At 28.7% G+C, this 225,478-nt stretch overlaps 9 protein-coding genes across 12 annotated transcripts; 2 read left to right on the forward strand and 7 right to left on the reverse strand.

The window, feature by feature from the left end:
- Positions 1-3,480: 3,480 nt before the first annotated feature.
- On the reverse strand, positions 3,481-4,954 carry LOC129909594 (guanine nucleotide-binding protein-like 3 homolog). The gene is made up of 2 exons (XM_055986668.1): positions 4,934-4,954; positions 3,481-4,493 (listed from the first exon to the last, which is right to left on the reverse strand). The coding sequence occupies exons 1-2, from the start codon at positions 4,952-4,954 to the stop codon at positions 3,495-3,497; spliced, it is 1,020 nt and encodes a 339-aa protein (XP_055842643.1). The 3' UTR covers positions 3,481-3,494.
- A 1,530-nt stretch (positions 4,955-6,484) lies between these two features.
- LOC129912143 (uncharacterized) lies at positions 6,485-11,513 on the reverse strand. Its single transcript, XM_055990268.1, has 4 exons — positions 11,196-11,513; positions 11,004-11,135; positions 10,823-10,939; positions 6,485-7,122 (listed from the first exon to the last, which is right to left on the reverse strand). Exons 1-4 carry the CDS (start codon positions 11,361-11,363, stop codon positions 6,919-6,921), a joined length of 621 nt encoding a protein of 206 aa, XP_055846243.1. The 5' UTR covers positions 11,364-11,513; the 3' UTR covers positions 6,485-6,918.
- A 4,293-nt stretch (positions 11,514-15,806) lies between these two features.
- Positions 15,807-19,854, reverse strand: LOC129910889 (monocarboxylate transporter 9). Its single transcript, XM_055988478.1, has 5 exons — positions 19,720-19,854; positions 18,765-19,655; positions 18,550-18,694; positions 16,137-16,257; positions 15,807-16,038 (listed from the first exon to the last, which is right to left on the reverse strand). The coding sequence occupies exons 1-5, from the start codon at positions 19,795-19,797 to the stop codon at positions 15,819-15,821; spliced, it is 1,455 nt and encodes a 484-aa protein (XP_055844453.1). The 5' UTR covers positions 19,798-19,854; the 3' UTR covers positions 15,807-15,818.
- A 7,633-nt stretch (positions 19,855-27,487) lies between these two features.
- Positions 27,488-79,984, reverse strand: LOC129908645 (uncharacterized). The gene is made up of 4 exons (XM_055985297.1): positions 78,974-79,984; positions 34,332-35,679; positions 34,077-34,268; positions 27,488-27,668 (listed from the first exon to the last, which is right to left on the reverse strand). The coding sequence occupies exons 1-4, from the start codon at positions 79,049-79,051 to the stop codon at positions 27,511-27,513; spliced, it is 1,776 nt and encodes a 591-aa protein (XP_055841272.1). The 5' UTR covers positions 79,052-79,984; the 3' UTR covers positions 27,488-27,510.
- An 18,643-nt stretch (positions 79,985-98,627) lies between these two features.
- LOC129910720 (monocarboxylate transporter 7-like) lies at positions 98,628-115,786 on the forward strand. 2 transcript variants are annotated; one of them, XM_055988209.1, is made up of 6 exons: positions 98,628-98,811; positions 109,062-109,352; positions 112,921-113,047; positions 113,148-113,291; positions 113,353-114,456; positions 114,657-115,786. In XM_055988209.1, the coding sequence occupies exons 2-6, from the start codon at positions 109,143-109,145 to the stop codon at positions 114,827-114,829; spliced, it is 1,758 nt and encodes a 585-aa protein (XP_055844184.1). In that variant the 5' UTR covers positions 98,628-98,811; positions 109,062-109,142; the 3' UTR covers positions 114,830-115,786. The 2 variants fall into 2 exon arrangements, with proteins under 2 accessions (XP_055844184.1, XP_055844185.1); XM_055988210.1 differs by lacking the exon at positions 98,628-98,811 and adding an exon at positions 108,874-108,959.
- Positions 115,787-122,425: 6,639 nt separating this feature from the next.
- Positions 122,426-127,524, reverse strand: LOC129909595 (monocarboxylate transporter 6-like). Its single transcript, XM_055986669.1, has 5 exons — positions 127,321-127,524; positions 127,110-127,236; positions 123,642-123,785; positions 122,635-123,579; positions 122,426-122,577 (listed from the first exon to the last, which is right to left on the reverse strand). Exons 1-5 carry the CDS (start codon positions 127,522-127,524, stop codon positions 122,426-122,428), a joined length of 1,572 nt encoding a protein of 523 aa, XP_055842644.1.
- A 10,955-nt stretch (positions 127,525-138,479) lies between these two features.
- On the forward strand, positions 138,480-210,136 carry LOC129912229 (uncharacterized). Its single transcript, XM_055990379.1, has 6 exons — positions 138,480-138,707; positions 196,635-196,870; positions 208,153-208,279; positions 208,346-208,489; positions 208,555-209,799; positions 209,861-210,136. Exons 2-6 carry the CDS (start codon positions 196,706-196,708, stop codon positions 210,004-210,006), a joined length of 1,827 nt encoding a protein of 608 aa, XP_055846354.1. The 5' UTR covers positions 138,480-138,707; positions 196,635-196,705; the 3' UTR covers positions 210,007-210,136.
- Positions 147,519-153,780, reverse strand: LOC129912231 (monocarboxylate transporter 9-like). Of its 2 annotated transcripts, XM_055990381.1 has the most exons (6): positions 153,556-153,777; positions 149,290-149,532; positions 149,100-149,226; positions 148,885-149,028; positions 147,823-148,818; positions 147,519-147,762 (listed from the first exon to the last, which is right to left on the reverse strand). In XM_055990381.1, exons 2-6 carry the CDS (start codon positions 149,482-149,484, stop codon positions 147,599-147,601), a joined length of 1,626 nt encoding a protein of 541 aa, XP_055846356.1. In that variant the 5' UTR covers positions 149,485-149,532; positions 153,556-153,777; the 3' UTR covers positions 147,519-147,598. The 2 variants fall into 2 exon arrangements, with proteins under 2 accessions (XP_055846356.1, XP_055846355.1); XM_055990380.1 differs by having other exon boundaries at positions 147,823-149,028; positions 153,556-153,780.
- On the reverse strand, positions 166,522-172,096 carry LOC129912233 (uncharacterized). 2 transcript variants are annotated; one of them, XM_055990385.1, is made up of 6 exons: positions 171,949-172,096; positions 171,166-171,879; positions 170,968-171,088; positions 168,065-168,208; positions 166,950-168,005; positions 166,522-166,880 (listed from the first exon to the last, which is right to left on the reverse strand). In XM_055990385.1, exons 2-6 carry the CDS (start codon positions 171,355-171,357, stop codon positions 166,750-166,752), a joined length of 1,644 nt encoding a protein of 547 aa, XP_055846360.1. In that variant the 5' UTR covers positions 171,358-171,879; positions 171,949-172,096; the 3' UTR covers positions 166,522-166,749. The 2 variants fall into 2 exon arrangements, with proteins under 2 accessions (XP_055846360.1, XP_055846358.1); XM_055990383.1 differs by having other exon boundaries at positions 171,934-172,096.
- Positions 210,137-225,478: the final 15,342 nt, after the last annotated feature.

The following is a 225,478-nucleotide window of genomic DNA, read 5'->3' on the forward strand; positions in this document are numbered from 1 at the left end:
TAAAGTGATTATTTAAATTATGTATTAAATTGTGAACATAATGTATTTTTAAATTTAATTTTAATATTAAAAGAAAAAATTGTAAACAAAAAACTTATTGCTAAGCAAAATGATGACTTTTTTTTTAAAACAAACAAAATATAACACAACACTTTATAATAACAAAACAGTAAACTTACATTTACATAAAATTGTCCTGTATTTTTTGGTGTATTAAAGAAAAGGCTTACAATATTACATAGGTATTGACTTTATTTTTATTAAATTTTTGTAAATTGATTAACAACAAGAACAAGAATTTCGGATGTGAAAGAGAATTCTTGTTCCTGATTTAGTTGGCATTTCGTTTTTTATGTGTTAATATGGGAGTCTGATCGTGCCCAAGACATCTCTTTCGTTGTATTTTCAGTTTTTTTTAGCAGAATGAAAGTAAGCGTGAATCGCCCTCCTACGACAAATCCGCATTTAAATGTACTTGTATGTACATTACGATGTCTACCTTTTGAACTTCTGTTTTTTTTTCGCTTATGATGTCTTGATAAATGTCTATGATCTTTTGAGAGTACGAATAAGTCAGTTGTCCGTTTAATCTAGAATAGCTGTCAGAGTCCATTCAAGGTTTCCTGTCAAGGCTGCGTACACTGCATCGCTTATTATCAAATAAAAATAAAATCGGTGATTGTATGCAGCCCTGTCTGACTCCACTTTGAAGTTCAAATTCATCTGAAAAACTTTCCATGCAAGGCTTGGGATTTCGATCCATCGTAGGTATTCTACAAATCCCTGAAATGAATGTTTTTGAATCTTTAAAAAATATCAATGAATGTGGTCGTTTTCGAAAACGTTTTTGATTTCAAAAATACATAGCATTCAATTGCATATGTTTTTAAATGAAAATTGCAATCATGTAGATGTAGAAGGATTATTTCAGATAGATAAAGCATTGTACAAAAGCCACATGCTCGATATCATCATTTGCGGGCGCAACTGTGTAGTGAGAAAAACTATACGATTTAAACTTCATCTATGAATTAGGTACTAAAATTGATTAAAGCTGAGGATTCTCATCTGTGGGTGAAGACAAATATCGATAAACTTTAAGCTGTTTATGTAACATTTGGTCATGCCCTAATTTTACCTTGATTCAATAAACCATCGAGTTTTTATTCGTTTTTTTTTTGTTGTTTTCAATGAAAAAATGAAAATTGGACATGAAAAGGAAGTTAAGACAACATTAACAACAAAAACAAAATAAAATTCAACATAAAAGAAGAAGATATGAAATTAAACCTACACATCTCCAATGAAACATCCAACATATTCACCATATTTGAACAAAAACACTGAAAATGAAAAAAAGGAAGCCTACCTCATTGCGGCCTTTACCGAAAATATAAGACGTGTTTTTTTACCAATCAATTAATATTAAAAAAAAATTAGATAACAATTCAAATCAAAAACTAATCAAAAATAAAGAATTAAAAATTTAATAATTCCACAAAACATAATTTATTCCCATTTAGAAATTAGTCATTAACTAAACTAGGTTTTTTTTTATAACAAAAAAATTAAAATTCAAAAAATTAATATCATTATTATCACTTAAATATACATTTTATACCTGCTTCATTCAAATATTAAACAAAAATGCAAAATGCAAACAAAATATTTACATAGGCATACATACCTAATGTTAACATTATAAAAATAAAAATTAAATTAATTGCTTTTTCAAAGTGAAAACAAGAAGTAAAAAAACTGAATGCACTAATCAAGTAAGGAATTGAATTAATTCCAAGAATTAAAAAACAGCATAATATACACAGGCTCATGGATTATATTTTAACCAAGTCAAAGAAAAAAAAAAAATGCTGAATAGTTTGTATTGTATATATTAATTTAATACAATAAAACAAAAATAAACATGTAAACTACCATCTTTTGTAAAAAAATCATATACCTAAATAAAAATCAAATTAAACTAAGAAGCTTTTCAATTTTTTGTTTTTCTATTCAATAAAAAAATTTCGGATTAAAAAATATAATAGGGCTGATTATTTCGAAATAAGACAAAATTCTCAGTTTGGCTTTATTTCGTATATTAGGAGTTTTTTCTAGATTTTTTTTTTTTTAAGTAAAAATCCATGCTAGATTGTGCTGTGCAATACTTAAACAATACTCAGGGGAGGAAACTTACCACGTTTTTAAGGGCTGGTGGTAATTAAAAATTTGATTACAACCCCAAAATTTAGATTTGGGGCAAAAACATATTGCAAAAGTTCTACCTTTGTCAATTTTGAACCAATTTAAGTGGGTGGGTCGTTTAGCCTCATCAGGTCCTGGTTATACCACTAAAATATTTTTTGTGTTTTGTTTTTTAAACTTCACTCAAAAGCTGGACTCTTACGGGTTTAAATATTAAAAACAAAAATTTTTTATGCTTTTCTGAAGAAATCATGAATCCATATATTAAACCAAAGCTTCAAAAAAATGTATCAATCAATCAATTATAAAAACGCTTTTGTAAAAAAATTTTGGTTATGTTGTTAAGTAGTAATTCAAAAATCAAGAAAACGGTTCTTGGTAACTAGGTCCTGTTAAAAACGCTTCAAAAAAATTTTGTTTTTATTTCAAAAGTAGGATATTATGTGTGACAGTACGTGAATTTTTTTTAAATCAAAATCGTTAGAGCTGTTTTTGAAAAAAAAATCTACTTTTTTTAATTTTAGTCTTATGGCAAGTACACCGTTAATGTTGATCCTTAAAAAAAATCGTATAACCCAAAACCCTTAAATACCAAGCTTAAAGTATATCGATACAGTGGTTTATGGGCTGTAGCTTCCTATTTTTGTTCCGACCGATTTTAACGAATATCTTTGTAAATAAACATTTAATTAACCAACATTACTCACAAACACTTCTTTATCAATAATACTCCCCCGCTTTGCCACCTTTGCGACGAAAACCATACGCTTACCATAAGTCATCTTACATATATCTTGCAAACAAGTCAATTTAATAAGCGAATCCATTGCTCATACAAACTTATCTGACCTTTTAAACAAAGTGACAATGTAATTTTTTTTGTGTGCGAAGTAATATTTTATTTTTAATAGCGCAACAAATTTTTTGTGTTGGAAACTTTTTAAAAATAAAAAAAACGGCTCAATTTTTTGTTCTTAAATTTATACAAAAAATAAAAAAGGCGTGCATTGTTTGGATGTCAAAACCATTTAAATGGATGTTTTTGTAATTTAAAAAAAAATTTTAAGGTTTAATTAAATTTTTTATTTAATTAAATTAAAAATACTCTTTTATGAATCTTTTATAAAGCCTTAATATTATGATCAAAAACGTGCGATCCAGTTGTGCATTTAATTCTATTTTTATATGAACAATTTTGGAAATAAAAACTCATTAGAGGATTTGTTTGGAAAAACAAAACAAAATTTATTTACTAAGTACTAATAGATTACAAGAAGAAAGTATGACCCTTAATAGCGTTTTATTGCTGAATAAGTATTTTCTTTAAAATTTGGCTCTGCCTTATTATTGTAGGAATAAGTAACCATTCGTTTAAAAATCTTCTTTGTTTCTGAATCCTTTTTAGAGGATTCATCAAGGCGACGTTTTTTCAAATTATTCTTATCAACTATGCACTCACGAGTGTTTTCTGAAGCCGATCCACAATAAAAACAAATCATACCATCTTCAAGTTGCCTTGAGCACTTTGGAGTATCATCATTAACTTTGATGGGTTTCAAAAATGATTCAATACTTGTCCTCCTCAGTTGATATTTCTTCTTGTTATTTGGAGAAATTTCCCTTTTAACTGATTTGCCAGTTTCAGAACTTTTAACATCATCATCTTCGTCATCGTTTTCATCATCATCGCTGGAATGTTTGGTTGATCTCTCTTTGCTGTATGCATAACTTTTCGGTTTACTATCAGATGAGTATGAACAAGTTTTTGATTTTTCATTGGTTTCCAAATCTTCGCAAACTTTACAATTTTGATTATCAATTTTAACTCGTTCACATTTCTTTGATCCTGAAGATTTTTTGGATTTTTTTTCTTCTTTTGGTTCGTTATCAGTTTCACTTGAGTATTCAAATGGAGCTACATCATCAATTCCTTCAGCTTTTTCATCCTCATCATCATCTTCATGATCATCATCTAGTTCTTCCTCTCCTTTAGCAAAATATTTGTTCACAAAATTTTCATAAGCTTTGTCATAATCGTAATCGGATCCAGCTTGTTGACTATCACTTAACAGTTCATCATCATGATAGACTCTCCGTTCGGCTTGTTTGAGTGGAGTTTCTTGAAGAGGAGAATAGATAACTTGGGCATCAGAAGTTAGTGCATCGAGGCTTCGCAGAAGATCCCCAGGTCGTAGAGACAATTTTGGTGGAAGAGATTCCTTCTCGTTGACTTGATAAGTTAGTCCCAAACTGCAGAGACTACCCAAAAATAATAGGAAAATCGAATTCTACAAAAAAAAAAATATAATTTGTTTTTAAATCTTCTAAGTATTAATGATAAACATACCATTTTGTTTGGATTTCTTAAAACATGATTTATTTAACGGAGGCAAGAAAACACTGAAGAAAAGCATGATTTGTCTGCGATTTTTATAAACTGGGAACTTAAAAATCCATTTCAATTAAATTTCTTTTGGACTATGTCTTTTGCTTTGTGGTTTTCCACTTTCTAGATCATCTTGTCGTCACACAGTGTTGCAGATTGATCGATTATGGAAAAATATGAATTGATTTAAAGAGGAAGTGTTTTTGCTGACCAAAACCAATGAAGTGGTAAGTATTTATTTAATATTTTTGTTTGGTAGAAATAACTGAATGAAAAGATATTCAATTGATTTTTTTTTTTAATATTATTATCTTTGTTTAAATGAACTATGATGTTGATTACAATAATTTGAATCATATCCATTTCTTATTGCTAATTTTTGAAATACACATTAGTTTCAAGATGATCACACAAATTAGAAATGCAGATATATTCAGCCCTATCGTGAGTTTCACGTGAACACGATTCCGACCGGAAAAATTTCCGGGCGAAAAGTTTTTCACGCTTGGACATCTCTCGGTACTTTCAACTTTTTTTCAAGTAATATTCGAGGTCGTCGACAGCTTTCCTCTCACTTAAATTTTGGTTCCGAACAAGAAACTTGTTTAGCAGAAAATGTAAATTCCCTTCGGGTGAAATTAACGATGCCTTTAAAAATTCCGGACGAAAAAAAATATTCCGGGTGGAAAACCTTTCATAGGGAGATTGTTTCTCAACATTTCCAACCGGATGGCGGCTATCCAACTGCATGTCCCGGTTAAGAACCAATGATCTGCCTGAAGGAAACTACACAGCAAAAACTACTTGAGATAAGGACATGAAATTTAATAAAACAAATAAATGATTTTTTTTTCAGTAATTTGTATTTTTATATTTATAGGCGCTTTTGAAATACAAAATCAAAATCAATTAACATAATAAATTTAAGATACTGATGTATATTTATGTATAATATATTAAAATTTTTAAAAAGGTAATCTTAATTAGTTTCTTGTCTTTTTAAATAAACTCTCTTAATCTTTATTTGCCAAGTTAATCATGATTAGAAACTATACCTATGTCCCAGAAAAAAATTAAATACTAGCTGCAAAATTGTAGGTACATACAAACATTATGTACATTTGTATGAAAAAAAAAACTAGAAAACAATATTAGGAATGCAGGATATATAATTGAAAGTTAAGGAATGTATTCAAATGCTACAAAATGGCGAACAAAATTTAAACAGTAATCACTTAACTAATGTAGTCAAATGCTTAGTACAGGGACCATGGACATAAACCTAGCCAGAAGAAGTTTTTTTTTTATCAAACTTTTTGTTAATTGGAAATAACTTTTTTAATAACTCCATGTGTGGTATACGAAAGTAAGGAGACAACTTGTTGTTGTAGTGGGTAATATAGAGTAATTTCGTTCAAGAGGACGATGATGTATCAAATGTCTTCTCATGAACCAACAAATATTTTTGGAAGGGAAGTCTAATTCTAGGTACGTCATATATAGCCCATATAAGGTGTCTTTTGGCAAAAAGAAGTGCTTTCCTCAATACATACTCAAAAGATTGTAGATAACAAATAGTTTTTTTTTTTCTAAAATGAAGAAAGGGAAGGACGGAATATGTGTGAATTAGTCAAAATATATTTTACCTCTTCGAAAAACACTAAAAATTTAGTGAGATTTATATCAGATTCTGATCGAGTACTACACAAATTTTATTATTTTTAAAATTCCTTCCGTATTAAAAAAAAAACATGAACGAAGACTGAAACTTGAAAAAAAAAATGTTCATGATCTGTAGAATAGTAATATACCTACTTTACGTAAGTTTCTCTTTTTTTTTGGCAGAAGAACCTTTTTGATAAAATAATTTGCCAAACGCTCTACTCCGCACATTTTGATGGGGACAACAGCGACAGAAAGCATTCTGGAGTTTATTCTTACGGAATACAAATGGTATTGCTTAACAGTACTAGGACAAATCGCTACGCTAAGAAGCAGACTGAATTAGAAACGTAACTAAAGACGAACATTTCCGCCATGACTATCATAGTCATTAGCTGTATGCCTTTTGTACATAGAAAAGTACACTTGCCAGAGATAGACTTTAAACAAATCAAAATCCCTAAACTGGCAAATAAAGATCTGAAATTTTGTTTTTTAGACAAAAAGCACCACTTAAGCATTCAATCAACAAAAAAGAAGAACGAATAAAATTACAATAAACACTCAAAAACAAAAAAAAAAAAACAAAAAAACGGCAAAAACAATACTTGCTTAAAATCTAAATAAACTTCTTCTACTATTATTCTTCCAATCAAATATTACTACTACGTTTGCCTGGAACCAATTCTTGCTGCAAAATTCTCATGCCTAGGACTATCATTTGCAATTCCATTGTTTTTCGATTTTTGATTAGCATTCTTTTGATGGCGCAATTCCTTTCGTTTCTCTCGAATTAGTTTTTTGGTAGTTTCAGTGTCAAGTTCTTCCCAACCACCAGGATCTTCTTCTTCCCAGTCTTCTAAATCAGCCTGTTAAAAAAGTTTTTAAATTAGTCTTAGTGTGAGAGCCCACAACAGAATTTGGGAATGGAGGTCTAACCAAAAATGGGTTAAATGTATGTATGTGTAGGTATTAGCGTCCTGATAAAGAATTAAAAAGTCTGGCAGTTTTATTTCACGGCATATGGGTCAAAATCAAGGAGGTGGGAAATTTCGAGGGCCGAATTCTTAAAAAATCAACTTTGACTTATGATTTATTTCATGCGCAAATGTTCGCTTTAGTTATACATAATTTGTCGGTCCATGAACGGACAGAGCACAAAAATGTATATTTTTCAATTTACCGCAAACCCCCAAAATTATTACTCGAAAAACGTTCCTCGAAGTGGTGGTGATTTTTTTTAAAACGACTTTAGAGGTCTTAAAATAGTATCAATGTGAATGATGTATCATTAAATTAAGATAATAGGTCTTAAATAAATCAAATATATGTAACTATATTTCTTGGTTCAGAGCTATTTCTAAAAAATAAAATGCTTTTTATGCATGTCCGAAATACTTGGGCCAAAAGAAACTTTTTCTTTTGTTTTTTTTTTTTGGTAAGGCCTTTGATAAAAGTGTATACTACAGCCATACTTAGATAGGATACTGATTTAAAATACCCAAAAAAATGCAGAATTATGTGTGTAAGACCACATTATTTATTCAGATTCTAAAAGCCTTCACGGAAATGACGTTTTGACCTTAATTTGTTTTTATTTTTTATGTCACAAAGTAAAACGAAACATTTCCGAGATTATAATTGTTAATGTAGTGGCCTCGATCACCAACAAAATAAAATTATTATTTAAATATACCCCAAAACAAGCGTTCCCGGAATGACGGTTAATTGATGTGCGCTACTTTTATATGAAACTAAAACTAACTTTTAACATACATCAAATATATTTATCCATAAAAATAGGTGTGGAATGATAAATCTCTATAATATCAACTTTAAAAACTGCTTGCAGCACTATATGTACGTTAGATGATTAAAATATTGACACTTTAAGAAATTTTGGTACGTCATGCGTCATTTTTCTTGGGACAACTTTTATTAATGTACACAAAATAACACAATATAATCAATTAATATTACAACTACTAACATAATTTAACTTTTTTGTAAGAGATGTACATAGAAATTTATAAAGAGTATTGTGAATAAATGGTGTTAAGAGAAGAAATACTTAAAAATAATTGACTTTAATGTGTTTTTAAGCCATTTGAATTTAACTTTTTGAGTTATGGACAATGGACATGTCCGGGAACGCTTTTTTGGGTATACTATACTAGATTTAATAAAAAAGAAATGGAAACTTTTCTAACGAAAATATGTTTATAGGTGCGTGGTTATTATTTGAATTTGAGAAAAAAATCTCTAATTAGCGTAATGGGTACAATGGTTGGCACCCCTAAGCATTTTTTTTTTTTTTCACTTTGAATTGCGAATTGCTTTTGTATTTAAAAAGCTAGGAATATGTTTTATTTGAATGTTATTAGAAAAAATTTAATAAACAAATTATTAAAATAGGAAAAGTAAGCGAAAAGCTACAATCATTGGCACCCAGGTACAATTGTTAGCACCCGAGGATACATAAAATTGAAAGAAAAACAAGTGTTTTTCATCAAAGTTTAGTTAAAAACAGTTAAACATAACAAAAACAATAATAAAAAACAATAATAATAAATAAAATGCCCGGTCGCACGTACTTGCTGTTATGTTAAAATTTGCTTAGAATATTAAAGCCTTTTAAAAATTTATGATCGAATTTTTTTAAGATATTTAAAAATAACAAAATTAAAAATTAGTGTACACTTTGGTTTAAAGCTACAAAACATTTAATATCCCTTTAAAAAGTTTTGACTTTCCAACGAAGTGTGCCATTTAATTTGTTGTAATTAATATTTTCTAAAAGTTTGTTTAGTAAAAAACCTCTTTATATAAACGTCTTTATTGAAATTGTGTTGTGTCATTTATGAAAGAGAAAATCAGCCATTAAGAAATCGATTATATGGCGAGTACCGTTAATAATGGTCCAAAAAATATTTTTCTTATTTTAAAAGTGCGGCCTTATTTGCAGCATTTTAAGTAAAATCATTAGAACTGCTTTTGAGAAAAATTCAATAGGTACCTCGAAAACCTGAATAAAAAATCAGCTATCCGTTAAAAAACGGGTCTTGCAATCACATACAAATCGTCTGTTCCAAGTTTTTAGTAAATCTAATAATCCGTTTGAGTTTTTTTTTCCCAATTTTTTAAACCGAAACTTATAACGGATTACAGGGTATAATTATTATGACCACTCTTATATGGGATCAAATATGGACATCCCAAACAACTTGAACACATTATTTTTATAAAAAAAAACCAAACAAATAGAAATATTTAATTTACTATATTGTTAATAATCAAGCTGTACCTTACGCCAATACGGCCAAATACCTTGGAATGACTTTGGATGCAAAGCTAAAGTAGAAAGAGCACATCAAAAAGAAAAGAGGAGACTAAACTTGAAATATAGAAAAATTTATTGGTTACTTGGTAACAACTCTGATTTATCAACCCAAAACAAAATAATGCTGTATAATCAAGTACTAAAGCCTGTTTGGACCTATGGTATCCAATTATGGGGCTGTACAAAGAAAACAAATACCGAAATCATCCAAAAATTCCAAAACAAAGTCCTTCGTGGAATAGTTAATGCACCTTGGTACATAAGAAATAGCGATCTACATCGTAACTTACAAATAGACACGGTTACAGAAGTAGTTAAAAAATACGCTGTATCGCATAATCAGAGACTGCAAAGTCATACCAATTCTAAAATGGTGTCCGTCTTGAATACAAGAAACCATGTTCGGAGATTAAGAAGAACCAAGCCTCATGAGCTTATGGTCTAAAAAAACATGGGAAAGTATTAAAAGTTTAAACTTCCCCCAAAGTGATTTTACAAAGTTAAGAAAGAAAAATCTGATGTCGATCTCTCAAGATTGGTCCTGATAAATAGGTGGTTTTAGTGGTTAAGAGTCCCACACTACTTGGTGTCGAATACTGCCAAGTGTCTTTTGAAGATTCCCTCCCGTCAAAAAATAAAAAAAAAAACTATATTGTTAACCTAAAAAAAGTCTTCATTCAAGAACTCAAAAAATAATCAAAACCGGACAGTTGTTATCAAATTCAGTCTCCTCAGCAGGAACACTGTATTTTTGGCATTTTTTTCACAAACATAGAACGGATTTAATTTTTCACAGATTAAAAGGAACTGAGAATGAAATAAATTTGAATAAAACTGCAGAATTGAGGAGAATTGATACAGATTTTTTAGATGATTTTTGTGCTTGGACACAGTAGTTTTTGTGATATGCTTTATTGCATTAAGGGTGTCAATAATTAGTACAAAAATCGGGGGTGCCCACCATTGTACCCCTTACGCTAAATGTTGTTTTGTTAAAAAAAAAAAAATTCCTGGACATCAAATTTTCCACCTCCATGATTTTGATCCCTAAACTCGATACAAAAATCCCCAGAAACCTTAGAATGCCGTGAAATAAACCTGCCAGACTCCCCAGAAACCTTAGAACCAAAATAGAAACCTTAAACCTATTTCGGTTATACCCCCACTTCCAAAATCTGCTGTGAACTCTCGGTCTATCTAGAAAAGGAATTTTTAATGTCATAACTTACATTTACAGTAATTGGAACATCTGATTTCGCTTCTAATCTAGAGAAATCACGTTTATCTTGTTCCTTGTCTTGACCTAGATAAACTTTTAATTGTGGCTTGATTTTAGGTGCCATTTCCTGAAAAAAGTAAACAACTTTTATGAACCCAAATAGAAATTAAAATAAGAAAAAGATTACTAACACTAAAGAAATCTGGTTCAGGTTCTTCATCTTTTGGAGTTGGTGGTTTAGCTATTTTCTGTCTATACTGTTCAATATGCTCTTCGACTGTCCGTGGAGCATCATCCCAAGAATTCCAATCGCGTTCTTGTCCCTATTTTAAATAGATTTTTAACAATTCTATAAGCATTTTTTTTAATTAATTCTTATTTACTTGATTAGATTTCTTTAAATGATAGTTATTATCAGCAGCAACAACATTTACACATTGTAGGGATTCCGATTCGGATAGTGAGGTTTTTCGGCGCCGGGAAAAACAACACAATGCTCGACGAAATAAACCAATAAAGCTTAAAAGAAGTACTTTTATTTGATTAAGCATTATGGTGGAAATAGTTGATTATAAATAAATTTAGGAATTAATTTATTAGGAATAATATATCCAAATTAATTAATTTGGATTTTGGAAAAAAAAAATAATAAGATGATGACAACGATGGGTTGGCTAATTTTTTGTTTTCAGTTTTCCTTATGGTATCAGGGATGTAGGGAGGGTGGTTAACGACAAGACACCATTGAACAGATGTTTTTGACAGATGCTGCTGTCAGTGGGGTGGGATGTGTTAAGAGAAATTTCATGAGTAAAATGACAGGGTTCGGATTGAAAGAATACTACTTGTTCCTTAATACTATTTCGTTAACGTTTTGTCGCTGTGTCCCTATCTTTTTCTACTAATTAAATAGAGACAGAAATAGTCAAAACGTTCACAGCTCTGTTCCTTTGGGAGGTGGCAAAGTACTACTAGTAGTTTACTAGCGATTTTCAATGGAACGCACTTTCAACGAATTCAATACAAATCGTATCTACTCGGGAAGAAGAGTAGGTATAGAGAAAGGAATACTTGGTGTGTTTTTTATTACAACTGGTCTTAACTGGACAAAAAAAACGCAGTCGGGGCTAAGCAATTTACATGTTAAATACAACAACACTTTAGCCCCGTGGGCTTAGGCCGTGTGCGAATTGCGTTAAAATGTTGGTTAAAATTTCTACCACGATTAAAATTTGACGTTTGGTTAAAAAAGGGATCAAATTTATTTGTTTGCTGTGCGAATTGGGTTAAAATGTATTAAATGGGACTTTTTTCTTGGTACTACTTTGAATAAAATTCCCTCAAGATAAAACAAAATTACCCTCAAAAATGTTTTTTCTTATATTCAATTAACTATTTTTTTTAACAAAACCCAGTTGAAAATATATCAAGTTAAATATTCTAGTATGAAAATGTAAGAAATTCTCAATTTCACATACTTTTTTTTATTTTATCGATAAATTTCCATTTCATTATGATCAAAAAGAAATTTATTAATTCAGTCTTCTAACACTAATTCGTAGTTCACCAGCTGCCAACAAAATAGAAATATAAAAAATAAAAAACAAACAAACAATTTGTAGATTTTCAATTTTTCAAGATGAATATTAATTTGAGGAAGTACTTTGTATTAATACTTTTAACATTTCTTAAAATATCAACGCATTATAACAAAAATAATTTCAAATCTATCTTGATCTTTCTATCTTGAGAAACGTCAAATTTTAACCACTAGTGTCAAATTTTACCCTGCTCCGCAGCTGGGTAAATTTTAACCCATTTTATTCACCATGCTAGTGTCAAATTTTAACCAAACGTCATATTTTAACCAACATTTTAACCCAATTCGCACACGGCCTTAGTTGTTTAGCCCCTAGATTTCACTGGGCTTAACTTTTTGAACATCTGTGCTACCAAACTAATTTTTTCAGAAATTGTTTAGAATTTGTTTACAAACGTGAAAACTCACGTTTGGAATGATAAAATGTATTTAACTAGGTTTACTAGCATACATTATTGTATTTTTTTGTGTAAAACATACATGAAAATAAAGGAAAAACTCGAAAGCGAAAAATATGACAACTCTAAATTTTTGTTGTGTCTTGTGTTTTCGGAACATTCAATATACAGTGCTGCCAAGATTTCAGGTTAAGCCCCGATGGGTTTTTTTTGTCCAGTTAAGCCCGGTGGTAACAAAAAACACACCTACTCTTAGAGAGCCGACTCGTACCCCCTTGCCTAAAACACCCGCAAATTTAATTTCAGATAATTGGTATACATCTCTCTTATTTGTTTTTATTGTTTTCCTATCTGTGAATACGTGTGAAAGGTTTAATGCGTTTAATACTTTTCTTTTAACACTAGATGCCCTCACATACAGGTTTGTGCTTTGAATTTAATCATGATTGTGGTTTTGTATGAACTTGATTGATCTGAGCATAAATAGCTCACTCCGGACAACAACCTTTCAATAAATAGGGTAGAGTTGTCTATTTTCGGCCGTCTCCAGATTCCGGCCACCTTTCGGAAAATCGTTATAAGTAGGGATATGTCCAATGAGACATATCCCATGAGAAATATTAGCGTCAGTTTAAAAAAAAAAGATTTCGGTATGGAGTTTTTAACAGCAAATCACAGAAAAAAAAACGCAATCGGGACTAAGCAATTTACATTTTAAATACAACAACACCTTAGCCCCTTGGGCTTTAAAGTTTACAAACTTGAAAACTGACATTTGGAATGACAAAATGTATTGAATATTAAATTTTTTTGTTAGGTTTATAGTTTTTAGTGAATTTATTATTTTTAAACTACTTTTTGCTGAAAAAAAAAGAGTGTGTGTACACATGTACACTCGACTGAAGTTATACTTTTCATTCAGTATACATATATAAATGAATTTCATTTGATATTTTTAATTTCTATTATTAAATTAATTAATCCACACTTCGTTTTTTACATTTTTATCAAGTGAACAATAAATTAATTCTTTCATCCTCCTTGCGTCCATGTAGTTTTCAATTTAATCTGTGAACTTTACTCATGTTGTGCGGTTCAGAACGTACTATATATGGTTAACGAAAGTAAATGATTGCGCATAAAATGTGCGATATGGTAATTTTATGAGAATTGTGTGTGCTTCAGCACTAGTAGTAGCAATATGCAACTTGCAGGGTTGCTACAAAGCTCAAAAGTGAGCTCTCAGCTCAGCTCAAATTTTGAGCTAGCTCACTTTTGAGATATGTACCATAGCTCAGCTCATTTGAGCTGAGCTGAAAGTGAGCTGAGCTGATGGTTGAGCTGAGCTGTTGGGTGAGCTAAGGTAAAGTGAGCTGAGCTGAGCTGTGATGGGTGAGAGGATACATTGATTTTTATTTGGAAAGTATAATGAAATATGAAGATATTTTAAACTTTTATAAAACACCATAGCTTAAGATGTTTGGTTCTAGTTATTAATGGAATTATTTTAACACATAGATATTTTTATAAATAAGACAGATAATTTTTCGTGATCTTTTCTCTTTGTGTTTTTGATAGTAAATATATTTCTATTTTTTTAGTAAAATATTTCTTTTTTTATCATAAAAAAAAAATTCCGGTACAATCCGGTTTTTCGACTTTTTTCAAAATTCCGAGAAAATCGGTTTTGAAAGTTGGGGTAAATTTTTTTTTCGAAAAATCCCCGAATCTTTAAACGCTCCTGGAAGCTAAACCGCTTTAGAGCAATTTTTGGGAGTGATGCCAAATGATAGCTTGTGTCATGGGCCTAGGCTTTGCACATTATCAGATTTTTAAAAAATCGCCTTCCATGTTAAACCGCCACATCATGCCTATTTTTTCAGAATCGTGCCTACTTTTTTTTTTACTTTTAAGTTCTCCCGGTTTGAGAGCGCGTGGACCTACAGGGATGGGAATTGTACCCAAATGTAGGTTAAAGTCCCCGCTACCTTTTGGCATCAAAAAATTTTATTTTCATTTTCTTCAAAATTCCGCGATATAGGCGTTGGAACGCTTTGATCTAGAGACAGGGGAGTGGTGCCATATGAAAGCTTATATTCTCAGCTAGCCGATAGTGGTATAATCCGGTTTTTCGATTTTTTTAAAAATTCCGAGAAAATCGCGTTTGAAAGTTGGGGTAAAATTTTTTTTCGAAAAATCCCCGAATCTTTGAATGCTCCTGGAAGCTAAACCGCTTGAGAGCAATTTTTGGGAGTGATGCCCAATGATAGCTTGTGTCATGGGCCTACGCTTTGCACATTCTCAGATTTTTAAAAAATCATCTTCCATGTTAAACCGCCACATCATACCTATTTTTTCAGAATCGGGCTTAACTTTTTTTTTACCTTTAAGTTCACCCGGTTTGAGAACGCGTGCACCTTCAGGGATGGGAGTTGTACCCAAATGTAGGTTTGAGTCCTCGCTACCTTTTGGCATCAAAAATTTTTTTTCATTTTTTTTCAAAATTCCGAGATATAGGCGTTGGAAGTTGGGGCGCTCACTTTCAGCTCAGCTCAAATGAGCTAAGCTATGGTACCTAGCTCAAATTTGAGCTGAGCTGTGAGCTGAGCTGAAATGTGAGCTTTTTGCAACCCTGGCAACTTGCCACATGGAAATTACCACATGCAACTTGCCACACGCAACTTGCCACATACAACTTGCCACATGCAACTTGCCACATACGACTTGCCACATGCAACTTGCCACATGAAACATGTAACTTGCAACGTGTTGTGTGTTTTATGTTTGCCGTACTGCGGCGTACTGCATTTTTAAATACTAAAGTACTGCCTACTCTAAAGGTGAAACGACAGCCCTGCTACCCAGGGTGATCGCGTCATAATCCCTTTGACATTCTTGTCAAAAAGTAAATTTTCATACCCACCCTCCCATAAGAAGTATAACTTCAAAAATACAAATAAAGAACAAAACGACAAACAATCAAATGAGTTATAATTAAGTTAATTTATTTAATTAAGGTCATGATCTGCACTTTTATTTTGCTTACGACATTTAACATAAATCATTTCCATTATCCATGGAAATACACAAAGAGCCATAAAAAAGTTCAAACAATGAAATGTTAGAGCATAATCCTGAGTTCTATCACGTACATAACCCACAATTGGACCTATTAAAAACATTATATTTCCCTGAAGAAACATAAATAATCCATAACCCGATGCAAAACTGTAAATAAATTAGAAAAAGAACATGTAAAACAAAAATAAATAAAAAACTAAGAAAAATAATAAACATTTTAAAATTACTAAATTAAATTTCCTTACCGCTTCATAGGAAGATGTTCTGCAACTACCAACGACATTGTTACATGGAACCATGTGCGCAAGAAACCCAATATTGCAGTTATTATGGCCATACGAGTAAAATCAAATACTTCCAAAAAAGCTGTTTAGGTTAAAACAGAAATAAAATCTTGATTTAAAAAGTAATAAAACAAAACAAAATTTGTAGGGTAGAGTTGCCTATTTGCGGCCGTCTCCAGTTACCGGCCACCTTTTGGAAAATCGCTATAACTAGTGATTTCCAAGGGTTTTATTTCAAATTTGCTGTTCTAACATATAAGAGAACAGCATAGGAGCAAAAATTTTAAATAAACTCTACGAAATCCCTAGTTATAACGATTTTCCTAAAGGTGGTCGGAAACTGGAGACGGCCGAAAATAGGCAACACTACCCTAATTGATTTGTGTTTTTGTTCTATAATAATCCTAGCATCGAGTATGGTAAGGGAGCAGAGGTGTAAATCTAAACGAATATTACGTTCCATTTAAAAATATTCCTCTCCATTTTTTTCTGAACAATGAAACGAGAGTACCCAGAACATAAGCACTCCCCCAATTGAAAGCTCACTGTGGCGTATGCGTAACATTTTTTTCCATACAATAAACATACCTACATTTTTGAAGTTTACTTCTTCCCCGGCGTTTGTATCGGAATGAAGTAACCCAGCTATAATATATTATTATATTGGCAAGCTGTTAATTTTCAAAATGCATGTTCTTGTTCACACTAGTACGAATTTCTGTGTGTGTGCTAGGTCGCTTATGTTCAATTAATTTGGAAAATTTGTTGATAAATATTTTCTTAAAATTGGAATACCAACTTTTTATACATTTTTTGAGAGCAATACCTTGGCAAAAATTTGAATGGATTGACATTGGTTTTCTTTTTTTTCAAAAACTTGAAAGTTATAACAGTTTTCAAAACAGTATAAAAGTTTCCAAAATTAAAATTAGAACAAAAAATATTAAATTTTAAATTCGACAACACAGGGTTTTCCAGAGCAAAAAAAAACAAATAAAAATAAACACATTTCCTCGAAATGTTATTTGTTTTTCTTTTTAAACAAAACCCTTTATCAAGGGCGTACACACAATTGGGGCAAGCGGGGCGGTGCCCCCGTCACGCCCCAGGCCCCCGAATGAAGACAATGCAAAGAAGGCAACTTTTTATACGTGAACAAGAATCAATGAATCATGAATCGCAGTTGCCAACAACATATTTATTTCATCTAAAAAAAAAAATATTATCTCAGGGGCCCCAAACAAGTAAATGGCTTTTTTGAACGAAAATTTACATACCTATTATCTTAGAGCTCCAAAAAATATTACTTGAATAATCTTAGCGACCAACGAATGATACATCAGGTACCCCCAAAAAAAGAGTGTTGCGAATATACGTACCTACTTTTTTATTTGTTCTTAATTTCTTTACCAAATGGGACCCAAATATCAAAGGGGCCCCAAAATTGAGTCTTGTACCTGGGCCCCGGCAACTCAACGTACGCCACTGCCCTTTATCCAGTCAAATAAGGGTTTAACCTCGGAGTGAATGCTAATAGAAAATTTTTTTGCTCAATACCTTTTGGCATTCTATAACATACCTCAAAAGTCTAGAAAAATCTCATGTCCGCAAGTCACGGTTTTGAAGGTCAAAGCGTGAAGTAAGTTTGCAACTGTTATAATAATATGGGTTGACAGATGAAAAGCAGGTATAACTTTTTTCAGAGACGTCAGATTGCCTTTTACATTTTTTGGAATCAGCATTAAAAAATACTTTGAAAACATGTATCACATGTGTTTACAATACCATCGTCTATTTTTGCTAGTTTTGAAAATCTCCATTTCGTGCTTTGACCTTCAAAATCGCGACTTGCGGACATGAGATTTTTCTAGACTTTTTTTCACCTTATTTGACTGTATTATTTGTTTTTTGCTCTAAAATAAACTGTTTTGTTGAATTTTTTAATAAATATTTCGTTTTTAATTCGACTTTGGAAACTTTTATACTGTTTTGAAATCTATAATAACTTGGCCACAGCTTTCTGGACTCTTTTGATTCTATTCGATGGAAAAATAGAGACTTCTCAAATTAATTTGATATAGATTTAATATCATTGAATTTGAAAACTACAGAAAAACTTTGTTTTCAATTATGTAGATACATATTTTAATTAATTAAAAAAAAAAATCTAGAAAGCAATCTCAAAAAGAAGAATATTTGGAAAACAGAAAACAATCATGCAACAAAATCCAATTCACCAGAAAAAATACTTCGAAAACAAGTAGCACATCACTTATGTTAAGAGTGATAGATTTATTAGTAGCTAAGTACAAAAGTACATATATAAACCAGAAGATCACATAATACAATTTATAAATCATTGAAAAAATCTTACCAAATCTTGCGATAAAAGTAAAAAATGCTCCAGCCACATAAATAAAACGCGATGAAACTGGGACAAAAATAGCGCTAACTGCTATAACAACACGTGATATCATATCAGCAGCAGCTCCAATTGCGATAATGTTAGCAGTTTCCGTCTTAAAAAAAAAAATAAAAAAAATAAATAAAATCACAAAGTCAACATGAATTATGATTTTCATAACATACCTTAGTATATTTCAATTCAAAAAGATACAACGGTTGCAAAGTGAAAAAAGCCATATCTGAGTATAAGCAAAATGACATTCCCAAAACAATATTTAAATAAATTGGATCTTTTAGAAGAGATAAGTCAAGAAAGTCAACAATAGCTTGCCAAAGTGTTGGTTTATTCGGAAATGGTTGAAATTCCACAGATGCTCCACTCAAAGCAATCGGTCCATTCCAATTACCTAAGCTGACAATACTTCCCATTCGAGTTGCAAGACTTTCATTTGGTTGAACATTTAAGGTATCTTGTGGTTCCTGGCGACGTTCTTCTGCGCTCATTAAAGGCTCTGTACGATCTTCCTCAATCTCTTCATCGTTAACCTCAACTTTTTTCATATGCCACTCTACTGGCTGCAATAGAATCATTCCTAATATTGCATGGCTATTTATGGCCGCAAGAACCAACAAACACCCTCTAAATCCATACCAATCAATGAGTTTTTGAACAATAACCGGATACAACATGGTTCCAATTCCGATGAGTGTTTGAGTTAAGCTCATCACAAAAACACGTTTTTTAACAAAATAACTATTGAAGATTGTGTAGCATGATGGTATTATTAATCCAGCAGCAATACCCTGAAATAAGCTATAAGCCACTGTAAGTTGAACAGTACTTTTGACATAAATTTGCATCACAGATCCCATGAAATAGAGTACACCGCCAACAATTCCAACAGTCCGAATGGAGAATCTTTTGAAGAGATTATTTGCAAAAAGTCCGGCAAAACTTAACGAACAAAAGAAGGCACTTGTTATGAAAGCTATGGCACTTGTTTCAGCTCCAATACTTTTCAGGAAGTCACCGAAGATCAAACCGAAAGATGGGAAATTTCCAAGGATGCATGTCTGAAGGACCAAAAAGAGAAAAAAATTAGTCTTTTTTTAGGACGGAATTTTGTAAAAACTTAACGAATGGCATAGACATTCCAATGCAAACAAGATAGCCCCAACCACCATCTGGAGCTTCGAGTTTTATGTTTTTTTTCATTTTCGAAATCGTTAAACCGATTTTTTATCAACCGAACAAGTTAACATAAAAAATTGCACTAAATTTAAGATTTTTACTGATGCCTACAAAAGGAACTAGATCAAGCTTTGATAACAAAAGATGCTGGGAAAGAGATAAAATCTTGTTGTTTTTGATTCTATGGGATTAAGAAGAAGGAGGCTCGTATCTTTCTTAATCAAATGTTGATAAGAAAGGTGGATATTGTAAATCTTTAAGGAGTCATCAAAATGATGTGACGATCTAAATACAAACGGCAGCAGTTGAAAAAAAGATAAGATCTTATCGTCGTACAAATATCTGCTTCTGTTCTTAACGAAAGCTTAATTAAAAATATATTAAGAAAGGTAATAAAGATTGGGAAAGCAATAATGAGAGGATGCAAAATGTAAATCATGAATTCTTTGATAATGAAAATAAAATCAAATTTTCCACGATATTTTTATTACTTGTATACCAGTATTTAGTTGTTCGTTCACTCGTCTAAACAGTAATAGTGAAACATTTTCCGTAAAGCTTTACATTTATCGAATACAGATATTTTTTATTAAAATATATTTTTTGTTTACTTGTTAGTGAGTTTGCTAAGTAAATATTTTTCTCGGGGTGAATGAATTTTTAACTGGATTATTATGGTGTTGTTGTGAAAATAAGTTTTTCTGCGATCGCCAACAAAGGAATGAATTCGAAAAAATATTTACGTAGAAATTTTTCTTACTTTGCGAAACAAACCAATTCAAAACAATTAAAAAACTATATTTTTAACAAAAAACGATTTCTATCTTATGAACGCCATTGTCAGAATTTGAGCCATTAGAAATGGGACTACAATCATTTGAAGCACCAATTCCAAAAAAAAAAAAAAAAATCATCAAAATCGGTTCACCAAGTCGAAAGTTCTGAGATAACAAACATAAACGAAAATAAAACAAAAATACAGTCAAATTGAGAACCACTCCTTTTTTGAAGTCTTTTAAAAAAGGAATTAAAAGGAATTCAAAACTCATACAAATAAACCTAAAAAGTCTTTTTTTCGCTGTGTCACGGTGAGTGTCGATTATAGGCCCTGACTCCCGTCACAATCAGCAAGGCAGAGCCCAAAGCGGAGTTCATCCAACAAAGGACCAAGTCAAAAGGGTTCCTGTGAAAGTAGCTTCACTTTTCGCCTTATTGCATGTGCCTTAAAATTGGTGCTGTAAATGTGATCATAGTGTAACTCAAAAGTTTTCAAATCTTAATATATACTGCGAGAAAATAAAAGGAAACAAAAATTCTATTTTCTTATGAATAGTAAAATTCTTATAATAATAAATGGCTCATTTTTAAGGTGAATTTAAGACTTAAAATTATTTTTTGACTATATCACTTAACTTATTTTTTCATGGATGGACTGTCAAACCAAAGGTTCTGTGTTCAAAACTAGAACTATTTTGTGTAATATTTCTTTAAGTTTTTCTAAAAAACAGTTTTTCACACAGCTGTCGTGGTGTGTCGTGAGTGCTCAAACCCTCGAAGTAAATTAAAAATAATATCCTACTAAGTTTTCAGTAGACAACTATGTTTTTACTAACCCAACTTAGAAAATATATATATATCTATGTAGGTAATTTTAACTTAAAAGTTTGTTTAAATTCAAAAATGTAAAGGAAAATTTTCGAACTTGGCAACTAAGGATCATTATCATTTTCAATTTTTGTTATAAAATGTTGTCATCCGATATTATTATTTCGAAAAATTAATGCAACCACGTCAATACTACTTCTAAAATCCATATAAGATTAAAAAAAAAAAAAGAAGATTGTCTACATCTTTTTGAGCATTAAATACATTTTATTAGACAAAAACCAAGCTTTAAACGATAGTAGATTCAGCGAAATAATTTGGCACTCTTTTAATTCTTGATTTTTGATAAAGTCATGATAAAATCATTAACTAGACCATAATACTGAATGTGGTATTGGTTTCATAGGATATATACATAATTTAATCTCTAAAAGCTTTGTCTCCATTTTTGTTTGTTGAAATTGAAAAATACTGAGCTTTTTGATAGAATTCATTATTGTGATAATGCAAAATGTTGAAAAGTGTTCAAGAATCAATAGCCAAACAATATGTAAAATTATTCAAAAAATTATTCGATTTCCACAATATCGACGATTAAAAAAAAATCATGTGCGCGAATAAAGCCATATTTAAATTTTTACAATGCACAAAAAGTATAAAAATAAATTTATTCAAAACAATAATTTTTCATGGAAAAAGCAAAACAAAATTTTTTTTTCTTCTAACACCATTGAATCCATTTTTTTTTATGACAACTTATAATAAATTTTATATCATCTGAAAGCTTATTGTTTCAGCTCAAAGTATTTATATCGACCTTGTCAGTACAACATCTACAAAAAGTGGCAGAATTTTTTAAACCCAATCAGTTTTCATAAAAAAAAAGTAAAAAAAAAAATAAATCTTTTACTTTTTTAAGACCATTAAATCCATTTTTTAAATGACAACCTATAATAAATTTTATATCATCTAAAAGCTTATTATTTCACCTTTTATATGGCGCTACAACCATTCTACGATGCCTAGAAGAAAAGTCAGAATTTTTTAAAGACAACCATGTCGAAATTTCAAACTGAGATTACGGTACTTCCTACACTGGTGGCTGGTCATCCGCAACAGATCTGCACAGGTGTTTGAGGTATTTTTCAAGTTTTTCAATTTAAGATTGTGTAACTTGTAGAGTACGTACCGTTATGTATGATTTATCAAATGAAAATGTAAAACAATCAGCATGCGTATTAAAGTTAAATGTATAAATGCGTATTAATTTTTAATGTCATCTTACGTGTTTAGAAAAAGAACATCTTTTCACCGTTATCTCACCCCAGTATAAATTTCCTTCATCTATCTCCTAAACAAAAAAGTTTTAATCAATTTATTTTTCGTCGCCTGTAGCTTTTTCGTTTCATCGTGTTTCAAATCACTACGATACCAAAGAAGTTTTCACTGGGAGCGGGTCATAATTCTGCTTGTCAAAATTCTGTACGACAAAATTCTGTGGGGTCAAAATACTGTAATACCATAATTCTGTACGTCAAAATACTGTATCAACAAAATACTGACATGCAAAATTCTGTTTTGTAAAATTCTGTACGGCAAAATACTGTATATCAAAATTCTGTAAATATGCTGTAAAAAAATATCGTTTTGATAATGTAAAAAAGTGCGCGCGCACTTTTTTACATTATCAAAACGATATTTTTTTGCAGCATATTTACAGAATTTTGATTTACAGAATTTTGATGTACAGAATTTTGAAATACAGTATTTTGACCAACCAGAATTTTGCTATACAGAATTTTGACTTTCAGAATTTTGTTCCTGCAGCATTTTGCACATACAGAATTTTGACATACAGTATTTTGGCATACAGTATTTTGAATACAGAATTTTGCAACATACAGAATTTCGACCCCAACCCGTTTTCACTTCAAAAAAAAAAAAAAAAAAAAAAACAATCTTTGAAAAGCATTACGTTTTACGTCCATAAGGTCTTTCTTAAGCTAAAATTATTTATTTTAAAACTACTTATATACGTTTGATACTCGATGTTGGCCGCTCAGCAAACCTAACGGTGGGTGTTTGCATTTTTTTGTTGCCTTCGGATGTGTCTGGGAACTAAAAAGTTGTAATTGATTATTCAAGGGAGATATTACTTTTTGAACTTGTACCTATAGAAATTGCATCAAAACGGTTATTCATATTATGCCACCTTTTAAAATTAATTATGGTGATAGAATCAAACGATAGAATATAACCAACTGACTTAAGTTCAATACATTGAAACATTTTATTAATTATTTTGTTTCCAATAAAACTTAAATGATCACTGTGGCGTATGCGCAACTTTTTTTTTTTTTACTGAAAATGGTTGCAAAAATTAATCAGATGAGTTGAACTTTCTTGACGAGTCTCTAATCTTTGGAATGTTCATGTGAGGTTTTACATATGGGATACAGCGCGCAGGGTCACTTAAGGGGGGAAATCCCTCTGGACGATACCTTTTTCAATAATATTTTTTGGAAAACTGAAAGCTTTTATTGCAATTTGGGAAAGTATGTGATATTACTGACATTATGAAGTATTGATACAATTTTTTTTTAAGTTAACGTCTCGAGTTTGCACAGTGCAATGCCCAGGTCCAGAAAATTATTTTTAATCAAAAAAGACATTTTTTTCCAATAAAATATATTTATACGCATTCCATGTAAAATAAAAATTAGATACCAAAAACACGAAAAAACACAATGTTTTTTTATAAACAAACTCTTAAAAAAATATTTATTGTAAAAATTTTATTGAACTTTTAGGTTCATGCAATGGCCAATAAATTAAAGAGTAATTTGCAATTTATTTCAAGTCGATAGCTTCAATAGTTTTTGAGTTACGTTGCACGGCGCGAAAAAAAACGCATTTCGAGGAAAAAGCGTTTAACGTTTTCGTTTTTGAACTGTGGATGGTACTATCTAGGGGCTTTTGAGGCTTCATTTAAGGCTTAGACCACTGAAAATAGTTTCTTCGGTTGATAAATGAATTTATTAGACAAACAAAAATTAATGCAAAAATAAAAATTTCCAGAGGGATTTCCCCCCTTAAGAAAATTGAAACTTTCCATAGATTTTGATTTTTAATTTCCGAAATCATTGCAAGTATCCGATTTACATTGCTTAATTTATGATTTTGGTAAATTTTTTCGGATTAAATGAAATTGTGCCCTTATGATGAGTAGAAAATGCATTCTAGCATTACATTAGACTTTGTGTTTAGTCTCAATTTATACACACTATGACGGCTTCTTGTTTCAATTATTTAACAAAAATCTGTTTAGTTTCCAAAATGTTCCTTTCAAAAATTAAAAAGTCATTTCTTTTTTCTATTTTTATGGTTACATTCATAAAATATTTTTATTGGCTTTTTTATTCACATTTTTTGTTCACTTTTCTGTTTTGTTTATCATCATTATCATCATATTTGTTTTTTTATTTTTATCCAGGTAGGTAAGTACGAAACATTGTTACTTGTAAAAATATATATATTTAAATACTTTTATGCCTACACATAAAATTACTTCAAATAATTTTTTGTTTTTTTCGTTTGTTTATAAAATATAATTTGTTTTTTTACTACCTAAATAAATATTTACATCATAGTAGCTTTTTTTTTTATGTTAGTAAATAGTTTTATGTTTATGTAAAAAAAAATTACACTTATACAATTATCATCTTTGCTGTTTTCATATTTAAGGTACACACATCGAAAATAAAAACAAAATAAAAATGTATTAAAATTTTAGTTTTCATTACAAATAGTTTCTACTTTATTTTTTGTTTTAAAAAATATATATAATATTTATATCAACTTAAAACTATTTTAATTTTTTAATATATAGGAAGATAAAGTTAATACTCTTTATTTTTTTATTTATTTATTTTAGTTTTCTAAGACTTAAACTAGTCGCATTAGTTTTTTTGTTTTTTTTTTTTAAATTTATGGTTTTTGTCAAATAAGTAAAATTTTTTCGCTTATTTTAAAATTCCTAACTATTGTTTTTTTTTTTTTTAGTAAATTGTTTCTATTTTATTTTGTTTTAATATTTTTGTTTTGTTCTCTAAATGTAAAAATATTGGTCATTGGCCTTTTCTCTTAATATCTACGAATATAAACTTAATTTCTCTTTTCTTTCTCTTAACCTCTTGTTTGAATTATCACAAAAATAGTGAGTTTAATTTAATTTTCAAATTAAAAACAAAAATGTTGTTGTTTAGTGTTAAATTAGCCCAGGGAAATTAGTAATTTAAATCGCATTTTTCGCGGGACAAAATTTTTTTCATGGAATGTGTTCGGGTGGTTGTCCTTATCATAAAAGTCAATTTGTTGGGAAAATTGGAGGTTGGGAACAGCCGCCATCTTGGAAAAGAGATTGGTATCGTTTTTATTGAATAGCTCCATTGTTATTCATTTTAACAGAAAATGACAAAGGTAGGACTTATTAACAATAAAATTATCTAAACAATGATATACAAAACAATTCCGTGCGTTGATTAAATAAAATTTTATAGTTGGTCAAAGTGCGGCTTTGTATCGCAAGGTTGGGACAAAATGACATTTTTTCATATATCTGACGAACTTTTGATTTGTTTGGATAATTCTTCAAGAATGAATTATAGTACTTATAATTACCTATAAAATGAGCCCACAATCGTTATTGTAACCATCGTATTGTAGAAGTAATCTAACTCCGAAACTCTCCATGTACTAGTCAAAAGTGAGAAAAAAGCTAGTTTTTTGCTAGTAGGCCGAGAAAATTTTGGGAGTAGAGGTATAACCAAAATATAAGTTCGCAGTTTTGCTGCTATACTCGTGTTAATGTCGATTTCAAAGGTCTGAAAACTCTAATTTTGGGCTTTATACGGTTTTTGGGGGGTTAAATAACGTAAGTTTTCCAGTTAACGTGAATGGGCTAAATTTATACTATTTGAAATTATAAATATACAAGCTGATGCTCTATCATTTTTCCTAAATCTAGACACCCCAATCTTGATTATGTGACCAATAGAACTCAAGATATAAGCCGTTTATACGATTATGTTTTAGAGGCTTTTTTGTTTTGATTTTTGTTTGTTTATTTGAATTGAAAAGCCTGATATGGTTAGTTAAAAAAGCTTATATCGTGAGTTCTATTAACCCCATAGCCGAGATTGAGGTGTCCAGATTTAGAAAAAATAATAGAGCATCAGCTTGTATATTTATAATTTCAAATAGTATAAATTTAGCCCATTCACGTTAACTGGAAAACTTACGTTATTTAACCCCCCAAAAACCGTATAAAGCCCAAAATTAGAGTTTTCAGACCTTTGAAATCGACATTAACACGAGTATAGCAGCAAAACTGCGAACTTATATTTTGGTTATACCTCTACTCCCAAAATTTTCTCGGCCTACTAGCAAAAAACTAGCTTTTTTCTCACTTTTGACTAGTACATGGAGAGTTTCGGAGTTAGATTACTTCTACAATACGATGGTTACAATAACGATTGTGGGCTCATTTTATAGGTAATTATAAGTACTATAATTCATTCTTGAAGAATTATCCAAACAAATCAAAAGTTCGTCAGATATATGAAAAAATGTCATTTTGTCCCAACCTTGCGATACAAAGCCGCACTTTGACCAACTATAAAATTTTATTTAATCAACGCACGGAATTGTTTTGTATATCATTGTTTAGATAATTTTATTGTTAATAAGTCCTACCTTTGTCATTTTCTGTTAAAATGAATAACAATGGAGCTATTCAATAAAAACGATACCAATCTCTTTTCCAAGATGGCGGCTGTTCCCAACCTCCAATTTTCCCAACAAATTGACTTTTATGATAAGGACAACCACCCGAACACATTAGATGAAAAAAATTTTGTCCCGCGAAAAATGCGATTTCATGCCCATATTTTGACTAATTTCCCTGAGCTAAATTTCTTAAAAATGATTGATTGAAAAAGAAAGAACTAAATAAAAGATGTTTTGTTTTTTTTTTTTGTCTTATATGAATCATTAAGTAAATAGTTGTTGTTGTTAATTTGATAAATACATGATTTTTGTTTTTTTATAATTATTTTTTGTTAAATATTTGTGTTACTGTTTAATATCGTTTTGTTGTTCTTTGTTCTTCTTGCGACTTCGTAAATATGTTAAAAGGTATTCAGTTCCCCAAGCTATACTGCAAATGTATATGCAAACACTTTGGGCATGAATGCAAATAGGATAACTTTGTGTTAGATCACGAATAGCACCTGTAAAAAAAAAGAGAATATTTTAATTAATGATTAAGTTCTAAAAACTTAAATAAAATATAGTAAAAAAACATTAACAGTATTTTTTGTTGAATTTAGAATAAGATGACATCTAATTTGGAATCCAATTACACATTGTTACCTTTGAAACTGACTCCATTAAGAACTATAAATTAGAGGTTAATAGAGATAGATAAAAATTATGAACCTATTCATTTATTGCTTTAAAAATAAAATAACAGTCAAAGAACCTGCACAGTGCACACTGCACTTTTGCTCCTAAAAATTATCGTTTGCTCAAACAAAATATCACTTTTACAAGACATTTTGTATAAGTACGGAATTTCAAGAGAGTTCAGCAGGGTTGTCTTGAGCACGTTGCTATTTGTTGTGGAGACTATTAGAGGTGGAAGACTGTTTGGAAGTTTGAAAATTTCCAAATTTAAGAAATACTGGGCGTGTCATGCTTATTTTATGTGGAATGGCAAAAATAGATTTTATTTTTTTTTTTTTAGAAAACCAAAAGGTGAATTTTTTTTTATTTCATTGCAAAATTACGGCATTTAACTTCAAATAATTAGCAAAAAAAAAATTTGATTTTATGAAAAATTAAAAGTTGTCATTACTAAATTATGCGGTTAATTTATCAAAAATAGAAATGTTTGCACAACCACAGGATGACTTTCTCATGGAATTCCCAATGTGTATTTGATTCTTTGAAAACAAAATTTGTTTGCATTATCGTACCTACTTTGAATATTTGTTTAATCAACACTTCTATTTTAAACTAAATGCAGGAATGGGTCACATGGATCATTTCATTTTTTTTTTTAATTTCAAAATCGAGCGAGGTGGCGCACAGTTCACAGTAACCAAAAATATTTGGTTACATTTTTAACATCAAATAGATACGAAATGACTAAAAAGTTATTTAGAAGGAAAATTTTTCATTTTCTTGGTACAGTAAAACCCACTTAAGTGCTTACCTCAAGATTAGCCGTAAAAAAAAAAATTATTAAAAATCAAAAAATGGACGCACAGGCCTGTGCTACATTTTTACTTGCGATATAGGTACTATAGGGCAAGTTTAGGATTCGTAAAAAAAATCGAACTCGAGATAACAATTTTACATGACATTACGATGATGGAGAATGCCAAAAAAGTGGGTCCGGCAATTCTGTCTGTCTGTCTGTCTGTGTGTCTGTCTCTATCTGGAGCTGCAGCCTAAACGAGTGAAGTGATTTTCTTCAAACTTGGTGGTTAGCAGTTTTTGGTGATTCCCTAGAGGGGAAATTGAAATTTTTTTTTATGACCAAAACTAACGGTACCTGCCATATAACGGAAATAGAAAAGTTAATTTTTTTCAAAAACGGCTCTAACGATTTTGATTAAAATTTTTGTGTGTTGTACTACACATAATAGCCAACTTTTTAAATAAAAAAAATATTTTTTGTACCGTTATTAATGGTACCTGTCATAGAACGGTTTTCTTCGTTTCTGAATATCTCGTACAACATTAACCCGATTTAAATGAAAATTTTTATACAAACGTGTGTTAGTAAAGATAATATTAAGAATTTAGAAAATTTTCAAAAAACGCATTTTTGGTTTTTTTAAAAATATTTCAAAATTTTTTTTTGAAAAATCAATTTTTTGAAAACGAATCAATGAAAAATTTTGAAATTTAGTTTTTATGTGTAAATTAATTATTTCTTCAAAATGGCATACCAACTTTTTTTTTGAAAAATGTTAAAAAATTTTTATATATAAAAAATTATTTTTTTAAAAAACGGCTCCTACAATTTTCGAAAATTTTTTTCTAAAAATACCTTTTTACACAAGAAATAAAATGGCATATTTTTTATTTTTTTTAAGATAATTTAAAACGGAGTTTAATTAATTATAAAAACAGATTTAATTTTTTTATACTACCTACTTATGAAATTTCTTTAAAATATCAAATTTTAAATTTCTTGAATGAAAAGCTTTAACATTATAGTTACTTTAAGCATAAGAGCAAGTACGTGCGACCCCAGTCGTGCAATTTATTTCTTAAAGCTAGTTGTTTTTACTTTATTTTGAATTTTGACTCAAGTTGTTTCATTAAGTAGTTTTTGAGAAATTAAGTTTTTTGAAATTTAGAAAACAAATTTTTTTTCGTTGATTAATTGATTCCGTATTAAATTTAGCAATATCGTGGACCTTTTTTATCATTATTTAATGACCTGGTAGTTTTAAGTCAAATACTAAAGAATTTAATCTAATAAATAACAAAGTTCCTACAAAAATTAAAAAAAAAAAAAAAACTGAAACATACAGTGGTGGAAAAATAATTAGAAACACGCTCTTTCTTTTCAAAATGTTTGTATGTTCTTAATATGAATAAAAAATATTAGAAATATTTTTTAACTGAGGTATTTGAAGAGCTTGATGTTTTACTAAGGATTTCTCTTTATTGCACCTTCTTTTTCTAAAATATAAGGGGTTGGTGTGTCAAGAATATTGTTAAGGACGTTTTATTATTTTTTTGGAACATGGGGCATTTTTCGAGGACTGCAACCACATTAACCAACTAATAGAAATTAGTTGGTGATAGTGCTTTTTATTAATTGTACGTTTAATTAATTGACCAAGTTTGGCAATTGTAAATGCTAAAAATCAAAAACAGGATATTTCTTAGTAATTTTTCCTCAGTGTTTCTAATTATATTTCCACACAAAATTGGACTATATTTTAGATTTTTTGCAATATTTTTCTTTTGTTGGATAAATTCTAAAATTTTTTTCTTAAAATGTTACAAGGATTATATCATCACTTGTGTTTGCTAAAAATTTGTTAAATATTTTGTATTTATAGTAAGAAAAAAATAACATTTTCTAAACAAAGGAGGATGTTTCTAATTATTTTGCCACCACTGTACATACCTACCTACTTTTTTTAATTGCATTAAAATTTTGTATTTTCATTTTTTTTTAAATATATATCAAGAATTTATGCATTATATCTCAAGAATATTGTGTCAAAATTTTAGGACGATTGGAGCCCAATTGACCAAGCTATTAGTATTTTAAAACTAATATAATACATTCGCTTACGAATATTTTATTCCAAAGTTCAAAACATTAAATCGTACTCCCCACAACTAACGTTTTCAAAGCCTCATTACTTCAATACTACTGCAGTGATTCTTTTGAAACTTGAAATACTATTTCTGTAAATATTTTTAAAAGCATCTCTATAGAAATTTTTTCATTAATATACTACATTCAATTCAATAATATAAAAATCTATTAGTAAGGGTCGTTTTTGAGGAGTTTTTTTTAAAGGGCCCTTATTTCCGGGGAGCAAACTCGGGCAAACTCCTGAAAAGCAATATTGTTCTAAATATCTAGCAGTTTAATAATATATATCTTAGACCATGTTGCGGCGGCGTGTTGCGCAATTTTAAAAACACTAATGTTTACAAAAAACAACGAAAAAAGTGCAAATTTTTTAAGTGTGTACTTCAACCTTTTCGTGTGAAAAAATAGAGTTGCATATACAATTAAATTTTTTTTAGAATACAATTAATACCTTGATTGTCAATATCCATATCAAAATTTTTCAATAAAATCCCTTTTAAGTAAAAAAAAACAAAATACTTAGAAAATTCGCTTTGTTTTATAACAATCGCATAAAGAATCGTGTTTACCCAAATAGTACAGGTTGCAACTGATGGTGTCGCGAACTGGGTTGACCAATTTAAAGATAGATTTTACTAAAAAAGTACCCTGGTTATTTACCTGTTATGGGACATAAGCTTAATCAATCCTTGGGGGGAAAAATTGAGAAATTTGATTTATGACCACGTTTTAGGTCAAAATACCGCACTGTGGGGCGTTTAAAAGAAATATTTGTTTCTATAAAAAACTTTCAAATCAAAAATCTAGATTACGATCAGATCAGATTAAGGCATTACAACCCAATTTGTGGAATAGTGAAGTATAGTAAAATATTTTGTATACTTCTTTATCTTTTCATTGCTATATCCTATAAGTATTCGTTTTAGTACAGATGACGCACTAACCTTTGTTGTAAACAAATAACCAACTTTTTTCAGACTTGATTGCAATACTGCCATCAATATAACTGTCTTATTGTATTAATTATTGCAAAATTGTAAACCTTTTGACCTAAAAATGTAATTTGTTTATTACTTTTTCAACTTTTTTTTGTTTCTTTCTTTAATTGATAACAACATCAACAAAAACACAACAAATCTACTACTGTTATATATTATACCGGAACTTGTTTCAATCAGTAAATTGACATTGGTTGTTTTTTTTTTTTCAATAGCAAGTCAAGGATTTAAAAATATAAATCTTAAACCACATTCATATCTTACAATGTTGTCATTGAAAATAATATTATTTTCACGTGATTTGTCTGTCTTATCGCAATCAATTGAAATAAAATATGAGTTTTACTGTTTAAAAAAAAAAAATAAAATGAAACAAACAAAAAATTGTTTTTAATTTATTTTTATGCATAGCTAATTGGTAGAATATTTTTTTTTTGTAAACTCATTTTGATATTTCATGATCTCGTGTTTTGAACAGCCATGTTGATAAGCTGTTGTTTAGGCTGATTTTGATTGACAATTTCATATCAACAAGATTTGATTAGTTTCTTATTTGTTTCAATAAGGAATTTCACATTTGAAATATTAATGAGCTCAATTATTAAACAACTTTTAACTGAAAATTAATTATGATTTTGAGAGAAATAGTTCATAAAATGAAGCAATTCATAAAAAGTACATAACTCTTTTTATTTTTTCTCATAAAGATTATAAAAGAAACGATTTCCCGCCTAAAAAAAACTGACTGAGTTATATAAATTGTTATATTCGTCTCAAATCTCGTGTTTAAAGTTTCTGACATCTTTCGTAAGCATTTTAGAGCGAAGTCAAAAATTGCCTGAGTTGGTTCTTTAAAAAACCAAAATTGTTGATACAAAAAAAAAAAAAAATATATGCGATCATTTAAGCTTGTAAACATTTTAACCACTTTCAAATTTTAGAATTAGAATTTTTTTATAATTATTTTCCAATTATAATTGGTCGACAACCAAAGTCCTGCTTGTACGAAATACAAAGATTCATTTTTTATCAGCCATCTTGGATTTTAGTTTTTGTCAAATATTGGTTTCTATTGGTCTTAGATTTCTTATGTTTTATTATTTTCTTTATTTTATAATGACAAAATATTTCGTTACTACAATAATTGTAGCGTTTGAGATAGTCACGTTTTTGAGATAATCCCGTTAGAAAATCGAAAATGCCGCTTTTTGCTAGTTTTTGAGGTTATTTTGTAGCGTTTGGTTATTTGTTATAGATAAATTTGTAACGGTTTCTAAAAGAACTAAATCTTGTCTTTCTAAATCAGTTTAAATCTCTTTAATATCTCTTTTCTTCTTCGAGAAATCTTAAGTTGAAATCAACGTGTTTGGTATATCTCATGTTTATTTGCTTTTAATAGCAAATCTCGAAAAGTTCTTTGCCAATCGCTTTCAAATTTTGACAAATATTTAAACGGATTTAGAAAGACAAGATTTAATTCGTTTAGAAACCGTTACAAATTTATTTATAACAAATAACCAAACGCTAAGAAATAACCTCGAAAACTAGCAAAAAGCGGCATTTTCGATTTTCTAACGGGATTATCTGAAAAACGTGATGTGATAAAATGAGCTCAACACCCAAAAAACCTATAGGAAAGTATATCTCAGTGTCTGTAACAAAAACATTGTTGGCCAGTGTTATTAATGCACTGGACTAATATTTAAAATTAAAACATAGGGTTGCTACTTTTGAAATAATTTTTTAATATTTAAGCGAAACAATTGCTAAATCACTTTGTTCTGCTTGATTGATAATGGAATATATTTTTTGTCATCCCCAAAAATTATTAATAAACATGTAAAAAATAATAAAATAATGTGAAAAATGTAGAATATGGTAACCCTGTTTAAAATAAAACCTGCATTTACATATTTAATCAACATTTTTTTTTTTTAAACTACATATTTTGATACAATTTGCATTACATACCTTAACTTTTTTTACTCAACCAGGGTCGATACGTACGAATTCCTTATTATTATTAAGAAATATCTTTTTATGCTCTTAATATTATAAAAATTATAATTTTAAGTTTAGAGTTTCTTTTGTGTTCTTCTTTTAAATTTTAACAGGGTTACCACGTTTAAATATTTTATTATTTTTACATATTCTTACTTTTTGTTTGGAAAACATAATAGTTGGAGATTTGGGTCAAGTTTAATGCAATTAACATAATAGCAAATGTTTTCTCTAAATAGGGTTGCCAACTAGTTCCTAATTATAATAATAAAAGATCTTCAACTTACCAATAAGTGGTCCAAAGCAAATAACAAATACTGCTTTACCCACCAAATGCCAGCCAAAGGCTGATGGTAGTTTTTCCAGCGAACAATATTCTGATACTGTGAGTGTAAAATTACTCAAAGCTGAACCTCTGAAGAAACCGCATATTGACAGCCAAACCATTAATGCATGCCATTCAGTTTGCTCTGCCATTACTAGAAAAAAAATAAATAAAAGTTATTAATTAATTCTTATGAGTTTCTAAAACAAAAACTCACTTGATCTCGTAATAGCCACAAAAATAATCGAGATTAAAAAAATCGTTCGCTTTTTGATATTCGTCCTGTCAAATATCGGAGGCAATACAACTCTCGCTGCAATATCTGTGATAGCAGTAATTGACAAACAAAAAGCGACATCCGACTTATGATATCCCAAATTGGCAAAGAAAAATGGCGTCACCATTTTGAAATTCATCTCGGCTACGTAAAATATTGACAGACCAAACAGAATATTCAAAAACATCCTATCTTTGAGTAAATCCACATCCATCAGATCGGCAAACCTTTTCCAAAATCCTGGCTTCCCCTGTTTGCTACTCTGTTCAAGTTGCTTCTTTTCACTCTCCGTCGGCTTCATTTTGATGAACGAATCCTGGTTGGTGTCATGATTGGCTAGACTCCCCGATAGTGTATGCACACGCTTTAGCTCACGATCTTGTCGCTCAAAATCAGCATCGCCGGTGTTCATGTGAACCTGAAGAATGCTTCCTGTGAAATCCAACAGAGACAAGTTAGATGTGACCGATTGTTTGCGGTGCCTTAGCACTGCATTCATGTCACTATTAGAGTAATTCCTTTCGGCCGACTGTACTCCTGCCAGAGACATGATCCTTGGAAATGATGTTCTTTTGGGAATACCCGTCCGGTTACCATTCATCGAGCTCATAGCCAATTCGGAGAAATTCTTCCTCATGCTATTGGCCTCGGGATGTTTTGTAAACAGCAGGGTATTCATCTCTGGCAAGGCATCTTCGTCTTCAGCTTCCTTGATCGGATCGAACTCCATTTCCGGTACTGGCAGCATTTCTACATCCATTGGTTCGTCAATCATATGCCATTTTGCTGGTTGCAATAGAATTGAACCAACCAAAGCATTTAAAGCTACTGCGGCAAGACATAGAACTGCCCCTTGGAAGGCATAAGCTTCGAGTAGTATTCTAACTAATTGTGGCATTATTAGCATACCCATAGCTGTGCCAGCCATAGATAAGCCAACTGCCTGCCCTCGTTTGTTCTTAAAGTAATGATTGAGGGCAACAAAAGCCGCCGATGTGGACAGGCCAACACCGATGCCATTGATGACACTATACGTGGCTAAAATGTGTGGCATACTACTGGCAGGGGAGGTTAGGGCTAAACCAAGGCCACATAATAATGATCCAGCGATGGCAACTTTGCGGTAGGAGAATTCTTTTAACAATGGACCAACAAATAGTCCAGAGAAATTCATGCATACATCTAAGGTACTTATAATCACAGCTGCTCCGGTGGTCCCCACATTGAGATCACTTAATAAATCACCAAATAGAAGGCCAAATGATGGTTCTATTGAACGTGTACAAAGCTGAAATTAGATGAAAAAAAATTAAAATTGTTAGAATCACTCAAGTCATTAAAGCTTTACATTATAACATTTCTACGTTATTTTACGTTAGGTGGCGCTAAGGTCACTAAATGGAGAAAAAATAAAACCAGGGATAACTTTACTTCTAGTATTTTTAATCACAATCTAGTTAAATATACTAGAAATTAGTTGAATTTACCAGAGATAAAGTAAAATATACCAGAAGTATAAATATCTTGCGTTATTTTCTCTCTCTGTAGCCTCGACGATTATCGCCAAAAATATTTTATATGAATGACCTTCGATTTTTTTTCAAAATGTAATTGCGAATAGGTAGATAAAATGTAATAACTTATATCTCTTTTTTGAATCAAAATGTACCTATGTTTTCTAAATGTTATCATTCATAACACTTTTCAAGCAGTTCAGAAAGTAGGAAGACATTAAATTTACTGATAAATTTACTGATTTTCAAAAAAAAAAAAAAATCAAGTCAATCAAATTTAATGCTTTTGTAATTAAGAAATACAAAAGGGGTAAATCTTTTGCTTGAATCATAACACCTAATTTGATAAGAAAATGCTCAATTGTTTTGGATTTAAGAGGCTTATGTGTAACCTCATATTATGATAAATTATGGAGATAAATTGTAGCACGTTTAGTGATTTCTGTTATTCTACTGTTATGTACCGTCATGTATAATCTTTATACTATAAAATTATTATTATTTTTAATCTTTGTTTTTAAAACTGATAAAGTTAACTTTATTTTGATAATAGAATATTGGTTTTGGAAAGCTTTAGAAGGTTTTAAAAGTAAAATAAACTCTTAATTGGCGCCCAATGAGAGATTTTAAAGCAAATCAATTTTAGAAATGTTTTTGATTAAATATAGTGGTCATCTTCCTAGCTAATCCTATAAGTATGTTAACCGCTTAAAACATATAAAGCCGCGAATTATTGAAAAATAACTTTACTTTTCTTGAAAATTGGTAAATTGAATTTTTATCTTTTTGGAACAAAATGAACAGTGAACCTGAACACCCATAAAAAAAAATTAAATAACTTCTCCAAATAATGTCTCCAAAGATTTTGAATTAATTTATTTATGTGTACCGTGGCAATTATCGTTGCATTATTTTAATTTAAAAATTCAAAGATTTAAGTATGTTATATATTTTTGTATACTAGCATTAAAATACAATTCATCTTTTATCATTTTTTAAATGAACAGTTTTAAAATACAAAAAAGGGAGTAGGTACATGCGACCCAGTCGTGCATTTTATTTGCATTTGATTACTGTTTTAAAAATACCTTTATTAAAACAGTATTTAAAAAATCATAAATTTTAAGGCTTGCAAAGGATTTTTACAAATTGAAAAATTCTGGCGCGTTGAAATATGCAATTTTTTTTCAGCATTTTTAAATTAAATTTTAAACAACTTTGAATTAAAGTGGTTCTACTTTGATTTTAAAGTTTTCATCTTAAACTTAAACAAAATTCCAAAAAATAGTAAAATCAAAGTGTTTTTCGCAGTGTAGTATGAAAATATATTTCATGTAGCCAATGCCTATAAAAAAAAGATTTTCACTCTACCTTAATGCACAAGCATCATGCACAGATCACTTTTATGTAGCAAAATAATGGAATAAAAAGACTTTTTACGGACGAAATAGGTTAGAACAGAGCAGGACTGAATTGAAAAGCTTATAGTCCGGTAAAATTAGGCTAAAATAAGGGGGTGAGGTTGCATTAATTCCCAGCAAGCTGAAATTTGGTAGGATTGTTGGAAACACCATCATAAATTAAATCTAAAAAGTCCTCATCGATCATAGACCTGAAAAAAAATTTACTTGGGGTCAAAGGTCACAAAACTGGTTTTCCACGATTTTCTGCAAAACGGTAAGTCTTATCAAAAAATTGTCATGCAAGAATTGGTAGACCAGATTATTATATATAAAAAGTGTTATGACACTTTTTTTTCCTAAGACCCACCGTTTCTCTGGTATAACGATTCAAAAAGTTGAAGTTGAGTTGTAATCGTCATAATCAGGCCTATAACTGGAAACTAACTTCCAACTGAAAAGTTCCTGAAATTTCATTATTTTTTTAGCTTGAATTTCCAATTGGGGCCCTTCTCCAGAAACCATTTCCCTGGTATTTTTTGTTTAGAATAATGGGTCCCAATAAAATACAAAGTGTTCGATAGAGAATGGGCAACTCTAAAACGGCTGATAGCTACACTTATGACCGTTCCAAAAACAGATAGAAAAAAGTTCTATCGTAACCAGTTCATAAAATAATGGCTTTTTTTGTTCAGTGTACTCTAAATTAAAAAAAAAAAATTCATACCTATTGCACATTTTTCTTAAAAAAATTTTGAAATCTGTTTTTTGATGCAAAATGTGAAAAGAGTATTTTATGAAAAATTTTAAACACCTATAGTATAAAATAAATCTATAGAAACCTAGGTGGCCAACTTTCTTAAAAATATTCTCGTCTATGGGGAATATTTTTAAGAAAGTTGGCCACCTAGGTTTCTATAGATTTATTTTATACTACAGGTGTTAAAAAATTTTCATAAAATACTTTTTTTACATTTTGCATCAAAAAACAGATTTCAAAATTTTTTTGGTCAATATTCTTCGGCAATATTCTTTTTAGGTGCACGAATTTAATCAAATTCCCCTAAAATAATATAGTTTACAGTGAGTTTTCACTGTAAAATATATAAATGTTGGTAATCATCAACTAAAAATTTTGCGTATAAGAAGGATACAACAGCATCTTACTGATGAGCCCAACTGTTGTGCCTGGGCGAAACGCATTATTTTGGACTAAAGGTCAAAAACAAAACATCTAAAAGTGGTTGTGACAAAACTTTTATTTACGAACTAGCTCTTCATCTATTTATCGTATGTGTAGGCTGAAGGCATTTTAGTTCATAATTTTTAGTCAAGGCGTCTGAAATTTAAGAAAATCAACTTATCTATAATAACACTGTGCTACAAAATAAAAAAAAAAAATACACCCGAGAAATAACATAGTGTAGGCTGTTTGTATGGTCGAATAATGCATAAAAATATTTTTGTTATATTTTTGGAGGGTTCCATTTTTTTTTTATTTACAAAAAAACATTTTTACAGACCTTACGATGTAATCTATCAATATTTCAGTCATTTTTCTAATAACTCTCAATATGTTATATGTTTTTGGAAAGAGGATTTCCAGAACTTTTGAATGATGTATATAAGTCTATTGTTTAAACAAATTAAGTGTAGGTTTTTATCCCACAAATCTTGAAAAAGTGATTTTTTTCCCAATTTTTTCAACTTTACCCAATTTTTTTTGCAAAATAAAACAAACAAAAAAATATATTCTGAAAGAATATACATTAAGGCACAAATTGGCGTATTTTTTATTGAATTTGACCAAAACTGCGGAATCTATGCTATTTTTTCGTAAATAGAAAATGTGGCTTTTCATGATGTGAATTGCAAGGTGCACAATAGGGTGTTCGTTATTTTAAAATAATAAGAATTTCTATGCTCCTAGGATCTATTATGGTTGAAAATAAACTAAAAAAAATATTCCCCAAGTTTTAAGTCTCTAACTTAATTCTAACCCGTGCCGCCAAGCGGTTGAAGTTTCTTATGGGAATAACATGGGGTTTCTTGGACCTTGTTCGATCAATTTTAAATTCCAGCCAAACCATTCGTTCAAAAAATTTAAAACTTTACAGACTCAAATTTAATAAGTGTAGCTATCATGTGAAAATTTTTCAGATTTTTAATTGTTATAATTTTAGAGATTTAGCTTGGTAAAAAAAGTCATTTTTTCAGACTTTTTCAAAAATCGCTTTTTACCCGTTTAATGCAAAAAATTTAAAAAACATACATTTTTATTTACAAATAAGCATAGCATGTATATTTAAAATGCAAATTCAATTCATAGTTATATAAAAAATTAGTTGTGTATTCATTCTTCAAGTCACATCGATATTCAAAAAACGTGTTCCCTATTTAAGAAAAAGTACTGTAGTAAATAAATAAAAAACTAGTTAATTATATAACTTTGAATTAAATATAAATTTTAAATATACATACAACGCTTATTTGTGAATAAAAATGTGTTTTTTAATTTTTTGACATTAAACGGGTAAAAAGCGATTTTTGAAAAAGTCTGAAAAAATGACTTTTTTTACCAAGCTAAATCTCTAAAATTATAACAATTAAAAATCTGAAAAATTTTCACATGATAGCTACACTTATTAAATTTGAGTCTGTAAAGTTTTAAATTTTTTGAACGAATGGTTTGGCTGGAATTTAAAATTGATCGAACAAGGTCCAAGAAACCCCATGTTGTTCCCATAAGAAACTTCAACCGCTTGGCGGCACGGGTTAGAATTAAGTTAGAGACTTGAAACTTAGGGAATATTTTTTTTAGTTTATTTTTAACCATATAAGATCCTAGGAGCATAGAAATTCTTATTATTTTAAAATAACGAACACCCTATTGTGCACCTTGCAATTCACATCATGAAAAGCCACATTTTCTATTTACGAAAAAATAGCATAGATTCCGCAGTTTTGGTCAAATTCAATAAAAAATACGCCAATTTGTGCCTTAATGTATATTCTTTCAGAATATAACCTTATTTTATTTTTTTGTTTGTTTTATTTTGCAAAAAAAATTGAGTAAAGTTGAAAAAATTGGGAAAAAAATCACTTTTTCAAGATTTGTGGGATAAAAACCTACACTTAATTTGTTTAAACAATAGACTTATATACATCATTCAAAAGGTCCTCTTTCCAAAAACATATAACATATTGAGAGTTGTTATAAAAATGACTGAAATATTGATAGATTACATCGTAAGGTCTGTAAAAATGGTTTTTTGTAAATAAAAAAAAATGGAGGGTTCCAAAAATATAACAAAAATATTTGTATGCATTATTCGACCATACGAACAGCCTACACTATGTTATTTCTCGGGTGTATTTTCAGTGTCGCACCGTGTAATTAATGATAATACAACTTAACGACCTAAGTACCTTTTAAGTGGAATTTCAGGGTTAATTTCTGCACAACAATATTTTATCAGTTATAATTGAGCTATCATAAAATATTTATCAACAATTTTATATGATTTTGAATGAAAATGTTATTGATACTAAATGGCATTGAAATAAAATTTTTTGTTGTAAAGCAAAGAAAAGTGATTTTAATGATAACAAAATAGATGGTATCCAAATAAAATGAAGGGCTTATTAACGTTTTAATTTTATTTTTAGTTTTACCTTTAAGTGATTGTCTTGTTTAAGTTTAAATATGATTTTGGTATACATTTAGTTAAATGGATTTATTGGAGCAATAAAAGTTCTTAAATTAGTGATTTTTATTTGAACCATCCGGCTTGAACATGATAGAGATAACTATATGATATGATTACGTCTGCAGTTTTTAATGGCTTTAATATTAGTATAATATTCTGTAGGTATTTTATGTTTAGCTATAAAATTATATTGATTTAAATGATCACAAACGAAAACCGTGGCTATTTATGCCATTAGACATATTCATATTTTTCTAATTGTTAAATAGATTAACCCGTTTGACGCAATTTGATTATGAAAGAACGATAGTATCCAAAGTAAGTTTATTAAATTATATTTGAGCTTTTAAACCAAATTCGATGGCATGTAAGAAAGATTTCAATTTTTTTTTTTAAATAGCATTTAATTTAGTTTTTTTGGTTAAAAAAGGATAGATGCAAAAACAGTTTTTTTTTAGTTCAAACCTTAGTACGTATTTCGAAACTCCAAAAATAAAGTTTTTACAAAAATTGTTTCTATTCGGCCTTTAATTCAATTGTGACCAACACCGGCCCTGTAGCTGTGTAGCGCCATTGTCGGTCTGTTGACCGAATTTGTTGACTTAATTTCCATTGGTATTTATAATAAATAAAAATTTGGCTGTTATATGGCCTTAACATTAACATTCAAAAATACAAAACAAACAAAATACCAACAATAACAACAAACAAAAATACTGAGCTTGAGCATTGAACTCGGTTTGATTTGAATAACTCAATTTGTTTGTTGCGTGAATTTTGTGTTCAGGTATTCAATATTTTGTTTTTGTCTCTTAATTATTTGAAGTAAGAAATTAATGATAATAAAATAGATAAATGTATTAGAATAACTTTAAAAGAGGTAAAAGTTATATCATAAAATATTGTTGAGAAAACATGGAACATTTTAAACAAAACGGAAAATAGGTACACAAAGTTAATTGAAATTAACCCACCATTTTAGCAGTAAAAACGTAGGTATGTAAAAGTTTAAGTTTTTAGATTTATGGAAAATTCCATTTGAAAGATCATGTTTGACTCATATTTGAAACATCGGATAAGGTGGAGTAGCTAAAGCATATTATTAGGGAACCCGGCCGAACAGCTCCGATTTCGATGTTTTTTTTTTAAACTTCTTTAATTAAAAAATTATTATACTATTATTAAAAATTAAAATTAAAAATTATAAATACTTTTACTATTATTTAAACCTCTATAGGTTAAAAAGTGCCGATGCTGCCGTATTGTTTTTTTTTTTTTTAATTAACATTAAATTTTTTGTACAAAACCAATTTTTGTAATTAAATTTCTAAGTTAAATGATACCAAAAGAATCTCTAGGTCATTTGTGCCCATGATTATGAAAGTGGACTAAGTCACATAAGTGCATTGTTTAAAGAAAAACTTACATAATAATTTTCTTATAACGATTTAATAATATTTCTTTTATGAAATCATTAGAGGAGCAATAAAGAAGTTTATTAACTGCAATTTCGCTTTCCAATAAACTTTATCCCTTAAATAATAATTATTTTTAGGCTAGATTTGATGCCATTTTTAGGAGTGACTTAGTCCACTTTCATAATTAAGGGCACATTTATGAATTACATATGCAAAAATTAAAAATGACTTCAATTTCCTTGGATTTTTTTGATAAAAACTGAATTTTTGTATTGAAATTTTATTTTAGACTTTGAAAAATAAGACCTTCAAATTTTCAATATTTAACCTTCAGAAAAAAGGCTGTTGAATAAAGAAAATAATAACTTTATATTTAAATGTTGAACTTTGAAAAAAAAAAAATTTCAATTTTTTTTTCACAAACTTCTAAACTTCTTTTTAAAAAAATTCTTCGAAAATAAAATACTTTTTAATTTTTTTTTTCATAAACTGAAATACATAATGAAATTTCCTTTTATGAATTTAAATAACAATGAATATGGGCAAAAGAATTTGCAAAATAAATGTATACTTTATTATAGGAAAAAGTTTTTAAATTATTGTTTTCAATATTCTTTTTTTTTCAAAATTCTGAGTTTTTCAAAAACACTTCATTACAATTTACTTCTATTTTACAAATAGAAATAAGTTTCTAGCTTTTCAAAAATGTATTTTCAAATATTGTAGGTGTTGCCGTTGTGTTCAAAAAATATTTTTTTTTGTTCGAAGTCAATTTGTAAAAAAATTGCATCTATTGCTTAAACGATGTATGATTGACCTTTATCCACCCATATTTTTTTTTTCTTTTTATTTCCTAGGCAATATCTTGGCATCAATTAATTTATGAAATTAAGAACAAATTTTGAAAACAAATTTTTTTTTGTTCACAAAAATCTTCAATTAAATTTAAAAAATCAACACAGCAACAACGGCATTTTTTAACCTATACAAGTTAAAGTATTTTTAATTACTGAAAAAAAAAAAAAGATTATTGTCACTGTTTGGCCGGGTTCCCTTATATTGCAATTTTTTGAGCTTTAGTTACTCCCCCTATATTAGATCTTGAACCGATTGTGAGAGGTTTTGACTATACATTTTTTTAGTAAATAGCAACAATAAACATTTTGTTACATTCTTTACAATTTCCATAATACAAATATTGTTCGAAATAACTACAATATGGGCAAAAAACATAGGATACATTTTTGTAAGTTAGGAAAACTTAAACTGATCTTATAAATCTTATCAAAATGAAGCTTATTACCTATTCCTTCCGTTAAAATTATTACGGAAAAAATAAGAATCAAAATTAAGATTATGTATTACTGACAAACTATTAAAAGAAAAGTAAAAAATTCATTTAAGAATTTATTAAAAAACTTAAATTGAATTCCAACAATCCTTCAAAATAGGCCGATTCAACATAAACATTAATAGTTCAAATAATTGGTCAAATTATCATTAATTCAATCCATTTTTTTCATTTTTAAGAAATTTTTCTTTTAAGTCATTTAAAATAATAAATCATTTCAATGCAATTTAGCCTCTGATTTGTCTCGTATTTGTCTACTTATAATTTTTTGTTAGTTCTTGTTCTAATTTCCGATTTGTTTTTGCATGATTAATTTCGACCTCCTTGTCGTCAGTGCCGGCCGATGTCACTTCAAAGGCTGCTTTCTTCACTGTCATTTTGTATTATTTTTTGTTTTTCCTTCAACTTTTTCTATTTTTATACAGAAAATGACAACATGCACTCCAAAATCCAAAGTTTTCTGCACTCTGCTGTTGCATCCACAACCACCACCCACTTGTTTTTTCTCCCACGACAAGACTAGACGGACGACAACGCACGACCTTTCTGTCGGTTAAGCAATGCAATGCAATGCAATGCAGTTTATGAATTTAAATTCCAAACAAAATACACAAACAGAACTAAAAATAATTCAATTTACTATGTTGTTCGACTAGGGTGTTACAATGTTACATGGAGCAAATATTTCAAGGGTGTAGAAGGTTTTCAAATACCAGGGGTTGTATCACGATTCATTTGTCATTCATTTTTTTCTAAGTTTTTGTTCAAAAAAGCATTATATAAAATTAATTTATTAAAATGACAAATCTCTTTTGTTTTCAATTAGAAACTGTCAGATTTTCCAAATGTCATTTTGAGAGTAAGAACGGACTATGTAAAAATTTTACATTTTAAAATTTTCTTTCCAAAATGTTATGGTTTTAAATTGTAACTTTTTTATTTAGAAAACTAAAACGCTTATTTCTTTTATTTAACCTTGTAGATTTACCCAGTTGTACCCTATTAATGATGGTTTCCAACTTTGATCTGTTTTCGAAAGGAAAACACTTTTTTTTTAATCAAATCAAATCTTCCGAGATTTAAAAAGCAATGATAGAATCATCCTATCTCCAAAGTTTATTTAGCAATTCACCATTAAGTTGGAAGGAAATTGAAAGATTGCTCTTTTCAAAGAATTGAACTCGTTATACTCTGCGATGATTGATGGCTTAAAATAAAGTCTTAAATCATTCACAAAAAAAGAGTGCCAAATCACTCGTTCATGTGAGTAATAGAGTGTGTGGGTGAGTTGATATTAAAAGATTGTGATGGCGTCAGACTCATAATACTTTCACACAAGAAAATTGCTTTCAAGTAATTTCATCCCCATGTCCGAGGATATTACAAAGCGGAAGCCTTGATATGTCAAAAAAATAAAAAAAATAAAAACTTGTTGAAGTCATCTTCTTTCAGTTTTGTGAATAAAAACAATGAAAGGGTTCAATATGTACTTTGTTGTACTTGTTGGTAAATTGGTCGGATATTATAGGTCTGTGAACTTGTAATGACGTCAGTCGGATACATTTTCATCATCTTATCAGTATTTCCATCATCTAATTTCATACAATTATTTTTTATGAAGGAATATTGAGTGAGCAAGGCATTCTACCCTCTACCCATATATTTGTGAAAATTTTGTTATATTTTGTCTATTTTAGAAACACGAAATTCAGATTGATTAAAAAAAAAAAGACACGAACAAAATCAATGCATGAAAACCTGTTTGCATTTAAAATTTTATGATATTTGTTTACAAAACTAAATTTAAATTTCTTAATAAAAATTAAAAAAAAAAAAAAAACAATTTAGCACGCTTTTATGCTAAAATTTCTATTTTGTTGAATGAAAGTGTTTTGTTTTTGATAAGAAATCAAATTGTTTGTTTATTATTATTTTGTTTTTAAGTTAATTTATACAAAGTCCATAATCCAGTTAAAAAAAAAAAAAAAAAAAAAAAAAAATGCTTAACATAAACAAAAAAAAAAATATTTTTAGAGAATATAAAATTTTATTAAAAAAAAAAAAAAATAAATAAAATGAACGAAAATGATAAAAGAAGCTTTGAATTTTCAGTTCAGACTTTATTTATGTCAACATCAATAAGAGATTTAATTTAAATATTTATTTAATAAGAAATGTAAAAACAAAACACAGTGAGCCTGAATAAGTTTAAGGTTGACCTAAAATGACGACAAAAACTAAAGATGAGACTTTGTTCCTGAATGCCTCAGCAATAATAATCCGTTTTTACCAAAATTGGATTAGCTTCCTTCTTCGAGATACCCCCCGTAAACGTGTTTTTTTTTTCGAAAAAAATTCATATCAACGGAAGGCTCGAGTACGATAACTTAGGCGCCGAGAATTGAAAACGGTTTTTAGTAGAGGTATTCAATACAATCATTTTTTGTTTTGGGAGGGAGGGTCTATGTCCCCCTCCTCCCTTTAGGCGGGAGGGGCAATTTTCTAAAAAATCAAACAAAAAATTATTAAAAAACAATGGCAACACTTACAGTTATGAATGATACCTTTTTCAAAAGCTAGAATTGTACACTTAATTATATTTTTTAAACCAAGTTATTTTAAACAGTTGTTTTCGAAATAATCGATTTCAAAGTCAACAATTGTGAAAAAGAAGTTTAAAAAAATACATTGAATACTATTTTTGTCAAGACTTTGGGTTTCATTACGGGATAAATTGATAAAGTAAACTACCTCAATAAATTCCTTATCAAATACTGAAAACGATATGTTTCTATGCCTTCTAGTTTTTGACAAAATTGAAAAATAGGAAAACTACTTTCTTTATCAGGCTCAGTAATGAGCGTTCTGGTACCACACTGGTACTAAGAAATTTTACTTTTAAGATCCAATTTTAAATGGAAATAAAACAAATTCATGGAATCGAAGTTGATTAAGCACAGTACTTTTTAATTTTTGATTTTTGATAATGGCAAAGCAAAATAGCCAAGAAAATAAAAATAAGATATTGTATGAATTATTATAAATAAATCACGGTAATATTGTGGTCCATCTTAGTGACGCAGTTATTTTACATACAAAGTATGGTCGTTAAAAAAAACACTAATTTTTTGTGAATATTAAAAAAAAATTAAATTAAATTAAATTTTGTTGCATTTATTGATCAACACCTAAAACTAAAATTTGAAAAAAAATCAATGTCCCGTTTTCGAAAATTTGATTTTTCAAAATAAAAAGTTAAAATTTTTAACAATTCAAAAATTTGCTTGTTGATTTATGAGGCAAAAAAAATTCATAAACTTTAAATGTTTTTCTTTATAACAAAGTAGTAAAGTTTTCCATTGCGTGATAAAAGTAAACCATGTTCCAAAAAGTTAAGTTTAGCGTTTGATTAAAAAAAATTGTGCAGTATTTTGCAAAAATACAATATTGAAAAAACCGAGTTTTGAAATGCAGCAATTCGACCTATTCAAAATTTTGAAGTTTAATTACTTAATTTAATAACTTCTTTAAACTTTGTTCTTTTGGTAATCAAGATTTTAATAGTGCAAGAATTATGAATGTTAGTAGGTATATACGCTATAGTTTTACATAAATGTAGAAAAGAAGACACATTTTTCGGTAAGATGTAACGCTGGAAACTAAAAACTAACAAGTTTGAACAGTAACAAGTTTGATTACAATGTTAACATCGTATTTTTCGTTATTTTATTTTTTCAGTACAACAGAAATCTTGCTTTAAATGTTTCCAATTTTACTGTTCAAATTTTCGATAAAGTAAAAACCTCTACTCTTTCTTGCGTAAGAATGGTGAATCCAGTTTTATAGTTAAAGAAGAATATTACAAAATTACAAAATAGACTAAATTATCAGCGTTTAACGATGTCCTAATTATATCAAATTAAGAAAAAAATATACAGTATTTTCACAGAGTATTACATGATCATTACCTATACCATTACCCTAGGTTAGGAATAAATTAATTTTATCAATTAGTTTTCTACTTTGTGACAGATTTAATTGCAGGTTATCGGTAAACGATTCCGATAGCAAATATTGTATAGTAAGTTACTCAATATTAATTAAGAAGTTACATAAAAAAATATGCACATATTTAATAATAAAACAACTTCTGAATTATTGGAATCATTTCTGAATAAAATGTTCGAGTTTAAATACCAAGTCATTGATACACAAGTTATATATGAGATAAAAATAAAATAATTAATTACAATCAATAAAATTATTTCCTTATAATTTGTACGTCACTGTCATAACCATAATCTCTATATTACCTAACAGCTTTTAAGCTAAATCAAAAATGCAAATTAAAAAAAAAATTTATTTACTGCCTTACAATATTGACAATAACTAATAGGTGCAGTGGGGGTTTTTGCACTAACTCGTGTAGTGTATAGAATTCGTGTAGGAGGGATTTTCCATTGTTTTTTTTTTTCTATTTTTATTAATATAGGAAATAAGCATTCTGTGAATATTTTTTTTTTTTTGTCTCAACTTGAAACTATTTTAGTATATTGATGATGACGATATGAGCTATAGTAGAAGTGTTTTTGTTATTCTATAAATATATTTTCGTATTACTTTTTTGGCACAGCAAACAAGAAAACATGCCTTTTCCTCTGTTTACTGTGACAATATTATTTGTTCAGATTGAAAACAACAACCCGCAAAAACCAAACAAAATAATAGCAAAATGTGAATGAAAACAAAATTCGAGCACAAAGCTTTTTTGTATAGTTGTTTCGAATGACGCAAAAATTCAATTAAAGAAGATCATCAGATAAGTGAGCTACATGTATAAGTAATACACCTAAAATTGTTTTGAACGTTTTTTTAATAATATTTTATTAATATTTTTTTTTATATGTTTTAATTATTTAAACTCACATTTAAGCGAGTTGAAAAGTGATAACATTAGAAAAAGAGAGCTAGATCTAATTTTACATGATAAAAAGTGATATATATTGAGTAAGCAATTGATATGAGTAGGAGTACATCTGTTACTGTTTATGTTTCATTTATACTGGAGATACACGAGAAAGTCGTTTTTGGCTCAAGGAAATTTGGATCGAGTCCATTTGCACACTGGCCAATTGATTTTTTTGTGTTAACATGATCGAGCAAAGCTAGTTTCGACATTTTGCTCTATCACATTATACAGTCTAGAGTCAGAATAAGCATTTCCGACAACAAACTTTAGGATCTTATTATTTCTATTAATTGTTATAGAAGGTCATAAAACCAATCATCAAGTCCCTTTTCTATATTTTATTTACCATCTTAGTGTTGAATGCCATCTTACATTTAAGAGTATTTAGCTTTAAGTAAACAACCCGTGTTTAATTAACATTATAAACTTTTTATTTTTTTTTATAGAAACAAATATAACGCATACACCACGGTGACCCAGAAAAATTTCGATTTCTCATTTGAATGATTTGACTAGAAAAAATTTCCAGTTTAACATATCTAGAAAGTACAAAAAGATCTTGATAATGAATCAAAAATATTTTTGTATTTAATTTATTTTTTAAATCACCTATTGGGGATCGGGTCAAAATTCTGGCTTCAAAATTCTGTTTATCAAAATTCTGCCTTTTTTAGCTAAAATTCTGTTTTTCAAAATTCTGCTTTTTTTCTACTCTGATTTTCAAAATTCTGCTTTTTAAAATTCTGCCAGCATTATATTTGAACAAAAAAATTCTGCCAATTCTGTTTTTTTTTTTTTATAGCATAGTGCATATGCTAAAGAAAAATACACCTCATTAATGTAATTCAACATTCAACTCCTAATTTTTTTTATTTAAGTGTCGCTAATATTTTTTTCAATTCCATATACTGACTTTCTTTCAAATAAAATATGTAAACTAATTGGAACCGATGTTGTTTGATACAAAATATTCCTTTTCTTATTCAAATTTTTGAACATTCATCTTTATTTGATAAATTAATAAATTTTTAATTATTGTCGGAAATGTTTTATAATAAACCTTTTCTTAAAATTTTCAAATTTATTCATTCATAAAACAAAAATTACCTAATAGGCATTTAAAAAATGACAAATTTTCAAAAAGATGATTTTACAGAATTCTGAAATAAATTAATTTTTTGCAGAATTTTGAAAAGCAGAATTTTGAAAAACAGAATTTTGAAAAACAGAATTTTGAGAAGCAGAATTTTGTAAAGCAGAATTTTGAAAGCAGAATTTTGATAAAAAAATTTTGACCCCGGCAGAATTTTGACCCCAACCCCACCTATTGCTTGTTTTTTCCTTGTTTTGATGTTATTTTGAAATCACAAAGATTTTCATTTCAACTTATTTTTAGCGACAGTATTATTATTCTAAATATATAAAATAATTAAAACAATTTACAATGCTTCGTTAATTAATATCATAACAGAAATGAAATACAATTGAGATATCTCCAAATGACTTCAGAAAATGTATTGATTTTCTATTAACACTAAATGGTAGCAAATATTTCTGCTATGAAGTTGACAATTTTGTAGTTATTTTATTTGATTTGCAAAATCTAAACGTGCAAATTTCTTAAGACTACAACTTCTTTTGTTCAAAACAAATATTTCTCCAACAACGACAACTTGTAAGCTATTTAAAGATCCTCGTAATATTATCACAATATGTATTTGTGTATATATTGTCCATATTTGCCTATTGATCGTTAAGTTTTTTTGAAATATCATTTAACACAAAAGAAAAACAAACGTTTGTTGCTATGCAAGTACTTAAGATTAATATTGTAGGTATTGACAAAAAAGACAATGATCAACAAAATCCCTTGTAGGTATTTAAAATTTCAAATAATTTGTTTATGACTTCAACAAGGTACATAAAGGTGAAATATATTTTCACTTGACTGCTATTTATATATCAATAGGTTACTTGAGAATAATGATTTGTAAACAAGTGTTCTTTGTTTTATTTGGAACAGAACATTGTATTGTTCAATTTGAAACGCAAAAAAAAGAGTATAATGTCAAGTACTTTTTTTATTGGTTTGTCAATTTAATGGTTTTATATGATTTTTTTAAAAGTAAGCAATCAGGATACATTTTTGTAATTTTTGTAATTTATGCGATAGAAAAAAATTTAACGACCGAATAATATTGTCATAAAAAAAATACGCCACAGTGAACTTAGTACTTTTATTATTTAAAATTTCTAAGTTGTGTTGGTATATCGAATGAGAACAAATGTGGGGGTGGGACTTAACTTAATAAGAAAATCAGTTCACTTAACTCTTAAAGTCTTCACTTTTATCGAAAAAAAAAGTCTTAATTTTATGTCTCTACTACCTACATAATCTCAACTACTGATTTATTATTGAAATAATAAAAGTCACGTGTTGATAAGAAACTATTCCAAGTAGATGAGTTAAGCAAATAATACAATAAACAGTCAATAGTTGCTAAGTAAAAGATAACAGCTTCAAATATGAAAATGTATGTCAATTAAAAATGTTTACACTATTGATTTCAACTCAACTCGAATACCTATATCTTTCGAGATTAAGACTCATATTCTTTCGATTTGTTATCACAAGTTTTTTTTTTGTTTCTTTGATTGCTTTATTGTTGCTGAATATATGAAAAAAAAAGAAATGATAAGAAATCATCGTCCTTAATGTTATCGTATTTTCGTTTTTGTGTCGCAATAGATTTGATTAATCAACTCTTACTCTCTCTCTTACAAATTCAAGTTCATAAACAACATTATTTTGATTACTGCAGTACTTCAAATTTGTTATTATAATTTGTAAGCCTAGCAAAAAAGCTGACATGAAATCAGTACGAATATACGATACAAAACAAGTCAACCACAATCTCATCTTATTGTAATTTTTTTTTTTTTTTCAATTTACTGATAAAGCCATTGACTGATATTTTAATTCAACCAACAACGATTAATTGAGTTCAAATGAAAAGAATTATATGGACAAAAAAGTTGTAACATTGAACAGAATAACATTTCACATGGTGATTATGATTTTTTCGTGGTTTTTTATTCTATGGAATATAGAAACTGGTAAATTGTTAAAAAAATATTTATTATTTACCAGGAAATCATTTGAGCCAATTAATAAAATTGAGATGTTCATTAAAATAAACCCATAAGTCACTTAACAAAAATTTTGCGGGAGACAATGCAATCTGTTTCATTCACAAATAAATGGGATATAAGTGATTTTTTTTTGAGCTGAATAAAGTATTGAAATTTAACTACCATTTTATATTCACTTGGAAAAAATCTTAATATTTCTAATCGAAACAGTTTAAATTTATCATTTTGATGTTAGGAACTTTCAGTTTGACGCCTTTTATTGTATTTATCAATAGTCCAAAAGCCAAAATTGATAAGAGGGTCACAATTAAAGTTCAAATACAAAAATTTCTATCTGTAATCCCAACAGGTAATAGAGCTCTATTGCTTTATAAGGCAAGTTTTGTTTTCGGATCAAAACACAAGTTTTGAGGTTTTACAGAAAACCAAAAATACGATTATGGAGAAGTCCAAAAAAGTGGTTTTCGACATATATATATTTTCACTGCCCCTAGATGGGCCAGCGGATTTTTTACAGATGATTTTTATGGTTGGAGTCCACATTAAGAGCCTACTCCACCTTATCCAAACTTACTTTATTAACAAAACAAAATAAACAAACAAACAGGACGGAAAGAAATATGATAGAACTATTAGTCCAGACAAATTAGATATCAACCCAGAAATAATTCGCATAGGGCTGAAAATTAGTACAAAGCATTTAAGTGTCAATTAAAGTAAAATTTGAAAAGTCCCCAAAAGTCAAATGTGTGCATAAAAAGTTATTCAAGTTTTAATGTCGAAAATTTAGGTTTTTTATATTATAACATTGAAACGGAAGAAGCTATCAAAAAAAAAAGTATATTTACGACTTGTATGTTTTGTAATCCCTTAAAAAAATGTTCTGAAACTTTTTTTTCTACGAGATATCGTTTAGAAGATATCGTGCTTTTAAAACGTGTCAAATGTCGAAAATATCGGTTTTTTTCAATATTATACTCTTAAACTATGAGTCCTGTCAAAAAGTTGTCTTTGAAAAACTGGTAGATAATGTGCTCCTTTATATTACATTTTTTGTTTTTTGTTAAAGTAATCTTTCAAAAAGAAAAAAAAATTTTTTGATTTGGTCAAAATTCAAAAATTGCGAATTTGTGTACATAGCTTCTAAAATATAAGTTTTTGACGTATATTTCTTACTCGTATCATATTCTATAACGCTTTCCACAAAATAGCTGAAGATATGCTTTAGTAACACTTATCGTTTACTTTAATCGACACTTAAATGCTCTGTACCAATTTTCAGCCCTATGCGAATTATTTCAATTTTTTATGTTTATTTTGTCTGGACTCTATTCCCTTTTTTAAAAAAAGTAAAATCCCAAAAAATGTATGGAGGAAAAAACCAACCTCGATTAAAATGAGACCTACATATATGACTTGTAAGGGCATCAATAGTAAATAGCAAAAAATATAAAAAAAAATTATACAGAAAATCATCCCTGGAACTTGATTTGACAATTTTTAGTATTCGAAAATTCGCGACAGTTTTTGAAAATTACTGTTTTAATTTTTCTATACCTACATACTATCAATCTATCTACCAATTTTTGACGGATTTTTCTTAAAATTTTCAAAACCGAAATTTCGATTTATCAAAACTTTAATCAAACTATAAGTTCTCATCCCAAAATTTCAGTCAAATTGATAAGAACACCAATATTTTTCATCTTTTATCTGAAGTCCGTTAATTTTCTAAAGCAGTGTAGAAAACAGTATACTTACGAAAAGTTTTCAAAAGGACTTACCTGAAAAGAATAAGAAAAACAAATTGTTAGCAAATTATTTTATACGAAAAGAATAAATTTAATTTAATTTTTATTTATATTCAGTTACCATTAAGCATTATTGTTTATTATTTTAAGATATAATACAAAAATATGACAAAGATCGTTTTATTTATTTTGCGCGATTTTTTGCAAAAAACATTACCTAATTTTCTTTTAATTTTCATTTTTATTAGGGAATCTTTATAAAATATTGATGAGATTATTTTTGTTATCAATAAAATAATTGCTTATCTTTTCTTATTGCTTTGTTTAATTCGCAATAATTCTTTATCAATCAGCAACGCAAAAATATTTATCAATCATTTAAGACCCCGCACCCGCTTAAAAATGTCAATTTTCTTTTTTTTTCGCAAATTTATTTAGTATTTTTTACTAGATAGAAATCTCTTTTTATACAATCAAATGTTTAATAAACAATTAAATAATCTGAAGCAAACATTATTTGATCTTAATCAACTATTACCAAATAGATACTATTTGATTGAACACCAATATGATAAAAAGTCCCTAAAAATTTTTATAAAGTCATCAATTAACCGCTTTTGCTTCGAGAACATTAATTCATTATATAATATTTCCTACCACAACAATAAACAACAAACAAAAAAGTATACATAATGTATTTTATTATGACGTCAATAAAGAGGTCGAAAGGCCAAATTAAATATAAAAACTATAAACACCCGGTGGCGGTATATTGAATTGTCATCGATGACACTCCCAAAAGAACATAACCAACCGGTAAGTTCTATTTATCTGAAAATCGTTGAATTGTTAATTTGTCAACAACTTGACGTCCCATATACCCGCCGCCACAGCCGCCGGTGAATTCTCAACACTATTATTTTGACCGTCAAAATTGTACGGTCTTTTCATGTTTTACATTTTAAACACGTTCCATCTTATGGTTTAAAAATATATATATGGGGCCTAACACTTTGATGTAGACATTGCTTTGGTTCAACCACGTGCCCTGGTGTCAGTGTGGCATTAATGGAATTCAAACAGGGTTGGACTTAAAAACTGTTATATAACAAGGCCCATGACAACACGCACTGAAAACCTTAGCGATTTGTAGTCAATCAAGACCCCGAATGTATTTTTTATCTGCATATTTATTTATTTATTTATTTTTATCTATTTATTTATTTATTTATTTATTTATTTATTTATTTATTTATTTATTTATTTATTTATTTATTTATTTATTTATTTATTTATTTATTTATTTATTTATTTATTTATTTATTTATTTATTTATTTATTTATTTATTTATTTATTTATTTATTTATTTATTTATATATTTATTTATTTATTTATTTATTTATTTATTTATTTATTTATTTATTTATTTATTTATTTATTTATTTATTTATTTATTTATTTATTTATTTATTTATTTATTTATTTATTTATTTATTTATTTATTTATTTATTTATTTATTTATTTATTTATTTATTTATTTATTTATTTATTTATTTATTTATTTATTTATTTATTTATTTATTTATTTATTTATTTATTTATTTATTTATTTATTTATTTATTTATTTATTTATTTATTTATTTATTTATTTATTTATTATTTAAGTTACTCACTGAAGGTAGATGCCTTATAGTAAATCCGCCACTGAAAGTTATTAAAAGATCGAAAAAAAAACTTGATCACGTCTAAGGCCTGTGATCACGCGCACCGCCACTGCCAAACGGCGACGACCGACACGACCAACACAACGCTGCTGCCGGCGACCATGCATATTTGTTCACTTTTATGGACTTGCTACATTGTGAATTAATAAATTCAAGACCTTTTTGAAACAAATATAAATAATTACAGTGGTTCTTTGCCATTTTTATGCTTAAAATTAAGTGCCAGTGTGGAAGTCAATTTCCATTTCCATACATATGAAAAAAGCTTTAAGGGAAGTTGTAAGACAATTTGGGTACAAATTTTATTGTAAATCAATTGATGGAATCAAGTTTTGTTTTGTTTTTGGTTAAAAATTGAATTCAGTAGGACAAGTTAGTAGTCACGAGTCGATCTTAATTAATCATCACTTTTGCGAGTGTCTGTCAAACGTTAAACTTGTTTTCTATTGTAAATAAACCAGCCATACCCATAAGGAAGTCCCCACAGAGTATAAGCAGAGTATTTCTATCCTATTGTCACTGATGTCCGTCACCAGAGACAGTGCTTGAATTTGCATACCCATTGGGGAAGAGAAAATGGAAAAATTTACTGTAATACCCAGTAGGTAAGGTATTTATTATGTAATGGAGATAGAATAAACAAAGCTGCGACTCATCGTATAATACAATGTGGGTTTATCTGTCAGTTAAAAGTTAAATTTAAAATAAGTATTAATGGTGGCGGTGGGTGATTTTTTTTTTTTAACAGAAGTTTTTTTTTATCAAGTTTACTATTAAATATAAAACTATGATAATTTGGGTAATACGATGCAAAAAAATTGCTGAAAATATAACTTATTTTGATAAAATGCAAAATTGAAAAATAAAAAATTAAAAAAGTTTAAAAAAATTAAAAAAAACTTAATATTGAAAATTTCGTTATCTTAAACCTACAATGACCCCTGTTAAACATAAAATCAATTTGTCCAAATGTAAACAACTTCCCATAAAACTTTGGGTGGTTAAAATATTTAAGCCAAAAAATATAACTAACTGTTTTTTAAGAAAATCCAACACTTCGAAATCATTTTTCGAAAAGAAAAGGAGTGGTTCGAAAATATACAGAAAATGTAAATCCTTTTTTTACTCGTATAAGATTTCACTTGATTTCGAATTATAACGTGTTGTTTTCATTAAACAACTTCATTTTCTCTAAATTTTTAGTGATTTAAAAAATTTGTTTTATTCAAACAAAAATTATTTTAAACTTGTCTGTCCATTTTTAATTATCCAATAATCTTCCTAAATTGTTTTGAGTGTTTTTCCTACTGTGTTTACTTTGACATCATTTTTTAGTAGCATTTTGTTTTTGATTATGAAAGACGTCCTTACTCTCTTAATTTTGCCTAGCAATTTTTAGTATTAATATAAAAAAGGAGTATACATTTATGTATTTCAATATTTTAATTAAAAAAAAAGTAGGCATGACAATGTATTTGTTTGAAGAAAATAACACATAAAAATTATTAAAACTCGAAAACGTAGCAAAAAACACGCCTAGGTATCTGTACACATTTCCACTGCCTAAATGTGAAGAAGTATTTTTTTAAAAGTTGGAATAATGATTTTTAAGGAAATTTGATTTGTTTTTTAATATCTATGTCTCGTTTCTATATAACAATTCCAATTGAATTTGTCTTGAAAATGTTAAAATACGAAATGCTTATGTAGGCTTTATTTGTATATTTCTCAACATGAACCAATTTTTATATTCAAAATATAAAAAAAAAGAATAGCTTTTTCAAAAAATATTTTTTTAAATACATTTTTGGAAAATGAGACACTGAATTTAAAAATAATTACAAAATTGCTTGCCAACATAATTTTATTTTGTTATTTAAAAAAATTATTTTTATGTAAAAACTTATTGAAAAAAGGTCCAACGACCTTTTGCAAAATAAGAATATAATACAAAATTCAGCAAAAAAAAAAATACCTAGCTACTTGTACATATTTTTAGTTGGTACAATCTTAAACGAAATATACGAGATTAGCTAAGAAATAAGTCAATTTTCGCAAAAAAATGGTAAAGTCATATTTCCGTCACCCGAACGAAGCAGGCGCACGGACGAACGGATGGCATAATTAAAACCACTTTTTTGAATTTTTCCATCATCGTTATATTGGTTTTAGTTCTAATTTTTTTTTTGACAAATTTATCAAACTTTTTATATAATTTTTTTTTTACCTTTTTTAAACATTTTAACTCAAAAAATTTAAATTCATATTCAAGTAGATAAAAGGTGCAAGGAAAAGTGATGAAATTTGGTACAATGATATTAGTAAAACTAAAACTACCAACTTTTTTTATTCAAAATTGCGGCTCTTAAATGGCGGGCAGAATATGCGTTGAAATAGAATTTGCTTTTTCACAACAGAATGTAAGTTAAAAATTTAGAATAATTTATATCAAAAAGGTGATCTACATATATTGAATTTAGGTACATATTCAATGAAAAGCCCAAAAATTGCCAAATAAGTATCACATACTTTTAGAGTTTTTTTTTTTAGGATTTTTTTTAAAAAGCATTAATTTTTATGAAGCCAATATGAATCGAAACATAAAAACAAAATTTCACAAGAAATCCGTTTTCAAAACATTAATAAATTGTTAAAAAAAAAAAAAAAACGTATGAGGGTAAACTGACAGCAGCTGAGATGAAGATGCTTCGTATGTCAGTAGTAGTAACAAAGCTTGATCAAGAAAATCAGAGGAAGTCTTCATGTCAAAAACAACGTCTTGGATAAAATATAGCATGACCGTTTAAGCTGGTACTGTCATGTATAAAGAAGAAACCCTGAGAACCCAGTTCAAAAGGTGATCGCTTACAACGCAACGTTCCAACGCAATCGCGAAGAAGAGGCAGGCCTAAGAACTCATGGAGAAGACAATTGCATTCAGTTGGCCTTAGACATGGAACAATCCAAAATCGAGAAGCCTGCCAACGCACATGGGAGTATTTTCATCAAAAACCTGGCCATAATTGTTTTTCGTGGTTTTTGTTAGTATTTCTGTTTAAAATGAATATTCCTACAAGAAAATATAATACAAACCTAGTTTTTGTTATTTTTAATTTTTTATCAAAAACTAAAAAATTTGATTAATGGCTAATCCTCCGCCGACATACTTCCAACTATTAAATTTTGCAGTATTACAGACCGCAGCCACATATGTAAATAGTTCATTATTTTCTTCCAGTTTTTTTGAATTCAACAGGAATTTCGACTCAAACTTTGAAATTGTCTTTTCGTTCCTCTTTTACTTTTCCTTATAGCCAAATGGGTCCAAAATTTTTTCTAAAATGTATAAATTTTCAGCCAAAACATTTCAACATCCCATCAAACATGGTAGATAGTAGTATCAACCTATCAAAAGCCTGTATTCAAACATCACGTGACCAAACAATTTGTAAGCGAATCATCTTCAATTTTTGTGTATGTGCACTTATAGCTTTAAGGCACAAAAAACTGCATCAAACTCATCTTGTTTAACCAGTTCTTTCTTCATCGATCTCCCAGAAAAAAAAAAAACAAAACAAAAATTAAATAAAAAAAATTGAACATGAATTGCCGAAGCATCACATGACATTTGAGATATTTTGCAACAATCACCGTTATAACTTCAGCAATCTTCATTCTCTTGGAAATATACAATTTATTTATAGACAAATTCCCATGACAAAGTGATCTTCCTCGTGATTGTTATGGATATACTATTTATTTCCAACTACCGCACCGTTATAATCTGTGCGTGAGTTTACCTCTTTGATCATTAAACTTAAAAATTTTATTAAACTTTTGCCACAGTCACAGCTCATAACACAACAGCATCATGAGTATCCTCTTCACAGTCATATGATTGCGAGTCTTATAAAAAAATAATACCATACAAATTGAATTCAATTGAATTTTCTTGCGAACAGTAGGTCAAAAAAGTTAACGAACAAAAAAAAAAAAAAAATTAATTTTGTAACTTTGTCGTATTGTATCTTCTAAACTACTAGGAACAGAGAGTCAGGATTTTGACCAAATTTTTTAACATTTAAGGATGAATCAAATAGGCTTGAAAGTAAAAGGCTTAACAAAGAAAAAGGATGAGAACAAGCCAAATTTTGAAGTTGTCTTAGAATTCGAGAAAAAAATTTAAAATTCTTCTACAATGCAACTAAAAAGAATCTTAAAACGGGTTTTGAACATAAAATAAGACACATAAAAAACTGCACACAAACTTTCTTGCTCCACTGTAGTTACTACATGTTTTGATCCAATCGCATCGTCTCAAACGCAAATTAATTAATATCTTTTCCAATTGATCTCCCTCGTGCTCTTTAGAGTGAAGACCAATTTCTGCATACCGTTCCCCTATCTGATTCAATTGTGTTTCGGATAACATTTCAATAAACAAAACAACAACAAAAAAAATAATATAAAAATGAAGATAAGGAAAAATCGAAAGTGAAACACACATATGGTGGTGGTAAAAATGAAGACCGTACAGAGGTGGCAAAAGGAGATGTAGGCAATGCGGCCTCCAATATGGACTTTGTACCCCTAGACAACAAGCATGCTTATGGAGCATTTGACTTGCTTTGGCGGTCGATTGGTGATGTTTATACTTGCTGTGTGTGGGTCCAATAAAAGAAGAATAAACAAAAAAAAAAAAAAAAAAATGATCTCTGAGCTCTGCTCATGCTTTCATCACGTGCTCGAGAGACTCCTCGAATGAATGCGATCACTTGAGTCATCACGAGATGGCAAGGCAATTTATAACGTTGTCGTTGGTCGGTCGATTGGCGTTGTAATCGTTGTCGTATCGTATCGTTTGTGCATGCATTGCACCTCTATGTAGCTTATGGATGTGGATTTTTTTTTTAAGTGTTGAGAGCTGCTATAATAGCTTCTATTTTTATGTTGGCCTCTTTTCAATTAAACATTATTATATCTCGAAAGAAGGCTCATGGAGTGCTGGCTGGAAGTTCATAAATTGTGTGAACATTAAACTAATTACTCATACTAATTGGTGTAAAAATAAAATACTATAAAATACTGATAGCTTTTTTTTTTTAATAGGTGGATGGGGATATAGAAAATGGTAGTTGAATTTAGTTTATTATGATTGGATAATTTAATTAAAAAATAATGAAAAAGAAAAAAACTTTTAAGCTAACTTTCTATAACTTTTTCGTTAAATTGAAAGTATATGAGGAAGTTAGTTTTGGAGAAAATATTATAATCTATTTTATTTTACTGTGAAACATTGTACAATTGAAATCTTAGGCCCTTAGACTAACCCGGACCTTACGTCAACGACAGGTCCATCATTCTTCAAAAGCCCATTCCAACTCCTTGTATAATGTACATATATGCCGACGATACTGGCATAATGAGAAGAACACAGCGTAGCGCTTTGGTGAGCATCAAATTAGAAACGGCAAAAGTAGTTTTGACTGTCAAACCAAAAATATTATGATGTCGTCAAAAAAAGTCACTCAAAACCGATGTATTGAACAAAATATCCCCATTTGCAGTCAGAACTTCGAGGTTTTAAAGGCTTTCGTCTACCTAGGCGACGCTTTTAGGGCAGACTAAAACACCCGGATACGCGACTTGACGCACAGTGGTGATTTTGGTGCTTTTTGGCCTCAAAATTCATTTACCCGGCCATATCTTGACGAAGTGTCATGAAACACTGAAGCATATTAGCATATGGAAAATACAAAAAAGCTGCCCACTTTTTTACTTGCGATCAAGTACTATATATCAAGTTATGCATTCGTACAAAAAAAAAAAGTTGAAATAACATTTTTCCATGACATTACGATGGTAGACAATGCCAAAAAAGACAATGTCAAAAATCAAGTTTTCGAAAACGGGACATTGAATTTTTTTGAAATTTTGTTTTTAGATGTTGATTAGTGATTTCTACAAAATGGCATACCAATTTTATTTCAAAACTTTTTTTACAAAAAATTATTTATAAAAAATTAGTTTTTTAAAAAACGGCTCTAACGATTTTGAAATTTTTTTTTCTAAAAAGGCATGTTAATATATGTTTTGGAGGGAAATTTAATTTCAGATTTATTTTATTTTTTTTTTAAACGAATTTTATTTATTTTTTTCCAAATTTCTATATAAAAAGTCTTACAAATTTAAGCAACTTTAACTTTAAGAGCAAGTTCGTGCGACCCAGTCGTGCATTTTATTTAATTCAAAATGGCTGCTCCAAAATGGCGGCCAGAATAAGCCTTTAATTAGAATTTTCTTTTTTCAAAATACATAGAATATATAAGCTAGAAATATTTCTGAATTCATGTCAAAAAGGTGTTAAAATTCATAGATTCATATTCAAAAAAAAAAAAAATAAAAATAAAATTGAAAACAAAGTCCAAAAAGTGCACCTCTTTTCACGCTATTTCATGAATTTATTTTCTAAATTACATAGCAAAATTTTAACATCTCTTCCATTTATGTTTCATAAAAACTTAATATTTTGGGGTTATATGGTTGCCAACTATGTTTTTAAGTAAATATGAGAAAACATGATATAATGAGAAATTTCAATGTTCAATAAAACTGAGGATTAATTTTTTCGGTAAACCAGAATTATACTTTCCTAATATTCTTATAGATCAGAATTTAGCATTACAGTGCTGCTGTGATTCTAACAATAGCTTAGTTTAGTACCTTTTTTAACTACTTTTATTAAATACCAAAACATAATCATTTTCGGTTCGAGCTTCGAGGCCCCATTTTTTACCTAAAGTTTTGCTGCATGCATTGAAGGCTAGCGTGCTCTTACGATCTGTTCTTCTACTTTAAGGTTTCAGTTCAGTTTAGAATCAACCAATACGCCTTAATATTTTGCATCGTAAGATAGTGATAACAAGGTTTTTCATTTAGGTAAAAGACAGATTGTTTGAAGGGTTCTGTTAACAAAAAGTATATCGAATTTGTTTTGATTTGGTTGACACCTAGTCCATAACAACTGCTAGCATAGTTACTAACTTTACTTAAAGCATTTTCCATAAGTTCATTTATTACGGGTGCAAGCCTTTCTGGTACGAATATTACCAAATCGTCCACAACGCATATGCAACTGTTTTTTTTTACTCGAAAGCCATTCATTTTTAGAAGAATTAATTCATAACTAATAGTAGAGAAGATAGAACACCACCCTGAGGTGAATCTTAATTGACAAAGATTGAATGAATTCTACGATTTTGGAGCATGGAGACTATCCATTCTAGTATATAGTCTTCTACTTTAAGTGAAAACCACTAAAAAGATTTTTGAAATATTTTTTTCTTAAAAATATAATTTAAATTTTATCTTTGAAATTTTTGTTTAATAAGCTTTAGCATTCTTAAAATCTTTAACTATAAGAAAAATAATTTGTAACCCAGTCGTGCATTTAATTTTAATTTTCAGAAAAATACAGCTCAAAATAAAAACATTTTAAAATTCTAAGCCAATATCTTATTTTAGTTTTCTCAAGTTTTCTATATTTCCAGACTTTCGTTCTGTTCCGATTCAATAAATAAACATTTGCAAGTAAATTAAATTTCATTTACCATAAAAACCCAAAACAAATACAAACAAAAGAGAGAAAAAGGAAAACCAAAATACTAATTAGCTTGAGCGTTTTTTTGGCTGTAGGGGATAATATTGCAAACACCTAATAAGCTCTCTCTTTTTTCGTTTTTTTGTTTTTGTTTTTAGAACAGCAGCGTCGCAAATCTTTTTTCGTTGAGTCCAAAAAGTTGTTTGTTTGTTCTATTAAATCCAATCTCCACCCGCGTTGCTGTCTACAACGAACGACAACAACGTTTTTAGGTTGGATAACTTTTCAATATCAATAAACCTTTATTATGGATGGAAACAACCACCAGCTGGGGGTTCTATATTCTGTCAAATTAAATTAAGAAATTATTTAAAAAAGAACCTTTTCGGTTCAGTGGCGTAGAGGACAAGTATTGTGTATTGCTATAGAGAGAGAGAGAGAGAGAGAGAGTAATTTAAGTGTTTTTAAATAAATTGTTCTAGAAACTAGATAATTGGTTATCAACTCAGTTTCTCAAACTTTTTGGTTTGCAATAACTTATTATGTTTATATTTTAATACTTAAGAAAGTTTTTATGTCTTCCACCGAACCAATTTTCATGTATTCCATGCAAATAAAATTGGAGTGAATTTAATGAAATTTTTATTCGTAAAAATAAAATTGAGAAAATAAAAATAATTTTTTCTTTGTGACAACACAAAAAAAAAAAACAATCGATTAGAATAATTAAATTGCTTGTTTGAGTTTTTAGAAAGAAAAGATCGATAGGGCAACAATCAAACATAACAAAACAAATGCGTATAGAATATTAATTAAATTTTTTTTATACATTTCTTATTAATAATAAAGACATTTAAATGTAATTTATTGTTTGTTTTTATTTGTTTTATTTTTTAGTATGCATAATATTTGCATTTCATTGGTTTGGATAGTAATTAACATAGGTTGTGATTTCACAAACACAAACTATAGTCATTGTGAATTTTTGATTTAACAAATAGAAAACATTTTTGTTTTTTGCAATATAAATTTTAATAATCATAAGAAAAGAACTGGAATTTGAAATTTAAAAAAGTAGACTGCATATGTTATTTATTGTAATTAGATAAGAATTTTCAACAAAACCCAAAAAATGTTCTTGATGAAAAATATTTTTATGAAGTCTTTTATTTATTTATTCCGATGGTTAACGAAATGTATTTTCCAATTTAAGCACGATACCATTATTCGAAATAGATTTGCAAAAAAAAATTACTGTCGCATTGGATATAGAAACTGTAAGAACTTACTTACAAAACCAGTTCTATTTTTTCGTTAGCCCTCACTCAGTTCTAAAATTGTAAGGGAATTATTTTTTTTCACCTCAAAAATCACAAATAAATAATATTTTTTTTTCAGTGAAAAAATTGTTGGCCCAACTTTTTTTTCCTTTATTCCACTATTTTTCAAAAGATGCAACAAAAAACTTTTTTTCATATCAGAAATCAACAAAATTGTGATTTATTTTTTCCTGTGAAAAAATCTTTAGTTTAAAATCGTGGTTTGTTTGCCCAAGGTTCGTCCAGGATAGCCAAACTTTTATTTTCGCAATCCAATGCTTAGTTTAAAAAATTATAGAAGCTTTAGTTTTTATTCACCTAAAAAAAAAAAAAAAAATAGTACGCATACACCACAGTGACCTTTTTATAATTAAAAAAAAAAAGAAAATTCACTGGTTTGGGCATTGCGAGTCAAATGTTATTCGTTTGACTTGATTTCACTATAAAAAACCGAAATACAAATATTTTTTCAAGTGTAAAAATCATTGATTTTTTTGGTTCGCCATATTAGTACCTAGAAAAGATCAATGCTTAGTAAAATCTATCCAAAAATTTTTCAAAAGTAACAACAAATATAAAATGGTGTGTGAGGTGATTTCTTTTTCAATACACGAATAAAACCTTTTAGAGCTTTCTCAACTAACCTTAGTAATCCCACCCTTAGTGCAAAAATTATGACCAAAAAACTTTTTTAAATAACCAACCTGTTAAAAATCATAATTTGTTTTTTTTTTTTTTGTTCAATGTAAAAATTGCCCCTTTTACACTTTTTCTCAATTAACCATGGTTAGGTTATACCATCAAATTCCGTAACTGTTTTTGTTTGTGGTTTGATTTCTTTGTTCAAATATAATATCACAAAAAAATATTTCAAAAATTTAAGTAAAATCTGTTTGTATTACATTTTATTTCAATTAATTAATAAGGTAAGTGTGCGTTTGCGATTGAGAACACGTATAAAAATGACAATTTTTACACTGTAAAAAACAAATTTTGTTTTTAAGAGGTAATTTGAAAAAAATGTTTGGTGTCATAATTTTTTAATTAAGGGCGGGTTTACAAAAAAAAGTAATGTTATTTTTTTGGAATACCATGGTTAATTAACAAAATTGTAAAAAGGACAATTTTTACTCTGAAAAAATAAATAAATAAATTGTGATTTTAAAGGGGTTGATAATTTGATAAAAGTTTTTTTGTCATAATTTTTGAACTAAGGGTGAGTATTCATAAGATAATTAAACTTTAAGTAAGTACCGGCGCGATATTTTCACTCATTTGGCATTTGGCAAAAATCCTTTGGGTGTACATAAAGTTTATGAAGCTTATCTTGAAGTAGATTTATGTATCATTGCGAAGATGTACCTCACATGTGGTTGACATGAATAGGGAAGTTTTTATAAAAAATTTAACAAAAAGTGGTTCAAGTCTCTCGCTATTTCCTACTATTTAATTTAATTTTAGTGTTTATTTTAACTTACTATTTTTGTACTAACAATCCATTTTAAGGATAGTTTCAAGATTAATATTTATTTTCACATGTATTTATAATTGATTCGATTAAAACTTAAAGGCAAACAATCAGGAATTTGGTTGGTGGTGGCGTGAAACAAACGATAATAATAGGTACCAGCTTGTTCAGTTCAATTTTCTAAATTGAAATCAATTGATTTTTCGTTGCTCAAATTGAAAAACCCCCTCATACAATAATATACAATACAAGTGGTTAAAATAATATTATCGCAATCTGTCTGTATTTCTGATGAATGACGCGTGCATGCAGGACAAGTTATCGTTCATTCCTGGAAATTTATTGTGCAATCAAAGAAAAATGAGAGTATCTATTCATTGTATCTATAAATGCATAGCATTTTTTTTTTCTATGCATGGGAAAGTTTTGTAGTTGAGGATTGAAGGGAATAACAAAAAGAGTGAAAGAGAAAAAATAAAAAAAAAAAAAAACAAATACATTTTTTTGTGTTTCGCATCAAAAAATGCCGGAAAATGGCGATTTTCTGGAGAAGAAAAATACACTCGAATGCAATTTCACTTTTTTTTTGTGGTCGGCTAAAAGAGGCACTTTTTATTTACTTCTACTTCAATATAAAATTGTTTGCTTATTTATTTTATTTTTTTTTTTTCTTCAGAAATGGCATGTGGATGTAATTTGTGATAATGAGAAGCACAACAAGAATGGCAAAATACAAAAGATGGGGTCAACTCAGGGAGGATATACTTTTTATATCTCAGCTTTAGACTCGGTACCTACTCTCGGATGCAAAAGCAACATGACGACATGGTTGGATAAGATTTCCTTTTTAAGTGCACCAGCTTTGTCCATATTAGCGAAACACGTGCGTCATATTAAGAAAAGTTTCTTGATGCACAGAGAGTGTATATGTATATAGACGTTCAAGTTCAAGATAAAAGAGTGACGAAGGATGAATAAAAGGTGAGATTTTATTTCCATTTGAAATTTAAAAGTTGTTGTTATAGTCTTTAATTTCAGAGCTTCTTCAATTTAAATTCAACAAACGTTATAGAAGGACATAAAGAAGGTCATTAGTTGTGACTTTATCAGTACGACGTTGTCGATTTGTTTTTGTGCAACATTTTCAATACTGCTCAAATTTAGAATTTGACACCTTCTGTATGAGTAGGTTGGTAATTATCTACTCATATCAACATTTTTGTGCTCAGAATTAATTGTTTTAAATATATCGTGACTTGTCATTAAATGAAATTAAAACACAGTTCCACAAAATGAAATATAAACCGATGTTTTTGATAAACATGCAACGTTTGCTTAGAAAAATTTTCAATTATGGAAGCGCATTAAATGCGTATTAATTACATATACATTAGGGTGTGTCAAAAAAATCTAAAACCATTTTTTTGATTTAATACTCCGAAAAATAGATTGCTAGACACCTCTAGAATATACACACCAAATATGAACTATTTATATTCATGGAAGGTCCTCCGCTTCGCAATTTTCCATCAAGCTTCTGATAAAAAAAAAATCATTTTTTTATTTATTGACTTTTTATCAAATTTCTTTACATATTCTTGTAGGAAATTGAACCCTCTACAAAAACTTCCTTATACACTTTTTTATTTATCTAACTGTTTAATAGATATTTGAGGTCCAAAAATCGAGAAAATCTTTAAAAAATCGTTTTTTGTATTTAATTTTGTAACAAATTGAAAAATTATAATAATCAAACGCGCAAGACATATTCATGTAGGAAACAGATTGCTCCACAAAAAAGATCTTTGTTAACTTTTCATTAATCTAACCATTCTAAAGATATTCGAGGTCAAAGTTAAAATAAATTATAAAAACATTTTTTACTTTTAAAAATTTTCCAGATCACTGAAAATTGGTTATTTTCAAATTAGCAAGATGTATTCTTGTAGGAGCTTAAACGTATCCAAACCAATGCCTACTGATTTCAATAGTTTTTTTTTATGACCCGTATATGCATTGTGATTTGGATACGAATATCTTCTAAACGGTTAAAGCAATCAATTTGATGCCAAGGAATTTTGTGTCAAGTAGAAAGTATCGTGACAACCAGTAATGTTGATTGTGCCTTTTACAGCTTAATATGCCCACAAAAACTCTACAAAGTTTCGGTTCAATTATCATCAAGCCGTTTTTTTTTTTACCTTTTCGATCGAATTTCTGTAAAAAAATTAATGGATCACGATTTTGACTTTAAACAAAAAAAAAAAAATGTAGTAGGTATGCTCAAAATTATTGAAAAAAGCTTCCGAAAAAAAGTTTGTTCGAAGTCGTACCGATAAATCGAAAAACTATAATAATGAAAATTGATTTCGCAGGTCCAAAATAGGGGAAACCAGTCAACGGTGCAGACGTCTCAAATTTCGACAGTGATTGTACCAATGTCATATCAGATTTTTTTTTCAAAATACTACTCCAAAAATTTTGAAAATTTGTTTGAGTCCAGATTACCCTGAGAAGCTGTTTTTGTCTTTTGCTAAACAAATTTTATGTGTTTCATTTTTAAACTTTGGTTATTAATTAAATCTACCGAGTTTGTTTGAATAAATCTAAGCAAAATGCACAAAATGTGCGAAAAAAAGTTCATATTTGCAATTTTCAATAAAAAACATTTATTTTTTTTAATGCATATAATACTCAATATCACAAAAAAAAGTTTAATGCATAAAAGTACTGATATAGTCTAAGAGCCAACGACATAATGAATCAAGTCAAGGGAGTAAAGCACGAATCGTGAAGTCTGGCAGCGTTTTGGTGTGACCAACATGGGTTAAATTCGACTCAAAGTGTAAAAAAATGAAAAAAGTCAACCTGGTTGGGTAATTTTATAAATTTCCTAACCGAAAGTAATTTGCATAGTATTTTTTTTTTGATGAAATTTGTCACACAATATTCCCAAAAGTGTCAGCTCAAGTCAGGCCAAATTTCTTTGACAAACACCCCGGTAGACAACTTTCAATGTCAAAATTTCGAAATTTTCGAAAAAAACCCTGTTTCTGTTTCTTGTTTAAGAAAACCAGTCATGTGAAAAATGTTGTGATGCTTATCCAGAGAAAGGTCTTGATGTTTAGAATAAGAATACATTTGTCTGGCAGCCTTTTAGTGTGACCAACATGGGTTTAATTCGATCCTACCCGTGAAATAAATTGAACAAATTGCTTTCGGTTAGGAAGTAAATTTACAAAATTCTTCAAACGAGTTGATTTTTTTCTGTTTTTCACGCCTCACAACATTCTTTAGATGACTTGATTCATTATGTCGTTGGCTCTCTTGGCTAATAAGGCAATATAACAAAAATAAAACTTGTTTCAAAAAATGCGATACAATTTTTTCATTTTTTACCGACTTCCAAAAAGGAGGAGGTATTCAATTCGTCTGTATTTTTTTTTTTTTTTTTGTTTTATGTTTGTTACCGCATAACTTTGGACTGAGTGAACCAATTTTTTTTATTTATTTATTTATTTATTTATTCATTAATTTTTAATGGTAACAATAATAAAAAAAATAATTTACTATAAGAGGTTTGTGTATAGCTTTCATACTTGCAGGGCAGCTACTTGTGTAATCAATTTATATTGAAGGTTTTAAATGAACAACAACAACTTGTGTGTGTTACCTACCACCAAGTTCATGGGTTGGAGTAATATTTTACTACTTGAATTTTTCTATCGTTATTTGTGCAAACAGTAAATTTAAGATATTTTTTTTTTTTAAACAACTATCGCTTTTTGAATAATTGCTATGCGTTTGACTGACTTCGAGAAAAAAGTACTGCAGATCGTAAACAACACGAAATTATTTTTAGTTTTGAAAGTACCAGCTTTTAAAATTTTTTTTTCCATTAATAACACTGGTCTGCAAAATTTAACTTTTTTTTCTCCTTCAAATAATTTTTTGATATTATGAAAGATTAGACTTTCCTGAATTTAAATCTGGTTTCAGAAAAATTCTATCAGTTACCATTTTTGTAAAAATGATTTTTGAAAAATGTGGGTAGTTTCTAAAAAATCACCCTTTTAGATTCATTTGATCTTGTATAAAATTAAAACTATTTGTCGCATTGAGCTCAAATTTGGAGGACTTATTTCTCATAATATGAAATATAGATTGACACTAAATATGTCCTTCTACATACTAAATACTGATTTACAAAAAAAACAGAAATATCGAAATCCTTCACTTTTTAGTAAATCCTACATGAACAAAAACACCTTAATTAAGGAAATTGTAAAATATCAACGCCCATTATATCTAAAAAGTCAAATATGTAAAAAAACCATAATAAAATACATTAAAGAAAATTTTTACGTGTTTTGTAATTTTATTACTACTTTTCTATTTAGAAATATCTTATTTGTAATAAACCTATCAATAAACTGCCTTGTAAAACTTCAGATTTGTTTCTCCTAGAAACAAAAGTATACTTTTCTAATAGTTTTTGATGTGCTGAGTTAGAATCCGAAGTCAAAATTTTCACGTCAGAATTTTGAGATACTATTCGCATTAATGTCTCACAAAATCAAGAGCTGACCGAAATTTTTTTAAGTTCGGATTCAAAATCAGCACACTAAAGTCCATTAGAAAAGTATAATTTTGTTTTAGGGAGAAAGATATATTAATTTTTAGAGATCAGTTTCTTTATGGTAAACCCACTAAACTTACTTAAATTAAGATATCTCGGAGAAGAAAAGTGATATTGAGAAGATTGAAACTGAATTTGAAAGAAAAATATAAGTTGTTTTATAAACCGTTACAATTTTTATTGAAAAAGATAACATTAAGCCAAAATATTTCTTCAAAAACAGCAAAAAAATAGGTTTTTGACATTTTCTAACGGGAATATCTAATAAACGTGACATGCTAGGTCAATTCTGACTTCGGAGTCGGAATCAGCCTACGAAAATCCTTTGTAATGATCTGCTAAGGTTTCATCACAACTTGCAAAATACAAACATATTTTTTTTTTGGCATTTATAATTCTAAACAACACGTTATCATTTATCACATATTATAACACTGTAATTGTCACTATGAATGTTAAATGTGCTAAATGAAATAGTTTTAACGTTTATTTTTATGTTTCATTTAATATCAAGCAACTATAGTTTGCGACACACGCAATTTCATGTCAATGTCGAACATGAACCTTTTTTTTCTAGAACCTTTTTCTATGGAAAAATAAAATTAGAATTTATTGTTACATTGAATTTGTCAAGTCATTTCCACCCTCTCTGGACAACAAAAACCAATCTTAACATCAACAGAAGCCATTCAAAAAATAAAATATAATTTTGTTTTATCGAAAATATTCCTCTCCATTAATTCGCCCTAGACAAAACACTATCAAGGTCATTCACGCCACTTTTAGCCAGAAATCTGTTTGTTTTGTTATTTTTGTTTTCTATTATTATTCCAAAAAAAAAAAACTTTTTTCCAACCATCTGGATAAGTTCTCATAATGTTTTTATTTTTATATATAGATTGAGGGCAATAATTTATTGACAGCAGAATAGTGTTGCCAATAATTCAAAATGAAATTAATTTTATTTTTCATTCTACATTTTTGATGTTCCTGCGATGTTTTCTTTAAAAAAAATTCAGAGTTTTTTGTCTTCGAAACTAAAATGATTGAAATTTATAGCAAACACTCGACACATTTGCGAAGAAAAGTAGTAAAATGTTTAAATTTTTTTTGTAATATGGCAACATTACACTCATTTTTACTCTTAAAGTTAAAAATAAACAAAATACCATTAAATTTTCTATCCAGGAAATAAATTCGACTCGGGTCGACGACCGAAACAAGTGGTTGTAAAGAGACAGATGCAAAATACAATTATTATACAATTGCGAAGTTAAAAACCATTGTTTTCAATGGATTTAGCAAATATAATATTATATTTAAATCATTTTGTGTTAACTTAAAACATTTTTTTTTTTTGACAGATGATAAGAAAAAATTGTTTACTCTTAAAACTTACCACGAGCAAATAGTATGACGATAATATTGAAATAGTTAGATAAGCCACACGTGAAAAAAAACCGAGATAGTAATAAAATCAAAGTTAAAAAGCAAAATACAAACAAATTGTTTGATAAGTTTCATGTACATATTTATGTTTATGTACTTGCTTGGTGTATGCATGTTTATGTAATAAAAAAGATATTATCCTATTTATCAAAGTATATAACTAGAAAAAATGTATAATTTTGTTATCATTTTATTCAAATATGCCCTTCATTTGATAAGATTTGAGATTATGACATAAAAATAAAACCTCACAAAAGCTTTGTGACAGAACCACGTTTTAAGTCAGTGCTTCTTCTGATGTTCACCTCAGACTAAATGTCTCCTTTGTGGATTATATTTTTTGTTTTTTAATTTTTAATTCAATTTTCTTTTCATTATTTGCTAATGTTCTGTTCGTTGAGAACTTTCCCTTTGACAGCTTTTGACCGCTAACATGGCACTTTTTTTTTTGTTACACAAGTATTATGAGACAGAAAAAAAAATATATAAAAATAATAAATCAAATCAATAATAGCAAAAAAGGGAAGGTGAATCGTTTATTATTCGAGGTTTAAATATGACAGGTTATAGATACTTTTGTATTATAATGTCGTGATCATTTTGGGTGACTGAATGTTAATATTAATCGATCTTTATAATTGAACAATTTGGAGCAATTGTACATTTAGAGCTCAAAATTATAATGTAATTATTTATAAATATTTTGAGTTATCAAAAAAATTTTCTTAAAACTGTTTAATGATTTTTTCTTTAATTTGTCAAGAATATTAGTTTAAAAGTTGTTAATCGAATATTTGAAGGTCAAATAATTCTCTTTCGAACAAATTATGGCAACATTTCACCTTGGAAAATTTGTTTTAAAATAATCAAAAGTTGAAACTAATGGTTTTTTTTTTATAAATTATACTATTGAATGATGAGTGCTAAAATTGATTTGTTAAAAAATTAAATCCCAATTGTATCATAAATGTAAATTTATAGAAATAAATAAAACCAGATAATTTAAAGTGAAAAACTAACCCCGTCGTCCCACTGTACTTATGGTGCACACTTTGAAAACCCCTGAGCTACAGAAATAACCTCTAAGTTCATACCTTGCCCCCATCTATAGCATCATTGAAGTATCACGAAACGTTTTCAAAAATATCCTGTAGAGCAAGAAGAATTAATTTACATATTTTTGAAAAATTTATTTTGCAAAAAAAAAAAAGAAACATTTTTTAAATATCCAAAAAATGTCTTCAATCGGTTAAGTTATACTTAGGTATATGAGAAAAATAGAAAAAAAGAAACATAATTTTATTGTTTAGCAAAGTGAAAAAAAAAAATGTTTCTCTGTACGAGAATATCTAGGTAGAGCCATTTGGGGTAAGATTGCGCAGTGGGTAAGAGCGCGCACTGCTTATTTCTCGAGTTGTGTCCAAAAAAAATTAAAACGAAAAATGAGGAAATCAGCGCTTAGTAAGGCGTCAATAAGTAAAGATCTTGGCGAGTGTGTTCCCAGCTCCATTTTATTTTAAAAGAGGTTTGAAAAAACCCGGATAAAAACAAAAAAAAAATAAATTGCACGACTGGGGTCGCACGTACTTGCTCTTATGCTTAAAGTAACTATAATGTTAAAGCTTTTTATTCAAGAAATTTAAAATTCGATATTTTGAAGAAATTTCATAAGTAGTATAAAAAAATTAAATCTGTTTTTATAATTAATAAAACTCCGTTTTAAAATATCTTAAAAAAAAAAAAACAAATATGCCATTTTATTTCTCGTATAAAAAGGTATTTTTAGAAAAAAAATTTTGAAAATTGTAGAGCCGTTTTTTAAAAAAATAATTTTTTATATATAAAATTTTTTTAACATTTTTCAAAAAAAAAGTTGGTATGCCATTTTGAAGAAATAATTAATTTACACATAAAAACTAAATTTCAAAATTTTTCATTGATCCGTTTTCAAAAAATTGATTTTTCAAAAAAAAATTTTGAAATATTTTTTAAAAAACCAAAAATGCGTTTTTTGAAAATTTTCTAAAATTTTAATATTATCTTTACTTACACACTTTTGTATAAGAATTTTCATTTAAATCGGGTTAATTTTGTACGAGATATTCAGAAACGAAAAAAACCGTTCTATGACAAATACCGTTAATAACGGTACAAAAAATATTTTTTTTATTTAAAAAGTTGGCCCTTATGTGTAGTATTACACACAAAAATTTTAATCAAAATCGTTAGAGCCGTTTTTGAAAAAAATTAACTTTTCTATTTCCGTTATATGGCAGGTACCGTTAGTTTTGGTCATAAAAAAAAAATTTCAATTTACCCTCTAGGGAATCACCAAAAACTGCTAACTACCAAGTTTGAAGAAAATCACTTCACTCGTTTAGGCTGCAGCTCCAGATAGAGACAGACGGACAGACAGACAGACAGACAGACAGACAGAATTGCCGGACCCACTTTTTTGGCATTCTCCATCATCGTAATGTCATGTAAAATTGTAATCTCGAGTTTGATTTTTTTTACGAATCCTAAACTTGCCCTTTAGTACCTATATCGCAAGTAAAAAGTTGTGCTGGAAAAGTGTGTGGCGTCGGCGGCGTGGCAGCATTAGATACCGAGAGTAGCATATATTTTTAAATAGTGCATATATATATTTGATTTTAGTCAAAAATTTGTTAAACTTTGTTTTATTTTATTATAAATTTGATAAATAAAAAAAAAAAGTACCTTTTTGGTTAAAATCGCGCAGTCCTTTTGTGGGTAAGAGCGCGCACTTCTTCCCATATTAAACTTTTCGTTTTTTTAATCTGATTTACAGTACAGAGAATTTTTAAACTTGAATCTTCAGAAACGAAGGTTATTATTCATGAATTCCAAAAAAGAAAGGCTCTGATTTAGTTAGAAACAATTTTTTTTCTGTTTTCTTGTTCCCAAAATATAGGTTTATCAAATGTAAGAAACTTTATGCTGATATCTCTTACAGAATCTTCACAATTTTGCCTTAAAGTGGAAAGTGCGCGCACTTACCCCAACCGACTCTACATGCAAAATTTGATCAAAATTGTTGAGGGGCATTTTTAAAAACGTTTTTCAGAAAAAAACAAACTTTTCTATAATTTTTTCATGTGACCTTAATTTATGCCAAGCTTAGTTTGTATCAATATCAATTTTTTATCATAACAGTCAAACATTTTAAATCAAAGCAACATACTTGCAGATTTTTCGAATTCTCCGAAGATTCTATAACCATATAATAAAATATCCAACCTCAGCCTACCAAATACATTTATTGAGAACATTTAAAGTCAAGTATTTAGTCCTTGAAATATTTGTTAAAGGCCTTAAAATCACAAGTATTTTGGTTATGTAAATACAATTTTCAAGTAGGTACCCTTTGGGATATGTAGGTAATGTACCTATGTCATAATGATGTAAGAATTTTACTAAACGCTTCATGATAAACGACTCACTTCTTAAAAAAATCAAATCAAAATAATGGTAAGGGCTTCATACACATAGCGTAATCATATACCGGCAACAAGTATAAGTAAATCGTTGATATAATTTAGAATTTGTTTTTGTTTTCATTATTTGTCTTATCATGCCCACCAACGATATAACTTATTTTTTTGCCTCTATTTATACAATAATGACTTCATTGTGAGTCAGAAGAGTACCTACAACAACACACAAGGGATAACACATTAGCAGAAAGAAAAGCATGAATTTCATGGTTTCAATATCGAGATGCTATTTTATGGTGACGTTGCCTGGCGCAAGTAAATTAAACAGATGGGGTTGTTTTGACATTTTTTCTTTTATATTTTTTTTTATTAATTGAAATTAATTTGGTTTCATTAACAAGGCTTTGTTCTCTGGGAAAAGTTTATTGTTGTTATATATTTTTTTTTTTGTTTATTTATTTTTGTGAAAGCCTTAAAAGAAGACTTTAATTGCGGAAAAGAATTCAATCCAAAAAGCCTTTAAAAATATGTTTTTTTTTATTAAAAAAAAAAAAACAAAAATGTAACTGAACGTTGTTGATTGGGTCTTTTATTCAAAACATTCCACGACTGAAAAAAAATTTCCCAGTTTTGAGACAAAAAATTAAAAATAAAGAATTTGTTTTTAATTTTCAAACATTGTTTTTTTTTATTTTTTTCCTGTTCCAGAGCAGATACAATTTTTGACAACTTTAATTCAAAATTATTTTTAAACGTTCAAATTTAGCTCAGCACTTAAAACAATTGGCACGTGGCTTTAATAAATTTATGTTTGCTATCGAGTTAAATTTTAATATTTCTATTATTGACTTAAATAAAAATGTGCGATTACTTTATATCATTCAATTTGTATAGCAAAAATTGTTTAACTTATTTTCAGATAGAATGTTTGTTTTGTCTGCTGATCGTGGGGTGTTTTATAGAGTAAGGGTATGATGCAATTATTTAGTAATTAACTTTTCAATTTATTTTTAATTTGTATACACAAACACAAACTAAAGCAAAAACGCGACAATACAAAGCGATATACTATACATACATACTTTGTACATCAATTTCAAAACAAACACAAATGTTTTCTATTAAAAAAAAAATGGCGTAGTTGATTTGTGGACAAGATAAAAAAAGATCATTTGATTTATTTAAAAAAAACTCAAACAAATAACTCAAATAGTAAATATTCAAAAATGTTTCAATAGATTGAAATTAAGGGAATTTGATATTTTCACGGAATTTCATAAGTGGTGCAAAAAAAAATAAAATCTGTTTTAATAAATAATTAAATACCGTTTTAAATGATCTTTTACAAAAAACTAAGTATGCCATTTTATTTCTAGTATAAAAAGGAATTTTTAGAAATTTTATTTCGAAAATCGTTAGACCCGTTTTTTAAAAAAATAATTTTTTTTTAAATATAAAAATTTTCTAACATTTTTCAAAAAAAAAAGTTGATATGCCATTTTGAATAACTAATTAATTTACACAATAAAACGGGATTTCAAAATTTTTCACCAACCCGTTTCCAAAAAATTGATTTTTCAAAAAAAAATGTTTGAAATATTTTTTAAAAATCCAAAAATTTGTTTTTTGAAAAATTTAAATTTTTTTAAAATAATGATTGTTTTAACGTTTCTGTATTAAAAATTTGGTCGAAATCTGTTTTGTCGTTTATGAGAAATTCATAAATCAAAAATAACCGTTCTATGACAGGTACCGTTAATAACGGTACATAAAATATTTTTTTTATTTTCGAAGGAGGCTCTTATCTGTAATACTAAGCAGAAAAATTTTAATCAAAATCGTTAGAGCCGTTTTTGAAATAAATCATTTTTTCTGTTTCCGTTATATGACAGGTACCGTTAGTTTTGGTCCTAAAAAAAAAAATTCCAATTTCTCCTCTAGGGAATCACCCAAAACTGTTAACTACCAAGTTTGAAGAAAATCGCTTCATTAGTTTAGGCTGTAGCTCGAGGTTTTTACAGACAGACAGACAGACAGACAGAATTGCCGGACCCACTTTTTTGGCATTCTCCATCATCGTAATGTCATGTAAAATTGTTATCTCGAGTTCGATTTTTTTTACGAATCCTAAACTTGCCCTATAGTACCTATATCGCAAGTAAAAATGCAGATTATAAGTTGTATGAGGCTTTAATGAGCAATTTATCAATAAAAATTCTATATATTTTTTAAAAAGGTCTGAAAGATTGCAGAACTATATTTTATAAAAAAACTAACTTTGAGTAAAACTTGGATTTACGAAAAGACACCAAATTTACGAAAAAAAACACTTCCAAATCATGTTGTGATAATAACACTACCCTGCGATAAAATTGAAACCTCGTTGTGATTATTTTTTGAAAGTTGTAAAAACTATTGAGCCCGAGATCAGATTTTTAAATTTTTACTCTGATTTTGTGAAATTATGGAATTTTTTTTTTTACAAAAGCAGTTTTTTTCTTGTATTCTAACCGAACTTCGCAGTTGTTTTCATTCAAATATGTATTTGAACGGAAGAACCGTTACTATTAGTTGAGAAAATTTTTTTTCAACCATTTAATGGATTTTCAAAAATCCGTTTTTGGGAAATGATATTCTATATTTTGTTGGCCCTTAAAATTACAGACCAGCTTTGAGAGTCTCAGAAAATAGCTTTATGCTTAGTTTATTGGTATTTTAATTTTTAAAGTCTTAATAATATTATGATTTTTCGAACTAACTCGAAATGTTGGTATTTGAATTATATTTTTTTTAATGCAGAAAATTTTGTAGGTATCTGAAATAACATTTTTTTAATGCAAAATATTTTTGGTTGCAATTTGCAATTAAATTAAAATTAAACATATAATAATTTTTAACATTTCACATGCATTTTTTTTAAATTGATATTTATACAATCCAATTTTGTAAATAATACCTATGTATGAATAAAATAACATGAACATGAATATTTATTGAAAATTTTATGTTTAAAATGATTGGTTTTTGTAATTTTATTACTTATTTTTCTTATAGCAGGTAATATTTACGATAATCCACTTCTGATTCTTAAATTTGTAAGAATCTCAGCACAATAATTTTTTTCTTAAATAAATCAATTCCGTTCCAAGATTTCAGAACTATTGTCCAAAAAAAGAACCTATCTATCAAAAAAAAAATAAAAAAAAAACCCTCAATTGATTTTATGTGCACCATCATAAACATTTTTATAGATCTTGTATCCCCTCACTAAAGACTTCTTCTTAAACATCTGCTTTGGGAGTATACAACAAAAAAAATCATCTTCCTCCTGTTTTCCTTCTATAATTCTACCATTACAATTTTCCCAAACAATAGATTTTCTTTTATACAAATGGTTGATGTACCTACATTTTGTTATTGTTTTCATTAAAGTTTTATTTTTTTCTGGGGCTCAGAGCTCAGAGGCTATCCTTTATTCAAGATCATTAATTTTTCACTGTGCACGCGACCACTGCCTGATCTTAAAATAAAAGTAGGTACCTCGAAAGAACCAAAACAGAAAAAAAAGAACACGGACAAAAAAAGACTAAAAACTAAAAAAAAAAAATAAAAAAAAAGGTAAATAAAACAAAGATCAAAGTTTGTTTGCTACTTACATTAACAAGACTGACACCAAATGTGGCAACCCATCCCCATCCGCCATCGGGGGCGACTTTTCTCGTTGCTTTGTTCATTTTCTATTTCAATGATTTTTTTTTGCTTTATTTATTTTTATTTTTTTGGTTTTTTAAATTCAAAACGCACAAATCGGTGGGTGGATTGAAGTATATAGAAAACAACACGCACTTTACTTCCGTCACTCACAGTTCAAACAAACCAAACAAAAGAGAAGAATCAATTTAAACAAAATTGACACTTTGGCAACTCTAGGAGAATTATTTTGGCACAAGTGCACTTGTTTTTTTTTGTTTCAAAAAATTATTGGCAATAAAAATTGGTGTGGAGTTTGTTGAGTTGTTAACGGTTTTTTTTTTTTTTAATTAAAAAAAATTATAGGGTAACTAACCGAGAAGGATAAATAAAATCAGTATATTGCATGAATTGATAGTGTAAGTCATGCAAAAGGACAACGACCCGAATTGTGTGAGTTTCTTTTTTCTTTTGATGTAGAAAATCTCTACATGATTGCAACAGAGCAGGAAAAACAAAAAAAAAAACAAAAAAAAAACGCCAGACACAGAGAAAACTGTCACACTCGCTTTAAAGGTACAAATATTGGCCACGACCACGACTTGGCAAAAAGGCAAACACAGGCGACTTCTGACGAAATTGACAAGAGACAAAACTCTGCTGACTAACTTGATTCGCAAGAATACGGGAATAAGAACAAAGAAAAACAATATTCACGTGCGATTTTACTTCTCGTTGTTGTTATTATTTCCATTTAGGGTAAAATATAAAAGATAAAAATCTACTTCGAGCTTTTCTGGATTTTTTTTTGCAAAAAAATTTTTAATTTTTTGGAAATTATTTAAAAAATTAAATTAAAAAAAAAAAATTATAAAAAAAAATTAAATCACTTAATTTGATACGAAATTTATTTTCACAACTGTGCCATTCCGTGGCTCGCTCCAACCAGTTGCTCACTGCACAGCTCATCGATAACTGAAAATTGGAAATTGCTTGCGGTGTGGATGGTGAAGTGAAGTTCATTTCAACAGCTGAGCGCCCGCGACGAGCTAACAGGCAGCCAGCTAGCCTGTTTGTTGTTTTAGTTTGGCCAGAGTTTTTCTCTGACTTTTTTCTTTTTTTTTTTTTTTGTTCTTTTTGTACATCACACCCCCGTAGGGTAAACTAATAATTATCAGTAATTGACAGCAAAGAATGTGTTTGGTATTGAAAGAAAACAAATAAAATTTGATGAAATTTTTTTGTTTTTTTTTTTTTTCTTTTTATGAAATTAGTTTTGCGTGTTATAGAATGTGAAATAATAAGTTGGGACAAAATATTTGCAGATATAATTGAAAATCAATATGAATGGTAATTTTTATCTCTTTTGTGTTAGAGTTTAACGATTGAATTGAATTTTTAATTTATTTTGCGACACTTTAATATGGATTTCTTCTGAGATGTTTAGTTGCGAATTAAGTGGTAGTAACTGGTAAGTGGCAAGAGGTATTATGCAAGTAGGAAGTTTTAATTGGAAAGTGCCAAGTGATAAGTGATAAATGATAAGTGACACATTAAAAGTGATATGGTACAAGTGTGGATAACACTGGTTTACAAAATTAAACTTTTTTTTTTGTTGCCGAAACAAAAATATACTTTTCTGAAGGTTTTCGGTGTGCTGCATTCAAATCCGAAGTCAAAAAAAATTAATCAGCTCCCGTTTTTGAAATATTACCGTTAGCAAATGCAGCACTTCGGACCTTATTCTTTTATATAAGGAAAATTGTTTGAGCATATTTAGTAACTATTTACCACCTTATTAAATCTGTTTAAAACTTTCCGTATGGTATTTTTATAAATTTCATAACGTCATTATCGTCTTTATGATATATGAAGCCAAACCCACTTACTTCAGTTTAAGATATCTCGGGCAATACAAAAGATATTGAAAAGATTTAAACAGGTATCGAAAGATGGAAAACAGTTCTTATAGAAACCGTTACTATATATATGCTCAAACAATTTTCCTTATACAAAAGAATAATATCCGAAGAACTCAAAAAAACGTTTTTTTTTGCATTTTCTAACGGTAATATCTCAAAAACGGGAGCTGATTAGTTGTTTTTGACTTCGGATTCGAGTTCAGCACACCGAAAACCTTCAGAAAAGTATATTTTTGTTTCGGCAACAAAACCCTTGTAAACCATTGTAATTAATAGATTATAGATAGAGGCCAGGTTGCAAGTAGAAAATGATAAGTTGCAAGTGATAAGTTTAAAATCACACGTGACAATAATTGACAAACAAATGATAAATATGATTATTGTTATGTAATAAGTGATAAATTTTTAATGATACAATAATAACTTCTAACTCGCATGATAGTCATTTAAGACGATCCAAGGTGACCTTTTTTATCAATCTAGCATTCAAAGTATACAATAACCAAAGCAGGCTTTAAAAAGGTAAAGAAATTAAATATTTTATGTCCAAATTTGCCATATACTTGCGGAATTTTGGTATAAAAAAAAGAACATTTGAAGGTACCTTTATTATAAAAGAGCATATCGTCGGCTTAGAGTGTAAACCTGCTAACTCCTTTTTTACACTCGTGACAAAATTGTTAAAAAATAAAATATTTGTAAATGTTTGAATTAATTCAAGCCAGCATAAAGTTATTCCTTAGATTTCATACTATTGAATGTAAAAGAATTGATAAGATTTGAAAGCTTTTCGTATTTTTAATCATCTTTTGAAATCATTTTTATGTGGAGTTAGCAGGTGTGAGTTAGCAGGTTTATACTCTAAGCCGACGATATGAGGGGTGATTATACAAAAATTTGTATTAAGTGTCCCATTTTTCAAAGATTTCCGCATTTTTTTTTTTTTAATAAACATTTTATTCTCCACTTTCTGCAGCTTAAGTTCGTTTTTCTCAAAGTCAACATTTTTGAGAAAAACGAATTTGAAGTTGCAGAATGTGCATTGTGCAAGTTTATGGGATATGAAATATTTTTTAGTAGAATATCAGAAAATGCTGCTAATAACACAATCTGCAAAACAAGTGAGATTTTGCAAAAGATTTTTCTCTTCGTGTTATTTTTATTTTCAATTTTTTATTTATAAAAATTATGTAAATTTTTGACATTTTTCATTATGGTAAGATCCAATAGAATAAAACAATACCTATGGAACATTTTAGTTTAAAATGATTGGTTTTGGTCATTTTTATTAATCACATTTCTTTTAGCAGGTAAGATTTACGATAAATCCACTCTATATTCTTAAAATTAGAAGAATCTTAACATAAACATTTATTTGATAATTTTAATTTTGCGTGAATTAATATTTCTAAGACTAATCAATCCAACCAATTAACTCAATCAATTTTATCAATTGACTGAATTTTCACAAATTTATCGTAGTAACAAATTTTCAACACCAGCTTATAACGACGGAAATGTGTTTCAAAAATGTTAGTTTTATTCTTTTTATAACTTTTTGTGAGCAAAAATAATAGTCCTCATAGCTTTACTTTACATTTTGTGTACTAAAATTCTAGTTTCCTAAAATGTTTTAATGCTGCATAATGTTTTTGTCTGAAATTGGAACAAAATTTTGCCATTGGGTGAGATACTTAAAACCCAAAAAAAATTGCCATTTCGACTAAGTAAAACTGTTTTCCATTCGAGCAAGTTTAGAGAGGCTTTGATATTCAAAATGGACTTTAATGCTTTACATTTCTTAATTACATGTGAATAATATTCCAATATGAGCTTTTATTATTTTTTTTCACTCTCAAGGTCTTTTCACTTATCTTGTATAGGTCAACTTGTGTAGGGTATGGTACAATTAGATTTTATACCAACCTCAAACACAACTGATTGTTTTTTTTTGTCTTTCATTCCATAAACTTGATAAAACCAAAACTCAGACTCTCTTTGTGTTTGCTGTGTTAAATTGAGTGAGTGAAATGGTAGGAGTTGAATGGCGGCAGTGTTGCTGTTGCTGATAAAGAGCACTCGATTATAATTTATTGTGTATGTCGATTGTGATATGGTAAGTAGTACTATAGTTCGTTTGTTAAAAAAAAAAAAAAATTATGAAAAAGATTTGTTCATTCATAATTTCAAATAAAAAAAAATTTAAATAATCGAAGATACTTATGTATCTAAAAAAAAAAAAAATCCACTGAATTAATTATTCTTTTCAGTTTAAGTGTTAATAATAATAATTATTTTTTTTGATGACTTGGCTTTTTCTCCATTTATTTAAATGAATTAATTAGTAGAACACTTATTTACAAGATTTTGTAAAACCTTCTGTGTATGCATATGCACTCAGTAAATTCCAAACTAAATTAACCCTCTACTGCATGAATTAATATTAGCGGACGAAAAAATCAAAAAATGCTTTACATGGGTTCTTTGGGTTGTTTCAAAACGGTTTACATTTAAAAAATTTGTTTAAATTAATTTGTTTAAAAAATTTGTTTATAAGCCAAATTTGGCTTCGTATGCATTAAGGGGTAAGAAATTTTACTAATTTTATTTATTCAGATTATGTAAAGAATAAAATTAAAAAAATCAAAAGATAAATATTCATCATTTAAAAACAAAATAAAGTAAAATAAATACATTGCATTACAAAAGGTTAAGAATTAATTCAAATTTGACTCATTTTAAGCCATGGAACCGAGAAAAGCAATTTCTTTTTTCCGTTATATATATTTTTTCTGGTTCACATTCTTTCCACTGTCAAAGTAAGTCTTGCTCCAACATTTTCACCCATTCCCAGATCTTAAAAAAACTAAAAAGTAATAAAATGATTGAAAAATATTATAGGTAAGCCTCCCTCCCCCTAAATTTTGTGTGGTTACGCCCCTGGAAATATGGTTAACGTAAAAAAAATGTCTCTTAAAGTGAAGGGGCTCCATTTCTGAAGCTTCCAAGCAAAAAAAAATGTAAAGGAGCAAAATTTTCCAACAAAAAAATTTAACAAATTGTGTAGATTTAAAACCCCTTAATGCATACGAAGCCAAATATGGCTTCCGTACTTTTTGCCCTCCCAAGACCAGGCCAATAATTTTTTTTCAATAAAAATTGGTTCATAGCGTACATAATAAGACAATCGATCAAAAATAAATTTTTAATTCCACTTTTCTTTCCAAACAAACGCAGTAATTAACACTTAAAGTATGAATATATTCTACACTTTCGATTTCAATGCACACGACTGATCGACTCACCTGTGATCATAAAATACACCTTTATTTTGTGTCGGACACACGAAAAAACTATCCTTTTGGGTTCTCAGAAACACAAAGAAGAGGATTGGATTGAATCTTTATAACAGAGATACCCAAAAGAGATGAGAAACTTCTGACGTCATACGGGTTTGCCTACAAGCTGCTTTAGACATTTTTGGATAAGTATGCGTGAAAAAATATACATTTTTGGCTAAGTATGCGTGAAAAATTATACATTTTTGCTTAGGTGTGCGTAAAAACACCGTGGCTACACTATGTGTGTTTTTCACATTTATTCACGAATACAAAAGAGATTACAACAACACGAAATAAACAAATGGGTTTTGGGGGGTAAAACGTACGAAAGTTTCCCATCTCCTTTGGGTATCTCTGCTTTATAATTTTTTTGTGACAGAGAAGAGAAAAGTGCATACAAATAGACAAAACCATATTTGGCTTCGTATGCAGTAGAGGGTTAAAACCTATGAAAATAAATTAATGCAAATTTATTATTTAAATCGATTTATAAACATCAAATAAGTACACGAAAAATTCCAAATTTTTTTGGATTTTTTTTTTTCAAATCTAAGCTCATTAATTCTAAAGGGTCCATATTATGGAAAGTAACTAGAAACCATATAATTAAGAAGATATAATTTAAGAACAAGAGAAAATATGTAAGTCTTAAACTTCTTGGAAAATTTGTCTAGATAAGTAAAAATTATATGGGACACGTAAACTACTTACGTCGTGCAGCCATGAGACTGGTATCATTTCAAATCTGAAGGCTGCTTCATACAAAGTGTGAATCTTTTTTTGAAAATCGTATGTGTGGTTATTTCAAGTGCAACATTATTATGAGGAAAAAACAAAAATAAAATTTGGCGAAGCAGGAACGGAGTACCCCCCGCATTAATCAAAGGATTTAAACATAAGGTTAATAAGGTGAGAAAGTTGACACACGAAAAATTCAGCATTTAATATTTTTGAGGTTCCTGTTGAACAAACTTCTTAATATTTCGGTACCTAAAGAAAATAAGAATCAAAATTGTTATGTACTGATATTTTTAATATTAAAAACTGTTCACCAAACGATATAAAAACCCCCGAACAAAAAAATTCACAGCCATCAGGGAATCACCAAAAAAAATATGACTTATTGCCAATGAACCTTCTGAGTCCAAATTAATGAAAGAAAAGAATACCTTCTCAAATGTATGCTATAACATCTATTGGCTTTTTGTAGGTGATGAGATGATGAATAATTAAAAAAAAAATCCATTGAAAAAGTGACATAATATATAATATGTATATAAATGTTATAAATGTTTCTATTCCCCTGCAGATTCACGATAGGGCCAGGGCCCATTGCCTTGGGTTTACTTATATTTGAACTGTTATTAATAAATTTCAAAAAGGGATAAGCCAATTTTGTGAAATCACAAGAACAAAAAAAAAAAAGCCAAGGTGACGTCACTTTCCCCAAGTACACTGAGGGAAAACACAACTTAAATTCAAAGAAAACCACGTTGATTCAACTATTTTTCGGAATGATTTTGCGTTGAAGACGAAAATTTTAAAATCAAAGTAGAACATCGTTAGTTTAAAGTGGTTTACAATTACAAAACATACTTAAATCAAAGTTGTTACAACTTTGAAAAAAAGCATCAATTTAAATAAAAAAAAGAAAAAATTGGCAGCCACTGGGTATTGAACCTACAACTCTTGGGTCTCCAGGCGAATGCTTTACCAACGTGCTATCTCATTGAAAATTAAGGTGACAAAATGCAACAAAAGGAAAAGCGCGGCAAAAATTGAAATTTTTTTTACGTTGTTTCAAATTTAATTTAAAGATGTTTTTATGTTAGTTTTTTCAACGTTAAATCAGCGTTGATCATATTACATTTTACGTTGCGTTTTTTCCCTCAGTGTAGCAACAAAAACATTCAGCATGTTCGTTGTATGAGTACCTACTAGTATTATGGTGATGTAACTGCTAAACAAAAAAAAAATTTGATGATTTGTAATTATTTTCTGAGAAAAAATTCACATTTGTATGCTTTTAATGTAACAAAGGTAACAGCATAAATCGTTTGGGTGCTAATATTTTGATAACAAAATATTTTTTTGAAACCTTATCATTACTACCTGCCAAAGAATGTTTTTACTTGCTCTATAGGGCAAGTATTGGTTTCGTGTCGAAAAAAATTTGAGGTTTTAATCAAAACCAACATTACGATTATGGAGAATTCCAAAAAAGTGGGTCTCGCAATTCCGTCCGTGCGTCTGTACGTCTGTGCGTCTGTGCGGTTGTGCGTCCATCTGTACACATTTCCACAACCTAAACGGGTGGACGGATTTTCTTCAAATTTGGTATAGACGATTTTTATAGAATTCTGAAAGTTGATTTTTTTTTGTTTTTTTATATCTCGCTTAGAAAGTGTACCTCCCATAAAAATTTTTCAATTTGAACCAAATAACTGAAAAACGGCTTTTACGATTTTGATTAAACTTTGCAGACGTAATATTCAAAGCAATTGCAATAAAACTGCATTTTTATTTTTTTTTCAAAAAAAGTCAAATAAAAAAACGTTTTTTTTTTCATTTAACAAAATTTTGCCCTAAATGTCGGCTCTTCCCCAACATCAACAAAATTTCTTTAATTTTATATAGAGGCAGCTCTTAAAATCTACAAGTAAACTAACATAAAAGTGTTTTAAACTGCAAGAGCAAGTACGTGCGACCTCAGTCGTGCATTTTATTTTTTTTTAGTTTACTAGTTTTTCGTGAACGACTTAGCCAATTTCAACAATTTTTTCAACCAAAAGCATTGAAATAACCGTAATATTAAAACTTAACAAAATTTAAAAATAAACCTTTTTTGGATTAAATTAATACAATTTTTTTCTGAAGAATCAATTTCAAGAAAATAGAATGATGAATTTTTTTTGAAACTACGTTTTTTTAGTGCTGAAAGATATTTATTTTTTTTAATCTAGATTTTCTATTTTTTTTTTGTTTTCTTTAAACAAGAAATCAATTGGCGTACTTAAAAGTCAAAATAATTAAAAACAATGTTATTATAAAAATAAATTTTTTTACTTTTCTTATGAAATTCCTTACAAAATCAGATACAGTCAAACTTCTTTATAACGAACTTCTTTATAACGTAATTTTCTCTAAAGCGAATTTCATTTCGTTCGCCTTCCTTTGTTTGTCATTAAAATTTTTGTTTTTTGACCTGTACCTGTATATATATAATTTATTTTATTTGTATTTATATTTTTTATATTTATATTTTATATTTTTTATATTTTAATTTGTAATTATTTTTATTTTTATTTGTTATTCATATATACATATTGTTTCGCTTGAATTAAGTCAGATAAATAATAAATAATTCCCCTTAAAAAACATTCCATACGAATTAGTTTCTTTATAAGTTCCCTATAACTAAATTCTCTCTATAAGGAACTAATTTTTTTGACGCAAGAGCAAATTCGTTTCTTTATAACGAAATGTCAATTTTCAAATTTGAAAAAAAGCTCACTAAATTTTTATTCCGAGTTTTAAAAGGGAACTCCCCGTTTTGGCAAGAATATTCTTAAAGTTATTGTATGTATGTATGTATGTTTGGATGCATGAAAAAGGGTACATGTGTTTTAGAAATTGTACGCATATAGACAGGTGAATCGTTCGTTTGAGTTTACATTTTAAGTTAGCCAATCACAAGGCTATTTCGATATGAGAGAAATTGGCGAATATTGATAAAATTAAAAGTGGAGAAAAGAAAAATATGTGGCTGAAAAATTTGATGTGTCGTTTAGTACCTACACTATAAACAATGTTAAAGAATTAACTAAAAAAATTTAAAGTTATGATTCATGTGCATTAGGGTGTCCGTTATTTCCCAAAGTGATTTTTTCGAGGGAGACACCCCCTAGATCGAAATTTTAGGGCCTAAATAAGGGGAATTTAGCAAAAAAAATTTTTTTGGAGGTCATTAACCCGTGCCTCTAGGGTCATACTTTCTCCATACAAATTTGTATGGGAAATTTTTAACTCATACATAAATTTTTTTTTCTCTCGAGTTAAATCATCTTTTTTTTTTTAAATTTTTGATAATTCTGGTTGTAAAACAGTTACTTTAAAAGATCACATTCAAAATTTCCCGTTAAAAATTTTTTTTATATTTTATTTCGGTTAATGGCACGGGTTAATGCTAAATTAATTTTGCTAAATTCCCCTTATTTAGGCCCTAAACTTTCGATCTAGGGGGTGTCTCCCCCGAAAACATCACTTTGGGAAATAACGGACAATCTAATGTGCATGTTCAATTTCAAAATTGATATGTTTTAACTAAAAAATATAAATTAATAAATTTCCTTAAGATGAGTTCTTTTTTGTACCCTATTATTTTAAAAGAACACATGCAGTGTTAAATTTTCTATACAACGAATTTTTTCTAAAACTTCTTTATAACGAAGCAATTTTTTGTTCCCTTGAAGGTTCGTTATAAAGAAATTTGACTGTAATAATATTTATGTACATAATTCTTTTAAAGTAAATTTTACTGTTTCGTGGGCTATAGGTCTTGCTTGTATTTTCTAATGATTAAAGTTCGTACCAGTCGACGTTTCGGGTATGGATATACCCTTCTTCAGGACTCTAATTAATATAAATAAAAAATCTTAAATATATAAAACCAAACTAAAATATCTATACTTACAATATTAATTTTTGTTTTACTTAAGTTTTAACATACCTACGAGATACTTTTATCATAAGAGAAAGTTCATTTGGCCTAATCGTGCATTTTATTTAAATTACATATGTAGGTACCTATTTCAATTCCAGATGATTTAAAAAAAAATGATACTTTTCTCCCATATTTTTTAAGAGCATTGGCAATTCGGCCAAAATTTAACACTTCAACCCCTGAAAGTTGTAGTTGAGTAGTTTTCATTATAAAAGAACCATTCGAATTTCTCCAGATAACACAATAGGTACCTATCTTCAAAGATGAAAATTCAAAAAAATGCTCATTTCATTGTCAGCAACAACAACAACTGTTTTTATCAGCTGAAAACTGTCAATGGGTGGATTTTCTTGCACATAGCAATAAACAATTTTCTTTTTTAAGAGAAAAGGTATAAAATTGAATAATGTTTCTCTTAGAAAACAAATGAATTTTATGAACTATTAAATAACATTTGGAAAAATAGCAACACTTTTTTATTTATTTACTTAGAAAAATATTTTCATGTAAATAATCTTCTATGCATTGTATATTTGCTATCAAGAAATCCTTTATTATACCTATGAAAAATCAATAATAAATTTAAACAAACTGTCAACCTTAGAAAGGTAACTTGAACTTTTGTGCATTTTCTGAAATTACAATAATAATCCTCTGCATGGGTAATCCAAGGAAGGTCAACAAAAACAAACAAAGAAATTGAATCCTGTACAAATTGATTCAAGGCAATATGTGTGTTCTTCTGGTCACCTGTTACTTTTGACATCACCTGCAACCACAAAAACCAACAAATAAAATGATGATAAAGAACTAACCAGCTGATGTCGGAGTAGAAGTTATTACGTAACCGGTTTTATTTTTATAGCGCATGGTCTTTCGTCATCATTGTTGTTTATATCTATTTTATAAACAAAAACAACAACAAAAATTGTATTGAAGCAAATAAAAACCACTATTACCATGACGACATGGTTATTCTCTTTTCTGTCTCTTTTGTCAATGTTTATTTTATTATTGGCTTTGGTGTAGTAGAAATGAAAAAAAATCTAGGAGTTTTTGTTTTTATTGAAAGAAACTAAAGAATATAATAATTGTAGTAGAACAATAGCGTTGCCATGCAATGTAAAAATAAAGTTAAAACGTTGTTGAAATTGAAAAATTGAGATATATTTCAATTTTAGCAATGTCGTGATATATTGGAAACTTTGTGCATATGAATATTATTAAAAATTTAAGGCAGTAAAAGACGCAGATGAAAATTATGAATAAGTAAGTATATTTTTTGTATCTACGAAAAGGTTACAGCACTCGCAATTTTTTAATAAAATGTGTCAATACAATTTTCACATTCAGGGCCCTATTTCACCAACTTACAAATTTGTAATTACAAGTAATTTTCACAATATTTGTGAAAAAATCGAGAAATTCTGTTTCACCAGTTTCTTGTGATCACAAAATTGTACTTGTAATCTACAATTTTAAATTTGTGAAAAAATCCATTTTCTGTTTCACCGAAACTTGTATTTTACAAGTAACAAATTTGTGAGCTTTCAAGTTTCTTGTGGGTTTCTGTTTCACCAAAAAAATAAAAGTTACAAGTTTCTGTTTATTTGTGAAAATTTTCTACAAGAGTCAAGACGTATGTCATTTTTGTTACAAGTTTGTAAAAACCGTATTTAGCGTGATTAAAGTGTTTAAAATGGCTTTACGCCGAAGGCCATTATTATTATTTTAATAAAAGCTATATATTATTATTATTCAAGGTTGTAAAAATACATTTGAAATTTAAAAATATATCATTTATTTGCAATAAAAAAAATTTCATAGTGAAAAAAAAATTGCCTTAAAAAAAAATTTTTATATATTTTTCAGTTGCAATTACATTTTTTTAAAGCAAATTTTTTTGTTTGCAATAAATATTTTCTTAAGGCGTTTTTTTATTTGTAATAAATATTTTTTTTTTTGAATTTGTAATGGAAAACAAATGCTTTAGAAATTGGTACCTATAGCATTTGTGTTTCAAATCGAATGAAAACATCACAAAATATCTGTTTAAAAAATTTTCCTGATCGCTATAACCTGCCTCTAAAGTATGTAAAAATTCGTTCTCTTTTTATCAAAGAGGCTTGTTTTTTTTCTCATATTTGTAGTTCTTCATTCCTTAAATTATTTTATTAATTTTCCTCACTCTTTACAATTTTATTATTTTACCCTATTTGTTTTACTTATATAAATCCATGGATGTCATGATAAAATAATATATATAAAAATAATCTAGCAATACAAAAATCTTAATATATATTTACAATTTAGTTTGGCTTTTAAAAAATGTTGTTATTTGATTTAACAACTAAGATATGACAGTATTAGTTATTTGAGAATTTTTCGTTTAAAATAGGGTTGCTTAAGTCTTAAAAATGGCAATCCTATTTTTTCATATTCAATATCAACTTAGTTTTCATTTGAAAACAATTTTAACCTCTGTCTTTACGAGTTAAGTAACTCAACGGTCACCGCTTAGACTTTAAAGAGCTTTACAAGTTTGTGAGATAAACTTGTTGCTTACAAGAAAAAAATATATTTGGTGAAACGGTAATTCTACAAACTTGTGGTTTTCAAAAGTTAGTTGTAATTTTTTTTTGTCGATAATCACAAATTTGTGAAATACTTATTTGTACTTTGTGAAACAGAATTCCATTGTACAAATTTGTACTTGTGATCCACAAGTTACAAATTTGTGCTTGTAACTTGTAGTTGGTGAAATAGGGCCCAGGATTTTGGTTCGTTCTTGTTGATTCTCACTCAATCATGTGCCTACATTTAATACAGGTAAGGTAAACTTTTTCATGGAACAAAATACACAATACAAAGTTAGATAAAGTTTAAGTCCTGGGTTTTGTTAAATAGCTATTTATGTTTGTAATATTCCATTAATTTCAATGTGCAAGTCGAAATCTTTGACATGTGTGCTGTTGAGTGTTTCGTCCTATTTCGGACCAATGATTCGTGTAAAACGTCTAAGAACTTAAGTATAAACGTTTAATTTGTCATCAAAACCAAAAATAAAATGAATCTTGGCTTTTTGGGACCAATTACAGATTTTACTGTCTCTTCGAAAAAAAAACACCCTTTCACCTAATTTTTTTTTATGAAAACTCTTTATTCTTGCTTTCTATTACAAATTCAACGTTTTCACCAAATTTTATTAGGGTGATCCATCATTTTTGTTTTCACTCAAAAAAAACACCCTTTCAACCGTGAAATTTTTATAAACACTTTAGATTCTTGTTTCTTATCTTAAAAGTAACATAATTCCTGAATTTCAATAGGGTACCACTAGTACTACTCTAGTATTGCACACTTTTCCAAATATACCCATATTTTCTCTGCACCTAAAAAAAACACCCTTTCACATGAAAAAAATTTATAGATTTCTTTTATTCGTAATCCCCATGAGAAAGAGAACATATTTATTGAATTTCATGCGGGTACCTTTTATACCATTGATTTTAATGGACTTATCGCGAATTTTCCTTATTTTTCCAAAAAAAAAAAATACCCTTTAACCTAAAATATTTGTATAGACTTTATGTGTTCTTGGTTTCTGTTATAAATGAAACATTTTTACCAATTTTCATTGGTGTAACAATTTTTTCCCAGTTTTTGTCGTACTAATTCCGAATTTCATCATTTCTTGAAAAAAAAACACCCTTTCACTCAAGATAATTCTGTACTTTTTATAGATTCTAATTCTTATACCAACCAAGACTTTTTCACCAAGTTTTAAAAATTAAAAAAATTTAAGTTAGCTGTTATGATACCTTTCTCACACACAACTTAACCTATCAAAAAAACACCCTTACACCAAAAATAATTTTTCTAAAATCTTCATTCCGAATTTAATCAGTGTAGCAGGTTTTTCACATGGGTTTTGGTTATATTTTACCTGTTGAAGTCAAAAAACAATCACAGTTGTTTTTAATCGGCAATAACTTTTCTTAGAGCAATCGTATTGAATTTATTTTTATGTCACTAGATTCAGCATCAACAAATACCTTAAAAACATGTGTCATATGATGATATTCGACAAACAATTTTTTTTAGTATATTTTTGACCTTCACCTCCTCCCTCTTGTCCGCGAAAAACCACCCTTCCACCCAACTTTTTTTGTATAGACTTTTTTTGTCCTTGGTTCTTTCCCAAATCAAACTTTTTGCCAAGTTTCATGAGTGTAACAATTTTTTTTTTTGCAGAAAAAATAGCAATATAAACAAGAAAAATGCCTTTGCTTAAAATCATTGAAAAAAAGTCGTACCGATTAATCGAAAAAATAATGATGTCAATCGATTTCTCAAGTCCGAAATAGGGGGAACAGTCAACAGCGCACTTGTCTCAAAAATTTTTTTGAGAAAACTTGCACAGTGATAGTCAAAAATTTAAATCATGTAATAGATTCATTAATGTCTTTTGATTTTAAACAAAAATAAATAGAAATACTTTTTTCCTAAGAAACCTGTTTATGATTCAATCGATTTTTTTTTTTACAGATGCGGATAATACAGTAACAACATTACAAAAAATAAACAAAAAAAGTTGAAAACAATGTTTTTTTTTAAATTAAAAAAAACAATTATTTTTTTAACGATATATTTTTTGAGATCCTTTAATCATCTCCATGTACTTGAAACATAAAAAGAATTGTAAAAAAAAGTTTAGTTTGAAATTATTATTTCAAGTTTGCAATTTAATAAAAATTCGGGGACATGTCCACGATTCTAAAACCTTGCCAACCTTCCGCAGCGACAATTCTAAATAGACTTTCTGTAACGTTTATATTTTGGATAATTCCCTTAAAGTATGCTATTACATTTTTCTCAAGAAAAAAAATAATCTTTCATAAAAATGTACCAATTTCTAGGCCCTGAATAATAAACAGATCGTTTTCAAACTCAATGACAGTACATATTTTGTTTTGAACATTTTGATTTAAGGTATAAAGCTATAATGGACTTTAGACAAAAAATTCAATGATCATTCCACATTATAATATAATATAATAAAATATAATAAAAATAATTTAATTCGAAGAAGTACAAACAAATTAATAAACAAATTAATATAAGAGGTTACTCAAGTAGCACAAAAGTCTAAGATACACCAAAATATTTGGTGTATTTTTTGCACTTTCGTGATATGCATTTTGAACATAAAAAATACACCATTTTCTCGTATAAAATAAACTCCGGTGGTTAAAAAAATAAACCGATTTTGGTGTATAAATGGCACTAGTGGTATATTAAATGATCTGTTTTTGGTGAAAATTATCCCTTTGAAATTGAAAAATACACAATAAATCTATTGATAAAATACACCATTTAAATTATTCTGATTTAAAATTTGAACCAAAGTTTATTTTTTATCTCAAACAGTTTGATGAATTGTAATTCACACCATTTCTTTATTTCTTATGAAATAAATGAAAATGAATTTTTATTCACTTTCATAATATTGCCATAAGAAACCAATGGTTAAATATGATTTTGTTTGCCAAATTTTAAAACGAAACACATTCTATCTACTAATTTTAGATGCTACCCCCTCTAAAAATCGAGCGCCTCAAAAATGTCAGTGAATTAATGATTTTTTTTTCGATTTTAAGAATCCATTTTTCAAAAATTATAATTTTTATGTTGTTTTACATTTTTTTAAGAAAAGTTATTTTATAATGAATCGAAAAAACTAAGAATGCGGGACTATTAGGTCGATAAATAGCTATACTATTTTAATAAAATAATTAATCGCTGTCTTCTATTTTTAAATGGCGTCCATTGAAAAATATGGCGTCTCCCACATATGCATTTTGGTGAATTTTATGTCCACAGGGTGTGCTTCCTACACCAAACAGAGTGTACAAAATAAACCGTTTTGGTTGATTTCAGAATCAAATAATTTTATGCACCATTAATGGTATATTATAAAAACAACTGAATATCGGTGTATTTTTTGCACGGAATCTTAAAAAAATGTTGAAATTTTGTACAGAAAAGACAGTGGTTTAATTTTTATACCACTAATTTTGAGAAATACACCATATTTTTTCAATTTTCTCAATTTTACACCAAAATTAATGAATTTACACCAATTTATACACAAGTGTGCTACTTGAGTATTAAATGCACGTTAATGACAAGATCTGATTTGTACCAATTTTATGTTTGATTTCATCAATTTAGTTAATTCTAATATATTTTGAATGTTTCCTATATTTTTCAAATATCAAATTAAACTTTGTTATCGTTATCAATAATTAGAATTTATTAATGACAAATTAATTACTTTAATTTAGATTCATGTTCCTTAATCAGGTATTTATTTCGGTACAATTAAACGAAAAATATTAGTTTGTATACAAAGTTAAAACTTTGTCTAACGAAAAATGTCAAATCATTGTTCAACAAAATATTTCTAAATAACAATTTTTTGTTGTTGTTATAATTAACAACAAGAGTGTCGTACGATACGTTTTTATTTAATTTTTCATTTTTATCTTAAAAAAAAACAAAAAAACGATACAAATGAGTACTCAATTCTTCGAACACCACTTAACACTTCACAAGATAAAGACTTCAAATCAGACTTTGATAAGAAAATCATAGATTTAATATTTATATCTGTGTTTAATTTATGCAATTTCAGCACACCTTTATACAATTAAATATTTGCTTGAAAGTTTGTAATTAAGTTTACTAGGTGAAGTGTGGGAGAGCTTTTAAAATGTTTAAAATTTTCTTCACAAATACAAATTATAATTGTGTTTTAGGGTTCGGAAATGAGGATAAATTTGAATTTATTTAAGGTACCATGGAAAATTACTGATCATAAGTACACTATCTATTCCTTTCTGCAAGGAATTGAAGTTGAATTCCGAGGAATGCGGAAGTCTTGAACCATTCGCTTTTAGAGTATTTCACGATGTACACATATCTGAATGGTTTAGTGCGAATGATACACGCAGAAAATTTTTAACATTCCACAAAAGAGTGAAAGTTTGTTTTTTTCGCAATGTGTATTTTTCACAGGAAAGTGGAAGAATGTTTAAAATGTTTTTAAGTTATTTAATACTGACTCGAATCCATAACATTTATTAAAACTTTTTTTTTGTTGAGGGCTTGAATAATGTGTTAAAAAAGGCGGTATCATATCAGTTGACATATTTTTTTTTGTTTAACTTGGTGAAAAAGTTTCGTTTCATGTAAGAATATAGAAAGTCTACACAAATTATACTGAGAGACAGGGTGTTTTTTTTTTTGAAAAGATGAAACAAAGAATTATCAGGAAACTTAGTTAAAATGTTTCAATTAGCATAGAAACCAAGAATCTAAGGAGTCTATAAAGACATTTTAGGTGAAAGGGTGTTTTTTTTTTTAGAAAAAAGAAGACCGGCGATAAGTCCCAAAAATCAAACGTATGAATGGTACCCTTACGAAATTGATGCGGTATTGGTAACATTTAGCTTTGGTGCGATTATTCGATTTGAAAATTTTGACATAATACGACGCGTCGTTTAAAGTTAGCAGTTATTCCGATTTTATTTTTAAATGCCTGTGTGTCACAAAAAAACAAAATAGGGCATATGCCTTAAAAAAGTTTTTGGAGGTGCCTATTTTGAAATTTCGATTTTTCGTACAAATTACGTAGAAAAAATTGAGTTGTTTCTTCTGAATATTTTTAATTCATCAAAATTTAGCTTTGACTTTGAATAACTTTTGAGATATCTAATAATTTAAGCACAAATAATGATGTTTTGTAAAGCATAAAATTTTCTATAGGCAAATCAAAAAATTGAGAATATATATCTCAATTTTGCTCATATTTATATCTTCGAAAATTCTATTATTAAAAATCACCCCCTCTTAATAATAAAAAAAAAAGTGGAAAATGACTTTCGTCTCAAATCTCATGAAAACTAAATCAATATTGACCTAATGCAAAATGACCTAGTTAGGAGCTAATACGAATTTCAAAAACATGCACATACCTAAAGGTTTTCTACGAAATTGAGAAATTTTTTGAATCGAAATTAATGCTACCTTAACCAACCATAGGTATAACCAAAATGAAAAAAAACCTATTTTTTCTTAAAAACGACAATAACGATTTTTATGAAAACCAGTGTAATGTAGCTATATGCTACTATAACCCTACTTTTTATATAAAAATAGTATCATTTGAACTGTTATTTATTATTGCTACCTGTGAAAAGTGACTGATTTTTTGTTGCTTTCTTGTAAACGCTTCAAACGGTTTAAACGAACATTTTGATGCAGTAGCTGGATTTTTCAGAAATGCAATAAAAATATTTTTTTATAACTCAATTAATTTCTTAAAAACATTTTGAATCTTTATTTTTTTTATGTGTCGAGAAGTTATTTTTGAATAGAAGATTTGTATACACAAATTATTAAAAAAAAAAAACGGTTCCAAAAATGTTTGAAATATTTTTCTAACAATTTTTTATAACACTATAGGTACGAAAAAACAAAATTAACCCTTTCGGACAGAGCGTTACTCTCATGTAACATTTTTTTAAAAATTCGTAAAAAATATTAAATTAAACAATTTTTTAGGTTTTGATGGCTTAATTGAAAGATAATAATGCCTAGTTACTGGATTATTACAAAAAGTTAGTTTAATATCATACCTTTAATTTTTTTTTCTATAGAAAAAGGGACTGGAATTCACATTTTTTTTTTTTGCAAAAATTTTTTTTTTTTAAATATGGTCATAATTTTGAAGAAGTAGCGTACATTATAGTTTCATAAAAAGTTATTTTCTCAGTTCTCCGACTTTTTTTGGTGGTCATAGGCAGTGCATGTTACTTACATTGAACATGAGAATAACACATTAGTTTTGCTTTTTATTATTTTGGAAAATAACTTTTTGGTATTCATATTTCTTAGTTGTGATGTTTTTGACCCGATAATACCGAAAAAACAGTTTTTAGTATTGATTTTCATACCTTGGGTTCGAAAGGGTTAAGATTGTTGTCATATAATTTTTATAAAGAAATGCATCTTAATAGAAAAAATTCTATGACATACTTTTCTAAGACCTTTTTAATTTAAAAGTTGATGAAGTGAAAAAATGTTCGTATAAGAAGTTTGAACAATCTTACTTTAACTTGCAACTTAACAGTTCATGTGGCCCAGTGAAACATTTTTTTTATTTTCACTTTTCGTTTCTTAAATCTATTAGTTAATGATCGATTGCATGCAAAATTTCCAAAACACCAGTTAATTAGTTCTATTGTTAAATCAATCAATCATACTACAAAAATATGTGCTTTACAAAAACGTGTGTTTTACTAATTGAGTGTCGCTCAAAAATTAAACAACACCGCAAAATATCTATCTAATACAATTCGTTTAAATTCCGATCTCTGCTAAGCCTTTAGTTATTATAACTTATTATTACTATCAGTATCAGATAGTTGTACTGTGTCGGTTGGTTTTGGATTGGTAAAATGATAAGTCTCCACCAACAAAACATACACAACCTCGCATATGAAAAAAAAAAACATCGCAGATTTGATGATATTTTCGCAATCGAAAGAATTATTGCTCATAATAATTTTGTTGAAAGTTGGAATCAGTTGAGTTTTGTCCAGTTGGGCGGGAGGACTGACTATTTGAATTTTAATCGTTTGCGTTGAGTTGCACTTTGTTTGGATATATTGAAACTGTCTATGGATGACTTAGTTTGATCGTGGATCGTGTCCAGAATAAACAACAACTTAAAAAAAATTATTAATTGAAAAGTACGTCAACTTGTTATTGTTTTTGTTTTGGTTGTTTTTTCCTTACTCATTATGGAGGAAAAAATGATAGACATTATAACACAAGTCCAACATTCATTTCCGATAAACTAAGTTATCTATATCTTTTGGCATAAAAATTCAAGTGATAATCGTTCTAAATGGGTGAACAAACGGACACTTTTTTTCAATTCAAAAGGGGTGAAGTCATAGTACACAGTACACATTTAGTGAATTGTTTTCTAAAAAACGTTTTCGATCATTCTTTATTGTTTGTTTTGTGGTTTTAAATTTGGAGAGGAAAGAATGAGGAAAAGTGTAAATAATTCTAAAAGAAAAATCTTAAATTAGATGTTTTTATTTTTGATGTTTTCATCAAAAAAAATTAAAAATAAAATTTCAAATAGTTTATTGAGGAAAAGACAATAAATAAAAAAATGTGCTCAAGCACATTTTTGTAAAAAAATAAAGAAAAACAAATAAACAAAAATAATTTCATCAAAAAATCTCTCATCTGCGAAAATTGTATAAAAGGTGAAAATTTGGCAGCGATCAGTGCTGTATTATTTCTGTGGTTTTCCAATTTGATAGATATGTCAAGTTTTTTTTTTATACAAATTTGATAATTTTGCTAGTTTATCGGGGTGGAATTTTTATTCCTTTCAGATGATAATTTCTTCCTGATAAAACTAATACTAACTTGCGTACAATAATGATTAATTTGGTTTTATTATGTTTTTTTTTTTAAGTGTTTTACTGTCACAATAATTTTATGTGTCAAATTTTTCCAATGACAATCATTTTTTCCAAGTCAATTTCAAATAAGATATCTAGATTGTTACCAAACGAACTGTTTGGGTGGAGGAGGAAGCGAACTCAAACTCATTATAATTATTCATTATGAAAAAGGCAGCGATGTAATTAGCGGCAACGGGTATCATATGTTTGCAATTGATATATTAAAATTTTTGCGCGCTATCAACGGTTATTTATTTAATTTTTTTATAATCAATGGTTTTGTATAATTTAGATACAAATAGTCTTAACCACATTTGAAGGGGTATGGGGGTGGATGAAGGGATGAAAGTTCATTCGACCAACTAGATAAATAAAGACTAGAAAGAGATAGTGAAGTGTGTGCTTCAGTTTTTTTTTTTTATATTGGTATTTAGTTTTTTTTGTACCTTTGTACCGGGCATAAGTAATACTAAACTAATTGATAAAGTAAACAAAAAAGTTTATTGTTTGTTTAACTATGTACATATATGAGAGCTAGTCTGATCATTGTGAACAAATTTATGACACAATATTGTAACAATAGATAAACTATGAGTATTTGTAGATACATTTATTTTGCAAAATTAATTTAACATATATTTATTGTTAATTTGTTTGTTTGATATTTTGCTTCGCTTCTACTTATTATTCTAAAATGATAAAATGTTTGTAGATAAATGGGTATAAGTAAAAATTACTTTGATTTGAAAATTGTTAATTTTAACAATTATATTTTTAATTATGCTTTATTGTTATTTTGTATGTTTTTTTCCGACAACTTAATAATTCAAAGCTTGAAAGCATTGCAATGAAATGACTTAATAAAAGTGATGAATGTATTATTAAATAATTTATAGTAATTAAATGAATTAAAAGTTTTTAAATAGAAAATTACGATAACATACATAATTCAAATTATAAGGTATATATAAAAAAAAAATAACCTAACTAAAAATGTGAGAATATTTTAACTATATAGTGTAGGCTCTGTTTTGAATGATTTATAAACTGCAGTGACTCCATTTCATTTTGATAAATCTACCATGTTAATTTGAATTCGTACTGAATTAAATTTTAAAATATTATTTTTGTATGACTTTAATGGAGTTAAAAAAAACTTTCCTAAAACATAAAAATTTATTGTTTTTCTTTTTTGGATACTTATTGTATTGCCAAAAAATCCTTTTTATATTAAAAATTCTAAAATATAACCTAATTGCGTCAAGGTACTGAAAATTTTAGTTATGTCAGTTTAATTTAAAGAGACAAAAATTGAAAAATTTGTTGGCTTATTTCCGCTTGTCAGTTTTTCGGGTTTTATCTCAAAAAATTACATCAAGTCTCCCGGTTTTTTTATTATTCCATCGAAATGACACCAACTGACCGCTGGTGTTTTTGCAATTGCTGATTTTTACATTTTGGAGTATTTAACCAAGCTACTTCCACTGTGAATAGGGGTACCTGGCTTTGGGAAAGCATTTGCCGCCATTTGTCAAGGATTTCGTGTTGTTCCACATGAAAAGTTGAGCGTTGTTAATGACCAAATAATATCGTGTATTACTTTACAAGCCCCCAGAATTCCTGTAGCTGTGATACTTTCTTATTTCTCCAGAGTAAAGACCATGCAAAGTGGTACCATTTCCTGATAAAGATGTGCCTTTTGTAAAAAAAAAAACACACATACATTAATAAAACATATTATTTCATCTACTTTTCAATCATATCTTTTTGATGATTTTTTCTTATACAAAAATTGCGTGTTTAGTCACCACTAACTACCCTCGGCGGCACTACTTTGAGATCTTCGATGTAACCTTGACTAAAATTAAAACTATCAATTTGAACTTTGTTTTGTTTTTTTTTCTATGCATTAAATGACTTTGATTATAGTGATTATGAAAATTTAGATGTGGTTTATTATATTTTTAGAACTTTTTACTTGCTCTATAGGGCAAGTATTGGTTTCGTGTAGAATAAAAAATCGAGGTTTTAATCAAAACCAACATTACGATGATGGAGAAGATCAAAAAAGTGGTTTTCGTCATGCCGTCCGTCGGCCTGTGCGTCTGTGCGTCCATCTGTACATCGAGATAGGGCCCAAACGGATGGATGGATTTGCTTGAAACTCGGTACAGATGATTTTTACGTAATTCAATAGACCCGTTTTTTTTTATTTTTTTAATATCTCCATTTTAACGCATACCTCCCATATAACGTTTTCGAGGTATTGCAAATTTCTCGAAAAGGGCTCTAACGATTTCGATCAAATTTGGTGTGCGGAATACTCTTATTGATTCTAACAAAACTGTGTTTTTAGTTTTTCTCAAAAAATGCGGAGAATGGAAATATGGCGTTGCCGTTTTTCAAAAAATGACATATTTTTTAAGTTCATATATTTCATCAAAGCATTAGTTATTTTATTTAAAATTTACAGAGATCGTTAAGTATAAAATGTTAAAAAAAAATATTTTTAAAAACATTTTTGAAAAAAAAAAATTTAATTTAATTTTAAAACTTTAGATTTTTTTTTTGATTTTTTGATTTTTTTCTTCAAAATCTTAAATTTCCAATAGATATTTAAGATAAAGATACTGTCAACTACAAGAGCAAGTACGTGCGACCCAGTCGTGCATTTTATTTTTATTGTTATAATTAATTTATCTCGTTCTTTAGTAGAGTTGAAAATTGCGTGAGTTTTTTCAAATTGCTTTTTTTCAATTATACCATGAGCTTTAATCTTATGGTTAGCATTTCAGTTAATCAGTGAAATTTTTTTTTTTTTTAATTTTAGTTTGAATTTTAACGGTCACTGTGGTGTATGTGTAACTTTTTATTTTTATTTTTAATGGTAAATACAATATTTTCTATCAAATTAAAAATAATAAGAGCAATTGATCTTTGTAAAATGTTTACTTGATACAAAAGAATTATTCTTCCACAATTATTATATAAATCCTCTCTTAAGCCATGATTAAAATATTAAAATTTGTATTTATTTTTTTTTTGTAAAAAGGATTGGTTTGCTCTTTGTATCGGATGTCGATATCATTAAATAACCAAAGATTGAACAGTCTTTAATGTAACGATCATTGATTTTTTTTATACAAATTCTTAATTGAATATTATTTGAATCTCAGTGATTCTGTATGGACTCAATTAAATTCTTTTATTTACTACTTCAACTGAATTGGCATATTAATTGATGCAATTTATTGACACAACAGACTTGCAAGTCTGTAATTGAACATATTTTGGATGCATTTGTATTTTTTTTTTTTTTACTTTAACCAGATTTTAAAGGATCTTTTTTTCTTGTAGAATACAATCAAATTTAATTTGCTTTAGAGCCGATTTTTCGATCGTCAGTTAGACTATCAAAAGAATAAATGTCAACATAAAAAATCTTTTATTCCTAGGAATAAGCTTTAACTGAGATTTATCTGACTATTGAAAAATTGGCCCTTAAAAAAATTAGAGGAATAAAATTTAAAAAAAACGTACAAATTGTTGGAATTGAAAGGTCTGCTTTTATTTTTTTTTAAGTTCAGTGAACATGTCCAAAAATTCGGTGACGTCAAATAGGTACTAATTGAAATGCGACTTTATTTCCATGATAATCAATCTTCCAAAAAATTAAATTTTTCTGGTCGTGTCGTTTTCTAAGCCAAATTTCAACCGATTTTCAAAAAAAAAAAAAAATAAAATGCACGACTGGGTCGCACGAACTTGCTCTTAGAGTTAAAGTTGCTTTAATTTTTAAGACTTTTTATATATGAAATTTGGAAAAAAAAAATAAAATTCGTTTTTTAAAAAAATAAAACAAAATCTGAAATCAAATTGCCTTCCAAAACAAGTATGCAGTTTTGATTGTTATATTAAGATGCATTTTTAGAAAAAAAAATTTCAAAATCGTTAGAGCCGTTTTTAAAAAAACTAATTTTTTATAAATAATTTTTTGGAAAAAAAGTTTTAAAATAAAATTGGTATGCCATTTTGTAGAAATCACTAATCAGGATCAAATTTCAAAAAAATTCAATGTCCCGTTTTCGAAAATTTGATTTTTCAAAAAAAAAAAAAATTTCAAAATTTTTTTAAAAATCCAAAAATTATTTTTTTGAAAATTTTATTTTTGGTTTATATTTAAATTATATTATATAGTGCGATTTCGTTGAAATCGAATAAGCAGTTTCGGAGATAATCGGATTTGAAAAAAAAAAAACGGTTCTATGGCAGGTACCGTTAATAATGGTTTTCAAAAAAAAAAAATGCTTCATTAAAAGATAGACCTTAGTAACGAAGAAAAAAATAACAAAAATAATAAAAAATTATTAAAATTATTTTTATTTTAAGTGGAGTGATTGAATATAATTCAATATAAGTTCAAGTTGAAGTCACTTGAACTTATATTGAATGATACACCTTAGCTTAAAACTAACATTTGAATTTTTTAAATAAAATCGTTGTAGCCGTTTTTGAGATATTTCAATTTTACTAAGATCGGTATATGACAAATACCGTTATTTTTGGTCCAAAAAAATTAATTGCAAAAAATCCCTCTGTAGAGTCGCCAAATAACACTACATATACCAAGTTTGACATCAATCCGTCTATCCGTTTAGGCTGTAGCTTCGTTTACAGACAGACAGACTGACAGACTGACAGACTGACAGACTGACAGACTGACAGACTGACAGACTGACAGACTGACAGACTGACAGACTGACAGACTGACAGACTGACAGACTGACAGACTGACAGACTGACAGACTGACAGACTGACAGACTGACAGACTGACAGACTGACAGACTGACAGACTGACAGACTGACAGACTGACAGACTGACAGACTGACAGACTGACAGACTGACAGACTGACAGACTGACAGACTGACAGACTGACAGACTGACAGACTGACAGACTGACAGACTGACAGACTGACAGACTGACAGACTGACAGACTGACAGACTGACAGACTGACAGACTGACAGACTGACAGACTGACAGACTGACAGACTGACAGACTGACAGACTGACAGACTGACAGACTGACAGACTGACAGACTGACAGACTGACAGACTGACAGACTGACAGACTGTAGAGTCGCCAAATAACGCTACATATACCAAGTTTGACATCAATCCGTCTATCCGTTTAGGCTGTAGCTTCGTTTACAGACAGACAGACTGACAGACTGACAGACTGACAGACTGACAGACTGACAGACTGACAGACTGACAGACTGACAGACTGACAGACTGACAGACTGACAGACTGACAGACTGACAGACTGACAGACTGACAGACTGACAGACTGACAGACTGACAGACTGACAGACTGACAGACTGACAGACTGACAGACTGACAGACTGACAGACTGACAGACTGACAGACTGACAGACTGACAGACTGACAGACTGACAGACTGACAGACTGACAGACTGACAGACTGACAGACTGACAGACTGACAGACTGACAGACTGACAGACTGACAGACTGACAGACTGACAGACTGACAGACTGACAGACTGACAGACTGACAGACTGACAGACTGACAGACTGACAGACTGACAGACTGACAGACTGACAGACTGACAGACTGACAGACTGACAGACTGACAGACTGACAGACTGACAGACTGACAGACTGACAGACTGACAGACTGACAGACTGACAGACTGACAGACTGACAGACTGACAGACTGACAGACTGACAGACTGACAGACTGACAGACTGACAGACTGACAGACTGACAGACTGACAGACTGACAGACTGACAGACTGACAGACTGACAGACTGACAGACTGACAGACTGACAGACTGACAGACTGACAGACTGACAGACTGACAGACTGACAGACTGACAGACTGACAGACTGACAGACTGACAGACTGACAGACTGACAGACTGACAGACTGACAGACTGACAGACTGACAGACTGACAGACTGACAGACTGACAGACTGACAGACTGACAGACTGACAGACTGACAGACTGACAGACTGACAGACTGACAGACTGACAGACTGACAGACTGACAGACTGACAGACTGACAGACTGACAGACTGACAGACTGACAGACTGACAGACTGACAGACTGACAGACTGACAGACTGACAGACTGACAGACTGACAGACTGACAGACTGACAGACTGACAGACTGACAGACTGACAGACTGACAGACTGACAGACTGACAGACTGACAGACTGACAGACTGACAGACTGACAGACTGACAGACTGACAGACTGACAGACTGACAGACTGACAGACTGACAGACTGACAGACTGACAGACTGACAGACTGACAGACTGACAGACTGACAGACTGACAGACTGACAGACTGACAGACTGACAGACTGACAGACTGACAGACTGACAGACTGACAGACTGACAGACTGACAGACTGACAGACTGACAGACTGACAGACTGACAGACTGACAGACTGACAGACTGACAGACTGACAGACTGACAGACTGACAGACTGACAGACTGACAGACTGACAGACTGACAGACTGACAGACTGACAGACTGACAGACTGACAGACTGACAGACTGACAGACTGACAGACTGACAGACTGACAGACTGACAGACTGACAGACTGACAGACTGACAGACTGACAGACTGACAGACTGACAGACTGACAGACTGACAGACTGACAGACTGACAGACTGACAGACTGACAGACTGACAGACTGACAGACTGACAGACTGACAGACTGACAGACTGACAGACTGACAGACTGACAGACTGACAGACTGACAGACTGACAGACTGACAGACTGACAGACTGACAACCATCGTAATGTCATGGGAAAATGTTATCTCAACTTTTTTTTTTGTACGAATGCATAACTTGATATACAGGGTGATTCAGGTGTAATGTGCCAAAAAGCTAGAGCGTGTAGGTTAGGTCGAGATAAGAAAAAAATCGTATGGGAGGGGGGGTCTATTTTCTAAAAAATTGACTTAATTTGGAAAAAAAATTATTAAAAATCAACGGTTATACCTACAACAACGTGTTATACTTTTTTGTAAAGCTAAAATCCTTTTATTTTATTTAGTTTTTAAAAAAAGCTGGTTTTTGATACAGTTTTTGAAAAATTAATTTTCAAAGTCAAAATTTTGAAAAAAAAAGAAAAAAAAAAATTTTCAACTAATTTTTCTCAAAATTTTATGTAATTAAGTACTAATTTAGTTTCTTAAATTCGATGCTCTCATTTGTTTTGGAGCAAAAACAGAAAACCAGATGCAAAAATGTCTTGTCGTTTTTGTTTTTCATTAAGGAAAAATTGCGGTTTTGAACTTTGACAGCTTATACATTCTATGTAGGTGGTTTAAATCACATGAATCACATGTTTTATACATTTTTGAAAAGGTATAATTATTATCTTCTTTAGGAAACTATACAAAAAATAAAAAAGGTACAAAAAAACGTTTTTTTTTGCCCGTAACTCCAGATTTTGTGGGTATAAGGGAATTTTTAAATACCGTTTCGTAATCAGTGCGACTAGCTATACAAAACGTGATAGGTCTCTGCCCGCGTATATTTTGAAACCTGATTTTTGTAACACAATGTAATTTGCATAATTTTCTAAATGGTCTTACACCACACTGTCCTGTAAGAAATTTTTAATTTAAGTTCCCCAGTTTTAGATTTAAAGAACTTAGGCCCATTTGCTGAAACGAAACTTAAATATTTAAGTGAATCGTAAAGCCCTAAGTTCTACATTGCGATTTGCACGAATTTCAAACTAGGTCATAAATTCCTCTAAGTTAAACATAACTTAGGGGGAAGAAATAGTAGATCATAAGTTGTTTACGTTCTACTTAAGCATATTTATTTGAGAAAAAAGAGAGAATGTAGCTCAAAAAATGATGCGTTGGTACCAAAATGGACAAAAATTAAGTATAGCAATATGAGTTGACTTACTTTTATAAATCCTAACCATCTGCAAACGCAAAAAATTCTCTGAAAAATTTTTTGAGAGAATGTTCACCCTTTTGTTGTTTTTTTTCAACACTTATTTTGACACACACATACGTTCACAAAACACAAACACATTCACTAAAATTATTTCATTTATTAATTAAAACGCAAGTTTTACTGGGCTTTCACTATTTTTACCTTTTTCCATTAATTTAAAGGCGTTCTTAACAATTTGTATTGCTAAAATTTCTCAAAAACAAATAAAAACTAACTGACGTTTATATCGATGTGACAAATTAATTTGAAGTTCTCAGGGATTTCTCGCATGAAAGTCAATCAGTGCTAGTTTGAACATAAAATTTTTTTAGAAACTTAGAATAAACTAAGTAAAACATAAGAGCTATGTTCGGCCTAGCTAAGATCAAAATTTACGACTAGTTTCAGCAAATGGGCCTTACTGACTTAGTTTCATTACATAATTTTGTTTCATGAACCAATTAAAAGTACATTAAAGCGTTAAGACACAAACAATTTTCTTGATGTATAAATAATTGTATTTGAAACTGACTGTAACCCCACATTTTGTATACTTCATAATAACATCAAAGTTATTAATAGTTTTATTATTTAATGTTCGTTTCACCTACTATAGTTATCAAACCTATCATTATTGAATGACAGTGCCAATTTCTTAAAAAAACACAATTTTAATTTCCCGCATATTTTGTATATATAATATTAATTTTACTTTACTGTCATTATCTTACAACCATTATAAGTGCAATGAATTCGATCAATTAATTAAGTGCTTTCTTTATTCAAGACCTTGACTCTTGGAACTTTAAGATAACACGGTTTTTGTTAATATACTGCTCGTATATCATTTAAAACAATTTTAAAATAAACAAAAAATTTTTTTTTGAATTCAGAAATTTTTCAACAATTTTTTGCGGAAGTTGTGAAAAACTCTAGAAATATTTTATTCTATAATACCTAAATTTTTTAATAAATTAACACGATCTTGAAAATTAATAAAGAAAAATATGTCATCTTATGCGTCATTGTTGATGCAATACGCATTGCATTGAAAAAAAAAAAAATCAAATGAAAAACCAATATTAAAACAAACAAAAAATTACTGCGATAAAAATAATCGCAAATTATACAATCTTAACTTTTTTGTTGTTGTAGTAAGATTGTAAAGCAAAAAGCATATGCTAGCAAAATAAAGTGGACATGATCTGCTAGGCATACGCCATAAATTTATACGTCAAAGGCTCAACCCATTCAAACACTTTTTTTTAATCTAATCAAATAGTCTGAAAAAGCTTTGCTTAAGGGGTTTTTGCTCTGTTAAAGAAATATTGAAATGGAATTTTAGTTAGTTACTTATTTATTTATTATTTGCCAATTGTCAAAAAGAAGTGAGTTTTGTTATCATATTTTCTTGATAAGAAAAATTTGTATAAGATCAAATATTTTTTTTTTGGCACCTACTAAATTTTTCTTTAATCTTTTCATTTCAGTTGTTTATCTAAATCGATTGTGATTAACTACCACTACCACCAATACCACTAACGCCACCCAACTGATTTCATCATAATAATATGAATGAAAATGATAAAAAACATAATATCGACCACACAAAGATGCCGCTTAAGCTTGACATTCACAAGGCCAATTCGGTGCCAAAGCCCCCACGTCTGAAACCAGCCAAAAAGAAGAAACGTCGCGATAAAAGTGATTTGGGAGAGAATTTTGTTGCACCAGATGGCGGATGGGGTTGGCTGGTTGCCTTTGCATCTGGAATATGTATTGTAAGTCTGATTATAAAAGAAGAAAATCTTTTTACACTACGTTTCACTTGACAAGAACTTAGTACCTACCTAGAAAAATATTTTAAACAAATTTAATAAATTAAGGGGCACGGTAGTGCTCAGCCAAGTTCTCTAGCAACTTTGGCACTACACCCTTATTTACAGGAAACAACTCTGGCCATTTTCGACCCCCCTCTAACTTCCACACCAAAGATGCTAGAAATTTCAAACTCGCTACATTTATTGAGCTTGTCAAAACCACTCCTCACTAAATTTCAGCCTTTTACGATGAGTAGTTTCTGAGATATAGGGATTCAAAAATAGCAAAAACCGTAACTGACTGACTCACTCACTCACTCACTCACTCACTCACTCACTCACTCACTCACTCACTCACTCACTCACTCACTCACTCACTCACTCACTCACTCACTCACTCACTCACTCACTCACTCACTCACTCACTCACTCAATCACTCACTCACTCACTCACTCACTCACTCACTCACTCACTCACTCACTCACTCACTCACTCACTCACTCACTCACTCACTCACTCACTCACTCACTCACTCACTCACTCACTGACAGATCATCAAATTTATGGAGAACTTCCCGTTAACGTAGAAACTTGAAATTTTACACGGTTATAGGGCTTGTGGTGTATACAAAGGGAAAAATCGAAAATTTGAGAATTCCAGCCAGGGGGCGTGGCATCCGCCCATTTCCGCTGAATTTTCATTAAATATAATAGAGTACTTCTGATTATCGTAGAATCTTGAAATTTGGTAGAATGGTAGAGATGGTAGTTTATACAAGGGAAAAAATTTAAAATTTGAGAATTTCAGCCAGGCTGCGTGGCAACCGCCCATTTTCACTGAATTTTCATCAAATAGAGAGATTTTCAATTCTACAGCCATACCTTGCAAAAAATAGTGAAATCACAACAAAAACATTACTGTTAAAAAAGGAGCCAAGTTCTCCTATGTTGAAATTATGCTGGCACAAAAAGTACTGAGATGTAAAAGTGTACCAAGTTCTAAAGTTCGGGTTCAAATTCGTATCAATAAAATTTTGATTGTTTACTTGGCAATTTTTGAAATAACTTTAAAAATCGGTAATTAAAAGAAAAATTGTCATCAAACTTAATAAAACAAAACCCTTATTGCCCAGTTTTATGTTTACAGATACGTACATCAGTTTGAGTATTCGGTATACTCGATGTATACACCAATTTTTATGGGAACTCTGAAGTCTGATTTAAATGGTATAAATAGGTGAAATACTCATTCAGAAATGCTATGTGGGAGGAGTCATTAGTTTTGTTCTGAATAATTTGATTACAGCGAATGAGGTAGTTACTTGAGCTAAAATTGCAAGAATTAATTCTGGAAAATTTGAATTTGGTTTTTTTTGTTCCGGTTTTTGTAGGTACTGTGAAAACCCGGTAAAAGAGTTTGATTCAAAATGACGAAAAACCAATAAACGCATTTTTTTATAATTTGGTGAGCAATTTTTTTTGTCAGGAAAGACCGCTAAAATAATTTTTTTTATTGGCCGGATGGTCAAAATTAGCATTTTTTCTAAAATCGCTAATGATTTCTATAAGTTTTCTATAGAAAAAAAGGAAGGTCTTCTACTGAATTTTTACAGTTGCAACGAAATCCGACCCGATTAACTCGTAACCATTAAAATCAGAGATCAGAAATAAATCTCATAAATCTATTTGTCGCCATTTTCAATAAAGGTCATAAAATAACCTTTATTTTTAAAAAAGAGAAATTTCGGTCAAGGTCTGAGAGAAACCTCCTTTATTTTGTATTTTTTTATGTTTCGGTCAACCAGTGAGATTTATCGCTGAGAGAAAAAAAAATAAATCTCATCTGCAAATGTATCAATTCCTAGAGACATGGAAGTGGTGCCATATGAAAGCCATATGATAGTGGTATAATCGGGTTTTTGGATTTTTTTTTTCAAAATTCCGAGAAAATCGCGTTTGAAAGTTGGGGTAAAATTTTTTTTCGAAAAATCCACGAATCTTTGAACGCTCCTGGAAGCTAAGCCGCTTGAGAGCAATTTTTGGGAGTGATGCCAAATGAAAGCTTGTGTCATGGGACTACGCTTTGCACATTGTCAGATTTAAAAAAAATCATCTTCCATGTAAAACCGCCACATCATGCCTATTTTTCAGAATCGGGCTTAACTTTTATTTTATCTTTAAGTTCTTCCGGTTTGAGAACGCGTGCATCTACAGGGATGGGAGTTGTACCCAAATGTAGGTTAGAGTCAACGCTACCTTTTGGCATTAAATTTTTTTTTCAAAATTCCGAGATATAGACGTTTGAAGTTGGGCGGGCAAAAACGCTTCTGGAAGCTGAACGCTTTGACCTAGATATTAGAACATCGGTCTCCTGAAGTATTCGAAATTGCATTGGTTGTGCTTGTCATCCCAGCGACTCAAATCACAGTGGAAAACACATTTTCGTCTTAAGATTTTACTTTAAACGAAAAGAGATATAATCTTGGGTCTAACGAACTTTGAGAGTCTATTTAGTTCATACATTATTTAATACATAAACTAAGAAAAAACATCCATTTTATAATTATTTTTGTAAAATAAAGATATTCTTGACATATTCGACATTTTCCTTTGAAATGACCATTTTTGATTTATTTTCAGCGAAAACGGTTAAACTTTGACCTTTTCGATTATATTTTTTTTTTTTTTTGTAAAAATCTCAACCATTGAGAGATATTTAAAAAAATAAAAAATAAATCTCAACCGATAACCTTTATTTTTTATTTTTAAAAATAAATCTCAAACCTTAACCGAAACTATTAAAAGTAATGTGGTAACTCTCAGAGAGAAACCGATTGAAAATAAAGGTTGACTGTTATTTCTGGTCTCTGATTAAAATTGATATCTGTTCTTTTGACTTTGACTTATAGAATCTTAGAGAGATGAAAAAAATGCATACCTAAAAACCGAAAATTTTGCTGACTTATTTCATGATTTTTCTTAACCAAGGGAGGGATTGAATTTTCAGTTACTTAAAGTAAAAATTCTGTAGGTAGATCAAAAGATGTTTGTTAATAGCATTAACTGAGTTTCGATCTTTTTTTACATCAGACTAATAAATTTGTCTAGATTTTCCAACCTCTAATCATATTCATGCATATTTAAAACGATCGGTTGAAGACAATGTCTTTCGTATTAACACTTTAACACCCCTACGGGCACCCTCAAGTTGCTCAAAGCAGTTTATTTATTAGGTATTCTTTTTAAACATATTCCATGGGATTACGCACTTACTCTTTCTATCTGCTTCATATTTTAGAATTCTTAACTCCAGCAAAAAATCGAAAAAATCACATAAAATTTTTTTGTATGTTTGGAACGCAAAAGTTTACTTTCTGATTTCTGTTAAAAAAAAATACAGAAATAAAAAAAGAACTCTTCTTTATCAAGTGAAACGGAGTGTATCTAGCATCAAGCCTAATTAATTTTATTTTCAGTGATTTAACAAGTGTTTTTCTATTTCTAATTTATTTTATTTTTTTTTTTCAGTTAGTCACATTTCCAATTATGCAGCAATTTGGCATATTGTTTAGAGATAGATTTAAGGAATTAGGTATAAGTAGTTCACAGATGACAACTATAATTAATACACAACAAGCTGTATCTGCTTGTACAGGTAAATAAAGAAAAATTACGATTCTCTATATGATTAGAGAATGAAAAACTTTGTAGCCATAATTATATAACACTTAATAAATTTACTTTGCTTTCTATAGGTCTTTTCAATGGTCCCCTGTTTCGACGTTTTTCATACCGACAATGTGCCATAACTGGTGCACTTTTAATATTTGTTGGTCTATCAGCAACAGTTTTAGCAGATTCGTTCCTTTTTTACGTCTTGACTATTTCCGTAATATATGGTAAGCTCAATAAAGCCATATTTCAAGGCTTGAATTTTAACATTTTTAAACTTTTTTTCAGGAATCGGTAGAGGCCTTATGGTATCATCATCTTCCCTAGCTGTTAACACATATTTCAAAATAAAAAGACGAGCTGCCACCGCTTATCAATTCACCGTAGCTGGCATGGGACCAATCGGTCTGCCGTACCTCTCTACATTCCTTATGCAACAATATAGTGTTGCTGGAGCTGTCCTATTCTACAGCGGTATGTCACTTCATAATCTAGCCTGTGCATTTATCTATCAACCTGTCAAGTGGCATGTAAAGAAACCCAAAGCTAATCCTGAAGCTGGTGGAAAGCTTTCCGATATTGAGCTTGATCATCATCAAATACTTGATCATGCAGCTGATCCAGAGACACCAATGATGGCTAGAGCAAACGATGGATGGTATGGTTCAAAGAAGTCTCTGAATAGACGTAAAAGCTCGGTAACAAGTTACAAGATCAATGACGGTACTCCGGCAAATTCACCAGCGATTTTGTCGAAACCACCAAAACTTTCAACTTCATTAAGTAAGCCTTCAATGGAACCAGTTAAGGAATTACCTTTACCAGAAGAAAAACATTTCTTAGAAAAATCTGACGAAGAAGATTTAGAAAACGAAGAAGATCAGGTACAAAAGAAATTGACGATTTGCGAAAGAATTGCAATATTTTTCGATCTTGATCTTTTGAGGGACTTCACTTTCGTCAACTTAGCTGTCGGTTTGACTGTGATAAGTTTTACAGAAATTAACTTTGCCATCTTGACTCCGTTCATATTGAGTGACTTTGGATTTGATAATAGCAAAATTGCTGCCGCCATGTCTATGCTAGCTGCTTGTGATATGTCAGTACGATTTTTAATACCATTTATAACGGCAAAAATGAAATTCGACAATAAGTATTTCTTTTTGGGCGGTATTATTGGAATGTCCTTGGGAAGAGCTGTTGTGGCACATACCACGAATTTTACTGTAATGCTACTAGCTTTCGGTTGGATGGGCTTGAGCAAGGCTATGAGAGTGGTATTTTGGAATCTTATTATTCCCGGATATGTTCCGTTGAAGAGACTTCCGGCTGCTGCTGGATTGCAGTTACTTTTGTCAGGAGTTTTTACTTTAACTTGTGGACCAATTATTGGTAATTATCTGAACTTGTTTTCAACTGAATTAATTTTGTTAAAAGTATTTAATTCTACCCGACTAACAAATTTGATTCTATAAAGTATTAAAGAGGAAGCAGTTTCTTCTGTAAAGCTTTATAGGAGCAAATTTGTTTGTAGAGTACCTACTTTCATTGTATTCATCTTAATATTTTTCTAAATTAATTTCATTGTTAAGGTCTTGTTCGAGATGCCACAAATTACACATTTACACTTCACTGGATGAACGCGATGTGCTACATGGTGGTGATTGCATGGTTTTTAGAAGATTTTTATAAACAAAAGAAGAAACGGGGGAAGGCAGTAGAGCAAGAAGTTATTGAAGATCAACCAACCGAAGAAGCTAAATAGTTTTTTTGTATTTGTTTTTTCTTATTTCTTTATTATTTTGTTGTTATTCGTGTTTATGTTTATAATGCATTTGTGGAATTTCTTTTTTTATGAAATTTGTATAGATGATTTTTTAGATAATTTTGTATTGTAATTTAATTTTTTTTTTGTTATTTGTTATTATTTTCTTACATTAATAATACATAATTTAATTTTTTTTTTGTTTATTTTGAAAGACTGCTGAAATTTAAAAATTCAAAATGCTGAACAAATTGTACTGAGAAAAATATAAAAAATGACTTCGAAAATAATAATATTTTGGTGTGTTTTATTAGGCGTAGAATTAGATGGATGTTCGAAAAATATTTCATTGCATATTTATAGGAACATTTATAAGAAAATGATCATGATAATGAACAGTCGTTGAAATTTAAAATTGAATTCCACAGAAATGATCACAAAAGATTCTGGAAGATCTTTAATTTAGGTTTCTACAGAAAGGTATTTTCTATTATCGTCATTCCAGTCTAGAATTTGGAATAAATTACGTAACCCGCAAAAATTTCATTTCACAAAAAACAAAAAAAAAAATATTTCGAGAAATATCTTATTAAATAGTGACTATTGAATTTTTATTTATTTTTTTTTTTCAATGGTTTCTTAGTTTTTTTTTAACATCTCAAAAAAAAAAAAACAAAAACAAAATTGCACTATTTTTTGTTTTTATATAACGTTTATTTTTATTAATAATTTCAAAACTTTGAATTTTGAAATATAGAATAATAAAAAAGCATCCAAAACCAAAAAAATAATTTTTAAGAAACCTCTTAAAATTTAAACAGATTTTGTATATTTTGTAAGTATATTAGATTTTTCTATTTATTTGATCTTTAAAAAAAAATTTATCCAACTGTTATAGTCCTGAAGAAGAACAAAGACACAATAAAGACCTAAAGCCCGCTTAGGATTTAATATTAATATGTAGTTTATTTTTGTTATTTGTTTTATTTTGTGACAAAAAACACAAAATCCATTCGACAACACTATTAAAGTTATCGACTTTCTCGCAAACGACTTCACCGATTTCAACTATAATAAATCGATTTTAATTTTAAAAACTTTGAAAAATACATAGTTTCGGATTTATGAAATTTCAATTTATTTAAATTAATTTCTTAAAAAATATTTCCGATTTTAATTTTTTTTTTTTAATGAGTGGATAAAAATATTTTTTTAATTTTGATGATTGATATTTTTTTAGATAATGGGATATCAACTATTTTTTTTTTTTTTTTTTAAATACATATGTATGTATGTTGCAAAATTTATAAAATATTTTTGTTAATGGCTGTAACGATAAAAAAAATATATGTAAAAGAAACTAAATTACAAAATTCGTTTAAAGTTCAAAATCTTAAAAAAGTGTATTTTTATCGATCAAAGTAAAATTCCGAAATGTAGATATGATGATTTTTCAAACATATTCGTAAGAAAATCAATTTGAAACTTTAAGTCTCTTATTTGATCTAGGCTTAACTATAGTTTCCAAAAAAATAAAAAATTTTTGGACCCCAAATGCCGTTATACTATTTTTATAGATTTGAGCCCAGGAAACTCGAAAATCTTATAAAAAAAAATGTTTATTATGTAGGTTTTTGACATGTTCAAAGTTTTTTGTCGTTTTTTTTCCAGAATACTTAGTATTCAGGCTATATCTTGAGAAATAAATGATCAATCGAACAGAAAAACCGGCACCTGAAAGCTGAATAAATAAGCAACAAACACTGGAATAATTATTTTGGGTCACTCCAGATGTTTAAGTGCAATGTATCAAAACATTTTTAAAATAAAATGCACGACTGATGGGGTCGCACGTACTTGCTCTTATGATAAAAGTACCTTTTATGTAGAAGCTTTTTTGGAAAAATATTTTGAATTAGTTATAATTTGATTTTTTAAGGAATTTCATAAGAAATGCAAAAATATGTAAATTTTTACCCGTATTTTATATTAAAATCACTTACAGCATTATGTATGTCAAATTTAATCAAAATCGTTAGAGTCGTTTTCGAGAAAAAACTCATTAACGATGCACGGGAAGAGCCGACATCAGCGATTAAAAAAAAATTTAATATCATATTTTCACTATACGTATTTTTTGAGAAAATTGGAGGTATATGTTCTAAGCGAGATATTAAAAAACAAAAAAAAACCAACCTTTGAAATTACGAAAAAATCATCTGTACCAAATTTCAAGAAAATCCGTCCCCCCGTTTAAGCTGCAGCTTCATGTTCACCTTTTTTTGACGACGCACTGACGCACAGTGCGTTGATTCAGTGCAAAGTATGGAAAAAATTCAAAACAGCCTAATTTTTATGATCTTTGGAGTGCAAAAAAAACCAATTAAATATATTAAGCTTACCCTTCTTACGAGTATCCAATTAAAAACCGGTTTAATTGGAGCAATTTAACTCCGTGGTGCAGCTATTCGTAAATCATCACTAAATGGCCTACTTTTGACATGTTACCTTTAAGAGGTTACAGTTCATCTAGTTAGACATCTGGCTATAATTTTGCATTCTTCAAAACCGGTTTTAGAAGGTCAAATTTTTTTGACTTTTTTCCACTGGTCGCCGCACTGTGCGACGCACGGACCGACGGACATCATGACGAAAACCACTTTTTCGGACTTCTCCATCATCATAATGTTAGTTTTGATTAAAACCTCGAATTTTTTTTTGACACGAAACCAATACTTGCCCTATTGAGCAAGTAAAAAATCGATTTTTTAAAGGAAATTTTTGCCACAAAAAAAAAATTTCTTACTGAAATAAATAATCTAAATCTTTCGAATCCTCATAATTTTATATTTTTTATGTGTGCACTTTCTGGCAAAGATAACAAGATAATTTTCTTCAAAATCTGTCGATAAGTTATAAAGAAATGACAATTTTTGTAACGATCAATATTTTCGACTCTTTTGTTACTTTTTGTGGTTTTGTCCATAAATTGAAAAGGAAGCCGAATTTGAAAATTTTTATTGAGTAATTTTATGTAGATAATAAAATTTCCTATCGCTATATATCCTTTTAAAATTTTTTTAACATTAAAATAGCTATTGTAAAAAACTTAAGAAAAACTATTAAAAAAAGAGAAAATAATGACATTTTTCATGTTTTTACTAAATTGTCTATTTTTATCCTTTGAACATTTATAGATATTGAACATGTACCGAAGAAAAGAAAATACTTTATCTTTCAACATAATGGTCATAAAAATTGGCTAAGGCTAAAATTGGATAAAATATCTACTGTTTTTGGTCTTTTTGAGCCATTTTTCTTTCAGCTGTTCAGATTGATCGTTTATTACTCAAGATATATCCCGAATACTAAGTAGGTTGGGAAAAAAAAAACGACAAAAAACAAAGTATATCTCGAAAATTTATCCATCGTAAGTGATTTCGGAGTTCCTGAGGTCAAAGTACGTAAGAAAAAACTAGTGGGATTGAGGCTCCATTTTGGTTGGTAATAAATAAATACCATTCTTAAAAACAGGTTGTTTTTTTTTGTTTTGTTCTATGTACTGACAAAACGTAAGAAATGCTAGTTATAGAGTATGTTTTTCAAAAATGTGAAATCAATTTCCTTTACTTCAAGAGTTTCAAGTAAATTATGAATTTCTATCTTATAGCATTTCTTCAATCGACCCATTTTATATTTCCTTCTTTTAAAATGACTTTCGATTATGTAACAAAGAATAATTTTCTGTTTTACTTGACTAAACCTAAACAAAAAGAAAAATGGAAATAATGACACTCATAAAGATTACAATTATTTTTATTTAGTACCTTCCTATTTTGCATTAAAAAAAAAAATTAGTATTATAAAATCACCCCAATATTCCAACAATGAAAATTACCTTCATAAAATAATATATAATAGTCATCAGCTGTCTATGTTCACTAACTAAGTGTAATCAAAATATAATATCTGACAGGTGGGTGAGCCCTATATAACTTAAGTAAAAGCTTAAACAAGAGATATAAATATCCCCCAAAAGTAGCAATTTGTCCTTCTTTGTAAGTCCTTATTATTTACGTTAACAAACTGTTCAAAAAAAAACTTTTGCTTCATAATGTACAAAAATATGCTTTTCCAAGCAAAATCGATTCAACTTTTTCTCTACAGGATTTTAAGTAGGTTAAGGAACTTTGTGAGTCCTTCAAATGGAATTATGTTGACCTCTTCTTATATTACACAAATTCAATTTACACAATTTTATTTGACTCTTATCATCGTCAAAGTTTAGTGATCCCAAAAGATGACTTTTCCTATCAAAATTAAATTGAATCAAATTGACTTTGATGGTTGATGCGACACCAACACGACGAAAGAAATAAAACGAGGAACTGTCAACTTATCAGGGAAATTTTTGTTAAGGGAAAACCTATTTACCATCTGATACCAGGTAGGTACCTATCTTTATTTTTTTTAACTCAATAAGCACCAGTTCGGTTGAACACATTTGATTGATGTTTTCAAATCAAATTTTTTATCATGAAAAATTTGGTAGCAAATATTCCAACACTTACATCAAAATTATAAGATATATAAACGTGTAAATGGAGGTGGGTATATTTTATTTTACGTCGGAATTTTTTCGCTATTGATTTTAATTTAAATTGATAAAAAAAGGTAAATTAAAATATTTTTAGTATGAAGCTGATATTTAAGATAGTGACTCTTGTAGTTACGAGGTCTTAACTAGGACAAAATCATAAATTGAACCTAAGAAAACCTTGTGATTATCATTTTGCCAGTCAATACATTAAAATATACTTTTTATTGCGTTGTTTCATAAGGGTAAAAATACCTCTTTAATAAATCTTTTTCGACACGATACGACTTGTTTACTTCAAAAAGAGGTTTTGATATAGAATGAATAAGTTAAAATACTTTTTTCATTGTCAAGTTTATCTTGACTTAGTGAACTACTGCCGGCCTGCTACCAGTAGTTATCAATATCTAAAGCATGCATTTCACAGTGCCATGAAGTGTCTGGTGTTTTTTTGTTCAAGATTTCCGTGATAAAATAAACATAAGTAGGCACTCGTACGCAGACTTTTGAAAATGATAAGAATTAGAGACATTTTTATTGATAGTTAAAAACCATACAATTTGTTTCTTTTCTTGGTTCTATTTTAGATAATAAAAAACAAACCTGTACGTACCTATACATTTTATGAATTTTAATATCTAAAACATGAAATCTAATAGCATGTAACATTTTTTTTATAGTTTCCTACTAATTAAGCTATTATACAATTTTATACATAATGAAGATTGTTAAAGAGTAGAAAAGGTGATACAAAATCATAATACCTCCCAGAAAAAAACCTCAATAAAAAAGTTCTAAAATTTTTTAGGTGTTTTGATAGTTAGGGTGTAGGTATAACCTAGCTTTACCGGAGGAAAATTAAAATAACATCTTACCAGAGTGTGAATAATAAAATTACGTTTTCAACACTTACCATATCAACTTTAACCTATTTTAAAAAGCCTATCAGTAATACCAAGATCAAGTAATTTGGATTTAACGAGCAGCTCAGGAACTACATATACTTGTAAGATTATAAAAAACTCGTTTTCAGCTCAAAACAAGATCATTAAAAAAAATATGTGGATACACGGCCTACGAAAATATTTAGAAACGATATATGTATTTTAAGTAATAAAAATCAGGAAATTTATAATTTTTGTGTGGGTGTGAATGTAAATAAAATCAAATGCACGCAAAGTTCCTATTTATTAGCTTAGAATGTTCATACGAAAAATTCACAGGTCAAATTTCAAGCGTTATCAATGAAAAAAAAGTATTACTTCAGGGTTAACCCAATACTACGTCACTTTATTGTATCCTCATATAAATCTCGAATACGAAATAAAAAAATGTTCGCATCCAATTTTCTGGTTATGACTAGAAACTAAGGGGGGCATTGAATTTTGAAAACAAAATTAGTTCTTAATAACATAAAATTTTGAAAAAAAAAAAAAAATTCAATTCGATATTTTTTTTCACGTCATTGCATTGCAAGTTTTTGTACTCAGACAGCCCGACTCAATTCATAGCCCCACTCAAGATAGCCTGACTCATTGCAACTCGATTCAGGTAAGATATTTGAGGAGTGTAAGGAGTAATATACACGCCTACTTGAGTTGAGTTGGGCTATCTTGAGGCGGGCTATAAAGTGCCTGGTCGAATTATGCCGAAAAACCATGGGACCGTTCGTCGGTCGATTAAATCGGGATAGAGCATCATATTTATAAGTTGTATGAACAGTTGAGTTTAAACTTTCAAATTTTGAAGCCGTCAAATGAGTTCGATAAATTTGTTTCACAATATAAAATTTTCAGAGCTCATTAAAAATATTGCTATCATCATAGTAAATTTTCGCCTACAGAAACAACCATTTTGCAGAAAAAAAAATGGTTAGGTATCTTATCTAATTTTTTTTTTAAACAAGTTGAAGGATTTCAAAAGTTTAATTCGTAAAGTATAACTATAAACATTTCCATGTTCTTTATTAAATGAATCGACATAAGAACCTGTTGCTATGTTTGAAAAAAAAAAAAAAAAAAAATTATCCTGTTATCTGTAAAAAAAGAGGCAAGTGCTGGCCAGCCCAGTTAAAATGATATAAGATCTATAAAAAATACTGGTTAACCAACAAAATAGGTATAGGTTCTCTTTTTCAACAGAATATGGAAACAATTTTTCAAAAGTTCATTAATCTTTTTTTCTTTATTTTTTTGGTGCGTAGACAAATAAGTCTTCATTGTTTTCTGTAAGTTCAAAATAATAGAGAAAGTCAGGGTTGTAAAATATGATTTTTTTAATGCATTTGTTTTCCATTACAAATTAAAAAAAAATTTTTTTTCAAATAAAAAAAAATGCATCAAAATGAAAATATTCAATGCAACTAAAAATATTTTGATTGAAAACAAAAATGTTATTGCTACTTAAAAATATTTGCATTAAAAATAAAATTTTTATTGCAAATAAAAATATTTTGCATTAAAAAAAAAAAATAATTATTGCAAATAAAAAATTTTCTGCACTGAAAAAAAAAAAAAAAAAAATTCAAACCAAAATGTATGCATTGAATATTTTTTTTTTTAAATGTTTTTGGACCTTTGGACAATTTTGACTATTTGGCTTTACATAGAGAATTTAAGGTCAAGTAATTAAAAGTGTAAAAAATTCGACGAATATTAAAAAAAAAATATTTGATGCACACATTGGCATTGATTTTTTTTTCAACGCAAGAAATTTTTTGTTTGCAATTTAATTTATTTTTTTAATCCAAACTATTTTTATTTACAATAAACATTTTTTTAATGCAAATAAATATTTTTTTAAATTACAAATGCATGTTTTTGAATTGATATTTTTAAAACCCTGAAAAAGTAGCGATTAAGATATCAAAAAGCACCATAACTTTCTTATTTTATAAACCACTTCTTAGGAAAAAAAAAAACACTTGAGATTATCCTATTTGTTTAGTTTAATTAAGATAATAATATAGATAATAATTAAGATAACAATAAAAAGTAATATTAGTTAATGGCTTTTATTTTATCACTTGTTTTGATTTGTCGCCTCCGCTTTTTGTAAATATCTTCACCTATCCAAGAAATAATGACAATTCCAATAAGAACATTCATTATGTGAAGAATAGATGCATAATTGGTAGCATCTCGAATAAGACCTTTAAACAAAAATGTATTAATTTTTAAATTTAAAATCTAAACATGTAAAAACTCACCAATAAAAGGTCCAATAATTAAATTACATATTCCCATTATAAGTCTTTGTAAGCCAATTGCTGCTGGAAGTCTATTCAATGGAACATAACTTGGCAGTATAAGAATCCAAAACACAAGAAATATTGCCGCGCTGAAACCTATCCATCCAAAGCAAATCATGACCACAATATTATTTCTACTGTACACCAAAACAGTTCTTCCCAAAGCCATTGCTAAACAACCCAATATAAGACAGATTTTGTTATCACATTTAAGTCTTGTTACAAAGAAGACAATTAAAAATTTTGTTATAAATGCACAAATAGCTTCAACAGTCATAGCTGCAGCTATTCGATTGTTACTTAGACCGAATTCATTTAATATAAATGGCGTCAAATAGTGAAAGTTCATTTGAATAATATTCATAAAGGTTAAACCCAAGACAATATTGACATAACCAAAATCCTTCAGCAGATTCAAGTCGAAAATGACAACAATCTTTTCGAAAATTGTCGATATTTTAGGTGAATCAAATGTTTTTTCATGCATTTTTTCTTCTTCCTTTTTAGTTGGTGGATCATTATGTTTAACATTTTGAAGAGATCCTTTGTTTACTTGCAACTTGCAAGTTTCAAAAACAAATGGTTCATCAGAATCAGAATCTTCAATTCGATGACGAGATTCAAGATTTTTTAATGGTCTGGATTCAGGAACTTTCTTTGCATGCCATTTGGCAGGTTGATATATTGCTGAGCATGCAAGATTGTGAAGTGAAAAGCCACTTAGCAATAAAACAGCTCCAGTAACACCATAATAAGAAACCAAAAATGTGATTATAAAAGGCAGGACAATAGGTCCTATTCCAGCAACTGCATATTGATAAGCTGTGGCTACTTGGCGTTTGTTTTTGAAATAAGTATTAACAGCTACAGTCATTGTGGAGAACATAATACCTCTTCCAGTTCCTGAAATTATAAATAAAAATCTTACAGAAATGAGGATAGATGACTGTAGTTCTATTATTTACCATACAAAAGTGAAATAGATATAATATAGGAGAAAAATGAATTTGCGAAGGCAGCCAAGAAGAGTCCAGAAAAAACGAAAAAATTCCCAATTAATGCAGCTTGTCGAAGTGAAAAATGACGAAATAGAGGACCATTGATGAGTCCTGAAATACAAACAAAAAGTAAAAGTTCATTTCTATGTCATTTAAAAAGAAAAAAATATTTTTCTAATAATATCTAGCTACCACTGCCCCTTAGAAAGAAAGTGACCTTTAAACTTTGCAATAATTTCTAGTAATATTAAAAATTTGAATGCAAAAAAAAGTAAAATCTTCATAAATTAACATTTTTATTTCTATTATTTTTAATTATTTTTAACAGGTTTTTGTTGTCTTTGACTCCGTTTTTTAAATCAAACTTGAGTTATTTTTTGGATTAGATCTAAACCTCATTTTTTCCTAAACTGACAGTTCTATTACAGCCCATTTTTTATAAATTTAAAATAAATTTAATAAAAAAAAATGGGTTGGGGTCAGAATTATTTTACAAATTTCTGCTTCCAAAATATTGCTTTTAAAAATCTGGTTTTCAAAATTCTTTTTTTTTTTTTTCAAAATCCTGCTTTTTAAAATTCTCCATTTCATAATTTTTAGTAAAATCTCAAAAACAACGATCTTTTTTACGAAATCGTGTTTTTTTGCAGAATTTTGTAAAATCATCTTATGGCTTACTTAAACAAACAAACAAATATTTTTTTTCTAATTTGCATTAAAAAAAAGTTAAATTATTTTTTTATAGCCATTGTTCAACGGTTATAACGCTTTTTAAATAGTTATGTGTAAGAAGAATTATTGTTAAATATGACTGATTAAAAAACTGATGGAATAAATGCATTTGTGGCAGCAATGTGATAAACTTAGATTTTACAGTTAAAATAATTTATTGAATTAATAGGCTATTTTTGCACTTTGATACCAATAACTTCCCAGAAACTCTAAATTTGATAAAAACTTTTACCATTCTGCAATCCCATTTGGACGCGCATATTTTTAAAAAAGTTGGCCACCTACGTTCCTATGGATTTTTTTTATACCACAGGTGACAGGTGTTTGAAAATTATCATAAATTTTTTTCTTCACATTTTGCATCGAAAAACAAATTTCAAAATTTTTTTAAAGAAAAGCTGCAACAGTTGTAAAAACTTTTAACTTCTTATGTAGTAAGCCAATTATTGTAGAAAATTATAAAAATAAGAAATTTATTAAATTCATTCATTCGTGGTTGTGGTTAAAGAAAACGTAAGATGATGAAATTTTAAGTACACTGAACGAAAAAAAAGCTAATATTTTTTAAACTGGTTGTGATAGAAACTTTTTCTATTCGGTTTCAGAACAGTCAAATGTGCACCTATCAGCCATTTTAGGCTTATCCATTTTCTACCGGACACCCTGTATACTTTTCTGAGAATCAAGTTTTGTAAGTCTTTTTGAATATTCCGATAGTTTTTTAATATTTACCTTACGCTCATACACCGAAAAAAAAACCAATATCAATTTAACATTTTTTAAATATCAAATTAACATTTTTTAAATATCAGCCAAAAATGCTCTATAAAATGTGTTTTATGATATTTAAAATGTTAAAACAGTATTTTTACTATCAGGATGATATTTAAATGTCACATTTTGGAAATTTTTTTTGATATTTTATTATCATTTTTTCATATCAATTTCTCATTCCAAATTCTTGAAAAATACTAAATAAAAAATTCGGGAGCGGGTCATAATTCTGCTTGTCAAAATTCTGTACGACAAAATTCTGTGGGGTCAAAATACTGTAATACCATAATTCTGTACGTCATTATACTGTAAATACAAAATTCTGTACGTCAAAATACTGTATCAACAAAATACTGACATGCAAAATTCTGTTTTGTAAAATTCTGTACGGCAAAATACTGTATATCAAAATTCTGTAAAAATGCTGTAAAAAAATATCGTTTTGATAATGTAAAAAATGCGCGCGCACTTTTTTACATTATCAAAACGATATTTTTTTACAGCATTTTTACAGAATTTTGATTTACAGAATTTTGATGTACAGAATTTTGAAATACAGTATTTTGACCAACCAGAATTTTGCTATACAGAATTTTGACTTTCAGAATTTTGTTCCTACAGCATTTTGCACATACAGAATTTTGACATACATGACAAAAAAAGTGCGCGCGCACTTTTTTACATTATCAAAACGATATTCTTTTACAGCATTTTTACAGAATTTTGATTTACAGAATTTTGATGTACAGAATTTTGAAATACAGTATTTTGACCAACCAGAATTTTGCTATACAGAATTTTGACTTTCAGAATTTTGTCCCTACAGCATTTTGCACATACAGAATTTTGACATACAGTATTTTGGCATACAGTATTTTGAATACAGAATTTTGCAACATACAGAATTTCGACCCCAACCCAAAAAATTCTTAATGTGTGCTAATTTAAAGGCGCTTTGTGTTTTTTCGAAGTAAAATGTTTGATTTACTGAGAAAATTTGATCGGCAATAGGATTTTACTTCACACAGTTTGGGAGAAAATAACCAAACAATTATATCACATATAATAGAAAAAATAAAATATTCACTTTCAGTAATGTTTTGAAAAAAGAAAGAAAATACTTTAAATAATAAAAATAATAAAAAAGAAAAAGAAAGAAATAGGTTTCATTATAATAAACTAAAACGTAAAATCTAGTCAACATTGATATTTTTACTGTCAAAGTGAAATTTTCACTATCCACTTAAACTTAAAAAAATGTCAAAATGATATTTTAATTATCAAAGTGAAATTTTCACTTTCCCATCTGAAATTAAAAAATGTCAAAATGATATGATAAAATATCAAAATTGATACTTTAATTGTTGGACGACATTTGTCACTGAAAAATGTTAATTTGATAGCTGTTATTATCAAATTTTTTGTTCGGTGTAGAAAATCTTGGTCAAAAACTTCAAGTTAAGCTCTCTAAGCAAGCACCCCCTACGTGATAGTAAAAATTTAGCTTTCTCGATTCATATGCATTATTCTAAGTCGTTTTTTCCTACGAAATTACTGGTCTAATAGGAGATGAGAACTAGCCATTTAATTTTATTCTACTCACCGGAATCGTCACACCGAACATTTGTTTTATTTCTTGTTTGAATTTTTCAGGCAAGAGCTCCGTGTGAAGGTAGCACGGAAAACTATATTTACAAAATATGCAATCTGTTGTTCATTACCATATTTCCAAAATTTGTTCACCATCAGTTTCAAAATTTGTTTTACTTTAGATCATCTCATGTAAAAAAAGGATTTTTTTTATTTTTTTGCTCAAACATTTTTCATCAATTTTTTTTTTTTCAGTTGTCCAAATCGTAGAAATACTCGTTACTGCCACCAACTCTCTACCAATTATCATACAAAATAAACAAACAAACATTATCTCACCTGAACACATGGCCGCTGCTTGTTGTGTATTTATTATTGTTGTTATTTCTGAGCTACTAATTCCAATGTTAAAAAATTTCTTTCTAAATAATATACCAAATTGTAGCAAAACAGGATATGTGACTAGCTTGAAATAGTGGGAGAAAAAAAAAAAAGATATGAAAAAATGTTTTCATTAAAATTTCACAAAATAAAAATTTCAAATACTTACAATGCTCACTCCCGATGCTATGGCTACCAGCCATCCCCATCCACCATCGGGAGCTATAAAATGTTCACCTAAATCACTTTTATTTCCGCCGGTAGTGCAGCGATTAACAAAACTGGACTTGGAAGTAGTACCATTTTGGTGTTTTATTTTTTCAATGTGAATATGTTTAGCCTTGGCATTTTGAATGAGTTTGTTTTCGTTCATTTTTGCTTTATATTTTTATGTTTTTTTATTTAAACATTTATCCTACATCAAGTCAACAAAAATGCGGTTTCTTTCACTGTGAGATGCAAAATCAAAATGCATACAAAATTGCAGTTGTATAAGCTTTAATATTTAATTAAAAAAGATGACAGTCAAATTTGTTCAAATAATTTCACCAGATATTTTCCGGAAATATAAAAACGTTTGTGTTATCTTAAAGAGTGGTTTAAACTTTTAACTTATGGTTGACCACGCACAAGACTGAACAAAACTATAAACTACTCTTTAAGAGCTTAACAAAATAAATGAACCCAATTCAATATTTAACTATCAAAGAGTCATCTTGCTTTAGAGTGAAAATTTATAGAAACATGTTATCTTCCCAATCCATAAATTTAAATTGGCTAAAGCTGTGTGACACTGAGAGTCGTTTGCTCGAAAAACTAGTTAAAGCTTTTGAATGTAAACTCCTTTTTTGAACTACAGGGTGCTTTTTTGTGTGCTATGATTTGGCTAGTTTCTTGGCGAACATGTGGAAATCTTAGTTAAATGTATAAATGTCGAAAAAAGATCGCCTTGTTGGCTTCAAATCTAGAAGTATTTTAAATTCTTAATGCATTATTGGGGCATTTAAGAATGAAATTGACCAATTTATGTACTTTGACTCAATCGATTAGTGACTCATAGAAGCAAACCAGTATAGCATTTATCCTTAGCCTTAAATTCCAAATTATTGACGAAGTGGATTGAATAAATTAAGTCTAAAAATACACACAAATTTATTTAAAAATAAATGTCAATAAATGATTAAATAAAAAATACGTAAAATGCAATCGCAAAGTGATCGTGTTCCCTAAAATTAACAAATTATATCGTTTAGTTATTTTTGTATGGAAAATTTTCTCTAACTTCTGTAGTATATTAGGCTTTATAATCAATTTAAAACAAAAAAATATTACACATACGCCCGAGTGTACCAAATCATTATGGGCAAATGATGAAATTAAATTAAAAAACATCTTTGGGCTTCGATTTTGTTGTTTGATTTTGACCACGGAAAAAAACACTCTATATTTGATTTATTTGTTTTATTTTATTAAAAAAAAAGTCTAAATTGCCAAATACATAGGTACAATAGTTTTAATCAAAATCGTTAGAGTTGTTTTTAAAATAAAAAACTTTTCTATGTTTGTTTTATGACAGGTACTCAGAAAACATTGAAATTTTCCCTCTCGGGAATTACCCAAAACGTTAACTACGAAAATTTAAAAATATTGCTCCAGCAAAAGAAAGTCACACAGAATTGTGAGACCCACATTTTTAGTTAAATTTTCTTAACTTCCCATGATACCATTAAAAGTACGAAAAAAAGTAAAATGTATGAAAAAAACTAAAATTAAATAAAAAACAATATTATTTATAACTTCTTCTTCGATAAGAATCAATGGCATAATTGGTGCAAAGTTCTAGGCCATTAGGAAATTCCTTTCGCCCAAAAATAAAGGCTTGACCGAAAAAGTGAAAAGTGCAAAAATGAAAATGTACAAATAAATGCTAGACTAAATTTTACGACCCCTTTAATATTTGTGTCCCATTTGATATAGAAAATAAGAACAAATAAAAAAGTACGTATACGCCCTACTCTTTTTTTTTTTGGGTCCCTGATGTATCATTCGTTGGTCGCTAAGATTTTAATTTAAGTAATATTTTTTGGAGCTCTAAGATAATAGGAGGTATATAATTTTTCTTTCAAAAAAGCTATTTATTTGTTTGGGGCCTCTGAGATGATATTTATTTTTTTGAAATGAAATAATAAATGTAGCTGGCTTCCAATTCAATATGCATTACACTGAAGAATATAATTTTTACCGACGTCCAAAAGGGAGGAGGTATTCAATTCGTCTGTATTTTTTTTTTTTTTTTTTTTTTTTTTTTTTTATGTTTGTTACCGCATAACTTTGGACTGAGTGAACAAATTTTGATAAATCTTTTTGTATTGGAAAGCTGGTGGCTGCAGTGTGGTCCCATTTCAATTTCATCTTCATTTAGCCATAGGAACTATTTTAAAAATCATAAAACCCAGTTTTGAGCCATGGAAGTCGGTTCTGTTTTTTTGCTAAAAATGATTATTCTCTCTTGTGTTCGAAGTGACTCATGTTAAACATCTTATCTTTTTGCTTCGTTATATACATATACATATGTTATATATAAAATTGCCTTCTCTGCATTGTCTCCATTCGGGGCCCTAGGGCATGTCGGGGGCCCTGGGGCACTGCCCCGTTTGCCCCAATGGTGTGTACGCCCCTGCTTTCAGACTCTGAGTAAATAATGTAATACTACCAATTTTTAATCACAATCCTTTCCAAAGACGGCTAGAACCAACAATATGTATAAGCTTTTATTAAAAAAAGTTAAAAGAAAAACAAAAAAAAAAAAAATAATAAAATCGATAAATGACAGCTATAAAAATATCTGAGCATACATTTTTTAATTTATAAGTTCAAGTGACCTCAACTCCAAAAATTTATAAAGCGCACAGAGAAAAATAGACCACATAAAATAGAACAAAAACAATAAGATTTCCCTATGGTTTTCATCCAAGAAGGAAACCTTATTAAAACAATCGGGTTTTCCTTATTGTTTTAAAATCTGCAAAAAAAAATAAAAAAAACGATGACCAAGCTGGAAATCGAACTGGAGACTTCAAATCATTAGTCGCCTACCTTACCACCTGAACCAACCTGCCACATGAAAATATTGATCGCGATTTTTGTTCTAGTGCTAAGTTGCAAAAAAAATCAACTTTTCAGTTAAATTTTAATAAGATTTTCTCTATCAAAATAATAAGAAATCTCCTTAAAAAAACCTTATTAATCGTTGCTTTTAATAAGATTTCCTTATGAAATGTATGGACGGTAAAACAATATGGCAATCTGTTAGTTTTTAGCGGGTCATATTTTTCTCTGTGCGTTTCGACTCAGTTGTAGACCAGTGCCAATAATTTTTGAAAATAAAAAAAAATTAATAAGCAGCATATGGATGGTTGGAAAATTTTGGATAGATGGTATATGAAAGGGGGAAAAAATTGCCCACAAACAAAATAATGGAAATGGGGTGGGTGGGCGAAAAAGTCAAAAGTTTAACACAAAAGTTGTACATGGTTAAAGTGTCTACAATTTTTGCTCAAACCATTTTTTTACATAACCTCAACAATATTGAGAAAAATGCAAAAATACGAGTTTTTGTTTTTTTATTTTTATCTTATACAAAAGTGATTGGATTTTAACAAAACCTAGTTAAAAACTACCTTGTTATATTTTTTACTTATTTTAATTATTTTTTGAGCAAAAAGATAATTTTTGCATTTTCATTTAAGATTGTGTGAAAAAATTATACTTTTGTTTTAAAAAACATTGAGAAAAATCGAAAAAAAAAAAAATAAAAACCCAATTATTAAGATTGATTTTTCCGTAAATGATAGTAATATTGGCGAGAAAAATGTTTCCATAGAAACCAAATTATGCTTCTGTCATGGCCTTTGATCATCACAATTAAAATCTAGCATTAAAATAGGTCTAATGTGCAAGGTTTTTCAGATATTGATTTTTGAACTCCCAAAACACTATTTGTGTGACGTTTTGGCGTGGTAATATCTGAAACGTGATGTGATAGAATTTTTCTGACTTTGGATTCGAGCTCAGCGCACAAAAAAACCAGTAGAAGAATATACTTTGATTTCTATAAAAAAACTTTTTGACTAGTGAAATCGAACGCCTTTTTTTTGTCTGCAATTGGCAAAAATAGTATTTAATGTACTTTTTTTTTAAATTTTTTTCCCAAATTTTGACTTTGAAGTTGATTATTTCGAGAAAAATTAATTGAAATAACTTAATTTAAAAACAAGAATTAAGTGTACAATTCTGGATTTTGGGAAAGGTATCATTCATAACTGTAAGTGTTGCCGTTGTTTTTTTTATAATTTTTTTTTGTATTTTACGTTATATTTTAGAAAATTGCCCCTCCCACCTAAACGGGGGGAGATATACCCCCCACTTTCATAGTAAAAAATGATTGTATTGTACTCCTCTACAAAATACCGTTATCAATTCTTCTCGTCAAAGTTATCGTACTCTCCCCTGATCATTACCTAATCACCATACAATGAAACCTGAAAAATCATTTAAATATTTCGATTTTTAAACAGTAAATTGATATTCAATCTGAACGTATTGAATTCCAAAATTGATTATTTGCATACAAAATAAGTTTGATTCGTTCGTGCTTAAACTTGCTTAACATCTTATTACCTACATACTTGTCCAACGGTGGTGACAAAGCAAAATTTAGAAGCCTGACTTGTAAACATTTATTAGAATGGCAAATGAAGCTTAGATTTTATTCTAATTCCTTTGCTCCAAAAAATACAACTGATTTACAGAAGTGTCTTTCTAGACTTTTAATACACTAAAAACATACATATTGAATCTTAAAAATATCATTAAATTAAACTAAAAGCCAAAAAAATTCCTAAGAAATAGACAAACCATTTAAAATTGATAAACTATTTTCATTACTATCAGAGCATAAATTGAATGAAATGAAAACATTCTCATCAATACTGGGCAAGTCTAAAAATATTCAAATACTCTTCTGGTTTGTTCACAAAAAAAAAAAAACCGCGATGGCGCCAATTAAAGAAATCAACGCAAATCCATTATGAGTGACAAACAAACTCCTGCCGGCAATTGAAACAAATTAAAAAGAATTAACTGACGTTGTAGTTTGTGGCCGGTAGCTTTACAATGCAGCATCAGTTCCACTTAACGGTGATGATAGGTGAAATTAAATTGTTATCATATTTGCACTTTGTGTTGCTAAAGTGGATTGAGGGCATATTTAACAAAGTGTCAATAAATCCCATCATATCCATTGCATGTGGAAATGGAAATGACTCACTTAAAGGTGTTAAACTGTCACTCAAATGTGTTGAATAATTTATTTAGGAAAGTTGTATGTGTGTGTTGTAAATATAAACCGGTAAATACTCTTTAGAAGCTGTATGTAGTACATATCTGTGGTATCGTATTTCGTATCTCATTTGCATATAAAGTGAGTAATTGGTTTTGATGACAGTAAAGTGATGACTTTTCAGGTAAAATGATCTGCAAATTTTACGTCACAAACAAACAATTCATCAACAATTCTTTTGAAATACGTGTTTGGAAAAGAAGATTTTCGAACTGTGTTTATTTGGTGGTATTTGTCAAATTTGTTTATAGGTTCGTGTTCGTACTAATGCGGTTTCAATACATACTGTTGCTGGTAAATGATGTCAGCTTCTTTTAATGATGGGGATTTTTTCGACTGAAAAAAAAATCACATAAAAAATGTACTACTTCTGAGTCCCAAAAAATAAAGAGAAAGTTAAAAATTTGCTAAGAATCTTAATAAAAAATCAATTATATAGGTACTAGCATAGTGTTGCTGCCAGCAGTAGCAAATGGAATTCCCTTTTTATAGACGACTACAAGTTCTTTGAATAGAAATATATTTACTTGTTGTTTTTTAAGTTATTTAATATTTAGTTTTTGTTTTCTAAATTTTGTCACAAATTTTATTATTGTAAAATATCTTCTGAATCAAAACTTTTAATTTGTCTTAACGGAAATAAATATTATATCAAATATTAATTTGGATCTAAACATTATAAACATTGGAACACTTGCAACTCAAGGCAAAATATGAGCTATCGAAACACATAGCTATGATTTTGGATTTGAAAATTTGCTCAATGAAAATAATCTTATGTTATTAAAGTAGTAGAATTATTTTTATCACTATTTCCGCACACGGTTAAAATAATTAAAATCGATAACGCATGCAATGAGTAATTTCTTATCTCTGAAAGAATCTCACAATGCAAAGTAAATTATTTATCTATTAAATTTATTAATTTCAACAAGAAGCTCTTAAAATATTGGCAAATAGTTACACAGTGGAAAAGTGCATATGCATATTCTACTTATTGGACGAACATTTTACAACAAATTAAAAACACATCGATTATTTTTAGTTTTTGGCTATTGAAATATGATAAAAATAATTTTTTTTTAATGGGTATAAATTCTAACCATTTTGTTAACTGCTATTTAACTTTCGCAACTTTTCGTAAATTGTAGTAGGAATATGCTAAATTTATAGAAAGGGAAAATCAACTACTGAACTACTAACCAACACAAACATTTAGCCTTATAATATGAATAAGAAATTTGCAATTCATTACTACAAAAATCTTAAATAAAAATAATGACGATTGAATTAGACATTTCTATAAATCTTATTCAATCTCTCCACTTGATTAATAAAAAAAAAAATTAGTTTTTATTTTGAACTTAAAACAAAGCAAATACAATGAAATTTGATGTCTTCTTTAAAAAAGAATTGATTTTTTTTAATTGGGTAGGTAAAAATATTTTTTATACATGCATTCAAAATTTCCAACATTGTTATATAATATTTGAAATTTTTAATCAACACCTAAAAAAAAACAAAACTAGCCATAGTTTTTTTTCAAAAATTTTCAAAAAAAAAAAAAACTTTTTTCCTGATAATTTCCAACAAGGCTATTATTAATTAAGGTTCAGGTTTCTTTTCGTTTAGTTCTTCTACAATTTTTTTAAACTGCAATATCAGTCATCAAACCAAAAAACATAATCTTAAAAAAAATCTATATTTTATTTTCTGCAAAACATTAAATGAACTTTGTTTTAAAATTTTGTTCTTAGATTTAAGATCACCTGTTAAGAAAAGCCATCAAAATAGGACTTTTTATTGCTTAGAAAAATAAATGCATCTATTTTTTTTTACAACTATGGACGATAATATTAAAATGAGACTCAATTTCGTAAGCTTATTTTACCTGAAATAATTCAGATTTATTCATCAGACAGTTTTTATCTACATACGTATTTTGAGGGATCGAACTTTTGAGATGATTTACTTCTTATAACGCAAAATCAAATTTTCTTGTTAATAAATATCATTTTGTTAATAAATATCATTTAAATTTTAGATTAAACAAGGAAAATTTTAAAGTTTTCAAAATATGTAATTAATTTTTGAAAAAAAAAAAAACATTTTTGGAAATTTTTCCTTTTTTATGTTTTATCTAAATTAAAAAAAAAAAAAAAAAAAAAAAAATAGCTAGCCTTTAAAAATATGTGTTTTGATTCATTGGACTTCTGAAGTGACCCAGAAAAGTTATTTTAATGCATCTTGTTTCAGCCCTAAAGTGTCAGTTCTTCCAGCTCAGATTCGTCATTTATTGCTTAATAAGTGGCTGTTTATTCATGTTTAAACTTTTCTTTCACAATCAAATTAATAAATCACAGACGTCAAAGAATTCAAGTTTTTCAGTCAACTTCATTTAAGATTCATCAGTATATTATCATCTGCCTATAACTGCATTAAACTTATACTCCATTTATCCATTAAGAACTTACTTAATGGATTATGTCTTATAAGAGTAAAAACAGCAATATTGTATTTAATTAATAAATCAACAAAAAGGCAGAATTTAGGTATAAATTCAAGTTCCATTATCCAGACTCTCAGAAACCCAGTAGGTAATTCATCTGTGTTGACCTTGAATGCAACTCATTTATCACATTCATTTCAAAAAAATATATGAGAATAATTTGCATCTCAATAATTTATTAATGACGTCATAAGCAATAAATAATAAACACCACATGGCGTTTATTTTTTTATATTCTATATTTGTTGTTGAAAAAATACGTTATTTTTTACAATCGTTAAATATCTTTTGTTCCTCGCATAGATGAATTTTAACAATGAATTGTCGCTAGCAACAAAGCTTACGTGATTAGGAGCATTTCAAATTATTAACTCGGTGCACGTTTAACCGCTGTTGCCAATTAGATAGAAATATTTGTTTCCAAAAAATTCCAACAACAAAATTTTGTCCATTATATTAAAGTACATCGACCGTACCAAAACACAATAAAATTCGAAAATTTCATCTCATTAGAGTGCTTTTTTTAGTTTAATAGTTTTTTTTATGAATAAGAGAGATGATCAATGCTCATGTCATAGCGGGCTTTTAAAGTTGTAGAATTTTATTTCTGAACTTAAACGAGTCTTTTATATCCACAATAGAAAAGCGCAAAATATAAAAACAGCAGCCATTCCATTTTAACTTTGAGGACATTTTGACGGTTGTTATCCATTTTTCCCCTAAAATTCATTTATATAGGAAAAATCAATTGATATATTTTTATAGAGATTAACTCAATACAAAAACAATTTTAAGCCTTTTTTAAGAACGGTTTTTCATTCATTATAATTTTTTTATTTTAATTTACATTTGCATTTTCAACAAAATCAATTTAATTGTAGTATAGGTATGTGTGTCACAGTGGTCCATTTTTTTCCAATACAACAAAAACAAACAATTTAAGGATATTGAAATTTAACACAGTAAAATTATAAGAATTGTTTTACAATTACAAGAAAAGGAATTGTTGATATCAATATTCAGAGCGAAAATTGTTAAATTTTTTGTACTGTTATTTTTTAGTTTTGTTTAGAATTTTTTCTATTTATTGATTAACGTCCATATTATTGACTAATTTCAAAAAATGTTTTATCTACTAAAAACATTGTTAGTGAATGTTAGAAGTTGCAAATTTTTTCAAATATAGATATATTTGCCATCTAGATTCTAGAAGATAAAATAAAATAAATAAAATTTCGGTTTTAAATTTATTTATAAATTATTTAATAGTACAAGCTTTTCTATATAAAAATGTTTTGAGATAAAATTCGTCGTCTGGCAGAAAGTTAAAAATAAATAAAAAAACATAACAACTTTCACAACTAAATAAAAACCATATGTACCAAGATTGAAGAAAATCTGTTAAGGTAGTGGAAATGTGAACAGATGCACGGACAGATAAACGAACGGCATGTTGAAGAATACTTTTTTACTTAATCAAAACCAACATTACGATGATGGAGAATTCCAAAAAAGTAAGTCTCGCAATTCCGTCCGTGCGTCCATCTGTACACATTTCCACAGCCTAAACAGGTTAACGGATTTTCTTCAAATTTGGTATCTACAGATGATTTTTATGGAATTCTGAAAGTTGGTTTTTTTTTTTGTTTTTTTATACCTCTATTAGAAAGTGTACCTACCTCCCATACAAATTTTTCAATTCAAACCAAATAACTCGAAAATGGCTCTAACGATTTTGATGAAACTTTGTAGACGTATAATTCAATTTTAAAGTAGACGTATTTTATTCAAAGCAATTGCAATAAAACTGCATTTTTATTTTTTCAAGAAAAGTCAAATAAAAAAATATTTTTTTTTTCATTTTTTAACAAAATTTTGCCCGAAATGTCGGCTCTTCCCCAACATCAAAAAAATTTCTTTAAATTTATAAATCTTAAAATCTACAAGTAAACTAACATAAAAGTGCTTTGAACTGCAAGAGCAAGTACGTGCAAGGTTTACATTGACTAAAACCTCGATTTTTGCTGCACATGAAACCAATACTTAGCCTGTGAGTTGGCTGAAAATGTGTAATGGTTACTATTGTTTAGCATTGTGTTAATACATATATGTTGCCGAAAAAATTTCCACCAATAAAGAAAAAAGTAGAAAAATATATTACGCATACACCACAGTGACCACTTTTATTAAATCCATCAAAAATTGGTAAAAAAATTCCATCATTTACTTAATACTGAAACCATTAAAGGTATGAATTTTAGCAATTAATAAATTTTTGCAAAATACGAGAAACTTAGAGAAATTCAAAGAAATTACTTTAAAAAAAAAAACATGTTAAATCTTGGTTGCTTTGTACTTACTTCAAATTCTATATAAAAAATGTGCATTGTCTTGCGAGCTCATTATTACCTATTTTTATTCACATAATTTTACAACTTTTTTAAACATTGTTTAACAAGACCTCTGATAAATTTAATGACGTAAACTAATTTATAATAATGACTAATAATAATACCTTTGGTATAAGAATCAACTTTTTTTCATTCAACAAGCATGACGAATGAAAAATTGAACATTCTTGTAAGTATGTACTTAAAATAGTTAATATTTATTCTAAAAGAGTGTGTTGCAATAGAACAATTTCAGGAACGACTCGAGGTTTAATTTTATTTTTTGCTTTGCATTTTAATTTTTTTGTATCATAAAATGAAAAATGGCTAGAGAATTAGAAAAAAAAAAATATGTGTTTTTCTGTTTCAAATTACAAGATATCAAGAAATCGTTTTTAAATCTTATCATAAAAGTTCAAGTATTTGCATACCAAAACAAAAAATTTTGAATATCATGCTACGATTAAAGCCTCAAGTGTTAACAATGTGCTCATCATTAACACATTTCTAATGAATGAAAAAACCCAAAAAAAAAAAAAAATTCTCTCTCAATTCACTTGAAAATCATACTCTCGCATCTCACTATTCTTATCAGACACTTAAGTCCTCCTCATACCCTTCCGATTAAAATCAAACAAATGTCTAACGATAAAAAATATATAAAAACTGCGATCTTTTTTTTTTACGTTCATACATCAAACTAGCAGATATGTTAAGACTATCTAAAAAAAAAATAACCAAACAAAAAAAATTGGTTCGAACAACAACAATTTTTGCAGCGTAATATCAATTACGTCACCATAAAATTTGCTGAATTCATTTTTAAATAGTTGTTGTTAAAGCTCGATATGAAAGAATGAAAAATGTTGTATTCGATTAAAAATGGTGTATATTTTTACATCTATATACTATTATAATTACTGTATGTTGTTATTTTTTTTTTTTTATTTCTATTTGTTTTCTTATTTTTTTATTCACTTTATTCTTCTGAACGAAAAAAAAAATTGGTATTTCGTCCGAATCACTCGAATAAGTTAGTATTGAATTTTCATTGTAGCTGATCGGACGCGATTTTAGAAAAGCTCCCCCACATATTTTAACCGCACACTCATATATGTTAAAAAAGATACATCTAATAGATGAGAATTCATGTGTGCTTATAAAGTTCAAGTTCAATAGAAAGCGCCATACATAGATTAAAAAAAAAAAAAAATAATAATACAAATTTTATAATAAGTTTCTAATTAAAATAAAAGGTGAATTATTATAAAATTTATATTTCCATTAGTGTCAAATGCTTACATAAGATTTTTTTTTAGAAAAAAAAAAATCTCCTCTAATCAATGCAAAAATTTAAGAGTGTATCTGATAGATGCGAAGTATCTGCACTTATTCGTATCGATCTATCTGTCGGTGTTTTTTTTTTTTTTTTTTTTTAATTGTTTTAGATTCGACTCGAAGGCGTGCTATGAGTGATTAGTTGTGTTACGTTCCGTATCGTTGACAAGCATTTCAATTTGTCTGAAATTAATTCACGCAAATAATAGATACAAAATACCAACCAACCAACTACTTTTATAATATCATAGATTAAATATCAGTTGTCTTTGTTTTTTTGTATTATTAATTTATTAGAGTAGAACAAGTTGTTTACAATTAATTGTGTGCAAAAATGTATACGCCGTATTGGAAAGTTGATAGTTTTTCAAACAGCTGTTAACAGTTGGTGATTACAAAAAAAAAAAAATGGAAATTGAAATAATAGTTCTCATTGATAAAGTGTTTATTCATTTTTTTTAATATTTTCTCTGAAAAGTGCTATCAAACATCAATCAAATGATGACTCGTTTTCTTTCAATGTCAATATAATAATTAATTTACTCGTTTTTTGTTTGATTTTTTAATATTGCAATATTGTGATGTGATTTTTATTCATATCTGGTGTTTAAAAAAAAGAACAACAACAAATGTATGCAGAAAATATGAAGAGATGATAACTGTTTTTGGAATGAGTTTGTTATACAAATGGCTTTTGTGATTTTTTTTTATATATTTATTATATAGAATTAATTTTTTATGGATATAATCTTATATACCACCAAACGTTGGTTGATTTAATGTCTTCTACGATTTATATTATTTGAACATCCAAGAGGTTATTAGAATTTGAGTTTTGAGGGGTCGTAATAAAGATAAAGAATTAATTGATAATGTTCACATACATTATCAATGAAATCATTTTTTGTTTGATGATGGTCGATGTTAAACAAATATTTTATTGTACTTGTTATCTTTTTTATAAACATATGTATTCATATTTTGTTTATGATTTATTTGTACAGTGTCACACGATTTTTATAAATTACAAAAATTGTACCTATGTTTTTTTTTTTTTAATTGCTGAAATCATTGTAAGGCGAAATTTTGGAATACTTGTTTGTATAATTCAGTATCTCTACCATAAGCGTAGTCAAAGAATTAAAGAAAAATTTATTAATTTAATATTTTTTAGTTTTTAAATATCGAAATTTTGTTTGTTTTTGTTCCTTTGACTTCGAAAACTTGACTTTCTTTCTTGACTTTCCTACAGACTTGATAACTTGTGTATTCAAATACATTTTTTTTAAACCTTATCACCACTTCTCAAATTAATACCAGACTTTGAATCAAAAAATATTATTATTTTTTTCTGCAAGCAATGATCACAAAAGAAAATTAAAGTTTGCATTTGATGACATAAATAATTAAATACTATAATGATTCTATAATTGCTTATCATTTTTTTATAAAAGAATTTTTGAAAAAAAAAACATGAAAAGAAGGGGTTTTCATGCTTTTTATTGTTGATAAATCAAACGAACACTGAATAAAAAATATAGAGAAACCCAAAAATACTAAGGATCTACTGACTGACTCTTTTATATTGTTCAATACACCCACAGAAATAATTTCTTCAGAGTTTAATTTTAATCCAGTCAGTCGTTCTTTTGTTTTCTATAATGCTAATATAACAAAAATTAAGAAGTCACATTGTTTAACATTTTTACTTGCGATATAGGTACTACATATCAAGTTATGCATTCGTACAAAAAAAAAAAAAGTTGAGATAACATTTTTCCATGACATTACGATGATAGACAATGCCAAAAAAGTGGGTCCCGGAAGTCCGTCTGTCTGTCTGTCTGTATAAGGAACTAGAGCCTAAACGGATGTACCGATTGACTTCAAACTTGCTATGTAGCAGTTTTTGGAGACTCTCCAGAGGGGTTTTTGGAATTAATTTTTTTGGACCAAAAAAAACGGTACCTGTCATACAAACATTTCGGAAAAGTTTAATTTCACGAAAACGGCTCCAATGATTTTGTTAAAAAAATTCAAATGCTAGTTTTTAAACAAGGTCTATCTTTTGAAGAAAATCATTATTAACGGTACCTGCCATAGGACCGCTTTTTTCAAATCGGATTTTTTGCAAAGCTACTTATTGTATTTCAACGAAATTTTGTATACAAAAGCATTTATATAAAATAAAATTTTGAAAAAAAAATAATTTTTGGATTTAAAAAAAAAAATTTGGAAAATTTTTTTTTCAAAAATCAAATTTTCGAAAACGAGACATTGAATTTTTTGAAATTTTGTTTTTAGATGTTGATTAGTTATTCTTAAAAATGGCATACCAATTTTATTTTTAAACTTTTTTTTCAAAAAATTACTTATAAAAAATTAGTTTTTTAAAAAACGGCTCTAACGATTTTGAAATTTTTTTTTTCCACAAATACACCTTAATATATCAAATAAAACTGCATACTTGTTTTGTGGGGCGATTTGATTTCAGATATTATTTTATTTTTTTGAAAAATGAATATTATTTTTTTTTTATTTGTTGTTTTTTCTGTTTTGTTTTTACATATTATGTACCTACATTTCCCAAGTTTCTATATAAAAAGTCTTAAAAATTTAAGCAACTTGAACTCTAAGAGCAAGTTCGTGCGACCCAGTCGTGCATTTTATTTCTTTATTTTATGCTATAGTAGCCTTACCAAAATTTTGTACGAAAATATATATTTTTTGTCACCAGGTCTTTTTAGTCTTATATCAAAAAAATATAAACAATTCGAGTATTCTTTTTGACATTTTATGCATTTTTGACAATGGTGCTGTTAAAAATCAGACCTACCAGATTAAATGCGTGATCTGATGTATAACGTTAATGTACTATTTTACATATGGACTTTAGTTGTCTTTCTGTCGTCTGTGTGTGTTTAGCTGTATCTTAAGCTCCAGCCCAAATAGCCCGATCATCCTAGACAAAATTTCACTATATATCAAAGTTAATTTAAGTACAAAATTTTTTGATGCAGTTAGGTTCCTTTGATGAAGGAGAATATAAAACCACAGTTTTACACCAAAATTTGATATGGCGTATCCCCGAAAATGACCCCTGACCCCTAGGTAGTACGGAAAGAGTGATTTCAGTCGAATTTAATAAAATTTTAGTATGTTGTAGTTCATGTGAAGCTTATAACAACTCTCTATGGATGCAACCCCCTTGCCCCAAGTATACCCCCTCCTAAGCCTCTTTATTGCCACCTTTTTTACCCCATTTGTACCCTTTTAATGGGTTGAATACGATAACTTAGGCGCCCAGAATTGATAACGGTTTTTTGAAGAAGAGTTCAATACAATAATTTTTTTCTATAGAAGGGGTGATCTATCTCCCCCCCCCCTCCCTCTTTTAGGTGGGAGGGGCAGTTTTCAAAAAAAATATTTAAATTAAAAAATTATTAATAAACAACGGCAACACTTATAGCTATGAATGATACCATTTTCAAAAGCCAGAACTGCACACTTTATTTTAATTTATAAATCAAGTTATTTTAATGAATTGTTTTTAAAATAATCGATTTTTCAGTGTTCAGTGTTTTTTAAAAACTTTTTTTCCAATATTTTGACTTTAAAATCTATTATTTCAAAAACAATTCATTAAAATAACTTGATTTATAAATTAAAATCAAGTGTGCAGTTCTGGCTTGTGAAAATGGTATCATTCATAGCTGTAAGTGTTGCCGTTGTTTATTAATAATTTTTTAATTTAAATATTTTTTTAGAAAATTGCCCCTCCCACCTAAACGGGGGCAAGCGGGTTGCATCCATAGAGAGTTGTTATAAGCTTCACATGAACTACAACATACTAAAATTTTATTAAATTCGACTGAAATCACTCTTTCCGTACTACCTAGGGGTCAGGGGTCATTTTCGGGAATACGCCATATCAAATTTTGGTGTAAAACTGTGGTTTTATATTCTCCTCCATCAAAGGAACCTAACTGCATAAAAAAATTTTGTACTTAAATTAACTTTGATAAAATTTCTAGATTGATCGGGCTAAAAGCACGGAAACAATTTGCTTTGAACTTGATCATACATTAGGTTCAATATTATAGTTGAAATAGCTTATGTAGCCAAAATTGTAAGAAATTCGAAGAATATTTAAAAAAATCTTAATGTACACATTTTCCATTGATTTTTTTTTTTTTTTTCAATACAGAAATTTTTTTATTTGCAATACCTACATTTTTTTTTTAATGCAAAATATTTTTATTTGCAATACAAATTTTATTTTCAATGCAAATATTTTTCAGTTGCAATAACATTTATTTTTTAATGTTAAAATTTTTTACTTGCAATACCTACTTAAATATTTTTTTAAAGGCAAATATTTTTCAGTTGAAATAATTTTTTTTTTAATGCAAATTTTTTCAGCTATAATAAACATTTTTTTTTAATGCAAAATTTTTTTTTCAATTTTAAATGCATTAAAAAAAAATTATTTTTTACAACCCTGATGGAGACACATCTGAGAATGTTGTAAATTTCTTAAGTTTATTTTTTTACAAACTGAAAACTGGCCTTTAGGTGTTCCATTTCATGTTTTCTCTTAAGACATTCATGACCAATGAAGCCTATTGAAAATCCAAATAAAGGTCAAACTATTTGATATATTGTATGAGAATACAACAATTTCAATCCATCGTTAGATTTGTATATACAAAAAAGTTACACATACGCCACAGTTACCCTTTAATCTTCTAGAAGTAATAATAAGAAAAGTTGATTTAATATTCAAATAGCTGACACTATGGGGAAATAGTTGTTGCTATGGATTTTCATTCGAATGTTTAAATACAAGCAATTAAGAAAGCCTCGTGGAAAATCATAGTCAAGAAAATTGTCATCTCACGTCCATCGTGAGGTCATCATGTCACAGAATTAATTTAATAATTATAAATGTTGAACATAATTATCCATTCACTGAATGTAAATATTTATTTTTATATATATTTATTTGAAATCTTATATAATAATGGGGTTGAAGTGCTAAGATCTTGGAATCTTATAAAATAAATAATAAACAAAATTGCGAAAGTTGTTTCACTGCCTGATTACTGGATGATAAAGCAAAAATTTAATTTGGTGTCCTGATAACAATTTTTAATATTTTTTTCTTTTCTTTAGCCGTAATGAAAACATTTAACAGTCTCACCTTAAATTCCTTAAATTCTTAATATTATGAAACTGATTTAAACGAAAAAGAAAAAGGTTGAAATTAACTTAATATCTTAATCTTAATATTTCAGAGAATCAAGCCAAAAGGCACTACTTTATTCGTACTTAGTCATTCTTTATTATTAATCATTTTGTGGAAAGTTTTCATTTATAAATAAAAATTTGTATAAAAAAATACATTGGTAACTTTTATTGTCATCTTGTTATTCTGAATTAAAACTAATTGTTTTGCATCTATAGCAGCTGTGCTTAAATTCAAACACAATTATTTAACAAACGTTTCCGCATAGTACTAAAAACAATTGAAATTTATTTTTCAATTATCAGTTAAACATTCTGTTGTCATTTAGAAAAGTTATTAAAGTATTTTTAATATGAAAGGTCAAGCTAAAGCTATTCATCTGACGAACGGAAATACCCTTACAGTTTTAGCGAACTTGTGAGGGGGAAGGAATGAATCCTAAGAAGGTTTTTTGGTTTTTTTTTTTTAAATTTGAAATTCAATATTTTTTATTTTATATTTTTCTTTTCACTCGTTCTTCACAGAAACCGAAAAAGTAAAAAATGTGGACAAAATTACCGCTAAAATAATTCAGTGCCTACTAATATCGTCGAACACTCTGAACCAAAAACTGCTTTATGGTGGAATTATTTTTTATTTATTGAGTAATTTTTTACTCTTCTCCATTTTTCTACGGTAATTCTTCATTGAATTTTTAATAAAATGCCAGACGTAGTTACTCCAAAATTGTTAAAACTTTTTGAATAACTAAATAAAAAGTGGAGAAGATAAAAATCTTTTTCCTTTCGGCTCTTTTTGTCACAATAGATGTTTTTCAAATAACTCAAAATGTTTGCATCTGTGAAAAAGCTATACTTTTAACGTTAAAAGAAATATTTTGTTTCCACAGAACCGTTTTCTTGAAGTCGAAATTGAAGATTTTAACGAAATTTTTTGCACAAAAAATATGTATGTAATAGACTGGGCCAAAAAAATAAAATATTTTTTTTTTTTTGAAAGTTACTTCGAAAATCTTGTTCAGGATGATGAAAAAAAAATTTGGTGAAAATTTGAGCCGTTAAAAATAATTTTAAGAGGTCTATCATCGGTGTTTTTTATTTTTATACATGATATGATGTGTTACAACAGAACTGCTAGACGATCGAAGTTTTTTTTTTTTTTTTTTTTTTTGACGGGAGGAAATCTTCAAAAGACACTTGGCAGTATTCGACACCAAGTAGTGTGGGACTCTTAACCACTAAAACCACCTCTTTATCAGGACCAATCTTGAGAGATCGACATCAGATTTTTCTTTCTTAACTTTGTAAAATCACTTTGGGGGAAGTTTAAACTTTTAATACTTTCCCATGTTTTTTTAGACCATAAGCTCATGAGGCTTAGTTCTTCTTAATCTCCGAACATGGTTTCTGGTATTCAAGACGGACACCATTTCAGAATTGGTATGACTTTGCAGTCTCTGATTATGCGATACAGCGTATTTTTTAACAACTTCTGTAACCGTTTCAATTTGTAAGTCACGATGTAGATCGCTATTTCTTATGTACCAAGGTGCATTAACTATTCCACGAAGGACTTTGTTTTGGAATTTTTGGATGATTTCGGTATTTGCTTTAGTACTTGATTATACAGCATTATTTTGTTTTGGGTTGATAAATCAGAGTTGTTACCAAGTAACACCAGTACATTTTTTTATATTTCAAGTTTAGTTCTTCTCTTTTCTTTTTGATGTGCTCTTTCCACTTTAGCTTTGCATCCAAAGTCATTCCAAGGTATTTGGCCGTATTGGCGTAAGGTACAGCTTGATTATTAATGAATATTGGAATATTGTTTATCTTTTTATTTGTAAAGTTTATATGTGAAGATGTTGATTCATTTAGTTTGATACGCCATTTTTCGGTCCAATCTCTGACTGTGTCGACGGCATTTTGTAGTTTTACTGCTGCCTTAGAGACACATTTGTCGGGTACCAAAATTGCGGTATCATCTGCAAAAGTAGCCATTATGGTGTGATTACCAACTGGGGTATCCCTTGTGTATAGTAAATACAGGGTAGGACCTAGGACACTTCCTTGTGGTACACCGGCTTCTATTATCTTCAATTCCGAATATTCTTGATCGTACCTTATTCTAAACAATCAGTCTGATATGTACGATTTTAATATTTCATAGTTAAAATGTTCCCTAAATTGAGTTCGGAAGAAGTTATTCACGATTTAAAAATTGATTTTTTACTTTTTTTCTCGATTTAAATCGTGAATAACTTCTTCAGAACTCAATTTAGGGAAAATTACTCTGAGACCTTTTTTGTAGAGAATTAAATTTCCTATAAGAATCTGTCGTGGTTTTATTTTTCTATTCACTTATTTGCTCATCACAAAATTCCAAAGTGAAACAGTCAAGTTGAAAAAACACTTCGATTTAAAAAGCTTAATTACTCGAATACGGCTCGTCTGACGAAAATTGTCAATCAGATATTTTTTGTAGGAAATTTAATTTTATATAAGAAAAAATGAACAGAAATTTTTTTTACTTTGATCGTCTAGCAGTTCTGTTGTAACACATCATATCATGTATAAAAATAAAAAACACCGATGATAGACCTCTTAAAATTATTTTTAACGGCTCAAATTTTCAACAAATTTTTTTTTCATCATCCTGAACAAGATTTTCTAAGTAACTTTCAAAAAAAAAAATATTTTATTTTTTTGGCCCAGTCTAGTATGTAATATTAATGTTTAGATTGAAAAATTTTCAAAAAAAAATAGTTTTTAGATATACCTAAAAAAAATCTAATTTTCTTTTTGAAAAATAATTTTTTGGAAAACCGATAAATGGTTTTTTTTTAACTTTGTTCCTGTATTTTTTAAAATTTTGTACATAATATATTTGTTTAAAACAAATCTAACGAAAAAGACAAAAATAATTTTTCGTTTGGAGGTCGAAACCAATTAAAGAGATTTTTTTCACTACCTAAGAAATAAGTACCTTGTTGATAAGTAAAGTTTTTAAAATTTTTACTAATAAAAAAACTTCAAGAAAATATCATAGTTATTATGTTTTATAGATTCCATTTCGCGCCAGATTGTACTTTTTCAAAAAAAAAAAAAAAAATTAAAATTTTTACCCTAAATAAAAACTTTTACAACTTTTATAATCAATTAAGCTGGATTTTTAACTGTTTTAAAAATGGAAAAAAAAATAATATGGACAAATGAAACATTTTGAAGCCGACATTAATAAAAAAAAAAGTTTGCAGCTTATTCTAAATTTCATTAATTTTCATCTAGTATTTGCCATGCAAACAATTTTAGGCGTCAAAAAGCATGAAAGAGACCACTGTGCGATAGTATAGAACTCTTTCGGTTTTAAACTTATTATTTCAAAGAAAAGTAAACAAACACAAATACTTAAAAGCTATATAATATTCAAATGTTAAATATAATATATATATAATAATAAAGTAAAACTCATTATTTTTATATCCTGAATAAAAATACAAATTCTGTCAAGAATTTATTATATATAAATTATACATAGTTAAATACTTAAAAACTAATAAATTCATATTTCAACAGTTTTAATTTCTGTTTCTGCTGGTGATTTTTTCAACTTTCGAATACACCATCTTACGAGATCTTCACCAAACCACAAAATGCCAACAATAACACACATTCCATTCATGCTCAAGACAAAAAATCCATAACTTGTAGCATCAGGAATCATACCTATAAATATACCAAATTAAAATTTGTACCAATATTACTTTGTTTTAGTAAAAATCTTACCAATTATGGGTGCCGAACACAATGAAAACACACCCATAATAGTCCTTTCCAATGCAATAGCATCTGATAATTTCTTTGGTGCAACATAACCTGACAAAATCATATTTCCATATGCAACTCTTATAGCTTTATTAGTTCCCATTACAGCAAAGCATACCAAAGCAATTGGTACTTTTCTAGTCTGTCCGACAACAACTCTTGCTGCACAAATTAACATGCAACTTACAATCATTATCACTCTTTTGTCACATTTCAATTTGCCGACGGTATGTGGAATGAAAAACTTCATAATTTGATCACAAGATCCTAGCATTGACATGCAAGTGGCAATTTCATAGTTACTAAAACGAAACTCGGACAAAATAAATGGCAAGACTGATGCAAAATTATTTTCTGTAAATTCAATTACAGTTAATCCTAGAGCCAAGTTGAAATATGTAAAATCTTTGAGCAGATCTAAATGCAAGTAATCTACGATCTTGGTAAATAAAGATGACTGATTTTGCTGTTCGTCTCTGATAAATTCTTCTCGAGGCTTTAGTAAAAATTTTATTTCTTCTGCTGGTGAAGTCTCCAAGCTTTTTGGCCCTCGAAAAGAACCATTATTTGAAGTTATCAACGTATAAGTTTTGTCACTGTCTTGAGTAACGCAAGTTTCTAAACCATTCTGTCCATTATTCGGAACTATTGGAGGTTTATCAATTTGTAAAATTCGAAGATTCTCTGCAAGTCTTTCGCCTTTAAGTTTTTTAGCATGCTTTTGAACAGGTTGAAAGATGAATGAACAGATAAAATTGTGAAGGGACAATCCAATATAAAATAATACAGCTCCAGTAACGCCATATTGAACCATTAGAAAAGTTGCAACAAATGGTAGAAACATTGGACCCAAACCGGCTATTGTACTCATCAAAGTCATTGCTGATCGGCGTTTTGTATCGAAATAGGAGTTGATTGCTTGGCTGGATGCAGAAAATATGAATCCTTTTCCAAAACCTTTAAGACAAAACAAAATAAAGAGGCTGAAATTTCGAAAAATGTTAAAATTTTCAATGGACTTACCATACAACAAGGTTATTGACAAGAAGTAGGAAATGTACGATTTTGAGAAAAACGTGGCTACTAGACCAAGGGTAATTAAAAAAGCTCCCAAGAAGCTAATTTGGCGGTAGGAAAATGTTCGATACAGTGGATTGCTGAAAATTCCTGAAAAAATGAAGAAGAATTTCGGAAACTCCACCAATACTTGTTGATTTCTTGAGATTTATATGTCTTACCTATAAGAGCTGATGCAGCTTGTTGTGCATTGATTAATGTCACTATTTGTGAACTACTAAATCCAAAATTGGTAAATCTTGTCCTGAATAAAATACCAAATTGCTGAAGAATTGGAAAAGTACTCAACTGAAAAAAGAAATAAAGCTAATAGTTGCTATAGAAATCCCAAAACAAAGTTTCAAAACTTACTAAACTAACTCCAGCAGCTATTGCTACCATCCAACCCCATCCTCCATCTGGTGGTCTAAAGTTTTTATCTAATTTATTGTTTGCTAAACGTTTCGTTTTCGCTGGTTTTTTGTGTCGAACAATTTGAACAATTCGTCCTTTGTGTTTGCCAGTTTCAAGCGTTACCTCAACATCATTTTCGGTAACTTTAGGCATTTTGTGAAATTTAATTTAGAAAAAACGATGACATTAATGAGCTTTTATCTGAAAGAAAGAAAGAAAATATTAAAAGAAATTTAATAAGAAAAATTTATCTCCCGCCAAATAAAAGAAAAACCTCCCTTCTCAAAAACAAAATACCAAATACTCGTACCTAAAAGGTTTTCTGTTTGAATTCTTTGTGAAATAGAATTTTGTTCAACTTTATGTTAATTAAAAAAAAAAAAAAAAATAATAATAAGCGTGGATGGTATTAAAATAATATTTTAGAACTTAATCTTTATTCATGAAATTATTATGGTGTTTTTGAAAATTTGAATTTATAACTTTCTGAATGGTCGAGCAATTATGATATTATTTGAAATCGCCAGACACTTTACAAATCATATACCTACCGACTTTTGATCTTATTTTGAATACGAACAATAGGTTTTATTTTAAGAACTCATAATAATGATGCAACAAAAAAAAAAAAAATAATAAGAAAAAATATACTAAAGGAATTTTAATAAGCAAGCTTAGATCCTAGACATATCAATTTAAGAAACAAAAAGAGGATGAAAGCATTTATTGATGAAAAATATGAAAATTAAAGACACAATTTCATTCAAACGGAAAGTTAACATTGATTGACTCTAAGATAAGGGTGGTTGGTCAATATTGAAGAGATTATCCTAAGGATATATTTTGGAATATCCTTTTGAACTCTTAGCACTGTATTATATCATTCCATACAGTAAATAAACATATTCAATACAATTTTGTGATTCAGAGTGATATGAAGTGTGTTGAATGATTCAGAAATTCATAGAGCTTAAGGCGTAAGGCAAACACGTAGATATTAAAAATAACCACAGCTGAAGTTATACAAAAGTAAGATTAAGTAAATAATTCTTCTGTTGAAGCTTATGTAATTAAAATAAAAGGAGAAGCTCATATAAAAAAAAAAATAAATAAAAATCATATAAATCATTCATGTTCTTATAGTAATGATGCTGAATGATGTCTTACAAAAACTTCCAGAAATGTTAAAAACTTAAATAAATTAACAAAAAAAATCATTTAAATTAAAATTTTTTGAGGTATTTCTAACAGTCGCATCTTAGAAGGAGTTAAAAATGGTTACGTTCGAGTGTTTGAAAACCAATTTTAAGCTTAAAACCATATATTAAACTCTTAAGATGAAACATTTTTCAGAGTGATGTATTTCATGCAATCTTAATGAATACCGTAAAACATTTTTTTTTTCATTGACGTGGGAAAAAAAAAGACTTATTTTCAATATGGAATAGATAAAAGTTCAAATTTCTTATTTAAAAAAATCTTAACTCGACCAACTCCCGTTGAAAAATCGAATTTTTAACGAACTAATAGCAAATTGTTTTAAGATTTTCCATTATTGTGGGCTACAAATTCTTTGATTTTTTTTCGATTAATTTACTTAAATTAAAAAAAGCTTTTTAAAACATATACATAATCTTTCTCCAATTCTTTTAAACATTTTTGTTGGCAATATAACTTTTAAATTTGTAAACAATAATTGTTTTTACTCAAATAAACTTAAATTTTCATTTGAATTAGTTACAACACTGCAGTTCTATACTAGTAGATACAAAGTAAGAGTATAAAACGGTTAATTCTTATCTTACAAACAAAAATCGAAAAAATCTACCTTTTTTTATTCCATCACCTTTAAATCCTTATTTTTTATATGACAACCTATAATAAATTGTATATCATCTGAAAGCTTATTATTTCACCTTTTATATGACGCTTCAATCATATTTCTACCATGCCTAAAAAAAAAGTAAGAATTTTTTAAAGCCAACCATGTCTAAATTTCAAACTGAGATGACGATACTTCCTCTACTGCTGGCTGGTCATCGGCGACAAATATTCACAGGCGTTTTGAGGTATTTTTCAAGTTTTTCAATAAAAAGATTATATAACTTGTAGAGCACGTACCGTTATGTGTGATATATTAAATGAAAGGTAATATTATCAGCATGCGTACTAAAGTTAAATAAATTTGTTATGTGCTCTAGGTCAAAAGATATAATGTGTTTAGAAAAAGAACATCTTTTCACCGTTATCTCAGAGTTTTGAATATGAAATTAATTGAAATTTTGCACAATCATAATTTTATTTAATTACCTATCTACTGTATAAATTTCATTCATCTATGTATTAAAATAAAAAAGTTATAATCAACTGATTTTTCGTGTCGCTTTTTCGTTTCATCTTGTTTCAAATCACTACGATACTAAAGAAGTTTTCACTTCAAAAATATATTGTTAAATTGTTGTTTGCAAGCTTACTTTTTTAGAACTACGTGAAAATGGTGTTTTTTTTTTAACTCTTTTTAAATGAAAGATCTGAAAACTTGACTTTGAACTATAAATACATAACCTACAAGCAGTATTTCATTTTCGAAAGTAGAAATACCTACTTTTTTAAATCAAAATACTTGCAACCGTTTTTCAGAAAAAAAAACTTCATCTTGGGAAAAGTTTAAATATATAAATATGTAGATAAATGTTCGAAATTAAAGATTGCATTTATATCTTTAGTATACAATGACAATTAAAATCAATATTTAAAAAAGGAGAAAAAACAACAACTAAAAAAACTTTTCCCTTAATCCTCCATTTTAACTTAAATATAAATCTATAATTTTATTAAATAAACAAAACTATGAAATATGTCATATGAATGGTAAAGAAAGGTAGACAAATATGTGGCTGTGGCTCCCTTGATAACCGGTAAAAAAATTAAAACTGCATTTCCTTTTAAAAAATAAACGATTAATTATTTTTAAACTAAAAACGAAACGGTTCACTGTGGTGTATGTGCAACATTTTTTTTTCTACTTAGATAATTTAATAGAAAACACTTTTTTTGTTTTATATGTCAATATCTTGAGTTCAAATTTTCTATTTAGTTATCGTACCTACAGTTTGTAAGTATAACGTACAAAAAACGTAACGTACAAATGGAACCATATTAAAATACGATGCTGTCAAATAATAAGTATCAAACCACTTGTGAATTTAGTGGGACATATTCTTGTTCTATTTCAATAACGAAATTGATACCCGTGTCAACTGGTTTGAAATACAATTCACTCAATAGTTCTGAATAATGAGCCTTTTCCCAAATATACAGAAAAGTAAAAAAAGTTTTTGATGTTTAATGACAAAATTCTTGTTTCTGAAACTGTTCAAAAAAGGAATTTTCTACAATTGATTTCAAGGCAGTAGACAGTCAAATACAAATACGTTTTTTATGTAACTTTTCAGTACTGTCATGTTCGTGTTTTGTGATCATATGATTTCAGGGGAAAATGAGGATTTTGGAAAGGTTGGGAAACATCACAAAAAAGGGATGGAAAACACGCGATGGTTTAAAGAGTTTCCCATTTAGGGCAGCTTCAATTTTAAGTTCTTTTACCGTTTTTGAAGACCCTCCCCTTGGAAATGTACCCAGAGTATTTCTATGATAACATATGTCACAAAATGGCTAACAATATTCTGTATTTACTTTTGAGTGTAAACAAAACACTTCAAACAAAGCCAATGTTCAGGAATCTAGACAATTTATTTTTTACGTGCAGCCATTAAATGCAATTCAAAAATTTTTGTCTCACATTATTATGAACGTAAATGTTAACAAGTTTCTCCGGCATAATCAATATAACTACCGGCTTTTTATGAATATTAAACTATTCACATTTTTAATAGGTCGCGTCACATGACTCTGATGTCCAGTGAAAGCTCTCACGAGCGGGAATTAATGTTGTTAATTTTAAAATGCATTAAATATAAATATGTTTAAATAAAAATTCATGAGTTTGACTTATTATTCATTTGTCATTTAGTTCAAAAATTAGATAAACTTCATTTGTTATTATACAAAAACACCATTAAAAAATATTAAACAAAAGTACTGTTATTTATTTAAAATTTTAAATGTCCATTTGACACATTATTTATTAAACAACAAATTTCACTGTTATTTTGTTTTTTTGTTTAAATGGTTATAAAATAATTAAAAATCAATGTTATTTACCATTAGATTTTATTTATAATATGTACATCTTTGAAGTCTTTTTTTTTTAACTTTCACGTTAAAGCCTCACAAAATCAACCTTCCACCGCACAACTCAACCTACCACTGTGAATCTAACCATCTGACTTGGGCTTGTCTTACTCAACACAATTACTATTTGCATAACGTTGAATTTTTAATTTCCGATCAATCACTTCACGTGACTTTGGTGATTTTTTTTTTTTTCTTTTATTTTTTGTATCTTTTTTTTTTTAATTGCAAAAACAACAAATGATTGTGGTTTTATTTTATAAATTGAGTTCACAACAAACTAAAAAATAATTAACAAACTACAAAACAGAAACTATTAAATTCATTCACATGCTTTTTAGACTCAATTTGAGTTACATTACACTCAATTAATAAAAAATTGGTCTTAACTCAAAGACAGACAGTTAAATTTACAACACGTGTAATAAAATTGCAACTTGTTTTTTTTTACAATAATTGTATCTTGTTATAATAGTTGTACTCAATGGTTTTGATCTACACTGCGAATCACTTGGTTATGAACATTCCATTTTTGTATAATTTTCTTCTTTTTTTCAAAAAATGTTTAAAAAAAAAAAAACTTTAAAAATATTTCTGAGTTGAAATACGTTTTTAAGGTAAACTAATTTTTTTAAACCTAGGCGAATGGATCAAAATCACTTATATATAATTTTAAAGGTTTTCTATTTTTTACGAATTTTTAGCAATTATTGTATAAAAAATTTCAATTCTAGTATACATATTTGACTATAGAAACACTTTCCTCTAAAAAAAAAAAGGAGTTAAAATTTATGGTAATGTTGCAATATATATTTGGTATGTATTAGGTAGGCACTTTAATTCCAACAAATTTAAGATTAACTTAAGCCGCAATTTGAAACAATTCGTTTGTGAATATTTGGCGTTTATAATTAAAAAAAACTGGATTTAAATGCTATTCAAAATCAGTTTTTATTATTAAGGTATTATTTATAAAAAAAAAATATATAAAGTCTTTTATTTGTACCAAACTACAACATTTGATAGCAAAAAGCCTAAAAATAGAATAAAACAAAAACTAATAATTTTAACAACTTTATAATAATGTTAATTAAATTTTACCATCAATTTTATAAGAAATGTTTTTGACCATAAACTTCATGTGTACCAAAATGTTTTTAAAAATATAATATCGAGTCGTTTTTTTTTAATAATATTTGTTTGCACTTGAAAACAAATTTTGAGTTTTTCCGTTGTATCAGGTGTGGCACTGTTACTTAAGTTTTCATTTATAAATATGCTATTTAATAGCTTCAACAGATAATGTATTTAATACTATGTCGGCACACTGACTGGTGCGAATTTGGCAAGACAAAAATAAAAAATTATGATTTTTCAAAAAAAGTGGTCACAAAAAAGTCTCTTTAATAGGGTGAAAATATTTTTTTTTCCAGAATTGTGAAAACAATATTCGAATTCCTCGGAAGATTCTACATCAATTTCATATTAGATTCTCTATAAAATATTGAGACCGAAAAAGTTGTAGCGACATGAAAAAGTATGAACCAAATTCGCACCCGTGTGCCTATCACGTCACAAAAAAGAGGTGTGCCTATAGTAAATATATTTTTTAAATATTAAATATTTACACTTCGTTAACCGTCTTTCAACTTCAAAAAATTTTAAGATTAGATGTAACGGGTGTGACGTTAGAAAAATTGATTTAGTCTGTTTCAGTGACTTTTAGAAGCGATATTGTAGATTTTTTGCATGGAAAGTCGTGGATATCGTATTCAATATGAAAGAGGATTCTATTACGTTTCCAGTAAGCATGAAGGAAATCTACAAATAAAATGTGTTTTTATACCAAGTCAAAAATCTAACGGGTGTGACAGATTTTTGTAAAGAAAAAATCAAATTTCAAATATTCAAGCACCATTCACACAATAGGTAAATAAAATTATCAGGTTGAGAATCTATGAGTAGGTATTCATCAAAATAATTGCCTCGAGATTTGTTTGAGTAATTAAGTTTTATAGTGTTCATTTTTTCAATCTTCTACTCAAAAACTAGTCATTTTTTTTAAATATTTAGATTGAGAAATATAAAAAACATTAAGTTAATGTATGAAATTATTTAAGTACAAAATATGAGTATTTAAATACCATCATTCGATTTCTTATACGTTCAATTTAATTTTTGCCTATTAGTGGTCAACTTGTGTGGAATCACTGTATTGTTTAAATAGAATAAAACAAAATTGACAAGCTCTTTTTTCTCCAAATTTTGACAAGAACATTTAGTATTTTCAAAACAATAGATTGAAATAAAATGGTTTGAAATGCTTGTTTCTGTTATGGTTATCAATTTTGGCACAAAAATTATCGTTATTGTGCAAAATAATAAAACAATTTTTAAAAGAATCGCATCAATTCAATCAAAATTCCCCCATAAGTGTTTTTTTTTTTATATCTAGTCAATGATTTGCGGAAAATTCGTCGAAAACAATTCGTCGAATTACAATTCATCGAACACAATTGATCGAAAAAACAATTCACCGAACAACAATTCTTCGAATGACAATTCGTCGAATAACAATTCATCGAATAACAATTCATCGAATGGCAATTCATCGAACACAATTGATCGAAAAAACAATTCACCGAACACAATTCCTCGAATGACAGTTCGTCGAATAACAATTCATCGAATAACAATTTATCGAATGACAATTCATCGAATGACGAATTCATCGAATAAATTATTAAAAATCATAGGTTGCCACCACAATGACGTGCTATATCTTTTTGTAAAGCTAGTAACTTTTACTCTAATTTTGCATTGAAATGAAACCGTTTTATTAAACCTTTTTTCCAATTTTTTTTTTCAAACACAAAATTTTGAAAAAAAAAAACTGAAACAAAAATTTCGAACTAATTTTTTTCAAAATTTTATGTAAGTAAAAGCTAATTTTGTTTTCAAAGATAAATTTTAACATTCGTTTCTAAGGAAGCAAAGAAAACCCGATGCAAAAATGTCTTGTCGTTTTCGAGAAATTAATAAAAAAAAAAAACAAAACAACTTTTTTCTAACAAAACACTTAATTATTTGTTTTACGTGGTTGATTTAGTGTTCATTTTCTTTTATTTTACGATGAGTTTGGATGCATTTTCCGCAAATTCTTCGAATGAAAATTCTTCGAATGACAATTCCTCGAATTGCAATTCGTCGAAAACAATTTATCGAATCACAATTCATCGAATGGAAAATTCATCGAATAAATTATTAAAAATCATAAGTTGCCACCACAATGACGTGCCATACCTTTTTGTAAAGCTAGTAACTTTCCCTTTTAGTTTGCATTTAAATAAAAATGTTTTAGGGAATTTAAAAAAATTTCAAAATTTTAAAATTTTATTTCAGTCCAAAAATATAAAAAATTATTCTAAGTCCTAATATGTGAAAAATTTTATTAAGTCGTGAAATATGAAATAGAAATTTTTTTCATATTTTTGGACTAAGAAATTTTTTTCGGGACTTAGAAAAATTTTTCACATTTAGGACTTAGAAAAATTTTGAAATTTTTTTTAAATTCCCTAAAACATTTTTATTTAAATGCATATTAAAAGAGAAAGTTACTAGCTTTACAAAAAGGTATGGCACGTCATTGTGGTGGCAACTTATGATTTTTAATAATTTATTCGATGAATTTTCCATTCGATGAATTGCTTTCGACGAATTGTCATTCGAGGAATTGTCATTCGAGGAACTGTTATTCGAAGAATTTTCATTCAATGGCCATATATTTTTGCAAAGCGAGCAACTTTTACTTTTATTTTGAATTTAAATAAAAATGTTTTAAGAATTTTTTTTTCAAACTAAAAATTTTGAAAATATTTCTAAGTCCAAAAATATAAAAAATTATTCTAAGTCCTAATATGTGAAAAATTTTATTAAGTCGTGAAATATGAAATAGAAATTTTTTTCATATTTTTGGACTAAGAAATTTTTTTCGGGACTTAGAAAAATTTTTCACATTTAGGACTTAGAAAAATTTTGAAATTTTTTTTAAATTCCCTAAAACATTTTTATTTAAATGCATATTAAAAGAGAAAGTTACTAGCTTTACAAAAAGGTATGGCACGTCATTGTGGTGGCAACTTATGATTTTTAATAATTTATTCGATGAATTTTCCATTCGATGAATTGCTTTCGACGAATTGTCATTCGAGGAATTGTCATTCGAGGAACTGTTATTCGAAGAATTTTCATTCAATGGCCATATATTTTTGCAAAGCGAGCAACTTTTACTTTTATTTTGAATTTAAATAAAAATGTTTTAAGAATTTTTTTTTCAAACTAAAAATTTTGAAAATATTTCTAAGTCCAAAAATATAAAAAATTATTCTAAGTCCTAATATGTGAAAAATTTTATTAAGTCGTGAAATATGAAATAGAAATTTTTTTCATATTTTTGGACTAAGAAATTTTTTTCGGGACTTAGAAAAATTTTTCACATTTAGGACTTAGAAAAATTTTGAAATTTTTTTTAAATTCCCTAAAACATTTTTATTTAAATGCATATTAAAAGAGAAAGTTACTAGCTTTACAAAAAGGTATGGCACGTCATTGTGGTGGCAACTTATGATTTTTAATAATTTATTCGATGAATTTTCCATTCGATGAATTGCTTTCGACGAATTGTCATTCGAGGAATTGTCATTCGAGGAACTGTTATTCGAAGAATTTTCATTCAATGGCCATATATTTTTGCAAAGCGAGCAACTTTTACTTTTATTTTGAATTTAAATAAAAATGTTTTAAGAATTTTTTTTTCAAACTAAAAATTTTGAAAATATTTCTAAGTCCAAAAATATAAAAAATTATTCTAAGTCCTAATATGTGAAAAATTTTATTAAGTCTTGAAATATGAAATAGAAATTTTTTTCATATTTTTGGACTAAGAAATTTTTTTTCGGGACTTAGAAAAATTTTTTATATTTCAGGACTTAGAAAAATTTTCACATTTGGGACTTAGAAAAATTTTAAAATTTTGAAATTTTTTTAAATTCCCTAAAACATTTTTATTTAAATGCAAACTAAAAGGGAAAGTTACTAGCTTTACAAAAAGGTATGGCACGTCATTGTGGTGGCAACTTATGATTTTTAATAATTTATTCGATGAATTCGTCATTCGATGAATTGTCATTCGATAAATTGTTATTCGATGAATTGTTATTCGACGAACTGTCATTCAAGGAATTGTGTTCGGTGAATTGTTTTTTCGATCAATTGTGTTCGATGAATTGCCATTCGATGAATTGTTATTCGATGAATTGTTATTCGACGAATTGTCATTCGAAGAATTGTTGTTCGGTGAATTGTTTTTTCGATCAATTGTGTTCGATGAATTGTAATTCGACGAATTGTTTTCGATAAATTTTCCGGTGACCCTAGTGATTTGCGGAAAATTCGTCGAAAACAATTCGTCGAATTACAATTCATCGAACACAATTGATCGAAAAAACAATTCACCGAACAACAATTCTTCGAATGACAATTCGTCGAATAACAATTCATCGAATAACAATTCATCGAATGGCAATTCATCGAACACAATTGATCGAAAAAACAATTCACCGAACACAATTCCTCGAATGACAGTTCGTCGAATAACAATTCATCGAATAACAATTTATCGAATGACAATTCATCGAATGACGAATTCATCGAATAAATTATTAAAAATCATAGGTTGCCACCACAATGACGTGCTATATCTTTTTGTAAAGCTAGTAACTTTTACTCTAATTTTGCATTGAAATGAAACCGTTTTATTAAACCTTTTTTCCAATTTTTTTTTTCAAACACAAAATTTTGAAAAAAAAAAACTGAAACAAAAATTTCGAACTAATTTTTTTCAAAATTTTATGTAAGTAAAAGCTAATTTTGTTTTCAAAGATAAATTTTAACATTCGTTTCTAAGGAAGCAAAGAAAACCCGATGCAAAAATGTCTTGTCGTTTTCGAGAAATTAATAAAAAAAAAAAACAAAACAACTTTTTTCTAACAAAACACTTAATTATTTGTTTTACGTGGTTGATTTAGTGTTCATTTTCTTTTATTTTACGATGAGTTTGGATGCATTTTCCGCAAATTCTTCGAATGAAAATTCTTCGAATGACAATTCCTCGAATTGCAATTCGTCGAAAACAATTTATCGAATCACAATTCATCGAATGGAAAATTCATCGAATAAATTATTAAAAATCATAAGTTGCCACCACAATGACGTGCCATACCTTTTTGTAAAGCTAGTAACTTTCCCTTTTAGTTTGCATTTAAATAAAAATGTTTTAGGGAATTTAAAAAAATTTCAAAATTTTAAAATTTTATTTCAGTCCAAAAATATAAAAAATTATTCTAAGTCCTAATATGTGAAAAATTTTATTAAGTCGTGAAATATGAAATAGAAATTTTTTTCATATTTTTGGACTAAGAAATTTTTTTCGGGACTTAGAAAAATTTTTCACATTTAGGACTTAGAAAAATTTTGAAATTTTTTTTAAATTCCCTAAAACATTTTTATTTAAATGCATATTAAAAGAGAAAGTTACTAGCTTTACAAAAAGGTATGGCACGTCATTGTGGTGGCAACTTATGATTTTTAATAATTTATTCGATGAATTTTCCATTCGATGAATTGCTTTCGACGAATTGTCATTCGAGGAATTGTCATTCGAGGAACTGTTATTCGAAGAATTTTCATTCAATGGCCATATATTTTTGCAAAGCGAGCAACTTTTACTTTTATTTTGAATTTAAATAAAAATGTTTTAAGAATTTTTTTTTCAAACTAAAAATTTTGAAAATATTTCTAAGTCCAAAAATATAAAAAATTATTCTAAGTCCTAATATGTGAAAAATTTTATTAAGTCGTGAAATATGAAATAGAAATTTTTTTCATATTTTTGGACTAAGAAATTTTTTTCGGGACTTAGAAAAATTTTTCACATTTAGGACTTAGAAAAATTTTGAAATTTTTTTTAAATTCCCTAAAACATTTTTATTTAAATGCATATTAAAAGAGAAAGTTACTAGCTTTACAAAAAGGTATGGCACGTCATTGTGGTGGCAACTTATGATTTTTAATAATTTATTCGATGAATTTTCCATTCGATGAATTGCTTTCGACGAATTGTCATTCGAGGAATTGTCATTCGAGGAACTGTTATTCGAAGAATTTTCATTCAATGGCCATATATTTTTGCAAAGCGAGCAACTTTTACTTTTATTTTGAATTTAAATAAAAATGTTTTAAGAATTTTTTTTTCAAACTAAAAATTTTGAAAATATTTCTAAGTCCAAAAATATAAAAAATTATTCTAAGTCCTAATATGTGAAAAATTTTATTAAGTCGTGAAATATGAAATAGAAATTTTTTTCATATTTTTGGACTAAGAAATTTTTTTCGGGACTTAGAAAAATTTTTCACATTTAGGACTTAGAAAAATTTTGAAATTTTTTTTAAATTCCCTAAAACATTTTTATTTAAATGCATATTAAAAGAGAAAGTTACTAGCTTTACAAAAAGGTATGGCACGTCATTGTGGTGGCAACTTATGATTTTTAATAATTTATTCGATGAATTTTCCATTCGATGAATTGCTTTCGACGAATTGTCATTCGAGGAATTGTCATTCGAGGAACTGTTATTCGAAGAATTTTCATTCAATGGCCATATATTTTTGCAAAGCGAGCAACTTTTACTTTTATTTTGAATTTAAATAAAAATGTTTTAAGAATTTTTTTTTCAAACTAAAAATTTTGAAAATATTTCTAAGTCCAAAAATATAAAAAATTATTCTAAGTCCTAATATGTGAAAAATTTTATTAAGTCTTGAAATATGAAATAGAAATTTTTTTCATATTTTTGGACTAAGAAATTTTTTTTCGGGACTTAGAAAAATTTTTTATATTTCAGGACTTAGAAAAATTTTCACATTTGGGACTTAGAAAAATTTTAAAATTTTGAAATTTTTTTAAATTCCCTAAAACATTTTTATTTAAATGCAAACTAAAAGGGAAAGTTACTAGCTTTACAAAAAGGTATGGCACGTCATTGTGGTGGCAACTTATGATTTTTAATAATTTATTCGATGAATTCGTCATTCGATGAATTGTCATTCGATAAATTGTTATTCGATGAATTGTTATTCGACGAACTGTCATTCAAGGAATTGTGTTCGGTGAATTGTTTTTTCGATCAATTGTGTTCGATGAATTGCCATTCGATGAATTGTTATTCGATGAATTGTTATTCGACGAATTGTCATTCGAAGAATTGTTGTTCGGTGAATTGTTTTTTCGATCAATTGTGTTCGATGAATTGTAATTCGACGAATTGTTTTCGATAAATTTTCCGGTGACCCTAGTCAATATATTTAATCCAGCTGTTTACATAATTATGTAAAATCATCAAAATTTGTGTGACTACTATGACCATACTAATACAATGAATGCTTAATTAAACTTTTTTAATAGTTCTGACTTTAATTTAAACATTGCATTCAACAACAAATATTATGTTACTTATACACTTAAAAAAAAAGTTATTTACATGACCTTGATCACTGACACAGAGTGTAAAGAAAATTCACTAAATGCTGTTCTTACTTCTTGTTCTTATTTCTAGAATCCAGAAATTTGAAAGTTGTGTACAACTACACAATTATAGTGTCCTATTTCTTGTGGTGAAACATATTAGTTTTTGTATTCCTTTGTTTTAAAAGCTTTTGTATGTAGGAAAAAAGATGGACTTATTGTGCAAATTCAACTCAAAACAAACACTTCGGCACCGGGTCAATTAACGATAATATGCTTATGACGTCACAAAATATAAAATTTTAACAAAATTTATTCAAAACATTCAAAATTTATATTAATTCGATAAAACAAAGACAAGTTTTTGCTTCTAATGTTTCGAGCGCGTTCAACTATAACCAAACTCATGCCGACAATAACTACTTTTTGTATCAACAACAGCACCTCCAGTCACCAAGTTTATATTTATTCAATAGAGATACAGGTTAGAAACTCAGCTGATTCACGCGTTGAGATTAATAACTTTTTGCTAGCGGCATTATCGTTCAAAATTAAATCGAAAAAGATTACCACAAACTGTATGAAATTTTTGCATGGAATTATTAGATTTGTGGAGTTACCCTATATTGTTGGGATTTTTTTTTTTTTTTTGCTTAATATAATCATATTGATATTATAAGTGCTGGTTTAAGTTAGATTAATTAATTATAATCGCTAATGCTCCACTTCAGAAAAAAAAATCTCAAATCTGAAACTTGAACTTGATAAGAAAAAAAAAACCAAAAAATGATAATTTTGACACATGAAGTAATAATATGATTGACGATAATACATACTTTTATGTTCTTCTTTTTTTATTTTCTACGCCTGCCAGTATCACAATTATTGAACGAAAATTTTTCCAGTTTTTCAGCCATTTTTAAAAGCCACTTATAAGAACCCTCTGTGAAATTGGGTTATCTTTAAAGATAATTTAAATTGTATTTCACTGTCAAGGCCGCATTTGGATAAAAGATAACCTAAATCACTTTTTTTTTCTACGGATTATAGATTTATCTAAGGACTTTGAACTGATAACTCAGACTACAAGATATTTTTAAATGTTAAAATTATCACCCATTTTAGGGTAACACTTATTAGTTAAGTCGTCATTTTGAATGTTATAATGTCGTTTTAATTTAATTAAGTTCAATATGAAGTACTTGAGTTTAATTTTTCTGATTGATTGGTTATCAGTTAACAACCATAAAATTTCATTTGCAGACACTATAAAAAAAAACTAATTTCAAAATTGGATAAACCAAAGCTGAATAAATATAATACTGAGAAAACAAAAAACTTAATCAAATATTATAATGTATAATAAAATGTACTGCAATGTACACATTTGTACATTGTTAAATATTCCGCGTTTGTTTTAGCTTTTAATTAAATTTTGTCTCGTTAAAAATACTAAAATCAATAAAAGCATTTAAAATGAAATGGTGCATTAGTAACGCTGCTGGTGAAATGGTATTTTCTTTTATGAATCAGAATTTTCTTAAAAAAAAAAACTTGAAAAAGAACTTCTTAGTAAAATTAAAAATTTGAATTTACAGAAATCATGTGGGCAATTCACACGTGGTTGAAGTGAAACCTTAAAAATGTTTTATTAAAAAAATCGAAAAAATATAACTTTTTATTATTCCATCACTTTTTTTAAATGACAACCTACAATAAATTGTATACCATCTGAAAGCTTATTGTATCAGCTCAAAATATTTATATCGACAATATCTAAACAACATCTACAAAAAGAGCTAGAACTTTTTTAACCCAATTAGTTTTCATAAAAAAAGCAAAACAATCAATCTCTTTTCTCTTCTAACGCCATTAAATCCATTTTTTAAAAGACAACCTATAATACATTTTATATCATAATTATTTCACCTTTTATATGACGCTTCAATCATATTTCTACCATGCCTACAAAAAAAGTAAGAATTTTTTAAAGCCAACCATGTCGAAATTTCAAACTGAGATTACGGTTCTTCCTCTTTGAGGTATTTCTCAAGTTTTTTAATTAAAGATTATATAACTTGTAGAGCCCGTACCGTTATGTGTGATATATTATTATCAGCATGCGTATTAAAGTTAAATAAATTTGTTATGTGCTCTAGATCAAAAGATATAACGTGTTTAAACAAAAAACATCTTTTCACCGTTATCTCAGAATTTTGAATATGAAATTAACTAAAATTTTGATTACCTATCTACTGTATAAATTTCATTCATCTATGTATTAAAACAAAAAAGTTATGATCAATTGATTTTGCATGTCGCTTTTTCGTACTAAAGAAGTTTTCACTTCAAAAATAAGTGCTTACATAGAAAAAAATAGACCACATAAAAAAGAGCACATCAAAAATATATGTACGATCATGGGGATCGAACTGAAGAGTTCAACTTTCTAGACGCACTAGCACACTTTATTACAATTATTTTCTTTTTTTTATTTAAAAAGCAAGCCAAATTTGAAAATTTTACGTGAATAGCATTTTGTAAAAAATTTAATTACCTATAAATATTTAAAAAAAAAATAAAATTTTTTAAAACTTTAAGAAAAATTATTCAACAAAAGAGGAAAAAAAGATGTATTTAATGAAAATATTATTTTTATGTTCTAAATATTTATTATTATTTCTATTTTTGTCATCTTTTTCTTAATTTCTTGAATCCTAAGCGGGCTTTAGGTAGGTGTTGAATATTCTTTAATTGTTCGTCAACGTTTCAAACGTGTTTACGCTCTTCGTCAGGACTAGTATGCTATGGTATATTTAATTTTAAGAGTTTAAAATAATTTTTTGTTTTTTATTTGAATTACATATTTCAAAATTCTAAATTCAAAGGCTTGAAAAAAATCTTCTTTTGAAATTTCGAAGATTTATAACTTTTTTTTATTTTATTTAACTTTGGTTTTAAAAGTTGAATAATAATGACTTCAAAAAAGTGTATAATTTTATTTAACAAAATTGTTAATAATAGTAAAAAATATATCTAAAGGTTTTTAAATTTTTGTTTTAATACATATTAACAAAAGAAACTTTTTTATTTGCCTAAGTACATTTACTCATTTTATGTATACAAATTTTAAATATTTGATTAACTTGAAGTCTAAGAGTTAGCTCGTGAAATCCATTTGCGAATTTTATTTTGTAAGCTAGTGTAAATTAAAAAAAAAATTAAATTAGTAAAAAAAAACACGTATACGCCCCAGTGAACGAAATATTTTTTATTTCATTAAATATAGGACAAGAACATATTTATGGTAACCCGTGGCACGACGTTGATTATGATTATGACACCAGAGATCTAGGTTCGATTCCCCTCTAAAATGAGTTTTTTCTACAGGAATTGACAAAGCCTCATTGTCACCCTCCTCCACAGCCAAACGTAGTTTTCATGAAGAAACATATAATCCTCTATTGTTGAATATGAGTAGAAGTTGGATTTTGACCTTTGGACTAGGTTCACTTAGGTATTTACTTTGACACTAAGAGTTTTACAAAGTCATTGCTTCATATTAAAAAAAATTCATATATATCATAAAGCGCTTTGATGTTGTCCAATTTCTTCTCGAACCTGATCTTATTTAATAAAATCAGTGCTGGTTAACTTTAACTACAGCGACGATATACTACTCACAATTAAGTCAGAATGATAAATGTTTTTAAAAATGACAAATCAAGCGTTCTGACAATTTTGGTGGATTTTATCAACAACTGGCAATTTTCTTTCCAAGTTCCACTTGCAAAAAAAAAAAGATTAAAACTTTCCTTATAATGAGCAGGTTTCGTTGAAAAAAAGTTAAAGATTATTAGCTGAAGAATATAAAATCGACTATTTTGGGTAATATCGTTGCCAAATAATAAAACAAAATTACAAAGTTTAATAAAACTAAATATTTTAATATTTCGTTCAATCAAAATATTAAATTTTGTGATCGATTTTAATACATTTACAAAAAATCTATGACGTAACTTGGGACTTTTGTTTTCATTTATTTTTTTTTTTTATTGAAGCTTAGTAAATTTATTAATTAATTTTATCGCTAAACTAATTCTATACTACGAGTACTTGATTTTATCTATGATTAATCTAGCTTTTTCGGTAAATTGTTTTTAATGAAACTATTTTCAAAATCAAATTTTTTAACAAAGCTCAAACTGTCTTAAAAATTGTTTTTGTCCAAAACAGCAAAATTTTTACCAATTCAAATTCTACTGTTTCACGTTATTTTGGTCCATTAAAAGTCTTTTGACTCGACTCGACATGTTACTCACGGATATAAAAAAAAAAAAAATCAGCTGACTAATATTATTTTTAAAACTTTATTTAATTTTTATTAAATGCAAACTTATAATTATCATTCTAAGCCATCCATCATAGCCATCCACTAATACTTAACAAAAAAAAATATTTTTTATGTTCGAAAAGCTATTATTTTTTGTTTTTTTTTTCTTAAATTAGTTAGCCTTCTTTGTTTCTCTTCTTCTGTAGGTATAGGAATTCCAGTTAACTATTTTTAATCTTATGGTAAAATTTAATTAATTTGAAGTTTTATCCTTTTCCGTTTGAATAAATCCTCTCCCAACCATGAAAATGCGACAATCAAACAAATTATATTGATGCCATGTAGTAAAAAGCCGGAAATAGATGCGTTTCGAAACACAACTTGAAAAAAAAGAGAAAAAAAAAAATATCAATCAATATGAATAACTCTCATAATCAAAACATTCTTACCTAGAAATTGTCCAAAAACTAATGAAAATATACCACAAATTACTTCTTGCAATCCAATTGCAGCTGGAAGTTTCTTCAATGGCACATAACTGGGTAGAATTAATATCCAGAAAATGATTCGTATTGCCTTGCATAAACCCATCCAACCGAAACAAACAAGGACCACCGTGAAATTTCTACTAAAAACCAATATTGCTCTTCCAATGCACATTCCCATGAGAGCACACAAGAAAATAGCTTTATTACTGCATTTAAGGTATTTGGCAAAGAGTGGAATTGACATTCTCATGACCATGTCACAAACAGTTAACACTAATATGGCCACTGATTCCTCACTTTTGTCGAAATCATGGTTTTTTAAAACGGATCCTGCCAGAAGGGTGAAATTATTCTCCACAAAATTAATTATTGCTAAACCCAAGATAGTATTCACGAACGAAAAGTCCTTCAGAAGATCCAAGTCAAAAAATTTTGATATCCTTTGAAGTATTGTAAGCTTTTTGTGATCATCTTCTGATGAATCACTAAGTTCATCAAATTCCTGTGGACTTTCAAAATATTCCGTTTCATCTGGTAAAATAATTTTCGGAATTGTTGGTCTTGCAACTCGTAAAGGTGCAAATGATGCACATGAATTTTTAGGAACTCTCAAAGGATATGGCAAGTTCGATGGAAAACTACGTTGACTAGTCAAGTCATCATTTGAATCCATAGGAATTTCCAAAGCATTTAGTTTTCTTATTTGTCTGGAGCCAAAAATCAAATTTAATGGTCGAACTTGATCCATCAACTCGATATCATCTGGTTTATTTAAATGCCTTTTTACAGGATGGTATAAAAATGAAGAGGCAAAATTGTGAAGAGATAGTGCGGCATAAAACAAAATTGTGTAAGTGAACCCATGTTCTCCTAGTAAATAATTGGTTAGGGTGTTCAGGAATATTGGTCCAAAACCAGATATTGCATACATGCAGGCTATGGCTGATATTCTTTTTTCATCGAAGTATGTTAGGACTGTTATGTGTGAGGCTGAAAAAATAAGACTGTGGCCAATTCCTAAAAAAAGATTTAATAAGTATGAATTCTTTAATAATATTGTATTTTATACAACTTACCACACAAAATAGAAATTGGCAAAAAGTGTAAGGTCAAGGATTCGGCAAAAACTGACAGTGCAATTCCGAGGAAAGTCAAAACGGATCCAAATAAACTGATTTGACGAAATGTAAATCGACGAAAAATTTCTCCAATAAAGAGACCTGAGTAAAAAAAAACAAAGAACATCAATGTAAATTTATGCGTTATGTGACACGTATCTAATTACGAAAATGTTAAATAGCATGATTATGAATAGCATAGTTAATTAACTTAAATCTTTCTTATAGAAGAATGTCAGATGGATTTTAGAATATGGGCAGGTCAGAAACGTTAGGGACTTAATATTTTGTCAATTTTCCGGTCTCTAATTAGTCAACAGTCAAAAAATATGCTTCCAATTTAGGCAATTTTATTGAAGAGCTGACTGGAAAGTTATAGGTAAAAAATCTCCTTAATTTGATTAACTAGTCCGTCTAAATCGTTCAGAAAATGACGTTGACTAAATACCTAGTCACTAAAGTTTCCCGAACGTGCCCTATTCGTGTGCTAAAGGAAACATTGTCAAAAAAAAAAAAACAATAAAAAAATGAGATTTATTTTTAAAATTTTACAAAAACATTAAAAAAAAAAAAATAGTTTTAACTTCCAAACCAAGTTGGCAATTTTATTTCTTGTTTTACAAAGAAAAGCAATTTTTTTTTTTTAGTTTTCAAAGATTTACATAAATCAAAAAAAAAAATTGGTATGTTATTTAAAATTTTATTTTAAGCAACTTACAAAAACAAAATTCGTTGGTAAGGTAAAAAAATTAAATTTTTTTTAATAAAATAAATACAATACATAATAATACAATAGAATGTTTAAATTTTTCGAAAAATGGAGTTTTTTTTTTATTGTAGAATTTTGGTCTTTCGGTGTTTATTAATAGAAGAACATAATATAAAATGGAACAACTTAATTATTAGCTGTTTTAAATAATGTAGTCATTTATAAAATCCGGCTCTAATTATTTTGAAAAAAAGATTGAGTTGTATACATTTTTGGCCAAAACTCGTTTAATTTATTTTTCAAATTCTTTTTCTAACTTAAACCTTTTAATCTTTTTAAAATTTTTGTTTTCAAAAACGAAATTTAACAGTTTTTGAAGATTTCCTATAGGAGAAATTGAAAATTATTTTTTGGAAAAAAGTTACCCGTTCTTTTTTTTGTCAAAAACTACCCCAACGATTTTGGAAAAAAAAAAAATACATCTTATATAAAATAAAAAAAAATTTTTTTGGACCGTTGCCATAAGCCCATTTCTGACTTTCTCGTAAACGACACGATCGATTTCAATGAAAATTTTTTAATGTATAAGTCATTTTATTAATAAATTTAGTAACGCTTTCCAAAAAAATCAAGTTCAAATTTTTTTTTTTTTAGAAAAATCAATTTTTTGAAAACACATAAATGAATTTGACTAAAACTATAATTAAGTATGTGTCGATTAATATTTCCTTTTTTTTTGAAAAATTCTTGAAATTTTTATAATATATTTTTTTATAAAACTACTAGCTGACCCGGCGGACTTCGTTCCGCCATTTCTTGTGTTTATTTCTAACTTTCGACTCTATAATGAGTCATAATTTCCAATAAAAAAAGGGAGTCAAAACTTGAAAAGTTCGTAAAATGACTTTTAAAATATTCATTTTTAAACTTTTAGCAAAAATGGCCTATGTAAAATATGGCCTAGTTAAAAACGGGAAAAAACTTGGGTAAAAAAAACTTGTTTTTCAAGTTATTCGGTCAAAAATAATTTTAAAAATTCAATTGTTTGTACATGCATGCTCATGACTAAAGCCTATATGTCCTACATATAAATTTGAGATTTTTTGCAGACTTTTAAAAATTCCAAAAAAATAAAAGACTACTCAAAAATGTATCTAAAAATTAGGTTGTTTTTCAAAAATTTTTATTTCAAAATACAGGGCCTATGAAAAAATCCGTTTTAGACCCCTAATTTTTTTTTTAAATATCTTTCTCATGGTGTAACTCAAATTTCTGTGCAAAATTTTGCGTACCTGTAATTAGTCTTTTGTCGAAGGTCTATGACTGCGAAAAAAAATTCACAACTTGGTTTTGAAATTTGTTTGAATTTTTTCAATACCTTTTTTAACTATTGAATAAATTTGTCTATCATTTAAAAAAAAATTCAACTCTTTACGACTTACCGTTTAGAAAATAGCCTCTTTTTTCAATGTCTTGTTACCCCTATTTACCCTATAAAATCTTAAATTTTTTTTTTGCCTTAAACTTTCTCCTCTTATGCCTCTTTGATTTAGCCGGTTAGCGAACGTACACAAAACCAAACTTTAATATATATAATAGATGAAAAAAAAAAACAGCTCGAACGAAAAATTCTTTAATGGCATACTTCGTTTGAATGTTTACTATAAGAAAAAATAACTAGAAACGTTTCTAAAAAAATTTTGATTCAACTTGTTTGTTTTGGTTTCTTTGTTTCTTTAGACCAAAATTTGATCATGATACTAATCTTAAAACTATTAATAAATCATTCATTTTAGCCATTTTTTTAAAAAACAAAAACAATGTCAAGACTGTAGACAAAAATCATACCAAAGTTAATACTAAGTAATTTTCTCATTTTTGCGGATCATTTTCATGTTAAAATAGCCATTATTTTTCTGGATACATTTTCCTTTGAAAAAATAAATTTTCCGATTCCTAAAAACCGTTTAAACTTGGTCTATAAATTTAAAACATCAAATGTATGTACATTATTACTAAAAAAAAAAAAAACGAAAAGCGAAAACGTGAAACTGTGAGACATCCTATTTATGTATAACTAATAAATATAATAAAGAAGTTAACGAATAATAAATTTAAAATTTACATAAAAACATCGTGATCATTTGTTTACCTGTACATGTGTAAGCTATCAATTCTATATTTAAAATTGTTTGAAATTGAAAACTTTCATTTCCAATTGCCTCGAATCTGAATAAAATTTCCCATTGCTTAAGTCCACCATGTGTCACCAGCTATAATTAAAAACAAAAAAACAACAATAATTAAAAAAACAAAACTCTCAAAACCAAACAAACTCTAAAAAACTAACAATACTAATTGCAGCAGCAATGACAACAATCCAACCCCAGCCCCCATCTGGAGCTATAAAGTTCACATCCAAATAATTTTTGTTTAGATTTTTATTTTTTGGTAATTTTGGTTTTTGTGTTGGAAGCACTTTTATGGAATGTTGGCTTTCTATGTCGGCTTGGGAGAGTGATGTTCTGAGATCATTTTTCATTTTTAAAACTTTTTCATTTGTTTAAACTTTTTGTGTAGAATAAAATGTCTGTGTTTTTTAATTTAATTGTTATTAAATACTTTGTATCGAAGGCTTTAGTTAAAATACCAGGAATTCATTTAGATATGACAGATTGATTTAACCAAAGCTCGTTTAAGCAAAAATGTCAAAACACTTTTTTTAATCCCCGAACAAAGTATTTATGACTTTTGAGAATGTTTTTCATTGATTGCACCAGTTAATTAATATTAATCGCCTTAAAGTTTTAATTTACTTTATACACAACACTTTTATCCGTTTTAATGTAGATTCAAGTCTTCTAGTCCAAAAAAGTTATCGAAAATTTAATCCGAACCGTCAAAAGCCAAAACCAATCTAGAACTGGTCGTCAATGTAAGTTTGAATTTAAGAGATTCCTCCATTATACGATTATGGAGGAGTCAATCGACTGAAGCTCTAGGTATGCTAAATAACTTGTTTTCGGGCATGGAGAAGTTCCATCGATAAGTCTCTCACAAGAAGCTGAAAAAAAAAAAAAAAAAAAAAACGTGTTTGGATTGAATATTATCTTCTTACCGAATAGTTATTTACATTTTTTGTAAAACTGGTTATGGGATTTAATTGTTTATACTTTTTTGAGTGAGGCTTGAAGGTATATGCTTTTAATTGCATTAACTGCTTGAGTAGTTTAGATTGTCAACATAGGCCAGCAAAATAACAGAAATTTTGTTTTTTTTTTTATTTTTAAATAAATATGAGAGAGGAATAACAAAATCTTTGAGGCTTCACTAAGCTTTGAGAATCTCTACTGACTGACTGATACTTTGCTCAATGTTAAATAAATTTGTAAGAAATTTAAATAATATTAAATTGTTGTTTTAGTTTGGAAGATAATTTACGTAAACAGAACCAGTAGCTTAGCGATTAAGTTAAAGCTGTCTTATCAATTTTTTTTTTTACTTTTTGTGACCAAATGTGACCCAAAAGATTTTTATGAATTTAGAGTCAAATAAAAAAAAAAAATTGTTTTGTTTTTGATATTTTTTTTTTTAATTTTATTAAAAGCGAATCTAAATTGTTTTGTTTTTCTATATTCTTATGAATTAAAAATATTCTGATTAGTCTTTTTTTTACTTGCGATATAGGTACATAGGTACTATATATCAAATTATGCATTCGTAAAAAAGAAAGTTCAGATAACAGTTTTCCACTATATTACAATAATAGAGAATGCAAAAAAAGTTGGTATCGAAAGTCTGTCTGTCAGTGAAAATGATTCATATTTTTTTTAAATAAGTTTAAAAAAACACCACTTAAATTTTTGTAAAACTAGATTTAGGTTAAAAAATATCATCCAATTAATTCATGATTTAGACAGTATAAATAGTTTTCCAAAAATTGTATTTTGTTATTCCAGGTCTTAAAAGTTGAACCTGACAATGTTTAAAATTTTTAGACGTTTGGTTATATATTTAGAATGTTAGGGGCCGAAAATGAAAAAATTCTCGGTGCACCAAAAAATGTTTGTTTTTTTTCAAAATTCAAGTTTTTATTACTCGAAAAAAGTTGGCTTTGATTAAAACTTTAATTTTTTTGTACCTACATATATACTTGAGCAATTGGACAAGTAAAAATTGTTATAATAAATTACGGTTTAAAAATCATACCTTTACTCAACAAATTTCTGTAAAGTTACCCTACATAGCTGAGTTAAGTAGGTACCTAACCTTCATATTTTTACTTGAGATATAGGTACTATAGCACTAGGGCAAGTTTAGGATTCGAAAAAAATCGAACTCGAGATTACAATTTTACATGGCATTACGATGATGGAGAATGCCAAAAAAGTGGGTCCGGCAATTCTGTCTGTCTGTGTGTACCTCGAGCTACCACCTAAGCTAATGGAACGATTTTCTTCAAACTTGGTAATTAACAGTTTTGGGTGGTGTCCTATAGGACAAATTGAAATTTTTTTTTAGGACCAAAACTAACGGTACCTGTCATATAACGGAAATAGAAAAGTTAACTCTAACGATTTTGATCAAAATTTTTGTGTGTAGTAAAAAACATAAAAACTCCCTTTGGAAATAAAAAAAATATTTTTTGTACCGTTATTAACGGTACCTGCCATAGAACGGTTTTTTTTTAATTTATGAATTTCTCGTAAACAACTGAACAGATTTCGACCAAAACTTTTATACAGAAACGTTTAAACAATCATTATTTTACAAAAATTTAAAATATTTCAAAAAACATATTTTTGGATTTTTAAAAAATACTAGCTACTTTTTAAAAAAATAGAACCTGTTTGAAAATACATTTAAACCGAAAAAAACTGGTTTATTGTAATGAACATTAACCAATTTATTGTAATTTATGCAGTTATTGGACATTGTTGATTGAATAGCGGCACTTGATTCGGAAGGCCGAATTACACTTCAAAACAATTTTTTCAATGTAAATTCAAAAAATGAATTGATTCAAAATGTATTTCCAAGTATAATAACAAATTACAAAAATCATACTTGGCTGAGTGAACGTTCAATAATGGCTGGTACAAATAAAAATGTTTCTGAAATCAATGCAACAATTTTAAACTATATAAATGCACAATGTTTTGCCTACAAATCGGATGACCTTATCACAAATGAAAGCAATGTATCAAATTACCAAACGGAGTTTTTGAATTCATTGGATATACCAGGACTATAATGTATCAAAAAGCCTTGCCATATTATTAGGCGCAAGCGAAAAAATACAATTTTTTGGTTCATGCTGCTGAATTTTTAAAGTTTTTGTAGAGATGTCTTTAAATTTTTTTATTTAGTAGTAGCAATATGGAACTTGCAGGGTTGCTACAAAGCTCAAAAGTTAGCTCAGCTCAGCTCATAGCTCAGATCAAATTTTGAGCTAGCTCACTTTTGAGCTATGTATGTACCATAGCTCAGCTCATTTGAGCTGAGCTGAAAGTGAGCTGAGCTGAAGGTTGAGCTGAGCTGTTGGGTGAGCTGAGCTGTTGGGTGAGCTAAGGTAAAGTGAGCTGAGCTGTGATGGGTGAGAGGATACATTGATTTTTATTTGGAAAGTATAGTGAAATATGAAGATATTTTAAACTTTTATAAAACACCATAGCTTAAGATGTTTGGTTCTAGTTATTAATGGAATTATTTTAACACATGGATATTTTTATAAATAAAACAGATAATTTTTCGTGATCTTTTTTCTTGGTTTTTTTAAAAGTAAATATATTTCTATTTTTTTTAGTAAAATATTTCTTTTTTTATCATAAAAAAAAAATTCCGGTACAATCCGGTTTTTCGACTTTTTTTTAAAATTCCGAGAAAATCGTGTTTGAAAGTAAGGGTAAAATTTTTTTTCGAAAAATCCCCGAATTTTGAACGCTCCTGGAAGCTAAACCGTTTGAGAGCAATTTTTGGGAGTGATGCCAAATGATAGCTTGTGTCATGGGCCTACGCTTTGCACATTGTCAGATTTTTAAAATATCGCCTTCCATTTTAAACCGCCACATCATGCCTATTTTATCAGAATCGTGCCTAATTTTTTTTTACTTTTAAGTTCTCCCGGTTTGAGAACGCGTGGACCTACAGGGATGGGAGTTGTACCCAAATGTAGGTTAGAGTCCCCGCTACCTTTTGGCATCAAAAAAATTGTTTTCATTTTCTTCAAAACTCCGCGATATAGGCGTTCGAACGCTTTGATCTAGAAACAAGGGAGTGGTGCCATATGAAAGCTTATATTCTCAGCTACCCGATAGTGGTATAATCCGGTTTTTCGATTTTTTTCAAAATTCCGAGAAAATCGTGTTTGAAAGTAAGGGTAAAATTTTTTTTCGAAAAATCCCCGAATCTTTGAACGCTCCTGGAAGCTAAACCGTTTGAGAGCAATTTTTGGGAGTGATGCCAAATGATAGCTTGTGTCATGGGCCTACGCTTTGCACATTGTCAGATTTTTAAAAAATCGCCTTCCATGTTAAACCGCCACATCATGCCAATTTTTTCAGAATCGTGCCTATTTTTTTTACTTTTAAGTTCTCCCGGTTTGAGAACGCGTGGACCTACAGGGATAAGAGTTGTACCCAAATGTAGGTTAGAGTCCCCGCTACCTTTTGGCATCAAAAAATTTGTCTTAATTTTCTTCAAAACTCCGCGATACAGGCGTTCGAACGCTTTGATCTAGAAACAGGGGAGTGGTGCCATATGAAAGCTTATATTCTCAGCTACCCGATAGTGGTATAATCCGGTTTTTCGATTTTTTTCAAAATTCCGAGAAAATCGTGTTTGAAAGTAAGGGTAAAATTTTTTTTCGAAAAATCCCCGAATCTTTGAACGCTCCTGGAAGCTAAACCGTTTGAGAGCAATTTTTGGGAGTGATGCCAAATGATAGCTTGTATCATGGGCCTACGCTTTGCACATTGTCAGATTTTTAAAAAATCGCCTTCCATGTTAAACCGCCACATCATGCCAATTTTTTCAGAATCGTGCCTATTTTTTTTTTTACTTTTAAGTTCTCCCGGTTTGAGAACGCGTGGACCTACAGGGATAAGAGTTGTACCCAAATGTAGGTTAGAGTCCCAGCTACCTTTTGGCATCAAAAAATTTTATTTTTCATTTTCTTCAAAATTCCGAGATATAGGCGTTGGAAGTTGGGGGCGCTCACTTTCAGCTCAGCTCACTTTCAGCTCAGCTCAAATGAGCTGAGCTATGGAACCTAGCTCAAAAGTGAGCTAGCTCAAATTTGAGCTGAGCTGTGAGCTGAGCTGAAATGTCAGCTTTTTGCAACCCTGGCAACTTGCCACATGGAAATTACCACATGCAACTTGTCACATGCAACTTCCCACATGTAACTTGCCACACGCAACTTGCCACATACAACTTGCCACATGCAACTTGCCACATGCAACTTGCCACATACAACTTGCCACATGCAACTTGCCACATACAACTTGCCACATGCAACTTGCCACATGTAACTTGCAACGTGTTGTGTGTTTTATGTTTGCCGTACTGCGGCGTACTGCATTTTTAAATACTAAAGTACTGACTACTCTAAAGGTTAAACGACATCCCTGCTACCCATGGTGATCGCGTCATAATCCCTTTGACATTCTTGTCAAAAAGTGAATTTTCATACTCACCCTCCCATAAGAAGTATAACTTCAAAAAGTCAAAGAATTCATACTTTTTGATACAAAATAACGTAGGGGAGAGTGGGGCTAAATGTAACAGGGGTAAGAATTAACAGCTAAAAAAAGCGATGTTCCTTTCAATATTAAGAAACGCGTAAAGGAGAAAAATGCTCAATTTTTGCATATCTACCGGCACATTTTCTTCAGATGAAGATTAGATGACAGGGTGAGAAGTTACACTAGTGGTGCCCAAAAAATGCATGTTTGTAACTTTTTTTTTAAATTTTATTTTTGGTCTACCTCTTTACCCGAAAAAGATAGAGTGTTAAGTGTTTTTTTGTTATATGCAACTGTGTTTTGGCTCAAATTGCGTGTATATGTTATGTCTATATCAGTTTCGCTTTTTTTTTAAATTGATTTTATGTGCCAAATTTCATGCTGGGGCTAGTTGTAACATTTTTCCGGGGCAAGTTGTACCATGTAAAAACCTACCTATACTGAAAAATTGTTTACCTAATATAATTAACAACCCTAAATATGAATGCTTGTAATTGAATTTGTATTTATTTTGAAATTGGAAACACATTTTTGAACCACCACTTGAATTTATAAAGCTTATAAAACAATTTATGAATTCGAATAACTTTTATTTAAGACTACTGTCAAAGTTTCTCTGGAAATCTTGGATTTGCTCCACTTTTTACAAATTTGCACCAAAATTTCATGACTGAGGTTTGTTTTTATTGTTATTAATTAAAAATAAATAAATATAAACAAATAAAGGTATTTTCTCTTATTTTTAGTTCTTGGTACAACCTACCCCGGTATGTGTTACACTTTGCCCCGTATGTGGGGTAAGTTGAAACAACACGATTTTTTTTTTGGAAGCTTTATTTTTCAACATTACCGTTATGTTTTGGTAAATTTGGATGATGGATCTTGGAGCTAAAACATGGGTCTTTAATTTAAAAAAGGTCTGGTTGACCCACTTTCAAATTTGTAGGAGAACCATCGATTTTAGAAAAAAGTGTTACATTTGGCCCCACTCTCCCCTACATAAGGGATAAGCTCCAAAAGACGTTTCCTATGGAATTCATGCCGGGAGAATTATCAGACCGGTCCAATACTTGAATTTGTATATCGAGGAATAACGTGACATTCTTAACTTTATGGTAAGGACCCAGTCTTGCATAGATATAGATGCTTCGAGTCTCGAGCCTATTCTGAAATCGTAGAATCAAAACGTTCCCAAGCTCCTTTTGTTTTGGTCTGGCGTTTTCCACAATATAAAAAGAACCTCATCCTTTTCCTGAAATAGCAGCACAGCCAATAATGATCAGAGGATGTTTTTTTATTTGATTAACGTACTTGCCTGGTCTTATACGAAAAAAAAACTACTCCAAATCTTAGAAAATTACGTACTATCCAGACGATCAGAGCTTCTATGTTTATGCAAAATGCGATCCTTGCCATTGAAGTTAAGCATGTCACGTTATTCCTCGGTACAAAAAAATTAAGTATTGGACCGGTCTGGTAATTATCCGGGCGTGAATTCCATAGGAAACGTCTTTTAGGCCCAATTTATTCACTCTCCATTATATTTAAAGGCTCCATTAAAAATTATAAAACTGTCAAATCGCATACAAATTTTAAAATTTCCCTTTTTTAATGGCGACTTTAAATTTAATGGAGTGTGAATAAATTGGACCTTAGAGCTTATCCCCTATTGTACGTTATTTTGTATCAAAAAGTATGAATTCTTTGACTTTTTTTAAGTCAATCCGTATCTACATGATAAGTGCAAGTAAATGGGACAAATAAAATTCAAGATATTTCGACAAAAACTTTGAAAATTCAGCAACATGAACCAAAAAATTGTATTTTGTTCGATTGGCCCTAACAATATGGCAAGGTACTGTAGGTGTTTCATTAACCTGAATATTCAAAGGCAATTTAAGAACCGAGTGTGCTGTACGGCCACCATCTAATAACATGGCTGCAATTTCCAGAGCCAATGCTATTTTATTTTCAGATCGTATTTATGCTAAAAGTAATGATATCAAAAATGTTTTTTACGTAGGTACCATCGGGTGCATCTACGAAATACAAACCACAACTCTGATTGATGACACCTTGCATAATAGTGTCATACTTCGGGAATTGGTTTGCACAAATATTCTTAATTCAACGCAATTGTATTGCCTTCCGCGTAGTATTTCTTGATCAAGAACATCTTGCTCTTCACGATTTGGAGCAACCAATCCTAATAGTGCGAAGTGCCAATGCTTTATTCGCATATACATTTTTTCATTTGTGTAATCATAATGTGGATTTAATGTCACACGGCGCATTCGGTGTATCTAATCGTAATCACGGAAATTATGCTAAAGTTCGAGTCGATTTGGAGGATTAGATGTGATTATATTACTGAGACCAATATGATGTGGCGAAGACAAAACAAATGCACCAGGAAGCGTTGAGTCCCAATGATTGTCTGCTTCAAGCAAATTCAAACGTTGACAGGCATCACAGACAGACTATAAACAATAATAACACTAATTAACAAAATTAAACTTTTTTTTTGTTGCCGAAACAAAAATATACTTTTCTGAAGGTTTTCGGTGTGCTGAATTCGAATCCGAAGTCAAAAAAAAATTAATCAGCTTCCGTTTTTGAAATATTACCGTTAGGAAATACAGCACTTCGGACCTTATTCTTTTATATATGGAAAATTGTTTAAGCATATTTAGTAACGGTTTTTATAAGAACTATTTAGCACCTTTTTAAATCTGTTTAAATCTTTCCCATATCTTTTTTCTGCCCGAGATATCCTCAGTTGTTTGGTATTTTTATAAATTTTATAACGTCATTATCTTCTTTATGATTATGATATATGAAGCCAAACCCACTGACTTCAGTTTAAGATATCTCGGGCAATACAAAAGATATTGAAAAGATTTAAACAGGTATCGAAAGATGAAAAACAGTTCTTATAGAAACCGTTACTATGTATGCTCAAACAATTTTCCTTATACAAAAGAATAATATCCGAAGAACTTAAAAAACGTTTTTTTGCATTTTCTAACGGTAATATCTCAAAAACGGGAGCTGATTGGTTGTTTTTGACTTCGGATTCGAGCTCAGCACACCGAAAACCTTCAGAAAAGTATATTTTTGTTTCGGCAACAAAACCCTTGTAAACCAGTGTAATTATTTTGAAAGCCTGTCTAAATATATTTTTTTACAAATAAAGCTTAGTTAAACTTTTTAAAAAGCAAGAGTGTTTTTTCACTCGTACAAATTGACAGCTATGTGAAAGTGGGAGAAAAGGTATTATTTTTTTTTGATACAAACCATCTACATATTAATACCTTTCAAACAAACAAAAAATTACCAAAATCGGACCAGCCAAACGCGAGTTTATCGGCCACACACACTTAACGAACTCATTTTTATATATAAGATTTCAAATTTTTTTTTTTTTGAAAAATCAATTTTTTGGAAACGTATTGGGGGAAATTTTTGTAATTTCGTTTTTATGTGTAAGTTAATTATTTCTTCAAAATGGCATACCAACTTTTTTTTTGAAAAATGTTAGAAAATTTGTATACCTATATAAAAAATTATTTAAAAAAAAAAAACTGCTCTAACGATTTTCGAAAATTCCTTTTTATACAAGAGATTTTATTTTTTTTTGCACCACTTATAAAATTCCGTGAAAAGCTTGAACATTAGAGTAACTTTTACCATAAGAGCAAGTACGTGCGACCCCAGTCGTGCAATTTATTTTTAATGGTTTTATATTCAATTAAAATTGCCTATAGATAAAAAACATTTATCTTTTCACCAAAAAATTACAAACAAAAAATGAATTTCTATGGAAATATGAATAGATTGTAATTTGTAACTGAAAAGAGGATAGTTTGGTGATGCTTAAAGTTATTGCTTCATATTTTGAAGAAGCATGCGAATTTACTGAGATGTGTTAGCTAGGTGATAAAAATTGAAAGCGCCCAGAGTGTAAACTCAGTCTTTTTAAATGATATTTCAATTGTGAAATGCGTAAAAAGCATATAGTAATTATTCTAAGCACGCAATATTAATTTCATCATTTAATATGACTTTTTTAATAGGATAATTAAAACTATCTATTAGAATGTTAAATATTTGTGTTAGCTGCAGAAACTTTATTTTTCATAAACCATTCAATATTCCCGTGACAATTCTAAATACCATTTCGTCAAATGATGATTTAAAAAGTGTTGAGGATAACATTATACTTTTGATTCAAGTGTTAAGCAGTTTTTCAATTTTTCATCACTTGGTGAATAAAATAAAAGTACTAAAGTTTATGGAAGTAATCTCGAAGAACTTCGAAATAATTTCGTTATCCTTTGGAAAGAGTGTTTTACAAGAATTTTTGAATTTGCAGCCAACACTTCCTTCCGTTTGCTGATAATCCAATTCAAGAATTTGTATTTTCAAATGAAACTTTATTACCCAATTCACTAAAAGACTTGAATGGCTTTATTTTTCGAACAACTATAATAAGAGATCCTCCTTGTGTTTTTTCGTATAAGGACAAGAAAGGACTTCATTATATTGGAGGTTATTCTAGACAAATTTTTCCTGGGATTTTTGGAAAAACACAATGCAACGTTTGTTCAAATCGATATCAAACAATTGGTTTTATATTTGATTCTCGCTGATATGCTGAATGATTTCATTTCCGGCGATCTTATAGATGTATGGAAATCGTTTAGTAAAATTTACCTAATTTTCATCAGTATGTCCTTGGAGAAATCAATAACTAAATCATATTGGTTTTATTTTCTAATTCTGATGTTTGCTTTTATTTCTGTGAATTATTACCTAATATTTATGACATCATTTTTGACAGTTTACATCAAAATTGATCAATTCAAGATCTTATCGAGAATAAGGTCCGAATTATGATGTTGGATTACTATTATGGTTTATTATAAGAAACTCTCATATAAACCAGATGGTTTTGAGAGTATAATAATGTGGATGAATTTTTTAAACTTATACCCGTGAATTATATTCAATGAAGAATACCAGCTTCGCTTATGCCGATGCTAGTGATTTGTTGGAATTTTAAATGGATGCACAAATCAAACCATAATTTCATATTATTAAAGATAACTTGCAGCAATTTTTCTTTGTATTTCTTTTACAAAAAAAATTCACCATTTAAAGAAATACTGAGTGATTATATTATTCATATTTTCCCAACGGGTTTGATTGAAAAATGGACACGGAATGCATATTATCAAGCTAAAAATGCGGGTAACATGTACATATTCTGATTTGGGCCAGGTTTTTGTGGAACAAGAAGCAATACCATTTTCTTTATATCATTTTAAATTTGCTTGGATATGTTTGATTGTTGGAATGTTTAGTGCATTTGTGGTATTTTTTTTGGAAATTTTGTATTTTGTAATTTTTTTAAAGCAAATTAAAAATTAAAATTTAAAATTTTGATGTTTTAAATTATTACTTTTATCAGTGTATATCTTAGTCCATGTTTTAATAAATAACGTGTAGTGTTTCAAATAGAAAAAATTGTTTTTTTTTTTTTTGTTTAATTCATTAAAAACCCAAATAGCAATTTAAAGAAAATGAATGAGTGTACAAGAGTACAAGTTGCTAAAATTTTTAAATCTCTTTATGTAGGTACAACACATTTTTAAAAACGTATATGAAAAATAAAAAGAATAAAAATCGCTTTAAAAAAAAAAAACAACATTTTCAATCAAATAGATGTCCAAAACAAGTACCTATACCTATTCAATTTTATTTTTTAAATTATTGTTTTTTTTTTTTAGAAAAAAATATTTTCAGTATTTTAAATCTGTTAAAAAAAACTGCAGTTAAATAATTAAAAAAAAAAGGTAAAATAAAATTAATATGCCAATCGAATTTTGTAAAAATTACCTATCACGTTTTCGAAAATTTGATTTTTCAAAAAAAAAAAATCATTTTTTTTTATAAAACCAAAAATTTTTTTTTTTTAATTTAATTTTTTTTTTTTTGATTTATATTAAAATTATATAAATCTTTTTATATGAAAAAAATCATTGAAATCGATTTAGTAGTTTGGAAGAAAATCATATTTAAAAGAACGGTTCTGCCAGACTGACTGTTGCTGATGTTATTTTTCGAAATGTTCTTGAAGACACCACGGCCCTATTGCACCAACCACTTTGCACTTTAACTTTGCAAATTCTGTTTCACCAACCAAAAATCTGCAAAACACTTAGTACTTTTCAGAAAAGCGCAAAGTTTTGCCAATTTGAAAAAAAGTCTTTGATTTTGTTGCACTAAAAAAAAATTTTGCACTTTGCAATCAAATTTTGCAAAGTCTTGCAATAAAGTGCGGGTATATTAAATGATAAATTTAAATGAATCGTCTTGACCGACTTTTTGAAAATGAAGAGTTAAGTAATATTTACTTGAGAGATGTAAGATTAAGAATAAATTTTGGAAATTATTTTTATTTTTAGTTGGTGAAACACCCGCTCTTTTTACTTTACAAAAAAAAAAAAAATATCAAAAATTGCAAAGTGCAAAGTCGGTGACTTTTAATTTTTATTAAAAAAAAAAGAGTGTGTGTACATGTACACGCGACTGAAGTTATACTTCTCATTCAGTATATATAAATGAATTTCATTTGATATTTTTAATTTCTATTATTAAATTAATTAATCCAAACTTCGTTTTTTACATTTTTATCAAGTGAACAATAAATTAATTCTTTCATCCTCCTTGCGTCCATGTAGTTTTCAATATAATCTGTGAAATTTACTCATGTTGTGCGGTTCAGAACGTACGGTATATGCTTAACGAAAGTAAACAAATTGCGCATAAAATATGCTCTATGGTAATTTTATGAGGATTGTGTGTGCTTCAGCACTAGTAGTAGCAATATGCAACTTGCAGGGTTGCTAAAAAGCTCAAAAGTGAGCTCAGCTCAACTCGCAGCTCAGCTCAAATTTTGAGCTAGCTCACTTTTGAGCTATGTACCATAGCTCAGCTCATTTGAGCTAAGCTGAAAGTGAGCTGAGCTGTTGGGTGAGCTGAGCTGTTGGGTGAGCTAAGGTAAAGTGAGCTGAGCTGAGCTGTGATGGGTGATAGGATACATTGCTTTTTATTTGGAAAGTATAATGAAATATGAAGATATTTTAAACTTTTATATAACACCATAGCTTAAGATGTTTGGTTCTAGTTATTAATGGAATTATTTTAACACATAGATATTTTTATAAATAAGACAGATAATTTTTCGTGATTTTTTCTCTTGGTGTTTTTGATAGTAAATATATTTCTATTTTTTTAGTAAAATATTTCTATTTTTATCATAAAAAAAAAATTCCGGTACAATCCGGTTTTTCGACTTTTTTCAAAATTCCGAGAAAATCGGTTTTGAAAGTTGGGGTAAATTTTTTTTTTCGAAAAATCCCCGAATCTTTGAACGCTCCTAGAAGCTAAACCGCTTGAGAGTAATTTTTGGGAGTGATGCCAAATGATAGCTTGTGTCATGGGCCTACGCTTTGCACATTGTCAGATTTTTAAAAAATCGCCTTCCATGTTAAACCGCCACATCATGCCTATTTTTTCAGAATCGTGCCTATTTTTTTTTTTACTTTTAAGTTCTCCCGGTTTGAGAACGCGTGGACCTACAGGGATGGGAATTGTACCCAAATGTAGGTTAAAGTCCCCGCTACCTTTTTAGTAGAGTAACTAAAGCAAATTATTAGGGAACCCGGCCGAACAGCTCTGATTTTGACGATTTTTTTTTTCAAACGTAGGTAATTAAAAATACTTTAAAGTCTATAGATTAAAAATTGCCGGTGTTGCCGTATTGTTTTTTTAAAATTAAAATTAATTTTTTTTTAACAAAACCATTTTTTTTGCTTAAATTTCATAAAATAAATGATAGCAAAAGATTCTCTAGGTAATTTAAGGAAAATATATAAAAGGCAGTAAGGGACAATCTACCATCGTTTAAGCGATAAATTCAATTTTCTAACATTCTGACCTAAAACACAAAAAAAATATTTTGAAAACAACGGCAACACCTACAATATTTTAAAATACATTTTTAAAAAGCCAGAAGCTCATTCTTATCTCTTAAATTTAAATCCACTAAATTTAATCAATACTTTTTGAAAAAATGGTCCTCAAACTCAGAATTAAAAAAAAAAATGTTGTTAGAAAAATTTAAAATGACTTTTTTCCGAACTTTTTCTAATAAAATATGAATTTATTTAAAAAAAAATGTTTGGCCATAAATATTATCAGTTGAATTTCGAATCAAAAAAGGTAAAATATATCACACTTTTGAAAAAAAAAAAATGAAAAATTACTTCAATTTCAATGTTTTTTTTTTTTATTAAAACTGAATTTTTGCATTGAAATAATTAATTTTCTCAAAGACTGTGGTAAATAGGAACTTTAAATTTTTGCTATTTAACTTACAACAGTAAGGGTTATTAAATGAATAAAAAATAATTTTATGTTTAGATGTTGAACTTTAAAAAAAAATAAGTTACATTTTTTTCAAAACTTTTATTAAAAAAAGTTCTTCGAAAATGAAATACTTTTTAATTTTTTTCATAAACCGTAATACATATTGACATTTCCTTTTATAATTTGAAATCATAATAAATGCGGCCAAAAAAATTTGAAAATAAATGCATTTTATATTACGACCAAGTTTAAAAAACGACATGTTAAAATTTTTTCAATAATTTTTTTTTTTCAAAAATCTGAGTTCAATTACTATTCTTTCAAAAGCCGTTCGTTCAATTAACTTAGTTTTAATTTTACATATATGACTAAGCTTCTAGCTTTTAAAAAATGTATATTTGAATATTGTAGGTGTTGCCATTGTGTTCAAATATTTTTTTTTATGTTTGAAGTCAATTAATAAGAAAATTGCATCTATCGCTTGAACTATGGAAGACTGTCCCTCACTCCCATATATTTTTTTTCCCTGAATTTCCTAGACAATCTTTTGGCATCAATTAATTTATGAAATTTAAGAAAAATTTTTGAAAAAAATTAGTTTTTGTTCACAAAAATATTCAATTAAATTTAAAAAATCAAAACGGCAACACCGGCAACTTTTAATCTATAGACTTTAAAGTATTTTTAATTACCGACGTTTGAAAAAAAAGATCATCAAAATCTAAGCTGTTCGGCCGGGTTCCCTAATATTGCCAATTTTTGAGCTTTAGTTACTCCACTATTTCTCATCAAAAAATTTTATTTTCATTTTCTTCAAAATTCCGCTATATAGGCGTTGGAACGCTTTGATCTAGAGACAGGGGAGTGGTACCATATGAAAGCTTATATTCTCAGCTAGCCGATAGTGGTATAATCCGGTTTTTCGATTTTTTTCAAAATTCCGAGAAAATCGCCTTTGAAAGTTGGGGCAAAATTTTTTTTCGAAAAATCCCCGAATCTTTGAACGCTCCTAGAAGCTAAACCGCTTGAGAGCAATTTTTGGGAGTGATGCCAAATGATAGCTTGTGTCATGGGCCTACGCTTTGCACATTGTCAGATTTTTAAAAAATCGCCTTCCATGTTAAACCGCCACATCATGCCTATTTTTTCAGAATCGTGCCTATTTTTTTTTTACTTTTAAGTTCTCCCGGTTTGAGAACGCGTGGACCTACAGGGATGAGAGTTGTACCGAAATGTAGGTTAGAGTCCCCGCTACCTTTTGGCATCAAAAATTTTTTTTCCATTTTTTTCAAAATTCCGAGATATAGGCGTTGGAACGCTTTGATCTAGAGACAGGGGAGTGGTACCATATGAAAGCTTATATTCTCAGCTAGCCGATAGTGGTATAATCCGGTTTTTCGATTTTTTTCAAAATTCCGAGAAAATCGCCTTTGAAAGTTGGGGCAAAATTTTTTTTCGAAAAATCCCCGAATCTTTGAACGCTCCTAGAAGCTAAACCGCTTGAGAGTAATTTTTGGGAGTGATGCCAAATGATAGCTTGTGTCATGGGCCTACGCTTTGCACATTGTCAGATTTTTAAAAAATCGCCTTCCATGTTAAACCGCCACATCATGCCTATTTTTTCAGAATCGTGCCTATTTTTTTTTTTTACTTTTAAGTTCTCCCGGTTTGAGAACGCGTGGACCTACAGGGATGGGAATTGTACCCAAATGTAGGTTAAAGTCCCCGCTACCTTTTCTCATCAAAAAATTTTATTTTCATTTTCTTCAAAATTCCGCTATATAGGCGTTGGAACGCTTTGATCTAGAGACAGGGGAGTGGTACCATATGAAAGCTTATATTCTCAGCTAGCCGATAGTGGTATAATCCGGTTTTTCGATTTTTTTCAAAATTCCGAGAAAATCGCCTTTGAAAGTTGGGGCAAAATTTTTTTTTCGAAAAATCCCCGAATCTTTGAACGCTCCTAGAAGCTAAACCGCTTGAGAGTAATTTTTGGGAGTGATGCCAAATAATAGCTTGTGTCATGGGCCTACGCTTTGCACATTATCAGATTTTTAAAAAATCATCTTCCATGTTAAACCGCCACATCATGCCTATTTTATCAGAATCGTGCCTAATTTTTTTTTTACTTTTAAGTTCTCCCGGTTTGAGAACGCGTGGACCTACAGGGATGAGAGTTGTACCCAAATGTAGGTTAGAGTCCCCGCTACCTTTTGGCATCAAAATTTTTTTTTTCATTTTTTTCAAAATTCCGAGATATAGGCGTTGGAAGTTGGGCGCTCATTTTCAGCTCAGCTCACTTTCAGCTCAGCTCAAATGAGTTAAGCTAGCTCAAATTTGAGCTGAGCTGTCAGCTGAGCTGAAATGTGAGCTTTTTGCAACCCTGGCAACTCACCACATAGAAATTACCACATGCAACTTGCCACATGCAACTTGCCACATGTAACTTGCCACATGCAACTTGCCACACGCAACTTGCCACACGCAACTTGCCACACGCAACTTGCCGCATGCAACTTGCCACATACAACTTGCCACATGCAACTTGCCACATGAAACATGTAACTTGCAACGTGTTGTGTGTTTTATGTTTGCCGTACTGCGGCGTACTGCATTTTTAAATACTAAAGTACTGCCTACTCTAAAGGTGAAACGACAGCCCTGCTTTCCATGGTGATCGCGTCATAATCCCTTTGACATTCTTGTCAAAAAGTAAATTTTCATACCCACCCTCCCATAAGAAGTATAACTTCAAAAACTTTGCACTTTTAGTTTCCAGAAAAGTATTATTTTGCAAAATGCAAAGTGAAAAGTGGGTGGTGCAACAGGGCCCAGATCCTTCTTTAAAGTTTTAAGTTTATGAATTGGGAAATTATCTATTCTGTACCATTAAATGCAGCCATTCATTAATATTCACTCCTAATAAACTGATATTTGCTCATGGTTGCCTAAGTTTTTATTTGGTGCATCCCATTAAAATGTTAAAAATAAGTTCAGAAGAAATCTTCAATTTAATGAGGAAAAAAAAAATGTATTGTCTTGAAAATATTTTTCAATTAAAATTATTATTAAACTCTTTTATGTACTTTCTTTCTTCCATGCAACCAAAAATATTTTTTATATTGATTTAACTTTGTTTTTTTTTTTTTTTTGTATTCTTTATTCATGAAAAGTCTCTACTTGAAAGGAATGTTATTATTAACGTACACATTCAGCTAACTATTTCTTAAGTAAACCCTCATAAAATAATTTGTCTTCTTTTTTATTTATTATTTTTTTTTTTATTTTTGTTTTGTAAAGATAAAAGTTCGGGTTGAAGAAACACACATTAATCTTTTGTATAAGGTACCTACATCAAAAACTCTTAGCAATACAAAACAAACCTTCTACTCGAAGGGAAAACTTTGAACTTGAAACTTTTTTGTGAAAAGAAATGCAATTTGAAAAGTTGAATAAGAGGTTGTTTCCTTTTCTCTTTTCCTCTCTTTAACAGTTATAAAATAAATATAGGCACTTGTGTGTATAAAGAACTAAGAATTATTTCTTGAAAAGGTTTCTCACTTTAACTTAACTTAAAAATTTAAGAATAGAATAATTTTCATAGATTTTGTTTTGAGAATTGTTTTTTTATTTTTTTTTCAGCTGATAGACTCTTTAAATTATGATTTTCAAAATAACATTTAAACATAAGATCATGATTATGTTATAATAAGTGGCATAATAATTAAATCGTTAAGTCTGAATTAGGATAAGATATCTAAAAACTCAAAAAATCTTTTAATAATAACAAGAACAAGCACACCTCTATTTTATCAGTAGATATATGTAGATAATGTATGTAGATCTAACTGCGAGTTGTTGTTTGGTTATTGAACTGGTGTGATTCGAATCAATGTTTAATTTTTTTTAATTAATCATAAATAGGTATATCGTCTACATTTTTTTTTATCAAGTAAGAAAGAAAAAACTCCCTTTATGATTATTAAATTGTTATGACTAGGTTTCCCCAAATTTGATCTTAGATTAAAGTGATAAAATGAAAAAAATTTAAATCGAGTTTGTGACGTTAAAAATACCTAACTTATCTTATCATTAAAATTTCAGCTAGTTAATATTTTCCGGATTGTGATGGAAACATAGCTTTTATTTATTTTAGTAAGATTTTATGGTATTTTAAAAATGTCACAAAGTTTTTTTTTTTTTTTAAATTTCTTTAATATAAAATTCAGAAAAAAAAATTAAAATTTAATATTTAAATTAGGAAAGTGTGCTTTTCTTCAAGGGCTTTGATAAATATTTATGTTTTCATGCAAATAAAATTCTTAAAAAAGATTTGTTTCAAAAGAGGTTTTTAAACGAAAGTTTGAAGTAATTCTCGTACAAATAGATTCAAGTTTTCTAATTTATTTAAATTAATTCATCAAATATTGACTTTAACATTTAAATTCATAACTAAATGAAGCTTCTCGTCTTAATTAATAAATTAATGTGCTTTTATAATTGCAAAAACAAATATCTATTTGCAAGTGGTGACAGGCAATCATTTTAATTGAAAAATAACAAAATTTTTCTTTTTCTCATGCATTGCTGATGCATTTTTTTTTTGTCACAAATAAAAACGTTATTATTATTAATTTATTGTGTTTACAATAACATTTTTAAGAATTTTTTCTTGTGTGACTTTGTCAATTTGTTTTACTTATAGTTCAAGTAAGCTAACAAAACATGCAATCACGCGATAGAAAAATTATGGGATACACGAGAGTATTATATAAACATTTTTTTTTTACTTTCCTGGTGTTTATAGAAAGTTATGAATTCTGTGGGAATATATTTTTTTGTTTCACTCATTTGTAGTTATAAGAAAAACACAAGAAAATTTCTTAGTTCCCAACTCAAAGAAACAAGCCGTTTAACATACAATTTTAGGTTCTGAAAGTGAAAGAATACATTTCATAGTAAAGTGAGGTGTATTTATTTGAGTTTGAAAATAGATTAATTTATTTTAAGGAAAAGAAAAGGTGAAAATTCACATAAACATTAACTGCCAAACTTAATAGTAATAAAACATTTGAACAGTACAATTATAAGGGCAAATTTCTTTAGGATATTCTTGTAGGAAATTGAACGTTCTACAAAAAAAAAAACACTTTTTTCTTTTATCTAACCGTTTAATAGATAATCGAGGTCCAAAGTTTGGCAAAATTATTAAAAATTCGTTTTTTGTTTTTTAAAAAATTGTAACAAATTTAACAATTATAGGAAAATTAAAGGGGCATAGCATATTTTAAGGAAACAAGTTTTCAACAAACCTTCTTTTTTCATTAATCTAACCATTGAAAAGTTATTCGAGCTCAAAGTTAAAAAAATTTATAAAAGCATTTTTTACTTTTTCCAATTTTCTAATTCACTAAAACGTCGTTGTTATTATTAACCCTTTCGAACCCAAGCTATGAAAATCAATATTAAAAAATGTTTATGTTGAATCGGGCTTTTTTGGTCACTTCCTTTTATATGCAAATAAAAATCTTTATTTCATACTTTCTCCCTACGTTTCGTCGTAATTTCTCGACTTCTTCAGGGGTATTTTATTAAATCTGTTAAATATTACATTGAAAACTTTTTACACTGTTACAAAAATTGTTTAAACTTACATGAAAATATTATTTTGTTATATTTTTATTTGCATATAAAAGGAAGTGACCAAAAAAGCCCGATTCAACATAAACATTAATAGTTCAAATAATTGGTCAAATTATCATTAATTCAATATTAAAAAATGTTTTTTCAGTATTATCGTGTCAAAAACGGGATCGGGTCAAAATTCTGGCTTCAAAATTCTGTTTTTTCAGCTAAAATTCTGTTTTTCAAAATTCTGCTTTTTTTCTATTCTGTTTTTCAAAATTCTGCTTTTCAAAATTCTGCCAGCATTATTTTTGAACAAAAAAATTCTGCTAATTCTGTTTTTATTTTGTTATAGCATAAAGCTAAAGAAAAATATACCTCATTAATGTAATTCAACATTGGTACTTTCCTAAATTTTTTACTTGCTCTATAGGGCAAGTATTGGTTTCGTGTCGAAAAAAAAATTTGAGGTTTTAATCAAAACCAACATTACGATGATGGAGAATTCCAAAAAAGTGGGTCCCGCAATTCCGTCCGTGCGTCTGTACGTCTGTGCGTCTGTGCGGTTGTGCGTCCATCTGTACACATTTCCACAGCCTAAACGGGTGGATGGATTTTCTTCAAATTTGGTACAGATGATTTTTATGGAATTCTGAAAGTTGGTTTTTTTTCGTTTTTTTATATCTCACTTAGAAAGTGTACCTCCCATACAAATTTTTCAATTCAAACCAAATAACTCGAAAACGGCTCTAACGATTTTGATTTAACTTTGCAGACGTAATGTTCGAAGCAATTGCAACAAAACTGCATTTTTAGTTTTTCTTAAAAAAGTCAAAAAAGTGTACCTCCCATACAAATTTTTCAAATTATACCAAATAACTATAAAATGTATCTAACGATTTTGATTAAACTTTACAAACGTAATATTCAAAGCAATTACAATAAAACTGCATTCTTATTTTATTCAAAAAAAGTCAAATAAAAAAACATTTTTTTTTTTCATTTAACAAAATTTTGCCCTAAATGTCGGCTCTTCCCCAACATCAACAAAATTTCTTTAATTGATTTATACAGAGGCAGCTCTTAAAATCTACAAGTAAACTAACATAAAAGTGTTTTAAACTGCAAGAGCAAGTACGTGCGACCCCAGTCGTGCATTTTATTTGTTTAAGTGTCGCAAATATTTTTTAAAATGCATAGACTGACTTTCTTTCAAATAAAATCTATGTTTAACTTATTGGAACCGATGTTGTTTGATACAAAATATTCCTTTTTTTATTCAAATTTTTGAATATTCATCTTTATTTGATAAATTAAAAAAATTTTAATTATTTTCGGAAATGTATTAAAAACCTTTTCTTAATATTTTCAAATTTATTTATTTATAAAACAAGAATGAATTTGCTTTCAAAGAATGACAAATTATGAAGGTAAGTAATCAAATAAGCAGAAAATTTTTCAAGAAGATGATTTTACAAGTTTTTGCAAAAAATTAAAAAAGGGTTTGGAAAATGTTTAAAAGCGCGCGCTTTTTAACATTTTCCCAAACCCTTTTTTATTTTTTGCAGAATTTTGAAAAGCAGAATTATGAAAAGCAGAATTTTGAAAAACAGAATTTTGAAAAACAGAATTTTGAAAAGCAGAATTTTGAAAAGCAGAATTTTGAAAGCAGATTTTAAAGATATTCGTATCCACATCCCAATGCACGCACACTGGTCATAAAAAACATTGAAATCAGTGGGCATTTAAAAAAATCGTATCAGCGATGATTTAACTAACACTTTTGAAGTAAACTAAAAAAAAAAGATTTGTAGGTAAATTGTGTATCATGCTGGTATGAAAAAAAGGCTTTCTTTCAAAATCGCTAAATACTTATAAATTGATTGCCTTGCTAAAACCCAAGTAACAAAAACACTAAAAGTAGAGTAGAACATTTGTAAGTCGAACATTTTGTCCAGTTCCGCAATTATCTGATTTTGTGATGCGGTAACCGTTTCTACATATATTTTTTGCTTTTTATTAATATTTGGATTTTGACGTGCGCCACGTAGAACTACACTTGTGTTTCGAAACCCAAAATATGTTGTCCGTGCAAGATCATTATTAAACTTGGGGTATCTATTTTATATTTAACCTTTTTATCCACATGCTTTTTCATTCCTGTATGTTTATTTGGAAATGATATCAGAGTTTTTGTTTTTTTTTTGTTAAATTAAACAGATAACTTGAATTTCTTTGAATTCAATACTTCCTCTATGAAGTATAAGTAAAGTACCTTATTAAACCATCTGTGTATATTGATACCACCACTACCACAATAACATTCACTGTTCTAAATCTTAACGGATTATAAATATTATTTAAGACCCTTTTGCTTGCTTTCTACAATTTATCATTATTTTCATCAAATTAACTCACAAAATTATGCACCGACATGCTTTTATAAAGCAAGCAGCAAACAAATCCCAAAAAAAGACGCTGAATTATGTCACCAAAAAAAATGCATTCAAGTCAAATGCAACGCATTTGCCTGCAAGTCGTACCTAACACGCCTTCCAAGTATTTCAAATTCTCAATCCGCTTATAGAGCGTTAGTGCGGTTTCCTTTCATAAAGTCACGTAGAGAGTTGTCTAATCACGTGCTCCAATGTTATTATAGATATCCATAAGTGTACTTTTTTGTTGTTGTTGAAAGAATTTTTCAAAATTATTAAACAAAAAAGAAAACAAAAACAAAAAAAACCTAAATGACAAAAAAAATATAGTTTATTATTATTGATTCCTACAAAAATCAACAATCTGACGGAAGTTCATATTTTTTCTTAAAATTTAAAGAGAAGATTGAAGGAAGTTCCCAGAAATTCCCAAATAATTCCAAACTTCTATTTGCATTTTTATTCACTTTCCTCAATAAAAACTATCATGCGTTGCCCCAGATGCATTAAACAACCTGTGTTAACCCTAAAGATTATTAAAATTTGTTTCAATTCAAATCTTCTTAACCGTATACACGCTATTTCCGACGAATATTGATTGGATCTAATAAAAAATGTCTCAAAAATCAAACCAAAACAAGAATGCATTTTGATTTGATATACCTACTTAAAACTCATGCCGGGTTGATAGGGTCCGAATTCGAAGCCACAAGGTGTGTTTTTTTTTATGTATATCTCATGAATGCATCTTGTTTACAAAAGATGTTTATGGCATTATTATAATCTTTAACTACTTGTTGATCTGCCTCATGTTCTTAACTGCGGTTTAAGTTTTGTTTGTTAAGGCATTATAGAAGAGAAGTCTTGTCATTTCTGATGTGAGTTTTTATGGTCTTAGTGATCTCTAATTAAGGTACCTGGCAAATATTGAAATGAATTTACAGGTTTATGTTTTATTTATAATGTGTTTGTTTGGAGAAAATAATATTAATAGTTGTTCAGTGACAGACGTACTTTGTGGGTTAGTGTTGCCACTTAAAGAACTTTTTTAATGAAATTTTGAGCTTTATCATTTGTGCAAACATTTGACCTATACGACTAAAGAATTTCACGTAACAAGGTGGTTTTCTCTTGGTAAAATGGTGGCTCATGAAGGTTCCCATTATTTTTTTGTCGATAAACATTTTAAAATAGTTTAAGAGAGCTCTTTGTAATGAATTAAAAATCTACTAATTTGAAAAAAAAAAGTATTTTTAAATTTAAATTCCTTTTCGTTGTAATAAAGTGGCAACACTTGTTGAAAGAAAAATGAGATTTTTATCAATGCAAGAGTACAAACAGTGTTAATGGTGAGAGAAAATTAAGAATCTTAAACCTAGGTGGGATCAGAGAATTTGTTTTTAAGGAGTACATTGTTAACCATTTAAATTGTTGTACCTATCGAAAAACCGTTTTGTAATGCATTTAAATGGCCTTTTTTTCGATAGCCATCATTTAATTGGTTACAGTGATTTGTTGTTACATGAGAAAATGTAATGTTTATAAATTGAGGTGCTCATTTTAATTATTGTCAATTTAAACAAATTTTAGGGGAATTAAACTGCAGTTTGTGAAGGAATAAGGTTTACAAAAAAAATTACATAAATTCAGTTTAATTCAATTAAAAAATTCTTTTATTTCGATATCATTATTTTTACAAAGGTTTTGTGAATTTTCAAGTATCTATTGGATTGGAACAAAACATTTAACCTAGCTAATTCATCATTAGTCATCATTAATTTCCCCAACTCTAGAAGAAACTCTTTCTTGAATTATGTTCGGCTTGGCTCTAAAAAAGACAATTTGAGAACAATACTTTGGACAGCCACCAAACTCTAAAAATTCACTGGATTTTAATTAAAAGTATAGATATCGAATTACCTCAACAAACGCTCAAAATTTCTGTAGGTACTCCATTCTCTTAGTTTTTTTAACAGCAGAAAAAATCAAGTCAAAGTCGGCTTTTATTAATTCTTAAATATTCACGCTACCAAAATCGCCGATATAAAAAAAAGGAGGTACAGCAGTCGCTTCGTGTCGTATTGCCCATATCGTAAAAATATACAAATTTTCAAAAAAAAAAAGTTCGGTACTTTGGATTTTAAATTTTTATTTAGGATTGAATACAAAATTATATAACCACAAAAAGAGTCAAAAGTCCCTGCAAAATTGACTTTTGGTTACCTAGGTAGGTACTAATAATACGCCGATTAACAAAAGAAATCGTGATTATCACTTCATTTTAAGATTCGGAAATTTTTGAATTCTTATTCAATATAAGCAAACCAAAAATACATTAGAAAATAAATGTGAATTTTTTTAGATCAGTTTATTTATGGTGCAATAGGTTTGCCAAACCAACTTAACTTACTTAAATTTAAGATATTTCGGAGAAGAAAAGAGTTATTGAGAGAGTTGAAACTGAACAAATTTATTTGAAAAAGATTAGATACCTTACGTAAAAATATTGCTTCGAAAACAACAAAAAAGTGCATTTTTAGCAGTTTTCTAACGGCAATATCTTGAAAACCTGACGTGCCAGAGCAATTCCGACTTCGTTATTCCAAAATCCTTTAGAAAAGTATAGTTTCACTAAAAGTTGGATTTCTTTATAGACCAGTGTAATTAGTTGGATGTTTGCAATGTTTAAAATATGACAGAAACAAAAAAGGTATCATCTCACCCAATTATTTTTCTATCTTAAAAAAAAAAAACTAAAAAACCATCGTTTCACATTTTTGTTTTCCAAAAGTTTGTTTGAATTCCAATATTTGTTTGTAGGTGCATATTCTGAGTTTCAGTATTTTATAAAAATAATGTCCGAAAATGCACTTTCAAAGTACACATCGTCATGTTTTTGCATTTTCAAAAATTACCCTTTTTCGAAAAAAAAAAAAAAATACTAAAAATTGTTTAAAGCTGGCCTTTTGAATCACTTAAGTCAAACCAAAAACTCGCTGTAGATTTTCGCTTCTTAATATTGATTTTTAGTATGAAAATTTTCAAAAACAAAAATGGCCCCCATGACAAATTCAATATTCAAAAGTTGTTGTTTTGTGATCTTAACTCGTACTCTTAAAATCTCTTAACTATTTTTATTCATCCATACCTACCTACAATAGAACTTTTCTAAAACAAAGTTCTTGATTCATTATCTCATAAACTTAACATGTGAATGTCTGTAAAATTAAAATTGCTATTTTTATGGAATGACATCAAACTGAAGTTTGAATTAAAAAATGTTGATAGAAAAAAAGACAAGAACATCAATCAAATAATTTGCTAAGTCATTCAAGCAGGTTGCTATGGACGGTTGCCACTCATACAAATGATTTACTAATGAATTTTTTATAGTTATAGGTTATCTTTAAGAGCAGTAACAAAACACTTTAACAACTTTATTTTAAGTTTCTTGCCAAAATTGTATTTTTTTGCATTTATTCTTTTTTTTTTACATAAAAAAAAAAACATCAACAATTTTCTTTGACATAAAGACACACCTATAAATCCACTAAATTATATCCGCTTTTCTTTTTCAGAATTTAGAACATAACAAAAAAGGAGGTGAAACCAAAAAGTACAAATAAACCAAAATAAAAAACAGATTAAAATGGATGAAGAGAGGCTAACAGAGAAAAATAATGTCAAAGTCTACAATGAAACAACAAAACCAGCAAAGAAAAAACGACGCGACAAAAGTGACTTAGGTGACAATTTTGTCGCCCCCGATGGTGGGTGGGCCTGGGCTGTGTGTCTAGCTGCAGGCGTATCTAATGTAAGTGTGTTTTATGTCGTAACTATTTTTGATGTAAAAAGGTTTATTATTTTTTTTTGTTTTTTACGATAAGTTTTTGATGGAGTATAAAGAAAAAAAGAGGTGTGCCTTAAGTACCTAAATTATGATCGCACTAGATTTGAGGTGAATATTGTGTGTTGACAAATTAAGTCGTTTCAATGTATGAATATTTGGAGCAATTTTTGAATAAATTTAGGATAGTTTTATGGGCTGAAGAGTGATAGAGGACTAAATGAAAGGTAGGTTAGTGAGATGAAACGTATACAATCTTGCTCTGTTATTGATGGATGGAGGAAAAATAATGATAAAAATGGAACAAATTCTTAGAAAATCTTTATGAACACAATGTAGGTAGTTGTAGTAGATTTCTAATAACTTTTTTAATGGACTGTTAAAAACTAAATTGTAAAAATTCTGGGACACAAGATATAAAATAAAATTATATAGTTTAAAAAATAGAAGTACTATGTAAAAAGGAGTGTACATTTACAAACAATTTTTTTTTTTCTAGTTAAAATTTTTGTTTGGGTAGTAATTGAATAAATCTATGCAACAAAACAGAATAAATCCATTTAGCAAAATTGTTGTTAAAATGCAAAAAACTGAATAGCTTCTATATTTTACTGTTTTCCAGATGTTTGACCTTTGACCTACAGATAAAAATAAAGATTACCTATGTAAATTTGACTGTAATGAGACAAACATTTTATTTCTATTGGTTTCTGGTATACAGGAATATCGGTTTGAAAACGTTGGATTTACCTATACTGTTCTTGCAAATAAAATCCATTTTTTTAATGAAATAAAAATGTAGTTTATTTAAAACAATGGTTTTAATGTTAGCAATACATTAATACATTGGCTAGATCACATACGAAAATAGTAAAACAAAAAAATTTTATTGTGGTGAAAAAACTTTTTGATACCAGCATTTTGAAACAAATTTATTTTTTAATTTAGACTTAAGAGTAATGCCTATATACCTTTCTCAGTCCGAAAAAAAGTCAATAAAGCCTTTTTCTTGACTTTTTTCTCATGTTTGTTTGGACTTTGTATGGAATTTTTTTTTGTTTTCAATTTAAAAAAAAAAAAACATTTTTCCGATAATAAATTTTATTCTCTTAGAACAGTTTTTACATCTTTATCTTTAATCTTTTTTAATCCCTACTTTAAAACATACTTGTCAACTATATACCTAAATATACCGCCAAAATAGTCAGTATTTTATGATATTTTCATAGGGAAGATGTGAAATATTGTACTAACTTAAACAAAAGATCGAAACAAAAATATAATAGTGCGTCTTACTCATAGCCGTATTTAGGGGGGGTTACAGGGTTTAACCCCCCCCCCCCCCCGAAATTTTTTTAGAAAATTATATGATGAGAATTTGAACAAATACAACCCTAATACATACTTGTGCATATATATGCCGAACTTGATGGATTGCTTTTATATTTTAGTGATAAATCGAAAATCTCCAATTTTGTGGCGGTTAAGTTTCAAATAGATTTGAACAAAATAAAATATTTGTATGAAATTTTCAATCCTCTTATAAGTGGGAACCATAAGTCGTACAAAAAAATAGATAATTATAAATTGATTGTCTCTTCGTTTTAAGAAAGTATACAATTTGTTTTTGCTAAAAGAGCTAACTTTTGAAATAATACGACATAAACAGTTGTAGGGGGAAGTGGTCACCCTTCGTACACGGTCACCCTTCGTACAGTGAGCATAAAACAAAAACTAAACGGTATTCAAACACGTGCTTACTAGTGTGCATAGACATAGTAGGCGCCGAGCTACTAGATAAATTTTGAATCCTAAGTGCAACGGATTCGGTCGCCACAAGACTTTTTGTGTTTTTTAGTGCTCTGAGTAATTTTTTTATGTACATTTTATGTCATGTTGTGTTTAAGTTAAGTATGTTTTTGGCTAAACAGTAATGAAGAATTGTTGTTTAAAGTGTTAAATTTGTGTTTTAATTATAAATATTGCAAAATCTCAGTACATTTTTTCAAAAATCGATTTTTCTGCATTATGTACAGCTTGGGGAGCATTCGTACAGTCAAACATGGGGCACATTCGTACGCATACGTATGCCCGCCAGTAAATTTTCTTCAGCAGATAACAATCAAAACACGGAGTTACAGTTTTATTGAAACGAAATTTAAACCTCTATAATAAGTATTTCGCATTCTATAGTGAATTAAGGTTGGTATTTTTATATATGTAAATAATAATTTGTTTCATAATCATCAAATTGCGAAAAATTAATTTTTTATTTGTTTTTGTTTTTTTCTGAGTCAAGTTCAATTAATTGATAAATTAATAAGTAATTAAATGTTTTAAAACTCATATTTGGCATTTGACAAATCAAAAGTTAGTCAAATTAACGTTTTAAATATCCTGTACGAATGTACCCCATGTGCTGTACGAAGGTACCCCACGGGTGGGGAGGATTCGTACAAAAATCTAATCCCAGTAAAATGGCTATTACTATTTAAGCCTTTGATTTAGAAGTGTAAAATTTTTTTCTAAAGTGTAATAATATACATGTTACAAATAAAGTCCATTTTCTCGAAACTGGAGTGAGTAAATAAATAACTAAAAAAAAATAAGTAAAAACTGTACGAAGGGTGACCACTTCCCCCTATGCTAAATAATTTTTTTAGTCAAATTCAGATTACTGACTTGTAAAAGATTGTGGTAACACAGCAAACTAGCCTGAATATGAACAAGAAACGAGAATGCAAGAAAATTGTTCCTTCAACCTAAATATTGGAAACTTTGATTTGTAAACGATATATATATGACGTTTGGGTTATATTTTTTCTGTAGATATTTATCACAAAAACTGATTATGTTTGTACTTTCTATACCTTTCTATTTGAATCTTAACTAGCGTAAAAGTAAAAGCATTTTTGAAATATTTTGCTGAACTTAGGAAGTAAAGGTTACAACTCGATTTTTCAAATTCAGACTTGATATATAATTTATTAAACATTGACATTTCTTTACCGCCGGGTACAAAGGGGTTAAGTCATAATTGATAGTTTGCCTGAAAATGTAAAGTTGAGCTAATCGATGCACTTTTGAGCATTGATCCTCTTATTTTTATAGAAAAGTGTTGTTCTAAATTTATGTTTTTGATACCAAATAAAAGAGAAAAAAGAGGTTAATCTTATTTCATCGAAACCCGGAAAGTGCAATTTTGTGACTTAACCCCTTTGTACCCGGCGGCAAAGATTTAATAATAAATAATTTATAATTTACATTTATGTTAATATATTTATGATTTATCTGCTGGCTGTTAAAACCATTGATAACACTCCCCAACACACAAAAATTTTCCAGACCGTTGTTTATCAATTCTTACTAAATTTAGGGTGCTGATTCCAAAAATAACATTATTTTTTTCTAGCAGCTCTATAGTTTTTAAATTTTATTCACACATGAAAAGGCATAGAAATTTATAAAAAATTTTTTGTTAAATTTTTTTTTTATTTAAAAAAAAAAAATTTTTTGTATTTCTTTTTAACTAACTGAATCGAAATACATTACATTAGAAACAAATTTTTCCAAAAAAACTTTAAGAACGCTTGAAATAATAAAATCTAACAAAATAGTATGAAATCACCACAAAAATGTGAAAAATTAAAATATTTAAAAAAAAAAGAGCTCCTAGAAAGCAACCAGTGTGATTTTTAGGCTTAGTGAACCCAAATGTATTAGATTCGATAAGAAAAATTTTGGAAAATGCTAACAAACAGTTAAAATAAGCATAACTTTAAAATTAGTACGAAATTACCCCCAAAATGTAAAAAACTTAAATATTTCAAAAAATAGAGCTCCTAGAAAAAAAATTAATGTTTACTGACCCCAAATACATTGAGTTTAATATAATTTTTTTCTGGAAAATTTGAATAAACGCTCAAAATAAGAAAAACTTAAAAATTAGTATTAATACTTCCCCAAATATGAAAAATTAAATATTTCAAAAACTAGAGCTGATAGAAAGAAACCAATATTATTTTTGAGCTTACTGAGCCCAAATCTATAAAATTTGATATAAATCTTTCTGGAAAATTTTAAAAAGTTGAAAATTGTTGGCCAGTGCAATATCTAGTGTTTTTTATAGGTATGATATTTTACGAAATAGTTTTTTGTATAAGGGGTAGGTAGGCTTCTACAAAAATTTTTTCCTCGCTTACGTTAGCATGTAAAAATATATAAAAAAAAATTTGCTCGGTCTGAGCTAACCCTTCCCGAAATGAAATCCTAGCTACGGCTATGGTCTTACTAATTTGGCACTTTTTGAAGTTTGTTTTAAAAAGTTTTGAATTTTTTTCATTGAATATGAATCTAAAGTCAAACATCTTTTTTACATCAATTTAGCTTAAAAGGTTGGAAGCTTTTTCGTATTTCTTATATTTATGTATATGCTTCAGTGTACTAAATTTCATGTGCAAATGATTTTTGACACCAAAAAGCACCAAAGGCAACACTGTGCTGCGAAAAGAATGATAAATAGGTAGTCAAAGCGTTTTTGACCGAAAGATTTTTAAATCTTCAACGACTTCATGACTTTAACGGATTGTGTCAACTTCATTTTTAATTCCTATTTGGTAAAAATAAGAATTTACCAAATAGTTTATAAAAAAGTAAAAATATCAAAAAATAAGATTTTTGCCTTTTTTGACAAATTCCGAAACGCATGCGCCACCGAAAGTCCCCAACCAATTTGAACCAATTTTTTTTTCTATACTAATATTTAGCTTACAGAAGAATTTTCATAAGCTATTATGTATATTCAATAAATAAGATTTTAGAGTGGTCAAATTGTTTTTGTAAAAATACCTACCATTAAAAAAAAAATTTCAAACTTTAGAGCAGATGTGCGACCGGATGATATGAACAGATTTTGATTTTTTTTTCTAAACCCTTTTTAGTCTTCACTATTCGCAACTTTACCGCGCTGTTACGATTTGAAATTCGAAAAAAAAAATTGCATTAGAAATATCGAATGCAACAATTTTACTTTCAATATAAAAAAATTGCAATTACCTGATTTGCAAGTAGGTATACAATCAGAATCAACAAAGCTTCTTTCATGAACAAGATCTAAAACCTTACCTAAAACTCATAACTTTGAACATAAAAATAAGACTAATCAATGTACCAAATTTGATGAGTACAAAATATACAAGAAATACGAGAATACAAAAATAATGGTTTCTAAAGGAAAAATAATAATCAATTGTCTTAAGAACTTGAAAATCTTAATAGCATTAATAGAAAAACAGAATGTATGCTCCCTTCAAAGTGAGATGAAAGATTGAAAGTGGCCATATTCATGCATAACTATACCCTTTTCAAACTATAAGAACACTCTTCGTTGTTTTCAAAAGATTTTACCCCAGGTACCTAAAACTTATGTCTTATCGTCATCATCATCATCATCCATAATAAATTCTTCCTTCCTTTTGAAAGGAAAAAACACAAAATTCTAGATAATTATGAATCCTTTAACATCGTCTATAGCTTAGGGGCGCATAGGGCTTTCACCCACTTGACATCTTTTAATAATAATAATAAAATTATAATGGCTCACTTCAGCCGCACATAATCAATCCGCTATATCCTCTTTCCGTTTCCATGCCATGCCACTATAAAGCTATTTCCAGGCTTTATATATGATTAGAGAAGACATCATTCAGCGCACACGAGTGCATCCACTCTATCTGTTATTTTAGGATAAGAAACTTGCTATATGCTCTAGCTCGCGGCAATACATATTCATGGTTAATAGCACCTCAATGCTCAAAAAATATTGTGTTTCGTGAACGCGTCTCTGGTGGCATCTTATAGACTTATTCTCAAATTAATGATTGTATGTTTTATTATATATGAAAGGAAAAACCCTCAGATCACAGTCACGGTTATGGTCCCGGGAGCTCTATTGAGGATTTCATCTTTTTTTTCCAAAAATAAACACACGTAAAAATTTGTAATTCGAAACACGTGCGAAGCAGTGACTCTATGGAACATCATAGCTGATGTCTTTAGAATGGGCCACCCTTATTTTTTTTGTGTTCGTATTTTTTGGTAGGTAATATTGATGTTTGTTCATAAAATAAATTTGATGTTTTACATGCATTTATTTGTCGATGAATGAAATCAACCGCAGGGTATTAATTTTTTTTTATAACAGGTTTCAATTTTATTAATTTTTTTTTTTATTTTGAATGAAAATGTTTTTTTACCAATGCTTTTAAGGGGATTTATGTTGTTCATTGAATGAGTGTTTATTATATTGGTTTTCAATATTAATGCAATGAAAATAAAATGCTCGACTGGGTCGCACGAACTTGCTCTTAGAGTTAAAGTTGCTTAAATTTTTAAGACTTTTTGTATAAAAATTTGGAAAAAAAAAACAAAATTCGTTTTTTTTAAAAATAAAATAAAATCTGAAATTAAATTGCCCTCCAAAACAAGTATGCAGTTTTGATTGATATATTAACATGCATTTTTAGAAAAAAAATTTTCAAAATCGTTAGAGCCGTTTTTTAAAAGACTAATTTTTTATAAATATTTTTTTGGAAAAAAAGTTTTAAAATAAAATTGGTATGCCATTTTATAGAAATCACTAATCAACATCTAAAAACAAAATTTCAAAAAAGTTCAATGTCCCGTTTTCGAAAATTTGATTTTTCAAAAAAAAATTTTCAAATTTTTTTTAAAAATCCAAAAAATTATTTTTTTCAAAATTTTATTTTTGGCTTATATTTAAATTATATAAATGCTTCTCCACAAAAAGTTTCGTTGAAATCGAATAAGCAGTTTCGGAGATAATCGGATTTGAAAAAAAACGGTTCTATGGCAGGTACCGTTAATAATGATTTTCAAAAAAAAATTTTTCATTGAAAGATAGACCTTAGCTTAAAACTAACATTTAAATTTTTTAAACAAAATCGTTAGAGCCGTTTTCGAGATATTTCAATTTTACTAAAATCGGTATATGACAAGTACCGTTATTTTTGGTCCAAAAAAATTAATTCCAAAAACCCCTCTGGAGAGTCGCAGAATAACGCTACATACCAAGTTTGACATTAATCGGTCCATCCGTTTAGGCTGTAGCTCCTTATACAGACAGACTGACAGACAGACTGACAGACTGACAGACTGACAGACTGACAGACAGACAGACTGACAGACTGACAGACTGACAGACTGACAGACTGACAGACTGACAGACTGACAGACTGACAGACTGACAGACTGACAGACTGACAGACTGACAGACTGACAGACTGACAGACTGACAGACTGACAGACTGACAGACTGACAGACTGACAGACTGACAGACTGACAGACTGACAGACTGACAGACTGACAGACTGACAGACTGACAGACTGACAGACTGACAGACTGACAGACTGACAGACTGACAGACTGACAGACTGACAGACTGACAGACTGACAGACTGACAGACTGACAGACTGACAGACTGACAGACTGACAGACTGACAGACTGACAGACTGACAGACTGACAGACTGACAGACTGACAGACTGACAGACTGACAGACTGACAGACTGACAGACTGACAGACTGACAGACTGACAGACTGACAGACTGACAGACTGACAGACTGACAGACTGACAGACTGACAGACTGACAGACTGACAGACTGACAGACTGACAGACTGACAGACTGACAGACTGACAGACTGACAGACAGACAGACAGACAGACGGACTTCCGGGACCCACTTTTTTGGCATTGTCTACCATCGTAATGTCATGGAAAAATGTTATCTCAACTTTTTTTTTTTGTACGAATGCATAACTTGATATATAGTACCTATATCGCAAGTAAAAATATAAAAGTAAACAAATGATAATTTGCTCATTAATATTCATGTTTATATCTTTTTTTTTTAAGACATGTTAAGTAAATGAGTCTATCAATCATCTAGATCTAGAAAGTTAGTTTTTAAAGTGTTAAAGGTTTTATAACCAGTGGTCTGTTTCAGAGTTAACTACATACATCAACTTTAAATAAGTCACCTCAAAAATCAATAGTTGAGTCCAAATTACAGTCGAAAGTACTTGTTAAGGCCTAAATAGTGCAAATGTTGAAAAAAGTTCTTCGGGAAGTCCAAAAGGTCGCACAAATTAATGTTTAAGGTCGTTGATGTAGCTGATGTATTAAGGACCCAGATTTTCATATGACACGATATAAGATCTCAAACCCATTTTCAAGTTATTTATTAAAAGCCACCTTAAAAATCAATAGCCGCACCACCGCTGCACCACGTCCCCACAGTTTCATTTTGAAAAAAGGAAAAAATATGAAAACAATTCGCTGTACCAAATGTTTAAGTCGTCTTCAAAGTTATTTTGACTTAAGTAAAAAATTGTCAGTTCATACAAACATGACTTGGTGGTCGTGGCGGTTAAAGCGTTGAACTTCTAATTGAAAGTGCTCTGGATACTCGGGTACGAATCTCCTTCTCCGTCGGTAGTTTTTACTTGCGATATAGGTACTATATATCAAGTTATTTTTCCATGAAATTACTATGGTAGAGAATGCCAATAAAGTCGGTCCCGGAAGTCCGTCTGTCAGTCTGTCTGTCTGTCTGTATAAGGAGCTACAGCCTAAATGGATGGACCGATTAATGTCAAACTTGGTATGTAGCTTTATTTGGCGACTCTCCAGAGGGTTTTTTGGAATTAATTTTTTTGGACCAAAAATAACGGTACTTGTCATATACCGATTTTAGTAAAGTTGAAATTGCTCAAAAACGCCTCCAACGATTTTGTTTAAAAAATTCAAATGTTAGTTTTAAGACGAGGTCTGTCTTCTAATGAAATTTTTTTTTTAAAGCATTATTAACGGTACCTGCCATAGGTACAACCGTTTTTTTTAAATCCGATTATCTCCGAAACTGCTTATTCGATTTCAACGAAACTTTTGTGAAGAAGCATTTATATAATGTAAATATAAATCAAAATAAAATTTCGAAAAAAATAATTTTTGGATTTTTAAAAAAATTTTGAAGATTTTTTTTTGAAAAATCAAATTCTCGAAAACGGGACATTGAATTTTTTTGAAATTTATGTGTAGATATTGATTAGTGATTTCTACAAAAAGGCATACCAATTTTATTTTAAAACTTTTTTTCCAAAAAATTATTTATAAAAAATTAGTTTTTAAAAAAACGGCTCTAACGATTTTGAAATTTTTTTTTTTTTTCTAAAAATACACCTTAATATATCAATCAAAACTGCATACCTACTTATTTTGGAGGGCAATTTGATTTCAGATTTTATTTTGTTTTTTTTTTTAAACGAATTTTATTTTTTTTTTCCAAATTTCTATATAAAAAGTCTTAAAAATTTAAGCAACTTGAACTCTAAGAGCAAGTTCGTGCGGCCCAGTCGATTTTAAGAAAATCTTAATCTTAAGAAAATGTAGACAACATCTCAATTTTTTTTTTAAATTTTGTCGACTTAGAAACATTTTTGAACAGTCGTATTTGAACTAATATAAGTAGGCACTTATATAAAAAAAAAAGATGCTATTGAAGTAAAAGTTCTATAGATTTTTTTAAAACTTTACTTTCTTACGCAAGGAGTCTGAGCACCACACGCTTGCTCTAGTTAGTAGGTATCACAGAGTTTTTCTATTGATTTTTCAAAGTTGAAAGTTCTTCACAAGTAACAAAGTGCAACCAAATTACAACTAATTTTAAACTATAATTCACTACTTATTTTCTACTACAATACAGGGTGTCCCACAGTCACCGCCCCAAACGAAAACCATGGATTCCTGAGGTCATTTTAAGTCGAAAAACTTAAGAGGTAATTTTCTCGTTTTCGTCCCGTTTTCGAGTTACCACGGTTTTTATGATTTTTGTTCTCTTTTCCCTTATCTGGCTTTATCTTTGCAAACTACGTTTGATTTGAAAAATTTTTTTTACAACCAATTGAGAATTTATTACAGTTTTAGTTTGTCTCAAAACTTTTTTTTCTGCGGACAACCGTTTCTCCACAATTTTGCATCAAATACAATTTTCTTCGTTTTTTAAGTTGTTTTTTACACTTTAATATCATTTAAGTCAAAAAAACACGTTAATGAGTATTAATTTTTTTGTGCTTTTTATTAAAGCCCAGTTTATTTTCATAAAAAAATAAGTTTTATTTCATAAAAAAGGCTACTAAAAGTAATTAAAAAAAAAATAAACAAACTGAGTGAATTAAAAAAAAATAATTTTTAAATATAAAATTAATTTAAATGAATTAAAAACTTTTTCTGAGCTATTGTGGTTAAGAAAAGAACAAATAAATAAAGCTCAGAAAAAGTTTTAATTCATTTAAATAAATTTTGTATTTAAAAATTATTTTTTTTTAATTCACTCAGTTTGTTAATTTTTTTTTTAATTACTTTCAGTAGCCTTTTTTATGAAATAAAACTTATTTTTTTTATGAAAATAAATTGGGCTTTAATAAAAAGCACAAAAAATCAATACTCATTAACGTGTTTTTTTGACTTAAATGATATGAAAGTGTAAAAAACAACTTAAAAAACGAAGAAAATTGTGTTTGATGCAAAATTGTGGAGAAACGGTTGTCCGGAGAAAAAAAGTTTTGAGACAAACTTAAACTGAAATAAATTCTTAATTGGTTGTAAAAAAAAATTTTCAAATCAAACGTAATTTGGCAAAGATAAAGCCAGATAAGGGAAAAGAGAACAAAAATCATAAAAACCGTGGTAACTCGAAAACGGGACGAAAACGAGAAAATTACCTCTTAAGTTTTTCGACTTAAAATGACCTCAGGAATCTATGGTTTTTGTTTGGGGCGGTGACTGTGGGACACCCTGTATATTCAAATACAAATTCAAAATATTTCTAGTAACCAGGATTCCAAACTATATAAATCCTTTTCTCTTGTTAAAAATATAGTTGAATAAATAAACTGTGATGTTAAGAAAACTTTGGGTATAAAAATACTGCAAACCTTAATCTCCCTAAAATTTTAGTTTTTATCACATTAAGCCTTTTCGAGATAACATTTGCATCAGCAACAGAACTAAGAAATTTAAAAAAAGATTAAAACTTTGATTTCCAGTTAAGGTGATTTATATAAACTGGGTTTTGAAAATAAATTTTATTGATTTCGTTTACATTTTGAAAATAACTAGACCTTCGTCTTTTTAATTAAATTCTTCATTTTTTTTTTAATTTCAGCTATCAATATTTCCCTGTTTTCAACAATATGGCCTCGTTTACCGAGAACGTCTCTACAGTCTTGGATTTAAAGGATCTCATATTAGTACAATCATTAATGTTACCATGGCAGTATCAGCACTCACAGGTAAAAAAGTCTTTAAAAGTTCTAAAAGCCACTGTATCTTATTCAATTATTTCTTTTCTTCTTAAGGTCTTATAAACGGTGCAATGTTTCGACGTTTCACATTTCGTCAAGTTGCCATCGCAGGCGATTTAATATTAACAATAGGCATCTTTGCAACAGCCTTTTGTTCAACATTAATACAGTACATCATATTTTTCTCAATTTTTGTTGGTATGTTATGGAAAGAGATAAAAAGTGTTTCAACTTTTAATTTTGTTTTTTATTCTTTGTTAAAGGTTTTGGACTTGGTATCAGCATGTCAGCAACATCACTCGCTGTAAATACTTACTTCCGACACAAACGTCGTCAAGCAACAGGATTCTCCTGGACGATAACCGGGCTGGGTCCAATTGTATTCCCGCACATAGTAACTTGGACTTTGAGTCTTTATGGCATTCAAGGAACACTTTTTATCTTAGCAGCAATTGCTTTGAATTCCGTTGCGGCGGGATTAGTCCTACAACCTGTTCTATGGCATGTTAAACCCCAACAAACACCCGAGACAGAAGCACTGTCTCCTGAGCCCGATCACGAATGTAAATACTGTTTGGCGAAAAAGCGTAAAAGAAGTATGTTTTCCAGTACGCATGCCTTCAACGATGATGATGAAGACAGACCCGGTCTTGAGGTTATCACAGAACCCTGCACTCCAATGCTTTCCCGTGCCAACGATGGTTACTATGGTTCTAAACTATCACTCACCACAGACGCAAATCAAGCTCCAAGAAAGTTGCAAAGACATGTTTCGATCAATTCTCAGCGTGAAACAAAAATGACCCCAAACGATAGCTTCTCAAAGCCAAATTACTTTAACCTCGAAAAAGAGGAACAAGATCGATATCTCAGCAAGACCAATATTTTCTCAAAGTCAGGAACCTCTGAGTTCAAGTGTACTTGCGCCGAAGAAAAAGTTTTGTTGCAAAAGCAAATCGAGAACGAAAAAGAATTGGAGAAGAAAGAAGCTGATGCAGCTTTGGAAAAAAGTTTGACTTTTAAGGAAAAATTTATTAGATTCTTTGACTTGGATCTTTTAAGAGATCCAACATTTGTTAATTTAGTTCTTGGCATGGCTGTGATATTGTTTGGAGAGGCTAACTTTTCAGTACTAACACCTTTTATTTTGAACGATTTCAAATTTACTGACTCGGAAATTTCGACAGCGATGTCTTTGATTGGAGCTATGGATCTTGCTGTAAGGTTTTTAGCTCCATTTGCTTTGGAGAAGATCAAACTAGGTAATAGAATCCTGTTTGCCTTTGGAATTATTTGCATATGCCTGGGAAGGTTTTTCATTACAATTGTTAGAACGGCTCAAGGACTGATGTTTGTGGCAGCTTTGGTTGGGTTTGGTAAAGGTTTCCGGACAATCTTTGCTCCATTAATTCTGTCGAGTTATGTGCCTTTGAATAGGTTACCAGCAGCATCGGGACTTCAGTTGATCTTCAACGGACTGTTCATTTTTGCTATTGGGCCAGTTGTTGGTAAGTTCAGGGTTGCCAGCTTTTTTTTCTTAAAAATTACTCTGATTTTTTTAAATTTTAGGTATGATCACCGATGCAACAAGTTACAGTGGGTCAATACATTTTATCAACTTGATGACAACACTGGCACTCTTTTCTTGGTTAGCAGAAAATGTTTGTCGAAAAATTCTGCACAAAAACAAAGAACGACAAGTCGAACAAACCTAACATCGCGATTAAATGTTTGAATGAAAACATAAAATATACCTAAGATGTCAAAATTTCGACAAAACGAAACATCTAATTTTGACACACAAGTAGAAAATTTTCCGACACAAAATGGTTAACATCACACTTAGGTCCAATTTATTCACACTCCATTAAATTTAAAGTCGCCATTAAAAAAGGGAAATTTTAAAATTTGTATGCGATTTGACAGTTTTATAATTTTTAATGGAGCCTTTAAAAATAATGGAGAGTGAATAAATTGGGCCTTAAAGAGAAAAACAAAACTACTTAGCGAAAATTTTGATATAAACCATTTTTTTAGCACGTGATATGCGAATAATTTTCGAATCGAACAGAACTAGTGTTCAAAATGACATAAATAAAATTCACTTAGGTGCATTACTTAATTATTTTTAAGTTAATAAATTTAGAATAAGTTTTTAATGTATAAGATTGAATAAAAAGGTGCAGCAATTGTTTGTGTTTTTTAGTTTTTAAGAATAAAAGCCAAGTGAAAATTGAAACAAAGACAATTTATTAGTGCAATTATAAAGAGAATATTATTTGTTTGTAAATACAAATTTTGTTTAGTTATAAGAAATAGAAAGCAAATAAATATTTTATTAAATCGATTGAACAATAGCAGATTTTACTGTCTCTTCGAAAAAAACACCCTTTCACCAAAATTTTTTTTATGAAAACTCTTTACTCTTGCTTTCTATCCCAAAATCAATGTTTTTACCAAATTTCATTAGGATGATACATCTTTTTTGTTTTGACTCACAAAAACACCCTTTTCACCATGATATTTTTATAGACACTTTAGATTCTTGTTTCTTATCTTAAAAGAAACATAATTGCTAAATTTCAATAGGGTACCACTAATATTACTTTAGTATTACACACTTTTTCAAATATACCCATATTTTCTTTACTTCTAAAAAAACACCCTTTCACATAAAAAAAATTTATAGACTTACATTATTCGTAGTTCCCATGGGAAAGAGAACATATTTAATGAATTTCGTAAGGGTACCATTTATACCATTGATTTTATCGGACTTATCGCGGATTTTTCCCTATTTCCCAAAAAAAAAAACACCCTTTAACCTAAAATATTTGTATAGACTGTTCGGATTCTTTGTTTCTGTTATAAATGAAACATTTTTACATTTCATTGGTGTACCAAACATTTTTTTCCTAGTTTTTGTGGTACTAATTCCGAATTTCATCATTTCTTAAAAAAAAAACACACTTTCACTCAAGATAATTTTGTACACTTTATATAGATTCTTAATTCTTATACCAACCAAAACATTTACACCAAGTTTTAAAAATTAATAAAACTTAAGTCAGCTGTTATGATACCTTCCTCACACACAACTTAACCCATCAAAAAAACACCCTTTCACCAAAAATAATTTTAAGAACTTTATGAATCCTTTGTCCCTGCCTTATCTTAAACCCTTATCCCGAATTTTATAAGTGTAGTATGTTTTTCACATGGGTTTCGGTTATATTTTACTTGTTGAAGTCAAAAACCAAAAGCACCCTTGTTTTTAATCGGCAACAACTTTTCTTAAAGCAATCGTATTGACTTTATTTTTATGTCATTAGATTCAGCATCAAAAAATACCTTGAAAACATGTGTCATATGATGATATTCGACAAACAATTTTTTTCAGTATATTTTTGACCTTGACCCCCTCCCTTTTGTCCGCGAAAAAACACCCTTCCACTTCAAGAACTTAGCACTTTTCAAAATAAGCATTTGAAGCAAGCATAAGAAAAAACAAACTTTTATGGGCAATATTATTTTTTTTTCTAAAACGATTACCGCCTTTCTCATTTACATCACACTAGTTTTTCTCGGATTATTTTTCCTATTCCTAATGGGACTGTGAACCTTGTATTAGCATTTTTTAGTTTTAACTACATACATATATGAAGTACTGCAGAATAGCACTTCAGATGTAGCTAATTCTCACAAAAATGGATGGTAACACCTTCGAAATTCTAACTGATGTAAGAAATGTGGTAAAATTTCCAATACACAAAATATAGCTATATAAGTATAAAGCATTTTTTGTAAAATAATATCACCATTTTTTCATTTTTTGTTTTCCAAAAACTATTTTCAAAATGTAAACTATTTTCAAAAAAACAAAATAAATACACAATATTGATCAAGGTATTTTTTTTTTTACTGAATAAGAATATGTTCAAATTTTGGTTTTATCACAACTCATCTCATTTTAAAAATTTTCGATTTCCAAAAATACTTAAAACACCCAATATGGGTGACAAATGAGGCAAGCAGAGTTTCGGATAGTGAACCGTCCCCCAAATCGAGACAATTACCAGACAAAAATGGTGTACATTTTTATGTTTGTGCTAAGTGCAAAAATATATGAACTGTTTATTAAAATTTTAAGAAGATTTTTACCTGGCGATAAAGGTACCTACTACAGGTTTAGGAACCGTAAAAAATCGAACTCGAGATAAAAAACATTTTTGGATTTAAAAAAAATCATTTTTTTTTAATAAAATTTTTAAAAACATTCATGAATAAATAAAATGTAGTGAAACTTTGTGTTAACATAAATGTGCTGATTTTATTACAATCCATTTTCGTGGCATATCAAAATTATTTTTTGAAAAATGTTTGAAATTTGTTGTATACCAAACGATTTTGATTTTTTTTTTAATTCTTTATTAGGGAAGAAATTGAATGGCATATTTCTTTTGGATGTCAAAACCATTAAAGATGTAGGGGAAGTGGGGGCAAGACCGCCCCTCAAGTGTTTGACAGTCTTAAAAACCAATAAAAACATAATTAAAATAAAGTGTTTATTCATTAATTTTAATGTTTTTTGTAGGAAATCTCATCATTAAAAAAAAAAAAAAATTCACAAAAGATAATACGTTTTGAAAAAACATCTAACATAATCTTTTTTATCAAAAAACAAAACCGACTTCTATACAGTGTGTCCCACAGTCACCGCCCCAAACGAAAACCATGGATTCCTGAGGTCATTTTAAGTCGAAAAACTTATGAGGTAATTTTCTCGTTTTCGTCCCGTTTTCGAGTTACCACGGTTTTTATGATTTTTGCTCTCTTGTCCTTTAACTGGTCTTATCTTTGCCAAACTACGTTTGATTTGAAAGATTTTTTTTACAACCAATCAAGAATTTATTACAGTTTTAGTTTGTCTAAAATTTTTTTTTCTGCGGACAACCGTTTTTCCACAATTTTGCATCAAACACAATTTTCTTCATTTTTTAAGTTGTTTTTTAGACTTTCATATAATTTAAGTCAAAAAAACACGTTAATGAGTATTACTTTTTGTGCTCTTTATTAAAGCCCAGTTTATTTTCCTAAAAAAAAAACAAGTTTTATTTCATTAAAAAGTAAGTAATTAAAAAAAATAAACAAACTGAGTGAATTAAAAAAAAATAATTTTTAAATACAAAATTAATTCAAACAAATTTTTGATTAAGATTTTGTAAGGTTTTTTTTCCCCACACAAAAACCACTGCACCACAATATCTTTAATAACAGTTCTCTCACCTTTTATACATACTTTCTCCTACAAAACCACTGAATCTCAAACAAATTAATTACTTCAATATTGAATATGCACTCAAAAACAAACAACCAATTATTATAACAACAACAACTTTCTTTTAATCATTTTCGATACATACTTCAGATTAAATCGACCTAACTAATGAGAAAAGGAACTCTTGTAGAGCATAATCCATAACCTTCACTGAGCTTCGCTTTTGCCTTGTTGCAAATAAATTAATTGCTCTCTATGCAAAGTATTTCAAAAGCGGCTTGCATGTGTGTGCTCCCATAGAAGCCTTTAGGAGGCTTAATGATTTCTTTGAACTGAAAAACCACATGTTCGTCTCTCAACTCAACTTCTTTTTAATGCCATCAGCATAGATTAATAGATATGGTTAACACCCAAGTTCGACAAACCATGTGCTGCGTTTCTTGATGTCATATACAGCGCAGCGTTGCACAGCGGCGTCATCGTGTTGGTCATCGCCGGCCGTCCATCGTGTTCCCTTTCGTTTGCTACGTCAAAATATGTTAACCGATTAATCGATCTTGTATATGCAACACGAACAGAGACGAACACATCTTTTTTCATGTTTCCACCATGTACCAACTTCAGTGGACGTTGTCGAAATTAAACAAACGTTGGCCGGTACAAGTTTTATTAACTGCCACAACTATCTAATCTAATAGATTGTTAGTACAAGAATTCCAGCCACAGTCAATTCCCAATACAAACTTGGTTTAGTTTTATAGTTTGGAGACCGAGACCGCATCAGCACATAGGAAAATTAATTGGTCTTCCCTTGTTACCTTGGTCGCTAGACCACTACCAATGCTGGCATCCATCGCTGATGCTTTTCCATGCAATGGAAAATGATTTTTCGAGCAAAAAGGATTCTTGATTATACGGAAATTGAAAGTTAATTGGCTTTGATGGGTTTTGCTTTTGACCAAAGGGATTAGATACGCACAGCAGAATTCAACATCGGTGTGGAAATTACCTTCAAGCTTCGTCTCTCGGTACAGAGCCAGCTTGAGGGAGAGAGTTCGTGTAATTGGATTGCCTTAATGGATATATAGGAATGAAACAAACATGTACAATGGACGTGTAACAGGAAAATGTTACAAATAGTTTGAACGTACTAGATATGCAGATGCAATATCAATTTTGATGCTGGCGCACGGGATAATTTTATTTGTGGTAAAGTGTTGGAAACGCATGTAAGTGTGCAACAAGTTTTTAGTTAAATCAGATCCAACCTTTGTGATGCAAATTCTACTGCAAATGTTCAACGAGATTAAGTAGATGCAATTTTGAACAAAAAAAAACTCTTAAAATATTTATATACCTAGTTTTCAATTATTCTTGGAATTCCTATAAGCTAGAATTTGCTGATAGTTTAGGACAATTTGAAATGTTTTTTTGACGTGATAACGTCTTATAATGAACCATGGCAGCCACCACAAAAAAGTGACGTCATTTTCTAACGTTACACTCTCGCACTTTCGCAGTGCGGGAAAAAATTTAAATTAAAAATAAACTATTAGAGATACAAAAATCTTCTATAGCTAATTTGAAAGATAATAACCTAAAGATTAATCCAAATGAAGGATTTTTAAAAATTCCGTCATTTAATAGGGTAAACAGGGGTAAACGGAAAGATGAAGTTTGGGCTAAAATCTAAGCGCGAAGTTGCAGAGAGTTGATTTTTGCTATAGATAGAAGAGACTAATTTAAGAATAACTGCATTTAAGAAAAAATTCTTAAAAATTTTTAAACTAAGCTATAACGTTTTGTTTGAACGTTGTAAACGTGTTGGGGCTATGACAAAATGATGATTTTGGGTAAAAGAAATTTTTTTTGACAATTCTAAAGATGCCAGGTGAAAGACGAGGTTAAACAAAATGAGGTGTCTGATACGGATTTTTTTCCAACACTCTGCGTTTCGAAATGTGAATTTTTGAAAAACACCTTGTTTTTTAGGGGTATTTTTGGGTAATTTTTGATTTTTAGCTTTTTATGGAGCGTTCAATCTCAAACTTATAGGATATTTAGGTTTTGGCTTTTTGCATACATGTGCCAAAACTTGGAATCGTTTAGTGAGTTTTGACTGAATAACGGAAGAAACAAATTTTTAAAAAACACGTTTTTTGACCGTTTTTAGCCGATTCTCATCGTTTTTTATTTTTATCTTTTTTTCTTTAATAGATAGAGGAATGTTATATATATGGAGTAATGATAGATCATGACTACGACTATATGTGTGCGAAGTTTCAATCATTTTCGTAAACACACTTTTGAGATAACAGTAAAATAAAATTTTATAATTCAACAGGTTATAACTTTTGACCAAGAGCAGATAGAAATTTTATTAAACTTTTATGAGCATCCTGATTACCTTTCATTTGGTATATCATACATACACAATGTTAAATCAAGAAACATTGTGTTAAATGTTAAATCAAAACACCAGTGGAGATCTGTTGCCCCCCGAACAGCCACCAGTGTGGAAAGTACCGTAATCTTAGTCTGGAAATTCGACATGGTGGACTTTAAAAAATTCTAACTTCTCTTGTAGGCATCATTGAAAAAGATTGATACGTCATATGAAAGTCGAAATAATGGTATATATTTCTTATAGGTTGTGAAACAAAAAAATTGATTCCATAGCCTGAGAACATAAAAATAAATGTTTATTTTTTTGCTTTTTTTAATAAAATTTGATCGAGTTCAAAAAATTCTAGCTCTTTTTGTAGACGTCTCATAAACCTGGTCGATATATATATTTTGAGCTAAGACAATAAGCTTTCAGATGGTATAAAATTTTCTATAGGTTGCTAGGGAAAAAAATGGAATTAATGACGTGAGAAGATAAAAATTCATGTTTTCTTTGCTTTTTTGATGAAATGTTTATTTTCCATAAATTATTTTTATACTTTTTGCGCATTATAAAAAATTTAAAAATGGTTTTATTCTTAAGAAGAAATACTTGGCTTTTCAATTGCATAATTTTTTTTGTAAGCTTTTAAAATAAAAAAATAATATAATGAGAAAATAAAATAAAATGCACGACTGGGTCGCACGTACTTGCTCTTGTAGTTCACAGTATCTTTATCTTAAATATCTATTGGAAATTTAAGATTTTGTAGAAAAAAAAGCAAAAGTTTAAAAATTAAATTAAAATTTTTTTTTTTAAATGTTTTTGAAAATATATTTTTTAACATTTTATACTTAATGATCTCTGTAAATTTTAAATAAAATAACTAATGCTTTGATGAAATATATGAACTTAAAAAATATGTCAATTTTTGAAAAACGGCAACGCCATATTTTTTTAGAAAAACTAAAAACCCAGTTTTGTTAGAATCAATAAGTGTATTCACCAAATTTGATCGAAATCGTTACAGCCGTTTTGGAGAAATTTGCAATACTTCGAAAACGTTATATGGGAGGTATGCGTTAAAATGGAGATATTAAAAAAATAAAAAAAAATCGGTCTAGGGAATTACGTAAAAATCATCTGTACCAAGTTTCAAGCAAATCCATCCATCCGTTTAGGCCCTAGCTCGATGTACAGATGGACGCACAGACGCACACACGCACACAGACGCACATACCGACGGACGGCATGACGAAAACCACTTTTTTGATCTTCTCCATCATCGTAATGTTGGTTTTGATTAAAACCTCGATTTTTTTTTTCTAAACGAAACCAATACTTGCCCTATAGAGCAAGTAAAAAGGTATTTTTTTTTTAGCTTTTTCTTGTAAATTATGATTGTTTAAACTAAGTAAACGCTTCAATTGACTCATTTTAAACATTTTAAACAAAAGCACACAACCTGTTTTCTGACGACGTTATCACGTAAAATCATCGTCCGTAAATCGGCTTTACAGACAACCTCTGTTTTTTCAAAATCTAGAAAACAAGTTAGAAATTTAAACTCTAGTTCTATAGTAGATACATTTATCAGTTTTGAAATATCTTACAAATTTAAAGTGGCCCTTTTGTACTGCATTCCATATGCGTGACCCAAAATCAAACCAATTAAAACGTCAGAGAATGATCAAGAAAAACCAATTCGTCTGATGACGTATTCAGGAAATAAAAAAAAAAAAAAAAAAACAACAATTAGCATTAATATTTTTCAATACAAAAAAAAAGTTACACATACACCATAGTGACCCTGAAAGTTTTCTCTAATATAATCGCTAACAAAATAGTGAAGCAAGTTGTTTTTATTGCCCATTCATTGATTGATTAAATAATACAGAAGTTATTGAGTCCAAATTTTGTAAATGGGGTTCTACATTTCATAACCTGTACATATGTACAATAGTCGGGTATTTTGACAAAATGAACACGGTTGTTCACGGCTATAAAGTAGTTGATATGTTATGATATGAGTCTCCTGATGGTCAAAGTCAGTCATATGGGTGGTATTATGCTTCGAAGCTGCATTTTTGAATTAGAAGTGGTAATTGTTGATTCCAAATTGTTGGTAATTTGACAAACGTTCTTTTTCATTATTGGTAATGTAAATTTAGTACATTAAAAATTTTTCAAGTTTGTATCAAACTGTTGAACTTATTTAGGGTCCGATTCGTAAGAGAGTAGGCTGGAAGTTCGGACAAGACAATTGTGAGATCTTTATACGGGGAGATATTACCGTATTATTACCACATAAACAAAATGAAAACATTTTAATTTTCAAATGAACATGTTCGTATGCTCCTTTCCTTCGTATAATTACGTTTTGTGGGCTGCATTTTATTTTTTGTAAAATTTGTTTAAACTTAAAAAAACAACATTTTTTTAGTTTGATTTTAAACTTGATTAAAGCTGTAAGAAGAGATAAAGATCGTAAAATTGTCTGTCTTTGGCCTTAACTAAAGCTCAATACAACAATAGTTTTAATTTATTATTGTTTTTGAGTAAGCAGGTACTTAAATTTTGGTTACTTATAAAATTCTGTTAATATGATTAAAATAATTAGGATACCGCGTTTAAAAACTTGAAACTCTAAATTCCGTCTGTCTTTTTTTTCTTGCAGATATTTTTTTTTAAACACGCAGCAAATTTTGTATTTAAAAAAAAATTCTCACACAACAAAAATATTCCCGACACGTGCGCTTTCAAAGATATCGATCGATTTGATGTGTGTGAAAAGAGAGACCCTGACATGACATTATTCTACACCACCAAATGTATGTTGTATATATTGTTCATTCCATTCCTGAAATTTCACTCCAGGTATTCCAAAAACTCCCCCTTTAATGCCAGAGAGGAGTAAAAATATCTCAAATGTTTGCTATCACAAGTGGCAAATTCCACTATACACGAATGCTGCCGCAAGATATTTCTTTACCGGATATTAAACATTGAATGTACAAGATATATGTAGAGTAGATACAAGTAGGTACTTGTGTAGGCAACATTGTTTCATCAGAGGAGAGTATTCGAGGCAATTTGAGTGCTAATCCATATTGAACATGAGTTTTGAATGTTCCACTCTAAAAAAATCATTATTTTAAAGATGTTTTTTTAAAAGGCTTTTTTTTATGGTTACCCATAAGCTTGACTATTCCTATATAAAAATATTGCCATGCTTAACATATAAATCATGTTTTGACAAATTAATGGAAAAAAAAAGGAAACTCAATTTGATGCAGTAGTTGAAGGGTTGATCTTTGAATGAATGGAAAAAACAAAATTAGACTAAAATAGCACGAACAACATCCTTTGAGGAAATGTTAAGTGGTTTAATAAAGACTTCTTGAATAGAAAGATAAACAGCATTAATGGAATTAAGATTTAATTTAATATTTTATTCTTTTGCTTTTATTTTTGGGAAGTGAATGATTGAATGAATTTATTATGTGGATGTGGTAGCGAAGGTGAAAAATCACGTTTCATAATAGGTATTTAATTGAAAATGAAATTAAGGTGTCAGTTTAAGCCTTCCGGAAGATAAATTGATGCAAGAAATTCTTTTATTCGTGTGAGTTGACATTTTGAAATACTCAAGTCGAATTATTTTCTCTTAGTTGTTATTTAATGCATGTGGGTTTTTATATATGACTGAATATTAAAGAGATTTTAAGAGTATCTAATGTTTTAAAAAACTGGAATCAGTTTTTGGTAAAATCAAAAAGTACCTACGTTAACTTTTGTCAATGGGCTTTTCCTATTTAATATTGAAAATAGACATTTGTTTAAGAATTATATTTTGTTGGCCTTTTTGAATCTTAAATTTTAAATTATACTAGTTTCAGGATCGATAGGGTAGAGTTACCTAATTCCGGCCGTCTCCAGTAGCCGCCCAACTTTTAGAAAAATCGTTATAACTAGTGATTTTGTAGGATTTATTCAAAATGTTTGCTCTTATGCTGTTCTCTTAAATGCCCCTTCTAAAATAACAATATTCTTATTATTCTTGTTATTCAGTTTTCTTAGAAAAAATAACTTTTTGTGAAGTGATCCAATCGGGTATGGTTTTTTTTGTAATTTTACTGCCAAAACCCGCTATCGTAATTAGTGTTTTGTGGAAACAATTTTCGTGCTAATGCTTTGAAATCTTGTTTTTCTTATTAAATATATATTATTCTTCAAATAAAATAGGTTTTAAACAGAAAAAAGATGCGAATTTTGGTAATTTTAATGGGGGGCTGGAGATAGAACACAAAAAAAGCTTTGAAATTCAAGAGTTTCCTGTATTCAGCCCCCTTTTATTGATAAAAGTTTAAAAAATATGGGGAAAAATAGATACATTTTTTAATCATTTAATGTTATAACTTATTAACAATCAAAATTGTTTCTAAATTCTTAAAACACAAAGATTTAAATAAAAAACATTCAATTTATTTAAGCTTGACCTAATAAAGTCAGTGGCCGGAAATAGGACACTAGATGGCCGAAAATAGGAAACAAAGCCCGGATTTAGGAGAATCAGACTTTTTTAGATAAAAACTTAAATAAAATATTTTTGGGAAATATTATTAACTTTTTTTTTTAACCATACCGAAAAATTAATAAATAAAGTACATTTTATTTCAAGAATTATTCGAAAATGTTGATATTTGACGTTTCTGTGCTTTATTTTTTGAGACAAAATCCTTAAGGGGCCGGCTACTAGCAACTCTACCCTAGTTGTTCTCTTCGCTTTCGGGAAAATTAATGGACAGAGCGAAATATAATAACCCATACAAAAAAATCAAGTAAAGAAGTTTTCACTAACTCCGACGTTCTAGTAAACGAATAAACGAAAATTTTCATGCAGTAGATATTAGGTAGTGGTTGTCTTAAAATTAACCCTTTCGAACCCAATCTATGAAAATCAATATTAAAAAATGTTTTTTTCAGTATTATCGTGTCGAAGACATCACAACTAAGAAATATGAATAGCAAAAAGTTAATTTCCAAAATAATAAATAGCAAAACTAATGTGTTACTCTCATTTTACATGTAAGTAGGTAACATGCACTGCCTATGACCAACAAAAAAAATCGGACAACTGAGATAATAACTTTTTATGAAACTATAATGTATGCTACTTCTTCTAAGCCAAAAAACTAAACACTTTCTGCATTAATATTTTTTTAATCTTTTTTTTCAAAATTATGACCATATATAAAAAAAAAATTTTTGCAAAAAAAAAAGAAAAAAAAATGTGAATTTCAGTCCCTTTTTCGATATAAGAAAATTAAACGTATGATATTTGACTAATTTTTTTGTAATAATCCAGTAACTAGGCATTATTATCTTTCAAATGAGCCATCAAAACCTAAAAAATTATTTAATTTAATATTTTTTACGAATTTTTAAATAAAATGTTACATAAGAGTAACGCTGGGTCCGAAAGGGTTAAGTGCCAGTAACAGAAATTTGAATATTTCTGTCTCTAATTAGTAGAAAAAGATAGGGACACTTAGACACCAAACGTTAACGAACGTATGCCGTAGTTCGACCCCATAGGTTACCTCCAAATTAAATAAGGCATTACAATTCTTATATGCTATTACCAAGAAAATATAAACCAACAAAAAAAAATATTCAAAGAAATTCCTTGGTCCTTATTTGAATACGAAGAATAACTTTATATCGTTTTGGATTTATTCAAATATTTTAAAATATTTTCTTTTTTAATTTTTATGTAGGGAGTATAAAAGTTCGTTCTTAGATAAATTTTATCGTCATTACCAGGACATATTTTATTTAATCTATCTATATGAGAAGGTATCTAACGCCACACCCATCTCAAGCTATCACACGCATTGATTTATATTTTCTACTTGCCTTCCCATTAAAAATTTAATGACTGGTATACCCTTCAATTTGCAACATGAAAAGTGCGACGTTTCAAACAATAATTTCTCCAAGGAGTGTCACCAATAACTGAATAAATTATCATTTTTGTCATCAGCAAAAAATATAACCCAAACTATGTATGAAAATATAGAATTATGAAAATCTCATAAAAATTCAAATTGGAAAAACGAACTGCACCCATATCTTCGATGATTCGATTTTTAAAAATGAAAAATCAATTCTGCGTGTAGGTATTATATTGAATATACCTACATTACATGTCTTCAAGGAGAAAAAAAGGGCTTTAAAAAAAAAGTTATATTTCACTCTTCTCAGCTATGCAGGTTTATAAGAAGTTAAAGTTATGCAAAGGGTGTCCGATCTTAGATGTGATAGAATTTTTAAGTAGTTAAGTAGTCAACTTCTTGTCACTAATCTTGTCACTTACCTATCGCTTATTTGACGGAAAACTATTTTTTTGTTTCGGTAAAACACTTTTACTACGATAAGAATTTTTCAAAATTTCGCTCAAAGAAATATCAAGACGTCCAATTGTTATATCAAACGTAATACCAAATGACTTTCGTTTAAGCTTCTTTCGTCAAGATATCAAAGCAACTTAACGGAAAACGCAATTCTTTATATTTTGCATTCTTCATTGAAATTAAAATTTCAAAAAGAAACACCCTTTATGCATGAAAACATTGTCACCAAGCTGGAGCATAAAAATATGCAAATCAAACACTCAATCTTCATGAAAGTTTCATACAAAGTAAATTTTCAAGAATCAAAGTTGTTTTTTTTATGGCAATTTAATCGTTTGCAGTATGCATACTCTGTTTTCAAATTCTAACACCTGTTATCACTTTAGCGACCATATGTGTTTGGACAAGAAATTTTATGCTTATTTAATGGAATCATAATCACTTCCTTTCTACTGACACGAAAAACTATTAAAAAAATTAAGGCCAATCTGTAAGAGTAACTCCTTTGGTGGTCACAAAAAAATAACTTCTAACATGCCGCGCCTTTGGGGGAAAAGTCGTCCTAGCTAGCGCCATCTAACTAATTTCTTTTTTTTTTTTTTTTTTTTTAATAATTACTATACAACATGTTGCTGAAACTAAACTGCATTCGATTGATGCTGCCGATCACAATAAATTGCCGACTATCATCTAAATCGTTGTTCAAGCATCATCGTCGTCGCCAAGGGTGTGTTTTCCTATCACATAACATGTGAATGATTGAGGACTTTGTTATTGGTGTTATCGTCGGATCAGTCCGCATTGTTATTAGATTCATTGAAGGATGAACCTTCAGTGATAATCATTTTGTCATGGGCGTGGTAAAAGATTCATGTAGGTTGGTCTTGAATTATTTGATCTTTTTTTTTTTTAAATAAATAAATAGGTACACAGGTAAGCCAATAGATCAATCATAAATAAATTGCACGACTGGGGTCGCACGTACTTGCTCTTATGCTTAAAGTAACTATAATGTTAAAGCTTTTTATACAAGAAATTTAAAATTTGATAATTTGAAGAAATTTCATAAGTAGTATAAAAAAATTAAATCTGTTTTATTAATTAATAAAACTCCGTTTTAAATTATCTTAAAAAAAAAAACAAATATGCCATTTTATTTCTTGTATAAAAAGGTATTTTTAGAAAAAAATTTTCGAAAATTGTAGGAGCCGTTTTTTTAAAAAATAGTTTTTTATATATAAAAATTTTTTAACATTTTTCAAAAAAAAAGTTGGGATGCCATTTTGAAGAAATAATTAATTTACACATTAAAACTAAATTTCAAAATTTTTCATTAATCCGTTTTCAAAAAATTGATTTTTCAAAAAAAAAATTTGAAATATTTTTTAAAAAACCAAAAATGCGTTTTTTGAAAATTTTCTAAAATTTTAATATTATCTTTACTTACATACTTTTGTATAGAAATTTTCATTTGAATCGGGTTAATGTTGTACGAGATATTCAGAAACGAAAAAAACCGTTCTATGACAGGTACCGTTAATAACGGTACAAAAAATATTTTTTTTATTTAAAAAGTTGGCTCTTATGTGTTGTACTACACACAAAAATTTTAATCAAAATCGTTAGGGCCGTTTTTGAAAAAAATTAACTTTTCTATTTCCGTTATGTGGCAGGTACCGTTAGTTTTGGTCATAAAAAAAAAATTTCAATTTCCCCTCTAGGGAATCACCAAAAACTGCTAACTACCAAGTTTGAAGAAAATCACTTCACTCGTTTAGGCTGCAGCTCCAGATAGAGACAGACACACAGACAGACAGACAGACAGACAGACAGACAGAATTGCCGGACCCACTTTTTTGGCATTCTCCATCATCGTAATGTCATGTAAAATTGTTATCTCAAGTTCGATTTTTTTTACGAATCCTAAACTTGCCCTATAGTACCTATATCGCAAGTAAAAATGATAAAGGGACTAATAAAAATAAGGATCACGGTGTTTTTTGAATAAAAATTTTCTTCGAGTAATGTTTATTATGCAAAAAAATTTGATTTGAATAGGTCTACAAGACGCTTTCGCAGTCAGAATTTATCTAATTCTTATCTAAAATGTAAAATTTGAATTTTGATGGTGTCATATAGTAAATACACAGCTTACATAGTTATATGAAATTTAATTTATTTATCTGTATACTGAAAAATCAAATATGTAATTAATAAATTTTCACATAAATAACAATATTTGAGGAAAACTACGGAAAAATCCTGATTTTATCAGAATTGTAAAAAATGTTTACAGAAAATTACTATACCTCAAAACTGTTTTTATGTTATGAAAGAAGACGCAAGGCACATCACATATTTCACTGAATATATTTTTTTTTTTTCAAACCAATAATTTAGCAAGTTAATTAAATTTACGTATGGAGTCACACAAACTTACTCTCATAGAAAATGTTTCATTATAATATAAATAAATAAAAAAAAATAAATAATAAAAAAAAATAAATAAACAAAATACTATTCAACATAATATAAGTTTTTATATATTCTTGTTTTGAAAATATTGATTATTTAAAAAAAAAAAAAAAAAAACTTTGAATAAAACTATACTTTTGTAAAGGATTTTTGTATGCTGATTCCGAAGTCAGAATTGACCTAGCACGTCACGTTTTTTTTTAGATATTTCCGTTAGAAAATTTCAAAAACCCATTTTTTGCTGTTTTCGAAGAAATATTTTGGCATAATGTAATCTTTTTCAATTAAAATTTTTACGGTTTATGAAAGAACTTATTTTTTTTTTTCAAATTCAGTTTCAATCTTCTCAATATCTCTTTTCTTCTCTGAGATATTTTAATTTAAGTAAGTTTAGTAGGTTTGGCATATCTTACCATAAAGAAACTGATCTCTAAAAATTAATATATCTTTCTCCCTAGAATAAAAGTATACTTTTGTAATGGACTTTAGTGTGTTGATTTTGAATCCAAACTAAAAAAAAATTTCGGTCAGCTCTGGTTTTTGAGATATATTTGTTTTCTGAGATTTTCTAAGAAAAAACAAACTTGATTTTGTGATACTTTAATGTGAATATCTTAGAATCCTGACGTGAT

Source organism: Episyrphus balteatus, chromosome 2 (assembly GCF_945859705.1).
Source record: "Episyrphus balteatus chromosome 2, idEpiBalt1.1, whole genome shotgun sequence".
NCBI classification, from domain to species: Eukaryota; Metazoa; Arthropoda; class Insecta; order Diptera; family Syrphidae; genus Episyrphus; species Episyrphus balteatus.

What these genes read in the sequence shown, in the direction of transcription:
- LOC129909594 (XM_055986668.1), bottom strand. Translation starts at nt 4,954, where the DNA reads ATGGATATGATTCAAATTATT. An exon ending in TGGATATGATTCAAATTATT is followed by an intron (nt 4,494 to 4,933) that starts GTAATCAACATC and finishes TTTTTTTTGTAG; the next exon opens with AATTCGATTTTCCTATTATT.
- LOC129912143 (XM_055990268.1), bottom strand. Translation starts at nt 11,363, where the DNA reads ATGCTTAATCAAATAAAAGTACTTCTTTTAAGCTTTATTGGTTTATTT. An exon ending in ATTTAAAGAAATCTAATCAA is followed by an intron (nt 11,136 to 11,195) that starts GTAAATAAGAAT and finishes TATTTAAAATAG; the next exon opens with GGACAAGAACGCGATTGGAA. An exon ending in CTGAACCAGATTTCTTTAGT is followed by an intron (nt 10,940 to 11,003) that starts GTTAGTAATCTT and finishes TACTTTTTTCAG; the next exon opens with GAAATGGCACCTAAAATCAA.
- LOC129910889 (XM_055988478.1), bottom strand. Translation starts at nt 19,797, where the DNA reads ATGAAAAAAAACATAAAACTCGAAGCTCCAGATGGTGGTTGGGGCTAT. An exon ending in TTGGAATGTCTATGCCATTC is followed by an intron (nt 19,656 to 19,719) that starts GTTAAGTTTTTA and finishes TTGGTCCTTCAG; the next exon opens with ACATGCATCCTTGGAAATTT. An exon ending in GAACATCTTCCTATGAAGCG is followed by an intron (nt 16,039 to 16,136) that starts GTAAGGAAATTT and finishes ATTTATTTACAG; the next exon opens with TTTTGCATCGGGTTATGGAT.
- LOC129908645 (XM_055985297.1), bottom strand. Translation starts at nt 79,051, where the DNA reads ATGAACAAAGCAACGAGAAAAGTCGCCCCCGATGGCGGATGGGGATGG. An exon ending in TTGGTGTCAGTCTTGTTAAT is followed by an intron (nt 35,680 to 78,973) that starts GTAAGTAGCAAA and finishes ATCTAATTTCAG; the next exon opens with CTTTGTACACGTTCAATAGA. An exon ending in TTGCTTTGGACCACTTATTG is followed by an intron (nt 27,669 to 34,076) that starts GTAAGTTGAAGA and finishes TTTTTTTTACAG; the next exon opens with GTGCTATTCGTGATCTAACA.
- LOC129910720 (XM_055988209.1), top strand. Translation starts at nt 109,143, where the DNA reads ATGAATGAAAATGATAAAAAACATAATATCGACCACACAAAGATGCCG. An exon ending in TTGCATCTGGAATATGTATT is followed by an intron (nt 109,353 to 112,920) that starts GTAAGTCTGATT and finishes TTTTTTTTTCAG; the next exon opens with TTAGTCACATTTCCAATTAT. An exon ending in GACTATTTCCGTAATATATG is followed by an intron (nt 113,292 to 113,352) that starts GTAAGCTCAATA and finishes ACTTTTTTTCAG; the next exon opens with GAATCGGTAGAGGCCTTATG.
- LOC129909595 (XM_055986669.1), bottom strand. Translation starts at nt 127,524, where the DNA reads ATGAACGAAAACAAACTCATTCAAAATGCCAAGGCTAAACATATTCAC. An exon ending in AGCAGCGGCCATGTGTTCAG is followed by an intron (nt 123,786 to 127,109) that starts GTGAGATAATGT and finishes TTTGTATTTCAG; the next exon opens with GACTCATCAATGGTCCTCTA. An exon ending in AATTATTGGACCTTTTATTG is followed by an intron (nt 122,578 to 122,634) that starts GTGAGTTTTTAC and finishes TTTTGTTTAAAG; the next exon opens with GTCTTATTCGAGATGCTACC.
- LOC129912231 (XM_055990380.1), bottom strand. Translation starts at nt 149,484, where the DNA reads ATGCCTAAAGTTACCGAAAATGATGTTGAGGTAACGCTTGAAACTGGC. An exon ending in AGCTGCATCAGCTCTTATAG is followed by an intron (nt 149,029 to 149,099) that starts GTAAGACATATA and finishes TCATTTTTTCAG; the next exon opens with GAATTTTCAGCAATCCACTG. An exon ending in GTGTTCGGCACCCATAATTG is followed by an intron (nt 147,763 to 147,822) that starts GTAAGATTTTTA and finishes GTATATTTATAG; the next exon opens with GTATGATTCCTGATGCTACA.
- LOC129912233 (XM_055990385.1), bottom strand. Translation starts at nt 171,357, where the DNA reads ATGAAAAATGATCTCAGAACATCACTCTCCCAAGCCGACATAGAAAGC. An exon ending in GATAGCTTACACATGTACAG is followed by an intron (nt 168,209 to 170,967) that starts GTAAACAAATGA and finishes TTTTTTACTCAG; the next exon opens with GTCTCTTTATTGGAGAAATT. An exon ending in AGTTTTTGGACAATTTCTAG is followed by an intron (nt 166,881 to 166,949) that starts GTAAGAATGTTT and finishes TTTTTTTTCAAG; the next exon opens with TTGTGTTTCGAAACGCATCT.
- LOC129912229 (XM_055990379.1), top strand. Translation starts at nt 196,706, where the DNA reads ATGGATGAAGAGAGGCTAACAGAGAAAAATAATGTCAAAGTCTACAAT. An exon ending in GGCAGTATCAGCACTCACAG is followed by an intron (nt 208,280 to 208,345) that starts GTAAAAAAGTCT and finishes TTTCTTCTTAAG; the next exon opens with GTCTTATAAACGGTGCAATG. An exon ending in TGCTATTGGGCCAGTTGTTG is followed by an intron (nt 209,800 to 209,860) that starts GTAAGTTCAGGG and finishes TTTAAATTTTAG; the next exon opens with GTATGATCACCGATGCAACA.